The 288,358-nt window shown below is 36.6% G+C and overlaps 3 protein-coding genes, 1 non-coding gene and 2 pseudogenes across 8 annotated transcripts; 1 reads left to right on the top strand and 5 right to left on the bottom strand.

The window, feature by feature from the left end:
- Positions 1-18,657: 18,657 nt before the first annotated feature.
- On the bottom strand, positions 18,658-34,613 carry HMGN5 (high mobility group nucleosome binding domain 5). Of its 2 annotated transcripts, XM_081792459.1 has the most exons (6): positions 34,361-34,613; positions 32,423-32,452; positions 31,800-31,829; positions 31,468-31,521; positions 28,402-28,530; positions 18,658-20,934 (listed from the first exon to the last, which is right to left on the bottom strand). In XM_081792459.1, exons 1-6 carry the CDS (start codon positions 34,373-34,375, stop codon positions 20,203-20,205), a joined length of 990 nt encoding a protein of 329 aa, XP_081648585.1. In that variant the 5' UTR covers positions 34,376-34,613; the 3' UTR covers positions 18,658-20,202. The 2 variants fall into 2 exon arrangements, with proteins under 2 accessions (XP_081648585.1, XP_081648586.1); XM_081792460.1 differs by lacking the exon at positions 32,423-32,452 and having other exon boundaries at positions 34,361-34,611.
- Positions 34,614-91,294: 56,681 nt separating this feature from the next.
- SH3BGRL (SH3 domain binding glutamate rich protein like) lies at positions 91,295-178,474 on the top strand. 2 transcript variants are annotated; one of them, XM_081793812.1, is made up of 4 exons: positions 91,295-91,526; positions 165,453-165,638; positions 170,111-170,191; positions 177,153-178,474. In XM_081793812.1, the coding sequence occupies exons 1-4, from the start codon at positions 91,482-91,484 to the stop codon at positions 177,183-177,185; spliced, it is 345 nt and encodes a 114-aa protein (XP_081649938.1). In that variant the 5' UTR covers positions 91,295-91,481; the 3' UTR covers positions 177,186-178,474. The 2 variants fall into 2 exon arrangements, with proteins under 2 accessions (XP_081649938.1, XP_081649939.1); XM_081793813.1 differs by lacking the exon at positions 91,295-91,526 and adding an exon at positions 138,939-139,021.
- Positions 166,876-205,741, bottom strand: LOC145714348 (SH3 domain-binding glutamic acid-rich-like protein 3). 3 transcript variants are annotated; one of them, XM_081793814.1, is made up of 4 exons: positions 205,594-205,741; positions 202,712-202,879; positions 202,209-202,308; positions 166,876-166,998 (listed from the first exon to the last, which is right to left on the bottom strand). In XM_081793814.1, exons 1-3 carry the CDS (start codon positions 205,639-205,641, stop codon positions 202,243-202,245), a joined length of 282 nt encoding a protein of 93 aa, XP_081649940.1. In that variant the 5' UTR covers positions 205,642-205,741; the 3' UTR covers positions 166,876-166,998; positions 202,209-202,242. The 3 variants fall into 3 exon arrangements, with proteins under 3 accessions (XP_081649940.1, XP_081649942.1, XP_081649941.1); XM_081793816.1 differs by lacking the exon at positions 166,876-166,998 and adding an exon at positions 167,046-167,266; XM_081793815.1 differs by lacking the exon at positions 166,876-166,998 and adding an exon at positions 180,571-180,655.
- A 2,489-nt stretch (positions 205,742-208,230) lies between these two features.
- LOC145714766 (small nucleolar RNA SNORA62/SNORA6 family) lies at positions 208,231-208,367 on the bottom strand (annotated as a pseudogene).
- A 248-nt stretch (positions 208,368-208,615) lies between these two features.
- LOC145714728 (U6 spliceosomal RNA) lies at positions 208,616-208,720 on the bottom strand. The gene has a single exon (XR_014136945.1). It is a non-coding gene; the product is annotated as a U6 spliceosomal RNA (small nuclear RNA).
- Positions 208,721-243,943: 35,223 nt separating this feature from the next.
- LOC145713763 (protein BRICK1 pseudogene) lies at positions 243,944-265,104 on the bottom strand (annotated as a pseudogene).
- Between the last annotated feature and the right edge of the window lie 23,254 nt (positions 265,105-288,358).

Here is a 288,358-nt window from a genome sequence, read left to right as displayed (position 1 = left end):
GCACTCGTAAAGCATACATTCTAGTGGTTGGAAACAGAAAATATACCAACAAACAAGTAAATAAAAATAAAAATATCAGATACTGAGAAGTACAATGAAGGTAAAAGAATTTAATGTAGGTTCTGCAGTTGCAAGGCTCAAACCTTTTACATCAGGATATATCAAATAATGTAGCCATACTTGCTTAAGGAATGTTAAACATCTTCACTTTATGTGATCATTGGGCACTAATATGGTCATAAGCATAAATAATAACCTGGGCACTAAAATCTCATGGCAGATACCCAAGTAATTCAGAAAATCATTAGAATATCTTTGAAATGAAAACTAAAAATGATTAAAACAAAAATGTTTTAAAACTTTTATGTATTCAAAGGTAGATGGGAATAGATATATCCTGGGACACACAGAAATCTTTAGATCCCAGTTTGAGAACTCTTGATCTAGTACAATTATATGTATAATTATTTTATTTATACTACATTTTATTCATTATAAAATATTAAAAATTTAATGTAACTGAATTAAGAAAAATACATGCATATCTATGACACTATAATGTTTAAGATTTTTCTGCCTCTTTTTTCTCTCATCTGAGAAAATGGAGTCAATAGAAGTATCTATCTCATAGATTTGTTTTGAGGAGTAATTAAATAATTCAGGTAAAAATTTACTATGTTAGACATTGATATTGTTGACTTATTTTATCTATTATAAATAGCATGATGAGCATCCTTATGCAAACATATTTATTCATATCTCTATTTCTAAAGATAAAGTTCTTATAAATGGAATCACTGATTCAAGCAGTGTAAAATTGTAAACCTTTTGATATAGATTGTTATAATGCCCTCTGTAAACTTGTACTGTTTAACTTCTTATCAGAGGTAAATAGAGATACTTGCTTCCTTATATACTCTCACTAACGAAGAATGTTATCATTGTTTCAAAATTCCACCTAATCTGATAGGTGAAAAATGAACCAGGATTTCTTACTATTTAAGGACTATTGGAATCAGAAAGAAAGGCCACTTATAATGTTAGAGTAAATACTAAAGAAAAATTGTTGGATTGTGATTTTATTTTATTATTTATTTATTCTTTTAAACGTCTATCTGTCTTTGAGAGACAGAGCACGAGTGGGGGAGGGGGAGAGAGAGAGGGAGCCACAGAATCCGAAGCAGGCTCCAGGCTCTGAGCTGTCAGCACAGAGCCTGATGTGGAGTTTGAACCCACGAACTGTGAGAATATGACGTGAGTCAAAGTTAGATGCTTAACCGACTGAGCCACCCAGGTGCCCTGGGGTTTATTTTTGAAAATAAAATAATAAATTATAAAAATAAATTTATTTTATCTTATATTTAATAAAAGTAGGTAATAATTACACTTAATTAATAATTACACTTAAGCATATAGTCAAGTGTTAATATGGGGACAAGACTATAATTTTTCCAACAAAACAATGACATACGTGATATCATGTCTACCATTTATTTGAAAAGAGTTATTTTCAAAAATTATGGGTTTCATCAAGTTTCTCAGATGGCTCTCAGTCGTTTGATATTCCAGCTTTCTATTTTGTAGCTATATTATCATTGTGGTAGATTTTATCATCTTCAGTTTGAACTGAGCTAAATCTGCAATAGCTACATTTATCAGTGTCTTAGTTTGTTACTTAAGCTGTTGCCCATCATTTCTTTTATTGATTTCATAAAATCTTGCATCTTTTGCAATCTATGCAATTTTAATATGGAATCAATTTGCATTGTATTTGCAATATGTTTTCATATGTATGCTCATATTACATAATTAGTGACCAACTGATAAAGATGTCAAAATACTTAGGAATTAGCATTAGTGTGAAGTGGCGGAAAAAGTTTGAGTAAAGATTAATTTTATAAGCATTCATTTGATTAAGGAATATTTTGTGTTGTGATGACCATAGGTCCCTATTGCATTCTTATAACTTCAGGGATTTAAAAAACAAATATTGGATCACAAGAGATATTTTATCTCATTGCTTGACATTTTTTCATCACTTGTAAATTAATGTCTTCTAATATTTATTGGTAATTAACTTTCTGTCATTTTTTTTATTCAGGCCCTTTAACCATTTTATTGGGCTATTCCTATTTATCTTAATGATTATAAGAGCTCATTATATATTAATAATAGTAATCCTTTGGCTTCCAGATATGTGGCACTGTACTTCTCATTTGCCATTTGTCTTTTAAATGTGTTCATTTTCTTTATACATAATTTTCAAATTCATGTAGACATACCTGTCTTTTCATAGTTCTTCTTTTTTTACAATTAAAATTATTTCCATTATTAAAATTTAAGAATTACTCATATTTTCTCCTAATTTGACTATGATTATTTTAACTAATTCACCTAGATTTGTTTTATCTTTAGAGAATGGCATAAAGTAAGGATCTATTTCCCTACACTCTATCCCATATAATTAATCAATGATTTCAGTAGCATTAACTAAACAATACATCTTTTCCCCACTGACTTATTGAGCATTATACCTCCTAGATCCATCCATGTTGTTGCAAATGATAATGTTTCATTATTTTTATAACTGAGTAGTATTCTATTATATATATATATATACATATATATATATATATATATATACATACATATACATATATACATACCACATCTTCATTATCCATTCATCTGTGAATGGACACTTCAGTTGCTTCCAATCTTGGTTATTGTAAATAATGCTGCAACAAACATAGGGAAGAATATATCTTTTCTTTTTTTTTATGTTTGTTTGTTTATTTATTTATTTATCTATCTATCTATTTATTTGAGAGAGACAGAGACGAAGTGTGAGCAGGGCGGGGGGCTCAGAGAGAAAGGGAGACAGAATCCAGAGCAACCTCCAGGCTCTGAGCAAGCTGTCACCACAGAGCCTGACATAGGGCTTAAACTCACAAACCGTGAGATCATGACCTGAGCTGAAGTCGAACGCTTAACCAACTGAGCCACCCAGGATCCCCTGAATATATCTTTTCTAATTAGAGTTTTCATTTCCTTTGGGGAAATTCTCACCAATGTGATTATGGATCATATGGTAATTCTGTCTTTAATTTTTTGAAGAAGCTCCATACTGTTTTCCACAGTGGATGCACCAGTTTATATTCCCATTAACAGTGCACAAGAGTTTACTTTTCTCCATATCCTCATGGACACTTGTTTCTTATGTTATTGATTTTAGCCATTCAGACATTTGTGAGGTGATATCTCATTGTGATTTTGAGTTGCATTACCCTGATGATGAGAGATGTTGAGCATTTTTCATGTGTTTGTTGGCCATCTGTATGTCTTTTTGGGAGAAGTGTCTATTCATGTCTTCTGCTCATGTCTTTTTTAATTGTTTTTTCTTTTTGGTGTTGAGTTGTCAGAGAAAGACAAATATCCTATGATTTCACTTACCTATGGAATTTAGGAAACAAAACAAATGAATAAATAGAGACAAACAAAAAACCCAGACTCCTAAATATAGAAAACAAACTGGTGGTTGCCAGAGGTGAGGTGGGTGTGGTGATGGGTGAAGGAGGTTAGGAGAACATTTACTGTGTGAGCAATAAGTAATGTATAGAATTTTTGTATAAGTATATTGTACACCTGAAGCTAATATAACACTTTATGCTAATTATACTAGAATTAAAAAAATAAACAAAAATTTAAAGTAATAATAAAATTCAACACTTATTATTACATTTTTGTATATTTGAGTAAGTTTTAAAGTTTTTTATTCTGTTTTAATTTCTCAGTTTGTGCATCAATTCCATACAATTTAATTATTATTGTCTTATAATATGTTTTAACATGTGATAGAAAAAGTTTTCCCTTATTATTCTTCGTTTAAAACTTTGGACTGTTTTTCTGATTTATCCTTAGAAATACACTTTGCTGTTTCTAAGCAAATTCTTTTAAGAATGTTTTAAAAATTGCATGAAATCTGTAGGCTATTTTGAAAAGATTTTAGAGATATACCTATAGAAATTTACCTTTTTTTGTCCTTTCAGTGAAACTTCATAGTTTAATTTTCTAGGTCCTATCTATTTATTATTTAGTTTTTTCAAAATTTTTATATTCTCTATTGCTATAGAGAAAAAACATTGTTCCTATTGTATTTTTAAGATTATTGCTTATATTATAAGGAAAAGCTATTGCAATGTGTGTATTGTTTATTAACTCATTTCTCTATGGAACTCTTTCATTAGCTACAGAAGTTTTTCATTTGATTCTCTTGGATTTTTTGGGGTTAAGACATAACATCAACAAATAAAAAAGTTTTCTTTCTCTTTCAAATACTGCAATTTCTTTTTCCTCTTTAGAGTTTAACTTGAATGGATAGAATATATGTATAACTTTAAATAATTTCGTCAAAAGCAAGCACCCTCTGCTTTGTAGATTACGGTATAATACCAATAGTAGATGCTCTTTGTTTACCAATAGTAGATGCTCTTTGTTACCTTAAATATGCAACCATTTATAAACATTATACAAATAACACACAAATATATTTTCATCATTAAAAAGTCAAATAATACCAACGTGTACAGAATAAAAGGTGAAATGCCTACACTTCATATAGCCCATTCCCACTTCTAATTTTTACTTCCCCAGAGAAAGTTATTATTAATAGTTCTATGTTTTCTTTGACACTTTTTATGTGTATGTTTTTAAAACACACTTTAGATCATATTAAGCTTCTATTTTTAGTGTAGTAAAACTATAAAAAAATCTGGAATTGGTTTTAATTTTTTCAAATACCCTTTTGGACTCTTGTTCAGTCTGCACAGAGTAAGCACTCATTAAATGAAAGATATTTTTATTATTTTTACTTGTGTTAGTATATAATGTCATTTTTTTTGCTTCAAACTGTCAATGTGTTCTAGTGATATACTCCTCAATATTACATTATCATTATATTACTGTAATAAACCCTGATTTGTCAATATGTATTGTTTCAATGTACTCAATTTCCATTTATAACATTTTACTTGGACTTCTTAGACACAATTTATTAAGATAAAGATATTTTTCTTTAGTGTGTTATTTTTCCTATGTTTTGCCTTGGATATCTTAGTTTTATAAAATGAATTATGCAAATTCTCTTCCTTTTAAAATTTTTCATATTAATATATGTATTATATTTTTCCTTTAGGAAACTTAATTGTCTGTAGAGCCTTTGTTCACAGTAGTTCTTCAAGAACTATTTTGAATTTATTCTGTGTCTACTGATCTATTAAATAGGTCAAAAGAAACCAATGCATGGAACATACTTATACTAAAAAAAATTAATGTTTATTTGAAATTCAAATTGAACTGAGTTTTCTGTATTTTCTTAACTAAAGATAATTTTTAAGAGATGTTTTATATTTACAGTATAATTGGGAGGAATGTACAGGGATTTCTCACATACCTCTTGCCCCCACAAATTCATAGCCTCCCCATTATCTACATCACTCAACACAATGGTACAATTTTACCAAGGATGAACCTACATTGACACACATCATAAAGTCCATTGTTTAATTAAGAGTTAACTTTTGCTGTTGTACATTCAATAGGTTTGGACAAAAGTATAATGACATATATCCATTATTATAATATTAGAGTATTTTTACAGTTCTAAAAGTTCTCTGTGCCTACCTCTTTATCTTTACCTTTTGCAACTCTTAGAAATCACTGATCTTTTCACTATCTCCATATTTTTGCCCTTTCCAGTATGTAATATAGTTGGAATCATACAGTATGTAGCCTTGTCAGATTGGCTTCTTTCACTTAGTAATATGCATTTAAGCTTCCTCCATGTCTATTCATTGCTCCATACCTCATTGTTTTAGTGTGGGATAATATTCTATTGTTTGGATGTATTGCATTTTATTAATTCATTCACCTAATGAAATAAGGGCACCTTAATTGCTTCCAAGTTTTGGCAATTATAAATAAAACTTCTATAAATATCTGTGTGCAGGTTTTGGTGTGGATATAAGTTTTTAAATCTGTTAAGTAAATACCTTACTTATCTGATTGTTGGCTCATATGGTAAGATTATGTTTAGCTTTGTAGGAAGCTTCAAAAAAAATCTTCCAAAATGGTTGTACCGTTTTGCATTCCTACCAAAAATGTATGAGAATTTTTATTGCTCCAGCAGCTCCTCACCAGTATTTGGTGCTGTCAGTGTTGTGGACATTGGTCACTCTAATAGGTGTGTAATAGTATCTCATTATTGAGATATTTTAATTTACATTTACTTGAAGACATATGATGTAGAGCCTCTTTTCCTATGTATATTTGTACTCTGTATATTTTACTTCATGAGATGTCTGTTAAGCTTTGGCTCACATTTTAGTTGGGTTGTTTGTTTTCATATTATTGAGATTTAAGTGTTGTTTTTTTTTTATAACTTGAATAATAGTCTTTTACCAGATGTATCTTTTGTAAATGCTTTCTCCACGACTGTCGCTTATATTCTAATTATCTTAATAGTGTCTTTGACAGAGCAGTTTTTAATTTTAATGAATTCCAATTTATTAGTTATTAATTTCATGAATCATATCTTTAGTATTGCATCTGAAAAGACATCACCACAGCCAAAGTCATGTAGGTTTTATTCTATGTTATCTTCTATGATTTTAATATTTCTGTGTTTTACAATTAGGGCTATGAGCTACTTTGAATTAATTTTTACAATTGGTATAAGGTTTGTGTATACGTTCACTTTTTACATATGAATGTCTACTTCTTCGAGTGTAATTTGTTGAAGAGACTATTTTTGCTCCTTGTATTGCCTTTGCTTCTTTGTCAAAGACCAGTTCACTATATACAGTTGGCACTTGAACATGGGGGTTAGAGGTGCCAACCTCCCACATAGTCAAGAATCTCTGTATAACATTTGATTCCTGCAAAACTAAAATACTAATAGCCTGTTATTGACCTTAACAATAACATAAACCATCAAGTAACATCTATTTTTTCAAGTTTTTATTTAAATTCTAGTTAGTTAACATAGGGTGCAACACCAGTATCACATGTAGAATTTAGTGATTCATCACCCACACACCACACCCAGTGGTTATTACAAGTGCCTCCTTAACACCCATCAGTATTTAACTCATCCCCCCCGCCCACCTCCCTTCCAGTAACCATCAATTTGTTCTCTATACTTAAGAGTCCGTTTCATGATTTACCTCTCTTTTTGCCTCTATGTTCATCTATTTTGTTTCTTAAATTCTACATATACGATGTAGAATTATGCTGTATATATAAAATTATATGGTTTTTGCCTTTCTCTGACTTATTTAACTTAGCATAATACACTCTAGCTACATCCATATTGTTACAAATGGCAAGATTTCATTTTTTTGACCACCACTTTTTTATCCATTCATCAGTTGATGGATATTAGGCTTTTCCATAGTTTGGCTATTATTGATAATGCTGCCATAAACATCAGGGTGCATGTATCCCTTTGAATCAGTATTTTTGTATCCTTTAAGTAAAACGTGGAATTGATTCCTTGATTTCTTTTTGTGCTGCTTCATTGATGTATAGAAATGCAACAGATTTTTGTATGAAGATGACACCAAGAAATGGAAAAGCATGCTACACTCATCAATTGGGAGAACAAATAATGGTAAAATGTCTGTACTACCCAAAATAACCTACACATTTAATGCAATCCCCACCAAAATGTCACCAGCATTTTTCACAGAGCTAGAAAAAATAGTCCTAAAATTTGTATGGGACCACAAAAGACCCCAAATGACCAAAGTAACCTTGAAAAAAAGCAAAGCTGGAAGCATCACAATTCTGAACTTCAGGTTATATTACAAAGTTGTAGTCATTAAAACAGTATGGTACTGGCACAAAAACAGACATATAGATCAATGGAACAGAATAGAAAACCCAGAAATGGACCCACAACTGCACGGTCAACTAATCTTCAACATCGTAGGAAAGAACATCCAACAGAAAAAAGACAGTCTCTTCACCACATGGTGTTGGGAAAATGGACAGCAACATGCAAAAGAATGAAACTGGACCACTTTCTTACCCAAAACACAAAAAATAGATTCAAAATGAAGGACCTAAGCGTGAGACAGAAAACCATTAAAATCCTAGAGGAGAACACAGGCAGCACCTCTCTGACATTGGTTTTAGTAACTTGTTGCTAGACTCCTCTCTGGAGGTAAGGGGGAAAAAAGCAAAAATGAACTATTGGGACTTCATCAAGATAAAATGTTTCTGTACAGTGAAAGACACAATTGATGAAGCTAAAAGGCAACTTGTGGAATGGGAGAAGATACTTGCAAATGGTGTATCTGATAAAGGATTAGTATCCAAAATTTCTAAATATGTTATCAAACTCTACATACAAAAAAACAACCCAATAAAGAAATGGGCAGAAGACATGAACAGAAATTTTTCCAAAGAAGACATACAGATGCATGAAAAGATGCTCAACATCACTCATCATCATGGAAATACAAATCAAAACTCTGGTGAGATATCACCTTACACCTGTCTGAATGGCTAATATTAACAACTCAGGAAAGAACAAATGTTGGAGAAGATTCAGAGAAGGGGGAACACTCTTACACTGTTAGTGGAAATGCAAACTGGTACAGACACTCTGGAAAACAGTATGAGGGTTCCTCAAAAAATTAAAAATATAACTATCTTACCACCCTGCAATTTCACAATTAGGTATTTATCCCAAAGGACACAAAAACCCTGATTTGAAGGGGCACATACTCCCTGATGTTTATGGCTGCATTATCAGCAATAGCCAAACTATGGAAAGAGACCAAATGTCCATTGACTAATGAATGTATAAAGAAGCAAAGAAGTGGTGGCATACACACACACACACACACACACACACACACACACACACTGGAATATTACTCATCCATAAAAAATAATGAAATCTTTCCATTTGCAAAAACATGGATGGAGATGGAATGTATTATGTTAAGCAAAATAAGTCAAAGAAAGACAAAGGCCATTTATTTCACTCATAAATGAAGTTTAAGAAACAAAACAGCTAAAAATAGGGGAAAGAAAAAAATGAGAGAGACAAAAATCAACTCTTACATATAGACAACAGACTGAGGGTAGCTGGAGGGAAGGTGGGCAGGGTGATGGACTAAATGGGTGATGGGTATTATAGGGCACTTGTAATGAGCATTGGGTGTTATATGTAAATGATGAATCACTAAGTTCAACTCCCGAAACTAATATTACACTATATATTAAGTAACTAGAATTTAAATAAAAACTTAAAACAAAAAAATGTGCACATGAACACTCACATGTGCACATTTCCCTTTGTGCACATGCACACTCACACAATGAAGGGGGGTAAGAGAGGGAGAGAGAATAAAAATTGTAAGCTTTTAGGTTGTTCTTTTAATGCATAATGTCCCAAAACTTCCTGATGATGTCCCTTGATATCTTTCCTTTTTAATTTATTGTGCTGGGCATTTGATAAATCTTTTTACCCAGAATTTTAAGTGATTTAGTCCTAAAAAATGTTCTTGCATTACTTCCTTGATAATTTACATTCCATTTACTTATATTTTGCAACAAACTATCCCAAAACTTAATGGCTTAAAATAAAAATTTATTATTATCTTTCAAGATTCTGTGAACTTATAGGGATCAGCTTAGTATTCATTTGGAGTCCCTGAAATGACTACAGTTGAATGGTAGCAGACGCTAGAGTGATCTGAAAACTTCACTGTCTGTTTAAGGTGGCTTTTTCACCTATGTGTCTGGCTCCTCAGCTGGAATGGCAGAAACAATTGAGGGTTAATTGGTCATTTCTCTCTGTCATAGGCCTCCTCCTAGCATGGTTATCTCAGGGTGGTCAGACATTTCACATGGAGGTTGGAGTGCTCCTGAGCACACATTCCAAAAGTGAGTGTTCCAAGAATTAGGAAACAGAACCCACTAATGGGTGGTTCTCAACTGAGGGTTATTCATTTATTTATTTATGCCTCTACTCCAGGGGATTTAGCTTTATCTGAAGACATTTTTGGCTTTCACAAGTGGAGGGAGGATGGAACCGGCACCCTGTTAGTAGAAACTGGGGATGTTGTTAAACATTTTATAATGTACAGAATAGCTTAACACAGCAAAGTATTATTTAACCTCTAATGTCAACTCAGTCCATTTCTGCCTCATTCTATTGGTCAAAGTATCCATAGGCTACAATTTTAGTTACTAGAGACTTTGGAACAAAAGGGCACTGGACTCTGTGATACTAGGCACAACTAAGGAGAGAGGTAAGGGGCCTTTTGAAAACATCACAGTGATTAATTGAAAGTGTACATAATAATCAATGGGGCTGTAATAGTTAATTTTATGTGTCGATTTGGCAGATATTTTTGGATGAACTTAATATTTAAATTCATGAACTTTGAGTAAGCAGATTGCCTTCTATAATGTTGGTTGTCCTAATACAATTAGTTGAAGGCCTGGATATGACAAAAAGACTGATTTCCCTGAGAAAAGAAGTAATTCTCTAGCTGACTACCTACATCTGCACCATTGGCTTTACCGGTTTTCTAGGCTGCTGGCCTCAGACTGGAACTGAAATGTTGACGCCCCTAGATTTTAAGCCTGCTGGCCCATACTACAGATTTAGATGTGCCAGTTTCCATAATTATGTAAGTTAATTTCTTACAATAAATCTATCTAATCTATCATCTATCTATGTATCAATCAATGATGTATCTAATTTATCTATCTTTTATTGGTTCTGTCTCTCTGGAGAACCCTGACTAACACAGAGGCTCACAGCTCCTCATGTATGTTGGGTTTTCAGAATATCTGTAGTCAAGCTTATATATTCATACAGGAGTTTGAATGGTTCCTCTCTAAAGAAACTCACTAACTGAAGAGAAAAGGCTCATGGAGAATGACATTGGTAGATGCTGCTCATAAAATGGTGAGATTCCTACACATCAGCTAATGATGCTGTTAGTTGCAAAGCTCCACCCAATAAGCTTTTTAGTGTCTCATTCTAAAATATAAGTGTTAAATGTCTTAAATCACCTGGAATTTGAGCGAAAACTAACATTAAAGGCAGTTACCAAAACAAATCAAAAAGGGGATAAAGTGGAGACGGAGGACATTGGAGGAAATGTAGCAATCCAGGGAATAGAAGAAAATTTAAAACAAACCAAGCAAAAAGAAAAGCAGTAAATTGTTGTAATATTGATACTGGAAGACAAAGGAGAGAAAAATGTTACATTAAGAAAAAAGCATAGCCTGATATGACAAAAAGAAAATCATAGAACAAAAAGAGCTGATGGAAATTAAAAATAAAAAAAGAAATATAAAATTCAATAGACAGGGTCTCCTGGGGTGGCTGAGTTGGTTAACCGTCTGACTTTGACTCAGGTCATGCTCTCACAGCTCCTGGGTTTGAGCCTCGTGTCAAGCTCTATGCTGACAGCTCAGAGGCTGGAGCCTGCTTCGAATTCTGTTTTTCCGTCTCTCTTTGCCCCTCCCCAGCTTGTACTCTCTCTCTCAAAAATAAACATTAATTTTGTTAAATAAAATTCAATAAACATATTGAATATAAGAACAATCCCAGAAAGATGAAAAAAAGAGAAAAAATAAGAGAAAAGATATTTTATAGTTGACGATTAATCTGGAAGATCCAACATTGATGTAGGGATTCTGTAAACAGAGAACAAGAGAACTGAGATTCATAGTAGCTAATCTCCAAATATGGTTCTGCAATAAACTATGCCTCCCTGTATTTGTTGCCTTGTTTATTTTCTTTCTCTTGGATTTGGGCTGAACTTTGGTTTCTTTTGACTAACAAAATGCAGCAGAAGTAATACATAGTTTTCCAGGCCCAGAAAACCTCAAGTGAGAACCTCACAGCTGAGTTCAATGAACTCATATGTCTGGGTGAATGAATTAGACACTATGTTACATGAAAATTAGCACCTCTAACCTCCTACAAATGCTAGCTTCAATATTTTAGGTACCTCACTATTCTTCTGTCTCTGTCATATTGTCTTTTAGCTACCTTACTGTTCCTCTATGACATTAAAAAAGTTGTAATCACATTTAAAAAGTTGTAACCATTTAATTATTTATGTAATTAAAAATATATTGATTTCCTCTGCTGGAAAATAAGATCAATGAGAGCAAAGGAAATCTCTATTTTCTTCACAGATGTAACAGTACCTAGTTGACACATAGTAGGTACTCAAGAAATATTTATTGATTAAATGAATTAAAGAATCTAAATTGCAGCACTGGTTAGTACTTGTCATTTCTCATTGGATTTGTATTTTTACAAATCAAAACAAAAAGTCTATTGGGCAAAATTGGCCTGTGGGTTACTTCTGTTTTAGAGACAGCATAACCTAGTTCAAATCCCAGAAATTATGAATTTCATACAAGTAAACTAAACTATTGAACTTTGTGCTTTTGTTTCCTTATCTATAAAGTGAAAATAATAATAATAATACCTGTATCATAGGTTTATTATATGTAAATGTGTTTTTTACATGTATGTATAATATATAAAAAATGCTTAAGAAAGTGCTTGGCACGTAGTAAACACTTTTATATGTGCTAAATATTTGAAGATTTATTTAACCCTTGGTCAGAGTGCCTAATCTGTATGAAAAAAATAGCCTTTAAAACCACTAATACTAAAATATTTCAAAATCATCCATCTCACTTTGTAATTACTCCTTTCTCTCTCCTCTGGAAACACACACACTCACAGACACACGCACACACACACACATCCTTTCCCTTATATGATCTGTAATATTCAATTTCTATAAACATTGGGGTTAATTTATATTATTTAGTAAATTCCACAAAGCCTGGACTGCATAATATAGTTGCTAAAAGATTAAATGCCTGTGTTATCAGATAACATATACTAAATCATTGTTTTGTTTCTTAAAGGATATTTAATTTTTCTAGATTTAATGTTTGACTCTTTGAAAGACAGGAAAACCACCTTGATCTACACTTTTATGTGATACTTGATATAAATATGTAAGAAAATGTTCATGAGAAAAACAAATTTTGGGGCGCCTGGGTGGCTCAGTCGGTTAAGTGTCTGACTTCGGCTCAGGTCATGACCTCATGGTTTGTGAGTTCGAGCCCCACATTAGACTCTGTGCTGACAGCTCAGAGCCTGCAGCCTGCTTTGGATTCTGTGTCTCCCTCTCTCTGCCCCTCCCCCACTCGAACTCTGTCTCTGTCAAAAATAAGTATACATTTTTTTAATTAAAATAAAAGAAAATGAGAAAAACAAATTTCAAAAAAATATTTTCAAAGTCTGTAATAAACAATAAGAATGAACAGCTCTAAGTTAGAGAGATAATATGTTAGAGAAAATGGTTATTACTCCATACAAAATCAGACTTTTGTCTACTTACCATTTTCCAATTTAAGGACGTCAATATAATCTGCAAGACCATTGCCTTGGGACAACTCATGGGAGGCAAGTGTATCATTATTAAAAGTATGTAATTGTCTTGAATTCATGTATTTTAAGATAAAAATCATATCTATTGAGTAGTTATTACATTAAAAATCCTTTTCTGTATTCTGAAAAAGCATCTTTACATAAGTCATTTACCTTCTATCATGGTTTAGATTTAACTTAATTTCATTTCAGCACAGGAGGTTCTAAACTGAAGCTGATTTTGGACTTTTTCTCTGTTCCTTACATGTTAACCAACTTGTTTCAACAATTCTGTTTTTTAATTTTGGAAAATTGTTGCAATAGTACCTTGAATAAAAATATTTATTTTAGGACCAAAACATTACTATTTGAGGATTTTCAAAACCTAACCTTTAAAATGAACTACTAGGACCTCATCAAAATAAAAATCTTATGAACAGTGAAGGAAACAATCAGCAAAACTAAAAGGCAACCGACAGAATGGGAGAAGATATTTGCAAATGACATATCAGATAAAGGGTTACTATCCAAAAACTATAAAGAACTTATCAAACTCAACACCCAAAAAACAATTAATCCAGTGAAGAAATGGGCAAAAGACATGAATAGACACTTCCCCAAGGAAGACATCCAGATGGCCAACCAATACATGAAAAAATACTCCACATCACTCATCATCAGGGAAATACAAATCAAAACTACAATGAGATACAACTTTACACCTGTCAGAATGGCTAACATTAACAACTCAGGCAACAACAGATGGTGGCGAGGATGCGGAGAAAGAGGATTTCTTTTGCATTGTTGGTGGGAATGTAAGTTTCTGCAGCCACTGTGGAAAACAGTATGGAGGTTACTCAAAAAACTAAAAACAGAACTACCCTATGACCCAGCAATTGAACTACTAGGCATTTATCCACGGGATACAAGTGTGCTGTTTTGAAGGGACACATGCACCCCCATGTTTATAGCAGCACTATCAACAATAGCCAAAGTATGGAAAAAGCCCAAATGTCCATCGATGGATGAATGGATAAAGAAGATGTTGTATATCTATACAAGGGAGTATTACTCGGCAGTCAAAAAGAATGAAATATTGCCATTTGGAACTACGTGGATGGAACTAGAGGGTATTATGCTAAGCGAAATTAGTCAATCAGAGAAAGACAAATATCATATGACTTCACTCATATGAGGACTTTAAGATACAAAACAGATGAACATAAGGGAAGGGAAAGAAAAATAATATAAAAACAGGGAGGGGGACAAAACAGAAGAGACTCATAAATATGGAGAACAAATGGAGGGTTACTGGAGGGGTTGTGGGAGGGGAGATGGGCTAAATGGGTAAGGGGCACTAAGGAATCTACTCCTGAAACCATTGTTTCACTATATGCTAATTTCGATGTAAATATTAAAAAATAAAAAAATAAAATTAAAAAAAAACCGTAACCTTTAAAAATGGTGTCAGTATTTATCTGTGTGATCTTAGTAGGTCATCAATAATACTTATTATATTATGGTTTATTATGAGATTGGACTCCAACTCTGACATGCCCTAGCTCTATGTCTCCTTTTGCTGACACCATCTTAAACATGGGACTTTTATAAGGATTAATAATGTTCAGCTTGAAACATTTTAGGTGTTATTAGAGGGAAACACTGAGGGCAGGCTTTGTTTTATGTAGCAGATATACCCTGAAATATTATGTATAGTTATTTTTTTTATCAAGGTACAGCAATAAACTGAATTATACCTTACCATCTAGTTAGAAAATGATTTCAAAGGTTATTCACATTAAAAATTTTTATCCTGAGACATGCTATAACTAGCCAAAAACATGCTTATTAATAGGGCAAACACTTTAAAGTCATGACAGAACTTTTATTAAAACTTCAACACTATATACTCAGAAAATCAATTATTGTGATGAATCAGTATATTACCAAAAACTAGCATTGCCAATGAGATAGTTAATAAAGGATACTTCATATTACTAAGAAAACTCCAAGTACATTTCTTAAACAACTTTTCTCTGTGGTATTTCCTAAAGATTTTTGCATACCTTTGTCTGTTTCTCCATAATTTTATTAAGTATTTTTCTGGTATAGATTTATAATTTATATCCACTTTCACTTATAGTGATGGTATACTGTTTCTTTAAATTAACACTCCTCTATTCCACTCTCCCCTTCACATCTTACTATTTTTGAAACGTTTAGAAGAGAAATTGTGTGTATCAAAGTTTTTATGGTAAAGGGAATGTAGGATCCAATGAAAATATCAAAAAATAATACAAGTCCTGGAGAAGTGTTTAGTTTTGTAGTGTGAAAGAATGATCCTTCTGTAGTATACTATGACATTCTTGTAATATGAATGCTATATATATATATATATATATATATATATATATATCAATAGATATATAGTTAAAAAATGTTGTAAGGTGAAGATGGCTAACTGCTTTATGTAGAGGGTAGAATTTCACATGAAAAGTTAAGATTACTCATTACCATATTTCTACACATCACTTGGAATGTGTTTTTTAAGAGAAAACAAGCATTGTTACTTTTATTTTAGCCTTGGAAATGAAAGGGACTAAGGTGTTTAAAAAACCAGTTGTTATATTGGAAGTTATGACAGTACATTTTCTGTGGCTGCAGAATTTGGCTAGGAAGTGGGAGGTTATAGACAATGTGCTTAGAGATTTAACCTGCCCTTTTAGGTCAGTTTTGATTACTGTAGCATTTTAGTAAATTTTGAGACATGATATGAAATGGTATGAAAAGGTTTCCCAGCTCTGGGAAAGAGTCAGAATTGTATGCTTTGGAAGCTGGACTTCTGGATTTACTTACTTCCTTTTTTATTCTTAATATTCATGGAGTCTTTTTAAAACCAAGGAAATCAAGCAAGAGAAAAAAGGGAAAAAGACATCCACATTGGAAAGAAGCAAAATGATCTTTATTTACAAATGACATGATCTTATGAATAGAAAACTCTGGGGGCACCTGGGTGGCTCAGTTGATTAAGAATCTGACTCTTGGGGGCACCTGGGTGGCTCAGTCCATTGAGCGTCTGACTTTGGCTCAGGTCATGATCTCACAGCTCGTGAGTTTGAGCCCCACATCGGGCTGTGCTGATAGCTTGGAGTCTGGAGCCTGCTTCGGATTCTGTGTCTCCCTCTCTCTCTCTCTGCCCCTAACCCACTCGCATTCTGTCTCTGCCTCTCTCAAAAATAAACATTAAAAAAATTAAAAAAAGAAATAAAAAGAATCTGACCCTTGGTTTCAGCTCAGGTCACAATCTCACAGTTTATGAGTTTGAGCCCTGCGTCAGGCTCTGTGCTACAGCGCAGAGTCTGCTTGGGATTCTCTCTCTCTCTGCCCCTCCCCCGCTTGCTCTCTCTTCTCTAAAAATAAATATATAAACTTAAATTTTTTTAAATAATCATAGTACCTGTCCTTCTCAAACTGTTCCAAAAAATAGAAAGGGAAGGAACACTTCTGGACTCATTCTATGAAGCCAGCATTCCTTTGATTCCCAAACCAGACAGAGACCCAACAAAAAAAGGAGAACTACAGGCCAATATCCCTGATGAATGTGGATGCAAAAATTCTCAATAAGATACTAGCAAATCAAATTCAACAGCATATAAAAAGAATTATTCACCATGATCAAGTGGGATTCATTCCTGGGATGCAGAGCTGGTTCAATATTCACAAATCAATCAATGATACATCACATTAATAAAAGAAAAGATAAGAAACATGATCCTGTGAATAGATGCAGAAAAAGCATTTGAAAAAATTCAGCATCCTTTCTTAATAAAAACCCTCAAGAAAGTTGGGATAGAAGGAACATACTTAAACATCATCAAAGCCATTTATGAAAAGCACACAGCTAATAACACCTTCAATGGGGAAAAACTGAGAGCTTTCCCCCTGAGATCAGGAACACAACAGGGATGTCCACTCTCACCGCTGTTGTATAACATAGTGTTGGAAGTCCTAGTATCAGCAATCAGAGAACAAAATGAAATCAAAGTCATCAAAATTGGCAAAGATAAAGTCAAACTTTCACTTTTCACAGATGACATGATACTCTATATGGAAAACCTGACAGACTCCACCAAAAGTCTGCTAGAACTGATACATGAATTCAGCAAAGTTGCAGGATACAATTTTTAAAAAAAAAATTAGAAAAAAAACTCTGAAGAATCCACAAAATACCTACCAAATCTAATAAACTAGTTCAGCAAAATTGGATACAAGATTAATATTCAAAACTCAGTTGTGTCTAGGTAGTAGCAATGAACAATCCAAAATGGAAATAAGAAATCCATTTATAGCATCAAAAATAATAAAACACTTAGGAATAAATTTAATAAAGGAGGTATAAGACTGGTACATAAAGCACTGCAAAATATTGCTGAAAGAAATGAAAGCTACCCTAAATAAATGAGAAGACATCCTGTGTTAATGTACTGAAAGAAAATTTTCTTGGTATAGCAATATTCTCAAAACTTATCTGTATATTTATTGTGATCCTTAAGCAAAATTTCAACTGCCTTTTCTTTGGCGAAATGGACTAACTGATCCTAAAACTTATATGGAATTATAAGGGTCCCTGAACAACCAAGAACAAAATTGGAGGACACATACTCTCTGATGTCAAAAATTACTACAATGCTACAGTAATCAAAGGTATGGTACTGACATATAGACATATACATTAATGGTATAGATTTGAGGGTGCAGAAATAAATCCATACATCTATGGTCCATTCATTTTTGAAGAGTGCTAAGACTATTCAATAGGGAAATAGTGTTTCAAGAAATGGTGCTTGAACAAATGGATGACCACATGTAAATTAATAAAGTTGGACCCCTACTTCACACCATGTAGAAAATTTAACACAAAATATATCAGAGACTTAAATGTAAGAGTTAAACTATAAAACTCTTAAGATATATGGATGTATGTCTTTGTGACCTGGGTTTGGCTCCAGATTCTTAGATATGCCACACAAAACACAAGCAATGAAAGAAAAGGTAAATTACACTTAAATCAAAATTAAAAACTTTTATGCATCAAAGGACACTATCAAGAAAATGAAAAGACAACCCATAGAATGGGAGAAAATTTTTGCAAATATTATAACTGATAAGGCACTTATATATAAAATATGTACACATCTTACAACACAATACTAAAAAGACAACCCAAGTGAAAATGAGCAAAGGATTTGTTAGACATTTCTCCAAAGATACACAAATGGCTGATAAGCACATGGGAAGATGCTCAACATCATTATGGAAATGCATATCAAAATCACCATAATTTTAATCACCCCCATATCACCCCACTAGGATGGTTACATAATGAAATATAGATTATAAGAAGTATTGACAAGAAAGTGGAGAAATTAGAACCCTCCTATATTGCTGGTGAGAATATATAATGCTGAAGCCACTTTGGAAAACAGTCTGGAAGACCCTCAAAAAGTTATAGCATGACTATTTGGTCCAGTGACTCTACTCCTAGAATATATACCTAGGAGAAATAAAAATATATATATACACAAAAACATGTACACGGATATTCATAACGGCATTATACATAATTGAGAAAACATAGAAACAACTCAAATGTTCATCAAGAAATAATGTAGTATATCAATGTAATATATTATTCAGCCATAAAAATAAATGAAGTAATGATACATGCTACAACATCAATGAACCTGAAAACATTATCCTAAGTGAAAGAAGCCAGACACAAAGGCCACACGTTGCATGATTCTATTTTTATGAAATATCTAGAATAGGCAAATCTATAAAGAAACTAAATTAGTGGCTACCAGGGACAGGTGAGGAGGGAGTTGAGAATATAAAGATTACTAATTGGCATTTTGGTTTTTATTTGGGTGAAAATGTCCTGGAATTAGGTAGTGGTGGTAATCACACAACATTGTGAATGTACTAAAAACCACTGAATTGGAAATGGTTAAAATAGTAAATTTTATGTTAATTTTATCTCAGTGCAAAAAAACTTTTAAATTTTTATGAATATCACAATATAAAAAATTAAATGCTATAATATTTCACTAACTACATTTTTAGAGATATAAAAAACTACAACTATTTTTGAAGAGAATTTTTATTAAGATCAACCCAGTAAAATTTTGTGGATACATGTATAATCAGAACTGTCCTTTTGAAAAAAAATGTGTAAATCTTTTTAAAATGGAATTACAATTTTATTTGTTCACAAGCTGTTAATAAAGTTATTTTTGGGAAAGAATTCTAACTCTTTGCATTACAGAAAATAGTTCACTTTTTTTTAATAAAAACAACCTAGAGAACCATAAGAATGTTGTAACAATCTTTCATGATATCCCCACATTGTGACTTGATCACATACAAGTAAAATTAAAATTCACAGATTTAATACATAACTTACACAAAAGGAAAGTCACTCAAAAAGTTGAAAGAATATTTTTATATATTCTACTATTATAATCACAAAATGTAAAAAGGTTTCATGTTAGCTACTTTGTGATGAATAATCAGCATGAAGATGTTCTGAAATTACATTGATGCTAAAGAAAAGTTGTGTTTATACAATATTTGATAAAAAATATTCATCTCTATTAACATTACAACATGGAGGCACATATTACCAAATTATGATACTATATAGGGAAGCTTTAAACAATATTCTGAGATTCTCCTTTTTTTTCATCTTTTTTGGCCTCTTCTTTATCAGCTACTTCCTTTCCCAATTTAGCCTTCTTATTTTCCTTTCCATCTCTTCCATCTTTCCCATCTTCCTTTCCATTTTCTTCTGTTTCATCTTCCTCTTTTCCATCTTTGCCCTCCTTTCCATCTTCTCCTTTCTCTTTTCTACCTTCTTGCTTATTTCCATCTTCTTCTTCATTTCCAATTTCATCCTCTTTTCCACCTTTATTCTCCTTTTCATCTTCATTCTTTTTTCTTTCTTCTCCCAGTTTTTCTTCTCCTTTGTCTTTTTCACATTCCAATTCTTTGCTATCTTCTCCTTTTCCCTTTCCATCTTCATCCACTTTTTCATGTCCTTTCTCTCTTTCTTCTTCTTTCTCTTTGCTATCTTCTTTCCATTTTCCATCTTCACCTCTTTTTTCATATCCTTTCTCTTTTTTGTCTTCTTCCTCCTTTCCCTCTTCTTTTTCTTTCCTATCTTCATCCTCTTTTCTATCTTCTTTTCCTTTTCTATCTTTGTTCTCTTGCCCATCTTCTCCTTTCTCTTCTTTTTTGTATTGATCTTCTCCATCTCCTTTCTGATATCTCTCATCTTCTTTTCTTGCTGGTGACACTGCTTCATTCTTTTCTACTCCCTCTCCTTCAACATCTTCATTTTTTTCTTCGTTCATTTCCTCAAGTTCTTTTTCAGGAGCTGGTGCCTATATATAGAGAGGAAATAAACAAGATTATATTTATAAATTTGGAATTGTTCTCCTTAAGTATTTAGACAGAGTTATAGCTGTTTTATAATTATTCTTTTATAAAAAGAATGATCTCCATTTATAAGAAAGTAATTTTATTGTGAAAAACACCTCCCAAATATCAAGATATAAGGAAAACATCCTAAGAGATATAATTAACTAAAATAATTCCACACACATATGTAGAAATGGATATTTGGAACAATAAATTCAGGAAAATATATTCATATAAATAATTTTCATTACAAATATGGGAAACAGAGTAAATATGGAAAAATGACATATATTCTATATCAGCAATTCTCAGTGAGTAAATAAAATGCATTCTTTTGAGGAAATAATATTTTGTTTCTATAATGGTGAGATTTAGGTTTTCTTTGTAAAAGTTACTTGAAAACTCTTTGACTGGGTAGGCTGTGGGGGAGAGCTAAGATGTAGCATAGTAGGCAGATAATAGGTTTGCATCATCCCTCAAATACAGCTAGATAACTATCAAATGATTCTGAATACCCAAGAAATTTACCTGAGGATTCATAGAACAAACTACACAACTAGAGGGAGAGAAGAGGCCACATCAAGGAAGGCAGAAAGTATGGAGATGTGGTTTGGGGGTGAAATGGATCACATGTGCTGTGGAAGGGAGAGATCTGTGGTTGCAGAGAAAGTTGAGAGAGAGTGGAACACACAGGAAAATGCACAAGGAGAATGCTTACCCAAAGCCATTGGCTGGGAAAATGAAAGAGGCTGATTTTTGTGGTTTGCCACCAGTGGGGCTCAAAGACTAGAGATTTAGAGGTCCTAGGTACAGAGGAATGGGTTGGCGCCATTTCCCTCCCCTGCCCCTCAGCAATAAACCTACCTCAGTAGACAGCACAGGAACAACACTGGCTGCTTAACCTATTTACACCAAGTCCTAACACCCTGTACTCTGCTGGTACTGCTTTTCTCAGGCAAGTGTGCCTAAGGACCAGTGCAGTGAGCCCCTTCCTCAGAAGACTAGCACGACCTCCCACACACACCACTTCTATTGACCACAGATTTCTGCAAAGCTTCAGCTCTAGTCGAAATAGCATCATATCTCTTAATAAGCAGACCAGAGCACACCTAGTTAAAATTTGCAACCCTCTGGCCAAGGTCCAAACACTTCCCACTGCAGGCAAGAACAACCCTTATAAATGACTGACCTGAAGGATAGAGCAGCCAAACACAGCAGCAGAGCGCATGCAGCACACAACAGACACTTCCTGAAGAGCCAGGCCCTGAACATTATATGACCTCTTCTTCATAAAGCCATTACTCTCAAGAGCAGGAAGCATAACTGGCTTTTCTAACACAGAGAAGAAGATAGAGACCTAGAAAAATGCCCAGATGGAGGAATTCATCCCTAAAGAAATAACAGGAAAAGGTCATGGCCAGGGATCTAATTGAAACAAACATAAGTAATATGCTTGATCCAGAATTTAAAGCAACAATCGTAAGGATACTAGCTGGTCTTGAAAAAGGCATGGAAAATATTAGGGAGGCACTTGTCACAGAGATAAAAGAGCTAAAAAACAATCCAGCCAAAATGAAAATTGCAATAACTGAGATTCAAAACAGACTGGATGTAATGACCACAAGATGGAAGAGGCAGAGGAACAAATAAGTGATATAGAAGATGGAAATATGGAAAATAATGAAGCTGAACAAAACAGAGAAGAAAAATTTTGGATCATGAGAGTAGGCTTAGAGAACTCAGTGACCCCATCAAACATAATAGCATTCCTATCATATGCATCCCACAGGAACAAGAGAGAAAAGGGGCAGGAAGTTTACTTGAGGAAATACAGCTGAAAACTTCCCTAATCTTGGGAAGGGAATATTCGTCCAAATACAAGAGGCAAAGAGAACTCCCATCAAAACTGACAAAAGCAGGCCAACACAAAGACATATGGTAGTTACATATACAAAATATGGTGATAAACAATAACAACAAAAATTTTAAAAGCAGCAAGACAAAAGAAGTCCATAAAGTACAAGGTAAGACCAATAAGGTTCCACAGAAACTTGGCAAGCCAGAAGGGAGTGGCATGATAGATTCAATGTACTGAATGGTAAAAATCTACAGCCAAGCATATTCTATCCAGCATGTCTATCATTCAGGATAGGAGAGATAAAGAGGTTCCCAGACAAAAACAAACAAACAAAAACAACAACAACAAAACAAAATAAAACAAAACAAAAACCTAAAGGAGTTGGTGACCACTAAAAAAGTCTTGCAAGAAATATTACAGGGGACTCTGAGTGGGAAGGAAAGACTGAAAGCAACAAAGACTAGAAATGAACAGAGAGAATCTCCAGAAACAATGACAAAACAAGTAATAAAATTGCACTAAATACATACCTATCAATAATTAATTTGGATGGAAATGGACTAAACGCTCCAATCAAAAGACACAGGGTGTCAGAATGGATAAAAATACAAGCCCAAACTAGATGCTGCCTACAAGAAACTCATTTTAGACCTAAAGACACATGCAGACTAAAAGTGAGGGGATGGAGAAACATTTGTCTTTCAAATGGACATCAAAACAAAGCTGGAGTGGCAATACTTATATCAGAATGACTAGATTTTAAACCAATGACTGTAACAAGAGATAAAGAAGGGCACTATATCATAATAAAGGGGACTATCCAGAAAGAAGATCTAACAATTATAAATATTTATGCACCCAACATAGAGGCACCCAAATATATAAAACAATAACAAACATAAATGAATTCACTGACAATAATATAATAATAATAGGGGACTTTAAAAACCCCAAGTACATCAATGGACAGATCACCTAAACAGAAAATAAACATGGAAACAATGGTTTTGAATGACATACTGGACCAGACAGACTTAACAGATACATTCAGAATATTTCATCCTAAAGCAGCAGAATACACATTCTTCTCGAGTGAACATGGGACATTCTCCAGAAGAGATCTCATACTAGGTCAAAACTCAGACCTCAGCAAGTACAAAAAGACTGAGATCATACCATGCATATTTCCTGACCACAGTACTATGAAACTTGAAGTCAATCACAAGAAAAAATTCAGAAAGTCCACAAATACATGGAGGTTAAAGACCATCCTACTAAAGAATGATGGGTTAACCAGGAAATCAAAGAGGAATTTAAAAATACATGGAAACAAATTAAAATGAAAACACAATGGTCCAAACTTTTGGGATGCAGCAAAAGCAATCATAAGAGGGAAGTATATATAACAATACAGGCTTACCTCAAGAAGCAAGAAAAATCTAAAATAAACAACCTAACCTTACACCTAAAGGAGCTAGAAAAAGAACAACAAACAAACCCTAAAAGCAGCAAAAGAAGGGAAATAATAAAGATTAGAGAAGAAATAAATGATACAGAAAAAACAAACAAAAACCAGGAGCTGATTTCTTTGGAAAAATTAATAAAATTGATAAACCCCTAGCAGGACTTATCAAAAAGAAAAGAGAAAAGGCACAAATAAATAAAATCACAAATGAGAGAGGAGGAATAATAGTCAGCACCACAGAAATAGAATTATAGGAGAATATTACAAAAAAAACCTATATGTTACCAAATCAGAGAATCTGGAAGAAATGGATACATTCCTAGAACCATAAACTACCAAAACTGAACAGAAAGAAATAGAAAATTTGAAGAGACTGATAACCACCAAAGAAATCGAATCAGTAATCAAAAATCTCCCAACAAACAAAAGTCTAGAGCCAGATGACTTCACAGGGGAATTCTAACAAACATTTAAGGAAAAGTTAATATATATTCTTCTTAAACAATTCCAAAAAAATAGAAATGGAAAGTAAACTTCTAAATTAATTCTATGAAACCAGCATTACCCTGATACCAAAACCAGGTAAGAATTCTGCTAAAACACACACACACACCACCACCACCACCACCACCACCACCAACAACAACAACAACAACAACTACAGGGCAATAGCCCTGATATCCCTGATGAACATGGATGCAAAAATTCTCAATAAAATACTAGCAAACCAAATCCAACAATACATTGACAAAATCATTCTTCACAATCAAATGGGATTTATTCCTGGGTTGCAAGGGTGGTTCAATATTTGCAAATGAATCAATGTGATACAACACATTAATAAAAGAAAAGAATCTTATGATCCTCTCAATAGATGAAGAAAAAGCATTTGAAAAAGTACAAAATCCATTCATGATAAAAACCCACATCAAAGTAGGGATAGAGGGAGCACACCTCAACATCATAAGGGCCATATACAAAACTCAGCTAACATTACCCTTAATGGGGAAAAACAGAGCTTTTCCTCTATAGTCAGGAACAAGACATGTATATCCATTCTCACCACTGTTATTTAACATAGTACTGGAAGTCCTAGCCTCAGCAATCAGAAAACACAAAGAAATAAATGCATCCAAATCATCAAGGAAGAAGGCCAACTTTCAAATTTTGCAGTTGACATAATACTGTACACAGTGAAAACCCAAAGGCTCCACCAAAAATTGATAGAATGGATACATGAATCCATAAAGTTACGGGATACAAAATTGTGTAGAGAAATAGGTTGCATTTCTATACACCAATAATGAAGCAGCAGAAAGAGAAATCAAGGAATCAATCCCATTTACAATTACACCGAATACAATAAGATACCTAGGAATAAACCTAACCAAAGAGGTAAAAGATCTCTATTCTGAAAACTATAAAAAATTTATGAAAGATATTGAAGATGACACAAAGAAATGGAAAAATATTCCATGCTCATGAATTATAAGAACAAATAGTGTTAAAATGTCTATACTACCCAAAGCAATCTACACATTGAATGCAATTCCTACCAAAATACCACCAGCATTTTCACAGAGCTAAACCATTCTAAAATTTGTATAGAACCACAAAAGTTCCCAAATATCCAAGGCAACCTTAGAAAAGTAAATCTGGAAACATCACAATTCCAGACTTCAAGTTACATTACAAAGCTGTAGTGATCAAAACAGTATGGTACTGGCACAAAAATGGACACATAGATCAATTGAACAGAATAGAAAACCTAGAAATGAACCAAAAACTGTATGGTCAATTAGTCATTGACAAAGCAGGAAAGAATATGCAATGGGAAAAAGACAGTCTCTTCAACAAATGGTGTTGGGAAAAATGGACAGCAACATGCAAAAGAATGAAACTGGACCACTTTCTTACACCATATGGAAAAATAAATTCAAAATGGATAAAAGACCTAAATTTGAGAAAGGAAACTATCAAAATCCTAGAGGATAACACATATAGCAACCTCTTTGACATTTCCCATAGCACCTTCTTATTAGATATATCTCCTGAGGCAAGGGAAACAATAGCAAAAATAAACTATCAGGACTTCATCAAGATAAAAAGCCTCTGCACAGGAAAGGAAACAAACAACAAAACTAAAAGGCCACCAATGAAATTGGAGAAGATATTTGCAAATGACATATCTGATAAAGTGTTAGTATCCAAAATCTATAAAGAATTTATCAAACTCAACACTCAAATAATCCAGTTAAAAAGTGGGCAGAAGATATGAATAGACATTTTCCCAAAGAAGACATCCAGATGGCTAATAGACACATGAAAAGATGCTCAATATCACTCATCATGAGGAAAATACAAATCAGAACTACAATAAGATATCACCTCACACCAGTCTCAACAGCTAAAATTAACAATATAGGAAATGACAGGTGTTGGCAAGGATGTGGAGAAAGGGGAACCCTCTTGCACTGTTGGTTGGAATGCAAAGTGGAGGAGTCACTCTGGAAAATAGTATGTAGCTTCCCGAAAAAGTTAAAAATTGAACTACCCTATGTTCCACCAATTGTACTACTAGGCATTTACTCAAAGGATACAAAAATAGTGATTTGAAGGGATACATGCACCCCAATATTTATAGCATTATCAACAATAGCCAAATTATGGGAAAAGTCCAAATGTCCACCATCTGATGAATGGATATATAAGATGTGGTGTGTATATATATATATATATATATATATATATATATATATATACATACACACATACATATATACATATATATACATACATACAATGGAATAAAAAGGATTGAAATCTTGTCATTTGTGAAGACATGGATGGAGCTAGAGAGAGCTAAAGAGCCTTATGCTAAGTGAAATAAGTCAGTCAGAAAAAGATAAATACCACATGATTTTACTCATGTGTGTAATTTAAGAAACAAAACAGATGAACATAGGGGAACAAAAGAGAGCCAAATCAGAAAACAGACTTTTAACTACAGAGAACAAACTGATGTTTGCTGGAGGGGAGGTTGGTGTAGGGATGGGTTAAATGGGTGATGGGTATTAAGGAGGGCACTTGTGATGAGCATTGGGTGTTGTATGTAAGTGAGGACTCACTAAATTCTATACCTGAAACTAGTATTACACTGTATGTTAACTAACTAAATTTAAACAAAAAATAATGTAAATAAGAAATAAAAGTCTTTCACCATATAGCATAGGATCACTTACAAAATTTTTTTCCCTATTTGCACAGCTTTGGTTTGTATATTTGGCACTACATCCCATTTTCAGTGTTTTACTGCAATATCAAAAACTATGGTATGCATTAAATATGCAAATAAAGATCTATAAGAAACATTTACATAATAATTTGTTTTGCAATCTGCAAGGGGAAAAGAATCATATGATCTTGCAAAGGGATTTATGAATAGACCATTTGCCAACAAAAGGAATAAAGGATTGCTCTCTATTTAATAAAAGTCATTTTATTATTACTAAGTCATGATCACTGTCATTATTCTACCAATAGCAATGCAAACCCAATATTCTCACTACTTATACCTGTAAACTCTCATATTTTAAATTCATTTTCTTATTTTCCCCTTCAATACTATTATATGTTTTAAACTGAATATTTGTGTTCTCCATAATTTATATGATGAAACCTAATCCCCTACCTGGAGGTAGGGCCTATGAGAAGTGATTAGGTCATGAGGGAAGAGCCCTTATGGATGAGATCAGTGTCCTTACAAAAGAGACCCCAGAGATCTCTCTCACCCTTTCTGTCATGTCAGGACACAGCAAGAAGACTGCTGTGTATAAAACAGAAAGCAGGTCCTCACCAGACACCAAAAATGCTGGTGCCTTGATCTTGGACTTCTCAGCCTCCAGAACTATAAGAAATAAATTTATGTTATTTATAAGCTACCTAGTCTGTGGTATTTGTTATGGCAGCTGGAATGGACTAACACAGTATAGAACCACTACTCATTTAATGTTTCTCAACTTTTAAACTGCAAGTCAAACAAGATTTCCTTCAGTTGTACCCATTGTTGATCTTTCAAATGGATAAATCTGTTAATATTTAAAATACCTCCATAATTTTGGCTTCTCCATTTTCATCACTATATTCTTCTTTAATGACTTCTTTCTTGTTTTCAGTTATTGCTTTGGCACTTGTATCTGTGTTTTTTTCCATCGTATCATGTTCTGTCTTCATTTTCTGTCCAGCAACACAGAATAATAAAAACAAATATACAACTTAAGTGGTGTGCTAATTAAATGGCCCAGGTTATTTTATCAGCTGCTGTAATGATTTATAAAAAGATTAAAATATCCATATAAACTTAATATCAATGAAATCATCACTCGACACTTTTACCTCCATTGTAAACCCAAAGCAGCATTAAAAATGAATAATATTCTTCTGATATAAATCAAATACATTTTCTTTTAGATGAGAAGCAACAAGTTAGAATACTGACCATTGACCACTCAAAGCTAATTGCCTGCATCAGATTAGATTTTTATAAATTAACTCTTTTTGACTAGAGGGGGCCAGTTTATCTGTCATGTCTAATAATTAGCAACAGGGTTTTGTTTATTGCAAAGCCTCCAGTGACTAATAATTAAGAGAAACACTAGCAAGGGCATCACTTTATATATATTTTAAGAGATTTCCTGGGGACATAAGTGATTCAATATACGTTCTACAAGTTTTGAAATGACTTGAATCATGATTGCTTTACCAAGAAAGCTCTTTGCCTATGTGAGTAAAGAGCACTGGGTGAAGATGCCAGAAAACCTGTGTTTGAATTTTGGATCTGCTACTTACTTGATGTGATCTTGAGCAAAAGTATAAATCTTTTTGTGCATGTTTTTTTATATGTAAAAAAGAGTAATTCCACCTACCTCATAGGGGTGTTATTAGGAACAAATGGTAAAATATATGTGAAATTGCTTTAGAAACTATAAAATACAATATAGATATATTATTACTATTTTAACACACGAAAAACAGAGAGTCAAGTATAATAACGCATTTTAAAGTCCAGGATTATATAGTGTTTGTTTTATTATAACATTATCTTCTAATTTTAATGGAAATAAAGTGTTTACTATCTTAATAGCCTATAAATTGAGTACCCAATTTCATAGAATAGTGACCTTGAAATGTTAAATAGAAAAAAAATTTTTTTAAACTTTTCTCTCCTGTTGTTACTTGTTACTAAAACTTCACTTGCCCTAGTTTTAACAGTATCTTTCTTTTTATTTTTGAGAGAGAAAGTATGTGAGCAGGGAGAAGGGCAGAGGGAGAGAGAGAGAATCCCAAGCAGCCTCCACACTTAGCGTGGAGCTGATGCAGGGCTGGAACCCATGGCTCATAACCCCAGCCAAAATCAAGAGTTGAACGCTCAACCAACTGAACAGCCCAGGCGGCCCCAGCAGTATCTTTTAATCAAATAATTCAAAGCGATTTATAAATATGCCTGTAATTTACAGTTTCTCCAATCACAAAATGATGGGATTCGAGGATTTTAATGTTCCTCCTAGCTTTAAGCATTTATGATTTTAGGAAGTTAACCAATCTCTAAAATATCAGTCATACCTCAGTAAAGCAGTTTAAAAAATTACTAGTATTATATTTGCACACAGTTATAAAGAAAGAAAGAAAGAAAGAAAGAAAGAAAGAAAGAAAGAAATAACAACATGGAGAAACGAACTTAATATTGAGGCTATTTCTATTTCTAATGTCATTAGCCATAACATTAGAGTATAGAATATCAATTATGTTCATTTAAAAATAGTTTATGTCGGGAACCCTCTTGCAACTGTTGGTGGGAATGCAAATTGGTGCAGCCACTCTGGAAAACAGTGTGGAGGTTCCTCAGAAAATTAAAAATAGACCTACCCTATGACCCAGCAATAGCACTGCTAGGAATTTACCCAAGGGATACAGGAGTACTGATGCATAAGGGCACTTGTACCCCAATGTTTATAGCAGCACTCTCAACAATAGCCGAATTATGGAAAGAGCCTAAATGTCCATCAACTGATGAATGGATAAAGAAATTGTGGTTTATATACACAATGGAGTACTACATGGCAATGAGAAAGAGCGAAATATGGTCCTTTGTAGCAACGTGGATGGAACTGGAGAGTGTGATGCTAAGTGAAATAAGTCATACAGAGAAAGACAGATACCATATGTTTTCACTCTTATGTGGATCCTGAGAAACTTAACAGAAACCCATGGGGGAGGGGAAGGAAAAAAAAAAAAAAGAGGTTAGAGTGGGAGAGAGCCAAAGCATAAGAGACTGTTAAAAACTGAGAACAAACTGAGGGTTGATGGGGGGTGGGAGGGAGGGGAGAGTGGGTGATGGGTATTGAGGAGGGCACCTTTTGGGATGAGCACTGGGTGTTGTATGGAAACCAATTTGACAATAAATTTCATATATTGAAAAATAAAAATAAATAAATAAATAAATAAAAATAAAAATAGTTTATGTGAAAACACTTTGCAAACTGTAAAGTATTATCAAATGTTAGTTACTACTATTATTACAAAGCATTATTTTGGTTACTACAGTTTACACCTTTTGTTTTTCCAGCAATATTGGTGTTGTGACTATATGATGTCAAAGGCATATATATTTTACAAGTCTACCCAACTAAAATTTTATTTTGTTTCTTCCTAATAAAAATGTCAAAATACGGTAGACAATCACAGAACGTGAACAAATATTCCTTACTCAAAAAGTTTACATGTACCATATGGTATAATATAACATATTACTAGCTAAACAGAAAGTAAAGAAAGCAAAATGATCAGCTGTATGCCTTTCCAAAAACATTATTTTTAAATGTTTTTTAATGTTTAGTTTTGAGAGAGAGAGAGAGAGAGAGAGAGAGAGCGAGCGCGTGTGCGAGTGAGTGGGGGAGGGGCAGAGAGAGAGGGAGACACCGAATTCAAAGCAGGCTCCAGGGTCTGAGCTATCAGCATACAGCCTGATGCAGGGCTCAAACCCATGAACCCTGAGATCATGACCTGAGCCGAAGTCAGATGCTTCACCGACAGCCACATCACCTAGGCGCCCCTCCAAAAAAATTATTTCTAAAGAAGAGTAATCTTCTGTCAACATTGCATGTTGAATTTTACCTTTGTAATCGATGTTCTTTTGGGCTTCAACTCTGGTGTAATGGGCACGGGCATCTGCATCAAAAAACACAAGTCATGGTTGGGGGGAGGAAAAAATCATAATTGAAGACAGATTACTAATAATGAAATCCAACCTCTTAATTTCAATAAATGGGTATAGTTCGGACCAAGCACTAGGAAAAACAAACAAACAAACATGTCCTTAGTGTGAAATTTTTTACAACAACATCCAAAATAAATCTTGTACTAAATAGGTAGTATTGTGTAGGATTCCCTGAATTTTAAAAGTACATTTTACAATACATGAGAAGCGTTTTAAAAAGACCACTTACAGCAGACAGTCTGGCTGATCTTCTTTTTGGCTATAAGTAAAAAAAAAAAAACAAAACAGTTAACAGAATTATGGACACACAAAACTAGAATTATTTATATTGTGAAAATATTTAGTGCAACCCTACATGAGCATTGTTTTTAAAGAGGCAGTTGTAAACTTGAGTAGAATATATAGTAGAAATATAAATTTTTATTTCCCCTACCCTGGACCCTTTATACAGCTAAAGAAAAATATCTCAAATTAAACTTCAAATGCTAAGCTAAATGAACGCAATGGCTAATAACAAGGAGCATATTTAGAAATAAGAATATAGCCCCTTCTTGCAAACTGACAAAGATGGTTTTTTTTTGTTTTTTGTTTTTTTTTGTTTTTGTTTTTGTTTTTTTTGCTTAAAAGGAAGAAACTCTCTTCAGAGCTTAACAAGCATAAGGTCCTAAATTCCAAGAAGTTTGTAATTTTCAATACCTGCTATATTTCTGAGAGAGCTCACTAGCATACCATATTCATACTCATATGGTACAAATATACAAATCAGCATCTATTTTTAGCTGCTTGTGTGTCTCAAATTCATAAAACAAGTGGATTTTTTCAGTCATATTCTAAAACTAAAAAAAAACTCACCCCCTGCCTGGTGCCATCTTGACTGGCAGCCTATACAGAGGAGAAAACCACACAGGAATCAGGTCATCGATATAAACACATTAGAAAATATTGCATATGGATTACAGTTGTAACATAACCACTTATGACTTTTTTCCTGGATTCCAGCTCAAGTAGCCACGTGTTATTTCCTAGTAGCATGCTACATACTGCTGTCCGCTAATGTGCAAATGTGCACCAAGATGCAAATGCATTCTCAAGACATAAATTCACACAACTAATAATTCCATCCTTTTGTGTAAATTGCATCTCCTACAAACAAACCTTTTAAATTTTAAAATCCACCTGCTGTAGCCAGTGTTAAAGCCAAAAAAAAGTGTGGGGGTGGGCAGAATGAAGGAGGAACTTCCCGCAATTTCCCTGTGTTTTGCCTTATGTTTTATATGCAATTGTACTTATCTGATCCTCTCTACTGGCTGGATTAATTTTTCCAAGTCCTTCATACAAAAACTACAACCCCCACAATGTTTCAATGCTTGCTTGCTTTCTCTTTCTTTGTTCTTTCTTTTTCTTTCTTTCTTTCTTTCTTTCTTTCTTTCTTTCTTTCTTTCTTTGTTTCTTTCTTTCTTTTTCCTTCTTTCCCTTTCTTTCTTTCCTTCCTTTCGGTCCTTCCTTCCTTCCTTCCCTCTTTTTCTTTTATGGAGGGAACCCCTGCAACGTCAATGCATTATTCCGAGGAGCTGGCCATGGGCTTTAAAACTTCCCGCCACTACCTGCTACAAGGTTGCTGTCAGATCTGTAAAATAGCACGACCCATTGCACAAGCCTAGAAAAGCTCAGCAGAGGGAATCTCAGGAAATGGGATGGTTACTAAAAACCATTGCTTTTTGTATTTGAGCAGCCCTTTATTCTGGGAATTATCAAGCTATTACATGATTCATACAGCCCCAGAGCACAGGGGAATTTCGGTCTTATTCCTATGTTTTAGAAATAGGGAAGGTGGCCGGATAAATAGGAATAATATCAAAACAATCACACTGCTTTACATCAGCACAGTGTTTTCCAATTTTATGAAGCAATGAAACAGCGTTCAATTTCACTACTAAGGGACACCCCCCTTCCCAAAACAACAAACAAATATTCAAATAAACACTGGTAGTAAATTTATCTCTTGTCCAAGAGAGGAGTCACAATTTTTGAAATGAGGGTTTGCAGAATACCTGTAGCCCTTGAATACCTCAAATCAATTCTGCATGTCTAAAAGTGAATAAATCCACGCTACCGCAACATCAGCAATAGTTTTTATCTTACGCAGTTCTCTTGCCATCTCTCCACCTTTACACAAAGAGTTTGGAGAACCCCAGATCTCATAGCCCTAAAGTTGCTAATTGCAGAGGTGGTTCTCTCCTTCTTTAAGACAGTTTGAAGTCTGCGCCGCCTAATGGCACAGGATTACCATTGCATAGCCATCTGGCATGACAAGAAGTGGAGGAGGGAAGAGGAAAAAGGAAAAAGAAAACGGGAAGAACAAAGGCAAATACGGGAGAAAGCCGTGGCTTTCGTTACCCCAAACGGGACGGTTCCCGGAGAAAAGCCGGAGGCTGAGGAGGAAACTGGTGCCTGGAAGTGTGGTTAAGAGAAGTGTTCTCCAATAGGGTAAGCGGAGGAAGGGAGGTGGGGTAGGAAGCGACAGCACAACGCTATGGCTGTTTGTAATTCAGCATGGAGACACCTCTTAAACGATTATTTCCCTTAAACAAAACAAGCCGAAAGTGAACTACTAGTTGCATTCAAGACCATCCTTAATCTTACACTGATCATTCTTTGCCTTTCTTTCCCCCTTCCATTCAGTACATCACAAAATCGAACTAGAAGCCAAAATGCTTTCTAAAACCTCTACGGATTAGGAAATATGTATTTCAGTCTCTAATTCCCCTTCTATCTTCCTATTTCACTTACCTTTCTTTTGGGCATTGTTGCAGCTCTCTACAGGAGATCTTAATCAGCAGAAAAAAAGCCGAAAGCAGTCTCTGCCCAAGCGCTCAGAGAGCAACTGAGTTTTCAATGAACTAATTGCAGCACGACCTGTACTCGGCAAAACAAACAAACAAACAAACAAACAAACAAAAAAACCCCAAAACAAAACAAAACAAAACAAAACAAAACAAAACAAAAAACCACCTCGTTATTGGCAACATTAAACGCACCAAGACGCAACCAAACTACGTGAATGGTTAGTTGGAGTGGGAGCCAGATTTGAATGACAGGCAGTGAGACCAATAAAGAAAGCTGATCTACCCAGGGGCGTGGTCCACAGACTTGTCAGACGCCCTGCTAAGGCTGCCTTTTCAGACCGCTGGTGTGGCGGAGGAGCACGCGGACTTGATAAATGCAAAATGCTCAAGCTTAAGACTGGCGGGAAAGCCAGAGTTGTCTTGATTTTGTTTTTCTTTTATGTTGTAATAACAGGCGAAAGTCACAGCAGTTGCTTTCTCCACAGTCTCCAAAACCACCACTTTTACTTATTTCCAGGGATAAAGTGTTTTTGAGACCGTGTTGAGTATAGGCTCCAGTCTTCACATTCTACCTCTGGCAGGAGGATGGAGATGAACTGGGCGGGGGGGGGGGGGGGGGGGGGGGGGGGGGAGTACTGATTCAGAAAGTAGAGAAGACTGAAGCTGTTTCTCTGGTTGTGGGAACTTTCCGCCAAAGCAGTATTGTGGTCCTGGCACGAGGAGGGTGCCAAAATGTTGCGTCTCCTGCAGGTGAAGAGTTGAAAGAAAACTGAGAGCTGGAAGAGCAGAAGAGCCTGAGGGCACAGACACCTGATATCCCACTTGGTAAGCATACACCAAGAATGGGACCTCGAGTTAAGTTTGTAATAACAAAGGTCTATCCAGAGTTAAAGTGCTGATACAAGGGATTTTGAATCCAAAGGTAGCATTTAGTGAAGGGACTCAGGAAGGTGCCATGCAAAAGTGTGTTTAGGACTCAGAGCCTGGACTAGGATCAGGTGATTAAAAGGCACTCATCTGTGCCACAAAATTTAAGGATGGGCCCAAAACTCAGATTAGGGTGAGGCGATTGAGGTGAGTCATGCAAGCACAGGGTAGGATCCTTTTTGAAAAATGTTGGTATTTTGTTCATCATGGACTTTGGTACATTAATTTAGATATTTAAAATAGTGCATTAAGTATTTATCTTCATTGTTGAGTTTTGGAGTTCTTACATTTTATGCCGAAGGATAGTGTCTCCTTAGCCTCACCATAGTTTAACCCATCCTTAGGCGGATTTCTCCTCTAAAAGAGACTTCTATCTGCCTTCCAAAGTTAGTTCCTGAGACCTAAAAGTTGTGGGAGTGGGGATGGGAATTGGCAAATACTGTACTTGAGGATAATTGTGGGTAGAAATGGAGATTCCAGGTCCTGAAGCCCTTTCTCAGAGTACCTTACTTTGGTTGTTGTAACATGTAATTGGGTTTAAAAGTGCTCCAACGACAGGCCAAATCCTTATTCTGGAAGTTTAATTTAAAAAGGAAATTAATATTTTGCACAGCTACCTAAAGGGGGAGTTTCATTTGTGTTCATGTGTACTAAAAAATCGGAATTGCCAGTTTAAAAATTTAATATTCATAGCTGTTACATAATACAGAAGCATCCCCTCAAACTAAAATATGGCCTAACAGAAGAACCCATCATTTAAATTTTTGCCCATTCTTCCCCAGCCATCTATACTGTGGAATTAAACAGATCCAGTAGTATAAGACAGTTTGATTACAAGTCAACTTCCCTTCTCCAATCTCATTGTATTCTGATTCAAGTAAGTAAATTAAGAAGACATTTATATTGCTTCCTTTGCCCACAGTTATTGGAATCATCCTTAGATCCTCTAGAGGCCTCTTTTTGCCCTTATGGTGAAAACATTACTGAGCGAGCCTAGATATTTTTCAATCATTTTATGTTCCAAGAGTTAGAATGTAAGTATAAAAATTGGGTACAAAATGAGGATTGCCTCAAAAGGATAAGAAAAAAAAAACATGAAGGGAATGAAAAATGTGGCAACACTGGAACACATTTACTCAACAAATTCGTATTTAGCATTATTTTTTGAATTGGATTTTGGTTTTGTAGACTAACCTGTAAAAAGACAAAACTCTCTGGCATGCAAAGTTAAATTACATAGTTTCTACCCTTAGGATTTTTATAATTTTTAACATAGAGCAAGCAGTTGCATGCATATTTATAAATCAAGGTTGCTTTATCATATGAGTGGTACAATCTAAGTTTGATATTATAACAGAGGGGAACTATCATTTAGGGCAGATCATTGGAGAAAATTTTTGTTGAGAAGGTGATATTTGACTTGGCTCTGAACTGTTGAATAGACTGTTAACAGCAAATGCAGATACAGGAAATATTTGTACTTGTTAGGGAAAAGAATGCCTAGTCCAAGTGGACTGAAACAAATGATCATGTGAAGCCTTGGGAAGTCAGGCTTAGTTTTGAGGCAAAGCACAAATGTGTAGTCAGTGAGATCTAAGATACCTCTTAAGTTTGTCAGCATTTTTGTTTTTTGGTCAGTTTTTCTTCCTTGCTGCCTGACTTGTTGCAACTGTGATTTATGTCTTGTCAGATTGAAAACATAGTCATGCATGCATAAGAAAATATTCTAATTGTGACATAGTTCTCTAATTCTTGACCTACCACATACCATGTTCTTTCTAGTCATTAATCAGGTGGCCTTTTATACAAACCAACCTACCCTAGACTCTTCATTTGCTGTATTATTATCTACAGACCCATTCTGTTATATCTTTGCCTATCAAATGTCTACCAAAACTGCTCAGATTCAAATCTAATATTACCTCTTTGACAAAAGCCTTCTCCAATCATTTCTGCCCTAAAAGATCCTGCTTTCTTATTATGTTATAGAATTTAAATTGTACCACTCATATGACACAAGCAAACCTGATTTTCCCCAACCATTCAGTCCTAAAATTTCACATTGATTTAAAATTTTATATACTTATTTCGCCTTGCCTGAATATTTTCTCAGCACATCATATTCTACATAGTTTCTATGAATTTACTAACTTTAAAAACTATTTTTCTAAAATTGATAAATTATTTTTAAGTAAGGCTTTAATCTTTGTATAATTGTCAAATTAAGACTTTTTTGGCTCAGTTTTTATAAAATTAAATTGGCTTATTTCTCTTTTACAATTGTTTATTGACTATAAAGGTTGATTGTTAGACAACTCTCCACTGGACTCTCTAATTTCCCCTGAGTATTAAGTATACCTACAACCCTCTAAAAACCTACAGAAACTTTAGCATGTCCACTGGGTAACCATTGGGAGAAGAGACAGAAAGATATGAAAAATTATAGAGGAAAGAAACCAACATTAAACAGAAAGATAATCCAAAAGAGAATATTAAGATTATATATTTATGAGAAAAGGGGTGCTAGGCAGTTAAAATAAAAGAGGTCGTCAAATGTCCTGTTTATAGTTTAGAATGATATATATGTTACATAATTAGAAGTATTTCTGTATGCACTGCTTTATGTGCAATGGGATCTCAAAAATACTGATTGATTAGTAAAAAGATATTTGCTTTTATCTATTATATTATCTTTGATTTTGGCATCATCCATTACCATTATTGTTTCCATTATATTTAAAAAAATGAAAAAATCAGAAAACTACCTACTATTGCTAACAAATAATGATGTAAGACTTTTAGTATGTAATTAAAATTCTATGTTTTATTATTTATTAATTTTTGTAAATGTTTATTTTTGAGAGAGACAGAGCATGAGCAGGGGAGGGGCAGAGAGAGAGTGAGACACAGAATCCTTAGCAGGCTCCAGGCTCTGAGCTGTCAGCACAGAGCCCGACATGGGGCTCAAACCCAGGAACAGAGAGATCATGACCTGAGCCAAAGTCGGACGCTTACCCGACTGAGCCACCCAGACGCCCCAAAATTCTGTGTTTTAAATATATTGTTGGTTGGTATTTTCAAAGAGCAAAATAAATGGTAAGTCTACAGTGAACCAAATACATCAATGCACTTATTTTTGAGTCTTGTTGAAGATTGATCTGAGGAATTGCTTGGATTGATTACAGCACTTAGCTGAAACTCTGGAATAACTTTTAGCTCATCTGTAATTTTACTTGAAAGTATTTCTGTTGGCTAAAAGTTATTTGAAAATTTTCCATTTCTCGTAGGTGTCCTCATTTACTCGAAAAGAGTTCCAAAGTTTTTTACTTTTAGAGGTTCCGGAAGATGGCGGCGTAGGAGGACGCGGGGCTCACAGCCCGTCCTGCCGATCACTTAGATTCCACCTACACCTGCCTAAAGAACCCAGAAAACCGCCAGAGGATTAGCAGAAGGGAGTCTCCGGAGTCAAGCGCAGACTAGAGGCCCACGGAAGAGGGTAGGAAGGGTGGCGAGGCGGTGCGCGCTCCACGGACTGGCGGGAGGGAGCCGGGGCGGAGGGGCGGCTCGCCGGCCAAGCAGAGCCCCCGAGTCTGGCTGGCAAAAGCGGAGGGGCCGGACAGACTGTGTTCCGACAACAAGCGCGACTTAGCGCCTGGGAGGTCATAAGTTAACAGCTCTGCTCGGAAAGCGGGAAGGCTGGAGGACAAAGGGAGGGAGAGCTGCTGAGCCCCCGGACGGCAGAGCTCAGCTTGGCGGGGAACAAAGGCGCTTGCCAGCGCCATCTCCCCCGCCCATCCCCCAGCCAAAATCCCAAAGGGAACCAGTTCCTGCCAGGGAACTTGCTCGCTCCGTGCAAACACCCAACTCTGTGCTTCTGCGGAGCCAAACCTCCGGCAGTGGATCTGACTCCATCCCGCTGCCACAGGGCTCCTCCTGAAGTGGATCACCTAAGGAGAAGCGAGCTAAGTCTGCCCCTCCACCCCCCGTGCACCTTGCCTACCCACCCCAGCTAATACGCCACATCCCCAGCAACACAAGCCTGGCAGTGTGCAAGTAGCCCAGACGGGACACACCACCCCACAGTGAATCCCGCCCCTAGGAGAGGGGAAAAGAAGGCACACACCAGTCTGACTGTGGCCCCAGCAGTGGGCTGGGGGCAGACATCGGGTCGGACTGCGGCCCCGCCCACTAACTCCAGTTATACACCACAGCACAGGGGAAGTGCACTGCAGGTCCTCACCACGCCAGGGACTCTCCAAAATGACCAAACGGAAGAATTCCCCTCAGAAGAATCTCCAGGAAATAACAACAGCTAATGAACTGATCAAAAAGGATTTAAATAATATAACAGAAAGTGAATTTAGAATAATAGTCATAAAATTAATCGCTGGGCTTGAAAACAGTATACAGGACAGCAGAGAATATCTTGCCACAAAGATCGAGGGACTAAGGAACAGTCACGAGGAGTTGAAAAACGCTTTAAACGAAATGCAAAACAAAATGGAATCCACGATGGCTCGGCTTGAAGAGGCAGAGGAGAGAATAGGTGAACTAGAAGATAAAGTTATGGAGAAAGAGGAAGCTGAAAGAAAGAGAGATAAAAAAATCCAGGAGTATGAGGGGAAAATTAGAGAACTAAGTGATACACTAAAAAAAAATAATATACGCATAATTGGTATCCCAGAGGAGGAAGAGAGAGGGAAGGGTGCTGAAGGGGTACTTGAACAAATTATAGCTGAGAACTTCCCTGAACTGGGGAAGGAAAAAGGCATTGAAATCCAAGAGGCACAGAGAACTCCCTTCAGACGTAACTTGAATCGATCTTCTGCACGACATATCATAGTGAAACTGGCAAAATACAAGGATAAAGAGAAAATTCTGAAAGCAGCAAGGGATAAACGTGCCCTCACATATAAAGGGAGACCTATAAGACTCGTGACTGATCTCTCCTTTGAAACTTGGCAGGCCAGAAAGGCTTGGCACGATATCTACAGTGTGCTAAACAGAAAAAATATGCAGCCGAGAATCCTTTATCCAGCAAGTCTGTCATTTAGAATAGAAGGAGAGAAAAAGGTCTTCCCAAACAAACAAAAACTGAAGGAATTTGTCACCACGAAACCAGCCCTACAAGAGATCCTAAGGGGGATCCTGTGAGACAAAGTACCAGAGACATCACTACAAGCATAAAACATACAGACATCACAATGACTCTAAACCCATATCTTTCTATAATAACACTGAATGTAAATGGATTAAATGCGCCAACCAAAAGACATAGGGTATCAGAATGGATAAAAAAGCAAGACCCATCTATTTGCTGTCTACAAGAGACTCATTTTAGACCTGAGGACACCTTTAGATTGAGAGTGAGGGGATGGAGAACTATTTATCATGCTCCTGGAAGCCAAAAGAAAGCTGGAGTAGCCATACTTATATCAGACAAACTAGACTTTAAATTAAAGGCTGTAACAAGAGATGAAGAAGGGCATTATATAATAATCACAGGGTCTATCCACCAGGAAGAGCTAACTATTATAAATGTCTATGCGCCAAATACCCGAGCCCCCAGATATATAAAACAATTACTCATAAACATAAGCAACCTTATTGAAAAGAATGTGGTCATTGCAGGGGACTTTAACACCCCACTTACAGAAATGGATAGATCATCTAGACACACAGTCAATAAAGAAACAAGGGCCCTGAATGATACATTGAATCAGATGGACTTGACAGATATATTTAGAACTCTGCATCCCAAAGCAACAGAATATACTTTCTTCTCGAGTGCACATGGAACATTCTCCAAGATAGATCATATACTGGGTCACAAAACAGCCCTTCATAAGTTTACAAGAATTGAAATTATACCAAGCACACTTTCAGACCACAATGCTATGAAGCTTGAAATCAACCACAGGAAAAAGTCTGGAAAACCTCCAAAAGCATGGAGGTTAAAGAACACCCTACTAACGAATGAGTGGGTCAACCAGGCAATTAGAGAAGAAATTAAAATATACATGGAAACAAACGAAAATGAAAATACAACAATCCAAACTCTTTGGGATGCAGCGAAGGCAGTCCTGAGAGGAAAATACATTGCAATCCAGGCCTATCTCAAGAAACAAGAAAAATCCCAAATACAAAATCTAACAGCACACCTAAAGGAAATAGAAGCAGAACAGCAAAGGCAGCCTAAACCCAGCAGAAGAAGAGAAATAATAAAGATCAGAGCAGAAATAAACAATATAGAATCTAAAAAAACTGTAGAGCAGATCAACGAAACCAAGAGTTGGTTTTTTGAAAAAATAAACAAAATTGACAAACCTCTAGCCAGGCTTCTCAAAAAGAAAAGGGAGATGACCCAAATAGATAAAATCATGAGTGAAAATGGAATGATTACAACCAATCCCTCAGAGATACAAACAATTATCAGGGAATACTATGAAAAATTATATGCCAGCAAATTGGACAACCTGGAAGAAATGGACAAATTTCTAAACACCCACACTCTTCCAAAACTCAATCAGGAGGAAATAGAAAGCTTGAACAGACCCATAACCAGCGAAGAAATTGAATCGGTTATCAAAAATCTCCCAACAAATAAGAGTCCAGGACCAGATGGCTTCCCAGGGGAGTTCTACCAGACGTTTAAAGCAGAGATAATACCTATCCTTCTCAAGCTATTCCAAGAAATAGAAAGGGAAGGAAAACTTCCAGACTCATTCTATGAAGCCAGTATTCCTTTGATTCCTAAACCAGACAGAGACCCAGTAAAAAAAGAGAACTACAGGCCTATATCCCTGATGAATATGGATGCAAAAATTCTTAATAAGATACTAGCAAATCGAATTCAACAGCATATAAAAAGAATTATTCACCATGAGCAAGTGGGATTCATTCCTGGGATGCAGGGCTGGTTCAACATTCGCAAATCGATCAACGTGATACATCACATTAACAAAAAAAAAGAGAAGAACCATATGATCCTGTCAATCGATGCAGAAAAGGCCTTTGACAAAATCCAGCACCCTTTCTTAATAAAAACCCTTGAGAAAGTCGGGATAGAAGGAACATACTTAAAGATCATAAAGGCCATTTATGAAAAGCCCACAGCTAACATCATCCTCAACGGGGAAAAACTGAGAGCTTTTTCCCTGAGATCAGGAACACGACAGGGATGCCCACTGTCACCGCTCTTGTTTAACATAGTGCTGGAAGTTCTAGCATCAGCAATCAGACAACAAAAGGAAATCAAAGGCATCAAAATTGGCAAAGATGAAGTCAAGCTTTCGCTTTTTGCAGATGACATGATATTATACATGGAAAATCCGATAGACTCCACCAAAAGTCTGCTAGAACTGATACATGAATTCAGCAAAGTTGCAGGATACAAAATCAATGTGCAGAAATCAGTTGCATTCTTATACACTAACAATGAAGCAACAGAAAGACAAATGAAGAAACTGATCCCATTCACAATTGCACCAAGAAGCATAAAATACCTAGGGATAAATCTAACCAAAGATGTAAAAGATCTGTATGCTGAAAACTATAGAAAGCTTATGCAGGTAATTGAAGAAGATATAAAGAAATGGAAAGACATTCCCTGCTCATGGATTGGAAGAATAAATATTGTCAAAATGTCAATACTACCCAAAGCTATCTACACATTCAATGCAATCCCAATCAAAATGGCACCAGCATTCTTCTCGAAACTAGAACAAGCAATCCTAAAATTCATATGGAACCACAAAAGGCCCCGAATAGCCAAAGTAATTTTGAAGAAGAAGACCAAAGCAGGAGGCATCACAATCCCAGACTACAGCCTCTACTACAAAGCTGTCATCATCAAGTCAGCATGGTATTGGCATAAAAACAGACACATAGACCAATGGAATAGAATAGAAACCCCAGAACTAGACCCACAAACGTATGGCCAACTCATCTTTGACAAAGCAGGAAAGAACATCCAATGGAAAAAAGACAGTCTCTTTAACAAATGGTGCTGGGAGAACTGGACAGCAACATGCAGAAGGTTGAAACTAGACCACTTTCTCACACCATTCACAAAAATAAACTCAAAATGGATAAAGGACCTGAATGTGAGACAGGAAACCATCAAAACCTTAGAGGAGAAAGCAGGAAAAGACCTCTCTGACCTCAGCCGTAGCAATCTCTTACTCGGCACATCCCCAAAGGCAAGGGAATTAAAAGCAAAAGTGAATTACTGGGACCTTATGAAGATAAAAAGCTTCTGCACAGCAAAGGAAACAACCAACAAAACTAAAAGGCAACCAACGGAATGGGAAAAGATATTTGCAAATGACACATCGGACAAAGGGCTAGTATCCAAAATCTATAAAGAGCTCATCAAACTCCACACCCGAAAAACAAATAACCCAGTGAAGAAATGGGCAGAAAACATGAATAGACACTTCTCTAAAGAAGACATCCGGATGGCCAACAGGCACATGAAAAGATGTTCAACGTCGCTCCTTATCAGGGAAATACAAATCAAAACCACACTCAGATATCACCTCACGCCAGTCAGAGTGGCCAAAATGAAGAAATCAGGAGACTATAGATGCTGGAGAGGATGTGGAGAAACAGGAACCCTCTTGCACTGTTGGTGGGAATGCAAATTGGTGCAGCCGCTCTGGAAAGCAGTGTGGAGGTTCCTCAGAAAATTAAAAATAGACCTACCCTATGACCCAGCAATAGCACTGCTAGGAATTTACCCAAGGGATACAGGAGTACTGATGCATAGGGGCACCTGTACCCCAATGTTTATAGCGGCACTCTCAACAATAGCCAAATTATGGAAAGAGCCTAAATGTCCATCAACTGATGAATGGATAAAGAAATTGTGGTTTATATACACAATGGAATACTACGTGGCAATGAGAAAAAATGAAATATGGCCTTTTGTAGCAACATGGATGGAACTGGAGAGTGTGATGCTAAGTGAAATAAGCCATACAGAGAAAGACAGATACCATATGGTTTCACTCTTATGTGGATCCTGAGAAACATAACAGAAACCCATGGGGGAGGGGAAGGAAAAAAAAAAAAAAAAAAGAGGCTAGAGTGGGAGAGAGCCAAAGCATAAGAGACTGTTAAAAACTGAGAACAAACTGAGGGTTGATGGGGGGTGGGAGGGAGGGCAGGGTGGGAGGGAGGGCAGGGTGGGTGATGGGTATTGAGGAGGGCACCTTTTGGGATGAGCACTGGGTGTTGTATGGAAACCAATTTGACAGTAAATTTCATATATTAAAAAATAAAAAAAATAAAAAAAAAACAAAGTTTTTTACTTTAGCTATAAGGACTTATGTTTCCTTTAAATTTACTAAATTCTATTAAACATAATTTGTATTTTTGCATGAAATATAAGAGTTTTAAAATCTTATTTTTTCTAATATTTTACCATCAGCCTGATCTTTTGTTAAAGTTTATTTATTTATTTTGAGAGAGGAAGTGCGACAGAGTGGAAGCAGGGGAGGAACAGAGGAAGAGGGAGAGAGAGAGAATCCTAACCAGACATGGGACTCCATTCCACTGACTGTGAGATCATGACCTGAGTGGAAACCAGGAGTCAGAGGCTTAACCAATTGAATCACCCAGGTGCTCCTACTATCAGCCTTATCTTATAGAAGCATAAATATTAGTCCATGGCTAATAAACTACTAAGATGTAGTTTGGGAGACTTCTACAATTTGTGTGAATATTATGGTACACTAAGACAATGGCATCTTTAAAACAATTATATTTTGGCTTTTTATATTTTAATTTGCTTTAATGCTTCAGGCTTTTTCTATCTCCTTAGAAAGCTCACTAATGCTGGTTACATTTATAGCAAGAATTTATTAAAAAATAATAAAAAATTTTTTGATAAATGCCACATATTGCCCACATGAGACTACAGCCTATTTTCAAGAAAAGATAAATCAGTTTTCTGGTATAGTTCAGCTGTCCCATCAATGAGTGTTGATTAGAAACAATCACCCTTCACTGAGAAAATAGTGGCAACCTATCAAATATGTTGTGTGTAAGAAACCAACTTCTTCACTAATAAAAATATTTGATATAGTAAACTGATACCATTTTAATAAGAGGCTAAAGTTAAATGCTGGATTCTCTTAACTTTGCATCATACTAGAGATTTTTCCCCTACTCTCTGTTTTAGGCTTTCATCCACTCACTTAGAGCCTTACATATCAGCTTATTTTATAATAAGCACCATATAACCTCCAAATTGTTTTATTTTATTGTAAATTACTTGAAATAAATATCTACACATATTTAAACATAGCTAAAGTGTGATAAAAAAGTTAAAACTAGTTTGCTTCAATCTTCAAACTGTACATACAAATATTCTGATGAAGTAGTAGAACTCAAGTAGATTTTGTTTTGGGAAATTGTCAATGTATGCTGTTGTTCTCACTAACTGCATTTTCCATTAAGAGGATAAATGAACAAACAGCTGTACAATAATGGTATTAAGTCTGAAAATACCTTCGAGTACACAGCAAAGCAAGAGTGCAGGGAGGAAGAGAGAAAAGAAGTTCCCCTGGAGGAGATCCATTAAGAAATATCTCTTAAGAGTCATTTTTTGGGAGATCATTCATATACATCTCTTGTGTTCTTAAATTCTAAGGACATGGCGGAAAACATTTACTTATTTCTTACTTACCTTCATTTTGAAAGAATCATTCTTTTTGTTTGTTTGTTTCTATTCTCTTTATTCTTATAAATTCAAGTTAGTTAACATAGAATGTAGTATTGGCTTCAGAAGTAGAATTTAGTGACTCGTTACATACAACACCCACTGCTCATCCCAACAAGTGCCCTAATGTCCATCACCCATTTAGCCCATACCCCAACCCTCTTCCCCTCCAGCAACCCTCACTTTGTTTTCTATATTTAAGAGTCTCTTATGGTTTGTCTCCCTCTGTGCTTTTATCTTATTTTTCCTTCCCTTCCCCTATGTTCCTCTGTTTTGTTTCTTAAATTCCACACATGAGTGAAATCATATGATATTTGTCTTTCTCTGACTGACTTATTTCACTTAGAATAACACTCTCTACCTCCATTCATATGGTTGAAAATGGCAAGATTTCATTCTTTTGAATTGGTGAGTAATATTCCACTGTATGTATGTATGTGTGTGTGTGTGTGTGTGTGTGTATACACACACCACATTTTCTTTATTCATTCATCAGTTGATAGACGTTTGGCCTCTTTCCATAATTCGGCTATTGTTGAGAACACTGCTGTAAACATTGGCGTGCATATGCCTATCCTCTTTTTATTAAGTCAATCTATGATCAATTTGTTAAATAGCTGACATACTTCATTCATTTCCCACACATTTAACACTGGAAAATTATATTTTCTATTCAAGTGAGTAACCATTCAAGCAAATGGGAATGTTCAGTTCTTATACATTTAATGATAATAGTATAAATCTACATTTACATATTTTCATTATTTCCTATAAACTAAATATATTTTTGGAACATTTTCCCTTGCTTTCAGAGTTGTGTTGTCCAAATACAAACTAGAAAATATTTTTAAATATGTTCATTAAATAGTTTATATTGTTTAGACTATTTCATATATGAATTCATTGCTGATTCAAACTGAAGGGAAAATAGAATTATTCCTTCCATCTCCTTTTGTTTTCATATTCTAATTCACTTCTAAATTTATTATGAGATTAATTGCCATTCATCACTTAATTTCTCCTGGAAAAAGTCCACACTAAAGATTTTTTAACAATGTAATGTTTATTTATTTTTGAGAGACAGAGACAGAGCATGAGTGGGGGAGGGGTAGAGAGAGGGAGGGAGTCACAGAATCTGAAGCAGGCTCCGGGCTCTGAGCTGTCAGCACAGGGCCCGATGTAGGGCTTGAACTATGAACTGTGAGATCGTGACTTGAGCCCAAGTCTGATGCTTAACTGACTGAGCCTCCCAGGTGCCCCAACATTGAAGATTTTTAAAAAGTAATAAAATACATGCTATTTTGGTTCATGAGGTATGACTTGTTCTGTGAAAAATATTATTTTTGTAGCTCTTGAAAATAGAAATATTATTTTGTAAGTTTATGATAACTTTTGCCCATAGAAAGTAGTATCCTATTACATTTTAGCCATTTTAATTTTATCTTTAAAATAACTGTGGCAAGGGGCACCTGGCTAGCTCAGTCAGAAGAGCATATAACTCTTGATCTTGAGGTTATGAGTTTGAGCCCCACATTGGGTGTGGAAATTACTTAAATAAATGACTAAATAACTGTGGCAGGATAATTCCTTTATATATTAATTTGTATTCTGTTTCCATTTCAAGAATTTATCCAAATCTTTGTGTTTCTTCTTCTCAGTCAGTTGCTAATGGCTATGCTTTGAGAATTTTACTGGCTAGGTTCTTGAAATTTTTGGAAATTGCTTATCAGAAAGGAAGAGATCCCAAAGAGTAGAAGAGAGGAAAGGAGCCATACTGAAGGAGACTTTGAACTTTCCTCAAGGCAGAGGAGGTGATGGGGGATGGGTTAGCAAGACCGATGTACCTATTTGCACACAGTGTTCCAGATTAAAATGTGTCTGTAGGATGCCAAATCAGATACTAGGAATACTGGAAGAGGGGTATCTCTGAGAAGGATTGAAACAAAGTGCTTCGGAGACTTGTAGCAAGAATTAGCACTGGAGAGCAGCACCACTTTACACTCTCACCAACACAGAAGAATGTTCACTTCCGTTGCCTTGACCAGCATTTAGTATTTTAAAATATATTATTTTTTACCAGTTGGATAGATTAAAATATCTCCTTTTGATGTATATGTCTTTAATTGTAAGTTGAACAACTTTTTTATATGTTTGATGGCCATTTGTATCCTTTTTCTGTGAATTATTTGAACATAACCTTTAGTTTTCTTTTTTTAAAGCCTTTTTTTTAAAGTTTATTTATTTATTTCAAGAGAGAGAGAGAGAGAGAATAAAAGCAGGCTCTGTGCTAATAGCATGGAGCCTGATGCAGGGCTTAAACCCAGAAACTGTGAGATCATGACCTGAGCAGAAATCAAGGTCACTTGCCCCAAGATATCGCCCAACCAATTTAGCCATGTAGTTGCCCCATGAGCTTTATTTTTCTATGTGATTTTTCTCTTTCATCTTTTGAGATGTTTACAGAAGTATATTTTTCCAAAAGAGGATTTAAGTTTTTATGTAGCTGTATCACTTTTTATTTATGACTTCTTGTTTGTGTTTTCTTTTAGAAGAACTTCCTCCCTCCAAATTATAAACATATGTTTTAACACTTCTCTCTAGAAATTATGTAGTTTCACTTTTTATAGTAAAGTATTTGTGCAGTTGTCTGGACTTTATACATTTAAGAAGTGAGTTGGGATACAGCTTTTTTATTTTTTTCCCAAAATTTGGGCCAGTTGTTTCAGCATAGAATTTATCATCTACAAGTGAGGAAGTTGAGACCTAGAGCAATAAAACAACTCACCTAAGATTTCTAAGTGATTAGCAAAGTTAAGAACAGAAATCAAGTTTCCTATTTCAACTTTTGGCCTGTAATTTTTCCAACAAAGTATACTGACTCAGTGTACCTTCTCTGCTTAATTACTTTCCTGGCTTGACAGTATTGTGATTTAGTCTAACCCAGTAGAAATTGGATAAAAAAGCTTTTTAATTCTAAACAATTATATGCTTGCCATCAGAAAAGTGTGAATTACAAAATGATTTATTTTCTTCTGTAGGGAAGATCTATACCAGGATCTTCAGGAAGAGAGAACAGCTATGTTTTAGATTGGTTCTTGGCATAAGTTAGGAAGGTAATGATCATAATGCTTTCATAGGAGAGTTTGGGGTGAGAATGGGAGTGAGAAAAGAGGAGGAAATGGACTTTTTATATTTTTCTCTTGGGTCAGACCTTCACAGAGCCACTCTTTGGTGATTATTAGTAAAATATTCCCTGTTTTCTCCAGATTAAATTAGTAAGAACAGCTACCATTTATTGGAAGCTTACTATGTATTAGGAACTATTTACGTGTTATATGAGTTATTTCTGGTGATTATTTTACAAATGATATAGCTAATAATTGTTTTTTCAGTCATAATTTGTTTCTTTGTTTTTGTTGCAAATTTTTATTTAAATTCTAGCTAGTTAACAAAAAGTGTAATATTGGTTTTAGGAGTAGAATTCAGTGATTCATCACTTACATACAATGGGAGGTGTTCATTACAAGTACTTTAATACCCATCATGCATTTAGCCCATTACCCACCTACCTCCCCTCCAGCAAACCTGTTTGTTCTCTACAGTTGATAATTTCTTGTGGTTTGCCTCCCTCTCATTTTTTTATTCCTTCCCCTGTGTTCATCGGTTCTGTCTCTTAAGTTCCACATTTTAGTGAAATCATATGGTATTTGCCTTTCTCTCACTGACTTATTTCGCTTAGCATAATATAATCTAGCTCCATCCACATCATTGCAAATGGCAAGATATCATTCTTTTTTTTAAGTTTACTTATTTTTAGAGAGAGAGAGCCAGCAGGGGAGGGACAGAGAGAGAGAGACAGAGAGAATCCCAAGCAGGCTCTGCTCTGCCAGTGCAGAGCCCAACATGGGGCTCGATTGCACAAACCATGAGATCATGACCAGAGCCGAGATCAAGAGTCAGATGCTTAAACAACAGAACCACCCAGACGCCCCAAGATATTCTTTTTAATGGCAAAGTAATATTCCATCATATATACATAGCACTGCTTCATTATCCATTCATCAGTAGATGGATATTTGGGCTCTTTCCATAATTTGGCTCTTGTTGATAATGCGGCTATAAACATGAGGGTGCATGTGCTCCTTCCAATTAATACTTTTGTGTTCTTTTGGTAAATACCTACTGGTGCAAATGCTGGGTTTTAGGGAGTTTCTATGATTAACTTTTTGAGGAAACTCCATACTGTTTTCCAGACTGGCTGCACCAGTTTGCATTCCAAGAAACAGTGTAAGTGGGTTCCCCTTTATCCTTATACTCTCTAACATCTATTGCTTCCTGCGTTGTTAATTTTGTCCATGCTGACAAGTGTTAGGTGGTATCTCATTGTGGTTTTGATTTGTATTTCCCTGATAAAAAGTGATGTTGAGTATCTTTTCACATGTCTCTTAGCCACCTATATGTCTTCTTTGGGAAAATGTCTATTCATGTCTTCTGCTAATTTCTTCACTGGGTTATTTGCTTTTGGGCTGTTAAGTTTGATAAGTTCTTTATAGTTTTTGGATAGTAACCCTTTATCTGATATGTCATTTGCAAATATCTTCTCCCATTACGTTGGTTGCCTTTTAGTTTTGTTGATTGTTTTCCTTGCTGCGCAGAATCTTTTTATCTTCATGAAGCCCTAGTAGTTCATGTTTGCTTTTGTTTCCCTTACCTCCAGCGATGTGTCTAGTAAGAAGTTACTATGGCCACGGTTGAAGAGGTTGCTGCCTGTATTTTACTCTAGGATTTTGATAGTTTGCTGTCTCACATTTAGGTCTTTAATCAATTATGAATTTATTTTTGAGTATGGTATAAGAAAGTGGTATAGTTTCATTCTGCTACATGTTGCTGCCCAGTTTCACCAACACCATTTGTTGAAGAGACTGTCTTTTTTCCACTGAATGTTCTTTCCTCCTCTGTCAAAGATTAGTTGACCCTATAGTTGTGGGTCCATTTCTGGGTTTTCTATTCTTTTCCATTGATTTGTGTTTCTGTTTTTGTGCAAGTACCATACTATCTTGATGAATACAGTTTTGTAATATAGCTTGAGGTCCAGAATTGTGATGCCTTCAGTTTTGCTTTTCTTTTTCAAGATTGCTTTGGCTATTTGGGGTCCTTTGGGATTCCATACAGAATTTAGGATTGTTTATTCTAGCTCTGTGAAAAATTCTGGTGGTAACTTTTTTAATTGTAGTGTCTCTCAATAGCTTTTAAAAATATTTTAACTTTATTAAAAATTTATTTTAATATTTTATTTATTTTTGAGAGAGACAGAGAGACAGAGTGTGAACAGGGGAGGAACAGAGAGAGAGGGAGACACAGAATCCAAAGCAGGCTCCAGGCTCTGAGCTGTCAGCACAGAGCCCGATGTGGGGCTCGAACCCACAAAATGCAAGATCATAAACTGAGCTGAAGTTGGATGCTTAACCGACTGAGCCACCCAGGCACCCCAAAAAGATTTTTATTTTTAAGTAAACTCTACATCCAATGTGGGGGTGAAACTCACAACCCTAAGATGAAGAGTCATTTGCTCCATTGATGGAACTAGCCAGGTCTCTCAATGCTAGTGGTATATTGATGGGGATTACATTAAATGTATAGATTGCTTTGGGTAGTAGAGACATTTTAACGATTTATTCATCCAGTCCATGAGCATGGAATGTTTGTCCATTTCATTGTGTCATCTTGAAATTTTTTAAAATGTTTATATTGAGAGATAGAGAGAGAAAGAGAGAGAGAGAGATACAGAGTGTGAGCAGGGAAGGGGCAGAGAGAGAGAGAGATGCAGAATCTGAAGCAGGTTCCAGGCTCTGAGCTGTCAGCACAGAGCCTGATGTGAGCCTCAAATTCATAAGCCATGAGATGATGACTGGAGCCAAAGTCAGATACTTAACTGACTGAGCCACCCAGGCTAACCTCTTTTTGTCAACATAAATTTCTTTCATAAGTCTTTTATAGTTTTCAGAATATAGATCTTTTACCTCTTTGGTTAGGTTTATTCCTATACTTCTTATGGTTTTTTGGTACAATTGAAAATGGGATTGATTCCTGAAATTTCTGTGTCTTCATTATTGGTGTATAGAGATGCAACAGATTTCTGTATGTTGATTTTGTATCCTGCGATTTTACTGAATTCATGTATCAGTTCTAGCAATTTTTGGTGGAGTCTTTCTACATGGAGTATCAACGCATCCGAGAATAGTGAAAGTTTGACTTATTCCTTGCCAATTTGGATGACTTTTATTTCCTTTTGTTGTCTGATTGCTGAGGCTCGGTCTTTCAGTACTATACTAAATAACAATTTTGAGAGTCGACATCCCAGTCTTGTTCTGACCATAGAGGAAAACCTCTTACTTTTTCCTCATTGAGGTTGATATTAGCACTGGGTCTTTCATAGATTGCCTTTATGATGTTGAGGTATGTTCCCTCTACCCCTACTTTATTGAGGGTATTTTTCAAGAATAGACGCTGTATTGTGTCAAATGATTTTTTTTCTGCATCTATTAAAAAAGCATCTGCCGAGTAGAGGGGGATGGGTCATGGTATAAGATTCTGAAGCCTTCACTGTGGGTGCTGTGCTGCTCATTGAAATCTGTCCATGCTGTTGGTCAGGGTATAAAAATGGTGTCATCCCCCTCTCTCATACCCAGAGAGGAGCATTTCTACCCACCACTGTTCAGGAAGCCCTCACAGAAGAGTGAATAATCTCCCTTCATGTGTCCCAGAGATCCCAAGATCCTTGCCTTCACCCTGTCTGTGTCTGAGCCATCTGCCCACTCAGCAGCACAGGGCTCCTGTGTTTTATCGCAGACACACTGGGTGGGTTACAAAACTCCAAATTTGAGGGACTTGGTGTGGTGTGGACCTGTGCTGATCCTCTGGAGGAGGATCTCACCATGCTGTGGCTGGTGCTGTTTTGTGCTGGAAGGGCAATCACACAAACATGCAGGAACTTGGAATTTGTGGTGAAGCACAACAGAAAGCTGGCATCTAAGCTACCTGCCCTCAGCAGGTACCTCTGTGTCTATGCTAATGAATGGGGCAGCTCAATGGCACCCGCCAGCAATTTTGTCCCCTGAGAGGCAGTGCCATCTCTCCAAAATGCACTCCAAGAAGGGTAACTGTCTCTCCCAGTGTGACTCTAGGGACCCTCGGACCACACTCTGCTCCCGGGTTTCTTCCTTCCTTCTCCACCAGAATACCACTATGCCCACAAGCTCCACCCCAGCATACTTCTAAGAACGTCAGACTTTGAGCTCCACTGCTTATAAAAACTTGCAATAATCAGCCCTTCTCATTTTCCCAGTCAATGGTTTTGGGAAAGTGTTTTTCTTGTGCAATCACCTGGACACTGATCTCTGTCTCTCTCTCTCTCTCTCTGATCAGAGCATCCTCACCTTTGTAGCATTCATAATTCTTTTCTCCCCCAAGTCACATCTCTACACCTCCTACCTTCCTCAATGTGGCCTCTATTCTCCCCCTAGTTGTGTAGTTTGTTCTCTGTCCTCAGATTGGTTTCCTGGGTATTCAGAATTATTTGATATTTATCTAGCTGTGTTTGAGAAACAAGATAAGCATAGGGTCCCCTACTACTATGCCACCTTGACCCAAACTTCTAGCTAGTAATTGTGAAGTCAGAATTCAAATTCAGGTGAATTTGATTCCAGAGCCTATGCTCTTTTAATTACATTTCAGTTCTTTTAATTTTTATTTTATCAAGTATTTATGCTTTTAAATCTTAGTTCAGAAATTCATTACCAAAATCTCAGCATAATTTTTTTGCTAATATAATTACATAGAAAATTAATTGTGTTTTATTTCCTGTTTTACCGTTTTAAATTTTCAGTTCTTCCTGGGACATAGTGCCATTTTGCCTCCATCTGTGAAATAGCGACGAAATCAATGCTAGTAGAACATAATTATTATTAGCCCAACTATAATTCACAGTAATTTGTTCCACAAATATTCATAGAGCACTTCTCAGAGCCTAGCCACTGCATTAGTCACAGAGGATACAAATATTTGATTCTGGTTTTTGAGGAACTCACAATCTAGTACAGACATAGGTGTACCTATGTAGTCTGAAATGTGATATAATTGATATATGTTCAAAATAGTATGGAAATCAGGATAAGAAGCAACCAACACTTTATAAAAGTGGGGAGATCAGAAAAGGCTTTACTAAGGAGGTAAAGATAGTATAGGAGAGATGGCATCCCAAGTAAAGAATTATTAATAATTCTATATTTGTTACTTATCTTAAAGAGGTATTTGTTCAGGGAGGAGTTAAGATGGCAGAGAAGTAGTAGGAACGTTAGCTTTCCTCAGCCCTCAAACACAGCTGTATTGAGGTCAGATCACTTGAAACACCCAGGAAATCGATCTGAGGACTGGCAGAAGGAGTTGGGTTGGAAGGAGACAACATGGCAGGTGCGAGGTGCATGGAAGTGCATTGGGTCAGAGAACACCTGTGGTGCCATCAAGAGGAGGCAACCCTTTCCAAGAAGAGAGACAAAAGGAAGAGAAAGATAGAGGAGTTGAATGAGTGTGGCATCACTTTTCACAAGAGGAAAACCTCTCTAGACTACAGACTAGAGAGAGAGAGAAGTACTGAATGTCACATGGTTTTTTGCACACAGTGTTTGCAGATTTTGAAAGTGCATGACTTACTCTGGAGCAGAGCTGTGGTGTGCACTCTGGGGAGAAGTAGGGAGCTGGCCTAGGAGTGCATAGCACATTGTAGGGATCTCCAGGGTACACTGGGAGAGAACATTCTCCTTCTTGGAGTACTTTTGGAAGAGGGTATATTGCCTCTCCAAGGACACAAGACCGTGTAGGTTCCAACAAGAGGCCTTTTATCAGCAGGCACAGAGGCATACCTAGAGGGAATATAACCTTGTTGCTGCTTTTAGTGGTGCTACACCATTGATACCATGCACTGTGTAGGCGTGGGACTGTTTTGCTGGGACAAAGAACTTCAGACACAGCGTGAAGAGGCTCTAATCTTGAGTAGAGGTGGATTGGGTCCACATTGTGCTAGGTCCTTTAAGACTTCAAGTTTTGAATCCCAGCTGAGTGCCAAAGAAAAAATGCAGGAGAGCAGTGGCACAGGGTGAGCTGACTATCCATGCTTTTCTGTGAGAGCTGACTAAACATCAGGGGTATGAGATCCCCTGTCCAGGGATGGGAGATTGGAGTGCCACCATTTTCTCCCCAACACCAACATGGTGGGACTTTAGAGAGCAGCACAGCAACCTCAAGTGGAGGCGGGACCCACTTAAACCAAACCCCCTGAGCATGGCAACTGCTTCTTTACTGGAGCAAGACTGACTCTGAGACAACGCAGCAGACCTCTCTTCCAGAAGACTAGCGTAAGCAGCACCCTGCATGCACCAAGTGTACTGAAAACCAGGTGCTTCAAAATGACACCTGCAGTACTGGTGGGAATAGGATGAGGCTTACTTTTTTTCTCCTTTCTTCTTCCTTTTTTTCTTTTAGAATCAGGCATATAATTTCTTATTTGTTTTATTTCATTTTCTCTTTTTTTTTTTTTGGATCATACTTCAATTTTTTTCTTTCTTTTTAATTAGAATCAGTCTTATAGTTTTTTGATTCTCTGTTTTTTTTAATTCCCTTTACTTTTACCTTTTTTTGGGATTAGGCTCCCCCCCCCCCTTTTCCAGGCTTATTCTAACCAACAAACCAAAGCACACCTAGATAAAGCTCCATACCTTCCACACTGCAATCAAGGAGGGGCTCTGCAGAGGAGTGACAGTAGAAAAGAGTAGGCAAAACAAAACAGAGCTCACACAGCATACACAAGAAACACTTACTGAAATGCCAGGCCCTGGACAGTGTATAACCCCTTTTTAATAGAGTATTACTCTCAGGTGCAAGAAGCATAACAAGCTTTTAAAACACAAAAAAGACAGAAACTTAACCAAAATGAGAAGTTGGAGGCATTGTCCGCAAAAAAAAAAAAAAAAAAAAAAAAAAAATGTCAAGAAGAAATCACAGCCAGGGACTTGCTCAAAAAAGATATAAGCAATATATCTTACAAGAATTTAGAACAACAGTCATAAGACTACTAGCTAGGCTTGAGGAAAGCATGGAAGACACCAGAGAAACCCTTGCTCCAGAGATCAAAGACCTAAAAGCTAGTCAGGCAGAAATTAAAAAAATGTTGTAACAGATGAAAACCTGACTGTACATAGTAACAGTGAGGATTGAAAAAGCAGAGGAGAGGGTGGTTGATATATAAGATAAAATTATGGAAAATAATTAAGCTGAAAAGAGGGGAAGAGAAGTATTAGATCATGAGGGGAGACTTAGGGAACTTAGTGATTCCATTAAATGAAACAATATCTGTATTATAGGAGTCCAAATAAAAGAATAGTGGGAAAATGGGGAAGAAGGTTTATTTGAACAAATTATAGCTGAAAGCTTCCCTAATCTGGGAAAGGAAACAGACAGTTAAGTCCAAGAGGCACAGAGAACTCGTCTCAAAATCAACAAAAACAGACCAACACCATGACCTATCATAGTGAAACTTGCAAAATACAAGATGAAGAGAGGGTTCTGAAAGCAGTTAGGAACAAAAAAGTTCTAAAGCTACAAGGGTAGACATATAAGGTTAGCAGCAGACCTATTCACTGAAATCTGGCAGGCAAGGAAGGAGTGGTAGAATATATTCAACGTGCTGAATCAGATAAAGATGCAGCCATGCATCCTTTATCCAGCAAGGCTGTTCTTCAGAATAGGGGAAGAAATAAAAAGTTTCTAAGACAAAAAACAAACTAACTAAAGGGGTTCATGATCACTAAATCAGCCCTATAAGAAATTTTTAGGGGGACTCTCTGGAGGAAAAAAATAAAGATCAAAGCAATAAAGACTACAAAGGACCAGATAACATCACCAGAAACACCAACTCTACAGGTGACAGAATGGCACTAAATTCATATCTTTCAATAATCACTCAGAATGTAAATGGACTAAATGCTCCAAACAAAAGACATAAGGTAGCATAATGGATTAAAAAAAAAAAACACCCAAGATCCATTTATATGCTGACTACAAAAGACTTATTATAGACCTAAAGACACATGCAGATTGAAAGTGAGGGGATGGAGAAACTTCTATCATGCTAATGGATGTCAGAAGAAAGCTGGAGTAGCCATACTTATATGAGATAAACTAGATTTTTAAAAATATTTATTTATTTTGAGAGAGAGAGAGAGTGCATAAACAGGCAAGGAGCAGAGAGAGAGGGAGTGAGAGAATACCAAGCAAGCTCCGCACCGTCAGCACAGAGTCCCATGCTGACACCAACTCAAACTCACCAACCATGAGATCATGATCTGAGCCGAAGTCATACACTAAATTGGCTGAGTCACCCAGACACCCCTTCTTTTCTGAAATCAAGAGTTGAATGCTTAACCAACTGATCTACCCATGTGCCCTGATATAAACTAGATTTTCAAAGACTGTAGCAAGAGGTGAAGAAGGGCATTATATCATAATTAAGGGGTCTATCCATCAAGAAGATGTAACAACTGTAAATATTTATGTGCCCAAATTGGAGCACACAAATATATGATTATTAATAACAAACATGAAGAAGCTCATTGATAATTATACAATAATACTAGGGGATTTTAATACCCCTCCCTTACAACAATGGCCAGATCATCTAAGAAAATCAACAAGGAAACAGTGGTTTTGAGAGACACACTGGACCAGATGAACTTAACATATATTCAGATTTCACCCTAAAACACCAGAATGCACATTTTTCTCAAGTGCACATGGAACATTCTCCAGAATAGATCACATAATTGGTCACAAATCAGCCCTCAATAGGTACAAAAAATCAAGATCATACCATGCATGTTTTCAGAAAACAATGCTATGAAACTTGAAGTCAAACACAAGGAAAAATTTGGAAGGCCCTCAAATACATGGAAGATAAAGAGCATCCTACTAAAGAATGAATGGGTTAAGCAGGAAATTGAAGAGATTAAAAAAAATACATGGAAGCAACTGAAAATTAAAACATGACAATTCAAACCCTTTGGGATGCCACAAAGGCAGTCTTAGATGGAAGTATATTGCAATCCAGGCCCATTTCAAGAAACATGAAAGGCCCTGAATACACAATATAACCTTATGCCTAAAGGAGCTATAAAAGGCACAGCAAATAAAGCCTAAATACAGAAGAAGGGAAATAATAAAGATTAGAGCAGAAATAAATTATATAGAAAAAAAACAAAAAAGCAGAACAAAAAATGAAATTAGGGTCTGGTTCTTTGAAAGAATTAACAAAATTGATAAACCCCTATCCAGACTTACCAAAAAGAAAAGACAAAGAACCCAAATAGATAAAATCCTGAATGAATGTGATCACAACCAAAAAACACAGAAATACAAACACTGATAAGAGAATACAATGAAAAATTATATGCCAATGAACTGGGAAATCTGGAAGAAATGGTGAAATTTTTAGAAATATACAGACTACCAAAATTGAAATAGGAAAAAATAGATAATTTGAGCAGACCCATAACCAGCAAAGATATTGAATAAGTAATCAAATATCTCCCAATAAACAAGATTCCTGGGCCAGATGGCTTCCCAGGGGAATTCTATCAGCTATTTAAAGAAAAGTTAATATCTATCTTTGCAAATTGTTTCAAAAACTATAAATGGAAAGAAATCTTCCAAACTCATTTGATGAGTCACCTTGATTCCAAAACCAAAGACCCCACCAAAAAGGAGAATTACAAGCCAATATCCCTGATAAATTTGTATGCAAATATTCTCAACAAAATACTAACAAATCAAATCTAATATAGTACATTAAAACATCACCATGATCACGTGGGATTCATTCCTGTGCTGAAGGGCTAGTTTGGTATTCACTAATCAATCAATGTGATACACCACATTAATAGAATAAAGAATAAGAAATAAGAAATATATGATCTTCTCAATAGACACCAGGAAATCATTTGGCAAAATAAAGTATCCTTTATTGGTAAAAACCCCCATGAAAGTAGGGATAGAAGGACTATACCTCAACATCATAAAGGCCATATACCAAATCCCCACAATTAATATCATCTCCAATGGGGAAAACCTGAGAGCTTACCCCCTAAGTTCAGGAACATGACAGGCTTGTCCACACTCAAAACAGTTGTTCCACATCATACTTGAACTCCTAGCCTCAGCAGACAACATAAAGAAATAAAAATTGAAAAGGAAGGAGTCAAACATTTACACTTTGCAGAGGACATGATACTCTACATGGAAAACCAGAAATATTTCACCAAAAACTTCTAGAACTGATACATGAATTTAGCAGTCTTAGATATGAAATCAGTGTACAGAAATCAGTTGCATTTCTATACACCAATAATGAAGCAGCAGAAAAAGAAATCACAGAATTGATCCCATATACAATTGCACCAAAAACCATAAGATACCTAGGAATAAACCCAACCAAAGGGGTAAAATATATATACATTGAAAACTATAGAAAGCTTATAAAAGAAATTGAAGAACACACTAAGAAATGGAAAACCATTCCATGTTTATGGATTGGAAGAACAAATATTGTTAAAATGTCTATACTACCCAAAGCAATCTACAAATTCAGTGCAATCATTACCAAAATATCACCAGTATTCTTCACAGAGCTAGAACATACAATTCTAAAAATTTTATGAAACCACCAAAGACCCCAAATAGCCAAAGTAATGTTGAAAAAGAAAACCAAAGTTGAAGGCATCACAATTCCAGACTTTAACCTTTATTACAAAGCTGTAATTCTCAAGACAGTATGGTATTAGCACAAAAACAGACACATAGATCAATGGAATAGAATAGATAACCCAGAAATGGACCCACAAGTATATGGCAAACTAATCATCAAGAAAGCAGGAAGGAGTATCCAATGGAAAAAAGACAGTCTCTTCAGCAAATGGTGCTAGGAGAACAGGACAGCAACATGGAGAAGAATGAACCTGGACCATTTTATTACACCATACACAAATATAAATTCAAAATGGATGAAAGACCTAAGTGTGAGACAGGAGACCATCAAAATCCTAGAGGAGAAAACAGGCAGCAACCTCTATGACCTTCTGCAACAACTTCTTACTTGACATGTCTCCAGAGACAAGGGAAATAAAAGAAAAATGAACTATTGCGACCTCATCAAGATAAAAAGCTTCTGCACAGAGAAGGAAGTAATCAACAAAAAAGTAAAAGGCAACTTACAGAATGGGAGAAAGTATTTGCAAAGGACATATAGAATAGATTGGTATCAAAAATCTATAAAGAACTTAGCAAACTCAACACCAAAAATACAAATAATCCAGTGAAGAAATGGGTAGAAGACATGAATAGATATTTTTCCCAAAAAGACTTACAGATGTACAACAGACACATGAAAAGATGCTCAACATCACTGATCATCAGGAAAATGAATATCCAAACTACAATGAGATACCACCTCACTCCTGTCAGAATGGGTAAAATCAATAACACAAGAAACCACAAGTATTGGTGTGAATTGGGAAAGGGGAACCCTCTTGCAGTGCTGGTAGGGTGCAAACTGGTGCAGCCACTCTGGAAAGCAGAATAGGGGTTCCTGGAAAAGTTAAAAGTAGAACTACACTACAATCCAGCAATTGTTCTACTAGATATTTACCCCCCCCATTCTTAGACATTTTAAAAAATTATGTTAAATCTACTCTCCTTGTGCTCTATAAATGGAACAGCAAAGCCTGAATGACAGCACATTTGTTGACAACATAGTTTACTGAATGTTGAAGCCCACTGTTGAGACCTACTTCTGAGAAAAAGATACCTTTCAAAATATGACTGCCCATTGACAATGCACCTGGTCATCCAAGAGCTCTGATGAAGATGTACAATGATATTAAAATTGTTTTTCATGTCTACTGTCACAGCATCCATTCTGCAGTTCATGGATGAAGGAGTAAGTTCAACTTTTAAGTTTTATTATTTAAGGAATACATTTTGTAAGGCTATAGCTTCCCTAGATAGTAATTTCTCTGATGGATCTGTGCAAAGTTAATTGATAACCTTCTGGAAAAGATTTACCATTCTAGATATTATTAAGAATATTTGTGATTCATAGGAAGAGATCAAAATACCAACATTAAAAGGAGATTGGAAGAAGTTGATTCCAACCATTATGGATGATTTTGAGGGGTTCAAGACCTCAGTGGAGGAAGTAACTGCAGAAATGGTGGAAATAGCAAATGAACTAAAATTAGAAGTGAAGCATGAATACATGACTGAATGGCTGCAATTTCTCAATAAAACTTTAATGGATAAGGAATTGCTTCTTATGGATGGGAAAATAAAGTAGTTTCTTGACATAGAATCTACTCCTGGTGAAGACGCTGTAAATATTGTTTAAATGACAACAAAGGATTTAACATATTATCTCAACTTAATTGATGAAACAGGGGCAGGGTTTGATAGGATTGACTCCAAGTTTGAAGGAAGTTCTATAGTGGGTAAAATGCTATCAGACAGGATCACATTCTATAGAGAAATAGTTCTTGGAAGGAAGAGTCAGTCAATGGAGCAAACTTGTTTTCTTATTTTAAGAAATTGCCACAGCCATGTCCTCAGCCTTCAGCAACCACCATTCTGATCAGTCAACAGCCATCAACTTTGAGTCAAGACCCTCCACTGGCAAAAAGATTATGACTGAAAGCTCAGATTATAGTTAGCATATTTTAGAAGTAAGGAATTTTTAAATTAAGACATATTTTTTAGACATAATACTATTGCACACTTAATAGGTTGCAGCATAGTGTAAAAATAACTTTTATATGCACTTGGAAGCCAAAAAGTTCAGTTGACTTGCTTTATTGCAATATTTATTTTATCGCAGTGGTCTGGAACCTGCAGCATGTCTATTGTATGCCTGTACATGGTTTGCTTCTTTAGGTTCTTCCTGTATTTAGTTAAATATAACTTTCCCAGGAGACCTTCTCTGATGACCACATTTAAAGCTAATCTCCCTATCCCTTCTTTCTTTATTTATCTCCATAGCACTTATTAGTTTCTAATATGCTATTTAATTTACTTATTTCTTTTCTTATTTTCTGTCCTCCACGCTATTATGTAAGCCTCATAGGGAAAATATTTTTGTCTGTTCTGATTACCATTGCACCCCCAAGTGCCTATCATGATCACCACTGCACCCCCAAGTGCAGTGCACCACTGCGCCCCTATTCAACAAGTAAATTAACAGGTATCTCTCTTGCACTTTCTTCTGAGAAGACTTCTCTGTAGATTGGCCTTTTTTTCTTGGGCACTCTGGCTGTCCATGTGATTGTTAAAGCAGACACACCTGGAAAGTTTATGATTATTTCTCTTCTTCTGCTGGGTTTAGGCTGTCTTTGCTGTTCTGCTTCTATTTCCTTTAGGTGTGCTGTTAGATTTTGTATTTGGGATTTTTCTTGTTTCTTGAGATAGGCCTGGATTGCAATGTATTTTCCTCTCAGGACTGCCTTTGCTGCATCCCAAAGTGTTTGGATTGTTGTCTTTTAATTTTCATTTGTTTCCATATATTTTTTAATTTCTTCTCTAATTGCCTGGTTGACCCACTCATTCTTTAGTAGGGTGTTCTTTAACCTCCATGCTTTTGGAGGTTTTCCAGACTTTTTCCTGTCGTTGATTTCAAGCTTCATAGCATTGTGGTCTGAAAGTATGCATGGTATGATTTCAATTCTTGTATACTTATGAAGGGCTGTTTTGTGACCCAGTATGTGATCTATCTTGGAGAATGTTCCATGTGCACTTGAGAAGAAAGTATATTCTGTTGCTTTGGGATGCAGAGTTCTAAATATATCTGTCAAGTCCATCTGATCCAATGTATCATTCAGGGCCCTTGTTTCTTTATTGATCCTGTGTCTACATGATCTATCCATTTCTGTAAGTGGAGTGTTAAAGTCCCCTGCAATTACCACGTTCTTATCAATAAGGTTGCTTATGTTTGTGGTTAATTGTTTTATATATCTGGGGGCTCCTGTATTTGGCACATAGTCATTTACAACTGTTAGCTCTTCCTGATGGATAGACCCTATGATTATTATATAATGCCCTTCTTCATCTCTTGTTACAGCCTTTAATTTAAAGTCTAGTTTGTCTGATATAAGTATGGCTACTCCAGCTTTCTTTTGACTTCCAGTGGCATGATAAATAGTTCTCCATCCCCTCACTCTCAATATGAAGGTGTTCTCAGGTCGAAAATGAGTCTCTTGTAGACAGCAAATAGATGGGTCTTGTTTTTTTATCCACTCTGATACCCTATGTCTTTTGGTTGGCGCATTTATTCCATTTACATTCAGTGTTATTATAGAAAGGTATGGGTTTAGAGTCATTGTGATTTCCATAGGTTTCGTGCTTGTAGCGATGTCTCTGGTACTTTGTATCACAGGATCCCCCTTAGGATCTCTTGTAGGGCTGGTTTAGTGGTGATGAATTGTTTCAGTTTTGGTTTGTTTGGGAAGACCTTTATCTCTCCTTCTATTCTAAATGACAGACTTGCTGGATAAAGGATTCTCAGCTGTATAATTTTTATGTTCATCACATTGAAGATCTCCTGCCATTCCTTTCTGGCCTGCCAAGTTTCAGTAGAGAGATCAGTCAAGAGTCTTATAGGTCTCCCTTTATATGTTACAGCACATTTATCCCTAGCCGCTTTCAGAATTTTCTCTTTATCCTTGTATTTTGCCAGTTTCACTATGATATGTCATGCAGAAGATCAATTTAAGTTACGTCTGAAGGGAGTTCTCTGTGCCTCTTGGATTTCAATGCCTTTTTCCTTCCCCAAATCAGGGAAGTTCTCATCTATGATTTCTTCAAGTACACCTTCAGCACCTTTCCCTCTCTCTTCCTCCTCTGGGATACCAATTATGCGTATATTATTTCTTTTTAGTGCATCACTTTGTTCTCTAATTTTCTCCTCATACTCCTGGATTTTTTTTATCTCTCTTTTTCTCAGCTTCTTCTTTTTCCATAATTTTATCTTCTAGTTCACCTATTCTCTCCTCTGCCTCTTCAATCTGAGCCATGGTCGTCTCCATTTTATTTTGCAGCTCATTAATAGCATTTTTTAGCCTCTCCTGGCCATTCCTTAGTCCCTTGATCTCTGTAAGCAATAGATTCTCTGCTGTCCTGTATACTGTTTTCAAGCCCAGCGATTAATTTTATGACTTTTATTCTGAATTCACTTTCTGTTATATTGTTTAAATCCTTTTTGATCAGTTCATTAGCTGTCGTTATTTCCTGGAGATTCTTTTGAGGGAAATTCTTCCATTTGGTCATTTTGGATATTCCCTGGAGTGGTGTGGACCTGCAGGGCACTTCCCCTGTGCTGTCTTGAATAACTTGCATTGGTGGGCAGGCCACAGTCAGACCTGATATCTGCCCCCTGCCCACCGCTGGGGCCACAGTCAGACTGGTGTGTGCCTTCTCTTTCCCTCTCCTAGGGGCAGGATTCACTGTGGGGTGGTGTGGCCCGTCTGGGCTACTTGCACACTGCCAGGCTTGTGGTGTTGCGGATCTGGCGTATTAGATGGGGTGGGTAGGCAAGGTGCACGGGGGCAGGAGGGGCAGGCTCATCTCGCTCTTCCTTCGGTGATCCGCTTCGGGAGGGGCCCTGAGGCACTGAGAGGGAGTCAGACCCACAGGAGGGATGAATCCGCAGAAGTACAGCGTTGGGTGTTTGCGTGGTGCAAGTAAGTTCCCTGGCAGGAACTGGTTCCCTTTGGGATTTTGGCTGGGGGATGGGCGAGGGAGATGGTGCTGGCGAAAGCCTTTGTTTCCTGCCAAGCTGTGCTCTGTTGTCTGGGGCTCAACAACTCTCCCTCCCGTTGTCCTCCAGCCCTCCTGCTCTCTCAGCAGAGCTGTTAGTTTATAACCTTCCAGATGTTAAGTCCCGCTTGCTGTCAGAACACACTCCATCTGGCCCCTCCACTTTTGCAAGCCAGACTCGGGGGCTCTGCTGCCCCAGCTCCCTGTAGCCAGTCCGTGTAGCGTGCACCGCCTCTCCACCCTTCCTACCCTCTTCCCTGGGCCTCTCATCTGTGCTTGGCTCCAGAGATTCCGTTCTGCTAGTCTTCTGGCGGTTTTCTGGGTTATTTAGGCAGGTGTAGATGGAGTCTAAGTGATCAGCAGGACGCAGTCAGCACAGCGTCCTCCTATGCTGCCATCTTCCCCTGCTTCACTATATTTTAAATTTCTTCTTTATTTTTCTGATTTACCCATTCATTCTTTAGTAGGATGTTCTTTAACCTCCATGTATTTGGGGGCTTTCCAAATTTTTTCTTGTGGTTGATTTCAAGTTTCATAGCATTGTGATCTGAAAATATGCATGGTATGATCTCAGTCTTTTTATACTAGTTGAGGGCTGTTTTGTGACCCAGAATGTGATCTATTTTGGAGAATGTTCCATGTGCATTTGAGAAGAATTTGTATTCTGCTGCTTTTGGATGAAAAGTTCTGAATATATCTGTTAAGTCCTCTGGTCCAATGTGTCATTCAGAACCATTGTTTCCTCATTGGTTTTCTGCCTAGATGATCTTTCCATTGTTGTAAGCAGAGTATTAAAGTCCCCAACAATAATGGTATTATTATCTATACATTTGTTTATGTTTGTTATTAATTTATTTGTATATTTGTGCATTCACATTGGGGTATAAATATTTACAATTGTTAAGTCTTCTTGAAGGATAGACCGTTTAATTATGATGTAATGCCCTTCTTCATTTCTTTTTACAGTCTTAAAAAATCTAGCTTGTCTTATATAAGAATGGCTACTCTGGCTTTCTTTTTATGTCCATTAGCATGATAGATTGTTCTCTATTCTCTCACTTTCAATCTGCAAGTGTCCTCAGGTCTAAAATGAGTCTCTTTTAGGCAGCATATAGATGGATTTTTTTAAAAATCCATCCTGATACCCTATGTCTTTTGATTGGGGCATTTAGTCCATTTACATTCAGAGTAATTATTGAAAGATATGGATTTAGTGCCATTGTGTTATCTGTAGGTTTCATGTTTGTGGTGTTGTCTCTGGCCCTTTGTAGTCTTTGCTGCTTTCCATTCACAGAGTCCCCCCTTCGGATCTCCTGCAGAGCTGGTTTAGAGGTCATGAACTCCTTTAGTTTTTGTTTTTCTGAGAAAGCCTTTATCTCTCCTATTCTGAATGATAGCCTTGCTTATAAAGGATTCTTGGCTGCATTTTTTCCTGTTCAGCACATTGAATATTTCCTGCCACTCCCTTGTAGTTTGCCAAGTTTCAGTGGACAGGTCTGCTGCTACTCTTATGTGTCTACCATTTTAGGTTAAGGACCATTTGTCCCTAGCCACTTTCAGAATTCTCTCTTTATCTTTTTATTTTTCTAGTTTCACTATGATCTGTCATGGTTTTGACCTGTTTTTGTTGATTTTGAAGGAAGTTCTCTGTGCCTCTTGGACTTGAATGCCTGTTTACTTCCCCCTATTAGGGAAGTTCTCAGCTATAATTTGTTCAAATAAACCTTCTGCCCCTTTCACTCTTTTTCTGGAACTCCTATGATACGGATATTGTTTCATTTCATGGAACCTCTTAGCCCTCTAATTCTCCCCTCGTGATCTAGTAATTTCTTTTCCTTCTTTATTTAGCTTCATTATTTTCCATAATTTTTTCTTATGTTTCACCTATTCTCTCTTCAGCTTCTTCCATCCTCACTGTCACTGTATCTAGTTTATTTTGCATCTCATTCATAGCATTTCTTAATTCATTGTGACTAGTTCTTTTTTTTTAAATGTTTATTTATTTTTGAGAGAAAGAGACAAAGCACAAGTGGGGGAGGGGTAGAGAGAGAAGGAGACACAGAATCTGAAGTAGGCTCCAGGCTCCGAGCTGTCATCCCAGAGCCTGATGCAGGGCTTGAACCCATGAACCACGGGATCATGACCTGAGCCAAAGTCGGACACTTAACCAACTGAGCCACCCAGGCACCCCTCATTGTGACTAGTTCTTATGTCTTTTATCTCTGCGGCAATAGATTCTTTGCTGTCTTCTATGCTTTTTCAAGCCCTGCTAGTAGTCTTATAACTTTTATTCTAAATTCTTTTTCAGATATATTGTTTATATCTGTTTTGAGCAATTCTCTGGCTGTTATTTTTTCCTCAATTTTCTTTTGGAGAGAATTCATCCCTTTCATCATTTTGGCAAAGTTTCTGTCTTTTGTGTGTTTTAATACCTTGTTTTGTTATGTGTCCTGCCCCTGTGAGTACTACTATATTAAATAGGGGTTATATACTTTCCAGGGCCTGACACTTCAGAACATGTTTTTGGTGTGTGCTGCACGCACTCTGTTGTTGTGCTTTGGCTTCTTAGTCCTCTGAAAAGCTCCTCCTTGCTTGTAGTAGTGGAGTGTTTGGAGCTTCAAACAAGTGTGCTCTGAATTTTAATTTTTTTAATGTTTATTTATTATTGAGAGGCAGAGAGAGACAGAGCATGAGCATGGAAGGGGCAGACAGCAGGGGAGACACAGAAAATGAAGGAGGCTCCAGGCTCTTAGCTGTTAGCACAGAGCCCAACATGGGGCTCAAATTCACAAACTGTGAGATTGTGACCTGAGGTGAAGTCAGATGCCCAACCGACTGAGCCACCCAGATACCCCAAACAGGTGTACTTTGATTTGTTCAATGAAGTAATCCTGGAATTAAAGGAAAAGGGGGGGGGGGTTGTATAAGCCTGATACCATACAAGGAGAAAAATAAAAGTGGAGAAAAGAAGACCAAGCAGAGAATCAGGAAAACCAAAAGGCTAAATCCAGAGAGAGAGAGAGAGAGAAAGGAAAATAAAGAAGAAAAAGAAGATATTGAAAAGGTGTAAAAAGAATAGAGTAAAAATGCCTGGTTATACAAACAAAACAAAACAAAATTTATATATATAATACATAATTTGTATGTAATATACATATAACAAGAATTGACCAAAAACAAATCAGAAACTATGAGCCTGAATTGAAAAGGAAAAAAGAAGAGGATAGAAAGAAAAATAAAAGAGAAGTGAAGAGAAGAACAAAAGACAAACAGACAAGTGACAAAAACAAAAACAAAAAAACAGTTGTCTGTTGGTGCCTGGGAGTGGTGGCTGTGCTGGTCTGGAGGAAAGGTAGTCCAGTTGGCTCAGTGACAGTCTTCCTCTAGTAGATAAGCAGTTGCCAGGCATATAGGGGCAGAGTTTGGCAGAACCGGGCCCCACCTCCATTGGGGGCTGCTTTACTGCTCTCTGAAATCCTACTGTTTTGGTATTGTGAAGAAAAATGGCCTCACCCCACACTGTCTTCCCCAGGCGGGGAATCTCAACCCACACTGTTCAGGAAGCCCTCACAATATATCACTGATGATCAGCTTGCCCTGCTCCACAGTACTCCCGCACCACTTAGGCATTCTGGATGGAATTCAAACCCGATGTCTTAAGGGGCCCTGCACTGCATGTACCCCGTTCTGGTGTAGCACCACTCAGCCCTGCTGATAAAAGGCCTTCTGCTGGCACCTGCAGCATCTTTTGTCCTTTGGGGAGGCAATAAACTTTCCCACAGTACTCAAGGAAGGGGACTATTCTTTCCCAGTGCACCTGTGAGATCTCTACAGCACTCTGGGCTGGCTTGTTTCCACCCCCCCAGGCATGCACACACAGCTCTGGCTTTGCTCTGGAGAAAGTCACACGCTTTTGAAACCTCCAAGTTTCAGCTTCTAAGGCTGTTTGCAAAATATAAACTGGTACTCCTTGTATTGTATTTCTCAGTCTCCATTCTGGAGAGGTTTTCCTCTTGTACTAACCAGATACAGAAGCCCTCTGCCGTTCCCTTTCTTTTGTCTCTGCACAGAAAGGGTCCTCTCCCCTCTGTGCCTAACCCATTTAATCTCCTCCAATTCACATACACACAACTTGATCCTGCCAAGCTGTCTCCCTCCACCTGTGGAGATCCTTCTGCCACTCCACAGATTGCCTGAGTGTTTCAAGTGATCTGAGCTCAATACAACTGTGTTTGATGGATGAGGAAATTCCCGGTCTGCCTACTTCTCTGCCATTTTAACTCCCTCCTAAATAAGTAACATTTTAAAAGAAAAAAGTTAACTCCTCAGCAGGCCTTCCTCATTTCATCCAAGATTTAGTCTTTCCCTTTAATGTTCTCCTCCACTGTTTACATGCAGTTTCCATAACACTCCTCAGTCAGTACTATAATTTTTTGTTTCTTTTCAGTCATTCCTACAATGTTATGAACTTAAGTGTAAGACTCTTTTGTTAATGTCCCTCTGTCTCTTTCACAATGTGCACAATATCCGGCATATGATAGTTGCCCAGTACATTGTGTTTTGAATTAATACAAGCTTTTCAGTTCTACCTATGTTAATGAATTTCTTCCTACAGTTTCTTTGCTGTTGTCTCTTATTGCATTTATCACTATCTTGTATTAGAATTATTTACTTAGATTTGTTGTCTTTATGAGATTGTGAACCCCTGGAGTTATAATAGGTGGTCAATTAGGATGGTGAAATAGTTTTTCTATAACTCCTAAATTAACATATGATGACAATGCTATCACAATAGTTAGTGATACCTCAGATGATAACTTTTTAGTATAATAATAGTCTCATTAGCCAAAAATAAGAATTAAATCTTTAAAATATGTGTATTTATTACACTGCTGCACTTATTCATGGAGACCTCACACATCCTACAGTCCTTTATTGAAAGGTATGCAGAAATCTATTAAGCTTTTTAAAAAATCTTTCAGTTTAGTTTCCAGAATGTCAAAGATTAATTTCGAAGACATTGATGGTATTTAGACCGACTTCAATAGACTAGTCGGGGAGAACATTAATAAGTAGGAACTGAGATTCCAAGACTGATAGAGATATTTACCTAAAGCACATACATTCTTTGAATGCATGAATGTCCCTTAATCTAGCTAAAATGTATTCATTTATACATTTGTTCATTCAGCAAATATTTTTGAGCAACTACTAGGGATTCTGAAGTATTAAGATGTAAATAAAATGTGGTCTTTGTCCTCAGGGAGGCAGTATAGCATACTGGCTAAGAACACATGAAATTAAATAAACTTACTTTTTAAATAATGCTTCTCTGCCAGTTACATGATCTTGAACAAGGTACTTAAACATTGTACCTTAGTTTAATCTTCTGTTAATAGGGATAATAATAGCTATTTTGTATGATTTCTATGAAGATTTAGGTGTAATAATGCACATGTAGTGCTATTCACAATTATTGCACATAATAACCACTCCAAAAGCATTTATTTCAATCTTATTTCAATCTCAAAGAAGTGTTCTTTTCTGCAGTTTATGTTTTCATAATAGTACCAGTCATCTGCTTTATTGTAGCATATGACCTCATTCCAAATATTTACAGATAGACTTGCTATTCACACTTGGTACTCTTATCCTAATTCTCAGTCTCCATGAGGTTTGTGAGAACAACTTCTTAGTAGTGAGGATAGTAGTGAATGAAATTGAATTATCTTAACAATAAGAATGAAAGAGTTTCCATAAGACTGATAGTGGGAGAATATTATTTGAATGAAGCACTATAATTCTAAGAAAGATTCTAAATATATTAAAAAGTACTTTGTAAACGAAATGTTGATCACTCTAAGTTAGTGTGGGTTTACTAGGAATATATTATGCTAGACCAGTAGACCGGTGTTACCTATACTGTTGTCCCTTAGAGTATTGAATGTTAATAGGGTAGTTCTGCAAAAAGAAAATATGTCTTCTATGACCCAATAAATTTAGGAAAGATGAGATTAAGCAAAGTGAAACATATGTCTTCACATGTACATGTGAAAAGCCACATGCACTCTGTAAAGTCTTGCAGAGTTTTAATACACTAAAGTGTATTATAGATTTCCAATAGGGTAAACATAATATATAGTCTTTCCCAAATGTGAGCACAAAACTATTTTGTTGTGTGTATGAGTGCATTACTTATCAACATTATCTCAAACTAATATTTTATAAAATACAGTTTTGGAAATACAGTGCTAATTTAAGTTTCTTTATAGAATCACTAGAGTAGTAGAAAGGAGAATGAGCAGACATATTATATTTTAATTTTTGGAAGGAATTTGAAAAAAATTATTTTGTTATTAATATAAGATGGAAAAGTGTCTTCTAGATCAAATTTAAACATTATGCTTTCATACTTTCTAAAATAATTTTGAAAACATATATATCACTCACATTTTTAAATAGACAGAAAATGTTTTTATCATCATTTTTAAATTATTTAAAATATTTTGGATCTCAGATGCACAGAATTGACTTTATTACAAATATTTTCACATATACACTCTCTTGATTGTTCTCATACATGGATTACTTTTAGTTATTTATTTTAGTAAATCAGTTTTTATAATGTAATAAGCATGCACAAACCCAACAGCCAAAATGAAAGTTAGACCATGACAATGATTTTACATTTAACCATATATTTTCCTCCTGCTATTCCACTTCTTTGGGTGACTTACCTTGATTCCATGTTTAGTGTTCCCTGGATTTCTACTTTATTTAGCTTTATTGAATTTAAATGTATTCTGAAGATGTATATAATTTTAGCTATTTTTTTAATTTAAGAAAGATTTATGCCATAAGTAATCTTTTAAAACAATATTTTCATACAATGTTATATTGCTAACATTCATTAAGTTTTTATGTCTCTTTAGTTTATTATTTAAAAAGAAACATTTAATTATGTAACATATATAAGACATACATAACAAGAAAAGTGTCCAAATCAAATGTACAGCTTCATTAACTTAAATAAACACAACTATGTAACTACTATCTACATCTACATAAATAATAGCTTTATTATTGGGGAATGAGAGACCTAAGACGGTGGTGTAGTAGGAGGACCCTAGGCTTGCCTCATGCCTCAAACACAGCTAGATAACCACCAAATTAACCTGAATACTCAAGAAACTGAATTGAGGGCTGATAGAACAAACTGCACAACAAGAGGGTCAGGAAAGGCCACTTCAAGAAAGGTAGGAAGTGAATGTTTTGGGAGAGAAACAGATCATGGATGCTGTGGAGGGGATGGAGCCCTGTTTGCAGAGAAATGCAAGAGAGAGAGAAAGGAGAACACAGGAGATTGCTCAAAGAGAGCACTTCCCCAAAGGCATTGGCTGGGGAAAATGAAAGGGGCTGATTTTCATGAGTTTTTGCAACCAGTGGGGCTCAAAGACTGGAGTCTTAGAGGTTCATGGCATGGCTGGAATAGAACCCTCAGGGCACTGCCCTATTTCTGGAGAGAAGGCAGGCAGGTATCCCTGGGGCAGACAGCATGATCTATTACCTAAGATGAAATAGGAGAGACTGTTCCCTCTTCTTAGAGTGCATCTGTGAAAGGCAGCATAGCCTCTTCAGGGACAAAAGAGCTGGTAGGTGCCGTTTCCTCCCCTGCCTCTCAGCATAGGAGCGTAAACCCCTGCTAAGGGTGGCTAACACAGACACTGGCTGTTTAGCCTGCTTTGCTCCAAATCCCAAGCCCTGATGCTGTGCCATGAATGCCCTTCTGGGTCAAACCTGCATTTGTCCCAGTGCAGTGAGAGAGACCCTTTTCCAGAGGACCATCACAGGTCCTTGCCACACCAAGTCTCTGAAATTTGGCATTTTAAAAGTCAGCAGTCCTGGATAGGGTAGAGTTCAAGGTATGCTGCACTTGTGTTCAGGCAAGCAAGTAACCCGAAACAGACACTATGAAATCAACAATCTGAAAAATTCCTGTGATGCACAAGGGGAAGTTATTTGATACTCTGAAAGAGCTTCCCTGAGAACAGCAAACACAGACTCCCCTGTCCAGGGATCAAGGAGCTGGCTGGCACTATTATACACTCCCACCCCTCAGCATAAACCAACTTCATTAAACAACATAGTTCCAACACTGGCTGCCTAAACTGCTTATACCAAGTCCCACCCTCTTGCACTCCACTGATACTGCTTCTCTTCTCTCATGCAAGTGCACCTAATGACCAGTGCAGCAAGTCCCAACCCCCAGAAGATAAGCAGAACAGTTCTGCACACGCTATGGCTACTGACCATAGAGTTCTACAAAGCTTCAGTTCTAGTGGAAATAGAATCGTGTCTCTTTTAGCAAGGAGACCAGAGCTCACCTAACTTAAAACTCCTGACACCTTAACCAAGGTCCAAACACTGCCCACTGCAGGCAACGAGAAACAGTACAGATGACTGACCTGAGGGATACAGCAGCTAAAACACAGCAGCAAAGTGCACACAGCACAAACCAAAGACACTTCCTGTAGCACCAGGTTTTGGGCAATATGTGACCTTTTCTTCATAAAGGCATTGTCTTCAGGAGCAGATAACATAACCTACTTTGAACACAGAGAAGAGGACAGAGACCTAGACAAAATGCTAAGACAGAGGAATTCATCCCAAAAGAAAAAACAAGAAAAGGTCACAGTCACAACCAGGGATCTAATCAAAACAGGTATAAGTAATATGCCTGATCCATAAATTAAAGCAACATCATAAGGATACTAGCTGGACTTGAGAAAAATAAGGAAGATTTCAGGGAGACCCTTGCTACAGAGATAAAAGAGCTATAAAAAACTAGGATAAGATGAACAATGCAATAACCAAAATTCAATGACCATGAGGATGGAAGAAGCAGAGGATCAAATAAGTGATATAGAAGATAGAATTATACAAAATAATAAAACTGAACAAAAGAAGAAAGTAAAATTTTAGGTCACAAGAGTAGACTTAGGGAACTCAGTCACTCCATCAAAAGTAATAATATTTGTATATAGGACTCCATAAGAAGAATAGAGAAAAGGGGACAGCAGGTTTATTTGAGGAAATTATAACGTAAAGTTCCCCAATCTGGGGAAGGAAACATATGTCCAAAACTGGGAGGTACAGAGAACTCCTATTTAAATCAACAAAAGCAGGCCAACACCAAGATATATTGTAATTGAATTTGCAAAATATAACCATAAAGAAAACATCATAAAAACAGCAAGAAAAAAGGAGTCCCTCCTTACAAGGGAAGACCAATAAAGTGAGCAACAGACCTCTCCACATAAACCTGGCAAACCACATGGGAGTGGCATGATATATTCAATGTGCTGAGTGGGAAAAAAAATCTGCAACCAAGAATGCTCTATCCAGTAGGACTGTCATATGGAAGAGAAGGAGAGATAAGAATTTCCCAGACAAATAAACACTGAAGGAGTTCATGCCCACTAAACCAGCCCTGCAAGAAATATAAGAGGGAACTCTCTGAGTGAAAAGGAAAGAACAAAAGTGACAAATACTAGAAAGTAACAGAGAAAATCTCCAGAAACAACAAGAAAGTAATGAAATGGCACTAGATATATATCTATTAATAATTACTCTGAAGGTAAATGGAATAAATTCTCCAATCAAAAGATACAGGATGTCAGGACGGATAAAAAACAAGACCCATTTATATGTAGTCTGTAAGAGACTCATTTGAGTCCTAAAGACATATGCAGATTGAAAGTGAGGGAATATAGAAACATTTATCATACAAATAGCCATTAAAATAAAGCTGGAGTAGTAATAATTACATCAGACAAACCAGATTCTAAACCAGACTATAACAAGAGAAAAAGAAGGGCACTATATTGTTATAAAGGGGACTATATACAAGAAGTTCTAAAACTTGTAAATATTTATGTTGCCAACATGACAGCATCAAAATATATAAATCAATATTGGGGTGCTTGGGTGGCTCAGTTGGTTAAGTGTCCAACTTCAGCTCAGGTAATGATCTCACAGTTCGTGAGTCTGAGCCCCACATCAGGGTCTGTGCTGACAACTCAAAGTCTGGAGCCTGCTTCAGATTCTGAATCTTCTTCTCTCTCTGCCCCTTCCCCACTTGTGCTTGCTCTCTCTCAATGATAAATAAACATTTAAAAAAGTATATCAAACAAAAAGGAACTGATTGATAATCAATTATAGTAGGGTAATTTAACACCCCAATTACAGAAATGGAAAGATCATCTCAGCAGAAAGTAAACAAGGAAACAATGGCTATGAATGGCACACCAGAACAGATGGACTTAACAGATATATTCAGAATATTTCCATCCTAAAGCAGCAGAATACACATACTTTTCAAGTGTTTATGGGACATTGCTCAGAATAGATCACAAACTGGGTCACAAATCAGCCCTCAACAAGTACAAAAAGACAGAGATCATACCACTCATATGGTATTTCTGACCACAATTCTATGAAGCTTGAAGTTAACCACAAGAAAAAAATTTGGAAAAACCATAAATACATGCAGGTTAAACAACATGCTACTAAACAATGAATGGTTCAAACAGGACATAAAAAGAAATTTAAAATTACATGGAAAAAAATGAAAATGAAAACACAATGGTTCCAAACCTTAGGAATGCAGCAAAAGTTGTCAGAAAAAGTATATAGCAATATAGGCCTATTTCAATTAGCCATAAAAATGTCAAATAAATACCAGAAACCTAACCTAAAGGATTTAGAAAAAGAAAAAAAAATGAAGCCTAAAGCCAGCAGAAGAAGGAATATAATAAAGATAGAGCATAAATAATTGATATAGACAAAAAAAAAAGCCAGTAGAACAGAACAATAAAACCAGGTGATGATTCTTTGAAAATATTAATAAAATTGATAAACTTGTAGCCAGATATATCAAAAAGAAAATAGAAGGAACCCAAATAAATGAAATCATAGATGAGAGATAAGAAATAACAACCAAAATCACAGATATACAATTATAAGAGAATATTATGAAACATTATATGCCAACAAATTGCACAATTTAGAAGAAATAGATTAACTCCTAGAAACATATAAACTACCAAAACTGAAACAAGAAGAAATAGAAAACTTGAACACACTGATAACCAGCAAAGAAATGGAATCAGTAATCAAAAATCTCCCCACAAACAAAAGCCCAGGGCCAAATGGCTTCACAATTGAATTCTATCAAACATTTAAAGAAGAGTTAATACCTATTTTTTTCTTAAACTGTTCCAAAAAATATATAAATGGAAGGAAAACATCCAAATTCATTCTATAAGGCCAACATTACCCCAAAGCCAAAACCAAATAAAGACTCCACTAAAAAAAGAACTACAGGCTACTAGCCCTGATAAACATGGTGGCAAAAATTCTCAACAAATTACAAGCAAATCAAATCCAACAGAACATTAAAAGAATTATTCACCCAGACAAGTGTGATTTATTCCTGAGCTACAGGTGTGGTTCAATATTTGCAAATCAGACAACATGATACACCACATTTGAAAAGGAAAGGATGAGAACCATATGATCCTTTTTATAGATGCAGGAAAAGCATTTGACAAAGTACAACATCAATTTAAGATAATCTTGAACAAAGTAGAGTTAGAGGGAACATACCACAACATCATAAAGGACATATATGAAATACCATAGCTAGTATCATCCTCAATGGGGAACAAATGAGAGCTTTTCCTCTACGGTCCAGAAGATAGTGATGTCTACTCTCACCATTGTTATTTAACATAGTACTGGAAGTCGTAACCTCGGCAATCAGAAAACAAAAAGAAATAAAATGCATCAAAATTGGCAAGGAAGAAATCAAATTTTCACAATTTGCAAATGACATGAAACTCTATATTGAAACCCCAAAGACTCCACCAAAAAATTGCTAGAATGGATACACAAATTCAGTAAAGTCATAGGATACAAAATTAACATACAGAAATCTGTTGCATTTCTATACTCCAGTAATGAAGCGCAGAAAGAGAAATCAAAGAATCAGTCCCATTTACAATTGCACCTAAAACCATAAGATACTTAGGAATAAACTTAACCAAAGAGATAAAAGATGTGAAAACTCTGAAAACTATAAAACAATGGTGAAAGAAATTGAAGATGAAACAAAGAAATGGGAAAACATTTCATGCTTATGGATTGGAAGAACAAATATTCTTAAAATGTCTATGCTACCCAAAGGAATCTACACATTTAATTCAATACCTATCAAAATATCACAAGCATTTTTCACAGAGATAGAATAAATAATCCTAAAATTTGTAAGGGACAACAGAAGACCTGAATAGTTAGAGCAATCTTGAAAAAGAAAAGCAAAGCTGCAGGCATCACAATTCTAGACATCAAGTCATATTACAGAACTGTAGTTATCAAGACAGTATGGTACTGTTACAAAAACATACAAATACATCAGTGGAAGAGAATAGAAAACTCAGCAATGAACCCACAACTATATGGTCAACTAATCTTTGACAAAGCAGGAAAGAATATCCGATGGAAAAAAGACAGTCTCTTCAATAAATGGTACTAGGAAAACTGGACAGCTACGTATAAAAGAATGAACCTGGACCACTTTCTTATACCATACACAAAAATAAATCCAAAGTGGATTTAACACCTAAATGTGAAATCAGAAACCATCAAAATTCTAGATAAGAATACAGACAATAACCTCTTTGACATCAGCCGTAACAACCTCTTATTATTACACGTTCCAGTATGCTGCATTTTCACCATTGAGTTCAAAATTTTCTAATTTCAATGGTGGATTTTTCACTTTCATTCATGAATTGTTTAGAAGTATGTTACTTAATTTGCTCAAACATATGGGAATCTTTTAGTTTTCTTTTTGTTATTGATATCTACTCTAATATATTCTGTATGCATTTAAACCGTTTGAAATTAATCAAGACTTAATAAGTTGTGCAACATGTGTCAATTTTTGTAATATTTCATGTGCAATTTTATTTTTGTTCCATGATTTCATTTAATTTCCAGATAATTAACATATAATGCAACACTAATTTCAGGTGTAGAATTTAGTGAATCAGCACTTACATATGCTGTGCTAATCACAAGTGCCCTCCTTAATACACATTACCTACTTAACCCTTCCCCCACCACACACACTTCCCCTCCAGTAACCCTCAGTTTGTTCTCTATAGTTAAGAGTCTGTTTCTTGTTTTGCCTCTCTTTTTGATTTCCCTATGTTCATTTGTTTTGTTTCTTAAATTTCACATATGGGTGGAATCATATGGTATTTGTCTTTCTCTGACTTATTTCACTTAGAATAATACTCTCTACCTTCATTCATATCATTAAAAATGGCAAGCTTTCATTATTTTGAATTGCTGAGTAATATTCCATTTGTGTGTGTGTGTATATATATATACCACATCTTCTTTATCCATTCATCCGTTGATGAACATTTGGGATCTTACCATAATTTGACTATTGTAGATAACACTACTATAAACATCAGGGTACATGTATCCCTAGATTCACTATTTTTGTACCCTTTGGGAAAATATCTAGTAGTGCATTTACTGGATCATTGGGTAGAGCTATTTTTAATCTTTTGAGGAACCTCCATACTCTTTTCGTGAGTGGCTGCCCCAATTTACATTCCCACCCAGTGTGTAAGAGGGTCCACCTTTCTCCACATCCTTAACACCTGTTATTTTCTGAGTGGTTAATTTTAGCCATTCTGACAAGGCTGACAAGTATGAGGACATATCTAATCCTGGTTTTGATTTATATTTCCATGATGATAAGTAATGTTGTGCATCTTTTAATGTGTCTGTGAGCCATCTGTAGGTCTCCCTTGGATAAATGTCTATTCATGCCTTCTGCGCATTTCTTAACTGCATTATTTATTTTTTGGGTGTTGAGTTTGATAAGTTCTTTATAGATTTTGGATACTAATCCTTTTTTTTTTTTTGCATCCATTCCCTGCATGTCCCTGTCCAGATTTCCAAATACCATTTTTTAAAAAGTCAAATCCATGTTAGTTAACATATAGTGTAATAATGATTTCATGAATAGAATTTAGTGATTCATCACTTACATATAATACCCAGTGCTCATCCCAACAAGTATCCTCCTTAATGCCCCTTACCCATTTAGCCCAATACCCTACCCAACACTCTGCCAGCAACCTTCAGTTTGTTTAAGGGTTTCTTATGGTTTCTTTCCCTCTCTGTTTTTTTTTATTATTTTTGATTCCCTTCCCTTATGTTCATCTGTTTTGTATCTGAAATTCTACATATGAGTGAAATCATAGGATATTTGTCTTTCCCTAACTGACTTATTTCAATTAGCATAATATGCTCTAGTTCCATCCACATTGTTGTAAATTGCAAGATTTCATTCTTTTTCATCACCAAGTAGCATTCCATTGTGTGTGTGTGTGTGTGTGTGTGTGTGTGTGTGTGTATGTATCAAAAAGTGCCCTCCTCAATGCCCATCACCCACTTTCCCCTCTCCCCCACTACCATCAACCCTCAGTTTGTTCTCTGTATTTAAGAATCTCTTATGGTTTGCCTCCCTCCCTCTCTGTTTGTAACTTTTTTTCCCCCTTCCCCTTCCCTATGGTCTTCTGTTAAGTTTCTCAAGATCCACATATGAGTGAAAACATATGGTATCCATCTTTCTCTGACTGACTTATTTCACTTAGCATAATACCCTCCAGTTCCATCCACGTTGCTACAGATGGCCAGATTTCATTCTTTGTCATTGCCAAGTAGTATTCCATTGTATATATAAACCACATCTTCTTTATCCATTCATCACTCGAGTGACATTTGGGCTCTTCCCATAATTTTGCTATTTTTGATAATGTTGCTATAAACATGGGGGTGCATGTGCCCCTTCGAATCAGCATTTTTTAATCTTTTGGATAAATACCTAGTAGTGCAATTGCTGGGTCGTAGGGTAGTTCTATTTTTAATTTTTTGAGGAACCACCATACTGTTTTCCAGAGTGGTAGCACCAGTTCGAATTCCCACCAGTAGTGCAAAAGGGTTCCTCTTTCTCTGCATCCTCAACAACAACTGTTGTTGCCTGAGTTGTTCATTTTAGCCATGCTGACAGGTGGTAGGTGGTATCTCATTGTGATTTTGATTTGTATTTCCCTGATGATGAGTCATGTTGAGCATTTTTTATGTGTCTATTAGCCATCTGGATGTCTTCTTTGGAAAAATGTTTATTCATGTCTTTTCCCATTTCTTCACTGGATTAGTTTCTTTGGGTGCTGAGTTTGATAAGTTCTTATAGATTTTAGACACTAACCCTTTCCGTGATATGTCATTTGCAAATATCTCCTCCAATTCTGTTGGTAGCCTTTTAGTTTTGTTGATTCTTTCCTTCTCTGTGGAAAAAGGTTTTTATCTTGATGAGGTCCCAAAAGTTCATTTTTGCTTTTGTTTCCCTTGCCTCTGGAGACATGTTAGGTAAGAAGTTTCTGTGGCCAATGTCAAAGAGGTTGTTTCCTGTTTTCTCCTCTAGGATTTTGATGACTTCCTGTCTTACATTTAGGCCTTTCATCCATTTTGAGTTTATTTTTGTGTATGGTGTGAGAAAGTCATCCAGGTCCATTCTCTGCATATCTGGTCCAGGTTTCCCAGTACCATTTTCTGAAGAGCCTATTTTTTTCCATTGGATATTCTTTCCTGTTTTGTCATTGGTTAGTTGACCATACATTTGAGTGTCCATTTCTGGGTTGTCTATTCTGTTCAATTGATCTATTTGTCTGTTTTTGTGACAGTACCATACTGTCTTGATGATTACAGCTTTGTAATACATCTTGAAGTCTGGAATTGTGATGCCTCCAGCTTTGATTTTCTTTTTCAGGATTGCTTTGGCTATTAAGGGTCTTTTCTGCTTCCATAAATATTTTAAGATTGTTTGTTCTAGCTCTGTGAAGAAAGTCGGTGTTATTTTGATAGGGATTACATTGAATATGTAGATTGCTTTAGGTAGTATCGATACTGCCCAAATTGTAGTACAATATTTGTTCTTCTAATCCATGAACATGGACTGGTTTTCCAATTTTTGTTTCTTTTTCATTTTTTATAAGCTTTATATAGTTTTCAGTGTATAGTTTTTTAACCGCTTCAATTAGGTTTATTCCTAGGTATTTTATGATTTTTGGTGTTACTGTAAATGGGATCGATTCCTTGATTTCTCCTTCTTCTGCTTCATTATTGTTGCATAGAAATGCAACAGATTTCTAAACACTGATTTTATATCCTGTAACTTTGATGAATTCATGTATCAGTTCTAGCAGTTTTTTGGGTACAGTCTTTGGGTTTTCCATGTAGAGTATCATGTCTTCTGCAAAGAGTGTAAGTTTGACTTCCTCCTTGTCGATTTGGATACTTTTTATTTCTTTGTGTTGTATGATTGCTGAGGCTAGGACTTCCAACACTATGTTGAATAACACTAGTGAGAGTAAAGTAGACATCCTTGTCATGTTCCTGACCTTAGGGGGGAAAGCTCTCAGTTTTTCCCCATTGCGGATCATAATTAGTGGTGGGTCTTTCATATATGGCCTTTATGATGTTGCGGTATGATCCTTCTATCCCCACTTTCTTGATGTTTTTTTATAAAGAAGGATACCGTATTTTGTCAAATGATTTTTCTGCATCTATTGAGAGGATCATGTGGTTCTTATCCATTCTTTTATTAACGTGATGTATCACATTGGTTGATTTGCAGATATTGATTTGTGGATATTGAATGAGATCTGCATCCCAGGAATAAATCCTACTTGATCATGGTGAATAATTCTTTAACTGTATTGTTGGATCAGGTTTGTTAGTATCTTGTTGAGGATTTTTGCATCCACGTTCATGAAGGAAATTTGTCTGTAGTTCTTTTCAGTGAGGTCTTTGTCTGGTTTTGGAATCAAGGAAATGCTGTACTCATAGAATGAGTTTGGAAGTTTTCCTTCCATTTCTGTTTTTGGGAACAGCTTCAAAAAATAAGTGTTAACTCTTTTTTAAATGTTTGGTAGAATTCCCCTGGAAAGCTATTCAGCCCTGGACTCTTTGTTGGGAGATTTTTTATTATTGATACATTTTTGTTTTACTGGTTAGGAGTCTGTTCAAATTTTCTATTTCTTCCTGTTTCAGCTTTTATACATGTTTCTAGGAATTTGTCCATTTCTTCCAGATTGCCCAATTTGTTGGGATTTAATTGTTCATATTAGTCTTTTATTATTGTTTGTATTTCGACAGTGTTGGTTGTGATCTCTCATCCTTTGTTCACCCAGGTGCCTCAGAAGAACAAATATTCTTAAAATATGTATACTACCCCAAGCAATCTACACATTTAATGCAATCCCTATGAAAATTTTTCACAGAGCTAGAACAATTCTAAAATTTATACAGAAACAGAAAAGACGCTAAATAGCCAAAGGAATCTTGAAAAAGAAAAACAAAGCTGGAGACAACACAATTCCAGACTTCAAGTTGTATTACAAGGGTGTAGTAATAAAAACAGTATGGTACTGGCACAAAAATAGGCACATAGATCAATAGAACAAAATAGAAAACCCAGAAATTTACCCACAACTATATGGTCAATTAATCTTCGAAAGAGCAGGAAAGAATATCCAATGGAAAAAAACAATGTCTCTTCAACAAATGGTGTTGGGAAAACTTGACAGCAACATGCAAAAGAATGAAACTGTACAACTTTCTTACACCGTACACAAAAACAAATTTAAAATGGATTAAAGACCTAAATGTGAGGCATGAAACTATTAAAAATCCTGGAGAACACAGGCAGTAACCTCCTTGACATTGGCTGTACAACTTCTTACAAGCTATGCCTCCTAAGACAAGGGAAAATAAAGTATTGGGACTTCATCAAAATAAAAAGCTTCTGCACACCAAAGGAAACAGTCAACAAAACTAAAAGGCAACCTAGGGAAAGGGAGAAGGTATTTACAAATGACATATCTGATAAGGGATAGTACCCAAAATATGTAAAGATGTTATAAAATTCAACAGTCAAACAATGAATAATCCAATTAACAATGGACAGAATAGACATTTTCCCAGAGAAGACATACAGATGGCCAAAGGACACATGAAAAGATGTTCATGATCACCGATCATCTGGGAAATGGAAATCAAAACTACAATGAGGTATCACCTCACACCTGTCAGAATGGCTAAAATCAACAACATAAGAGGGGTGCCTGGGTGGCTCAGTCGGTTAAGCCCCACATCTGTCTGTCTGTCTGTCTGTCTGTCTCTCTCTCTCAAAATAAATAAAGTTTAAAAAACACACCATAAATAACAGGTGTTGGTGAGGATGTGGAGAAAGGGGAACCCTCTTGCCCTGTTGGTGGGAATGCAGAGTTGTGCAGCCACTCTGGAAAACAGTATGGGCATTCCTCAGATAGTTAAAAATAGAACTACCCTATGACTTAGCAATTGCACTACACTGTATTTACCCAAAGAATACAAAAATACTAGTTCAAAGAGATACACAAACCCCAATATTTAAAGCAGCATTATCTACACTAGCCCATTTATGGAAACAGCCCAAGTGTCCATGAGTGGATAACGAAGATGTGGTATGTATATATGTTATATATATACACAAATACCATGGAATATTACTCGACATAGAAAAGAATGAAATCTTGCCATTTGCAACAACATGGATAGAGCTATAGAGTATTATGCTAAGTGAAATAAGTCAGAGAAAGCCAAATACCATATGATTTCACTCATATGTGTAATTTAAGAAACAAAACAAATGAGCAAAAGGGGAAAAAAAGAGGCAAACCAGGAAACAGACTCTTGACTATAGAAAACAAACAGATGGTTACCAGAAGAGAGGTGGGTGGGTATGGATTATATAAATGATGGGGATTAAGCTGGGAACTTTTGATCAGTGCAGAGTGTTGTATGTAAGTGTTGAATCACTATATTGTATACCTGAAATTAATATTACGCTACACTATATGTTTACTAAGAAGAAATTTAAATTAAAACTTAAAAAAATGTGTAGTAAGGCTTCTATTTGGAATAGAAACAAACAAGACAAACAGATAAAAAAATGTGCAAAAGTTTTGCACAAATATTCACCTAAACAACATATCGAAAAGAGCTCTTAATATATTAACAGGTGTGTCGGGGCACCTGGGTGGCTCCGTCGGTTAAGTGTCTGACTTTGGCTCAGATCATGATCTTGTGGTTCTTGAGGATGAGCCCCACATTGGGCTCTGTGCTGACAGCTCAGAGCCTAGAGCCTGCTTCGGATTCTGTGTATTCCTCTCTCTCTGCCATCCCTGTCTCTCTCTCAAAAATAAACCTTATAAAAATTAAATATAATATATATATGTTTAAAAATATATATGTATGTTAAAAATTATGGCAATGATAAAAGCCATTCCTCATCATGCAGGAGGACTAAAAGAGAAACACATGGTCCAGAATGAGGATCCCTCAGTACTCTACACCATGGTAGTCATATCATACTTGGAACAAGACATTTAGTTTTGGGGACCACCTTCTGCAGAAGAGAGAAATTGACAAACTGGAACATTATTTAGAGGAAAGACTCTGGACATTACAGCATATTAAGGATAGTTAAAAAAAAAGACTGGTTAGAGAAACTGGAAATATTAACTTGGAGGAGAGAAGGCTTCCTATTGCAAAGGCTTTCACAAGAAGAGAAATGAGTTGATAACTATGAATTATTAGTATCAAAGGAACATAAAAAGAAACTGCTCAGCTAAACCTCAGAAAAAAATTCTAAAATTTTACCTTGAATAAAAACAGTATAGGAATGGTTCAGGAATTGTGAGTTTACTGTAACTGGAGGTGTTTGCAATTAATGCCTAGATGACTACTTGTTGTTATTGTCAGGATGTGGAAGGAGCTGGGAATTTGATCTCTGAGGTCCTTTTCAGATCTTTGATTCCTTAAATTGTGGAATTGTGGTATGGTGTGGTGTGTATACGTGTGTAAGGAAGGGATCTGAAAGCAGGCCTCATTTGGAAGAACTAATACTTGGAAAAGCACCCTCCAACCTAGACCATTTCATCTCTTTGTGATGCTAATGGAGTTATCCTCACAGGTTGACTCACTACTCTTCTGGAATCAGTGACACCCAGTGAAAGATTAATGGGCCAGTAGCCCTTATGGCAAGTATCAGCAGGGTTTAGAAATAGTTGTTGTTCTTGCCTGGAGTTCTGTTCAGTTCCCTGAGACCTTTTTTTTGTTACTGCTCAAGGACAATGGATAAAATAGCGTTCTACCTCTCTGCTGCAATTCTGTATAGTGCTGATAAAAAAAATTATCTTTAAGCGTTGCTTTTTCAAGCACAGAACATTTATTTTTCATGGGTGTGTGGCACCCTGTAGCTGCTACAACTATGGTCATAACATCTTGGATGAGATCAGAACTTTGGACCCAGTACTTCCAAGATGTCTTCTGGCACCAAGTCCTAAAGTTCCTGCTGATGCACATCACCATGTAGCAGGTGACTGAAACAGGCTTAGAACTCCTAAGCACAATTCTCTGTTATTTAACCTACTCTGTTTCCACTGCAGATAATGCCATTGATGGTGACACTTGGAGAAAACAACAGTAAGTCCTCCAAAGTGCAATATTTTTTTAAATTTAGATATGTATGTGTTAATGTGTTGTCTGTTAATAAAGAAAAGATATATTCTTAATCTTCCACCTGCCAGAGCAGATGGAAGCATGGAGACCAGGGCATCACTGAATAACATTGTTGGTGGTTTCATCCAACACTGTTTGATGAACACTGTTCAAACACTGTTTGAACACTTAAAAACCTAGGCACTCTTATTTTGGAAACACCACTCCACAGTGTATCAAAATTTTTAAAAATTCAAATGTACCTATCTTCTTACTCAAATATAAATGTTAAATAAAATATTAATATTTTATAACTTTGTTTTTTTTAAATTTTTTTCAATGTTTATTTTTGAGAGACAGAGAGAGACAGAGCGTGAGTATGGAAGGGGCAGAGAGAGAGGGAGACACAGAATTCAAAGCAGGCTCCAGGCCCTGAGCTGTCAGCACAGAGACCGATGCGGGGCTTGAACCCATGAACCGTGAGATCATGACCTGGACTGAAGTCAGACGCGCAACTGACTGAGCCACCCAGGTGCCCCTATAACTTTGTTTTTAATTTTAAAATCATTTAGCACCAAGTAAGTCATTAAATTATGCTTGACAGTGATTTCTCTACAACCATTATGTATATTTGCGAATTCTGCTGCTGTAGGAGAAAAATCTAAACTGCAAATTGTTTTCAAGTGAAGTAAAATACTGATGAATGTTAAATGTAATGTTTAAAAAAGCTGACATGGTAATGTTTTCCATCTATTTCACTATTTCTTAATTGTGATTTTGTAGTCTTCTTTTTGTATTATGGGCTAAATAATATTTTCACTTTCTCAAAAGTTTAAAAATAGGAAATTTTCTGCTTTTGTCAATAATGGACTGGGTGATCTGGAACAACCTTCTTGCAAAAGGCAATTTAAATGTTACAAGACACTTTACAAAATCTTCTTAAAAATATCAAAGACCTAGTCAAAAGAGTGAGGAATTACCAGGGTAAGAAAAGGGGATGGATTACAAATCCAAAGAACTCAGTGATAAATTAGAGCTGCTTTTTCCCATGGGCCATTTGCTGAGTAGGAAAATGAAGCTTCTAGGCAGACCTTCTCTCCTGAAGATAACCCGCCTGAAGACTCCCAACCCGGAATGGGGTGTGACAGCATAAGTAGTCTCTACTTGAGAAGGGAAAGTGCTGCCCTGAAGAAACAAGTATCAGTTCAGGCAAGGAGGTAGAAAGAATGGGGAAAAGGTTGAATATGTAGAAGAGTTTTCTCATCATAAACAGAACCCCCAGTGGAATATAGTGAAAACGTTTGAGAGGGAGGAAATATGGAGATTGAAATTGAGGTAGAATTTATGAATGAGATGTCTTCTAGCTCTTACCCTATGCAAGATGCATGATCCATTTCTACCAGAAATTATGAGACTCCTGTTATGTAACTCTCCCATATCACAGATATCCTCAATCCTGTCTTCTTATTCTATCTTTTCACCTATACTCCAATTTTATCACTGTGTGTACAGCTCACTGAAACTATCCTATACCCTCCAGCTCATCAGTTGGCCTAAAAATTCAAAACAGGGAACCAAAATATATATTTTGAGTAGTGGTGTACTCATTCTGACACCATTACTAGTATGAGTATCTGGCTCGGCAAAGGGGATTTGGGACAGAGAAGCATTTGTAGGAACTTACCTGCATATCAGAAAAGTGCTAAGGTTAGGAACTTATATCAGAAAACTCAGTGAGGGAGGAGAGGGGAGTAAAACCTGCTAAGAAGTGTCGTTAGACTTCAATATCTAAGACCAAAGTCATGAAATCTCTACTCATACCTCCACAGCTCCATTCTTGTGATTGGGGTAACATCAGATAGTTCCTCAAGGAAATCAACATTCTTTTCCAGTATAGACCAGGGCAATGCTGGGCCCAAATGATAACATTTTAATAGGCTGGAGTGCCTATCTAGTTTGCCAGCAATTCCACATGTAAGAATTTATTCCAAAATAATTATTAGAGGTGTGGACAAAAATTTGTAGATAAACATATACTGCAGCATTAACTACAATATAGAATAATTGAAAACAAGCAACATGTCCAATAGTGCAGAACTGGATAAATAACTTTTGGTATGTTTGTGAAATGGAACCATGTAAAACCATTAAAAATCATGTGGAATAATATTTCCTGACATGGGATAATTTTTCAAATACTTTGTAAGTGAAAAACAGTAATTTACAAAATAGTATGTATCCTACGATAATTTTTAAAATGTGTTTACTCTCTTCCTTCTTGCCACTTCTCTCAACCCTTCACACCCACTCTCATCTATCCCTGACTAGACTTAGAAGGGCTTGCATCAATGTATTAAAGATGGTTATCTCCAGATACTTTCTTTCTTTCCAATATTTGCTAAATTTTCTGAACACAGCATGAACTTATTTTATAAATTTTGAAAAATACTAACATTTGGTTAATAAATCGGTAGATTTCCAGTTCCATCCATGTTGCTGCAAATGGCATGATTTAATTCTCATTACCAAGTAGTATTCCATGGTACACATATGCTGAGTGAAATAAGTCAGTCAGAAGGACAGATATCATGTGTTTTCACTCATATGTGGATCTTGAGAAGCCTAACAAAAGACCATGGGGGAAGGGAAGGGTAAAAATAGTTACAAACAGAGAGGGAGGGAGGCAAACCTCAAGAGACACTTAAATACAGAGAACAAACTGAGGGTGGACGGGGGTGGAAAGAGGGAAAATGGGTGATTGGCATTGAGGAGGGCACTTGTTGGGATGAGCACTGGGTGTTGTATGTAAGCTAATTTGACAATAAATTATATTTTACAAATATAAATAAATAAATAAATAAATAAATAAATAAATAAATGATATCTTATGGCAATAAGTCACAAATACTGTTTGAAAATTCTTTGATCTATCTTACTTTAATCAGGCCATAGTCTTTCCAATACAATTATATTGAAATGATTTGGGGAACTACTTTATATAAGATTAAAATGAAGCAAAAATGTCTATTCTAGAATATACATTCCAGGGATGGTTGAATATAGTAAGGTGTAAGTCTAATATAATCTATAATGTTAATTTCTAGGATAAAAATATTGGTAAAGCCGGTCCCCTCATGTATCCCAAGTATTGTTAATAAGGGACAACAGATTTTGTTTATTGGTGAAATTTTCACTTAGATTAATATATCTGGATTTAAAATTCATTAAATACCAGGAATACCAGGAATACCAGGAATTCCATCTTCCCATTCCTGAGAGTTTCAGATAAACTGAACTCATTATTCATTCTGCCATCCAGTTCTCTGCAGATGTAAATTTATTTTATGAGTATATAGAATAAGTATAAGAGTTTTTCTTTCTTTCTTTTTATTTTTTCAATTCAAAAGAGACTATGGGTCAAAATGTCCAAATAGAATACATGTTGACCACTAAGAGACAGGAGTCTGGGCGATATATGTATATGAAAAATTGTGTACATTTTGCCAAATCAAAACTTGAATGAAGATTTTCCTATCCTGTGGACTGGGAAGCACAATAACAGTCACCCTGAATTAGACAACAATGAAAGTGGCTTATCACCCTGACTTATTTCTGTCTGATCATTTGTATAATGATTTTGAGTTGTATCTAGAGAAGGAGTTAGACACATGAGGAAGACAGAAAAGAGTAAAAGGGTGTGGGGGAAAAGTGAAGAATGAGAGAAAAACAGAAAATGCATGAAAATGAGAATAAATATGGTGATTTCAATGGGGAGTCAACAATGATTATGTAGGGAAGTTAGTTTGGAGGAGGAAGGGATAAGACTATGGCTAGTGTAGGGCCAGATTATGGAAGGAGCTCCTTAGAAACAGAATTTAGGTTTGATTTGATAGTCTATGGAGAGCTATGTTTAGTGATATATGAAAGTAATATTTTAAATTTTTTAGTGTTTATTTTTGAGAGAGAGAGAGAGAGAGAGTCAGAGCATGAGCAGGGGTGGGGCAGAGAGACAGGCAGACACAGAATCTGAAGTAGGCTTCAGGCTCTGAACTGTCAGCACAGAGCCTGACATGGGGCTCTAACTGTGAGATCACGACCTGAGCCGAAGTCGGACACTCAACCAACTGAGCCACCCAGGTGCCCTGTATGAAAGTAATATTTTAGAAGGAAAGATAGCTAACTATTATTGAGTACTTTCCTTATTCTGGTCAATGTGATACAGGATGGGCAAGAGGGTGGCCTTTGAAGTTGGTTGACTTAAGGTCTAGTACTGACTCTGGAATTTACCAGCTATATGACATTGGGAAAATTACTTATTTTCCTGAGTCTCAGTTTCTTCATCTGTAAAATTGTTATAATATCCACCCTTCAAGGTTGTTGTATGGATCACATAGATTGAAGAAGGGAGAACCTGTGAATAGGGAACAGTTAGGAAGGTATTACAATGAATGAACCTAGACAAAGGTGATTACACCACTAGAATGGAGAGGGAGGAAAAACTGCAAAGGAAAAGGAAAGAAGTAGGACAGATAAGTGACTACCTCACCTTACTCTTATTCATCTTGCAAGTTTCTTATTTCTTTTTTTTTTTTTTTTTTAAGTTTTATTTATTTTTGAGACAGGGAGAGACAGAGCATGAACAGGGGAGGGTCAGAGAGAGGGAGACACAGAATCCGAAACAGGCTCCAGGCTCTAAGCTGTCAGCACAGAGCCTGACGCGGGGCTCGAACTCACAGACCGTGAGATCATGACCTGAGCCGAAGTCGGCCGCTCAACTGACTGAGCCACCCAGGCGCCCCGCAAGTTTCTTATTTCTGTTCATATGACATAATCTGGGATAATGAAATTACACTCTGAAGTACAGGGTCCCTCTCTAGACATTATCAATTGTTTATTCATTTCCCTAGAGTTATAAATAACCGTTTATTTTCTCTGTTCATCATTTAAACATCTCTGCAACATACGATTCAAACTCCCTTTCTTCAGTCAGTTAAAAAAAAAAACAAAACAAAGCAAAAAGTCATTCACTTTCTTACACTGTATTTTCAATTTTGTTATTGTTTGCAATTTCTTCCTCCATTATTGAGTTTGCCAGTCAGGCCTCCTGTGAATTTTCACAGAGACAGGATTCCCTATCATAACAAAAAACGAAACAGAAAGAAAACTAGTCCTGCCGTTTCTGGGCTTAGAGAAACCTGAAACTTCTTAAACCTTCTGTGTCATTGGTTACTTCTTCAGTGCCTAATTTCTGCTACCAACTAACATTAGATAATCACTACATAATAGGAGTCTTAAAATGCACAAGGCTTGGAAAGCATGGGCTTTCTTACCAGTGTCTGTATTCAACATAGAGCCTCTTATTTCAAGAAAGGTCTGTCTTATTTGCATACATTTCTGACCAGGAAGTTATGCACAGAACTTTTAGTTTCTGTGGGAAAATGTCCTTCATTTTAATATAATTTAATTCAACCCTTTCTTTTGTTTTTTTTCTTTCTCCTCTACCTCTTCTCGGGGAGAGAATAGTAAAAAGTAAATGTTTCAACAGATCTCGCGGTGTTATTCGAGATTCCCTAATAAAAAAAAATAGAAATGATGCAAATGAGCCTGTGTTTTCCGGGCTTTGGGGCTGAGACTGCAGTGTTCTTAGCTCAGTGAAAGCAGTCAAGGGAGGAGGCGGGTCTCTGGCAATTTCCCTTTCTAACTTCCCCCACCCTTCTCTTCCAACCTCTGTTCCACCTCTAGCTGGATTCCAGCCTTTGCGGCAGCTGCTCTCTAGCCCTTTGCAGGACCCAAACAACAGCGGCCGGCCATCGTTCCCAGGATGGTGATCCGTGTGTATATTGCATCTTCCTCTGGTTCTACGGCGGTAAGGAGGGTGGGGAGACCACTTTGTTTTCCTACATACCAGTCTCCTTCTGCCCCAGAACCCTTAAATTGAAGTTCCTCTGGCAGCTGTTTTTTCAGAAGACACACACATCTTCCACCCCTCCTCCCCTTCTTCTATTTCTTCTCTTTGTTGCATCGATTTCATTTTTCCATGGGGTTTAGCTTTGTTTGCCTTATGTTAGAACCACATTTCTTCTTTGAAGGAAAAAGAAGGCTACTGAGTTTTGGTAGATGGGAGATGGTGGCTTAGGGTCTTTAAGGTTAGGGGAAGAAGGCAAGTAAAATCACACACTGGTGAGTTTCTGGAGTGGGAAATTTGCCATTTGTGCTTCTAGGTACTGAGATCAAGGGCAGGAGTGCAGTTCTGTAAGGATGCAGAACTTGCTAACTGAAGATAATTGAGTGGAGGCCTATTTAGGCATTGTGATTATTTTTGAAGTGAGACCCCTTTAATCAGAGAGTTATATTGCCAATGTGTGGGAGAGGGTGTTTAAATTCAGCCTAAAAAGTGTTAGAACTAGGCAGAATGGGAGGGGATTTTGGGAACAATGATGCAAAGTTGTGGGGTTTTTTTAACTTTAATGTGACAAGGGGCCTGTTTTTTCCTTCCATATTGCCCCTTATTTTGATTTTTTTCTTTTTTGTTTTTTCAAAAGATTTTACTTGTAATATTTCTAACTGCGTCAACTATATTGAGAACTAAAAATGGAACTAAAAAATAAGTGGCTTCTTGTGTAGAGGCAGACTCCACTTGCTTTTTTTTTTAATGTTTATTTATTTATTTATTTATTTATTTATTTACTTATTTTGAGAGAGAGAGAGAGAGACAGAACGTGAGCAGCTGAGGGGCAGACAGAGAGGGAGACACAGAATCTGAAGCAGTCTCCAGGCTCTGAGCTACCAGCAAAGAGCCAGACATGGGGCTCGAACCCAGGAACCTTGAGATCATGACCTGAGTTGAAGTAGGACCCACTGAGCCACCCAGGCACCCCTCCAGTTGCTGCTTCTTAAAATGATAGGACAGGTCCCCACTGGATTCATGTGCTTTTAATTTAGAATAATATATCAGCAGCTGTGGGGAGCAATAGGGTAAACTGGGGTGAAAGCTGAGTGTATATCCATGATAAATGAAAGTGCCTGTTTTTCACAACTCAAGGGAAAAGCTAACAGTAAGTAGCACATTTCTTATGTGTGAGTTCAGGATGTAGGATGTAGGAACTGCATCCCTCTTCTGAGCTTTAGAGCAGCAGCTATTCCATGTTTTCACTGTTATTGTTTATTTTTGTTTTGTTTATTTACCCCCTAAGTGGGTTTGGGATAAAACTGAAGGTTCTGGGGGTGCCTGGGTGGCTCAGTGGGTTGAGTGTCCCACTTTGGCTCAGTTCATGATCTCACGATTCGTGGGTTCAAGCCCCGCATGGGGCTCTGTGCTGACCTCTCAGAGCCTGGGGCCTGCTTTGGATTCTGTGTTTCCCTCTCTCTGCCCCTCCCCTGCTAGCACTGTTTCTCTCTCTCTCTCTCTCAAAAATAAATAAACACTAAAAAAAAAATTAAACTGAAGCTTATGTGAAATCACAGGAACCTTGAACTTTGAACTTTATCTTCTCTGGTCACCGTGTGTGGGTATGTTCAGACAGTTTTCAGGTAGAATACTTAACTTTACATTTTTTGGACAACTTTAGGTTGAAAACATAAAGAGAACTTTTTATATTGCCTTTGAACTTTATTTTATGAGCTTCTTGCCTCATTATTATCCATATATATTCTGATATTTCAGAGTAACATTTGAGTTGCTCAGAGTCTCAAGTCCAGTATAACAATTGTAAAATTTGAAAGACCAGCTTAATAACTTTGGTTAAATTCCTGATTAGATTGAACAGATCAGGAAGTTAGTTTCATTTTGGGTGATATGCAGTTACAGTACTGCTATTTATTCTTTGCTTTCTTGTTCTTCTACCCCTCCTCCAAAAGTATATTCAAAAAGAAACTCCATTCAGAATTTCTATCAAAGTAAGAACAATTGTACCTCTCTCTTTATTAAGATTTAAGTTTCTAAGGGCCTTAAAAAATAACTGCTGTCTCTTATTATGTACATTGTTAGACTAGAATGTTGAAGACTCTACAAATAGTAAATATTTATGCTATTTGTGTTTTGTTTCAATTTTTTCTTATGCATAATTAGATTTGTCTGTTATTTAAGTAATTATAGTTCTTTTCAGCCTGTTATCAAAATTATACATATTGACAAAATAAATTCTTATTTTTTTATAAATTATGCATACTTTTAAATAATACTAAAATGGTATAAAGTGAGTGTACTTCAGGAAGAGCTCATTTATAACATAAATGGGAAATATTCAAGTGGCAATACTAAGTTTTTCCCTTAAGATTGCTACCATATAGTTTTTAACACACAATTTAGAAATTTTAGGGTAAAAATCATAATAGGAACCCAAAAATTACTCAAAGTGAGATAGTCTTATAAGTGATTTAGTGTAGTTCTCTGAAGAGCATTTAAAAGAAAGCTTTTGATTTTGGACTGATAATTTCTGATGGTTTTCTGACTCTTCCTAATGGTTGTTACAAAATAACCAATATTAGATGTTTTGTCAGGCAGGGGAGGATCTATGATAATTCTAAAACAATATTAAGTTATTCTGTTTTTATTTCAAGACTCTTTTTCCCTCATAGCCTGATTTAAAAAAACAGAAAAGTTTTCAAACATTTACTTAACTCTGTCCCAATACAGAAGAGTAACACTTGCTTCTCAAAAATTTAGAAATGAAAGTAAGTATGTTGATTTTTGCAACGGATTTCTAGAAAGTCATAATAATAATAGTAGTGGGAACACTTAATTGTGTCAAGTACTATTTAATTTTTTCTTGACAATTTTTAGTCCTATGACTCAGGTCTTATGATTATCTCTCTTTTTAGGTTAAGGAAATACAGGTTCAGAAATGTTAAACAACTTTCCAAGGTCACATAAGTAAGAAGCCACAGAATTTGTATCTAATAGAAGCTGTTTGAATCCAGTAACATGTGTTTAACCACCAACAAATATATTGTTCCACTGGTGCATGATAGCTAGGAGGCATGAGAAGAGAAATGTGAATATGAGGTGAGAGGCACAGAAATAACTATGCCCTTTAAGTGGAAGAATTGCCTGAGTATGTGTGTGTCTGTGTACACACACACACACACACACACACACCCAGAGGTTAGAAAAAAGAGGAGCTGATGTGGAGGAGGGATAGTATGTCCAAAGCTGAATGCCAGTTAAATGGGGTAGATGACCATTCACTCAAGGACAGGGAGATAGAGACATGCCCATTTGGAACTGTTTTTTATAGATCAAGGTATGGAAATTCAGGCATTAATATTGTTTCTTTTTATGGAAACAATTTAGTAGCAATGCAGTTCCAAAGTTGTCTGTTCATAGGAAGTGATTTAGTGGTTTCTGCCTGTTCAGAGCTGGTGTGCATGTCTTGACCCACTGTAACACAGAAGTGTACACCATGGTTTTTTTTCCTCGAGATTGTAATGCCCTATAAATTTGTATTTAATGGAAAAATAATAAGCACAGACCTATAAAAATAAATTTCAATAACTTTTAACAAAAATCAATATTGGCCTTTGATCAGAATTGCTAGAGTGATGATTGCTTAGAGATTTTTAACTGGTTTGAGAGGTTTTTATTTTTTTTTTCTCAAACTTCTTTTCCTTGGACCCATAATAATCTCCATTGTTTGGTCTCTATACATTCTAGGTGTGCTTGGTGTAGAAATGTTAAGATTGTGGTAGGATAGATCATTTCTAGGGGTTTTATTTATGAAATAAAATTTGTAAGATGATCTTTTTTATGACTGCTAAAACATAAGCTATTACTAATGAATAAATGAAATATACATAATTTTTCTTTAGGACAGTATCTGCTATACAAGTTATAAAAACATTTAAGTAAAACAAATGCTTGTGATTACCAAAGCATGAGTCACAGTATTTTTTTTTCATTTGGATAATATAGATGTGGAATAATTAAACTACAGCTATTCATCTATATGATTCCCAAGTAATTGTATTTTAGGTGACAGAGTATTTTGCTGTTCTGACTCTGCATTTATAAGTTGAACATTGATTTGATGTATGCTATAGTCTTTGTTATAACTGTCAAGATTTGCTTGAATGCTATTTAAAGGTATTGATAAACTACTTAAAAGGACAAAATCAGAAACTGTTCATCATATGAACGCATTGACATACTTTTTGGATGTTCTAAACAGTGGGAAATGATAGCTTTCACTTGGCAAATGCAGGAACTCAATATCAGCACCTTCAGCCTGATGCTCTATATTTGATGACTGACTTCCTCAATTTCAAAACAATAATGACAAAGTTTTTGGAATAATTTTGCCCAACTTAAAGAGGGTTGGAAAACACAATTATTGGTGATGATGATTTTTGAGCTTTTAAAAGTCAAATGGTTTCAGAGAAGAATGTATTTTGGAAATTTAGTATAAAATTAGATTTATAATCTGGTAGAAGAGAAAGATAAAGTGGATTTGTCTCTAGCTCAAAGACTAATTTCTCTACTGAGGAGGAGTTTTGATCAATAAACTGTAAGGTCAATGCTCCCCTTGAGTTGACCTGAAAAAAAAAATTGACACCTCAGATACACTCAGGTTAAGTGTTCTAATTCTCTGTGGTTAATCTCTAAATTCTTCTCTAAAATATATATCACACAGTCAAATATATATCTTTTTTTAGTTTATTTATTTATTTATGTTTTTAATTTTTGTTTAATGTTTATTTTTGACAGAGAGAGACAGAGCATGAGCAGGGGAGGGACAGAGGGAGAGAGAGACACAGAATCTGAAGCAGGCTCCAAGCCCTGAGCTGTCAGCACAGAGCCTGATGCGGGGCCCGAACTCACAGACTGTGAGATCATGACCTGAGCTGAAGTCAGATGCTCAACCTACTGAGCCGCCCAGGCGCCCCAAGTTTATTTATTTATTTTTGAGAGAGAGAGGGGGAGAGTGCAAGCTGGGGAGGGGCAAGGAGAGGAAGAGAAAATCCCAAGCAAACTCTGTACTGTTAGCACAAAACCCAATGAGGGACTTGATCTCAAGAATTGTGAGGTCATGACCTGAGCTGCAGTCATGAGTCAATGGTTAACTGACTGAGCAATTAGGTGCCTCAAACATATATCTTTTATAGAAATATTTTATGCTTTAATTGAATTATCCATGGTTATATTTTGTTTCTTACTGATAAAATTAAACATAGTGAGAAGCTGTTGGTGATTATCTGATCATCTGCTTTCAGTTATACTTTATAGCCCACCAGGAGGCCTTTTATTTATTTATTTATTTATTTATTTATTTATTTATTTTTTCAATATATGAAATTTATTGTCAAATTGGTTTCCATACAACACCCAGTGCTCATCCCAAAAGGTGCCCATCACCCACCCTCCCCTCCCTCCCACCCCCCATCAACCCTCAGTTTGTTCTCAGTTTTTTAAGAGTCTCTTATGCTTTGGCTCTCTCCCACTCTAACCTCTTTTTTTTTTCCTTCCTCTCCCCCATGGGTTTCTGTTAAGTTTCTCAGGATCCGCATAAGAGTGAAACCATATGGTATCTGTCTTTCTCTGTATGGCTTATTTCACTTAGCATCACACTCTCCAGTTCCATCCACGTTGCTACAAAGGGCCATATTTCGCTCTTTCTCATTGCCATGTAGTACTCCATTGTGTATATAAACCACAATTTCTTTATTCATTCATCAGTTGATGGACATTTAGGCTCTTTCCATAATTTGGCTATGGTTGAGAGTGCTGCTATAAACATTGGGGTACAAGTGCCCCTATGCATCAGTATTCCTGTATCCCTTGGGTAAATTCCTAGCAGTACTATTGCTGGGTCATAGGGTAGGTCTGTTTTTAATTTTCTGAGGAACCTCCACACTGTTTTCCAGAGTGGCTGCACCAATTTGCATTCCCACCAACAGTGCAAGAGGGTTCCCATTTCTCCACATCCTCTCCAGCATCTAGGGTCTCCTGATTTGTTCATTTCGGCCACCCTGACTGGCGTGAGGTGATATCTGAGTGTGGTTTTGATTGTATTTCCCTGATAAGGAGCGACGTTGAACATCTTTTCATGTGCCGGTTGGCCATCCGGATGTCTTCTTTAGAGAAGTGTCTATTCATGTTTTCTGCCCATTTCTTCACTGCGTTATTTGTTTTTCGGGTGTGGAGTTTGGTGAGCTCTTTATAGATTTTGGATACTAGCCCTTTGTCCGATATGTCATTTCCAAATATCTTTTCCCATTCCGTTGGTTGCCTTTTAGTTTTGTTGGTTGTTTCCTTTGCTGTGCAGAAGCTTTTTATCTTCATAAGGTCCCAGTAAGTCATTTTTGCTTTTAATTCCCTTGCCTTTGGGGATGTGTTGAGTTAGAGATTGCTACGGCTGAGGTCAGAGAGATGTTTTCCTGCTTTCTCCTCTAGGGTTTTGATGGGTTCCTGTCTCACATTCAGGTCCTTTATCCATTTTGAGTTTATTCTTGTGAATGGTGTGAGAAAGTGGTCTAGTTTCATCCTTCTGAATATTGCTGTCCAGTTCTCCCAGCACCATTTGTTAAAGAGACTGTCTTTTTTCCATTGGATGTTCTTTCCTGCTTTGTCAAAGATGAGTTGGCCATACGTTTGTGGGTCTAGTTCTGGGGTTTCTATTCTATTCCATTGGTCTACGTGTCTGTTTCTGTGCCAATACCATGCTGTCTTGATGATGACAGCTTTGTAGTAGAGGCTAAAGTCTGGGATTGTGATGCCTCCTGCTTTGGTCTTCTTCTTCAAAATTACTTTGGCTATTCGGGGCCTTTTGTGGTTCCATATGAATTTTAGGATTGCTTGTTCTAGTTTCGAGAAGAATGCCGGTGCAATTTTGATTGGGATTGCATTGAATGTGTAGGTAGCTTTGGGTAGTATTGACATTTTGACAATATTTATTCTTCCAATCCATGAGCACGGAATGTTTTTCCATTTCTTTATATCTTCTTCAATTACCTTCATAAGCTTTCTATAGTTTTCAGCATACAGATCTTTCACATCTTTGGTTAGATTTATTCCTAGGTATTTTATGCTTCTTGGTGCAATTGTGAATGGGATCAGTTTCTTTATTTGTCTTTCTGTTGCTTCATTGTTCGTGAATAAGAATGCAACTGATTTCTGTACATTGATTTCGTATCCTGCAACTTTGCTGAATTCATGTATCAGTTCTAGCAGACTTTTGGTGGAGTCTATCGGATTTTCCATGTATAGTATCATGTCATCTGCAAAAAGTGAAAGCTTGACTTCATCTTTGCCAATTTTGATGCCTTTGATTTCCTTTTGTTGTCTGATTGCTGATGCTAGAACTTCCAGCACTATGTTAAACAACAGTGGTGAGAGTGGGCATCCCTGTCGTGTTCCTGATCTCAGGGAAAAAGCTCTCAGGTTTTGTCCATTGAGGATGATATTAGCTGTGGGCTTTTCATAAATGGCTTTTATGATGTTTAAGTATGTTGCTTCTATCCCGACTTTCTCAAGGGTTTTTATTAAGAAAGGGTGCTGGATTTTGTCAAAGGCCTTTTCTGCATCGATCGACAGGATCATATGGTTCTTATCTTTTCTTTTATTAATGTGATGTATCACGTTGATTGATTTGCGAATGTTGAACCAGCCCTTCAGCCCAGGAATGAATCCCACTTGATCATGGTGAGTTATTCTTTTTATATGCTGTTGAATTCGATTTGCTAGTATCTTATTGAGAATTTTTGCATCCATATTCATCAGGGATATTGGCCTGTATTTCTCTTTTTTTACTGGGTCTCTGTCTAGTTTAGGAATCAAAGTAATACTGGCTTCATAGAATGAGTCTGGAAGTTTTCCTTCCCTTTCTATTACTTGGAATAGCTTGAGAAGGATAGGTATTATCTCTGCTTTAAAGGTCTGGTAGAACTCCCCTGGGAAGCCATCTGGTCCTGGACTCTTATTTGTTGGGAGATTTTTGATAATTGATTCAATTTCTTCACTGGTTATGGGTCTGTTCAAGCTTTCTATTTCCTCCTGATTGAGTTTGGAAGAGTGTGGGTGTTTAGGAATTTGTCCATTTCTTCCAGGTTGTCCAATTTGTTGACATATAATTTTTCATAGTATTCCGTGATAATTGTTTGTATCTCTGAGGGATTGGTTGTAATAATTCCATTTTCATTCATGATTTTATCTATTTGGGTTATCTCCCTTTTCTTTTTGAGAAGCCTGGCTAGAGGTTTGTCAATTTTGTTTATTTTTTCAAAAAAACAACTCTTGGTTTCATTGATCTGCTCTACAGTTTTCTTAGATTCTATATTGTTTATTTCTGCTCTGATCTTTATTATTTCTCCTCTTCTGCTGGGTTTAGGCTGCCTTTGCTGTTCTACTTCTATTTCCTTTAGGTGTGCTGTTAGATTTTGTATTTGGGATTTTTCTTGTTTCTTGAGATAGGCCTGGATTGCAATGTATTTTCCTCTCAGGACTGCCTTCGCTGCATCCCAAAGAGTTTGGATTGTTGTCTTTTAATTTTCGTTTGTTTCCATATATTTTTTAATTTCTTCTCTAAGTGCCTGGTTAACCCATTCATTCTTTAGTAGGGTGTTCTTTAACCTCCATGCTTTTGGAGGTTTTCCAGACTTTTCCTGTGGTTGATTTCAAGCTTCATAGCATTGTGGTCTGAAAGTATGCATGGTATAATTTTAATTCTTGTAAACTTATGAAGGGCTGTTTTGTGACCCAGTATATGATCTATCTTGGAGAATGTTCCATGTGCACTCGAGAAGAAAGTATATTCTGTTGCTTTGGGATGTAGAGTTCTAAATATATCTGTCAAGTCCATCTAATCCAATGTATCATTCAGGGCCCTTGTTTCTTTATTGACCGTATGTCTAGATGATCTATCCGTTTCTGTAAGTGGAGTGTTAAAGTCCCCTGCAATTGCCACATTCTTATCAATGAGGTTGCTTATGTTTATGAGTAATTTTTTTATGTATTTGGGGGCTCCCGTATTTGGCGCATAGACGCTTCTAATTGTTAGCTCTTCCTGATGGATAGACCCTGTAATTATTATATAATGCCCTTCTTCATCTCTTGTTCCAGCCTTTAATTTAAAGTCTAGTTTGTCTGATATAAGTATGGCTACTCCAGCTTTCTTTTGGCTTCCAGTAGCATGATAAATAGTTTTCCATCCCCTCACTCTCAGTCTAAAGGTGTCCTCAGATCTAAAATGAGTCTCTTGTAGACAGCAAATAGATGGGTCTTGCTTTTTTATCCATTCTGATACCCTATGTCTTTTGGTGGGCGCATTTAATCCATTTACATTGTGTTATTATTGAAACATATGGGTTTAGAGTCATTGTGATGTCTGTATGTTTTATGCTTGTAGTGATGTGTCTGGTACTTTGTCTCACAGGATCCCCCTTAGGATCTCTTGTAGGACTGGTTTAGTGGTGACAAATTCCTATAGTTTTTGTTTGTTTGGGAAGACCTTTATCTCTCCTTCTATTCTAAATGACAGACTTGCTGGATAAAGGATTCTCGGCTGCATATTTTTTCTGTTCAACACATTGAAGACCTCGTGCCAGTCCTTTCTGGCCTGCCAAGTTTCAAAAGAGAGATCAGTCACGAGTCTTATAGGTCTCCCTTTATAAGTTAGGGCACGTTTATCCCTTGCTGCCTTCAGAATTTTCTCTTTATCCTTGTATTTTGCCAGTTTCACTATGATATGTCATGCAGAAGATCGATTCAAGTTACATCTGAAGGGAGTTCTCTGTGCCTCTTGGATTCCAATGCCTTTTTCTTTCCCCAAATCAGGGAAGTTCTCATCTATTATTTCTTCAAGTACACCTTCACCACCTTTCCCTCTCTCTTCCTCCTCTGGGATACCAATTATGCGTATATTATTTCTCTTTAGTGTATCACTTCGTTCTCTAATTTTCCCCTCATACTCCTGAATATTTTTATCTCTCTTTTTCTCAGCTTCCTCTTTTTCCATAATTTTATCTTCTAGTTCACCTATTCTCTCCTCTGCCTCTTCAATCCGGGCCGTGGTCGTTTCCATTTTATTTTGCATCTCGTTTACAGTGTTTTTCAGCTCCTCCTGACTGTTCCTTAGTCCCTTGATCTCTGTAGCAAGAGATTCTCTGCTGTCCTCTATACTGTTTTCAAGCCCAGCGATTAATTTTATGACTATTTTTCTAAATTCACTTTCTGTTATCTTATTTAAATCCTTTTTGGTCAGTTCATTAGCTGTTGTTATTTCCTGGAGATTCTTTTGACGGGAATTCTTCCATTTCATCGTTTGGATAGTCCCTGGAGTGGTGGGGACCTGCAGGGCACTTCCCCTGTGCTGTGGTGTATAACTGCAGTTGGTGGGCGGGGCCGTAGTCAGACCTGATGTCTGCCCCCAGCCCACCTCTGGGGCCACAGTCAGACTGGTGTGTGCCTTCTCTTCCCCTCTCCTAGGGTCGGGATTCACTGTGGGGTGGCGTGGCCCATCTGGGCTACTTGCACACTGCCGGGCTTGTGGTGCTGGGGATCTGGCGTATTAGCTGGGGTGGGTAGGCAAGGTGCACGGGGGCAGGAGGGGCAGGCTTAGCTTGCTTCTCCTTAGGTGTTCCACTTCAGGAGGGGCCCTCTGGCAGCGGGAGAGAGTCAGACCCGCTGCCAGATGGGTGGCTCCGCAGAAGCACAGTGTTGGGTGTTTTTGTGGAGCAAGCAAGTTCCCTGGCAGGAACTGGTTCCCTTTGGGATTTTGGCTGGGGGATGGGTGAGGGAGATGGCGCTGGTGAGCGCCTTTGTTCCCCGCCAAACTGAGCTCTGTCATCCCAGGGCTCAGCAACTCTCCCTCCCTTTGTCCTCCAGCCTTCCCACTTTCTGAGCAGAGCTGTTAACTTATGACCTCCCAGATGCTAAGTCCCGCTTGCTGTTGGAACACACTCTGTCTGGCCCCTCCGCTTTTGCAAGCCAGACTCGGGGGCTCTGCTTGGCCAACAAGCTGCCCCTCTGCCCCGGCTCTCTCCCGCCAGTCTGAGCAGTGCGCACCACCTCTCCGCCCTTCCTACCCTCTTCCGTGGGCCTCTCGTCTGTGCTTGGCTCCGGAGACTCCATTCTGCTAGTCTTCTGGTGTTTTTCTGGGTTATTTAGGCAGGTGTAGGTGGAATCTAAGTGATCAGCAGGATGCGTGGTGAGCCCAGCGTCCTCCTATGCCGCCATCTTCCGAACATCACCAGGAGGCCTTTTAAACCTAGTACTGAATTATTTCCTCCAATCCAGACCAAGATTAAACAAACGTATATTTAGAGAGAAGGGGCACCTCATTTATTATGACTTTTTATTAATAAGAGAGCCAAAACTGGCATTTACACTTGGCCAGTTGAGCAGAATTTTAAGCAAAGGGCTAATTTGCTAGCCCAGTCCTTCACATTTTGGCTTTATTAGGTTGTTTAAAGTTTTGCAGATTGCCAGAACCATTAGGCAAAAATTAAATATAAATTTTAAAAAATCATGACAAATTCAAAGATTTTATATATAAAAGTATACAGTGTCAGTGTTGCTAGGTTTTTTATTTTATTACTCGTTCATTAATGTGACTAATCAAGATTTGAGTCTAGTAATAGTAAAAGCTAACATTTATTTATGCATTATATATATCAGGCACTGTGCCCAGTGTTTTACATACATAATCTTAATTAGTTCAATCCTTATAATGACACTGGGATGTAAGTACTATTATTATATCTATTTCATGCACTTGAGAGTATCCCTAAGACCCAGAACCATTAGGTATATTCTTCAAATCAAAGAGTTACAAATGGCAGAACTAGGATTAGAACCCAAGTTGTTCTGACTCCAGAAACCACTCCTAAACACTGTATAATTTTCACATCCTTTTAGTGTATAGGTATTGAACAAACATTAGGTCAATAGTACATTAAAATCTCATGTGACTATGGATCTATAATTATCATTTAACACTGGATGATGCCTGGGTCGCCTGAGTGGCTCAGTCAAGCACCTGACTTCTGCTCAGGTCATGATCTCATGGCTTGTGAGTTTGAGCCATGTGTTGGGCTCTCTGCTGACAGCTCAGAGCCTGGAGACTGCTTCAGATTCTTTATCTCCCTCTCTCTCTGCCCGTCCCCTGATCATGCTTTTCTCTCTCTGTTCTCAACAATAAATAAATGTTGGGAAAAAAGACTATATGATGCCTAAGCAGGGAAATGTGTCTTCATCCATAATCTGTACATGAATTCGGTGCAACTGAGGGAAGTAAGGGGGTTGGTTAGCAGCATCAGTTTTAGATACATTTTAGTTCTTTCTTTAAAATAAAAATAAAATTGCATAGGGGTGCCTGGGTGACTCAGTTGGTTGAGGGTCATGAGATTGAGCCCTGCATCATGCTCTGTGCTGTGAGTGGAGCCTGTTTAAGATTCTCCTTCTCTTTCCCTCTGCCCCTCTCCTGCAACTTGTACTCTCTTTCTCTAAAGTGAAAAAATTGCCTAGCCAAGGGCAGATTTTAAAATAGCATTTGTGCCATGTATTGAAGTTTTATGACTTTGATTCTTTTCTCTAAAAAATTTTTTTATGTTGCTATAAACCAACATAATTCAGAGATGGCTTTCTTTGATTCTTACCTTCTAACTTTATTAGAAAGGCAGTACTAGTATGACTTGTAAACTCTGGTTCTGGATTCTAGTCTGAGTTCTGGCCCTTTGGCTTAGTCCTTTCTGAAAATGAGACCCTATCAGAGTTGGAGTTAAAGCCAAACATTTTTGTTTAGGGGATTTCCAACAGTGAGTCAAAACAAATAGAACTTTACCTTTTAAATACCAGAGAATATTTATTTCAGTTAACAGTTACAATTTGGGAAAATTTTGTCTGTTTTACCACCACCACTTAGCCAATTATTTCATCATTAAGTGCAGCATATTTCTCAATGTTAAAATTAAAACAGTCAATATAGGGGCACCTGGGTGGGTCAGTTGGTTAAGCGTCCGACTTCAGCTCAGGTCATGATCTTGAGGTTTGTGAGTTCGAGCCCCACGTCAGGCTCTGTGCTGACAGCTCAGAGACTGGAGCCTGCTTCAGATTCTGTGTCTCCCTCTCTCTCTGCCCCTCCCCCACTTGTGTTCTGTCTCTCTCTCAAAAATAAATAAACATTAAAACAATTAAAAAATAAAAATAAAACACTAAATATATACTTAATAGTAGCTGCAATATCAGAAACCATTCTGTCCAGTGTGGTATTTCAGTTTATTTAGAAGGAAGATGAGGATAGGTTAAAAATATGATAAATTATCTCACTTAAAATTCTCACGCAAATAATTTGCCAGTGAGCTCTTAAAATGTACCAGGGATAGTGGTAAGAACTTTACATACATTATATCATTGAATTCTTGTGATAACTCAACAAAGTCAGTACTCTTAACATTGTCCATTTTTAAGAAGAGGAAACAGGGTCAAGAGAGCTAGCAAAGCACCCCTCCCCCAGCTTTGTCTGATGCCAGAGCTCATGATCTTAACAACTATGCTATTTGGCCTTCTGGTTGGTATTTACTGATTATCCACTATGAATGTGGCTTTAAAATTAATTTATAAGTCATTGCAAAATTGGTTTTCTGACAAACTGGGTAAATCATGAAAAGTACTTCTTAATTAATTGCTTTATAGCAGCACCAAGAATAATTCTGGTGGTCTGTTATATCATGTAGAGAACTTAGAATTCTTCAGAGCAGAAAATCAAAGTCATAATAGCTCAATATGTTCTATTACTTAGAATGCAGAATATGTACTTTTATCTCAACATAAGAAAATTACTTGTGTAAGGCAGTCTAACTAAAAGTAGATGAGAGAAATTGTTTTTAGAATGGATTTTAAGCTTTCAGCTAGAGCAGGTAGCTTTAGGGTGAGGTATTGCCCATGTGATGTGTAGGTCACTAAACCTTTCTGTACTTCTCATAACCCCGACAAATGGAATATAGCTGTCATAAAATGAGAGTATCATGGAAGAAAGCTTCTACAAGTGTTTTAGAAATCCATTACTGAAAATTATAGTATTTGATTTCACACTTTCAGAAACTTAAATATTTTTGGTCTTGTGTATCAGCTAACTATTTTGAACTCAAAAGATGCAGTAGTTGGGGTGAGGCTTTTTCAATAAATTTCTATTTAAAAATTTAGGAATATTAAGTTTATATTTTCTAAGCAATGTTGAGAGGACAATCAAGGGTGGTGGGATGATATACAGAGTTTTCCAGAGACAAAGACTTGGTGAATTTTAAAGGGAATAAGTAGGAAGTGTGACAAGATAAGGCCAATTCTATACCAGACTTGGAATTTTTAAGAAAAGCTTGTTGAAAGACAAGTACAAAAATATTATGAGGAAACTGTGACTAAACATTGACTTATTGTCCAGTTGCATTAGTACTTACGATTACATTTGGAAGTTTAAAGAATAATTTTTGTTTGGTATGTGCTTATATCCCCTTAAAAATTGGTTATGATCAGACTCTGCATGGGAACCTTAAGAGAGAAGTTTATATATCTCACTTGGAATTCAGTCTGACTACCAAAAGGTTGACCTCAAGAACTAAAACTACACATCCCAGGAAATTCTTATATTGCCCAAATATCAAGGACTGCTCTGGAGAGGTCCTACCTGCCATACAGCATATGTGTACTTTTGAAAGCCAGTGACTCTAGATTTCATAAAAAGTAATGCACTCTATGATGCTTCAAAACACAAAGGATCTAACACAATCTTATCTAAATAATCTATGTCTAGATGACCAAGTAAATTTTCTATAAATTAATTTCTAATTACTTTTTGAAAATCTCTCATATATAGAGATGGATTTGATTTTTTTTTACTGCATAATGTGGGTGGATAAAGAAATATTAGAACTGTCCTTTTAGGATAATGTTTAAAAGCAGGTAAACAGTTCACAAGCATATTGTTGCTTGGAATATATAGAGAACATCTCAAAAGGGGCTCTTGGTACAACAATTAGATACCTTAATGTGCAATACCTCATGCTGAGAGATTCTGGGGGAACAAAAAGCAAAATCTGAATTATTGGGTTGCCAAAACATGAACTGCTTCAACAATTATAAAGAAAAGTAGTTAGAATATCTCCTAATGAGTGAGGCCATTATGACCTAATTTTATACCCGCACTTGCAAAAAGGACCACTATTTGATGCCACTATAAGATTTCTTGAAAATATTTGAAGTTGAAATGGTAAGCATTAATTTATGTGTCTATTTTGGTTTTGTTTTAGTAAAAATGTATAGCAGCATTTATTTCATGTGATTACCAATGAGCCCTTATTTTGTAAAAGCATATGATAAAAAAGATCGCATGTTGTTGTATTTCACTCATAATGTAGAATTTAAGAAACAAAACAGATGGGGGCGCCTGAGTGGCTCAGTTGGTTAAGCATCCTACTTTGGCTCAGGACATGATCTCACGGTTCATGGGTTCGAGCCCTGTGTCAGGCTCTGTGCTGACAGCTCAGAGTCTTGAGCCTGCTTCAGATTCTGTATCTCTCTGTTTCTCTGCCTCTCCCTTGCTCACACTCTCTTTCTGTCTCTCAAAACTAATAAATATTAAAAATTAAAAAGAAAAAGAAAACAAGTGAACTTAGGGCAAGGGAAGGAAAAATAAGATAAAAACAGAGAAGGAGGCAAACTATAAGAGACTCTTAAATACAGAGAACAAACTGAGGGTTGCTGGAGGGAAGGTAGGTGGGTGGATGGGTTAAATGTGTGATGGGAATTAAGGGGGGGGGCACTTGTTGGGATGAGCACTGGGTGTTATATATAAGTGATGAATCACTGGATTCTACTCCTGAAACTAGTACTGCACTGAAACTAGTACTAACTTGAATTTAAATAAATAAGTTTAAAAAGATAGACATTGAAAAGGGAAAAAAAATAGCATTAGAATGTTTTTCTAAACATTTTCTCAAGCTATAGAGATTGTCTCTACCACAGTAATTAAGTCATATAAAGTGGGTTTCTGTATATAAAAGAACAGATTTGGAGGCCAAGTCAATGTTTTTACAGTTTATGTCTTAGCTTTCCTCCTCTCAGAATGACGGGCCTGTCAGTATTTAAGATCCTTTGTAGAGCTCTACTTTAGAATAGTACTATTTCAAAATTAAATGGAGATAACAACTTACCTACCTTCTCCACCAGACCATGAGCTCCTTACTGTCCAGAATATGCTTATACATGGTAAGTTTCTAAATAAATATTTGTTGATGCATAAATTGATGACATGTTTAAATTCAAGTACAAACATGTCATCCAAATGGAGATATGCAGTTGATAGTGAGAAATGTGTGACTATAACTTGGGGAAGTTGGTGGCTAGAGGACAGATTTTAGAGTTATTCACAAAGAAGTGCTTGAAACCATAGGAAAGAAGAGCTCACTTGGAGGGAGGAATTATAAAGTGAGATGAGAAGAGGGCTGAGAACAAACACAGTATCTTGGTGGATGTTCACATTTAGGATGGTGTGAAAGGAAGCAGATGCAGAAGGAAACAGGAGGATTCATTAAGAGAGATCAGAGTAAAAATGAACTAAATGGTGTTGATCTAAATGGAACGGGCCATACTTTGACACCAGGATGGATTGGAGGTAGGAGGGGGATATTTGGAGTATGTGAGTCCTTGATGAACCTGTTCCATAAAAACACAGACATGGATGCATGTCTACAATTATATAATGGGCTATGTCCAACTGGTGAAGAATCAGATGGATCATTTTTTTCTCTTGACACATTGGATTAGTTCATAACTGTTAAATAAAGATCTTGCAGTGTTTGGAGAAACAATATCAGAAAACCAATTTCCAAAATTTTTATTGCAGTAAAACTGAATTAATACAATATTCATACTTTAAAGTAATTGAAAATTGTATGTATCATCCCTCAATTTTCTGGACTATAATGATACATTTGATGATTCCATTTATAACACCCTAAACATGGAGAACAAAATGAGACAAAATGAAATAAAATGAAATTTAAAAAAAAAAAAAAAAAGAGAGATCAGAGTAACATCCTTTAGTGGAAACTGGAGTAGGGAAGAGTTTTGAAGAAAGGTGACCATTGTAGGCTGGTACCATATACAAATTGTAAAAAAAAGAAAGAAACTGATTTGAAAAGGCCATTGAATTAAAAATAAGGAAATTATTAATGATCTTGAAAATTTCATTTTCAGTGGAATTCTGAGGACAGAAGCCATATTAGAAAGTGTAAAGAAATGCATTATGTAATGATGAAGAGGTGAGTATGTAGACTAACATTTGAGTAGTTGGATGAAAAGAAAAAAGGAAGATAGTTGAAAGAATTAAAATAACATTATTTTAGAGTGATTAAAATAGAACAAAACTAAATGAAGTAGAATTTTTCCCTGAAAAATCCTATTTGCCACTTTCCCCAGCCTAGATTTATCAGAACATTGTTTTTTTTTATTTCATTGTAGAATCAATTTTAAATAACACAATTACTAGTGGCTGAAATATTGAAGAATTAATATTTTAGAAATTATGACACAGAAAGAAGATGAATATTTGTGATGAGAAAACAATGAAACCAAATAAACATCTTTATTTTATTTATTGAAATTTTCAATCAATCTTCTTTACCAAGACATATCCAAATTACTTCAGAAAGCATTCTCTTTAAAGTATAAAAGCCTTGGAAAGACATTCCCTGCTTATGGATTGGAAGAATAAATATTGTCAAAATGTCAATACTACCCAAAGCTATCTACACATTCAATGCAATCCCAATCAAAATTGCACCGGCATTCTTCTCGAAACTAGAACAAGCAATCCTAAAATTCATATGGAACCACAAAAGGCCCCGAATAGCCAAAGTAATTTTGAAGAAGAAGACCAAAGCAGGAGGCATCACAATCCCAGACTTTAGCCTCTACTACAAAGCTGTCATCATCAAGACAGCATGGTATTGGCACAAAAACAGACACGTAGACCAATGGAATAGAATAGAAACCCCAGAACTAGACCCACAAACGTATGGCCAACTCATCTTTGACAAAGCAGGAAAGAACATCCAATGGAAAAAAGACAGTCTCTTTAACAAATGGTGCTGGGAGAACTGGACAGCAATATTCAGAAGGATGAAACTAGACCACTTTCTCACACCATTCACAAAAATAAACTCAAAGTGGATAAAGGACCTGAATGTGAGACAGGAAACCATCAAAACCCTAGAGGAGAAAGCAGGAAAACATCTCTCTGACCTCAGCCGTAGCAATCTCTTACTCGACACATCCCCAAAGGCAAGGGAATTAAAAGCAAAAGTGAACTGTTGGGACCTCATGAAGATAAAAAGCTTCTGCACAGCAAAGGAAACAACCAACAAAACTAAAAGGCAACCAACGGAATGGGAAAAGATATTTGGAAATGACATATCGGACAAAGGGCTAGTATCCAAAATCTATAAAGAGCTCACCAAACTCCACACCCGAAAAACAAATAACCCAGTGAAGAAATGGGCAGCAAACATGAATAGACACTTCTCTAAAGAAGACATTCGGATGGCCAACAGGCACATGAAAAGATGCTCAAAGTCGCTCCTCATCAGGGAAATACAATCAAAACCACACTCAGATATCACCTCACGCCAGTCAGAGTGGCCAAAATGAACAAATCAGGAGACTATAGATGCTGGAGAGGATGTGGAGAAACAGGAACCCTCTTGCACTGTTGGTGGGAATGCAAATTGGTGCAGCCACTCTGGAAAACAGTGTGGAGGTTCCTCAGAAAATTAAAAATAGACCTACCTTATGACCCAGCAACAGCACTGCTAGGAATTTACCCAAGGGATACAGGAGTACTGATGCATAGGGGCACTTGTACCCCAATGTTTATAGCAGCACTCTCAACAATAGCCAAATTATGGAAAGAACCTAAATGTCCATCAACTGATGAATGGATAAAGAAATTGTGGTTTATATACACAATGGAGCACTACAGGGCAATGAGAAAGAACAAAATATGGCCCTTTGTAGCAACATGGATGGAACTGGAGAGTGTGATGCTAAGTGAAATAAGCCATACAGAGAAAGACAGATACCATATGTTTTCACTCTTATGTGGATCCTGAGAAACTTAACAGAAACCCATGGGGGAGGGGAAGGAAAAAAAAAGAGGTTAGAGTGGGAGAGAGCCAAAGCATAAGAGACTCTTAAAAACTGAGAACAAACTGAGGATTGATGTGGGGTGGGAGGGAGGGGAGGGTGGGGGATGGGTATTGAGGAGGGCATCTTTTGGGATGAGCACTGGGTGTTGTATGGAAACCATTTTGACAATAAATTTCATATATTGAAAAAAAAAAGAAAAAAAGAAAAAATCAGCTCAACAAAAAAGGTGAAAGCTAAAAAAAATAAATAAAATGCATAGCAGTAGACAAAAAAAAAGTATAAAAGCCTTTGCTAATTTCAGTGACCATATAAAATCTGTGTTGACTATGTAGCAAAATGTCTTTATTTTTAGTGACAAATTTAAATTACCCTTGTAAGAGAATAGGCGGGAAAGTCAAAGTTCTTACAGAAATTATAAAGAACAGCTGGACAATTTACCTTACTCTTACTTCAGTAAGAGTTCAGGCAAAGACTACTTTGACTCTTTAGAAAATATTGCTCTTCTCAACTCTAACTTCTATTAGATGGATTATTTTAGTCATAAGAAAGTACAATTTATCCTTTTTTTTTAGTTTCTTCTTTTACATTTAGTCCCCCTACTCTCAATCCTAATCTAGCTTCCAAGAGGCAAGAAGGAGTATAGGGCTGGGAGATGAGTAGTCAGATAACCCCCTTAAGATTTCTGGGCTGACTTGGGATCTGGTGAAAGCAATTCAAAAAAACAAAAGACAAAGAAAGATAAATGAAAAGAAATTAGAAATGTGGGAATCCACATAAATTATTAAATTCAATTTTATAGTGTTTATGGAGCTCTGGTTTAGTACTTCTACATTTAACAAACTTTATAATATGTGTACATACATATGCTATATAAAAATTTTGCAGAGATACTCAAGTGCAGAATCTTAGATAGGATGGATGGGCCCTGCCAATTCTAGATCTCTAGGCTGTACTGAGGATTCTCTTATTCCAAAATTCATTCATTCATTCATATAATATTTACTGTCATCCACTGGGCTAAACTCTGGATCCAGGTCCTCGAGGGCAAAAAACAGCCAGGAATAATCCTTAGCCTCTTCTCTGAGCCAGAATAAGGGAGAACATATAGAGACATCAATTTGGGGTACCAAACTATGTGGTTTACAAATAAGGAGGTATATATGAGGGGCTCAAAAGCAGAAGCAATTTAGGGACTAGTGTGCAAGTTGGTATGCTATCTCACAGGAATTATCATTCTCTTGCCCCTCAACAAATGTCCCAAGCTACTTTGTCTACCTCTTCCAGTTGCCCTGACAATGATCTTCACCTTGAATAACTATTCCAAAAGCAGTGATAGTTTATTAATTGAATTTAACTTTTACTCAGTTTTCCTGCCATTTCACCAGAGAAGGGTGTGGGAAATAGGTCCTAAGCACAATTTACACTTTCGTCTTATTTTTTAACATTTTGCACAAGTATGATTATTATACAGTTCTGATTAAAGCCAAATATAGCAATGGCAACAAGATGAAGATTTGTGGTTTTATTGCCTTACTATTTCTATCAGTTACTTTGGGATTCTGGAACAAAGATGCTAGACTCCTGTTTTATTGTCTAAAAAATACCTTTTAGACCACTCTATAATCCCTTCACTTTGGGATCACCCCAGCTTTGATCTTTTGTGTAAACAGTTATGTGTTACAAAAATCTGACTCCTTTATTTATACTACCTCAACCATTTTATTTTTGTCTCTCCCTTTGTGCTCTTCCTAGCTCTTTCCTTCTTTTCCAAGGATTATAGGATTCCGAACTACAGTATATGGTTCACTGTTTCATTCAGGGTTCTGCATATCAACGTGCTTTATTTACTCTGGATTCAATTCATGCCATTGCTACAATTAAATTTGATAAGGACTGTATCTTAAGCTAGACTTGAATAGCCAGGCTATTCAATATGTTTGCCTTTGATTAAGTATATGGCAAAGAAGCTAAGTGCTGAAACAATATTTCTCCTCATGTTGCCACCAATTGTTAGATAATAAAGATAATTTTAGTCTCTCCTTTCCCCTTCCACCATATTTCTAACTCCCTGCTACAAACATGTAAATTCTGTCAAAAAAAATTGTTGCCTAAATACCAAGAGTTAATAAGCATTGAAATCCAGTTGGACCCTGTTGTTGGTGTGGATAAATTTTCTCCTAGTACCAGATAGTTCTTAAAATAGCATTAAGGCTTTCAAATTTTTATAATGGTGTTTTAGTGAACTAAAAAGACTATATCTAGATGGAAAGGACATGGAAAAATATTTTTGGTTGTTAATGTCACTTGTTATTAATAAACCTAGAGTTTAACATTGAAAGTTAATTCCCCTTCGTAAAAAAAATTGGCTTTCAGTATCTTCTATTTTCATCAACATCAAATGTACTGAAAATAAACTATTAGAAGCATCTAGGTAGAAGCCTAGGAAGTCATCCAGTCTATCCAAATAAGGACTGCCTGTGAACTGTCCCACCAAGATTGTAATCAATTTCCTCTTAGTAAAATCTCTAAAGAAGGAAATCTTCAACCTCCCTTGGTAATATGCTGCAGTACTTCTTTCTTCTATTTTCTGTTGTCTTAGACTTGTGAACTTAGATTATGGAACTTTGCATGACCAATGAAGAATATGTTTTACCTTTTTCTGTGTAGTAAAGAGGGAGATCAGATTCTTGTAACCATGGATGCAAAGGAAGTAAAGCACTATGCAATTCATAGAAATCAACTAGTTATCAGCTCAACATATATTTCCTAATATCTGAAGACAAAATATTCAACTCTGTGAAGGACAAGATGTTTGTCCTGAAAGAGTTTACAACCTACCTTGTTTTTGAAAGCTTAAAATATGTTTGATGGTATTTTTTTCTCTTCTTTTATATCACTCTTTTTTAGAGGGAAACATTCTGGGTGTTGTTCATGCCTACAGAACAGTACCCTCTAATCTCATGGCAAAAGGAATATTCCAATATATTGGTTATTTCATGAGACTTGTGATTTATTGACTTTAATCTCAAAATCAGCAGTTTAAGCACCTTCAAGTTAGTAATTCATTAAAGCCCAAGTACTAGGCATTGTTCTTATGATAGTTGATGGTGTTATTAATGAAGAGAATTATATGGCATGGCTAATGTAATATCCAATGTAGTGCCTTTAAAAGGTTTAATTTCCAGAAAAACATATTTTGTTGTGAAATTATTATACTACTTACTTGCCATTATAGAGAAAACACAACTGTTCTAGAACTCTTTTTTTTATTATTATGAAAATTATTGTCAAATTGGTTTCCATACAACACCTAGTACTCATCCCAACAGGTGCCCTCCTCAATACCCATCACCCACCCACCCCTCCCTCCCACTCCCCATAAACCCTCAGTTTGTTCTCAGTTTTTAGGAGTCTCTTATGTTTTGGCTCCCTCCCTCTCTAACCATTTTTTCCTTCCTCTCCCCCATGGTCTTCTGTTAAGTTTCTCAGGATCCACATAGGAGTGAAAACATATGGAATCTGTCCTTCTGTGTATGACTTATTTCACTTAGCATAACACTCTCCAGTTCCATCCACGTTGATACAAAAGGCCATATTTCATTCTTTCTCATTGCACATAGTATTCCATTGTGTATGTAAACCACAATTTCTTTATCCATTCATCAGCTGATGGACACTTAGGCTCTTTCCATAATTTAGCTATTGTTGAGAGTGTTTCTATAAACATTGGGGTACAAGTGCCCCTATGCATCAGCACTCCTGTATCCCTTAGGTAAATTCCTAGCAGTGTTATTGCTGGGTCATAGGATAGGTCTATTTTTAATTTTCTGAGGAACCTCCACACTGTTTTACAGAGCGGTTGCACCAGTTTGCATTCCCACCAACAGTGCAACAGGGTCCCTGTTTCTCCACATCCTCTCCAGCATCTATAGTCTCCTGTTTTGTTCATTTTAGCCACTCTGACCTTCATGAGGTGGTATCTGAGTGTGGTTTTGATTTGTGTTTCCCTGAGGAGGAGCGATGTTGAGCATCTTTTCATGTGCCTGTTGGCCATCCGGATGTCTTCTTTAGAGAAGTGTCTATTCATGTTTTCTGTCCATTTCTTCACTGGATTGTTTGTTTTTCGGGTGTGGAGTTTGGGGAGCTCTTTATAGATTTTGGATACTAGCCCTTTGTCCGATATGTCATTTGCAAATATCTTTTCCCATTCCATTGGTTGCCTTTTAGTTTTGTTGGTTGTTTCCATTGCTGTGCAGAAGCTTTTTATCTTCATAAGGTCCCAGTAATTCATTTTTGCTTTTAATTCCCTTGCGTTTGGAGATGTGTCAAATAAGAAATTGCTGCAGCTGTGGTCAGAGAGGTTTTTCCGTGCTTTCTCCTCTACAGTTTTGATGGTTTCCAGTCTCATATTCAGATCCTTTATCCACTTTGAGTTTATTTTTGTGAATTGTGTAAGAAAGGGGTCTAGTTTCATCCTTCTGCATGTTGCTGTCCAGTTCTCCCAGCACCATTTGTTAAAGAGACTGTCTTTTTTCCATTGGATATTCTTTCCTGCTTTGTCAAAGATTAGTTGGCCATACGTTTGTGGGTCTAGTTCTGGGGTTTCTATTCTATTCCATTGGTCTATGTGTCTGTTTTTGTGCCAATACCATGTTGTCTTGATGATGACAGCTTTGTAGTAGAGGCTAAAGTCTGGGATTGTGATGCCTCCTGCTTTGGTCTTCTTCTTCAAAATTACTTTGGCTATTTGGGGCCTTTTGTGGTTCCATACAAATTTTAGGATTGCTTGTTCAAGCTTAGAGAAGAATGCTGGTGCAATTTTGATTGGGATTGCATTGAATGTGTAGATAGCATTGGGTATTATTGACATTTTAACAATATTTATTCTTCCAATCCATGAGCACGGAATGTTTTTCCATTTCTTTATATCTTCTTCAATTTCCTTTATAAGCTTTCTATAGTTTTCAGCATACAGATCTTTTACATCTTTGGTTAGGTTTATTCCTAGGTATTTTATGCTTCTTGGTGCAATTGTGAATGGGATCAGTTTCTTTATTTGTCTTTCTGTTGCTTCATTGTTAGTGTATAAGAATGCAACTGATTTCTGTACATTGATTTTGTATCCTGCAACTTTGCTAAATTCATGTATCAGTTCTCACAGACTTCTGGTGGAATCTATCAGATTTTCCATGTATAATATCATGTCATCTGCAAAAAGTGAAAGCTTAACTTCATCTTTGCCAATTTTGATGCCTTTGATTTCCTTTTGTTGTCTGATTGCTGATGCTAGAACCTCCAACACTATGTTAAACAACAGCGGTGAGAGTGGACATCCCTGTTGTGTTCCTGATCTCAGGGAGAAAGCTCTCAGTTTTTGTCCATTGAGGATGATATTAGCTGTGGGCTTTTCATAAATGGCTTTTATGATGTTTAAGTATGTTCCTTCTATCCCTTCTTTCTTGAGGGTTTTTATTAAGGAAGGATGCTGAATTTTGTCAAATGCTGTTTCTGCATCGATTGACAGGATCATATGGTTCTTTTCTTTTCTTTTATTAATGTGATGTATCACATTGAGTGATTTGCGAATGTTGCACCAGCCCTGCATCCCAGGAATGAATCCCACTTGATCATGGTGATAATTCTTCTTATATGCTATTCTAGAACTCTTAACTGAAGGCTGTGACTTTTAACGTTGTTTAGTAGTAACTTTTTTGGAATACTTTCCATTTTTAGTGTACTAATCAACAAGAAAACCCTGAATTAGGGAGTATACAACATGTTAGAATAATGGGTTAATCTCTATGTTTTTTCCCCATTGTAAAATAGAAGAAATGACCTTATCCCAACTTCCCTTGAATGTTAGTTTGATTTTTTTTAATGTTATTAATGGTAAGTACTTTGAATTCCTTTGAAAGAAAATAATTTTCATTAGCAGCCCAAAATAATTTGTTAAAACTGCCAAGGCAGGATGGCCTTTCTATTTTTCTTTTATAACTTAGAATTGTGTGTTTGTTTTTACTAGTTCAAGATTAGGTTTCAAGAAAACGTTAGCTCTTTATTTTATTTTGAAATTCTAATATTGGGCATAGAAGAGAATCCTTATTCTTTTTCCTTTGAAAAATGAACTCTTTTTAAGAAGAAATATTGTAGACTTTTCTGTCCTCTCTCACTATTTCCCTCACTTTCTCCCTCCACCCTTCTCTCTCTCTGTCTCTCTGTCTCTCTGTCTCTGTCTCTCTCTCTCTCTCTCAGCTTCTTTTCTATGGCCTTGTAAGAATGCACAGTGATTGGGGCACCTGAGGCTCAGTCATCGGTTTAGGTGTCTGACTCTTGATTTTGGCTCAGGTCATGATATCTTGGCTCCAGACATCCAGCCCCACATCAGGCCCTGTGCTGATAGCATGGAGCCTGCTTAGGATTCTCTCCACCCCCTGCCCCTCCCATGTTCGTGTTCTTTCTCTCTCTCTCAAAATCAATAAACTTAAAGAACGCACAGTGATTTGCAGTTAGTTGAACATGACATTTAATAGCAAATTTGTGTCTCAAAGAAGTTGTATTTTAAGGAAGGAAAAGGGTACTAAGAAAAAGTCATACAGGACCTTCAACTCTAGAAAAATAGGCTAATTATGCTGCTTATTATTTTCACATTTCCAAATTAGAATTGTCACATATAGACTTCAGTATATTTATTTTTGTGTTCTGGAAAGGGAATCCCATGCTATTGAAAATAATCACATTCTTTTCATTAATAATCTTTCTCTTTTTGAATATTTTCCTTCCCACCTCCATTTCTTCTGAATCTCTTAGGACCTCTTATACTTAATTGTAAAATATTAAAAATCTACTCTCTTTGAGTATTTTTCAACTATTTCAGGCAAATTTGCAGTAGGTACCAGTCTCAAGACCATCCTAAATTATAAACAAATTTTGTGAAACCCTATCATATATACCCCAAATATGACTTCTTTAAAATACAATTTGTGAATCAGGAAGATGAGCTAAAGCACAGGTTATATGCTTAAACTGGAACCACATAGGTGGAGGCAAGACAGAGTTTATCAAGAATAGTTATCAGGGGCACCTGAGTGGCTCAGTCAGTTAAGCATCCTTCTTCAGCTCAGCTCAGGATCTCACTGCCCATGGGTTTGAGCCCCGTGTCGGGCCCTGTGCTGACAGCTCAGAGCCTGGAGCCTGCTTCAGATTCTGTCTCCTTCTCTCTGCCACTCCCCCACTCTCACTCTCTCTCTCTTTCAAAAATAAATAGACATTAAGAAATTTTAAAAAAAGAATAGATATCAGAAGGCATTATTTCAGGTCATAATTAATCTGGGCAAGCTGAGATTAAGATGTTTTGTATTTAATAACTTCATTTTATACAAAAAATCTTATTTTTAGTCTCCCTTATGACCCCACTGCATTTTCCTTATACTCCATTTTTTTACATAGTATAATAAAAGGACCACTAATTATCCTTTGTTCAGTCATTTTTTTGTCAGTAGTCTTTTTTCCTTCCTTTTTCTTCAACTCTGGGATTGGAAACACAGATTTTTTTTTTCTCAGTAATTAGAGAAACCGTGAAGGAGGTGTTATTATAGTTTCTTCTTGGAGATTGCTGATTTAAAGCTGACTCAACTTCAGTCTTTTCTAAAGAAAACAATGGATCAGATAATGACCTGATAAATGATATGTAGAGTTAGGTAAAGCTGACTTCTTCATAAAAGCTCTATACAAGTAGAGACTATATTTCACTCAACACTTAGGCCTTTTCTCAAGCCTTTAAAGCCTGAGGTAAGTTCTGCAACCCCCAGTACCAATTCTGTTAATTTTATATGATTAAGACTAAGGAAATAGAATGATCCTAGTTGGACTGTTAACCAAAGTTATGGGTCACTACAAATTATACTGTAAATAATTTCAAGGCCCCAGAAAAAGAAATGCTGCACCTTAACCTAAGTATGGGCAGATAACTAATATTTTTCCAAAAAACAATTTTTTTAATTAGGCCTTTGACAGATTTTTAGACACCTAAATTCATCCCATTTATTTTGTATATTCTTTGATGAATGTTTTGAATTTCCAAACATTAACTGAAATTTTGTTCCCATGAAAGTTTTTTTTTTCATTATGGCTGGGGTTATGTTGATAATATTTAACTTGAGAAATAGGAGGTCATGACTTAAGAATCTCAGCACTCATTAAAAGTGTATACATTTCCAGTAACACCTTGTGCATATTTTTATATCATTGCATATTATAATTTTCTGCTTATATCTATCTTATCTATAAGTCTGTGAACTCCTTGGACTCAGGGACTTTGCTTTGTTTATCTCTGTTGTGTTCTCAGACTGTAGCACAGGGCCCAGTCACCAGAAAGTGTGTAATGAATACATGCTTATGGAATCAATGGATGCATGCATGAATAAAGAACTTAATTTATCCCATAGAATAGTATCTGTGGAATCATGGATTTAATATGCTAATTATTTTTTCTATTACACATTAATATGAACACAAATAAACATCTTCATTCATGTATTAAAAATTATTTGTGTGTAATTAGTAGAAAGCATTGTATTAGTGGCACTCTTTGGGTCAGACAACTGGGCTTACCACTTCCTGAATGTGCCAGATAAATCCTCACTTCTGTGCCTTTGCTCCTCATGTTTCCTCCACCTGAGTTATCCTTTTCCACCCATTTCATAGGCTTTGGTCTTATTTATTACCCCCTCTCACAAATAGTCTTTCCTGGATATTTAAAGTAATGTAGTTCTCTCTTCATCTAAACTCCTTTAGCACTTATTGTCTATGTGTTTCACGAGGGCTGCTCATCATATTTTCCATTATCTTTTTATGGCTATGTTCTAACCATTCCACTAAACTTTATGAGAATAAGAACTATATCATATATGTCTTCAATCCTGAAGCCAAAAGAGATATTCAGTAAATGCTTGTTGATCAATTGCTTTACTTTTATTAATGATGTTGCTGCCTTAATAAAGTAAGCAACATTAGTGTAAGGTTTTATGTGGAAGAAATTGTATCTATCGGCAAAGTCTAATTCTAGACGCATAGAATCTTCTGGGCAAACTGGACCTACAGCCCCGTGTGTCCAACATTTTATTCAGTGCAACATCCTTTTTTAAATAGTGTTTTAAATATTCCCTTCTTCATTAATACTTCTAGTAATTCTTCAGATTTTTTCATTGTTAAACAGCTCCAGTTAACTTTTACTACTAACTACTAACTGTTCATAACTACTACTATTAACGACTAAGTTAATAAATACAACTTCTACTAATTATTCAAACAGGTTGTTTCATTGTTAGACAACTCCAGTTATTAAATGTAATTTTAAGGGGTGCCTGGGTAGCTCAGTCGACTAAGCATCAGACTCTTGATTTTGGCCCAGGTCATGATCTCACGTTTCATCAGATCATGCCCTGAGTCGGGCACCATCATGTGCTGACAGTGCGGAGCCTGCTTGGGATTCTCTCTCTCCTTCTTTCTCTGCTCCCCCACAACTCCTGTGCCCTCTCTTTCTCTCTGTCTCTCAATAAATAAATAAACTTTAAAAAATAAAATAAAAGTAATTTCAAATTAAGCCAAAATGTGGTTCATTCTAAGTTCTCCCTTGTGGTCTGGATTTTTTTTTTTTTTTTTGGTACTAAATCCTCTCTTTGATATCAGAACACTTCATCTAAGGGAAGACCCACATCATGTCTCCTTATAGTTTTTTGAAAATAGTTTTTGAATATCTGTCTCCAGACTGAGCATTCTTAGTTCTCTCAAGTATTCCATATAATGCATATATTTTAGGCCTTTTACCATCTTGGCTGCCACCTTCTAATTTGAGCTTCACTAATTATCTTTAAAGTTTTTAATCTTGAAAAATTACTGTAAGTATTCAATGTACTTTTGGACATATATACTTTTATTTCTGAGAAATTTAATAAATTTTAACAAAAGCATATTAAGATGAATGGTGTGTTCAGATTGTCCTTGTGACTGAGAGAGACTCTGATGGCAGTGACACTTGGAATAAATGTGATAGAGATAAGAGCTGTGCCTATGTTTTATAATTAAGTGGAATAGTAATTTTCAAATCCCCTATTTTCTATTAGGGCAAATTGAAGAGGGGCATTTTTACAATCATTGGGCTACTATGGCCACCTTTATTGGATGAATTCACTGAGTGAATTTACATAGATGAATGCCTACATACAATCACAATGGATTAATTATTAATTAGTATTAAGACCAATTATGGTAGGCGGAGTAATGGCCTCCCAAAGATGTCCACATCCTAATCTTTGGAACCTGTGACTGTATTACCTTACATGGCAAAAAGGACTTTGCAGATGTGATTAAAGATCTTGAGATGGGAAATTATCTTGGATTATCCATAAGGGACTGATGTCATCACTAGTTTTGTTGTAAGTAAAAGATAGAGACAGGAGAGTCAGTGTCAGATTGATGTCATATGAGAACAGTTTGACAGGCATTTCTGGATTGAAAATGGAAGAATAGGCCATGAGCCAAGGAATGCAGATAGCTTCTAGAAGCTGGAAAAAGCAACAAAATGGATTATTTTCTAGAGCTTCCAGAAGACAATGCAACCTTGCCAACACCTTGATTTTAGCCCATTATAACATGTTGGATTTCTGACCTCCAGAAATTTAAGATATCAAATTTGTGTTAGTTTAAGCCATTAAATTTGTGGCAATTTGTTACAGAATCTAATAAACCAATGTTCAAATTAAATAGTCTCAGTTTAGAGAATTGAAAATAGAGGATTAAAAATAGGAGGTTTTAGAATATTGTCAGTAATGAAGAAGTAGGATATTTCCCTATAGGAAATAAGGAACAGTTGAGCATTTTTCCAATGATTTGATCATTTGTCAATTGTCTGTATAAAACTCTGATCAGAGCCCTGAACTATCTAATCTGGCGTCATAGGAATTGTGCCTGCATGCCTGCCTATTTTGTTGAGAGAGACACATCACTGGGCAGAGTGATTATGTTATGGATTGTCAATATAACTTAATCTCCATATGAACTTTCTGACTATGTCATATAGAGAGATATGGACACAGCTTGACAGAAGGAGCCCAGCACAGACCTATTTTAATGTCTACTCTCCAAAATTTTCTTCCTCAAGAGAGATTTTAAGCAAGTTTCCCTGCTTTTATATGCTTAAGATCTTTGTGACTAAACAAATGGGTCACATCTCATATTAAGGAGAATTAACGAGCAATATAATACTCCCTATTCTTCTCCAAGCTTCATGAAGATGGCAAGCAATAGAATACTTAATTCATATGAAGGTTGTTAAGCATCAATGAATGGCAGAAAACTAAGATATGATAATATTAAGTGACTAGCCCTGGAATTCTTAAAGAAATGGTAGCAGAGTGAGGATTAGAAATTTTGCTAGTTTCAATTAGTGTTTTTAGATTGCTCTGTACTTCACTATAATAAGGACATCTATTCTAGGTGGTGGTTATGTCCTTCATGGTAATAACTTTATCTGAAAGGAATTTTTAATTTCATCTTGTTTAAACTTATTTCACACATAAAACTGAGTTTCAGAAGGATAAAAAGACTTGACCAAGGTCACACAGCACATCAGTGACATCACTGGTAGAACAAATGTGATTTTACATAAATTGCCTATATCAAAACTAATCTTCATAATTCAGATGCAGTCTCCAATAATTTTTTTATCTATAGATGTAAAAATGTTTTGGGGGTGGGATGGGGTGATGTAGGGATAAGGAATTATCTAATTTATCTAGATTTTTTTCATTTGCTATACTTGAACTCACTAGGTAATTACCAGCCATCTTTTTCTTTCTTTCTTTCTTCCTTTCCTTTTCTTTCTTTCTTTCTTTCTTTTTTTCTTTCTTTCTTTCTTTCTTTTATTTTTATTATTTTTTTAAATATGAAATTTATTGTTAAATTGGTTTGCATACAACACCCAGTGCTCATCCCAAAAGATGCCCTCTTCAATACCCATCACCCACCTTCCCCTCCCTCCCACCTCCCATCAACCCTCAGTTTGTTCCCAGTTTTTAAGAGTCTCTTATGTTTTGGCTCCCTCCCTCTCTAACCTCTTTTTTCCCCTCCCCCATGGTCTTCTGTTGAGTTTCTCAGGATCCACATAAGAGTGAATACATATGGTATCTGTCCTTCTCTGTATGACTTATTTCACTTAGCATAACACTCTCCAGTTCATCCACGTTGCTACAAAAGGCCATATTTCATTCTTTCTGATTGCCACGTAGTATTCCATTGTGTATATAAACCACAATTTCTGTATCCATTCAGTTGATGGACATTTAGGCTCTTTCCATAATTTGGCTATTGTTGAGAGTGCTGCTATAAACATTGGGGTACAAGTGCCCCTATGCATCAGCACTCCTGTATCCCTTGGGTAAATTCCTAGCAGTGCTATTGACCAGCCATCTTTTTCAAATGTTGGTATGTAGGCCTGGCTTTTACTCTACATCTTGGTCTACTCCTGACCATCTTAAAGGTAGAATTTAACAATATGGTTTTTTACTATGAAAATGTTATGCTGTGTTGAAAATTGACTCAAATACTTTATCTATATTTTTATTTTTATTATATGTTCATTTAAAGAAAATTGTCATTTTAAATTAGAACATTGATAATCTGTTTTAACAATGTGTAAATGAGAGAGACAGAGAGAGAGAGAGAGAGAGAGAGAGAGAGAGAGAGAGAGAGAGAAAGAGTTATTTGTTTTGCCAAAATCGCAGAGTCACACAGAAAACCAATAAGAACTCATGGCGGCCATACAGCCATGGGCAAGTCATCCTTGGTTTAGTAGATGAAGCATGAATGTACTTGGATTCAATTTTATTCTGATATAGGCTGAACTCTAGCTCCCAAAGATATCCAGGTCCTAATCTCCGGGACCTGTTAATATTACCTTATATGGCAAAAGGGACTTTGCTGGTATGATTAAGTTAATGATTTCGAGATGGGGAGATTATCTTAGATTATCAGGTGGGCCCTAAATGTAATTGCAAGGGTCCTTATAAGAAGGAGACGAAGATTTGATGACAGAAGAGTGATTAAGACATATAATGATGGGAATAAGAGGTTGGAGTGATGCAAGGAAGGGGTCACAAACCAAGAAGTGCAGGTAGCCTCTAGAAACTAGAAGAGGCTAGGAAAATGAAATTCCATCTAGAGCCCTCAGAAGTAACTGGCCCTACCACCATTTGATTTTAGCCCCATTAGACTATTTTCTAACTGTCACCTCCAGAGCTGTAAGTGAATAAATCTGTGTTGATCGAAACCACTAAATTTGTAATAATTTGTTATTGTGACAGTAGGAAACTAATAGAATTCCCTGCTCTTCCATTGATAAATCATATATTCTCCGCCAATTCACTTGATTCTGTCACTACTTTTATTTTTCTTAGGTAAAGTTGGATTTAACATTGCCTGTATTACAGATCCCTTAAGCCTATCATGAGGAAACTTGTAAAGTTGTACCTGAAATAAATGCTTTGGGCTTTTCACAACAATGGTATCATTGTGAAAAATGGAATGCAAAATGCCAAATGTTGAATAATCGCTTGCTAGACCCCAAATCAGTTAAAAACGTGCAAATTTTTCAGTTTTGAATTTAAAACTGCCACATTTTATTGTGATCTGAAGGCGATTACTAAAGCCATTGCTAAAGCAATTAATTAATCTCTCATTTAAGAATTCCATTTTATTTTTCTACTTAAAAACAACCAAAATGTTTTGTTCTTTACATTTCCCACTACCATATGCCCTTACTCTGCTAGATTTACTTCAGAATAGAGAACCTGCCTAATTGCTTGCAAAACCCTTGGGGTTTGAGTGTATGTGAAGAATGCGCAAAAATTCTTGAACAAACTATCAAATGGAACTTTTGATAGCTTTCTAGCATAACGAAAATCAGTTTTTATTTTTGCCTTACAAATGACTTATTTTCTTACTTGCTGTCTTTGGTTAAGTCTTAAAGGCACAATAAATTCATTTGCTATTTAAGCTTTAAGTAATAATAACTTTTAAATTACAAATACTCTTTAAATAATGTAATTGAAAATAAATTGTCATTGTTTTTTTTCAGTTTTGGTAAGCTGTACATGCTGTTAAATAGCCTAAGCAAAGAGTGGGCTTAGTACAATAAATGGTGAACTAATGTCTGGAATGTTAACTCACATGATAACATACTTCACTCATTTTTTCGGATTTCTGCACTTTCTAATTTACAGAAATCATTACAAAATAAACTGACAGAGGGTGGCTTCATTCTTTTGTATATTTTATCAAGCAGGCAATTTTAGATACTAGGGCTCTAGAAAATATGATTCCAGGGATTGCCCATAAATATGTATAGACTCTCCTTGTAGTAATTATTATTAATGTGTTTACAAGAAGAACAGTCCACTTTAAACTATGGTACATAGTCAATCCACTTTACTTTGTTTATATTATTTGAATATATAATTCTATTTTTTCAACAAAATGACATTAGTATGACACATGAGCTATAGCTTATAAATTACATTTTGGACTTAGAGATTTTAAGATATGCTATTATTAAAATTTGGGAGTCCTGAGTGGTTGGATGAAATGGAGGTACTCTTGAAAAGAACATAGACAATTGGGTAACTCTTTTTTAAGGAAGTCTGTAATGCATATTCATCTCTTGTGCCTAGAATTCATTTCCAGAAGCTATGGAGGAGGTGCCAATGACTAAATGATATGGCATTACTAGTAATTAGGGAGTTACTAGACATGTGGTGTAGTAGAAAGTACATTGGATTTTGAGTAGGAAATTCAGAGGTTGAGTTTTAGTTCCACCATTCATAGCTATGTTATAGATCATTTCATTTCTGTGAACCTGAGTGACCTCAACTAGAAAATGAGTATATCAGTAGTTGCTCTTCCTATTCCAGAGGTTGTTATAAAGAATGAGTGAATGTATATTCATTCATTATACTTTGAGCATTTTCTATGTGCTTGGCTCTGTGCTAGGCCCTGGGCATTCAGCAATGAACAAGATTGATATAGCCTCTGCTTTCATTAAGCTTACATCTAATGGAAAATAAAGATACTAAAGAGGTAAACACAAAGAAATATGTAATTACAACTTATGATAAGTGCCATGAAGGAAGAGGTCAGGGTTTAGTTTAAGAGCATAACAAGAGACTTACTTCAGGTAGTGTGGTCAGGGAAGGTCCCACTATTGAGATGATAATTGTATAGTCCTAAAGGAAAGAAGGAAGAACCAGGTAGATGACATGCAAGAAAAAAAACATTTCAGGAAGAATAATAGCAACTGCAAAGACCTAGAAGAGTAAATTAGTTTGGCATATTTGAAAATACAGGCAATCCCTGGTGTGGATAGAGCAAATTGAGTAATTTGAGATAAAATTAGGATACAAGTCACAAGATAGGTTAAATAGAGCCTTGAGAACACTATGGTAAACTTTATAAACTCTAAAATCCTCTACAAGTTTAAAGTGATGATAATATTGGCAGTACTATTTTCTTTTTTTGTTTATTTACTTTTGAGAGAGAGAGAGTGAGAGAGAGAGACAGAGACAGAGATAGCATATGATTATAGTCGTCAGCTTCCATATCTTTAGGGGGGGGGGGGTGGCTCAGTCAGTTAAGTATCTGGCTTCAGCTCGGTTTGTGATCTCGGGTTTTGTGGGTTTCATGGGTTGGAGCCCTATGTAGGGCTCTCTTCTGTCAGCGCAGAGCCTGCTTTGGATCCTCTGTCTCCTTCTGTCTCTGTCCCTCCCCTGCTCTCTCTCTCTCTCTCTCTCTCTCTCTCTCAAAAGTAAATAAACATTTAAAAAATATATTTATTGAATACCCACAATGTGTGAAGCATTCTGGTATTCTGAGGGACACAAACACAAATCAGATGTGGGAACTGCCTTTTGAGGAGATTGTAATCTAGTAGGGATAACAAAACTTGTATGTAAATGTTTGTGTGTGTGTGTGTGTGTGTATATGTATGTATATATATATATATATATATATATATATATATATACATATATATATATATATACATATATATGTATATGTATATATATGTATGTATATATATATACATATATACATATATACATATATACATACATATATACATATATATATATATTTGTCTTTTTTCCACACAAGGGCTATTAGGATTAGCAAGCCTGCATTGATGATGTGGTAACAGCTCTACAAAGACAAAAGCATTTATATTAACAGTGAACCGTAGGAGTAGGAAACAAAAGAGAAGCACAGTGCATTAATTTACCAATTGTTCATTACTTACTGTGAATAGCCATTATATATTTATCATAAACAAAAGCCTCAGGCGCCTGGGTGGCTCAGTTGGTTAAGCATTTGACTTCCGATCAGGTCATGATCTCACAATTTGTGGATTTGAACACCACGCCAGGCTCTGTGCTGACAGCTTGGAGCCTGGAGCCTGCTTCAGATTCTGTGTCTTCCTCACTCTCTGACCCTCCCCACTCCTGCCCTGTCTCTTTCTGTCTCTCAAAAATAAATAAAACATTGAAAAAATATTTAAAAAGTGCCTTCACTTGTAAAGATAGCATTTTCTGAATTTATCATCTTGTTTTGCTGTGCTTAGTTTTTTTTTTTTTTCCTTTGGTTGTTTGTTCAGATAGCACTTTCTGTTGTCATACCCATGGGTTGATTTCTCCTCCCTATAGAGGACTTATAGCTCAATTCATTTAAAACATAACTCATCATCTTTACTCTCTCATCCTTATTTCACCTTTTGCTTCTCAGATATACACAACACATACACATTTATATGATACACATATATATGGAAGGTCTGCCTTCATTTACAATGATGAGGGAGACAAAGGCAAACTGAGGGCAAAGCACAAGCCAGCACGCCCCCCCTCCCCAGGTGGGATATGTGTGACATTTCTCAGGCACTTCTGGCAGCCCAAGAACAAAGGAAAGGGAGAAACCAAAGGTTATCTGTTAGAGATCACAGTCATGCAGGACATGAGTCTCCATCACTTTACAAATGTCTTAGTAAATTATAAGAAAAAGGCAGTCTTATCAATAACCTAATCTTCAGAAACCTATAGACTCAGTTTCCTGGAGCCCTAACATCACCCTCCCCTCCATAGTGATGTGGGGAGTAAAAGTGAGAAAGAAATGGTAGGTAAAATTAAATTTCTTTATAACCTGTAACCCATTGACAAATACTTGAGATAGGCAGAGTAAAACATTCCTCCAGGAACTCCCTACTGTCTTAATGTTAATACTTTGCTGGAAGAAAAAAAAACAACTTAGCTTGACAATAGCTAGGCCTCCAGTATCTTATGAGTCCTCTTTAGCGTATGAAAGTCCTTTTGGAAACCTCCCTTTTGCCTTTACCTCCTCCAAGTCCATAGTATATAACCAGTCATTCTTCACAACCCCAGTTCAGCTCTTTCCACAGGTCCTGTCCCTGTGCTTTAATAAAATCACTTTTTTGCACCAAAGATGTCTCAAGAATTCTTTCTTATCCATTGGCTCCAAATCCGCACCACCACTCCAAAACTGCATCAACAATGTCCTGCTTTTTACCAGTGGTCCCATATTATTGTCAGCATCATCTTTTAATTAAATGAGATAATTTGTTTTAAAAGCCTAGTCCATTAATTAGGATTTATTTAGTTCCTTTACACTTGTCTACTTTGTGTTTTGGAAGTCATCTTTCACTTTGATAACTGATAATGTATATCAACTAATTAATATCTGAAATTATTTCATATATTGTTAATAATTAAGCTGATAACTACACTTATCCTGGTGAGCATTTTATAATGTATATAAATGTCAAATTACTATATTGTACACTTGAAACTAATAAAATATTATGTCAACTATACCTCAATTTAAAAAATAATTAAAAGCCACTTATACTGGGTGTTGTATGCAAGTAATGAATCACTAAATTATACTCCTGAAACTAATATTACACTGTATGTTAACTAACTAGAATTTAAACAAAAACTTGAAACTAGAAAAAAAAATGCTGCTTACTTTGAATCTCTGCTCTACTGTTTTCTAGCTGTGTCTTCTTGGAAAAGGTTAACTGTTTTCTGACCCATTAAAATGCGATAATGCATTAAAGTGCTTAGTGTAATATTTAGCACATGGCATAAGTATTTAAAAGTATATAAGTATCATGAGGCACCTGAATGGCTAAGTCAGTTAAGCCTCTGACTCTTGATCTTGGCCAAAGTCATGATCTCAGGGTTTGTGAGAATGGGCTCTGTGCTGATGGTGTGGAGCCTGCTTGGGATTCTTTCTCTCTTCCTGTCTCTCTGACCCTCCCCCACTTGCTCTCTCTCTCTCTCAAAATAAATAAATAACTTTAAAAATACATAGCTATCATAAATATTTTACTTAAGTGTGGAAATTGAATTTAGTGTCTTAAATTTCAAAATCTTCAAACAGAAATAGTATTTTGTCCTATTATGCTCCCCAAAGAGCTAAGCAGTGAAACAGGAATTCATCTACAGGATTGGGAGGAAGGGTGGATTTCATTACCAATATATGAGCATAGACTGAAGAAAATAGAAAAAAAAATGTTAATTAAAAAAATCTTTTAATTAAGTACAACATAGCAATGAATCTCTTTATTTTTCACCATTTTACTTGTTTTTATGCCAAGAAGTATGGAATTCCACACATTTTGGAAGGCTGGGAATATTTTTATATTATTCCCTGTTGCCCTACAAAACTAGTCACTTAAATGTTTGTGTCTCAAGCTGTTAAAAAGTGCAGGATTCTATGATGAAGAATCATTGACATATATCATGCAGATCTTTTAAAAGGTCCATCAATGTTTTTTAATGTGTATTTATTTATTTAGAGAGAGAGATAACGTGAATGGGAGAGGGCCAGAGGGGGAGAGAGAGAGAGAGAGAGAGAGAGAGAGAGAGAGAGAGAGAATCCCAACCAGGCTCTGCATTAACAGCTCAGAGCCAGATGTGGGGCTCAAACTCACGAAACTGTGAGATCATGACCTGAACTGAAACCAAGAGTCAGATGCTCAACCAACTGAGCCACCCAGCTGTCCCAGAAATGAAGTACTTTTAAAAATCATAAGGTAAAATGAATATTTTAATTTTTGCAATTTTATTCCCTATACCATATGCTTACTTGTAATATAGATTAAAATTAAAACAAACTATAAAAGCAATTCTGTTCATATAACATTTTAGTAGTAACATTGGCATTACAGTCCTTTTTTCATAGACTTTACTTTCATAAGAATTCTGTAGTGATAACTGCCAGGTTTTTTTTGTCTTTTAAACTTGACTATTGTTAGATTTATTTCAACAAATAATTTCCTAAATCAGGATGAAAATAAGGCAAAAGCATGCTTACAGAGAGAATAAATGCTTTGCAGCTTGTCTAGACTTCAAAATGAGGTCATGATTTACTTTTTGTCTTTTGGCACACATATGGATATTTGGGTTTTGAATTAGAGAAGTTAAAGATGTAACATTGGTCACAAGAATTGATTTTACACATAAGCAATCTAACTTATGAGGGACTGCTGATGAATGTGTTATCCCTAGGGGAAGAAGAGTTTAGTCTGGCTTGATGAATTCTTGAATAATCCATGATTTCTGTTTTTAATAGAATTTCTATACGACTTAACTCCCACAATTTTCTTTTCAACCATGTGAAATGACAGGATTTTATCAGGCAAAAGTATGTTTGATGTTCAGATTAGCTTCCTCTTCAGAAACCTAGAAGAGTTGAGAACCTTATAAAGCCAAATAAGTTGTAAATAGTAGATGTGGGCAGACAGTTCTCCATTAGTTTCTTGCATTTGTGCACATCTTGTGAGCAAAGGCACTGACTACCATTGTTCTGTATTATCTTTTCAAGGATGCAACCTGCCTTGAAAGATGACAGTGTCTCTCCCTAAACCAAAGGGAAGATTTGTGTATGGCTCTGTATAAAATACCTGGGTTCCCTAACATGGCTTCCTGTGTCACCATAAAGAAATTAAGGAACAGGGAAAAGGTAAAAGAAAATGCTGATACTTTGGATACTACTCTTGTTGTGATGGAGAAGTGTCATGTTTTCTGCCACCATTCTTAAAACTATGGCAGGCTTATCTGTTAGTGTGCAAGTAGGATAAAAATATCAGATCTTTCACAATTCTTGACAGTAGTTTTTATTGTTGTTCATGCTGTTCTTGACAGTCATAATCCAAATAACAATGGTAGCAATTAAATTGCACAGAAACTCACTAATAAACCCACAGAACTGCATGGCCCAAGCCGATTTTGTTTAGCAACCTTAGTTTACTATTTGTTAACTTCTTGGACCATTTGATCCTGGTCTTATTTAACTAATTAGGTAACATATAACCATTATTCTCAGCTGGTCAGTTTGGAATAGGTTTATTGCCTCGAGTCTGGGAATACATTCATAGTTTTCTCCGGAATGTTCATCCGGGGCACACTGGTCAGCTAAGACTTCAGTCTAGTTATTTTTTCCTATGGCAAATGAATTTGTTTCAGCCAAGATACAGAATTCTCTACGTTGCCATACTCTCTTAAAAAGAAAGTGTTTAAGGGCACCTGGATGGCTCAGTCAGTTAAGCCTCTGACTTCAGATCAGGTCATGATCTCCAAGTTTGTGAGTTCAAGCCCCACGTCAGACTCTGTGCTAACATCTTGGAACCTTGAGCCCACTGCAGATTCTGTGTCTCCTTTTCTCTCTGCTCCTCCCCTGCTCTCTCTCTCTCTCTCAAAAATAAACATTAATTTTTTTAAAAAGGAAAATGTTTAATTTCCTAATGAAATATTATCACTTCACCAACTAAAGGGGAAAAAAAAACACACCACCGCTAATGTAGTCTGAAAGGGTTTTATTTACTCTTTTGTTTTTGTGTTTGCTTTCTGAAGTCATAGGCTGCCCTTTAGGTGTAAAGATTATTCTAGGGATTCATCATCAGCTGGATATGGTTAGCAGTTGTTTTCTTTCTTTTTCAAGTTTTTATTTAAATTCTAGTTAGTTAACATATATAGCAAAATTGGTCCCAGTTGTAGAATTTAGTGATTCATCACTTACATATAACATTCAATGCTCATCACAACAGTACACTCCTTAATACCCATCACCCTTTAGCCCATCCCCCCACCCATCCCCTCCACATCAACCCTCTGTTCTCTATAGTTAAGAGTCTCTTATGGTTTGCTTCACTCTCTCTTTTCCCCCCTTCCCCTATGTTCATCTGTTTTGTTTCTTAAATGACACATGTGAGTGAAATCATATGGTATTTGTCTTTCTCTGACTGATTTATTTCATTTAGCATTATACTCTCTACCCTATCCATATTAATGCAAATTTCAGGATTTCATTCTTTTTTAAGGCTGAATAATATTACTATAAACACACACACACACACACACACACACACACACACACACACACCCCACGTCTTTATCCATTCATCAGTCAATGGATATTTGGGTTCTTTTTGTAATTTGCCTGTTTTTGATGCTGCTGCTATAAACGTTGGGGTACATATACCCCTTCAAATCAATGTTTTTGTATCCTTTTGTATCCTTTGTGTAAATGCCTAGTAGTGCAATTGCTGGGCTGTAGGGTAGTTCTATCTTCAACTTTCTGAGGAACCACCATCCTGTTTTCCAGAGTGGCTACATCAGTTTGCATTCCCACCAACAGTGCAACAGTGTTCCCCTTTCTCCACATCCTTGCCAACATCTGTTGTTACCTGTGTTATTGATGTTAGCCATTCGGAAAAGTGTGATGTAGCATCTCATGGTTTTGATTCCTATTCCCTGATGATGAGTGATGTTGAGCATCTTTTCAAGTGTCTGTTAGCAATCTATGTCTTTGGAAAAATGTCTACTCTTGTCCTATGCCCATTTCTTATCTGGATTACTTATATTTTTTGGGTGTGCATAACTTTTTTTGATAACTTCTTTATAGAATGTGGATACTAATCCTTTATCTAATATGTCATTTGCAAATATCTTCTCCCATTCCAGAGGTGGCCTTTTGTTTTGTTGATTGTTTCCTGTGCTGTGCTGAAGCTGTTCATCTTGTCAAAGTTTCCCAATAGTTCATTTTTGCATTTGTTTCCCTTGCCTCAAGAGACATGTTAGTAAGAACTTGCTACAGCAGAGGTCAAAGAGGTTGCTGCCTGTGTTCTCCTCTAGCATTTTGGTGGTTTCCTGCCTCACATTTTTTTTGGCATCCATTAGCATGGTAGATGATTCTCCATCCCTTGACTTTCAATCTGGAGGTGTCTTTAGGTCCAAAATGAGTCTCTTATAAGCAGCATATATATATGAGTCTTGTTTTTTTTTAATCCATGCTGATATCCTATGTATTTGGGGCATTTATTCCATTTACGTCGATAATTATTAATGGATAAGAATTAAGTGCCATTGTATTACCTGTAAATTCGCTGTTCCTGGAGATTTTTCTCTGTTTCTTTCTAGTCTTTGTTGCTTTTGGTTTTTTTTTCCCACTCAAAGAGTCCGCTTTAATATTTCTTGCAGGACTGGTTTAGTGGTCACCAACTCCCTGGGAAATTCGTTATCTGTCCTTCTTTTCTGAATGACAACCTTGCTGGATAAAGTATTCTTGGCTGCATATTTTCCCATTCAGCATATTGAATATATAATGCCACTCCCTTCTGGCCTGCCAGGTTTCTGTGTTGAGATCTCCTACTAAACTTATTTGTCTTCCTTGTAGGTTGAGTATTTCTTTTCTCTTACTGGAAATCCCTTTCAGGATTTTTTTTCCTAAGATTTTTTTAATGTTTATTTATTTTTGAGAGAGAGAAAGCATGTGCATGTGAGCGAGGTGGAGCAGAGAGAGAGGGGGACAGAGGATCCAAAGCAGGCTTCTTGCTGACAGCAGAGAGCCCAATGTGGGGCTCGAACCCATGAACAGTGAGATCATGACCTGAGCTGAAGTCAGACACTCAACCAACTAAGCCACTCAGGTGCCCCCAGGATTCTTTACTTATCTCTGTATTTGGTTAGCAGTTATTTTCCCAGGAATATCCAGAGAGGGTGACCAAGGACATACTTTTTACATGTATGGAAGGTAATTGGACAAAGAATTGCCTACCAACTGAGCTTGGAGAACTTAAATAAATAGTCATATAAGCAACTTTTAGATTTTTAAACAACATTTAATAATATACATTTCTTTGTAAAGATAGTTGAAAATTCCTTTAAAAAGGCAAAAAAATATATTGAAATAATCATATGTTTGTGTAACACTACTTAAAATCCTTGACCTTGGGGCACCTGGGTGACTCAGTTGATTTAGCATCTGACTCCTGATTTCAGCTCAGGTCGTGATCCCAGAGTCATGGGATTGAGTCAGCAGGCTCAGCATGGAGCCTGCTTAAGCTTCTCTCTCTCTCTCTCTCTCTCTCTCTCTCCTGGGGTGCCTGGATGGTTCAGTTGGTTAAGCCTCTGACTTTGGCTCCGGTCATGATCTCACAGTTTGAGCCTTACATCAGGCTCTATGCTGACAGCTCAGAGCATGGAGCCTGCTTTGGATTCCATGTCTCCCTCTCTCTCTGCCCCTCCCATGCTCACACTGTCTCTCTCTCTCTCTCAAAAATAAACATTAAAAAGAATTTTTTAATTGTCTCTCTCCCTCTGCTGCTCCACCCCACTTGAGTGCTCTATCTCTCTCTCTCTCAAATAAAATAAAATAAAATAAAATAAAATAAAATAAAATATTCTTTACCTTGATTAGACTGTAACTGAGGGTGGCTGTATTTTTTTTCAGTGTGTAAAAAAAATAAAGTCAGGCCTATTTGTCTGATTATATTACATTAATAAACCATGCTGTTTAATTATACAAAATTTTCATTGTTTTGATAGCTGACTCTGTGATTTAAAAGTATGATAGAATTATTTGTGAAAGCCACTCAGATATTGTGTGTGTACAAAGATTTGCTATCTCCTATTATCATGCATTTAATAGAATGGTAATTTTTAAGGGCAAATACATTGAATTTGAGTAAGTTATATGGGGCATTTTGTACCATTTCCATGAGTTTGAACAACATGCAAAAATATTGTGTTTTTTTCCCACATTTGATGGTGGACAATGGAGATATTCTCTTATTTGAATGTCATTAGCAATAGACCAAACCTTCCTAAATCATTCTATTTTGTTCTTTTTCTTTCTGTTGTCACCACAATACTACTCTCTAGTTTGAAAAAGCCATTGCCTTAAAATATTCTTACTGTACTGAGACAGAATTTGGTCACAGCAAAGAGATGTTTTACCTGATTGAAAATGCAGTAGTACATATGCAAAAGCAGTTACCTTTACCTTTGGAAAGGTACAGGGAAGTGGAGAAATCATTTTCTTTCAACCTAGAGTTATTAGGAATTGCATTCATGAGAATTTGCATGTGTCTTTTTATTTGGGAGTATTATTGGTCTTCTTCATAGAATGATTTTGGGGGACTTACAGAGATTAATTCAATGACTTCCTTACTCATTGTTTCACATTTTTTTTGGTCTTCTTCCTTTTTAAAAAAATTTTAAACATTTATTTATTATTGAGAGACAGAGAGACACAGAGCGTGAGCAGGGGAGGGGTAGAGAGAAGGAAGACACAGAATCTGAAGTAGGCTCCAGGCTCTAAGCTGTCAGCACAGAGCCTGATGTGGGGCTCGAGATCACGAACTGTGAGATCATGACTTGAACCAAAGTCAGTCGCCTAACCAACTGAGCCACCCAGGCGCCCCATGGCCTTCCCCTTTTAAAGGAATTAAATGTTGGTGGACTTTTATAGTGAACACTAGCTAAGTGTCATGGGTATATGGTTTGTGGTTCAAATTGACTTAACTTTGGAATTTTTTCTACTGCTTCAGATTTATCTGTCATTTGGGAGTGGTAATTATTTCACATTTGGAGCAGTTTAATAGATACCAGATAAAGTAACCAATATAAGAAAAAGAGCAGTTTTATAATTTGGCAGGAATTTTTTTCTAAGTAAGCTCTCTGCCCAACATGGGGCTTGAACTCATGACCCCAATATCAAGAGTCACATGCTCTACCCACTGCATCAGCCATGCATCCCTGGCAGGATGTTTTGAATGGAAATTTACTCTAAGACTCAAGAAATGTATTGTTTGGCAATATATAACCATCAGACAATTTTCTATTAGACTCTCTTACATTAGAAGCACATTTTTATGGATATTATCAGATAAAATTTCTTACTTTGATTGACACTTTTTCTAAACACAACACTTCTGGAATTTTACTGTGATGCAGTGAACAGTTTCATCTTTTTAAGGTTTTTTTTTAGGAAGAATTTTAAAGTCTGAGTGGCCCCTCAAACATTTGCTGGGTGTGTGTGCTTAACAGCCCATCTTGCTTCTCAGCACCCCAGCAAATGAGTGAGGGAAGTCATTAGATGTTTTGAATGTTGAGGTGTCATCCCAGCACTTTACAAAGCATTTGTCTGGTAGTGACTACCTAGTGACTACACTATTTGCTTTAAACACCTATTTATCATCCTCATGTGCAATTTCTATTGATATTGATAGCTGCTTATCAAAAAGTTACATTGAATGGTGCAAATACAATATTCTTAAGTTTGATTCTAGAGCCTGGCTCTTCATCTGCATTCCCTTACTATACAGCTCTGGAAGGACTGTATTCTAATAGGATTGATGTACTATGGTGTAATTCATTGTTTTTAATAACTTGAGAACAAGGGTTCTTTACGAATATTTAAAATAGGTAGCTACCATTCCCTGAGAGTTTACATTTATTTATTTATTTATTTATTTATTTATTTATTTATTTTCTCACTTGTAACACATTTATAGAACACCTGCTATAGGTAAGATATGATAATGGGTACTGGATCATGATGAGCAAGATAGACAAGGTTCCATCCATGAAAGAGCTTATAGTTTACAATCCAGCCTATTTTATTGTAGGCAGTATGAGAGGTACATTGCTTCTCTCATCTATATTTGTTTCTATAATCATTGTTGGAAGTGAATGCTATTACTCTCACCTCATAAATGAGGAATTTGAGACTCAGAAAATGTAATTAATTTACTTAGTCACACAGATAAGAAATGTAGGATACAAATTCAAACCCAAGTCAGTCAGGTTTTGTATTAATTTTCTATGCTATGTAACAAAGTACTATCATTTTAGTAGCTAAAAACAGTACACATTTACTATATCACAGTGTCAGTGCATTGAGTAATCTGGCATAATTTAGCTGGGTTCTCTACAAGGCCTAAATCAAAGTGTCAACCAGGACTGGTTTGTCATCTAGAGGCTCCACTGTGGAAGAATCCACTTTCAAGCTCATGGTTGATGGCAGAATTAATTTCCTTGAGACTGGAGTACTCATGACAGCTTGCTTTTTCATACGTAATGAAGGAGAGAGAAACTCTAGTGTGGGTTAGCAAGAAAGGTCAAGCCTTACGATATCATCACTAGAGTTACATTCCATCACGTTTGCCATATTCTGTTAATTGGAAGCAAGAAACAGTTCATTTCCATACTCCGGGGGAAGGGATTATACAAGGGAGTGAATCCTAGGAGGTAAGGATAATGGAACCCCATGACAGTGTGTTTGCCACAAGTTCCATAATCTATTGTCTTTGCATTATACTATTCTGCCTTTATTAAGAGCTCTATATACATAAATTGATTTTTGAAATATTTTTTAACGTGTGTGAAGCATTATAGCACCACTAAAAAAGTTTGGCAAGGGAATCCCCATAATCTCATGATCCTAACACCACTCAATTAGTCTCCTGAGCAAGTTGTAAAGAGATAGCACTCCTACTATCTGTATGAGAGGTAATAATAATTGTGTTTGAATTCCTATCTGATTTAAAAAAAAACACAGTTTTCCTTTTCACAAGTTGGATTCATAGCAAATACATGATTCTCTAGACTTCTTTTTTCACTGTTTATATCATAAATGTTTTTCCTTGTTGCTACATAATCATACAGTGGTCAGTTTCAATTGTACTCAGCAATCTTTTGAATGATCACATCATTGTTTACTTAACCAAGTCCAAATAGTTTGATGCAGGCAGTTTTTAATCTTCCACTGCTAAAAAAATAAATAAATGACAACAACAATAAAAACACACCAAAACATTGCATAAACTCTTTAGGCACAAGTTCTATCCTCTTTTGCATTATTTACTTAAACTAGGAATTCAGAAGTGATATTACTGGATCAAGACACATGAATGTTTCCATGGCTCTTGATGCACACTCTCAAAATGCTTCTAATTTTATTTGACTTAATTGAATTAACCAGCCTTCAAAATTGTAAAGGCATGTGATAGTTCTAATTGAAATTCTATGGTCACTGGACAGACAGTATCTTAACTGTTGCTATTACTGCTGTAGTGGTTTTGGTAGGGCAAAGGGGAAATTATCTTTTCTTTATGGCCATGGACCAGATCTCAAGATGTTCTATCCTGGAGTTCAAGTGAGGAAAAGGATTTCCTCAGGACTTATCCTTAGTACCAAAGGATGTCACTTACATGGATATTTTTCTTGGTCATAGTGCAATACAGTGCCTTCCCCTACAATGGGGCAGAAGCTATTGACATGAGATACTTCAGAAATCTACATTAGCTTCTGTACAGGGACAGATTTAATTAATTTATTTCTTCAGATGCAGTACCCTGTTGTTGAATGTGTCCATGTTGGCAGCACATTTCATGGTAGCTTTTCTTATAGTTGAAAAGGAAAAGAATAAAAAGATGGAGCTAATGTAGTACCCAGTATATTGGCTCATATTTGTCATCTGCTACAGTAATAAGAACAGATTATTTAATTTTTTATGATTCAAGTACTGATAGTTTGGAGTTGGTAGTTACAGCCTTTTTTTTTTTTTTTTTTTTAAGTATCTGTTGTGAGCTGGAGAATTTAGCTACCATATTTGGTTTTCATATGCCTGCCCTGTGACCTTACATTAGCCTGTTGGAGGATTTCTGTGTTTTTGCTTATCCTTATATGGGAAGGCTGCCTGGAGAATCTGTCTGACCAGAATTAGAAGCCCTGTAGCATTTGCAGGAAGTGTGGCGTTAGGAAGAAGCCGTCATTTGTGTAATTAAGTTTCCTTATGGCCAGAATTTGTTGCATAAAGAGATGGTGAGTTAGAGAACATTTTTGCTAACTATAAAATACCTCTTCATATGCCAAATTTCCTTTATTCTAATAAAATTCCCCTAAAGAAGATTGAAATCTCTTTGTACTGAACTTGATAATGATAAGTGGTTGAAGCAGGGAAGTGGAGGCTGGAATAGATTGATAGTTTACTGTTATAGTTTATTGTTAAATTCTTAGTGCAAACTTAGTCTGAATTATTTTGGAACATAAGATCCACATATGTTAAACTCACACTTGTCACAAATATTTAGCTTTGATATTTGATTATAACAATGTGATTTGTGTCAAGGAAAGTTTTTGCTTTAATGGCATTCCCAAAGCAGACAGAACAGTCTAAAATACCTGTTACCCTATTTCCCCCTTAGCACTAATTTCCTGTAGCTACCTATGGCCACAAGTCACTGACACTTTTGTGGAAGCACTTCGGAATGTTCTTAACTTCACACTTTATTTGTTCAAATATGTGACAGTTTTAAATGGAGAACTTTTTATATATATAAAGGCACTGGGTTCATATGAATAACAGCTTCTTCACTGTAACTTTTTCTTATCAAGTCTTAAAGTTCCATAACGGCTTTACTACTTGTGCCATGTTTGTTTCATTATCACAGAACTTCAGAGTGGGAAAGGATTAAAGGGATTATCTAGAAAAATCTACCCTGTGTATAAAACCTTTGAAACAATCAATGGTTTTATTGCTCTTACTTTAGGCCAAGCTTTGGAAGTAAGAATGATACAAAATATATGAAACATCTCTTCACTCAAAGAGCCATCATTAAGTTGACAGTATAATTAGTATGAGATAACAAGTGTGGTAGTGCATTATTTTGTTATTCATCATGCTTAGTATTTAAGTGGTGCTTTTCACTCATACAAATCTTGGGCAAGTGTGTACTTTGAAGAAAGTTTCTAATCCATTTGAGCATTAGTTCCTTCATCTGTGAATATGGAATGAAAATAATAGCAGCTGCCTCATAACACTTGTGGAAACAAAATAAGATAAGCATGTGAAAAAAAGATAAGGATATAAAGGGCTTAGTATAATGCCTGGCCCATAAAAAACCTTAATAAGTAATAATTATTATATTAAACTTTGCAGTTAGATTACACTTGGTGCAATGCAGACAGGAACCTAGTTCATATAAAATTCTGCAGCCCTTTGTTAGCAAACCCTAAAGTGAAGTCTGTCCTTTTGTTTTCCCTTATTACCCCAGCCCTAATACACCCACTTCCATCCAGCAGATAGAGGCCAGACTTTGATTAAGGGCTGGCTAGTTTCCATTGCTTAAATTATCTGCTAGTATGGAATTTATAATCCTATGATTATAATTTATAAATTTCTTGAGACCATAAATAATATCTATTTTATTTTATTTTTACTTGTATCAGGGTAAGAACAATGGCCTTGAGGCCCAGTATGTACTTAGAAACTACATTATTTTTTGATAATTTTTTTATTTGAGTATGGTTGACACATAATGTTATAGTATTTTCAGGTGTACAACATAGTGATTCAACTTCTCTGTACATTATCCTATGCTCACCAGAAGTGTAGCTACCATTCTTGATTGAATGGTAGCCCCTAACATTACCTAGGCAGGGATCCAGCACTAATCTTTTTCAAGCAGCAAAGGATCCTAATGTTGGATTTGGGTATTCTAGTTACTTTTTGTTCATAATGATGTGGAGATTGATTAAATTGTGTGCATACTCATTTGGATGATAATGGAAGCAAAATTATAGTCCAGTAAGTAGAATTTAGCATTAAATTATATAGTAAGAACACATCAAAAAGTGTTGTTGCTCTTTGTAAGAGATTGTTAACCTTGTATAATTTTTTTTTAATCTATTTAAGATGTCATGAAGATGAACATGGAATTTTAGTTTACTAATTTAAGCTTTGGAGTTAGAGATATCTAAGTTTGCATGCCAGCCCTGCCGGGCACTAGCTTTGTGAGTTTGAGTAAATTTACTTCTTTTTTTTGGGGGGGGGGTGCAGCAATGCTTTATTAAACATACAAAACAGACAGAAAAAGATCAGTTTCAAAGGTGGGTGTTGGTTACCCAGGGCCAGGACATCTCTCATAGTGATTTTTTTCTTTTTTTCAAAAATGTTTATTTATTTTGAGAGACAGAGAAAGAGAGAGAGAGAGCAGAGGAGACGAGAGGCAGAGAGAGGAAGAAAGAAAAGCCCAAGCAGGCTCTGTGCTGTCAGTGCAGAGTCGGACGTGGGGCTTGATCTCACAAAGTGTGAGATCATGACCTGAGTTGAAATAAAGAGTCAGATGCTTAATTGACTGGACCCACCAGGCACCCCTCTTTGTGAATTTCCTTATGCATATCCCTTTCATGCCATAGTGGAAGGAACACTGTCCTCTCCCTAAGGAAGACAGATGTAACAGTGGGGGTGACCAGGTATCATGTAACGTACGTGCTTTAAGAAAAGACAAAAGAATACTCAATGAACATGAAACAAGAAAGATATCCACACAAGGTGGTCATTCAAGCACAGGCTATTTGGGCTCTTTATCTCAAAAGTGTTCCAGCCCCAAGGCCCATTCTAATGTGGCTGAGTAAAGGTAAAAAGACTGTGCATGTGAGATAGTCATTTGGATTAAAAAAAAAAAAAAAGGTACAATTGGAGATGTAAAGTTAGACGGGAAACCCTATGAAAAATATTCTCTTAAATAAGCTTTTAGTAATGTGAAAATATACATTCTCTGAGAAAAGATAAAAGATAAAATTTTCACTGCTGTGATGTTACAATTCCAGGGAGAGAATGAAGTCATTTTTATTGTTTGTAACAATAATTGGAATATCAAACATTTCTAGCTGTTGTCTGTCAAATCTGCACTCATTTTCTTCTTAATGTGTGTTTCTAAAATAGTACTGTCAGTATCTCTTTTTGAATGCAAAATAATGTCATAGTCTGAAGGTGAATATAAGGTCATTTTATTTTTTTAAGTTTATTTATTTATTTTGAGAGAAAGAGACAGAGACCAAAGGAGAGGGGCAGAGAGAATAGCAAGCAGGCTTCATAGTGTAAGCACAGAGCCCAATGGATACAGGGTTGGAACTCATGAACCGTGAGATCGTCACCTGGGCCAAAACCAAGAATCGGACACTTAACTGACTAAGCCACCCAGGCACTCCTCTTGGGGACTGATTTATAGAAACACCTCAAGTTCTTTTATTTTTTAGTTTACCTCTTCAAGTTCCCATTAGCCCAATCCCCACTGCTGTCCCACTTCTTTTTTATTCTGTACCTTTCTATAAAATTCAGAAGTGAATTTGTAATATGTGAATTTGTAATCCACGCTGGTGAGAGTTTACATGCTACATGGATAAGTTCAGATTTGCCTGAGTCTTTTTTTGAAGCTACTATTTATTTACAACAATTTCACCACGTGGAGTACTGGGTGTTTATAGTAATTATTTCTTTTTTTCCCCCATTTATTTATTTATTTATTTATTTATTTATTTATTTTTAATTTTTTAAATTTATTTTTTTATTTTTTAAAATTTACATCAAAATTAGTTAGCATATAGTGAAGCAATGATTTCAGGAGTAGATTCCCTAATGCCTCTTACCCATTTAGCCCATCCCCCCGCCCACAACCCCTTCAGCAACACTCAGTTTGTTCTCCATATTTATGAGTCTCTTCTGTTTTGTCCCCCTCCCTGTTTTTATATTATTTTTGTTTAACTTCCCTTATGTTAATCTGTTTTGTCTCTTAAAGTCATCATATGAGTGAAGTCATATGATTTTTGTCTTTCTCTGACTGACAAATTTCACTTAGCATAATACCCTCCAGTTCCATCCACATAGTTGCAAATGGCAAGATTTCATTCTTTTTGATTGCCAAGTAATACTCCATTGTATATATATACCACATCTTCTTTATCCATTCATCCATTGATGGATATTTGGGCTCTTTCCATACTTTGGTTATTGTTGATAGTGCTGCTATAAACATGGGGGTGCATGTGTTCCTTCGAAACAGCACACCTGTATCCCGTGGATAAATGCCTAGTAGTGCAATTGTTGGGTCATAGGGTAGTTCTATTTTTAGTTTTTTGAGTAACCTCCATACTGTTTTCCAGAGTGGCTGCACCAGCTTGCATTGCCACCAACAATGCAAAAGAGATCCTCTTTCTCTGCATCTTCACCAACATCAGTTTTTGTCTGAGTTGTTAATGTTAGCCATTCTGACAGGTGTAAGGTGGTATCTCATTGTAGTTTTGATTTGTATTTCCCTGATGATGAGTGATGTGGAGCATTTTTTCATGTGTTGGCTGGCCATCTGGATGTCTTCTTTGGAGAAGTGTCTATTCATGTATTTTGCCCATTTCTTCATTGGATTCTTTGTTTTTTGGGTGTTGAGTTTGATAAGTTTTTTGTAGATTTTGGATACTAACCGTTTATCTGATATGTCATTTGCAAATATCTTCTCCCATTCTGTCAGTTGCCTTTTAATTTTGCTGATTGTTTCCTTCGCTCTGCAGAAGCTTTTTATTTTGATGAGATCCCAGTAGTTCATTTTTGCTTTTGTTTCCCTTGCCTCCAGAGACGTGTTGAGTAAGAAGTTACTGAAGCTGAGGCCAAAGAGGTTGTTGCCTGCTTTCTCCTCGAGGATTTTGATGGCTTCCTGTATTACATTGAGGTCTTCCATCCATTTTGAGTTTATTTTTGTGTATGGTGTAAGAAAGTGGTCCAGGTTCATTCTTCTGCATGTCGCTGTCCAGTTTTCCCAGCACCACTTGCTGAAGAGACTGTCTTTATTCCATTGGATATTCTTTCCTGCTTTGTCAAAGATTAGTTGCAATACGTGTGTGGGTCCATTTCTGGGTTCTCTATTCTGTTCCATTCATCAGAGTGTCTGTTCTTGTGCCAGTACCATACTGTCTTGAGGATTACGGATTTGTAGTATAGCTTGAAGTCTGAGATTGTGATGCCTCCTGCTTTGGTTTTCTTTTTTAAGATTGCTTTGGCTATTCGGGGTCTTTGTGGTTCCATACAAATTTTAGGATTATTTGTTCTAGCTCTGTGAAGAATGCTGGTGTTACTTTGATAGGGATTGCATTCAATATGTAGATTGCTTTGGGGAATATCAACATTTTCACAATATTTGTTCTTCCTATCCAGGAGCATGGAATCTTTTTCCTTTTCTTAGTGTCTTCTTCAATTTCTTTCATAAGCTTTCTATAGTTTTCAGCATATAGACTTTTCACCACTTGGGTTAGATTTATTCCTAGGTATTTTATGGTTTTTGGTGCAACTGTAAATGGGATTGATTCCTTGATTTCTCTTTTTACCGCTTCATTGGTGGTGTATAGGAATGCAACTGATTTCTGTTCATTGATTTTAAATTCTGAAACTTTGCTGAATTTATGGATCAGATCTAGCAGTTTTTTGGTGGAATCTTTTGGGTTTTCCATATAGAGTATCATGTCATCGGCAAAGAGTGAAAGTTTGACCTCTTCCTGGCCGATTTGGATGCCTTTTATTTCTTTGTGTCATCTGATTGCAGAGGCTAAGACTTCTAATACTATGTTGAATAACAGTGGTGAGAGTGAACATCCCTGTCTTGTTCCTGGCCTTAGGGGGAAAGATTTCAGTTTTTCCCCATTGAGGATGATATTAGCATTGGGTTGTTCATATGCAGCTTTTATGATCTCGAGGTATGATGCTTCTATCCCTACTTTCTTGTGGGTTTTTATCAAGAAAGGTTGCTGTATTTTGTCAAATGCTTTCTCTGCATCTATTGAGAGGATCATATGGTTCTTGTCCTTTCTTTTATTAATGTGATGAATCACGTTAATTGTTTTGCAGACATTGAACCAGCCCTGCAACCCAGGTATAAATCCCACTTGGTCGTAGTGAATAATTTTTTTAATGTATTGTTGGATCCGGTTGGCTAATATCTTGTTGAGGATTTTTGCATCCATGCTCATCAGGGAAATTGATCTATAGTCCTACTTTTCAGTGGGGTCTCTGTCTGGTTTTGGAATCAAGGTAATGCTGGCTTCATAGAAAGAGTTTGGAAGTTTTCCTTCCATTTCTATTTTTTGGAACAGCTTCAAGAGAATAGGTGTTAACTCTTCCTTAAATATTTGGTAGAATTCCTCTAGAAAGCCATCTGGCCCTGGACTCTTGTTTTTTAGCAGATTTTTGATTACTAATTCAATTTCCTTATTGGTTATGGGTCTGTTCAAATTTTCTATTTCTTCCTGTTTCTGTTTTGGTAGTGTATATGTTTCTAGGAATTTATCCATTTCTTCCAGATTACCAATATAATTGGAATATAATTGCTCATAATATTCTCTTACTGTTTTTTCTTTAATTTCTGTTGTGTTGGTTGTGATCTCTCCTCTTCATTCTTGATTTATTTATTTGGGTCCTTTCCTTTTTCTTTTTGATCAAACTGGCTAGTGGTTTATCAATTTTGTTAATTCATTCAAAGAACCAGCTTCTGGTTTCATCGATCTGTTCTACTGTTTTATTGGTTTCAATAGCATTAATTTCTGTTCTAATCTTCCTGTCTTCTGCTGATTTGGGGTTTTATTTGCTGTTCTTTTTCCAGCTCCTTAAGGCATAAAGTTAGGTTGTGTATCTGAGATCTTTCTTCCTTCTTTAGGAAGGGCTGGATTGCTATATACTTTCCTCTTATGACTGCCTTTGCTGCATCCCAGAGGTTTAGGGTTGTGGTGTTATCATTCTCATTGACTTCCATATACTTTTTAATGCCTTCTTTTACATCTTGGTTAGTCTATTCATTCTTTAGTAGGATGTTCTTCAGTCTCCAAGTATTTGTTACCTTTCCACATTTTTTCTTGTGGTTGATTTCGAGTTTCATAGTCTTGTGGTCTGAAAATATGCACGGTATGATCTCAATCTTTTTGTACTTACTTAGGGCTGATTTGTGTCCCAGTATATGGTCTATTCTGGAGAATGTTCCATGTGCACTGGAGAAGAATGTATATTCTGCTGCTTTAGGATGAAATGTTATGAATATATCTGTTAAGTCCATCTGGTCCAATGTGTCATTCAAAGCCATTGTTTCTTTGTTGATTTTTGGATGAGATGATCTGTCCACTGCTGTGAATGGAGTGTTGAAGTCTCCTACTATTATGGTATTACTGTCGATGAGTTTCTTTATGTTTGTGATTAATTGATTTATATATTTGGGTTCTTTCACATTTGGCACATAAATGTTTGCAATTGTTAGGTCTTCTTGGTCTATAGACCCCTTGATTATGATATAATGCCCTTCTTCATCTCTTGATACAGTCTTTATTTTAAAGTCTAGATTGTCTAATATAAGTATGGCTACTCTGGCTTTCTTTTGTTGACCATTAGCATGATAGATGGTTCTCCATCCACTTACTTTCAATATGAAGGTGTCATTAGGTCTAACGTGGGTCTCTTGTAAACAGCATATAGATGTATCTTGTTTTTTTATCCATTCTGTTACCTTATGTCTTTTGATTGGAGCATTGAATCCATTGACGTTTAGTGTGAGTACTGAAAGATACGAATTTATTGCCATTATGATACTTGTAGAGTTGGAGTTTCTGGTGGTGCTCTGTGATCCTTTCTAATCTTTTGTTGCTTTTGATATATATTGTTTGCTATTGATATATATATGCATATATTCATCTTTTCTCCCCTCTCCCCTCAGAGACTCCTTCTTAAAATTTCTTGCAGGGCTGGTTTAGTGTTAATAAACTCCTTTAATTTTTGTTTGTCTGGGAAACTTTTTCTCTCTCCTTCTATTTTGAATGACAGCCTTGCTGGATAAAGAATTCTTGGCTTCATATTTTTCTGATTCAGCACACTGAATATATACCACCACTCCTTTCTGGCCTGCCAAGTTTCTGTGGATACGTCTGCTGCAAACCTGATCTGTCTTCCCTTGTAGGTTAGGGACTTTTTTTCCCTTGCTGCTTTCATGATTCCCTCCTTGCCTGAGTATTTTGTGAATTTGACTATGATATGCTTTGTTGATCGTTGGTTTTTGTTGAATCTTATGTGAGTCCCCTGTGCTTCCTGGATTTTGATGTCTGTCTTTCTCCAGGTTAGCAAAATTTTCCTCTATGGTTTGCTCACATAACCCTTCTACCCCTATTTCTCTCTCTTCCTCCTCTGGAACCCCTATGATTCTGATGTTGTTCCTTTTTAATGAGTCACTGATATCTCTAATTCTTAAATAGTGCTCCTTTGTCTTAATCTCCCTCTTTTTTTCTTCTTCGTTATTCTCTATAAGTTGTTCTCTTTATCACTGATTCTCTGTTCTGCCTCATCCATCCTTGCCGCCCCTGCATCCATCCGTGATTGCAGCTCAGTTATAGCATTTTCAATATCATTCTAGCTATTTTTTTTACTTCTTTTATCCTTGAAGTAAGGGATTCTAATCTGTTTTCAACTCCAGCTAGTATTCTTATTATCGCGATTCTAAATTCTGGTTCAGACATCTTGCTTCTATTTGTGTTGGTTAAATCCCTGGCTGTCGTTTCTTCATGCTCTTTCTTTTGGGGTGAATTCCTTCGTTTTGCCATTTTGAAGGGATAAAAGGAATCAATGAGGTAGAAATATTGAAATAAAAAAATTAAAATAAAAAAATATTGAAATTAAAAATTAAAAAAACACACACAGATACAAATTGAAAAGATTATTCTAGATCCTAGGTTTGTTTTGGTCTGGGTGTTGAAAGTGGTTTGACAGATTAAAGGGAAAAAAAAGGGGGGGTGGAGAAAAAAAAGGAAATCGTTTGAGAATTTGAAAAGCTGAATACACTAAAGTAGACTAAAATAGATGATGTGGGTAAAATAGAACTTGAAAAAAATATACACAAAAGTATAGAATATAGTAGAAAAAAATTAAAGAAAAATATTTTTAATAAAAATTAAAAAGAAATATGAATTTTTTCATTTCCTGTATTTAAGAAAAAAGAAAAGAAACGAACAAGAGAAAAAAAAGATAAAGAAAAAAGAAAAATGAAAAAGTTAAAAAAGAAAAAAGAAAAGAAAAAAAGGAAATCATTTGAAAATTTGAAAAAGTGAATACACTGTAGTAGACTAAAATAAAATGATGGGAGTAAGATAGAATTTGAAAAAAATTACATAAAAACAAAAAATATAGTAATAAAATTTAAATAAAAATATATTTAAAAGAAATTGAAAGTAAAAATGAAGCTTTTATCTTTCTGCATTCAAGAAAAAGAAAAGAAATGAAAAAGAGAAAAAAAGAAAAGGAAAGAAAAAAAGGAAATTGTTTGAAAATTTGAAAAGGTGAGTACCCTGAAGTAGACTAAATTAAAATGATGGAAGTAAAGTAGAATTTGACAAAATTTACACAAAAGTAAAAAATATAGTAATAAAAATTAAAGACAGATATTTTTAATAAAAATTGAAAATAAAAATGAGTTTTTTCTCTTTCTGCCGAATTCTGTGGTTCAGGTTGTGCAGATTGTTGTCTTAATCTTCCAGTAAGTTTTCTAGATGTGTAGGATGGTTTAGTGTTGGCCTGGCTATATTTCATGGACAGGAGACACACCAAAAGCTTCCATGCTGTTCCACCTTCTTGGCTCCTCCTACTTAACTTCTTTTAACTTCAGTATTCTAATCCATAAACTGGAGGTAATATCTTCCTTATAGCATATTATAAATATTAAGTGAAGGAGTGCCTGGGTGGCTCAATAGGTTGAGCATCCAACTTCAGCTCAGGTCTTGATGTCACAGCTCATGGGCTCAAGCCCCACATCAGGCTCTGTGCTGACAGCTCGGAGCCTGGAGCCTGCTTTGGGTTCTATGTCTCCCTCTATCTCTGCTCTACCCCCATTCATGTCTTTCTCTCTCAAAAATAAGTAAAAAGTGTTAAAATTTTTTAAATATTAAATGAAATAACATGTAAAAGACATACTTTGGCTGCTGTCACTTAATGGGCCTTTTATAAATGGTAATTGTGATTGATTGAAATAAATAATAAGACAATATGTATCTCTTAGACTTGTCTGAAAACAACCACAATTTGAAATTCCTGTGAATTTGGGAATAATTAACAAATACCTTCTAATAACCCAAAGTATCTCTCTATGCTAGATGAACCATAACTTCGGTGAGCCCAGATATTCTAAATCTTGTGAAGCTTATGAGATTCAATCCTGACTGGAACAAAAGTACAAATGGTGTGGGGAATAAGCTTAGGAATCCCCTGGGCTTACACCAATGGGTTGACAAGGCATAAAGAAATACAAAGTCATAAAATTGCTCACACCCGAGTTTGGGTAAACCAAACTGGCACCCCAAGAATAGGGGGGTGCAAAGACACCCTAAGAATAGGGAGGCACAAATGTGCCAGGAATAAGGAGGTGCAAAGGCACCCCAAAATAGGGAGGGGGTGCAGAGCCCCCCAAAATAGAGAGAGAGAGGCAAAGGCCTGAAATAGAAACAGTGCAAAGATGCCCAATACATAGGAATAATATTAGAAATTCAGAGTGAAAGCACCCCAAATTTAGTACTATAGCAGAAAGCTGCTTTCATAGGAGAATAGGGCCAGGTTAGGTAAATTGGTGAAATTGGACTATGGACTGCTGCACTACAGGCAAAGCAGGCCAGAGCGGAGATGATTAACAAAAGAAAAGGTGTCTTGTCAACCCTGGGGTTATTCCCCTTATCTTTCTCATCCCATAGGCTAGCAAAGATAAACAGGTTCTGCCTCACTTCCGCTGTAAACAACCCTCCTCCTGACTGCATGGTGCCTGGATTTTGTATTAACCCAAACCCCTAACCACAAAAATCCTCAAGACCCCCTTTCCCTCATGTCCACAAGTTAATGTTTACAGATTCATTGTCCCTTTGTGCACGTCCATCGCCATGTTTGTAAGCCTTCTGAGCCGAATAAAAATTGGGCAAGAACCCTTATTCAGGACTGTTGTCTTTTCCAGGACATTAGCCATCACTCCTTTCAATCCTGCTTCCTCTTTTGGTGGACAAGAGAGAACTTTAGACCCAGAGTCTAAGACAAAACACAAAAAAGTACCAGATAGGAAAGGGCTGGATAAATGAGGTCATTCAGAACTGATATTTCATTTAGTCAAGAAAATCCTTTTTAACCTAGAAAATAATTGTAACTGTATTTTCCTTACTGTGATCACCTTAAGAAATAGCTATTTTTGGGAATTACATTTAAATATCTACTTTTTCTTCTTTTCACACTGGGCTCTATTTTTAAAACTACTTTGGCCTTAACATCTATGTAGATTTGATGTGGTAGAAGTACAACTAAAAAAGAAAATAATAGCAGTACATTTTTTCCTTTGGTAGCAGTGTGTAGCAAACCTTAGCTTGTGGTTTTATGTTGCCATGTCTTAGAACATCTGTCAGCAGAATTCCAGGGGGCTAAGGGTGGAGGCTGGAGACCAAGGAAGAAAATTCTTAATAGTCATCTTAACCCAGATTTGTTGTGAGTTTGTTAGCAAAGAGATATGAATTGCAAATTTTACATGGTTGATTGCGACCAAAGAGTTTTTAAAATATTGCAAAACAGACAAGGTGCAAACAAGTGTCTTGCTGTGGTTGTATCATTATACTAAGCAATAGGAAGAGTGGCTTAAGGATTCATGACAGTATTCATTTAAAAATGCACACAGATGTCGCTGGTTACTGAGCAACTATCCTGTGGCAACACTACACTGGTCCAGCATCAAACTGGTAATTCAGATTTAATTTTCTTTTTGGATGTATTTTGTAAGCAGATTGGCTTACAAAATTTAAGTTTTATCTGTTTACCCCTCCTTCACTCCACTGTTAAATTTTTAGGCACAGGCTAGGCAAATACAGGCTTACTAGTTTCCTACAAAGTATGGTGGGCTTTTTAGGGAAGCATTTGAAATAAACAGAACCAATCGGAGGGAATCTGTATATCTGAATTTCTCCTTGCAGAGGTTGACTGGGTCACAAATTATAAACTTGTTTAAAAAAGACAAAATAGGGGCATCTGGGTGGCTCAGTTGGTCAAGTGTCCCACTCTTGATTTTGGCTCAGGTCGTGATATCACAATTGTGAGATTAAGCCTCGCATTGGGCTGCACACTTAATGTGGAGCCTGCTTAAGATCCTCTCTTCCTCTTCCTCTACCCCTCCCCCCAAAAAAAGACAAAATAGACACCCACACAATTGTTCATTTATAGACTTCAAGCATGCACAAAAATTTAGTCATAGAAGTGTGAAACATCCATTTAGAAAATTTTCAAGTTTACTTGGTAATACTGTACCTTCATTGTTCTAGTGCAATATGCTATAACATTTGTGAGCTTAGTTTTCACAGATGACCAGTTATATTAAACTACACTAAGTACATCATCTTTTAACTAAAATTATATATTGGATTAAATATAAATAAATGTAGTATGTAGCATTTGTGCTATTATTAAGTTTAGACTAAGTGGCATCAACAAAAGCACTTACTCTCTCTTCTGAGTTCCTTGCACTGATTGGCTCTTCATTCATTTGCCCTCTCTCACCTAACCAACTTGTATTTATAGTTGTCCTAGCTTCATATTTAAATACCATATTGTAATTTAACCTTTTAGGATAATCTTTTCCATTAGATTGTGATCTTGGGTGGAAATCTGCTACTCTTTCTCTAGATATTTTAGAGAACCTAATAAGGTTATCACACACTTAAGAGGCCCCCAAGATATATTGTTGAATAGCTAGTAAATAGTTTCAGACTATCATTTTAAATTTTAGTGCATCATATTTGGAACCTCTGTCCATGTTCATTATTTTTTAAATTTTTTTTTATTTTTTTAAATTTAGAATGATTTTTTTTAATTTTTTTAATGTTTATTTATTTTAGAGAGAGAGCGCAAGCAGGGAAGGGGCAGAGAGAGAGGGCGACACAGAATCGGAAGCAGTCTCCAGACTCTGAGCTGTCGGCACTGAGCCCGACGTGGGGCTCGAACTCACGAACTGTGAGATCATGACCTGAGCTGAAGTCGGACGCTCAACCGACTGAGCCACCCAGGCACCCCTGTCCATGTTCATTAAAGTGCCAGCTGAGAACATGCGACAAAGGTTGATTATAAAACAAGACAAAATCCTCACCTAGATTAAATGTTTTATGGTAGGTTGGCACTTTCATGAAAAAGATTCTTGTTTTCCCATTTTAAATATATATATATTTAATGTTTTATTCATTTTTTGAGAGAGAGAGAGAGAGAGAGAGAGAGAGACAGACCATGAGCAGGGAGGTACAGAGAGTGAGAGAGACACAGAATTGGAAGCAGGCTCCAGGCTCTGAAATGTCAGCACAGAGTCCGATGCAGGGCTTGAACCCACCAACTGCGAGATCATGACCTGAGCCGAAGTTGGACATTTAACCAACTAAGCCACTCAGGTGCCCCATCTTGTTTTATCATTTTAAACATGATTACTAAAGTTTTATTGTTTCTTTGGAATTCAAACATTCACACTGGCACCTTCTAAAGCAGAAACCTTTTCAGTTTCCTTCCTTTAAAAGAAACTTGATTCTTATCCCCCAGCCAAAATTCCAAACGGAACCAGTTCCCATCACTAAACTTGCTTGCACTGTGCAAATGCCCAATGCTGTGCTTCTGTGGATCCATCCCTCCAACAGGCCTGCCTCCCTCCTGGTGCTTCAGGGCCCCTCCCACAGGGGACCACCAGCAGCAAAGCAAGCTAAGCTTGCCCCTCCCACCCCTGTGCACCTTGCAGATCCACCCCAACTAATATGCCCTTGGCCAGATCCCATCGAAGCAGCACCACAAGCCTGGCAGTGTGCAAGTAGCCCAAACAGGGGCCACACCATTCCACAGTATGTCCTGCCCCTGGAAGAGGGGAAGGTAAAGTACACACCAGTCTGACTGTGGCCCCAGTGGTGGGCTGGGGGCAGACATCAGGTCTGACTACAGCCCGCCCACCAACACGAGTTTCTCTGGACAGCACAGGGGGAGTGACCTGCAGTTTGGAGCTACTGCAGGGACTACACAAAATGATGAAATGGAAGAATTCTCCTCAAAAGAAACTCCAGGAAGTAACGACAGCTAACGAATTGATCAAAAACAATTTAAGCAATATAACCGAACAAGAATTTAGAATAAAAGTCATAAAATTAATCGCTGGGCTTGAAAACAGTATACAGGACAGCAGAGAATCTATTGATACAGAGATCGAGGGACTAAGAAATAGTCATGAGGAATTAAAAAATACATATATGAGGTGCAAAATAAAATAGAGGTGAGAACAGCTCAGATTGAAGAAGCAGAGGAGAGAATAGGTGAATTAGAAAATAAAATTATGGAAAAAAAGGAAGCTGAGAAAAAGAGAGATAAAAAAATCCAGGAATATAAAAGGAGAATTAGAGAAGTGACATGATTAAATGCAATAACATACGCATAATTGGGATTCCAGAGGAGGAAGAGAGAGAGAAAGGTGCTGAAGGTGTACTTGAAGAAAACATAGTGGAGAACTTCCCTGATCTGGGGAAGGAAAAAGGCATCGGAATCCAAGAGGCACAGAGAACTCCCTTAACACGTAACTTGAATCAATCTTCGGCACAATATATCATAGTGAAACTGGCAAAATACAACAATAAAGAGAAAATCCTGAAAGCAGCTAGGTGATAAACAGGCTCTAACTTACAAAGGTAAACACATAAGGGTAGTAGCAGACCTATCTACTGAAATTTGGCAGGCCAGAAAGGAATGGCAGGAAATCTTCCATGCGACGAACAGAAAAAAATATGCAGCCCACAATCCTTTATCCAGCAAGTCTGTTATTCAGAATAGAAGGAGAGATAAAGGTCTTCCCAAACAAAGAAAAACCGAGGGAATTGATCACCACTAAACCAGCCCTACAAGATGTCCTAAGGGGGACTCTGTGAGTGAAATGTTGCAAGGACCACAAATTACCAGAGACACCACTACAAGCATGAAACCTACAGACATCACAATGACTCTAAACCCATATCTTTCAATAATAACACAATGTAAATGGACTAAATGCTGCAACCAAAAGACATAGGGTATCAGAATGGATAAAAAATACATGACCCATCTATTTGCTGTCTACAACAGACTCATTTTAGGCCTGAGGACACCTTCAGATTGAAAGTGAGGGGATGGAGAACTATCTATCATGTTACTGGAAGTCAAAAGAAAGTTGAAGTAGCCATACTTATATCAGACAAACTAGACTTTAAATTAAAGGCTGTAACAAGAGATGAAGAAGGGCATTATATAATAATTACAGGGTCTATCCATCAGGAAGAGCTAACAATTATAAATGTCTATGTGCCAAATATTGAAGCCCCCAAATATATAAAACAATCACAAACATAAGCAAACTTATTGATAAGAATGTGGTAATTGCAGGGGACTTTAATGCTCCACTTACAACAATGGATAGATCATCTAGACACAAGATCAATAAAGAAACAAGACACAGGATCAATAAAGATACATTGGATCAGGTGGACTTGACAAATATATTTAGAACTCTGTATCCCAGAGCAACAGAATATACTTTTTTATCAAGTGCACATGGAACATTCTCCAAGTTAGATCACATACTGGGTCACAAAACAGCCCTTAATAAGTATAAAAGAATAGAGATCATACCATACACACTTTCAGACCACAATGGTATGAAACTTGAAATCAACCACAGGAAAAAGTCTGGAAAACCTTGAAGAAATGGACAAACTCCTAAGCACCCCCAAACTTTAAAATTCAAACAGGAAGAACTAGAAAACTTGAACAGACCCATAACCAATGAAGAAATTGAATCAGTTATCAAAAATTTCCCAGGAAATAAGAGTCCAGGACCAGATGGCTTCCCTGGGGAATTCTACCTGATTTAAAACAGAAATAATGCCTATACTTCTCAAGCTGTTACAAAAAAATATAAAGGGAAGGAAAAATTCCAGACTCATTCTATGAACCCAGCATTACTTTGTTTCCCAAACTAGAGACCCAGCGAAAAAAGAGATGTACAGGCCAATATCCCTGATGAATATGGATGCAAAAATTCCCAACAAGATACTAGCAAAGCAAATTCAACAGCATATAAAAAGAATTATTCACCATAATCAAGTGGGATTCATTCCTGCACTGAAGGGCTGGCTCAACATTTGCAAATCAATGTGATACATCACGTTAATAAAAGAAGATAAGAACCATATGATCCTGTCAATGGATGCAGAAAAAAAAAAAAAAAAACATTTGACAAAATTCAGCATCCTTTCTTAATAAAAACCCTCGAGAAAGTCGGGATAAAAGGAACATATTTAAATACCATAAAAACCATTTATGAAAAGCCCACAGCTAATATCATCCTCAATGGGGAAAAACTGAGAGCTTTCCCCCTGAGATCAGGAACATGACAAGGATGTCCACTCTCACCGCTGTTGTTTAACATAGTGTTGGAAGTGCTAGCATCAGCAATCAGACAACAAAAGGACATCAAAGGCATCAAAATTGGCAAAGATGAAGTCAAGCTTTCACTTTTTGCAGATGACATATTATACATGGAAAACCTGATAGACTCCACCACAAGTCTGCTAGAACTGATACATGAATTCAGCAAAGTCACAGGATACAAAATCAATGTACAGAAATCAGTTGCATTCTTATACATTAACAATGAAGCAACAGAAAGACAAATAAAGAAACTGATTCCATTCATAATTGCACCAAGATTCAAAAATACCTAGGAGTAAACTTAACCAAAGAGGTAAAAGATCTGAAAACTTTAGAAATGTTGAAAACTATAGAAGCTTATGAAGGAAATTGAAGACACAAAGAAATGGAAAAACATTCTGTGCTCATGGATTGGAAGAATAAATATTGTTAAAATGTCAATACTACCCAAAGCAATCTACACATTCAATGCAATCCCAATCAAAATTGCATCAGCATTCTTCTTGAAGCTAGAACAAGCAATCCTAAAATTTGTATGGATCCACCAAAGACCCCGAATAGCCAAAGTAATATTGAGGAAGGAGACCAAAGCAGGAGGCATCACAATACTAGCCTTTAGCCTCTACTACAAAGCTGTAATCATCAAGACAGCATGGTATTGGCACAAAAACAGACACATAGACCAATGGAATAGAATAGAGACTCCAGCATTGGACCCACAAAAGTATGGCCAACTAATCTTTGACAAAGCAGGAAAGAATATCCAATGTAAAAAGACAGTCTCTTTAACAAATGATGCTGGGAGTACTGGACAGCAACATGCAGAAGAATGAAAGTAGACCACTTTCTTTCACCATTCACAAAAATAAACTCAAAATGGATCGAGGACCTGAATGTGAGACAGGAAACCATCAACCCTAGAGGAGAAAGCAGGGAAAAACCTCTCTGACCTCAGCTGCATCAATTTCTTACTTGACAGATCTCCAAAGGTAAGGGAATTAAAAGCAAAAATGAACTATTGGGACCTCATAAAGATAAAAAGCTTCTGCACTACAAAGGAAACAATCAACAAAACTCAAAGGCAACTGACTGAATGGGAAAAGATATTTGTAAATGACATATCAGACAAAGGGCTAGTATCCAAAATCTATAGAACTCACCGAACTCCACACCTGAAAAAGAAATAATGGAGTGAAGAAATGGGCAGAAGACATGAATAGATACTTCTTAAAGAAGACAGATAGCTAACAGGCACATGAAAAGATGCTCAATGTCACTCCTCATCAGGGAAATACAAATCAAAACCACACTGACATATCACCTCATGCCAGTCAGAGTGGCTAAAATGAACAAATCAGGGGACTATAGATGCTGGAAAGGATGTGGAGAAATGGGAACCCTCTTGAATTGTTGGTGGCAATGCAAACTTGTGCAGCCAGTCTGGAAAAAAGTGTGGATGTTCCTCCAAAAATTAAAAGTAGATCTACCCTATGACCCAGCAATAGTACTGCTCAGAAATTACCCAAGGGCATAGGAGTGCTGGTGCATAGGGCCCCTCTACCCCAATGTTTATAATAGCACTTTCAACAGTAGCCAAATTATGGAAAGCACCTAAATATCCATCAACTGATGAATGGATAAAGAAATTGTGGTTTATATACACAATGGAATACTATGTGGCAATGAGAAAGAATGAAATATAGCCTTTTGTAGCAACGTGCATGGAACTGGAGAGTGTTATAGTAAGTGAAATAAATCAGACAGAGCAAGACAGACACCATATGTTTTCATTCTTATGTGGATTCTGAGAAACTTAACAGAAGACTATAGGGGAGAGGAAGGTAAAAAAAAGTTAAAGAGGGAGGGAGGCAAACCATAAGAGACTCTTAAAAACTGAGAATAAACTGAGGGTTGATGGGGGGGAGGTAGGAGAAAGTGGGTGATGGGCATTGAGGAGGGCACCTGTTGGGATGAGCACTGAGTGTATTATGGAAACCAATTTTATAATAAATATCATATTAAAAAAATAAAAGAAACTTGATTCTTGACATGACAGACAAGAAACTGAGGCTAGCAGGAGAGCAACTGTTTCTTCCAGGTAACAATTGTTCAGTGGCCCTGCTTTGTGTCTTTGGAGGGAAGGATACCTTGATTCTCAACTCTGACATGTGGACTGAAACAACTTCACATTCTTTGGGTGGAAGTGAGGGGTGTTTGCTCTTTTAAAAGATTGATTTAAATTTTTGGACTGTGCCAGTGTCCACTTGCAAATGCTTTTATGTGCTGAAGAGGATATCAATAACCTTTTAACTCCAAAGTAATTTATTTTTTCCTATAGAAAATTTAATTTTTTTGCCTTAGTACACCCTTGTGACACCCATTCTTAATTGTTCTGACAATGTGTAGTTTTCAATCATTTTTTTCTGTGTCCCTTTATTTTAAATTCCAGTAAGAAATTAGGTAATTAGCATTAACAGAAGCTCTTTTGTCAGGATGTGTTGCACTGAACTATGTGCCTGTAGGCATATAAGAAAGGCAATAACTCTTTAGATATAAAATATCCCTTGTTGGAAGTAAACTTAATATGTGAACATGTGGACTCACAGATATGGTTAAATTAGGAAACCTCTTATTTATTTTTATTTATTATTTTTTTACATATCCTGAAGACTCAAAGCTGAATAGATATTCACATTTGACAGGGAAGAACCTACTTAAATTGTTATTATGAGGGTGCCTGTGTGGCTCAGTCAGTTGAGCATCCAACTCTTGATTTCAGCTCAGGTCACAACTTCATAATTTGTGAGATCAAGCCCATTGTTGGGCTCTGCACTGACAGTGTGAAGCCTGCTTGGGATTCTCTCTTCTCTCTCTCTCTCTGTCTCAAAATAAACAAATAAACTTTAAAAAAAAGTGTTATTGGGGGCGCCTGGGTGGCTCAGTCAGTTAAGCAACTGACTTCGGCTCAGGTCATGATCTCACGGTTCGTGGGTTCGAGCCCCACATTGGGCTCTGTGCTGACAGCTCAGAGCCTGAAGCCTGCTTCAGATTCTGTCTCCCTCTCTCTCTCTGCCCCTCCCCCACTTGTGCTCTGTCTCTCTCTCTCTCAAAAATAAATAATAAAAAAATGTAAAAAAAAAAGTGTTATTATGGCCCATTCTGTTCAGCTTTATAGAGATGTAAACACTCTAAGGGGCATGTATACTTATTGTCAGGTAGTTCCAGAGCATGGGAGAAATATTTTCAGTCTGGAGCTGATGGTCAAGGGGTAAAGATATGAGTAAAGATACGCTATAAATGCCCAGTGATCCTAGGCTTAACCACCATCTTAGCACAGTGGACAGTGTTCTCAGTATAGCATCAAAGATTCATTGATCTTAAAGGTCCTGTGCCTTTTGTCTCTCACACAGATATAACAAATTATATTTACCCAGGGCCATGTATTATTCTCAGCATGTGAGCTATAATATAACATTAATTCTTCATTTATTCAGAAATATCTGCTAAAATGATAAGTGCCTGAAAGTACCATATTTATATGTCATCTGTATCTAAAACTAAATTTGTGAATATGCAAATGATTGACAAATTACTTAACATACTTCAAACTAACTGAACACATTGTATCATGAAGATTGAAAAACACTGATGTAATTGAATCTTCCATTAAGTGTATTAATTTACTAGATACTCACTCCTGATTATTTAGTGATTTTTACAGTGATTTTCTTCAAAATTCATAAAAGGCTATATGTTATACTTAGGAGTAAAAGTTTGACTTTATAAATCAATAAGAAAATAGGTTTCCTGTTATAAAATAATATCTTGTTGCAAATTTTGTTGGATTGTAATGTATCTTTAAAGAAGAGAATTATTGGGGTGCCTGGGTGGCTCAGTTGGTTAAGCATCCAACCTTGGCTCAGGTCATGATTTCACAGTTTGTGAGTTCTAGACCCACGTCAGGCTCTGTGCTGACAGCTCAGAGCCTGGAGACTGCTTCAAATTCTGTCTCCCTCTCTCTCTCCATGCCCCTCCCTGACTCATTCTCTCTCTCTCTCTCTCTCTCTCTCAAACATAAATAAACACTTAAAAAATTGCCAAACAAATAAGAAGAGAATTATTTTTCCTGGGGTTATCTGATGAGAGAGAAGCTTTTTTATCCATAAAAACAAGAAAGTTAGAAGACAAAAATGTAATCTGTGTGTATGTATGCATGTGTATGCAGGGTATAAATTCAGAGGGGATTTCACTGTATAGAAGTTATTTTTTTTTTTTAATTTTGCACTATTGTATCCTTTGGGAGAACTGCTTCTGTTGACTTTATATTTCTGATGCTTCTCTCCATGTGACTTTTTAGTGTGACTCCATGAAGAAGCTTTTATTGATTGGCCTGTGCAACTCAGAAATTTTAAGTAATAGTTTTAAATTTGAGCAAATTACCATAGACGTGTGAATTAAAGTCCTAAGAAAAACATATCAATGGAGAAACCTGACTAAAAAAAATCTTAACTTTATTATTTTAAAGCTCTCTCCTAGGTATGATTAGTAGACAAAACAGTGTATTATCTCTACCTGGTAATCTAAAGAAGCACAGAAACCAAATGTAAACTTTCTGTTTTAATGGGTTAATCTGTAACCTCCCAAATATTGTTAAAACACCAGGTAGAAATGCTGGCATTTTCCTATTAGTTTCATCAGTATTATGTTTGACAGTTTTGGAAAAGAAAGAATAAGAAACAGTTTGAGGACAGAAAATGTGATTGTAACATGACTAAACATTTTCCATTTTCCAGTGTCACAGGATGGGAAGGTAATGGTTTCAAATCTCCTATCGAAGAAATAGCACAGACACATGAAAGATAACCTGAGCAGCACATGTTATGGGCTCATGAGTGGTACAAGTGTATTCCAAACTAAGTATGCAGGAAGGCTTAGCGCCTATATTCTTATCCAATTTCTGTTCTAATCCAATTTCTGTTGTAAACAATGAAAACTGACATATAGAGTAACTGTGAGACTTATAATGTGGTCAAAGAAAGATTCATTTCTGTTTGCTTGAGGATGCTTATTAAGACAGAAAGTATAAACAGAAAGGAATCAGAGTGTATCACTAAAGAAAACCAGCAAACCATGAAAGAGAAGGGAAGAAAGAATCAGAAGAAAACAATAGAAATAGCCACAAAACAAGTAACAAAATGGTAATAAAAACATATCTATCAATAATTACTTTAAGTGTAAATGGATTAAATGCTACAACCAAAAGACATTGGGTGACATAATGAAGAAACAACAACAGCAACAACAACAAGAACAACAAAAACAACAACAAAAACAAGACCCATCTATATGCTGCCTACAAGATACTCATTTCAGACCTAAAGGCACCTGCAGGTTGAAAGTGAGGGGTGGAGAAACATCTATCATGCAAATGGTCAAAAGAAAGCCAGGGTAGCAATACTTAGATTGGACAAAATAAACTTTAAAACAAAGAGTGTAATAACAGACAAATAAGGATGCTATATATCAATAAAGGGGACAATCTAAAAAGACAATATAACAATTGTAAATATGTATGCACCCAACATGGAGGCACACAAATGCATGAAACAGTGAATAACAAACATAAAGGAAGCAATTGATGGTAATACAAAAATAGCAGGGGACTTTATCACCCCATTTACATCAATGGGTAGATCAGCCAAATAGAAAATCAACAAGGACACAGTGGACCACTGTGAATGACACACTGGATGTGTCATGACACACACTTGAATGACACACTGGACCAGATGGATTTAACAGATATATTCAGAACATTCCATTCTAAAACAGCAGAATGCACATTCTTTTCAAGTGCACACAGAACATTCTCTAGAATATAGATAATAATAAATTACATGTTGTGCCACAAATCAAGTATCAACAAATTAAAAATATTGAAGTCATACCATTCACCTTTTCTGACCACAAAGCTATGAAACTAGAAATCAAACACAGGAAAAAATCTGGAAAGACTACAAATACTTGGAAGTTAAATAAAATGCTACTATACAATGAATGGGTCAACCCATAAATCAAAGAAAAAATAAAAAAAAATTACATGGAAACAAATGAAAATGAAAACAATAGTCCAAAACCTTTGGGATGCAGCAAAAGTTGTTCTAATAGGAAAGTTTATAGCAATACACGTTTACCTCAAGAAGCAAAAAAAATTTCAGATAAACAACCTAACCTTACACCTAAAGGAACTAGAGAAAGAACAAAAAAACCTAAAACCAGCAGAAGGAAAGAAATAATAAATATTAGATGAGCAATAAATGATCTAACAAATTTAAAATACAGAACAGATCAATGAAACCAGGATCTGTTTCTTTGAAAGAATCAACAAAATTGATAAATCTCTAGCCAGACTCATCAAGAAAAAAAAAAAAAGAGAGAAAGGACTTAAATAAACAAAATCACAAATGAGAGAGGAGAAAAGAAATGACCAAAACCACAGAAATACAAACAATTATAGGAGAATATTATAAAAATTATATATGCAAACTAAATGGACAACCTAAAAAAATGGATAAATTCCTATAAATACATAAACTACCAAAACTAAAGCAGGAAGAAATCAAAAATTTGAACAGAAAGATTACTAGGGAGGAAATTGAATCACTAATCAAATAATTCCCAACAAACAAAAGTCCAGGACCAATTGGTTCACAGGTGAATTTTACTAAACATTTAAAGAGTTAATACCTATTCATCTCAAAGTATTCCAAAAAATAGAAAAGGAAGGAAAATATTCAAATTCCTTCTATGAGGCCAGCATTACCCTTACCCTGATACCAAAACCAGATAAAGACAGACAGACAGACAGACACAAACACACACACACACACACACATACACACAAAGAACTACAGAGTGGTATCTCTGATGAACATAGATATAAAAAAACCTCAAAAAATACTAGCAAATCGAATCCCACAATACATTAAAAAAAAAACTTATTTACCACAAGCAAGTGGGATTTTTTTTCTCCAGAATTCAAGTGTGGTTCAATATTCACAAATCAATGAATTTGATATAACACATCAATAAGAGAAAGGATAAAAAGCATATTGTCATTTCATTAGATGGAGAAAAAGTATTTGACAAAATACAATATCCACTCATGATAAAAGCCCTCAACAAACTAGGTTTAGAGGGAACATACCTCAACATAGTAAAGGCAATATATGAAAAACCCACAGCAAACATACTCAACAATAAAAAACTAAGAGCTTTTCCCCTAAGGTCAGGAACAGGGCAAAGATAGCCACTTTCACCACTTTTATTCAACATAGTACTGGAGGCCCTAGCTTCAGCAATCATACAACAAAAAAAAATAAAAGGAATTCAAATCAGCAAGGAAGATATAAAACTTTCACTATTTTCAGCTGATACAATACCCTATATAGAAAACCCTAAAGACTCCACCAATATATATATATATATATATTGGAACTGATAAATCAATTCAGTAGAATCGCAGGATACAAAATCAACATACAGAAATCTATTGCATTTCTATACACTAATAGTTAAGCAACAAAAAGAGAAATTAAGGAATCAACCCCAATTACAATGGCTACATAAACAATAAGATATCCAGAAATAAACCCAACCAAAGTGGTGAAAGACCTATATTCTGGACTCTAAAACATTGACGAAAGAAATTGAAGATGACACAAGGAAATGGAAAGACATTCCATACTGATGGATTGCAGGAGCAAACATTATTAAAATGTCTATATTACTAAAAGCAATCTACACATTTAATGAAATCCCCATCAAAATGCCAATAGCATTTTTCACAGAGCTAGAACAAACAATCTGAAAATTTGTATGAAACCACAAAAGATCCTGAAGAGCACAGCAATCTTGAAAAAGAAAAGCAAAGCTGGAGGAATCACAATTCTAGGCTACAAGTTATATTACAAAGGTGTAGTGACCAAAACAGTATGATACTGGCACAAAAATAGACACATAGATCAATAGAACAGAATAGAAAAACCAGAAATAAACCCACAATTATATGGGCAATTAATCTTCTACAAAGTAGGAGAGAATATCCCATTGGAAAAAGACAGTCTCTTCAGCAAAAGGTTTTTTGTGAAAACTTGTCAGTTACATGCAACAGTGAAACTGGACCTCTTTCTTTTCCCATACTCAAAAATAAACTCAAAATGGATTAAAGACCTAAATGTGAGACCTGAAACCATAAAAATCCTGGAAGAGAGCACAGACAGTAATATCTCTGACCTCGGTCATAGCAACATTTTTCTGGATATATATCTTGAGGCAAGGGAAACAAAGGCAAAAATAGACTGTTAGGACTACATGAACACAAAAACTTCTGCACAGTGAAGGAAACAGTAAAAAAAAACTAAAAGGCAACCTTCTGAAAGGGAAAAGATATTTACAAATGACATATCCAATAAAGGGCTAGTATCCAAAATATATAAAGAACTGATGCAACTCAACACCCCAAAAAATCAAATAATCCAATTAAAAACTGGGCAGAAAACATGAACAGACATTTCTCCAAAGAAGACAGATAGATGGCCAATAGACGCATGAAAAGATGCTCAACATCATTCATTGTCAGAGAAATGCAAATCAAAACCACAATCAGTTATCACCTCACACCTGTCAGAATGTCTGAAATGAAAAGCACAAGAAACGAGTGTTGGTGAGGTTGTGGAGAAAAGGAAACCCTTTTGCACTGTTGGTGGAAATGCAAACTGGTGCAGCTACTGGGGAAAACAGTTCCTCAAAAATGTATAAATAGAATTACCCGATGATCCCGTAATCACACTACTATTTACCGCCAAAATACAAAAGTGCTAATTAAAAAGGATAAATGCACCCCCTATGTTTATTCCATTATGGTATATGGTAGCCAAATTATGGAAGCAGCCCAAGTATGCATTAATAGATAAATGAATGAAAAAAAAGTGGTATATATACATAATTGAACATTATTCAGTCATAAAAAAGAATTAAATCTTGTCATTTGCAAGGACATGGAGCTAGAAAGTATTATGCTAAGCAAAATATGTCAGTCAGAGAAAGGCAAATACCCTATGATTTCACTCATATGTGGAATTTAAGAAACAAGACAGTTGTGCAAAGGAAGAAAAGAAGAGAAAGACAAACAAAGAGACAGACTCTTGACTATAAAGAACAAACTGATGGTTACCAGAGGGGAGGTGGGGGGCGGGAATGGGTGATATAGGTAATGGGGATTAAGGAATGCACTTGTGATGAGCACTGGGTGATGTATGGAATTGTTGAATCACCTGAAACTAATATGACACTGTTAAATACACTGGGATTGAAATAAAAAAAGTTAATTAAAAAAAAGAACTGGAAAAATGCTAGCAGGTATATATTTTTAAGAATTATTCTGTCATGAGGAAGATCTAAAATCACTTAGAAGCTATAATAATTATGGACTTTTTAATTTAAAAATACAAAAATAAAAATTAAAGATAAAATTTAAAGCAAAAAAAGGACATAATCTCAAGTCATTTGGAAAGATTTTCTATGAGGCTGAAACTAAGGAAAGCTTGTAGATAATCAGAAAGCAAAGCTTCCCACTACTCAGTTTTGATTTAACTGCACTTTAGGTTATTGATATGCATTAGCTAGCCTCACTTCTGCATCATTAGATGTGGGAGTTTTCTTTGGAAAAAGAAAAAAATAGGTTTATACACGGATTTGTAGACTTAAAGCTATTCAATCCACTTGTGAGACATCATTAACAACAAAATAATAAAGAAGAAAAGCTACATATCTTCTGTGAAACCACAAATCTTGATCCGTGTCTGAATTAATTTCAGCTAGTTCACAAACACTGGCTTTTAATTTGAAAAATAAAAACAACAAAATCTTTTTTTCAACAATATAGTTTCTTTGTCCTTTGGGTTCTAGATTAAGAAGAAACAGCAAGATGTGCTTGGTTTTTTAGAAGCTAACAAAATAGGATTTGAAGAAAAAGACATTGCAGCCAATGAAGAGAATCGAAAGTGGATGAGAGAAAATGTACCTGAAAACAATCGACCAGCCACAGGGTACCCCCTGCCACCTCAGATTTTCAACGAAAGCCAGTACCGTGGGGTAAGAAACTGATTTAAACTCTTGTTTTATCGAAATGGATTGCCTCACATCCATCCTATCCCCTTCACTCCACTCCCAAATTTGCATACAGCCATTTATCTTGTTCATCTCTTCATCCAACCAAGGCAGCTAGGATATTTCTACTAGGAAGCAGATGGATGAGTAATCCATCCCTACCCCACAACTTTCCTGTAAATGCATAAATACAGACCTTGGGCACATAGTTTCCTTTCCCTTTCTTTAAAGATTTTATTTTTAAGTAATGTCTACACACATCCTGTGGCTCAGACTTACAACCCTGAGATCAAGAGTTGCATGCTGTACCGACTGAGCTAGGAAGGTGCCTTGCCTTTCCATTTCTTCATCTGAATTCTATCTAGAGCAATTGTGTTGTTTCTGTCCTGTCCATGAAGAAGTTTCTGAAAGAAGTCAGCTGCTTTACTTATTTAGATTAAAAGTAGTTAAAAAAGAGTAATATCTTATTTCCTACTTGAATCTAGTAATACTTTTATTTTGATATTATTTAAAATATATATATTTTTTAATTTGAGAGAGAGAGAGGGAGAGAGAGAATCCCAAGCAGGCTCTGCACTGTCAGCACAGAGTTGGATGTGAGGCCCCATCTCACGAACTGTGAGATCATGACCTGAATGGAAATCGAGAGTTGGATGCTCAGCTGACTGAGCCACCCAGGTGCCCCTTATTTTGATATTATTAATGAATTTTCATAAAATCTTAAGTTAGCTAATTGAACTCATGTAAGTAACAAGGAAACAAAAATGGATTTTTTGCTTTGTGACTGGTGTTTTCAAGTATGCCATCTTTAGTTCATTTAAACCATAGAGTAGTTTCCTTTATTCTTTTAGTAATATCTATCGTCTCTGGCAATTTTAGATACTATGGCAAGTACAAGTATAAATAAAACAGTCTTTTCTCTTAAGGAGCTGGTTGGGAGTGAGATGTCGGAAGAATCACACACACCTGAAACAATTGGAATGTGGTTATAAATATATATCCATGTGATGACACAGTACAGAAAGCATATGTGAGGGCTATAGGAATTTCTAGTAAAGAATTGTTTGCACTGCTATGTCCTCAGAATTAGCATGACTGAGAGAAAAATGTATTAGAGCCAGCAATCCAAATCTTCTACAGGTTTATATGGAAGTAAGAAGGACACTTTTGGGTGGGGATCTTTTTTATGTGCCAATTCAGAAAATCTAGGGGAGGAACCATGGAAAAATTGAGAACTTTATTGGCATAAAATATTTTCTCTGTGAATTCAATTTGTTCAGTCCTGAGGAGCATCCTGGAGATTTCTTCTGTTGCTGCTAATGGGGCCAATGTGTAAAGACATACTCTGCAGATAAGGAAAAGGCAATTAGGCTCTTCATTTAGATAGTGAAACCTCAGTGCCTCTCTAATGGAAATTTCTGCAAATTATTGAATACCAGGAGCTGGAAGAGGCCTCAGAGGCCATCCAGTGCAATCTAAGCCAGCATATATTCTCTTAACTTTTTTGAGTCAGAAATTTTAACTCATTTGACTTTGAAAACAAGCACATTTTAGGTTATAAGGGTAACGTTTGAGAAGCATTTACCTGGTTTATTTCTCCCACAGAAGCCACACTGTAAAGGAATGGAGTATGTTATAGAAATAAGGTATCACTGAGAAATAAGGAGATGGAAAGGAAGGGGCAGGAGGTGAGACTTGATCAAATAAATATTTGTTAATGCAAAGAGAATCCAACTTTTACTGAATGCCTGCTATATGCCAGACACTAAGTTAGGAGTTTAATAACAATAAGAATTAAAATTTATCCCTATACAGACTCATATGGAGAAGAATATATAGTAACTATTCATAGAAAACATATGTATGATATGTCAGCTATTGTGCTACATGCTTTATGTGTATTATATTAATTAGTTCTCATACTAATCCCATGAGGTAGGTATTGTTATTCCTGTATTACAGATGAAGAAATTGAGGCTTAGAAGAAGGCTAACTGACTTGCTAAACCATACAGCTAGGATTTAAGCCTAAATCTGTTTTATTCTAAATCTCTTACCTTTTCTGTTGAAACACTGTGTATTTCATTTTCCTATTTATGCAAAGATCCCATTTTCATTCTTTTTTCCTCCATTCTGTATTATGGGGGAGGTTGACCTCAGTAAATTACATTTCTCAATCTCCGTTGGTGACGGGCTACCTATTAGGTTTGGCCAATAATAGGAGATACTGTTTGGTAGAGTGGAAGACAGAGGAAAAACCAAGGTATTCTTCTCTTTCTTGCTTCTGGAAGTGTCCATGACAGTGGCTATGTCTCCTTTGTGGTACTACATGTCTCAGCTCCTGGGTTTTGTAATATCTTCTCTACTCTTTCCTTTAACCTTGTAGCTGTGGTAGTAGCTTCTTGCTGTTGTTAATCTTTGGGTTTCCTTATCATTTCCTGTTTGCCTTTCCTCTATCACCCTCTCTCTCTGCCCCTCCCCTGCTCATTTGCACTCTCTATCTCTCTGTCTCAAATAAATAAAACATTAAAAAAGAGTTAAAAATATTCTGTTTACTCTTGTATTCTTAGCACCAAAAAAATGATTGGCATGTAGTAGGTGCTTAATAAATATTTTCAGAATAAATTAATTAATCTGGGTCAATTGAGAAACTGGTAATGTTCTTTTGTCTCAGAGTTAGAAACCTGTTTGGGTTTGCAAAGTCCAAGGCCAAAAAAAGATAATATACTTTGATCCAGGGCAACCTGGGTGGCTCAGTCTGTTAAGTGTCTGACTCTTGATTTTGGCTCAGGTCATGATCTCACAGTTTGTGGGATCAAGCTCCGCATTAGGCTCCATGCTGACAGTGTGGAGCTTGCTTGAGATTTTCTCTCCCTCTCTCTCTGCCCCTCCTGCCTCAAAATAAATAAACATCTAATATATATATATATATATATATATATATATATATATATACACTTTGATCCCAAAACACTTGAACTAGAGTTGCATTTTTTGATCAGTAGAGTAGAATTTTATGATCAGATTTAAATATAGTTGAAGACCTACTTTCTTTCACATGAACTTAAAGACTGATAAGAATTTTTTTTGTTACTTTGAACAAGAGGCAAGAAATACCTCTTCTACAACTGTTGGACTCTTTCAACTAACATTTTGTTTACTTCCAAGTGGTTGAGTTTAGAAATGATATATATTGTTTGTATATTGTTTACCTTGAGTGCTTTAAAGGTAATGTGTCTTAGTATGAAATTGTTATCAGTATCCAATTAGTTTCACTTTAGAATAGTGAGCTCAAAGAGTGAGTGAGCTCATAGGATACTGTTCATATGTGCCTACTGTGTAGGGTTTATTCCTTTGTCAGCATCTAGGGTACATGATAAGGTGCTTTGAGTCAATCCTTGGGAGATTCCAGTAGGGCTAATCAATTCTTACTGTGAAAAGAATCCCTAAATAAGAGAGAGAAATTCTGATGTTTCTTGGGGTGAGGTTCCAATTTAGGATCATCCATGGCTTGAGAGATCCTCCAAGTACCAGGAACTATACATATATCTAAAATTTATATCTCCAGATACTCCAAGTACCAGGAATTACACATACACATACAGAAAACTATAATTTATAATCTGTTGGTGAGGAAGTCTCTAGAGAAACCAGAAAATTATGAGTGCTCTTCACCTCCAATAAATCAGCCAAAATGCCAGACTTATTTCTGTGTGTTTTAAATTAAACAAAGTAAGGCCAGTTATAGACAGTAGGTTTCCAAGTTTTCTAAGTAGGTTTGCTATTGATTATATGTCATAGTCAAATTTAGGCAATTCTATTTACTTGTAAAGCATGCTTAGTGGCTTAGAGGATGACAGTGGGAAGCCCAACCAAATTCAGTCATGTGAGGCTTTTCATGGATCCCTGAATTGAAACTTTTTAGTGGTCCATTTGCTCTTCTGGTCATATTTCATGAAAATCTCATTCCCTCCTTCCAAAACCAGCACAGATTTATTACTCTTATGGTCTTGGGCATATATAGCTAATATTCAGTCTACTGAAGGTTCTGAGGATATCTCTATCTTAATAAATAATGAAAGAGAAATAATGGGGAATGGAAGTAATAGCCTCCTACTAGAAATAAGCAACCTCTTGCTGGCAAATAGTTGGCTGCTTTAGCTGTGGAGAAAGCTACTTGGCCTGAGGCAGATTTAAATGCTATGTGATATTAAATAATCCGTTTTGAAATTTCTGCCCCACAAAATAGCATATATTCTAACTCACATTAAATGGGATCTAACACGCCTTGATTCTTTACTACATTTCCCAGAGTCCTAGCACTATGGAAATTCGATAACCTATGTGCCCCCCCCCCAAAAAAAAGGTTCACCAATCAGTTAGTTATGAGTAAATTTACTCTTTTATTTCCTTTGTTGGTTACATATTGCTTATTCTCTTTTCCTTCTATTCATTAAGGACTATGATGCCTTCTTTGAAGCCAGAGAAAATAATGCAGTGTATGCCTTTTTAGGCTTGACAGCTCCACCTGGTTCAAAGGTATGATTCCTTTTTTTCCTTGCTTTATTAGCCATTTTATTGCTGCTGGGTTTTTTAGTCCGTGAGATGTCTACCTTTATTATGTATTCAGATTAAGCTAGAGGCAGTGTAACATGGCTGAAAGGAAATGTTCCTTTTTTGCATGCGTTTAATTCCTGGTAGGGCAGACATGCGCATAATCAAATACATAAAGTATGTGAGTGGGAGGTAGGTGGAGTGACTTCCCCATCAAGTTACCCAAAGCAGTAGATTTCTCATTGACCCATTCATAAATAAGTGGTTACCAACTTTAAAGACTCCATTATTTCAGCTGTCATGAATGGTTTTACATCAACAGAACACATCTTGCATCATAGTAATCTTCTTGGCAGCATCTATTGTCTTTGTGTGAGAGTAAATGCTGGAGTCACCCATTCAAATTAACTAAGAGCACTAGGGCGCCTGGGTGGCTCAGTCGGTGGAGCCACCGACTTTGGCTCAGGTCGTGATCTCACGATTCGTGGGTTCGAGCCCTGCATCGGGGTCTGTGTTGACAGCTCAGAGCCTGGAGCCTGTTTCAGATTCTGTGCCTCCCTCTCTCTCTGCCCCTCCCGTACTCGCGCTCTCTCTCCCTCTGTCTCAAAAATAAATAAACATTTAAAAAATTACATAAAAATTAAGAGCATTTGAGTTTCTAAACTGGTCACTAAATTGCTGGCTAAATTTGGGACTTTCTCCCTGCCAACAACAAATAATTTTTCAAATGGCAGTGTTTCCAGGGGAGATCATATAAAGAAAAGAATCAAAAATTGAATTGCCTATTTAATGGAATGTCTCAAAGCTATGGGCTTTAAATATACCTTTGCTTTTTACCATAGGTCTTTTCTTTTTTAAAATATTTTTAAATGTTTATTTTTATTTTTGAGAGACAGAGCATGAGAAAGGGAGGGGAATAAAGAGAGGGGGACAGAGGATCAGAAGCAGGCTCTGCGCTGATAGCAGCAAGCCGAATGTGGGGCTCGAACTCATGAACCAAAAGATAATGACCTGAACTGAAGTGCCACCCAGGCACCCCATGCTTTTTACCATAGGTCTTTTCTACACAGACTGGCTTAATCAGAATGTATACCCCCCTGTTCTATCATTTTATGTTTTGTTCATAGCAACTAATTTTATGTTAAATGGATTCTTTGAACTCCAGCTCCTTCTCCAATTTTGGGAATCTGCGTTATTGCTTGTTTTCAACTAGAGATCATTTACTAACATTGTTGTCTGATTCACTGTGAAATTCTGTTTCCTTCCTGAAATTTCTTTTCCCATGAATAAAATGTCTTATTTTAGGCTTTGTATAATTTAAGTTGGAAGAAATGTTAGGTAAGACATTTCTGTTTAATCAAGTTAGTAAAACCCAAGTTAAATCATTGATTTAAGTTCAGATAAGAGGAAGTATGAAAAGGATTATCTGTTTTCTGTGACTGATTACTCCCTCTTCTTTAGTTAAAAGTAGAAGTCATTCATTCAGTAAGTATTTATTGAGTGCCAAACACTAACTTGACATTGATGGTGAGACAAATATGGAGAATACAACATAGTCACTACCTTCAAAATGTTCTTAACCTAGTGAAGGAAAAGTATACAAATAATTATATAACAAATATGACTACAAATAATTATAATCCAACATGTATTATAGTAAATTCTGTATGTTGTGAAAAAAAGTGCCATAGGCATCCAGAGAAAATAATAATAAATTATTATTAAGGAATTTGGGGAAAGTTTCACAGAGGAAGTGACATTTGAGCTGTTAGGGGTTCAAAAATACTGAAATGACACAAAGGTGTCTTTCATAGAGGCAGAACAGGAACTACTGCATGTAGCTTCACATGATGATATTTTCAGGGAGCAAAGTGTAGTGCTGCATGTATCCATAATAGGGCATATTAAATAGAGGAGGTGAGATTGACTAGGTAGGTTTGGACTAAATTATGAATGCTGTGTTAGGTACTTTCAGTTTTATCCTCTAGGTATCTAAAAGCCAAGGTAGGAAAAGGGGGAATACAGTGATAAGATTATCTCTGTACTTTAAGATGTGATTTGATCTATGTCTTAAGAGAATAAATTTGAAAGCTATATGGATTATAAAATATTGGAGAAATGAGATATTAGAGATAGGCCTACCCATTAGAGGGTACTTTAGAAGTCCAGAAAAGTAATGAAGAGGGCCAAGTGGTGTAGTGGCCATGGAAAGGAAAAATGAATTTAGGAGATATAGAAAACTCATGTATAATAAGATGTAGAAATTTATGAGATGTTTGTGTATGTAAAGAACTGGGAAGAAGTGAAGCTATATACAGGGCTTCTAACCTGAGTGACTGGGAAATAAAACAAACATCATGTAGGAAACAAAAAAGTGAGTGATCCAGGGGAAGAGTTAGTCTTGGAAAGGAGAGGACATGCATTTTTTTCTGACACTGGAGAGAATGAGAATAGAAGGATAAAAATAGAAATTGTAATGTGCAAGGAGTTTAGAGAAGTTCATATTTTAAAATGTCTTATATTTAGTGTAAGGTCATCTGCTAGGTGTGATGGGAAATTTAAGGTATTAGAACTTTGAGGAGAATTGAAAGGATTCAGTTGGTGAAAATAGGCTAGAGTAGATTAAGATTGTGAATGGAAGTATGGCTGAGCAAAATAGAGGGTCCAGCTAGACTTGATGAGTTCATAGTGGAGCCAGTCAGCTGATAGTTTTTTTTTTCCATCCTCATTTAAGCCTAGGAGTAAAAATAAAGTAAAACAGTGCATGTTAGCAAGGATAGAGTGGATAGATTGGGATAATAAGAAAAGATCTTGAGTTGACAGTGGAGTTAAGGGAGGATTGGTGATAGGGAGATTGTTTTATTTTGTTTAATTTGTTTTTACTTGAGTATAGTTGACACACAATGTTACATTAATTTCAGGTGTACAACATAGTGATTCAACTTTTGTACAAATTATGGTAAGCTATCATTTGTCACCATGTAACACTATTACAGTATTCCCTATATTCCCTATGCTATGTCTTTTATTTGGTGATAGGAAGATTTTGAATGTTAGTATTTCATAGGTTTTTAATAGGTTTTTTTCCAAGACTAAAAGTGATAAATTTGATATTGGAATGATGATTTTTCTATTCTTTAGCTCAGCTTTCAGAGTTTTTTCCCTTTTAATTTAACATGACAATAAGCCTTCCAGAAAGAACTGACAAATAGAAAGTATACAAAATAAGGGGTGACTGTGTGACTTAGTCAGTTAAGCGTCCAGCTCTTGATTTCAGCTCAGATCATGATCTCACAGTGGTGAGATGGAGCCCAGCATTGGGCTCTGTGCTGATCATGGAGCCTGCTTAAGATTCTCTCCCTCCCTCATCCTCTGCCCCTCCCCTGCTCATGCTCACACACTCTCTCAAAAAAAGAAAGTATACAAAATAAGAAATTCAACTAGTTAACCCACATTAGAAAAATGCACTGACAATAAAGACATGTGATAAAATGAGATTCAATTTTCATCCATGAAATTAGTAAATATAAAACAAAGGATAATACTCAGTGCTAAGAAGGGTGCATTAAATCGCTCACATATTGCTGGTGGTAGTATGAATTGGTACTCTCTTTTGATAACCAGGATGGCAAACAGGTATCAAGGACCCTAAAATGTTTATAGTTCTTCACCCAGTAATTTCACGTGGGGTATTATAGTTTTCATTAATGAAATAATTCTATACATGGAAAAAGTTTTATGAATAAAAACATAAATCAAAATGCTATTTGCAATCCTAAAACTTTGGAAGTAAATTAAATGTCTAACAGTAGGGTCAACCAAAATAAATCAACACTGAATGAGTTTTATGGATAAAAATATGTTTCAAAGCACTATATATAATCCTGAAACTTTGAAAACAAGTTAAATGTCCAAAAATAGGGTCAACAAAAATAGTTTATTCACTGAAAGAACTAGTGCTTTCATTAAAAAATGAGTTTGTGAAAAGATACATTATAATAAGGTATATAATTGTTTTTACTGTATAATTAATACTCTGTTAAGAGACTGAACTGAACCATAGCTAAACATGAATATTTTTCTCCTTTCTTTATGTTCCAAATAACTTGCACACATTCTATTTACATTTAAAAATTATTCAAAACCAATTCAGTGGAGAACTTGGTATTTAAAAATATCTTCTGACAAATATTTCCATAAAACAAGGAGTCCTCCTGTGAAAGACAATTTTTATATTATTTTGTATATGGATGCATTCAAAACAGGGTATATTAATATTTACTATTTATTTTATTAATATGGAAGATTATTCCTTAGCACTAGCATTTCTTTATAGAAGGTGATGGCTTTCAGATATGAAATAAAATAACATTTTTTTACTAAAAAATAAAAATCTGGTGATGTTCATGTTGAGACAAAAAATTATTGGACCCATATTCACTAGTAGTATATTGAGGCAGTAGAGAATGCTGGTTACAGAAATGTTCTCATTAGCTTTGGTTGAACCACCCTGCTTCAGGGAGGAGCAATGGAGTCTGCCTCTGCTGTGAGATTTGAAACATTCCTATTTCCACTAAGCCCATTCTATTTTACCACATCTCCAAGAGAAATTTTATATTAATTTCACTTAGCTGTGGTGTTGGTCCTAGTTACTTGGCAAAAAGTGGAGAAGAGAAAAGCAGGAAAGAAGGATGTATGCCTGAAATGGCCAAGCACTGAGCTAGACCCTTCACATACAACTCATTTTATCCTTAAACCATTGTTATGAGCTAGGTGCCCTCAATGGCATTTTATAGAGGAGGAAACTGATGCTCAGATAATTTAATTAATTTGTCCAAGGTTACATAATGATTAAGTAACAGAGCTGAAATTTGAACCCAGGATTATCTGATGCAAAATTGGTACATTTATGGAATGATGTTTATATTAGGAATAAAGGGGGACGATACCTCATATGGCTATTTCCAAATCTCTCAGTTTAATTAGATAATCCATGAACTATAGATATTGGCTACTTACATTTATGTACTAACAAATATTTTAGCACAATTTATATATTTGATGGATAAAATATAATTAGAAAAGTAAATAATTTACTTTAAATATAATGTATTATTGCAAAGACAAATTACAAAAAAATTGAATAGCTTTTTTGTTTTGGATGTCTGTGCCAATAATTTCTTCCATTAAAAGGGATAACTGAGAGCTAAAGGATTTATAACTAATTACAGCAAAGAGTGATAGGATGTGACTTTAGGGATTTAGGGTGTTTCCAAAATACTGGTTACTCAGAGGCATTAGATGTGCATAAAAAGAAGGACTTCACATTAGGACATATTCACATTTTTATTTCTATTTCTATTATATTTTATTTCTTTTTAGAGAGAGAACACGAGTCAGAAAGAGGTGCAGAGGGAGAGAGAGAGACAGAGAGAGAGAGAGAGAGAGAGAGAGAGAATTCTAAGCAGGTTCCACACTCAGCACAAAGCTGTACACAGGGCTCCATTCCACGACCCTGGGTGATGACCTGAGCCGAAATCAAGAGTTGGATGCTCAGCCGACTGAGCCACCCAGGCGCTCATATTCACATTTTTATATAACTACTTCCCCAACGATATGAGCTAAGCCTTTGAGGGGTCTTAGTGTAAAATTCATTATGTTATGAGGAAATTCTCACAAGCTTGTTCCATAAAATGAAACAAATGCATAATGAGGGTCTAAGATATATTCATTTTGACAACCAAACATGATATTTAAAGTTTTAAAAGCGCTTAGGATCTTTTTTTTTTTTTTTTTTTTTTTTTTGCCAAGGTTTCTGGAAGGTAGTATTTTACATCTGTTTTGTTGAAAATGTATTAAGAATGAATTACGGGGGTTCATGGGTGGCTCAGCTCAGTCAGTTGAGCTTCTAACTTTGGCTCAGGTCATGATCTCATGGTTCATGTGTTTGAGCCCCAAATCAGACTTTGCACAGACAGCATGGGGCCTGCTTTGGATTCTTTGTCTCCCTCTCTCTCTGCCTCTCCTCTACTTGTGCTCTCTTTCTCTCTCTCAAAAATAAACATTTTTTTAAAAATTAAAAAGAATGAATTATAGTGTACTCTTTTGCATCCTTCTTTCTTTCATATCTACCTTTTTTTTTTGTTTTGTAAGAATCTAGCATCTTTCATTTTTGCTTTTTCCCCCTTCTTCTGGGCATAGTATCAGAGGCTCATTTTGGAGTATTCAGCTGCTCCTACTCCTCCTGAGACCATCAAGTATTCAATTTATGACAGGTGTTTAGAATTATATTGTCTAGTATGCATGATTTCTACAACCTCACTCTGAAGTTTCTTTCACCAAAGTCACTCTTACCACCCATCTTTAGTTCCATAAACTTTCCTTGAAGTGTATTTTGTGTCAAGTAGTATGGTAGGTTCCAGAGCACACCTATAGGTCAGAGTTCCTATGGTAGAAATACTCATTGTCCAGAGGAGAAGAAAGAAAACCTGACCTGTTTTCCTGCCTACCGTTATAAAATTTAAAGCAACAACATTTTAATAAACATCACATTTTTTAAGTAATTTAAACCTTAATTAAACAAAACGACTAACTGTAAACTTTAGGTGACAATGTTTTTGAACACTCAATTTTTGATGAAAAATCACAGAGAAATGAAATCATCTATTTTGTTAAATTTGAACTATAATTGGAAATCCCTGGCTTTTATGGAATTATTTCACACAATTAGTAATGATTAGGCAGTCTTCTATTACATCTGCTTCTAAGCAGAAGTTTCTATTTTATAGTTTTTCTATTAAGAATTTTTAAGCAGTCTTCTCTGGGAACCATTTGTTTTTGTTTTTGAATATTCTTAATAATTTGAGCTAATATAGTGCAACCAAAATGTACATGGATGTCTGTTTTGTGATATTTAAATTTATGTTTTGTTTGTTTTTCATTTCAGGAAGCAGAAGCTCAGGCAAAGCAGCAAGCATGAACCTGAAACATTCTGCCTTAAGCATCCTGAAAAAGGAATCTCTATTGCTCTTAAAATTATCTTCAAAAGAAATCAGCTTAATGTTGAGATAATTATTTGGTGTTTTCACATGCAAACAAAATGAATAATACATAATTAAAATGTGAATATTATGATGAGGAGAATGAGAAGTGAACAAAATTTTTAGATGTCATGGAATAGTATTGTTATCTGCCAAGGCATTTTATATACTTCAGTGATTGTAAAAAAGAAAAAAGACCTGTGCCTTTTCTGGTATTATTATTGCAGCTTCTAAAACAGAGCAAAAGAATCTGTCTCTTGTTCCAAAATTGCCTCATTAATTTTAGTTAACAAAAATATGTACCCTTTGACATAACATTATTGTGATTAAAAAGCAGTTGCAGGTAATTTTTATGTCAGACATTGTAATTTCTTATGGTAATTATAACATTCCCATTATTCTGTAATTGAAACTTTTATGTACTAAACAGGTTTTTTACGCTTCTAAATGTAGCCCTTTATTGTTTACTTCAATGATCAGAATAGATGATCTCCTACAAAAAAACCCCAAAAAACAGATATGTTCAATTGACAAGTTCCTCGCTTAACTGCAGAGCTATGATGCAATTATGTTTCTAAGTTGCTTGCCTCAGTGAAACATGTATATATATATATATATATATATATATATATATATATATATAATGAAAGTGGGATAGCATGTAATTTTAAAATGGCATTCTTTTGCAAAAAGCTCAGACTTCTAATTAACTATTACAAAATAGGTCAGCACTCAATGCCCAAGACTGGTTTTCCTTAGGTCTTTGCTAAAAAAAATCTTAATGGTTCACCCTTTTAAAACAACTTGTGGTCATGAATGCCACTACCTCTCAGATATTTGACGTGTTTGTTTCAGCTTGGGCACATATTGTATGAATATGTAAATCTAAGCAGAGAGAATCTTTTCTATGCTTCTATTCCAGTGATAACACAAGTATCAGATAAAAGAGTCAATTTTTAAAATATTAATTATGAAAACTTGTAAGAAAACAGAAAACATTATGGCTTAATTACTTACCCAGAAGATATACATATTGTACCTTAGTTCCACACTACTTTATTACTTAAAAAAAAACACCTTTTACTTTAAATTACTTTACCCTATCATTTGATGTGTGCAAGTCTGTGTTCTATGCCAAAATCAACATACAGTGAAGACATAGTTTTGTTTACTGAGATTCAACCTTAACGTGATGCTTTACAATAAACTCAGTCCTTTTAGAAACATATTTTACGTGTTCCTGGAGTTTCTAAATAGTATAATAGTAATTTTAGATGAGTAATACATGTTTTAGAAAGTGGGAAAGGAGAAAAGAAAAAATAACAGAAAATAATTTAAATGTAACTTCTAAATTTCCTTTTTTAGGATTCTAAATTTTGCTATATACACTAGAATTAAACAGAATTGTTCCATTGTTTTGTCTACAAAAATATGCCATAGAGAACTCTAGAGAAAACAGTGTGCCTTGTAATTGATTCTGGAAAATGCTAGAAAAATGTTTGGTCAATATTTTCTCCTGAGCTTTATTAAATGCTGATTTATGAAGTTTTGGGGTGATGGGGGACTCATGGGGTCCAGAGCCAATGGCCAAGAGAAAATTCTTGAAGATGTGTTTGCTGCAAAAAGTTTATTTTATTCAAGCATGGGGACAGGACCCATGGGTAGGAAGAACTGCACTGAGGTCGTGACAGGTAACTCATTATATATCCTCAGGTTGAGAGGGGATCAGGGATAGAGTAAGTCTCTAAGGAATTTTGGAAGCAAGGTTTCCAGGACCTTGAGGGGCTAGTGGTTGCTAGGAAAATGCCATTTATTACTGTTTAATAAAACCTCAGTCATAAGACCCTTCAGATGTATATCAGGAGACCATAAGCTTGGAGTATGATTGCCAGCATGTATCTTGAGCAGTTGAGATAAAGGAACTTGACTTACAGGATCCTTGAGGCTGGGAAAAAAGGTAAGATTCTCTTTTGCCCCTAGCAAATTGTCATCATCTAAGCAGCTGAGCTGAGCTCCTAGAGGGCGGTCACTCTGCTGATTTCAAGGACTTGTCAATTGGCTGTAGGCAGTAAGGGAATTTAATTTTTCATTTGCCTTAGTTTCCCACATTACCATGGCAAGCACTTAAACCCCTTTCCTTTGTTTTTGGGTAGCCAGGAGTGTCTGAGAAATATCACACATATTCCACCTGGTCAGGGGAGTTGGGGGGAAAGCCAGCCTGTATTTTGCCCTCAGCTTGCCCCAAGTTCCCTCATCACTGATAATGTTTCTTGCAGTATTCTAAGTGGACAATTATTTTATACTTATTCATTCAAAATCATATTTCAATTCATTTGAATTATGAGAAAAGTAATGGTACTAAATTATAATATTCTTAAATGATAATGACAAATAGTACATGGCAAATCCCTATTACTTCTGTTGGCTCACTATCCTATCATTAATCATGGTGAATTATTTTGATATTATAAATGGGAGTACAAGAAATAATACTATGAACATGAAGAGTTAATCATTCCTCCAGCAGTTCATTGTCTTACAAATACCTTCTTTATAATTTTTGAAATCATTGCTGATGAGGTTTTTGGGGTGATGGTGGAGTTTGTGGGGTTTGGAGCTTATGGCCAAGAAAGAATTCTTGAAGACACCTTTGGTGCAAAAAGTTGATTTTATTAAAGCACGGGGACAGGACCCATGGGCAGAGCTGCCCTGGACCCTGTGGAGAGACTGGTTATATATATTTGGGAGTTGGGGGAGGTAAAATCAAGGGGAGTTTCCAATGAGATTTTCATATGCTAAAGAAGACTCACAGGATACTGAAGGCCTAGCTATTGTCAAACTAAGGTGGTTTTTCCCTCTAGCAAAGCATTAGCTCTAAGACAGTAGGGAGTGCTTAGAGAAAAGTTTTACCCTGCCTGCCTCAAGTATTTGTCAATGGGCTGCAGGTTATAAAGAAATTTAATTCTATCTGCCATTTCCTTCTGCCTTTGTTTCCCACATCTTTCCCCCTAAAAACTTTTGACTCTTAAAATCTTTAAGGTTTCTGAGGGTGGAAGGTATTTTCTTCTGTAACTTCTTCCTGCTCAACAGGGGTGTAGAGATGTCCCTAACTGTGTGTCAACATTGGTCAGTTGGGTGTTCATATACAGGAGTTACCAAAGGCAAAGGCAGCCAATCTAAGGTAGACAACATATATGAACCTCCTTGAGTAGAAAAGATCATCTGTCAGCTAGAAGTTATGGTGGTGAAGGAGTCTTGGCACCAGGCAGACACCAGAAAAGACAACAAAATAAGGTTAATATTATGAGAAAGAGAAGCCAAAAAAAAATCTCCAGTCCTTTATTGTCATTTGAAGAGAAATTTAAGGTCTTCCACTGGTTCACAGGAATAAGGCATGTCAGCTGGCATACTATGATTGGAAAAAAAAAAAGAATGAAACAGGCAGAGAGGGAAAGGACTAGGATCTGAGGTCCCTGGGTGGGGAAAGACACATTTTGGAACAATGCTGAGAGTGTCTGAGCACAGCAACCCACCCTGGGCATAAAAGTTCCTCTTAAGAATGTAACAGACACTGCCTACTCCCCCTCAGGTTTCCCTCTGGAATTTGACAAAAGACCTAAGTGCAGCCATAAACAACCCCTCATAACAATGAAAACGAGCCAATCAGGCATGGACAACCCAGCACCTAGAGCTATCAAGACAATAAGGGTACGGGCGCCGGGGTGGCTCAGTCGGTTGAGCGTCTGACTTCGGCTCAGGTCATGATCTCGAGGTCTGTGAGTTCAAGCCCCTTGTCGGGCTTTGTGCTGACAGCTCGGAGCCTGGAGCCTGCTTCGGATTCTGTGTCTCCTTCTCTCTCTGACCCTCCCCCGCTCATGCTCTGTCTCTCTGTCAAAAATAAATAAATACTTTAAAAAAAAAGAAAAGACAATAAGGGTAGAACCTAGGAAGGAACAAGGGGAAAGGGAAGAGGGAGGGCTGACCAGAACCTTATAAAACAAGGACCCTTGCCTAGAGTTCTCAGGCATTCACTTTCAAACATCCCTTCTCTGTAAACAGAACTTTCCTACTATTCTTCCTTTATAATCTTATACTCTAATAAACTTTTGCCTGCTGCTCATTTTGTGTCCACCTCTTTGTTCTTCAAAGTGGCAAGGCAATGAATTCTGTGTATTGTGGTAAAAAATCCTGCAACAATACTAGATTCCTGTGAGGAAGGTACAGGTTTAATTCTTTAAAAAAATTTTTTTTAACGTTTATTTATTGAGACACGAGAGAGACAGAGCATGAGCAGGGGAGAGGCAGAGAGAGGTGGAGACACAGAATCTGAAGCAGGTTCCAGGCTCCGAGCTGTCAGCACAGAGCCCGACATGGGGCTTGAACTCATAAACCGTGAGATCATGACCTGAGCCGAAGTCAGATGCTCAACCGACTGAGCCACCCAGGTGCCTCCAGGTTTAATTCTTGATATAGGAGTCCATGAGTAATGGCCTTCTAATTTAACTACAGTGGGATTCCATAATATGACTCAGTAGGGGCCCTTCCCTTTTGGAGTTAAATCCCTTACCTATAGTAGACTTCCAATCCTTTAAATAAACCATATTTCCTTCGTTTATATGGGGTGGGTTTCTAATAACTACAGATAAGGTTTAGGGAGACTATGACTTGTATATTCATTTAGAGATGTATGAGTTAACCTGGGCTCAAGGAATAATTTAATAAAGCACTATAGTCTTTTCATAAAATTGTTGGGGAAATCCATCCCATTCTAGTTTTTTAAATAAATAATATACCTATTGGGACCTGTTACTATCCCCACAGAATAACAAGCAAGAAGATTGTCCATACCTGTTCTATTGTGACAATATCTCTGAAGTTTACCTCAAGTTGTCTAGCTTAGGCAAACAACATTTAAAGACTATCAGAACTAAAATTTAACATCCAGAAATGTGCATTATTAAAATAATTTTTCTCTCTAGTAACCGTCATTTCTGGAGATAATCAAATCAAGACTAATTCATTTGTAAAACAAGTCCAGTTTTAACAAACTTGGCCTAATTATTTACACAAACTCAGCAAGAGTAGTGATTGATCATACAGATCTTTTAAAATTTGCTTTGCTGGAACTTTTTATAAGAAATCTAGATTGAATGTTTAGTGGCTTTCCAAGCCAGAAGCCAAGTATTGCCATCAGACATGCCTGCAATACCTGTAGATTTGGGCAAATTCCTCTTCAGAAGGTCCTCAAAGTATCCTGAGTTTCGTGCAACTGCCAGGAAGTGACATTCTTTACTCAACTGGTAAGACTGCTGGGAACTCTGTAAGCAAGGCACCAGGCCAACATTTCCAAGGGGCTTTATGGCTCCATGTTTTATAAAGCCAACCCTAGTTCCTTAAAGCTGTCTGATCATATCTGACTCTATGAATGTCATCCTCAAATATGACATTCCAGTCAAAGCCTTGGTAAAATTATCAGTATTTCCAACAGTGACCTGTTACAAGATGAACAGATTTTTATTGAACTTATGCAAACAATTGTAATTCCCATGAAAGAAAGAATACTCATTGAGAGTTTTTTGAATTTCAGGGGAATTATGTAGAGAGAAAAGATAAATGCTTCAGTTTACAAATAAATACTTTATGACATTTTTGTATATCATAGGTATCTTAAGAGACAGTTTCCTTAATCTGGAAGAGGAAACATTAGAGAACCAGCAATATTTTCAACAAGAATCAAAACTATAATCTTCCTCAGCTCATTTAATCCCATGTTCAGTTTAATTCAATCTCAATTATCATGTGAGCAACACGTTAAAGTTTTAGGTTACAGAAGACTGAAAGCTATCTTAACAATTACCCATGAAAACTTTGAGACAGAATTAACCATCATTTTAAGTCATCTTTTTTGTTAACAAATTGCAATAAAGACAGCACGAGCTTATTTATCTTCAATAATCCTAGATAGAATAAGAGTTTTATATTTAATGTTGATAACTCTAAAGATATGTCTATTTTAATTAAACCAACAAAATTAAATTAGCTTAAACACTGAATATGTTCCACTTGCATCCACTTAAAAGACAATCTGTTCCCCATTATCAATTTTCACCTGAGACACTGGTGGCAAAATCTGAAGTAGGCAGTCCAAGTGGGTGCTCTTTGCTCCTAGACAGCCAGTGGTGCCTGAGGAGGCACCGAGGATGGGATAGAATCAGCTTTGCAGGCCACAACCGAGGTGGTGCAGAAACAGGAGAAGGCAGAAGAGGTGAAATGCTGCCAGCAGGTAGAGGAAGAGTTCCCAGTTCTACATCTTGTCAACTCGGACAGAGGAGCAGATGCCTTGTTTTTTGTTTTCCACCAACTAGTGGAATTAGGCAGTCCATGTCAGGTCAGAATAGACAGGGAATTTCCCCAAAACAAAGGGAGTTTTGGCAGCTGCTCTGCTTGGGAGCATTCCTTAAAGTCCCCGTCCTGGGGTAGACTAACCATTTGGTTCCAATTAAAGCCATTACCCAGGATATGAATGAGAGAGAAGCTCCCATTATTAGGAACAGTGAGAGAGAGAGTCAGTATCCCCTTCATTAGGGATGGCCTGTGTTTCCTCCAGCAACCTGAGTTTATTTGGAGGAGGCCAGTTTAGATAATAAGAGGCCTTTAGATCCAGGTCCTGATTTAGAGCCAAGAAGGTCTGGGCCTAGGAGACCTTTGTCGATTTGCCCTGTTTCCTGCAGAAGAGATCTAACTGCTAGATCCTACAAAGGCCATGCAGTGTTACAGGATATCAGTCCTTTCTTAAATATTGTAATCTGAATTGTTTCCAGTGGGTTAAAAAAGCATCTCAAGGGAGAGTCCTTGGGGACAGAAGAGAAAAAATAGAGAAGGTCCATTACCACAAAGATCCCCCTTGACTCCTGGGTGGTGTCCCATGCTCAGGATATATCAGATGTTCCTTGTGTCAAAGCGACCTGAGGCATCCATCAAACGAAGTCAAAGGTCGAGGATCTACCAAACAGCTGTTAGAAACCCCTGTAGGAGGGAGGCCAGCCCTCCCCCCACTTCCCCATTGCATTCTAGACTACAAGTTGGGGCTGGCATATGGACCAAGTTTGCCTTGTTGAGAAGGTCTTGCTGTGCCATCCTGTGGCTTGTCCTGTGGAGAAGGCGATGTTGTGCCTTGGTGGCCATGTACCACACTGTGGCTTGCCTTGCAGAGAAATCCATGAAAAACCAGCCATTTTTAACTCATGGAAAACACTGGAAAAGTTTTACAAAATTACCCAATTCTGTAGTTGAGGACAATGACAGAAAGCAGTAAAGCTAGAAATCCATCATGATCTAAGCAAAATTCCAACACAGCTGACTTCCTAGGAAATGGTCCCCAGTTGGGTTTTATTTCAATCAGGTACTGGTTTCAGGTGGCTCCCAGTGGAGGTCTCACAACCAGAAGGGGCCAGACCAGGTATGTGGAGGGGATCCCATTAGACCAATGAGAAGGAAACTTCTCACAGGAATCTTAAGACTGGCAGCATGCTAGTAACTTAGGTGGCTGTCCCATGTCCAAAACAGACAACTTTGTATAAAGACAGGAATAAAGAGAGGGCATAAAGTTTCTGGATGTTATTACCATTCTGGCCAGGGTACTAACTTTCAGCCAAAAGGCAGGCTTTCTCCTCCCCATAGAGTAGCCATGGGCAAGAAGATTGTAGCCTGAGCAATTGACATGAAATTGTTCCAATAAGACCATACTCCTCAAAAAGGCCCCTGAAATGAGAGTAAAGGAAGAAAAGGGAAACTACTCACCCAATTTGCACCACTCAGAGTCCAGATGAAAGGACTCATAGTCCGGCATTCGGGCACAAAATATGATGAGTATTTTGGGAGGTGATGGTGGGGTTCATGGGGTTCTGAAACAATGGTCAAGAAAGAATTCTTGAGATGTCCTTGGTGGAAATATCGTGATTTTATTAAAGCACGGCGACAGGACCTGTGGACAGGAAGAGCTGACCCAGATGCTGTGGAGAGACTGGGGTTTTTATATATATATATATATATTTGGGAGTTGAGGAAGGTAAAGTCAAGGGGAAGTTTCCAATGAGATTTTCATACGCTAAAGAAGACTCACAAGTACTGGAGGCCTGGCTATTGTCAAACTAAGGTTGTTTTCCGCTTTAGCAAAGCATTAACATTAAGAAAGTAGGGAGTTCCTGGAGGAAAATTGTACTCTAACTGCCTCAACTATTTGTCAATGGGTTGCAGGTTATAAGGAAATTTAATTCTATCTGCTATTTCCCTCTGCTTTTGTTTCCCATATCAATTGCTATTCTTGACATGGACATGCAAAGAGAAAGAAATTAACATTTAATTCAATTGATAGATTGTTATAGTTGTATTCTATGCTCAGAATAATGAAGGTGGTTTATTGAAAACAATGTCAACCTATTTCATTCTTCAAATTTACCTTGTCTTCCATGAAACATTTTAGTTTGTCTTTATTTTCTATTTCAATCCAAATTTTCACAAGATGGAATTAGACACTATAACATCTTTGGAATTATACGTTCCATTGGTGTGTTTTCTCATATGAGAAATAAATCTCATAATGTTGCCAATATGACATTTTGAAAAACCAAAATATTTTCCATTCTATATGAAGAGATTATGTTTCAAAATGTAAGGGTCAATATGTTATACATACATACTTATGAATTATAGTGTTAAAAGGCATCTTTCACACTTATTTTCATGAGCACTGAGCAATACATGGAATTGTTGAATTGCTACATTGTACACTTAAAACCAATACAACACTGTATGTTAACTACTTTGGAATTTTTTAAACTACCAAATAAGTTAACAATGTCAAAACTAGAATCCTTCAAAAGCAAATGATATATTTGAGATGTTTATATTTACTAGGCTGTACCTTACTATATATAAATTTAAATTAAAAGGATAGATTGAATCTTCCTAAATTGAAATCTTTCATTTTGTCTGTGTCCTTTAGCACCATATGCTAGTAGATATAAGTGGATACAAAAAAAGCAAGTGAAGTTCTGAATATTAAGGTGAGATTTATAAAGAGTTTTCACAAAATTTGCCTCGAAAATACAACCCTTGCTACCTTCACTAAAATTTCTATTTTCAACAAACAATGCAAATTGGTTCTTGATTATATTGCTAAATGTCAACATTTATTTGAGAATCTTAGTGGAGGGGTAAATAGAATTTTAAATGAACGTTTTTCTCTTCCTTATGATCTTCTTTTCCTTTCTTCTTCTTCTGTTTTTTTTTTGTTTGTTTGTTTTTGAGTATAGTTGACACACAATGGTACATTAGTTTCAGGTTTACAACTTAGTGATTTGACAAGTTTAAACATTATGCTATTTTCACCACAAGTGCAGCTACCAGCTGTGTCATTACATTGCTATTGCAATATAATTGACTATTCCTTATGCTCTGCTTTTTATTCCCATGACTTACTCATTTCATAACTGGAGGCCTGTATCACCCTCTTTCCTTTACCCATTTTGCCAGGCACCAATGTTTATTTATTTTTTTAGATTTCATTTATGAGTGGAATCATATGGTAGTTGTCTTTCTCATCTGACTTGTTTCACTTAGCATAATACCCTCTAGGTCCATCTATAATGACTCAAATGACAAAATCTCATCCTTTTTTATGGCTGTGTAATATTGTGTATATATACCATATTTTCCTTATTCATTTGTCTATTGGTGGACACTTAGGGTTGCTTCCATGTCTTGGCTACTGTAAATAATGCTGTAATAAACATAGGGTGCATATATCTTTTTGAGTTGATGTTTTTGTTGTTCCTGGGTAAATACCCAATAGTGGAATTATTGGATCACATGATATTCCTATTCTTAAATTTTTTTAAGTTTATTTATTTATTTTGAGAGAGAGAGAGAGCGCGCATGTGCACATGCATGTGTGGGGAGGGAAGGGCAGAGAGAGGGGGACAGAGAGAGAGTCCCAAGCAGGTTCTACACTGCCAATTCAGAGCCTGACACAGGGCTGGAACTCACGAACCGTGAGATCATGACCTGACCCAACATCAAGAGTTGGATGCTTAACCAACTGAGCCACCCAGGTGCCCCTCTATTTTTGCTTTCTGAGGAATCCTCATACAGTTTTCCACAGTGGCTGTACCAATTTATATTTCCACCAACAGTGCAAAAAGGTTCTTTTTTCCCCATATCTTCACCAACACTTGTTTCTTGTCTTTTTGATTTAGCCATTCTAACAAGTGTGAGGTGATATCTTATTGTGGTTTTGAGTTGCATTTCCCTGATGATTACTGATGTTGAGTATCTTTTGATGTGTCTGTTGTCCATCTGTATCTCTCTTCCAAAAATGTTTATTCAGGACCTCTGCCCAAGTTTTGATTGGATTATTTGCTGTTTTGGTGTTGAGTTGTATGAGTTCTCTATATATTTTGGATATTAACCTGCTATCAACTACATCTTTTGCAAATATATTCTATTCAGTAGATTGTCTTCTTGTTTCCTTGATGTTTTCCTTCACTGTACAAAAGTTTTTATTTTGATGTAGTCCCAATAGTTTATTTTTCCTTTGTTTCCCTTGCCTGAGAGGACATATTTAGAAAAATTAATATCAGAAAAATTACTGCCTGTGTTCTCATGTAGGGATTCTATGCTTTCCAGGCTCACATTTAGGCCTTTAATTGATTTTTAGTTTATTTTTGTGTGTGGTGTTAGAAAGTAGTCCAATTTCATTCTTTTTTTTTTAATTTTTTTCAATTTTTTTTATTTTTTATTTTATTTTATTTTTTTTTAATATATGAAATTTACTGTCAAATTGGTTTCCATACAACACCCAGTGCTCATCCCAAAAGGTGCCCTCCTCAATACCCATCACCCACCCTGCCCTCCCTCCCACCCCCCATCAACCCTCAGTTTGTTCTCAGTTTTTAACAGTCTCTTATGCTTTGGCTCTCTCCCACTCTAACCTCTTTTTTTTTTTTTATTTTTTTTTCCTTCCCCTCCCCCATGGGTTTCTGTTACGTTTCTCAGGATCCACATAAGAGTGAAACCATATGGTATCTGTCTTTCTCTGTATGGCTTATTTCACTTAGCATCACACTCTCCAGTTCCATCCATGTTGCTACAAAAGGGATACAAAATCAATGTGCAGAAATCAGTTGCATTCTTATACACCAACAATGAAGCAACAGAAAGACAAATGAAGAAACTGATCCCATTCACAATTGCACCAAGAAGCATAAAATACCTAGGAATAAATCTAACCAAAGATGTAAAAGATCTGTATGCTGAAAACTATAGAAAGCTTATGCAGGTAATTGAAGAAGACATAAAGAAATGGAAAGACATTCCCTGCTCATGGATTGGAAGAATAAATATTGTCAAAATGTCAATACTACCCAAAGCTATCTACACATTCAATGCAATCCCAATCAAAATTGCACCAGCATTCTTCTTGAAACTAGAACAAGCAATCCTAAAATTCATATGGAACCACAAAAGGCCCCGAATAGCCAAAGTAATTTTGAAGAAGAAGACCAAAGCAGGAGGCATCACAATCCCAGACTTTAGCCTCTACTACAAAGCTGTCATCATCAAGACAGCATGGTATTGGCATAAAAACAGACACATAGACCAATGGAATAGAATAGAAACCCCAGAACTAGACCCACAAACGTATGGCCAACTCATCTTTGACAAAGCAGGAAAGAACATCCAGTGGAAAAAAGACAGTCTCTTTAACAAATGGTGCTGGGAGAACTGGACAGCAACATGCAGAAGGTTGAAACTAGACCACTTTCTCACACCATTCACAAAAATAAACTCAAAATGGATAAAGGACCTGAATGTGAGACAGGAAACCATCAAAACCTTAGAGGAGAAAGCAGGAAAAGACCTCTCTGACCTCAGCCGTACCAATTTCATTCTTTTACATGTAGCTGTTCAATTTTACCAGAACGATTTATTGAAAAGAATGCCTTTTCATTGTATATTTATGCTTCCTTTGTCATAGATTAATTGACCATATAAATGTGGGTTTATTTCTGGGGTCTCTATTCTGTTCTACCCATCTATGTGTCTATTTTTGTGCCAATACCACATTGCTTTGATTACTACAGCTTTGTAATAGATCTTGAACTCTGGAATTCTGATACCCCCGACTTGATTCTTTCTTATGATTTCTTTCACTATTTTGGCCTTCTGTGGTTCCACACAAATTTCAGTATTATTTGCTCTAGTTTTGTGAAAATTGCTATTGGCATTTTGAGAGAGATTGCACTGAATGTGTAGATTCTTTGGGTAATATGGACATTTTGACAATATTAATATTTCTAATACATAAGCATGGAATATCTATTTGCTTAGATCATCATCAGTTTCTTTCATCAGTGTTTTATAATTTTCAGAGTACAGAACTTTCACCTCTTTAGTTAAGTTTATTTCTACATATTTTATTCTTTTTGGATCATTAGTAAGTGGTATTTGTTTTTAAATTTCTCTTTCTGCACAAGGGAAGAAAGGTCATGAATCATGAAGGCAGACCTAGGGAACTCAGTGACTTATTAAAATGTAATAACATTTTTATAGTATCCCAGAAATGAAGAAAGATAAAAAGGATCAGAAGGTTTATTCAAACATATTATGGCTGAAAACTTCCCTAATCTGGGGAAAGACACAGATATCAAAATACAAGAAGCACAGAGAACTCCCATTAAATTCAACAAAAGCCAATCATCATGAAGACATATCATAGTCAAATTAAAATTATGCAGTTGAGGAAATAATCCTGAAAGCAGCAATGGTAAAAAAGACTCACAAATAATATCATTTTCAATAGGGAAAAGCCAAGAGCCTTTCACATACAGTAAGGAACAAGACAAGGATGCCCACTCTCACCATTACTTTTTAATATAGAACTGGAAGTCTTAGCCTCAGCAATCAGACAACAAAAAGAAATAAAAGGCATTGAAATCAGCAAGAAAGAAGTCAAACTTACTTTTTCCAGATGACATGATACTCTATGTAGAAACCCCACAAGACTCCATCAAGAAATTGCTAGAACTAATATATAAATTCAGCAAAGTTTCAGAATATAAAATCAACCTGCAGAAATCTGTTGCATTTCTATACACCAATAATGAAGAAATAGAAAAAGAAATCAAGACGATTCCATTTGCAATTGCACCAAAACAATGATACCTAGGGATAAACCCAATGAAAGAAGTAAAAGATCTGTACTTTGAAAAATATAGAACTGAAAAGGACACAAAAAAATGGAACAGCATTATATGCTCATGGATTAGAAGAACAAACACTGTTAAAATGTTTATACTATCCAAAGCAATCTACGCATGTAATAAAAATCCTTATCAAAATACCACCATCATTTCTTGAAGAACTAGAACAAACAATCTTAAAACATGTATGGAACTACAAAAGACTCTGAATAGACCAGGCAATCCTGAAAAAGAAAAATAAAACTGGTGACATTACAACTCCAGGTTTTAAGCTATATTACAAAGCTGTAGTCATCAAGATAGTATAGTTCTGGCACAAAAACAGACACATAGATCAATGTAACAGAACAGAAAACCCAGAAATTGACACACAAGTATATGGTCAAGTAATCTTCAAACAAACAAGAAAGAATATCCAATGGAAAAAAGACAGTATCCTTAACAAATGGTGTTGGGAAAACTGGATGGTGACATGCAAAAGAATGAAACTGGACCACCATCTTACACCATTCACAAAAATAAGTTCAAAATGGATTACAGACCTAAATGTGACACAAGAAACTATCAAAATGTTAAAGGAGAACACAAGCCATAACTTCTTTGACCTTGGCTGCAGCAAATTCTTGCTAGATACGTGGCAAAAGGCAAGGGAAACAAAGCAAACATTAACTATTGGGACTTCATCAAGATACAGAGCATTAGATAGTGAAGGAAACAATCAAGAAAACTAAAAGGTAGCTTACAAAATGCGAGAAGATATTTTCAAATGACATATTTGATGAAGGGTTAATATCCAAAATCTATAATGAACTTATCAAAGTCAACATAAAAAAACCAATAAATCCGGTTAAGAAATGGGCAGAAGACATGAATAGACATTTTTCAAAAGAAGACATCAAGCTGACTAACAGACACATGATAATATCCTCAAAATCGCTCATCATCAGGGAAATACAAATCAAAACCGCCATGAGATGCCACCTCACACCTGTTAGAATGGCTAAAATCAACAATACAAGAAACAACAGGTGTAGGCAAGGATGCAGAGAAAGGGGAACTCTCTTACACTGTTGTTGGGAATGAAAACTGGTGCCACCACTCTGGAACAGTATGGAGGTTCCTCAAAAAACTAAAAATAACACTACCCTATGATCCATCAATTGCACTATTAGGTATTTACCCAAAGGATATAAAAATACAGGTTTGAAGTGGTACATGAACCCCAATGTTTATAGCACCATTATCATCAATAGCCAAACTATGGAGAAAGCCCAAATATCCATCAACAGATAAAGGAATAAAGAAAATGTGGTACACATTTATAATGGAATATTACTCAGCCATCAAAAAGAATGAAATCTTGATTGCAATTGCATTGAATGTGTAGATTGCTTTGGGTAGTATTGACATTCTAACAATATTTATTCTTCCAATCCATGAGCGTGGAATGTTTTTCCATGTCTTTGTATCCTCTTCAATTTCCTTCATAAGCTTTCTATAGTTTTCAGCATACAGATATTTTACATTTTTGGTTAGCTTTATTCCTAGGTATTTTATGATTCTTGGTGCAATTGTGAATGGGATCAGTTTCTTTATTTGTCTTTCTGTTGCTTCATTATTAGTGTATAAGAATGCAGCTGATTTCTGAGAAAGACAGATACCATATGTTTTCACTCTTATGTGGATCCTGAGAAACTTAACAGAAGACCATGGGGGAGGGGAAGGAAAAATTAAAATTAGGGAGAGAGCCAAACCATAAGAGACTCTTAAAAACTGAGAATAAACTGAGGGTTGATGGAGGGTGGGAGGGAGGGGAAAGTGGGTGATGGGCATTGAAGAAGACACCTGTTGGGATGAGCACTGGGTGTTGTATGGAAACCAATTTGACAATAAATTTCATATTAAAAAAGAATGAAATCTTGCCATTTGCAATGATGGGGATGGAGCTAGAAGGTATTATGCTAAGCGAGATAAGTCAACAGAATAAGACAAATACCATATGACATCACTCATATGTGTGTAATTTAAGAAACAAATCATGAATATATGGGAAGTGGGGGAGTGGGGAAGAGGAAACACAGAAACAAACCACAGGAGACTCTTAACAGAGAAGAAACTGAGCATTTAGGGAGTTAGGTGGGTGGGAAATGGGCTTAGGTAGATGATGGGTATTAAGGAGGGCACTTGTGATGAGCACTGGGTGTTGTATGTAATGAGTCCCTGAATTCTACCCCTAAAACAAATATTTTATGATGTTGGCTAACTAAAATTAAAAAAAATTGTTGTGAAGCATAAAAAAACAAATGCAAAGAAAATTAATCTTTCTGTGACTTTGTTATTAGTGTATACAAACACTACTGATATCTGGGTATTCATTTTGTATCCTGACAGTTTACTGAATTCATTTATTTTAGTTTTTTGTTGGTGTCCTTAGAATTTTCTATGTATATTATTATGTCATCTGCAAATAGTGATAGTTTAAATTCTTCTCTACCAATGTGGATGTCATTTATTTTTCTTGTCTGAATACTGTGTCTAGGACTTCCACTACTCTGTTGAAAAGAAGTGGCAAAAGTAGACATCCTTGTCTTGTTCCTGACTTTAGAGGGAAAGTTCTCAGTCTTTCACCATTGAGCTTGAGGTTAGTTGTGGGGTTTTGATATATGGCCTTTGATATCTTAAGGTGTATTAGCTCTAACTCCATTTTATTGAGAGTTTTTTTTTTATTATGAATGTATGTTGAATCTTGTCAAATGCTTTCTCTGTATCTATTGTCATGACTGTATGATTCTTATCCTTTGTTTTGTTGGTATGGTATATAATGTTGATTACTTTGCAAATATTGAACCATTCATGTATTGTGGGAATAAATCCCACTTAATCGTGGTGAATGGTCTTTTTAATGTATTGTTCTTTGTCACTTGCCAATATTTTGCTGAGGTATTTTGCATCTATGCCCATCAGGGATACTGGCTATAGGTTTTTTTTGTTTGTTTGTTTGTTTGTTTTTTTTGTTTTGTTTTGTTTTTTTTTTTTGTGGTGTCTGTCTGGTTTTGGTATTATACTAATTATAGCCTTGTAAATTGTATTTGGATGTATTCCTTATGTTTTTTTGAATAGTTGGAGGAGAATAGGTATTAATTTTTCTTTAAATGTCTGGTATAATTCACTTGTGAATCCATTTGTTCCTGGTCTTTTGTTTTTTGGTAGTTTTTTGATTACCAATTCAATTTTATTACTTGTAATCAGACTGTTCAGACTTTCTTTTTTTTCCCTAGTTCAGTTTTAGAAGATTGCATGTTTCTAGAAAATAATCCATTTCTTCTAGGTTGACCTGTTTGTTGGCATACATTTGTTCATAGTATTCTCTTATAATCCTTTGTATTTCTGTGCTGATAATTGTTACTTTTTTCTCATTTGTGATTTTATTTATTTGGGTTCTTTCTCTTTTTTTTCTTGATGAGTCTGGCTAAACATTTGCCCATTTTGTTTATCTTTTCATAAAACCAGTTCTTGGTTTTATTGATTTTTTTTCTTTTATATTCTCTTTGTTATTTATTTCTGCTTTGATCTGTATTATTTCCTTTCTTCTACTTACCTTAGGCTTTTTTTGTTCTTTGTATTCTTGTTCCTAAGGCCTAAGGTTAGATTGTTTATTTCAGTTTTTTCTTGTTTCTTGAAGTAGTCCTGTTTGAATTTCTTTTCCTGTGTCTCAGAGATTTTGGACCATTGTGTTTTCACTTTTCATTTGTTTACATGTAATCTTTTATTTCTTCTTTGACAGCTTCATTGACCCACTGGTTGTTTATAATGTTGTTCAGTCTCCACATGTTTTACTTTTTCCAATTTTTTTCTTATGATTTATTTTTGGTTTCACCCAATTATGGTCAGAAAAGATACATGGTATGATTTCAATTTTTTTAAAATTTATTGAGGCTTGTTTTATGGCCTAATATATGATCTATTCTGAAGAATGTTCCATGTGCACTTGAAAAGACTATTTATTCCTTTGTTGTTGTTGTTTTATTGTATTTTGGGTGGAATGTTTTGTACATATCTGTTATGTCCATCAGGTTTAATGTGGAAACAGAATTTTGGAACAGATTATTTACTTGCTTTGGAAAGTATAAATTCAGAGAATTTTGTGGAGCCAGGTTACACATCACATATTCCATTCATTTAGGAAAAGGAAAAAGGAAAGCTCACATTGATTTTGTTACCCTGATGTGGATGGTGAAAATAAAGAAAGAGTGACATTGACTGCATTTTTCCATGTAAAATAAATATTTCTTTTCTTTTGAAGAATTCCAGTAAAACTGATTAATAGTTATTCACATTTTATTAATTTGAGCCTTCAGGTCTTCTGCCCTCACCTCACCAACCTCATCCCTGAATATTATCAGCTGTCTCTTATTTAACAAAAGTTTGAGTTCCTACCTAAACATTAACCATATTGTTAATATAAATACTATCTGAGCATAATTACCTTTAAACATCTCCATTGATATATAATCCACATACAGCAAATTCACCCATTTAAAGTGTACAATGCAACGGTTTTTAGTATATTCTTAACCTTGCACAGCCATCACTATAACTTAAGTTTCGAACATTTTATCACACAACAAATAAACCCCGTATGCATTAGCAGTCACTGCCAATCTCCCACTCCCTCCACCTTATGCAACCACTAATCTATTTTATCTATCTATGCATTTAATTATTTTGAACATTTATATAAATAGAATCACAAAATATGTGGTCTTTTGTCACTGGCTGCATCTAAGTACCATGCTTTTGAGATTCATCATGTTGCAGTTTGCATTAGTACTTCATTTTTTTATTGTCAAATAATATCCATTGTATGGATATAACTACATTTTGTTTAACCTTTAATCAGTTGATAGACACTTGGGTTGTTTCCACTTTTTGGCTATTATGCATAATGAATATTTGTGATATTTTTTTTGTTTGAGCACCTATTTTTAGTTATTTTGTATATGTATACATATATATGTATATATACATATACATATATGTGCATATGTTATATATACATATATGTGCATATATGTATATATATGTGCATATATGTCATATGACTGGAGGGATTTAAGACAGCAGAGTAGTATAGGGACCCTGAGTTTGTCTTATCCCTGAAACACAACTATATCAGCATTAAACTATTTTGGACACCTAGGAAATTCATCTGAACATTAATGCAATAATCTGCATAATTTGAGTCAGAGATCTTGGCAGGTACGTGATGCAGAGAGATAAAGGCGGGGGGAGTGAAGAGCAGCAGTGCCACTGTGGTTAGGGAGCTATTTTTGCAGAGAGGGGACAGAGAGAGAAAGAGAAAGGCGAAGACAGTGCAATGTTTTGGGACTGCACAAGAAAAGCACTCCCCCTGAAAGTAGCTGCAGAGAAAGAGAGAGAGAAAGACTGAAAACACAGAAGACACGAAATCTGTTCCCCAAAATCATGGGCAAGGAAAAGCGAGAGGATTTCAATACCACCAGTTTTATATAAATAGTGAAGCACAAGGAGAGTCTGAGGTTTCAGAGCTCAGTGCCTATCAGTATTCTGGCAAGGAAGCAAGATGATTCCCCAGGAGCAGGCAGTACAGTCTGAGGGGTCCATGTGCCACACAGGGAGAAGCAGTTCTCCTGCTTGCAGTGCATTTAGTAGAGGTGATACAGCCTCCCCATGGGCAAAAATCCCAGTAGACCCGAGAGCTGCCATGTTTACTGATATTGGAGCAAAGATGCCAGATGAGTGCATCAAAATCTGGCACCTGCGGTATGTTGTGATTTACCACAAACTCTATCTGCCACTATGCAATCATGCAGATGTTTTCTGGGACAAGTCAGTACCCAGTCGTTGCTCAGCAAGACCCTTCTCCAGAGAATCAGGGTGAGTCCAAACTGCAGGGGTCTCTGAAATGTGGGGTTTTGAAACACAGCCCCATCTGAGATAAAATTCTAGAGGGAGGCACCTCCTGGCAGTCAGACTGCTTAAACACACAGTAAAGACAAGGAGTTGACAGAAGCCTGAGACAGGGGTAATTGATAGCACATTTGTAAAGGTAGAAATTCCCCCTCTGGAGGCTAGAGAGTGGGGTGAAGGCATTTTCACCTCTAGCACACTCACACTGATCTACCCCAGTATGCTAAGCAGGAGAACAGAGCTGTTACACTAAGCCCTGCCCACCTGTGCCCTCCAGGCACATCCCCCAGAAGATCAGCAAAAATCCTTATCACCCACTTACCACCCACTGTGGACCATAGTGTGCTGCAAAGTTGCAATTCTGGGGGAAACTGGATCTAGCTTCATTTGGGTTTCATTTTGTTTATTAATTTGTTTGTTTCTGTGCTACAGTTTTTATGTTGTGTTCTTTTTGTTTTTTTTCTTTTCTTTTTCTTTCTTGGACACAGAAAGAGCAAATTTTTTATTCTACTTTGTTTTCTTTATTTTATTATATTCTATTTTATTATTTAAATTTGTTTTTAATTTTTAATTTTTTTTAAGTTTTTTTTTATTTCTTTTCTGTTTTTTCTCTTTTCTATAAAGCTTCTCCCAACAAGAAGACTGAAACACACCTAGGATTTAACTGCCTTTATTTGACTTTTGGTTTTTTTTTCGTTTTCAATTTTTATGTTTAATTTTATTTTACTATTTTTTTCTTCCTCCAAAATGAAAAGATTGAAAAATTCACCTCCCCAATGAAGAACAGAAAGAAATGACAATGAAAAGATGCAGAAATTCAACTCCCCAAAAAAGAAAAGAAAGAAATGACAACTAGGGATTTGATCAACACAGATACAAGTAAGATGTCTGAACTAGAAATTTAAAATCACGAATACAAGAATAGTAATTGGGATTGAAAAAAGCATAGAAGACACCAGAGAATCCCTTTCTGAAGAGATAAAAGAACTAAAGTCTAGTCAGGCCAATTTATAAAATGCTATATCCGAGATGAAATCTCAAATGGATGCCATGATGGTGAAGATGGATGAACTATAGCAGGGAATCAATGATATAGAAGATAAAATTATGAAGAATAATGAAGATGGAAAAAAAAGAAATGTCTTAAATACACAACCCAACTTTACACCAAAGGGATCTGGAAAAAGAACAGCAAATAAACACCAAAACCAGGAGAAGAAGGGAAATCATAAAGATTAGAGCAGAAATAAATGATATTAAAAAAAAAACAACAGTAGAACAAATCAATGAAAGCAGGAGCTGGTGTTTTAAATTTTTTTTTAATGCTTATTTATTTTTGATACAGAGACAGAGCATGAACAGGGGAGGGGCAAAGAGAGAGGGAGACACAGAATCTGAAGCAGGCTTCAAGCTCCAAGGGGTCAGCACAGAGCCCAGTGTAGGGCTCAAACTCACAAACTGTGAGATCATGACCTTAGCCGAAGTCGGATGCTTAACTGACTGAGTCACCCGGGCGCCCAGGAGCTGGTGTTTTAAAGAATTAACAAATTTGAGAAACCCTTATCCAGATTTCTCAAAATGAAAAAGGGAAGAACCCAAATAAATAAAATCATGAATGAAAGAGGAGAGATTACAACCAACACAATGGAAATACAAAGAATTATGAGACTATTATGAACAATTATATACCAACAAATTGGTCAATTGGGAAGCAATGGATAAATTCCTAGAAGCATATAAACTACCAAAACTGAAACAAGAAGAAATAAAAAAAAATATGAACAGACTCATAACCAGTAAAGAAGTTGAATCAGTAATCAAAAATCTCCCAACAAACAAGAGTCCTGGGTCAGATGGCTTCCAAGGGGAATTCTACCAAACATTTAAAGAATTCTTTTGAAGCTGTTACAAGAAATATGAATGGAAGGAAAATTTCCAAACTCTTTCTATAAAGCTAGGATTACCTTGATTCAAAACCAGACTATGAACCCCCTAAAAAGGAGAATTACAGACCAATTTCCCTAATAAACATAGATGCAAAAATTCTCAACAAGATACTAGCAAATTGAATTTAACAATACATTAAAAGAATTATTCACCAAGATCAAGGGGGATTTATTCCTTAGCTGCAGGGTTGTTCAATATCCACAAATCAATCAACATGATATACCACATTAATAAAAAAAGAAAGACCACACGATCCTTTCAATAGATGCATGAAAAGCATTTGACAACATACAGCATCCTTTCTTGATAAAAACTTTCTTGAGATGTCCACTCTCACCATTGTTGTTCAACATAGTGTTGGAATCCTCAGCAATCAGACAAGAAAAAGAAATAAAAGACATCAAAATCAGCAAGGAAGAAGACAAGCTTTCACTCTTCACAGACAACATGATGTTACACATGGAAAGCCCAAAGATTCCACCAAAAACCTAATAGAATGGATAGATGAATTATGCAACATTGGAGGATATAAAATCAATGTACAGAAATTGGTTGCATTCTTATGCACCAATAATGAAGTAGCAGAAAGATAAATCAAGGAATCAATCCTATTTACCATTGCACCCAAAACCATAAAATTCCTAGGAATAAACCTAACCAAAGTGGTAAAAGATCTGTATGATGAAAACTATAGTAATCTTATGAAATAAATTGAGGAAGACACAAAGAAATGGAAAAACATTCCACGTTCATGGATTGGAAGAACTGATACTGTCAAAATGTCTATACTACCCAAAGCAATCAACACGTTCAATGTAATCCCTATCAAAAAGGCACCAGAATTTTTCACAGAGATAGGACAATTCTAAAATTTGAATGGGATTAGAAAAGACTCAGAATAGCCAAAGTAATATTGAAAAAGAAAATCAAAGTAGGAGGCATCACAATTCTAGACTTTAAGTTATATTACAAAGCTGTAGTAATCAAAACAGTGAGGTACTGACACAAAAACAGACATGTTCATCAATGGAGCAGAATAGAAAACCCAGAAATGGATCCACAACTTTATGGTCTATTCTTCAACAAGGCAGAAAACAATATGCAATGGGAAAAAAGTCTCTTCTACAAATGCTCTTGGGAGAACTGGACAGTGACCTGCAGAATAATGAAACTGGACCACCCTCTTAGACCATACACAAAAATAAATTGAAAATGGATGAAAGACCTAAATGTGAGACAGAAAACCATCAAAATCCTAGAGGAGAACACAGGCAGCAACCTCTTTGACCTTGGCCATGGCACCTTTCTACTATAGATGTCTCCAGACACTGGGGAAATAAAAGCAAAAATGAACTATTGGGACCTCATTAAGATAAAAAACTTCTGCACAATGAAGGAAACAATTAACAAAAGTAAAAGGTAACCTATGTAATAGGCAAAGATATTCACAAGTGACATATCAGATAAAAAGCTAATATTCAAAATCTATAAAGATCTTGTCAAAGTCAACACCCAAAAAACAAATAACCCAGTTAAGAAATGGACAAAGACATGAAGGGTCACTTTTCCAAAGAAGACATACAAATGGCTAACAGATACATGAAAAACTGGTCAACATCACTCATCATCAGGGAAATTAAAATCAAAACCAAAATGAAATACCACATCACACCCATAAAAATAGCTAAAATTAACAACTCAGGAAACAACAGATGTTGTTGAGGATGTGGAGAAAGGGGAAACTTCTTACACTTTTGGTGGGAATATAAACTGCTGCATCCATTCTGGACAAAGTGTGGAGGTTCCTCAGAAAATTAAAGAAAGAACTACCAGCAATTTTACTGCTAGGTATTTATCCAAAAGATACAAAAATACTCAAAGGAGCACATACACCTCAATATTTATAGCAGCACTATTAACAATGGCCAAATTATGAAAAGAGCCCAAATGTCCATTGACTAAAGAATGAATAAAGAAGATGTATACATATAATATGGAATATTACTGTCATCAAAAAGAATGAAATCTTTTTGAAATCAGAAATTTTGCCAGTTGCAATGACATAAATGGAACTAGAGTGCTTTATGCTAAGTGAAATAAGCCAGTTAGAGAAAGAAAAATACCATATTGTTTCTCTCATATGTGGAATTTAAGAAACAAAGTAGATGAACATAGGGGAAGGGAAGGAAAAATAAAATAAGATAAAAATAGAGAGGAAGGTAAATCATAAGAGACTCTTAACTACAGAGAACAAACTGAAGGTTGCTGAAGGGGAGGTGGGGGGGTGGGCCAAATGGGTGATAGGCATTAAGGAGTGCACTTGTTGAGATGAGCACTGTGTGTTATATGTAAATGATGAAACACTAAATTCTATTCCTGAAAACAATACTACATTATATGTTAACTAACTTGAATTTAAATAAAATCTTGGAAGAAAAAAAATTGAAGGTGAAGTATGAAACCATTTAAGTGTTGATTTGGAATTATTACACAGAAAAACCTTGGTTTTTGAGCATAATTCATTCTGAAAACATGCTTGTAATCAAAAGCACTTGTATAGAAAGCAAATTTCAACAACTGTTGGCTCAGTTGTGATCATGTGGCATTTGGCATCACGTACTACTTGCATTGCAACATTACTCATTTATCAAGTTAAAATTTATTAGAAATGTTTTCTCTCCTTGCAGAACACTCACAGAACAAGTTACTTGCAATCCAAGATTCTATTGTATTTGTTTTTTCAGGAACTAACTGGGTTACATATATAACTGATACTTGGCCATGATTTCATTTTCCTTTAAAGTTCTTATGAGAATATGTCAGATATTTTCTATTCTGAGACTTTTCTAGGAAAACCTTTTTGTTTTTATGGTAATGAATATATTCCTTTAAAACTTTCTTTGAAAAACTAAAGTGTATTTTTTACATTTTTACTGTCAGTTTTAAATTGTGTTCACATGTGTTCAACAGTTAATTTAGTATGAATTTCTTCAATTAAAGCAGTATAATTTAAAACAGAAAATTTATATTTCTATTTGTATGAAAAGTATAGTACATTTTATACTCGTGATGCTTATGAATCGTAGTTACTATATTTGACATTATTTTCTAGTTACTATTCATTATTTCATGTGAACTACACACATTTGATCCCCTGTTACATCCAATGCCACATTATTTATTTATTTATTTTTTTAATGTTTTTTTTTAACGTTTATTTATTTTTGAGACAGAGAGAGACAGAGCATGAACGGGGGAGGGTCCGAGAGAGAGAGACACAGAATCTGAAACAGGCTCCAGGCTCTGAGCTGTCAGCACAGAGCCCGACGCTGGGCTCGAACGCATGGACCCTGAGATTATAACCTGAGCTGAAGTTGTCCGCTTAACCGACTCAGCCACCCAGGCGCCCCCCAATGCCACATTTATCACAGTTTGGTATGTATCCACTGGAAGACATATTTTTTTCTGCATAAAACCACACACACCAAATATCAAATATATAACTTTGCTAAAATTATATTATGAATTAATCAGTTTGCAAAAGGAAAAAGGTATTAAACTCATTTGTACAGTCAAATAAACAAAGAGAAGTTTGATCTTGATAAATGTTTAACAATGTTTTTTACACATCTTTGTAAAATGTTCACTATGTAACAAAGAAATGATTGTAAAGCAAAATTGAAATTGTAAAAGCCCCCATGTTAGTGATTGCAAATGAATCTAGATATCAATTAACCTTATGAAGCTCTCATATTTTTTTTAATTAAAAGTAACCAATGTATATGGAAGTATATGCAGATCTACCTTGGTAAACATATTTTGTATCATCACTGCACATTCATTCCATCTTCAGGAATTTCAGAATCTCTTTGTTCTCCTTTGCCTTATGAAACATTTCAAAATCCTAAAAGGAATTAAAATTAACTTGTAACATCAATGCTGATAATTTCACTTATGAAACAATTAAATTCAAGTGTCAAGGTCAGTTTACTAATTATCTTGCCTGGGCCTTTGCAAATGTCTACCAGCTAAGTTAGTTAAAAGAATTTCCCCAAGGTATCACTTATTTCATCCTATAACGTATGGTGAAAAATACTGTGTATCTCCAAACAAGCTGCATGATATACTTTCCTTTTATGATATTTTTCATAATGAAGTACACATTGCCTTATCTTCAGGAACACAATTAAGTTATTATGTAAATGAAAAAAATCTCACCCTCACAGTCCGTAAATGTATTGTTTCCCCATTTAAATAATCTTAAAATATGAAATAAAAATAAAATAAAAATGGAAATTTACTCTTACCCCACAATATTCTTGGCCATTGAATATCTGAGGTGGCAGAACCCTAGGGGTAGAAACTTTAGTCCTCATTTCCTGAAGTATTTTCAAACTCACAGAAATATCTATTAATTCATATTTTATTTTGTAAGTATCTAAAATTCTGGTAACTTCTTCCTGTCTCTGCTTCACCTAGATAGACAAAGATATAAAGAGATGGAAAGATGTTAATCAACTGGCCCCAATGTTTTATGTTTTATTTTTATTTTCCCTATCCATTATGCTATGGTAGGGTAATAGCTTTTAATGGTGTGATTTTTTTGAGCAGCAAAATTAGGTAATTTTATTGTGATAAACACATACACATACACACATATATAGTATATATGTTTAATATGTATATGAAGAAATACAGTAAGGTGTCAGTGGGAGTTAAAAATGTCTAATGGGGTATAAATATTTACCATATTGATTTCAAACTGCATATGAAATGGTATGAGCATTCTGCTAACAGTTGAAGCACACATTTCAGCTCATCGCTGCATTAATTTATGCTAATAGCTATGGTAGCCCTGTGTAGGAAATGAATAGGATACCAGGTTTTTACATTTAAAAGAACAAACTGCATGTTCTTAACAATAATCGGAGACTATGCCTAAGTGAGGAGATAAAATCTACAGAATGAGAAAATAAATCAGAGGATTAAGATTTACAAAAACTGTGAGTGAATAAAAGTGATCAGTTCTTGCTATGTCCTCCTATATGAACTTTACATATCTGTTATCTGTTATAAAAGGCTGTATATCCACCCCCATTGTCTTTTCCCCTGAAACATTACTACCAAAGTATAATTGTAATAATTGGTTATCTTTTAAACATAGTGTAGGGGCACCTGGGTGGCTTGGTTAAGCGTTTGACTTTGGCTCAGGTCATGATCTTGCGGTTCATGAGTTCAAGCCCCATGTCAGGCCCTGTGCTGACAGCTCAGATCCTGGACCCTGCTTCAGATTCTGTGTCTCCCTCTCTCTCTGCCCCTCCCCTGCTCATGCTCTGTCTGTCTGTCTCTCTCAAATATAAAATAAAATATAAAAAAAATTAAATAGTTTATAAGTACATTTTTTGTTAATAACTGTAACATAAATGTTAAAATTTGAGTTTTCTACATTTTCACATGACAATCTTGGGCAATTTTGCCACATAAAATCTGTGATGCCAGAATAAGAAAACATATGTAAAATCAATTTGACAAGTACAAACCCCAGTTTATTCAATTATGACTTCTGTGAAAGTGGATGGCAGATGGTTTTTTGTTTGATGACTTAAAAATATAATCCAGTCAGGCTTAGAAAACCTTGTCTATTTCCAACTGATAGTGGAGAAGTTTCTGAAATTCCATCATGCAACATTTCTACTTTCTGAGGCTCATTAGTCTTCGAAATTGCAAAAGCATGATTCATGTGACTTAAGTCACATTTTTATAGTGTTTTTTTCAAAACTCTTTTTAGAGGAACCACATTATGAAAACAGTTGTTTAGACTAGTGCTAATCTGAGTGTGATATATAAGACCAGCATCATCAGCCTTATCCCACCCCAAAACTATAGAATTTGGGAATGGTTCTCAGGAATGTTTTAACAAGCCCTCCAGATGATTTTTATGTTACAGTTTGAGAGACACAGACCAACAGTTGGGTGAATCTTCTGCTGCATCCATTATGGTCCTTAATGATTTCAAATCATTCCCTCTTATAGAATCTTAGTACCATATCCAATAACATAAATTACAATGTTAAAAATAGTCAAAAGGTCCATAATTTTCGTTTTAAAACTGCTTCTTGTTATTGTTGTTTCTTAGTACCCAGGTGAAATCCTTAGTTGTTCAGGCTTTATGCAGAAGCAATGCACTATTTCTAGGCTGAGATAAAATCTCATTGCTCCTTGCATCTATCATGGTGCCTAACACACCGAAGGAGTGTGATGAATGTTTGTTGGCCATTTATAATCCATTCTAAATTCTTCAGTTTTCATGCTTTTCCAAAAACTTTGCAGAATGAGGTTCTTAGACATATAACATTCCTTGTATAGCTGAGCTGTGATAACCATTAGCCAGCCACATGTGACTATTGAGAACTTGAAGTGTGGCTAGTCCAAAATGAAATGTTCTGTAAGTACAAAATACATACTGGATTTTGAGGACTTAATATGGAAATACATAACACCTCTTTTTAAATATTGGTTATATGTTGCAATGATAACATTTTGTAAATTTTGTGTTAAATAAAATATATTAAAATCAATCTCAACTCTTTTTTTAAGTCATTACTAGAAAATTTTAAATTACACATGTGGCTCACAATATATTGTTGTTTGAAACCACCGTTCTACAATATTTCCTACAACATGGTCAAAATAGTTCATCTAAACTGTAACCTAAGACATGTCTGATCTATGCAAATACATATTCTTCTTAGAAATTAAGTTTGTCTTTTTGAGGTTATCCAATCTTCTCTGAGGATTTTGGCCATTTACTCACTGGCATTTTCCCTCTCCTATCCTAAACAGTGTTCTTTAGCTCTTCCATCTCCCATCCTAAACATCCTAAAGAAAAAGGTTCTTTATCTCTTCCACTTGAAACATATGCAAAATTACTGGAAATACTAAAGTTGGCTGAACTCAGGACCCAGAAACCTCTCAAAGCAGTCAGTTCTTAGAGCACAACCAGGGTGAGGGCAATAACCACATTCTCTGTTGTCCACTGCACCTCCCATTCCTGAAAACCTAGAGACGAAGGAGCTGACAAGAAGACAAGAAGGAGATGGTAATGCCCTAGCACAATCCTGAAGTCCCCAACTAGAATGTCTTCACTCTAGTCTTTTTTGCCTGCTAAGGCTCTTTTCTTTCCACTCACCTCTCTAGACCCTGACACGCTGGTGTAATAGACTTTAATGGAGCTCATTGTTTCCACTTAAAGGCTACTTTGCAGAAGTAACCCAGAGTCAGTCACTTCATTACCGCCTAAGGCTGAGCTAATAGAAGTCCCAAAACCTGGCTGTGCCTTTTCTCAGACTGTTGCTAAGAGCCTTGGCCTGTACACTCCGGATTGGTTGGGGAAGTAGTGCCCTTGTGACGCAGGAACACTGGAGCGTCGTGACTGCCAGCCTGGGGGAGAGGGCATGAACTCTGGGGTGATAAACTTCTGTTAAGGCCTCTTTTCTCCCCTCATCGGCCGGGGAGGCACAGGGGAGGACTGGATGGAAGAATTAGTGGACTCTGTATTCCTGCTACTCATTCTCCCATCTCCCTGCTTGGGGATGGTGGTAAACATGAGCTGTTTTGTCTGGCAACCACAGCCGCAAATGAAGGGCTGAGACACCTGAGGGAGAAAATGATCAAAATACAATGTTATAGCAAATAAAGAGATATATTAAAACTTGTATTCCTTAAATTTGTAGTGACAGAGCAAGTGGTGCCAATGCTTACTTGGACAGGAAGGGACGGGACCACCATAGCAACCTTTGATGCTTTTTTTCTTAGCTTGGGGAGGTGACTACTCTCCCACTCCCGTGTTCCTCCCTTCCTGAAGACAGCAAGCTTTCCTATGATTTGATCTTTTGGTTTATGTAATAGTGGGTTCAATAGTCGCTGACTCTCCTAGCACTTCCTCCCTACACCTGCTATAAAAAAATGACTTCGTGCTTTAATGTCTACTTCTTCAATACATTCGTAGCTCATTATTCTAGCCTTTATTTTCAAGTAGTTGAAGATAGTGATAATGTTTGCAGGATTTCTTTGGTTTGCCAAAATTGAGCAATGGAAATTGACAGTAAAGAACTAAAGAATTTTAGCACCAGTTTTTCTGCTAAGCAAATTTGGATTCCATGGTTCTACCACTTGATAACTATAGATCTTGAGCAAATTACTTCCTTCTGAATGTCAATTTCTCAATCATTAGTGTATAAATGTGAATAGTGACACCTACATGACAGCATCATTATCAGGATTAAATGAACTGAGTATGTAAAAGCGTTTGGCACATGGTCTGACATGTCGTTAGTTCAGAAAATTATAATTATTATTTAAAAAATAATGGTTTTTTTTTGAGAGAGAGAGAGACAGAGTGCAAGCAGAGGAGGGGCAGAGAAAGAGGGAGACAAAGAATCTGAAGCAGGCTTCAGGCTCTGAGCTGTCAGCGCCCCTGACATGGGGCTCTAACTCAGGAAGTGTGAGATCATGACCTTAGCAAAAGATGGATGCTTAACCACCTGAACCACCCAAGTGCCCCTATAATAATTGTTATTGGTAAGTATCTGACTGCTTGCATGATGTTTGGGAACAAGCATATCAATATGAATAAGAGGAAGCGTTTACCTTCAAGTTACTCACAGAGTGATAACTGATAAAGTAAGATAAATGCAATGTACAGAAATCTAAATCAGGCTAGGTGGGTCAAGGCAGGTATCCCTAAAGAAGTGAGAGCTAAACTGAAACCTGAATGATGTGTAGTATGCCAAGAAATTATAATAATAAAGAAGTTTTAGGTAGAAGGAACAGTCGTGAAGCAATGTGGTAATTGGAGCTTTGGGAGCAAGTGGAGGAATAGAAACTGAGGAAATAAATAGGAAAAAGCACATAGGCCTTCAGGTTTCATGTTAGATTTTGACGTATAGTCTTTTCAAGGCTGTTTCTTCTTTTATAAATATGTGGAAAATCTTAACTTGCAAATTTACTGTGAAGATTAAATAAGTTGGAGATGTTGCCTAAGGACATCTTTCACTTATGAAGCACTCAATAAATTATATCTATTATTAATCCATGGATGATTAGACAGCTCTGAAGCATTTAGCTCTTCGTGTGAAAGGTGGATCAATCTAGAATATAAAGTGGACTTAAAAGGGGGAAAGACTGGAAGCACTTGCAGCAATACAAAAATAAAATGACAATAGTGAAAGGGAAAGATATTTAGGACAGGGGACTGCTAGAATTTGGATATAAGAGAAAGAGGCAAAGGAGATGGATATAACCAATGAAGGAGTGTAGGTTAGGAACAATTTGAGATCTACATTTTCTTTTGATATTTCTTTGTGATAGCAGTGGTATAAAATCTAATTTTTTTATTGTTTTCATTATCTTTCTGGTGTGAGATTGTGACTTATTTTCTCATTTTGCTGTGAGCTCTTACTTTGGTGTCAAGCTAAATTAATGCACTATTTCTTATAATAGGTTATCTTTGACAACCTAAAGTAAATTGGTTGGTATGACATACAAAATTTGAATTAACCTATTATATAGGATGTTTTTGATAATTATTTTGAAGTAATTATTTAAAAAAAACCTGTATTGATAATTGTAACTGAAAGTATCATCTATGTAGATGTTTGTTTATGCTTCCCTGTCTACTTGGGCAGTTTGTATCTGAGTTCAAATCATTCTCAAGAATGGGACAGAAACTTGTGGGACTGGAAAAAATATATTCTAAGGAAATTTGTATACTTTTTCTTGACCTTTTATATATGTGACTATTTATTTATTTAATTACTTATTTTTTACTTGCAGCAAGAATTACTATCAAAGTCCACTCATTGGCGCAAAGACCCTTGTGGTGTTACCAAAAGACTTGCCCCTGTAATTCTGAGTTCATCAGCTAGCCAGTGGCCTCAACTCCAAGCTCTAACAATGTGCATGACTTATTGATCATACAAATAATACATGAATTCATGTACATTTTATAAGTCAAACCACATAGAAATATAGAGAGTAAAAATTAAAATTACACTATCACCTTCTTTTTAAAATCCTCCTCCCAGAGGAAACCACTATTAACAGTTTGATTTGTATCATTTTTCACAAACATGATGACATTTATTAAGTCAGTTATAAGGGATAAAAAGCCACTTATAACATGAAAGTTAAGTACACAGTCTACTTTTTAAAAAAATATGGAATGCTTCATCAGTTTGCATGTCATCCTTGCACAAAGGCCATGCTAATGTTTTCTGTTTTGTTCTGATTTTAGTATATGCACCGCCAAAGTGAGCATTATTACACAGGCTTTGAAGTGAGGCTTCTTGGGTTCAATCCCAGACTCTACCACTTACAACTGTGTAATATAGTGCATCCTATATAACTTCTCTGTGCCTCCATTTTCTCATGGGTGAAATGGAAATTATAATATCTGTTTTATAGAGATATTATGAGGGTTATACTACTTAGTGTATGTGAAGTATTAGAAAAATGCCCGGCACATATACATGATGGAATCATATTGTATATGCTGTTCTGCAACTTCCATTCCATTAGTACAGATAAAGGCAATACAGTGTACTGATTAAGTAAGTGGATTCTAAATCCAATTGCCTGGTGCAAATACTAGTTCTACCATTTACTATGTTTGTGAACTTCAACAAGTATATAAACTTTTTCTGTCTTTGTTTCCTTTGTAAAATTCAAATAAGAGCTTCTGTATTTTTAAGTTTTATTTGAATTCCAGTTAGTTAACATAAAGTGTAATATTAGGTTCCAGTGTACAATGTAGTGATTGTACTTCATCACTTCCACACAACACCCAGTGCTCATCACAACAAGTACACGCCTTAATCATCATCACCTATTTAACACATCCTCCCATGCACCTCCATTCTGGTAACCCTCATTTTGTTCTCTATAATTAAGAATCTGTTTCTTGGTTTGCCTCTTTTTTTTTTGTCCCTCTGCTTATTCATTTTGCTTCTTAAATTCCATATATGAATGAAATCATGGTATTTGTCTTTGACTGACTTATTTCACTCAGCATAATACTCTCTAGCTCCATCCATGTCATTCCAAAAGGCAAGATTTAATTCTTTTGTATGGTTCTGTAATATCCCAGTGTGTGTGTGTGTGTCTGTGTGTGTGTGTAACAGCACTGTTATATATATAATATAATATAATATAATATAATATAATATAATATAATATATAATATAATATAAAATATAATTTTATATTATATATAACACATCTTCTTTATCTATTCATCAGCTAGTGGATATTTGGGCTGTTTCCATGAAGTGGCTATTGTAGATAATGCTGCTATAAACATCAGGATGCATGTATCCCACTGAAATAGTATTTTTACAGTCTTTGGGTAAATAGCTAGTAATGCAATTACTGGATAGTAGGGTAATTAAGAAGAAATAATATCTGTTCTTTCTAAACTATTCCAAGAAAAAGAAAAGGAAGTAAAACTTCCAAATTCGTTCTGTGAGGCCAACGTTATCCTCATACCAAAACAAGATAAAGACACAGTTAAAAAAAGAAATAGAGGCCAATATCCTTGATGAACACAGATGCAAAAATTCTCTAAAAAATTTTAGTGAAACGAATCCAACAATACATTAAAAATATCATTCACCATGACCAAGGGGGATTTATCCCTGAGTTGCAAGTGGGGCTCAATATTCATAAATCAATCGATGTGATACATCACTTTAATAAGAAAAAAAAAACAATAAGAACCACCATATGATCCTTTCAAAAGATGTAGAAAAAAAAAACATTTTACAACGTACAACATCCATTCTTGATAAAAACCCTTAACAAAGTAGGGGTAGAGAGAACATACCTCAACATCATAAAGGCCATATATGGAAAATCCATAGCTAATATCATCCTCAAGGGGAAAAAAAATGAGACCTTTTCCTCTGTGGTCAAGAATAAGACAGGATGTCCAATCTCACCACTGTTATTTAGCATAGTACTGGAAGCTCTAGCCACAGCAGTCAGACAAAAAAACATAATAAAAGGCATCCAAATTGGCAAGGAAGAGGTCAAACATTCACTCTTCACAGATGACATGATACCTTAGATTTAAAGCCCAAAAGATTCCACCAAAAAATTTCTAGAACTGATATATATCCAGTGAAGTCACAGGATACAAAGCCAATGCACAGAAATCTGTTGCATTTCTATACACCAATAATGAAGCAGCAGAAAGAGAAATCAAGGAATTGATACCATTTACAATTGCACCAGAAAGCATAAGTTACCTAGGAATAAACCTAACCAAATATGTGAAAGAACTCTGCTCTAAAAGCTGTAAAACGCTGGTGAAATAAACTGAAGAAGACTCAAAGAAATGGAAAGACATTCCAAGTTCATGGATTGAAAGAACAAATACTGTTAAAATGTTTATACTATTCAAAGCAATCTACACATTAATGCAATCCATTTCAAAATAGCACCAGCATTTTTCACAGAGCTAGAACAAACAATCCTAAAATTTTTATGGAACCACAAAAGACCCCAAAATAACCAAAGCAACTTTGAAAATGAAAAGCAAAGCTGGAGGCATCACAATTCTGGACTTCAAGTTATATTACAAAAGTGCAGTGATGAAAACACTATGGTACAGGTCATAAAAATAAACACATAGATCAATGGAACAGAATAGAAAACCCAGAAAAAAAAAGCCCACATCTGTATGCCCAATTAATCTTCAAAAAAGCAGGAATGAATATGCAATAGAAGAAAGACAGTCTCTTCTACAAATGATGTTGGGAAAAGTGGACAGCTACATGCAAAAGAATGAAACTGGACCACTTTCTGACACAATACACAGAAAATAATTCAAATGGATGAAAGATCTAAATGCGAGACAGAAAACCATAAAAATTCTAGAAGAGAACACAGGCAGTAAACTCCTTGACATCAGTTGTTGCAACTTATTTTTAGATATGTCTCCCAAGTTAAGGGAAACAAAATTGAAAATAAACTATTGGGACTACATAAACAAACAAAACAAACAAACAAACAAACAAACACAACTTCTGCAAAACAAATCACCAAACTAAATCACCAAAACTAAAAGGCAATCTACTGAATGGGAGAGGGTTTTTGTAATGACATATCTGATCAAGGGTTAGTATCCAAAGTATATAAAGCACATATGAAAGTGAACAACCTAAAATGAGTGATCTAATTTAAAAAAGGGAAGAATACATGAATAGACATTTTTCCAAAGAAGACAAACAGATAGCTGATACATAAAAAGATGCTCAATTTGGGGCCCCGGGGTGGCTCAGTTGGTTAAGTTTCCAACTTCAGCTCAAGTCATGATCTCATGGTTTGTGAGTTCAAGCCCCACATCAGGCTCTGTGCTGACAGCTTGGAGCCTGGAGCCTGCTTCAGATTCTGTATCTCCCTCTCTCTCTGCCCCTCCCCCACTCATGCTTTCACTCTCTCTCTCTCTGTCTCAAAAGTAAATAAATTTTTTTTAAAAAGATGCGCAATTTACTGATCATCAGGGAAATTCAAATTAGCCTACAATGAGATACCACCTTACACCTGCTAGAATGACTAAAATCAACAACACAAGAAACAGCTGTTAGTGAGGATGTGGAGAAAGGGAACACTCTTGCATTGTTGGGGGGAGTGCAAAGTGGTGCAGCCACTCTGGAAAAGAGAATGGAAATTTCTCAACATGTTATAAATAGATCTACCATATGATCCAGCAATTCAACTACTAGGTATTTACCAAAAGAATACAAAAATGCTAACTCAAAGGGATGCATGCACCACAATGTGTATAGGAGCATTATCTACCATAGTCAAATCATGGGAGCAGCCCAAGTGTCCATCAATAGATGAATAAAGAAGATGTGGTACACACACACACACACACACACACACACACACACACACACAATGGACTATTACTCAGCCATAAAAAAGAATTAAATCATGCCATTTGCAATGACATAGATGGAGCTAAGAGAGTATTATGCTAGTGAAATAAGTCAGTCAGAGAAAGTAAAATGCTACATGATTTCTCTCATATGTGGAATGTAAAAAACAAAATGAATGAACAAACGGACAAAAGAAGAGAGAGAGAGGCAAACCAAGAAACAGACTCTTGACTATAGAGAACAAACTGAGTTGGGGTGGAAGATGGGTTAAATAGGTGATGGGGATTAAGGAGGGCACTTGTGATAGGTACCTGGTGTTGTATGGAAACACTAAATCACTATATTGTACACCTAAAAATAACATTACACTCTATGTTAACTAATTGGAATTTATACTTTTTATTTTTTTAGTGTTTATTTCTGAGAGAGAGAGAGAGAGAGAGAGAGTGAGCAGAGGAGGGGCAGAGAGAGAGGGAGACACAGAATCTGAAACAGGCTTCAGGCCCCAAGTCATCAGCACATAGTCTGACACGGGGCCTGAACCCACAAACCATGAGATTATGACCTGAGCTGAAGTTAGATGCTTAACTGACTGCATCATCCAGGTGCACCTAACTAAATGTAATTTTTAAAAAAAGTTGAAAAATGAAAAAAAAGTCATGAATTTGACAAAGCTATTTCTATTAATGAAAAAGTAAGTGGCTACATTTATAGTTCTACTCAGAAAGTTTTCATGAGGCCAAAGTATGTATAAATATCCATCTCTTGTACAAATTCTGAGGTATAGTATTTTTTTTCAATGTGTGACTCAAATGATTTTAATTAAGCACAGTACAAAACAATGTACCATATTTATAGATGGAGAAAGGATTAGGCACTTTAACCAAAAACTTTTAAATAAATAATTTATTACAGTTTAATACATACATTAAAATAATTATACTTTTGTATAAGTTTGTACTTTTTAAAACACTTTCATATATACCATTTAATATTATCTTGACAATAATGCTGTGAATAAGGGAAAGGAATATTATTTTCACTATTTCATTAATAGGAAAATTGAAATCCAGGAATGGTAAATAAATTACCTGACTTTAAAATGTTAATGGCTTATCTTGATGAGCACTGAGTCATGTATAGAATTGTTGAATCATTGTATTGTACACCTGAAACTAATATAACATTGTATCTTAATTATATTTCAAAAGAAAGAAAGAAAGAAAGAAAGAAAGAAAAGTTAATGCAGACTCAAGTCTCCTTATTCATGGTGCTATTGTCTATCCTTTGAGCAACACTGCCTCCCTAAATTACTTGTGTTTCATGTAGGAGACAAGTCTTCATTTTTACATTCAGGCAATGTACACTGCCTGAATGAGTTCTTTTACATTACAGGAATGTACCACACTCTTCTGTTTAGAATTTTTTTTCTAATAAAATGTTTGTAGAAGTCTTCCTAATTGAATTCCTTTATAAAAAACAAAATTATACAAAATCTTGTAAACCACTTACATGTAAGAAGATTTTAAATGATGGGAAAAATGTGGAAAAAGCAATGTATAGATATAGAAGGCAATTCATTTTCCCCTGATTAAAAGGAAAATTAAGATAACGTTGTAAAAGAAAGTTTAGCAAAGCAGAGAAATGATACAAATAAAATAAAATCTGTGAATGAGATAACTGTAGCAAAATGCAAAAAAAGCATCCCTTTTAGAAAATTTTGTTGCAGGGGCACCTGGGTGGCTCAGTCGGTTGAGCATCCAACTTCGGCTCAGGTCATGATCTCACAGTCCGTGAGTTCGAGCCCCGCGTTGGGCTCTGCGCTGACAGCTCAGAGCCTGGAACCTGCGATTCTGTGTCTCCCTCTCTCTGCCCCTTCCCCGCTCATGCTCTGTCCCTCTGTCTCAATAATAAATAAACATTAGAAAAAAATTAAAAAAAAGAAAATTTTGTTGCATTGCCCATTCCAAAGACAGTAAAACAGGATGAAAGACAGCTAAATTTATACTGATCTTGGTCATATACAAGTATGTGCCATAATTATCTTGACTTAAAGATTGGAGGCAACCATGTGAGGAACATGTATGATTTGGGTTGCTTTGTGGAACACATATGAGATGATGCTTTTAATAGTCCCCTTTTACCTTCACTAGATAATACCATTGAGTCATTCTTCTATCATTGAGACTCTTGAGAAACTACTTGCCTCAAAACTATTGAATGGAGATAAAATTCAAGAAAATAAGTATATTGTTTTATAAACAACCCCTTTCTAATTTTATGCTTAGTAGTTATAAGGAAAAAAAGATATATGAACCTATAAACAATTTTTGGAAAAAAATCTCACTAAAATCCTACTCTATAACCTATCGTATGACTTCCATTTGATAAGGAATAATGTAACTCAAATTAGCCTTCAAAACTTTCAAGAGTAGAATATAGAGGCATCAAAACATTGGGAAATTCTTCTAAATTCTTTAGCAAGATGTAGTCTCTGTAATGTTTCCTATGGAAACAATTATAAATTCTGCACTCCTAACAAAATTTTAAGCCAGAGAATTAGGGAACTTATATCACATCTACAATAGAAACCAACTGTAGGTTGGCTGGACTGACTTAAGAAACTAGACTAGAGGGAAGAGTTAAGATGGTGGAGAAGTAGGGGGACCCTGGGCTTTTCTCATCCCTCAAACACAGATGTATTGAGGTCAGACTACTTGGAACATCCAGGAAATCAATCTGTGGGGTGGCAGAAGGATCTCCACAGTTGGAGGGAGACAGCTTGGCAGGTTCCAGGTGGATGGAAGTGAACTGAGGAAGAGAAAAATGGCAAAGCCACAGAGGGGAGGGAAAACTTTCTGTGGAGAGACAAAAGGGAGAGAAAGAGAGAGAGGTTGAAATAGTGCATCATCGAATTAGCACAAAAAGAAAACCTCTCTGGACCACAGACTGGTAAGTGAAAAGTACTGAGTGTCCCAGTACTTTTTGCAAACAGCCTTTGTTGCTCAAACTCTGAGGTTTTGGAAGTATGCAACTTTCTCTGGAGAAGAGCTGTGGTGGACACTGCTGGGGAGGAGGGAACTGGCCCTGGAGTGCATAGCATGGTGCAGAGATCTCTGGGGTGCACTGAAAGAGAACAGTCCTTTTCCTGGGGTACTTTTGGAAGAGGGCTTATTGCATCCCCAAGGACAAAAGTCCCTGTAGGTGCCAGCCAAAGGCCTTTCATCAGCAGTTTGGTGAAGCTGTACTCCAGAGGAGGTGTATACACACCATGCCAGGTCCTTTAAGACTTTGGATTTTCAACCCAGCAACACACCAAAGAAAAAGCATAGGTAAAGAAAAGACCCAGGGCAACTTGACTGCCTTAGGTATTCAATGAGAGTTGCCTGCCTCAACAGCAGGGGTTTGATCCCTGGTGAAGGCAAGAAATTGGGGTGGCGCCATTCCCCCTGCCAACACCAAAATGGTGGGACTTCAGAGAGCAACACAGTAGCCCCCAGTGAAGGTGTAACTCACTTACACTAAACCTTGCCCCTCCAAGCCTGACAACTGCGTATTTACTGGGGCAAGACTGACTCTGAGCCAAAATACCTGGCCTCTCCTCTAGACTAACAGAGCCAGCACCTTGTAGGCACCAACAGATAACTCTTTTATTATTTTCATCCTCATTCTTTTTTTTCTTTTGGAATGAGGCTCATAGTTTCTTATCTTTTTTTTTTCATTTCCTTCTCTCTTTCTCTCTTTGGATCAGGATTTTTTATTCTTTTCCTTTGTCTTCTTTTTTTCCCTTTTCTCCTGCTTCCCCCTGCCTTTTTCCCCTTCTTCTTTGGAATCAACCTTATAGTTTTTTATTCTCTGTCCATTATTACTTTTTCCTTTCCTTTTCTCTTTTTGGGATCAGGGTTTCACTCTCCTTTTTTTCCAGGCTTAATTCAACAAACAAATCAAAGAACACTTAGTTAAAGGTCCAAACACTCCAACACTTCAAATAAGGAGGAGCTCTGTTGATGATGGTACAGGGGTAAAGAGCAACCAGGAAATTAAAGAAGTAATTTTAAAAATACATGGAGGCAAATGAAAATGAAAATTCAACAGTCCAAACACTTTAGGGTGTAAGAAAGGCAGTCCTAAGAGGAAAAATACTTTGCAATTCAGGCCTATCTCTTGAAGAAAGAAAGGCCCCAAATACACAACCTAACCTCACACCTAAAGAAGATAGATAAAGGAGAAGCAAATAAAGCCAAAAACCAGCAGAAGAAGGATAATAATAAAGATTAGAACAGAAATCAATAATACAGAAACAAAAATATGATTGAACAGACTAATGAAACTAAAAGCTGTGGGTTTTGTTTTGAAAGAATAAATAAAATTGATAATACCCTAGCCCTAGCCAGAATTATCAAAAAGAAAATAAAGGAACACAAATAAATAAAATCACGAATGAAAGAGAATAGATCACAAGCAACAACCCAGAAATACAAACAATTATAAGAGAATACTGTGAAAAATTATATGCCAACAAACCAGACAATCTGGAAGAAATGGACAAATTCCTAGACACTCTACTCACACAGTACCAAAACCATAACAGGAATAAATAGAAAATTTGAATAAGCCCATACCCAGCAAATAAGTTGAATCAGTTATCAAAAGTCTCCAAATAAGAGTCAGATGGATTCCCAGAGGATTTCTACCAGACATTTAAAGAAGAGTTGATACCTACTCTTCTCAAACTGCTCCAAAAAATAGAAATGAAAGAAAAGCTTCCAAACTCATTCTAAGAAGCCAGCATTACTTTTATTCTAAAACCAAAGACCCCACTAAAAAGGAGAATTACAGGCCAATATCCTGATGAAGCTGGATGAAAAAATTCTCAAGATACTAGCAAATCGAATTCAACAGTACATTAAAAGAATTATTCACCAATTTTTAGTGGGATTTATTCCTGGACTGCAGGAGTGGTCCAATATTTGCAAATCAATCAATTTGTTACACCACATAAATAAAAGAAAGGATAAGAACCATATAATCCTTTCAATAGATGCAGAAAAGAATTTGACAATACAGCATCATTTATTGATAAAAACCCTCAAGAAAGTAGGGATAGAAGGAACATACCTCAGCATCATAAAAGACATACATCAAATTCCCACAGCTACTATCAATCTAAATGGGGGAAAACTGAAAGCTTTCTCTCTGAGGTCATTAACATGACAGGGATGTCCAATCTCACCATTGTTGTTCAACATAGAACTGGAAGTCCCAGCCTCAGTAAACAGACAACAGCAAACAGACAAAAAAGCAAAATAAAAAGCATATTGATTGACAAAGAAGAAGTCAAACATTTACTCTTTGCAGATGACATGACACCTCTCATTGAAAACCCGAAAGACTCCACCAAAAAATGCTACAATATGTGAATTTAGCAAAGTCACAGGATATACAATCAATGTACAGAAATTGGTTGCATTTCTATACACCAATAATGAAACAGCAGAAAGAAAAACCAAGGAATTGATCCCATTTAAAATTGCACCAAAATCCATAACATACTTAGGAATAAACCCAAGCAAATACATAAAAGATCTGTATGCTGAAAAGTATAGAAAGATTATGAAGGAAATTGAAGAAGACGCAAAGAAATGGAAAAACATTCATGCTCATGGATTGGAAGAACAAATATTGTTAAAGTGTCTATACTACCCAAGGAATCCTACACATTCAATGCAATCCATATTAAAACAGCACCAGCATTCTCCAGAGAGCTAGAAGAAACAATTCTAAAATTTGTATGGAACCAGAAAAGACCCTGAATAGTCAAAGTGATGTTGAAAATGAAAATCAATGCTGGAGCCATCACAATTCTGGACTTTAAGCTTTATTACAAAGCTGTAATCATCAAGACAGTATGGTACTAGAACAAAAACAGACACATAGATCAATGGAACAGAATAGAGAACCCAGAAATGGACTCACAAATGTATAGTCAACTAATCCTCAACAAAGCAGGAAAGAATATCTAATGGAAAAAAAGACAGTCACTTGAACAAATGGTGCTCAGAAAACTGCATAGGGACATACAGAATGAAACTAGACTACTTCCTTTCACCATTCAGAAAAAGAAATTCAAAATGGATGAAAAGACCTAAATGTGAAACAGGAAATCATCAACATCCTAGGGGAGAAAGCACAACAATCTCTTTGGCCTCAACCATAGCAACTTCTTACTAGACATGTCTCTGGAGGCAAGGGAAATAAAAACAAAAAACAGTATGAAGTCCCAATAGTGTTAAGAGTACATAGCATAACAAAGTCACTAATTTTCCTAGTATTCAAAATTATAAATGCATTTAATTATACTCTCAGAGTTCAATTTTTTCCCTCCTGTATGTCATCAAAATACTTATGCGGCTAACAGACAAATGGAAAGATGTTCAACATCACTCATCATAAGGGAAATACAGATCAAAACCACAATGAGATACTACCTCACATCTGTCAGATTTGCTAAAATTAGGGTACCTGGGTGGCTCAGTCGGTTAAGCGTCCAACTTTGGCTCAGGTCATATTCTCGCAGGTTGTGAGTTCAAGCCCCTTGTGGGGCTCTTTCCTGATAGTTTTGAGCCTGAAGCCTGTGTAACATTCTTTGTCTCCCTCCCTCTTCCCTTCCCCCACTTGCACTCTGTTTCTCTCTGTATCTTTCTCAAAAATAAACATTAAATTTTTTTTAAATGGCTAAAATTAACAACTCAGGAAACAACAGATGTTGTCAAGGATGTGGAGAAAGGGGAACCCTTTTGCACTGTTGGTCAGAATGCAAACTGGTGCATGCACTGTGGAAAACAGTGTGGAGGTTCCTCAAAAAATTAAAAATGAACTACCCCATGACCCAGCAATTGCACCACTGGGTATTTATCCAAAGATACAAAAATGCTTATTTGAAGGGGCACATGCACTCCAAGGCTTATAGCAGTGCTATTAACAATAGCAAGAAGAGCCCAATGTTCATTGACTGATGAATGGATAAAGAATAAGTGGTATATGTACACAATGGAATACTACTTGTCAGTCAAAAATAATGAAATCTTGCCATTTGCAACACGTGAATGGAAGTAGAGTGTATAATGCTAAGCGAAATAAGTCAGTCAGGTATCTCATTTCCTACTTTATTCCTAGGTATCTCATGGTTTTAGGAGAAGTTGTAAATGGGATTGATTCTTTGATTTCTCTTTATGTTGCTTCATTATTGGTGTACAGAAATGCAACAGATTTCTTTACATTGATTTTGGACCCTGAAACTTCAGGGAATACATGTATCTGTTCTAGCAATTTTATGGTGGAAACTTTTTGGTTTTCTCTATAGAGTGTCAGTCATCTGCAAATAATGAAAGTTTGACTTCTTTGCTGGTTTGAATGCCTTTTATTTCTTTGTGTTGTCTGATTGCTGAGGCTAGGACTTCCGGTGTTATGTTAGATAATAGTGATGAGACTGGACATCCCTGTCTTGTTCCTCAGTAAAGGAAAAGCTCTCTTTTTCCCCTTTGAGGATGATAGTAGCTGTGGGTTTTTTTGTATATGGCCTATATGATGTTGAGGTATGTCCTGTCTAACATTGCTTTTTTGAGGGTTTTATCATGACTGGATGTTGAACGTTGTGAAATACTTTTTCTACAGCTATTAAAAGGATCATATGGTTCTTATCCTTTATTTTATTAATGTGGTGTATCACATTGATTTGTGAATATTGAACTACACTTGCAGTCCAGGAATAAATCCTATTCAATAATGGTGAATGATTCTTTTAATGTACTGTTAATTTTGATTTGTTACTATTTTGTTGAGAATTTTTGCAGGCGTGTTCAGAGATATTGGCCTGTTCTTCTATTTTTTAGAGAACTCTTTGTCCTGGTTTTGGAATCAGGGTAATGCTGGCCTAATAGAATGAATTTGAACATTTTCCTTCCCTATTTTACGGAATAGTTTGAGAACAATAAGTATTAACTCTTCTTAAAATGCTTGGTAGAATTCCCCGTGAAGCCATCTGGCCCTGAACTTTTGTTTGTTGGGAGATTTTTGATTACTGATTCAGTATTTTTGGTGGTTATCAATCTGTTCAAATTTTCTATTTTTCCTGTTTCAGTTGTGGTAGTTTATGTTTCTAGGAATTTACCCATTTCTTCCAGGTTGTCCAATTAATTGGCACATATTTTTTCATAATATTCTCTTATAATTATATTTCTGTGGTATTGGTATTTATCCTCACTTATTTATGATTTTACTTATTTGGGTCCTTTGTCTTTTCTTTTTGCTAAGTATGGCTAGGGGGTTATCAATTTTATTGATTTTTCAGAGAACCAGCTCTTGATTTAATTGACCTGTTCTACTATTTTTTTTTAATTTCTATGTAATTTATTCCTGCTCTAATCTTTATTATTTCCCTTTATCTGCTGGCTTTAGCCTTAATCTGTTGTTCTTTTTTCTAGCTCCCTTAAATATAAGGTTAGGTTGTTTATTTGAGATTTTTTTTGCTTTCTTATGTAGACCTGTATTGCTATATACTTTCCTCTTACAACCACTTTTGCTATTTCCCGTAGTTTTGGACTGTCATGTTTTAATTTTCATTTTTCTTTCATGTATTTGTTAATTTCTTGTTTGATTTACTGGTTGGCCCATTCATTTTTAGTAAGGTGTTCTATCACCTCCATGTTATGGTGGTCTTACCAAATTTTTCCTGCAGTTGAATTCAAGTTTCATAGTGTTGTGGTTGGTAAATATGCATGGTATGATCTCAATATTTTTGTACTTGTTTAGGCCTGATTTGTGACCCAGTATGTGATCTATTCGGGAGAATGTTCCATGTGCCCTTGAAAAGAATGTGTATTCTGCTGCTTTAGGTTGAAATGTACTGAATATATATGTTAGGTCCATCTGGTCCACTGTGTCATCCAAAGCCATTGTTTCCTTGTTGACTTTCTGCTTACATGGTCTGTCCATTGTTGTAATTGGGGTGTTAAGGTTTCCTACTGTTATTTTTTTATTATCAATGAGTTTCTTTATGTTTGTGATTAATTGATTTATATATTTGGGTGCTCTCAAGTTGAGGACATAAATATTTACATTTGTTAGATCTTCTTTTGGATAGACCCTTTAATTATGACATAGTGCCATTCCTCATGTTTTGGTACAGTCTTTGGTTAAAAATCTGTTTTTTCTAGGGCACCTGGGTGGCTCAGTCAGTTGAGTGTCTTACTTTAGCTCAGGTCATCATCTAACAGTTTGCGGGTTTGAGCCCCATGTTGGGCTTTGTGCTGACAGCATGAAACTTGCTTTGGATTCTCTGTCTCCCTTTGTCTCTACCCATTCCCTGCTCCTGATTGCTCTCTCTCTCAAAAATAAATAAACATAAAAAAATCTGTTTTTTCTGATACAAGTATGGTTACTCCCACTTTCTTTTGATGTCCATTAGCATGATAAATGGTTCTCTATCCTCTCACTTTTGATCTGCATGTGTCTTTAGGTCTCAAATGAGTGTCTTGTATGCAGCATATAGATGAGTCCTGTGTTTTTTTTTTTTAATCCATTCTGATACCCTATGTCTTTTGATTAGAACATTTCATCCAGTTATATTTGGAGTAATTATCGATAGATATGAATTTAGTGCCATTGTATTACCTGTATAGTTGGTGTTTCTTCAGATTATCTCTGTTCTTTTCTAGTCTTTGTCACTTTTGGTCTTTCCTTCCCACTCAAAGAGTCACCTCTAATATTTCTTGCAGGGCTGGTTTAATGGTCATGAACTCCTTTAGTTTTCGCTTGTCTGGGAAAGTCTTTATCTTTCTTTCTATTCTGAATGACTGCCTTGCTGAATAGAGTACTCTTAGCTGCAGATTTTTCCCATTCATCACTTTGAATATATCATGCCAGTCCCATCTGGCATACCATATTTCTGTGGAGAGATCAGTTGCTCACCTTGTTGGACTTCATGTATAATTTAGAGACTTCTTTTTTCTTTCTCCTTTCGTAAATTTTTCTTTATCATTATATTTTGCAAATTTAACTAGAATATGTCTTGGTATTGGCCTGCTTTTGTTGATTTTGATGACAGTTCTCTGTGCTTCCTGGATTTGGATGTCTGTTTCCTTCCCCAGATTAGTGAAAATTTCAGGTATTATTTCCTCAAATAAACTTTCTGCCTCCTTTACTCTCTCTTCTTCTGGGTCTCCTATGATATGAGTGTTATGTTTGATGGCATTCCTGAGTTCCTGAAAACTACACTCATGATCCAAATTTTTTCTTTTTTCTCTTTGTTCTGCTTCATTATTTTCCATAATTCTATTTTCCATATCACTTATTCATTCCTCTGATTCTTCTAATGTTCATTATATCAGGTTCATTTTGAATCTCAGTTATTGCATTTTTTATTTCTGCCTGTTTTATAACTCCTTTGCCTCTGCAGTAAGGACCTCCTTAACATCTTCCATTCTTTTTTTCAAGCTCATTGTGTATTCATATGATTGTTGCTTTAAATTTTGCATCAAGCATATTTTATCAAATGCTTTTATCTGTTTCTATTAGATCTGTGACCTTTTCTTACTCTTTCTTTTGGAATGAATTCCTCCATCTTGGAATTTTGTATAAGTCTCTGTCTTCTCTTTGTTAGAGAGGTCTGTTACATTTTCTGCTTCTGAGAATAATGGCTTTATGAAGAAGGGGTCATATAGTGTCCAGGGCCTGGCACTTCAGAGGGTTTTTCTGGTGTTGCTTCGTGCTGTGTTTTGACTGCTTTATCCTTCAGGCCAGTTATCGGGAGAGGTTCTCCTTGCCTGCAGTGGGCAGTGTTTGGACCTTAGCCAGAGTGTGGGTAGTTTAACTAGGTGTGCCCTGTTCTGCTTTCTAAATGATAGCTGATGCTACTTCCACTAGAACAGAAGTCTTTTAAAATCTTTATTGTTGGGAAATGTGGTGTGTGAAAAGGTTTCTGTTGGTCTTCTGGGGGAAGGGACCCACTGTGCTGGGACTTGCACACCTTTGCCAAAGAAAGGCAATATAAGCAGAGCACAAGGGTATGGGACTTTGTGTAACCAGATTAGGCAACGAGTGCTGGTATTGTGCTGTTTACTGAAGCTGGTTTATGTTCAAGGGTGGGGGACAGAAATGGTGCCAGCCAACTCCTTTGACCCCACAGATGGGTCTCTATACTTGTGGCTCTCAAGAAATCACTCCCAGAAGAGTGAATTATCTCTCCCAGTGAGTCTCAGGCATCTTTAAAATCACTGTTTTCATGCTGTCTCCAGGTTGTTTGCCTACCAGGAGCTGTGCAGTGCACTTTGGTCTCTATCCCAGTCAAGCTTGCTGGCTTTTAAAACCCCAAAATTTAAGGTTTTGCTGTGGTGGGCACCTGCACTAGTCTTCTGGGGGAAGGTCTCACTATACTGGAAGTGATTTACTTTTGACTCAAAAAGGCAGTTGTGTAAGAGTGCACATTTATGGGACTTGGAGCAAGCAGGCAAGGCAGCCAGTGTCTGGGCTAGCTGCCCTTAATAGGTGACTCTATGGGTATGCCCAGGGGTTGGGGAGGGAAATGCTGCCCACTGGCTCTTCTGTTTTAGGAGAGGCATTTTGTGAAGGATACCTCTCAAAGATGCATTCCAAGAAGAAGGAACAATTTCCCCTGTGAGCTTTAGGCATTCTTCAGTTAGCACTGTCTGCCTCTGGGTTGCTTCTTTGCCTTCTTTCCAGGAACAAGGCAGTACCCACAGGGTTCTATCCCAGCCAAGACCACCCAAACTTTATGCACTTCCTACCTTCCACGATGTGGCCTCTTCTCTCCCTCTAGTTGTGGCATTTGTTCTGTCAGTCCTCAGATCTATTTCTTGAATATTCAGAATGATTTGATAGTCATCTAGTTATGTTCCATGGATAAGACAAGCCTAGGGTCCTTTTACTATGCCATCATGTTACCTCAAATTGCATTTTTCTAAAGTGAATTAAATGTTGGGCAACATTATTAGTGTGAAATATTTTTGGCATATAATGATATGTATTAATATTTTATTAAGAAGATACAGGTACAAATAATGTTAAGACTACACAGTATACAAAAAGTCACAAATTTGTTATAAAAATTAGAAATGCATTTAATTATACTCTCAGAGTTCAAATTTTTCTTTATTGTATGTCATCAAAATGCTTATGTGCTTAAGAGACACATGAAAAGATGTTCATCATAAGGGAAAAATGGATCAAAACCACAATGAGATACTATCTCACACCTGTCAGAATGGCTAAAATTAACACAGGAAACAAAAGATGTTGGCAAGGAGGTGGAGAAAGGGGAACACTTTTGCACTATTGGTGGGAATGAAAACTGGTGAAGCCACTCAGAAAACAGGATGGAGTTTCCTCAAAAAATTAAAAATAGAGCCACCCTATGACCCAACAATTGCACTACTATGTATTTATCCAAAGGATATAAAAATGCTGATTTGAAGGGGCACAAGTACCTCAATGTTTATAGAAGCACTATCAACAATAACCAAGTTATGGAAAGAGCCCAAATTTCCATAGACCCAAAGACTGATGAATGGATAAAGAAAATGTGATATCTATATCTATATATCTATATCTATATCTATATCTATATCTATATCTATATCTATATCTATAATGGAACATTACTGGGTGATCAAAAATAATGAAATCTTGCCATTTGTGCCAGTGTGGATGGAACTAGAGTGTACTATGCTAAGCAGAATAAGTCAGAGAAAGACAAATATCATATGATTTCACTCATATGTGGAATTTAAGAAACAAAAAAGATGAACAAAAGGGAAAGGAAGGAAAAATAAGGTGAAGACAGAGGGGAAGGCAAGCCATAAAAGACTGTTAAATACAGAGAGCAAACAGTGTTGTTGGAAGGGATGTGGGTGGGGGGATGGGCTAAATAAGTAATGGGCATTAAGGATGGCACTTGTTTGCTACCTTTGCATTAGGTATCATATGTAAGTGATGAACCACTAAATTCAACTCCTAAACCATTATTTCACTATAAGTTAACTAACCTAGATTTAAATCAATAAAAAATTAAAACAAACAAAGAAACTGAAAGAAAAAAACAAAAAAGAAACAACAACAACAAACACTAAAAGTCATCAGGTTTGGCTAGGATAGAACGCAAGGTGCACAGTGTTACTCCAGGCAGGCAAGCAACTTGAATACAGACAGTGTGAAAACATCCATCTGAAAAGCACCTAGGTTGAATAAGGGAAAATTATTCACTCTTCAGGGACTGTTTCCCTGGGAGCAGAAAAGACAGACTCCACTCTTCAGGGACAAAGGAGCTGGCTGGTACTATTCCCCCCCCCCCCCTTCTCCCCAGCATAAGCCAACTTCAGTAAACAGAACAGCACAGACACTGGCTGCCTGATCTGTGTACACCAACTCTAGCCCTGTGCATTCTGCTATGTACTGCTTTTCTCTGGCAGGTGTGCCAAAGGACCAGCACAGCAAGTTTCTTCCCCAAAACACCAGCGCAAACCCTTAAATGCACCACATCTCCCAAACACACAATTCTTCAAGTCTTCAGTACTAGTGGAAGTAGAATCAGGTCTCTTTTAACAAGCAGAACAGAGCAAACTAGATAAACTCACCACACTCTGGTCTGGATACAAACATTTACCACTACAGCCAAGGAGAACCTCTGCAGATGAGTGGCCTTGAAGGATAGAGCAGCCAAAACATAGCAGGAGAATGCATGCCACACACACAAGAGACGACACTCCCTGAAATGCTAGGCCATGGGCAGTATACAACGTTTTCTTCATAAAGCTATTACTCTCAGGAACAGGAAACACAATAGGCCTTTTGAACACACAAGAGAGAGACCTAGACAAAATGCCAAAAAGGAGGAACTGATCTCAAAAGAAAGAACAAGAAAAGGTCATGGCCAGAGATCCAATGGAAACATATATAAGTAATATGCCTCATGGAGAATTTAAAATAATAATCATAAGGATATTCGCTGGGCTTGGGAGAAGGAAGGAGACCCTTACTACAGAGATAAAATAGTTAAAATAAGTGAGGCAGAAATGGCAGTGACAGAGATTTGAGACAGACGGGATGTAATGACCACAAGGATAGAAGAATCAGAGGAATAAATATGTGATATAGAAGATAAAATTATGGAACATAATAAAGCTGAATTACCGACAGAAAGAATTATGGATCATGAGAGTAGCCTTCGGGAACTCAGTGACTCCATCAAATGTAATAACACTTGTATCATAGCAGTTACAGAAGAAGAAGAGAGATAAAATATTGCAAATATGTATTTGAGGAAATAATAGCTGAAAAATTCCCTAATCTGGAAAAGGAAACAGACATCCAAGTCAAAGAAGCACAGAGAACCCCCATCAAAATCAACAAAAGCAGGCAGTCAATATATATTGTAGCTAATTTGCAAAATATAGCAATAGATAAAAAATCCTAAAAGCAGCAAGATAAAACAAGTCCTTAACTTACAAGGGAAGACCCATAAGGCTGGCATAAATAGATCAATGGAACATAATAGAAAAACCAGAAATGTACCTACAACCATATGGTCAAGTAATCTTCAACAAAGCAGGAAAGAATATCCAGTAGAAAAAAAAGTCTCTTCAACAAATGGTGTTGGGAAACCTCGACAGCAACATGCAGAAGAATGAAACTAGACAACTTTTTTTGCCATATGCAAAAATAAATTTAAAATGGACGAAAGACCTAAATGTGAGACAAGAAGCCATCAAAATCTTAGAGGAGGAAACAGGCAATAAGCTCTTTGCCATCAGTCCTACAACTTCTTACTAGATATGGCTACTGAGGCAAGGGAAACAAAAGTAAATATAAACTATTAGGACATCATCAAGATATAAATCTTCTGCACAGCAAAGGAAGCAATCAAACTAAAAGGCAAGCTACAGAATGGGAGAAGATATTTGCAAACTGTATATCTCATAAAGAGTTAGTATGATATATATATGTATATATATATATGTATATATGTGTATACATATATATACATGTGTATATATATATGTATATATGTGTATACATATATATACATATGTATATATCTATATATATAGCTCATATAAACTCAACACCCAAAAAATAAATAATCCAATTTAAAAATGGGCAGAAGACTTGAATAGACATTTTCCCAAAGAAGACATTCAGAATGCTAACAGACACATGAAAAGATGCTCAACATCACTCATAATCAGGGAAACACAAATTAAACTACAATGATATATCACCTCATAACTGTCATTATGGCTAAAATTAACAACACAGGAAATAGCAGGTGTTAATGAGGATGCAGAGAAAGGAACCCTCTTACACTGCTGGTGTGAATGCAAACTAATGCACTTACTCTAGAAAACAGTATGGAGGCTCCTCAAAAAGTTGGACCAATTCACTTTTTAAGAATAAAATTATAATTTTGATACAGTTAACATATAGTGTTATTATATTCGGTTCAGGTGTACAATATAGTGGTTCCACACTGCCATACATCACCCAGTGCTCATCACAAGTGTACTCCTTAATCTCCATCACCTATTTCACCCATCTCTCCATCCTTCTCCTTCTGGTAGCCATCAATTTGTTCTCTACAGCTAAGAGTCCGTTTCTTCCTTCTCTCTCTCTCTCTCTCTCTCTCTCTCTCTCTCCATTTTCCTTTACACATTTTTTTCTTTCTCAATTCATATGTGAGTGAGATCATATGGCATTTGTGTTTCTGATTTACTTCGCTTAGCGTCATACTTTCTACTTTATAGCTCCATCCATATCATTCATCTGTCAATGGACAATTGGGCTAATTCCATAATTTGGCTATAGTAAATAATTCTGCTATAAACATAGTGATGCATGAATCCCTTGCAATTATGGCTTTTATAATTTGAGGTAAATACCATTACTACAATTACTGAATTGTAGGGTAGTTATATTTTAATTATTTTGAGGAAACTGCATGCTGTTTTCCACAGGGGCTGTACTAGTTTTCATTCCTACCAACAATGCAAAAGGGTTCCTTCTTGCCCATATCCTCACCAACACTTGTTTCTTGTGATAGTTATTTTAGTTATTCTGACAGGTGTGAGGTGATATCTCATTGTAGTTTTTATTTGCATTTCCCTATGGACAAGTGACATTGACCATCTTTTCATTTGTTTGTTGGTCATATGTATGTCATCTTTGAGGAAATCTAATCAGGTCTTCTGTCCATTTAAAATAGATTATTTGGTTTTTTTGGTGTTGAATTGTAGGAGTTCTTTTTATAATTTGTATACTAATCTTTATTGGATATGGATTTGCAAATATCTTCTCCAATTCCATAAGCTGCTTTTTAGTAACATTGATTCTTTCCTTTGCTAGGCAGAAGCTTTTTATTTTGATGAAGTCCCATGACGTCATTTTATTTATTTTTTTGTTGTTGTGATTAAACTTATCTACTTTTCTACTTTGTCAAGTTTTTATTTAAATTCAAGTTACTTAACATACAATGTAATATTGGTTTCAGGAGTAGAATTTAGTGATTCAGCACTTACATATAACAACACCCAGTGCTCAACACAACAGGTACCCTCCTTAATATACATCATTCATTTAGCCCATTCCCTGCCCACCTTCCCTCCATTGACCCTCAGTTTGTTATCAATAGTTAAGAGACGCTTATGGTTTGCTTCCCTCTCTTTTCTTTTATACTTCCCCTATGTTCACTTGTTTTCTTTCTTAAATTTGACATATGAGTGAAATAATATGGTATTTGTCTTGCTCTGACTGATTTATTTCATTTATAATACAATCTAGCTCCATCCATGTTTTGCAAATGGCAATACTTATTATTTTTTATGTCTGTGTAATATTCCACTGTATATATGTACTACTTTTTTTATTCATTCATCAGTCGATGGACACTGGGCTCTTTCCATAATTTGGTTATTGATAATGCTACTATAAACATCACAGTGCATGTGACCCTTCAAATCAGTATTTTTGTATTCTCTGGGTAAATACCTAGTTGTGCAATGGCTGGGTCATAGGGTAATTCTATTTTTGACTTTTTGAGGAAACTTCATACTGTTTTACAGAGTGGCTGTACAAGTTTTCATTCCCACTAACAGTGCAAGAGGGTTACCCTTTCTCCACATCCTCACCAACATCTGTTGTTTCATGTGTTGTTCATTTTGGCCATTCTGGTATGTGTGTAGTGGTACTCATTGTAGTTTTGATTTGTATTCTCATGATGATGAATGATGTTGACCATCTTTTCATATGTCTGTTGGCCATCTGATATTTTCTTTGGAAAAATATTTATTCATGTCTCCTGTTTTCTTTTTTTTTTTAGTTTCCATGTCATTTATTTATGTTTTAATCTTTATAATTTCCTTCCTTCTGCAGGTTTGGGATTTTGTTTGCTGTTCTTTTCTAACTCATTTTTTTTTTTAATTTTTTAAATGTTGAATCATTTTTGAGAGACAGAGACAGAGCACAAGCAGAGGAAGAACAGGGAGAGAAGGATACACAGAATATGAAGCAGGCTCCAGGCTCTGAGCTGTCAGCATAGAGCCCAATGTGGGTCTTCAACGCATGAATCGTGAGATTAGGACCTGAACTGAAGTCAGATGTTTAACCGACTAAGCCACCCAGGCTCCCCTACCTCATTTATGTTTAGTGTTATGTGGTTTATTTGAGATTTTTTTTTCTTCTTGAGTTAGGTCTGAATTTCTATCAACTTCCTTCTTAGAAAAGCTTTTGCTGCATCCCAAAGGTTTTGTAATGTCGTGTTTTCATTTTCACTTTTTTTCCATGTACTTTTGGATTTCTTCTTTGATTCATTTGAAGAAAGAACTTGGGAAGATAGGTAAGAGACTATGGTGAGAAAAGAGGATATTGATGCGGATTAGAGCATTTAGGAGTGATGACCTTTGCTGAGGTAGAATATATGTGTTAAATCCATCTGGTCCAGTGTGTCATTCCATACCACTTTTTCCTTGTTTATTATCCTTTTGAATGACCTGTCCACCAATGTATGTCAGGTGTTAGACTCCCCTGGTTTTATAGTATTACTATTAATTACTTCCTTTAGAATTTTTGAGTGTGCTTTATAAACTATATGGTCTCTACAAACTTTAATAAATTATTCATGCAGTCTTTCCTACCTTACAAAAAGTATTCCTCTGTCCAAAATCTTAACATTTTTATTGTCTTTGTGACTCATTCCTGAGATTGAAATGAAAATAATAATATAATATTATCATTATTATTATTAACAACAACAATAATAATAGTAATGTCTATTAAGTGGTTATTATGTGCTAGGCAAAGGTTTTGAGTACTTTACCTTAAATAACTGATTTATTCCTCACAACCATCTGAAAGGTTGAAAATAATATTTGAATCTATGTTTCTTTCCTGTAGATCAGGAGACAGATTCTAGGTTGGAAATGGAAATATTAGATCAAGTTGCAATAACGACTAACTCCAGAGATGGCATTACTAAAGATACATGCATATTACAAAAATCTTGCAAGCAGATCACAGAAGAGTGATAATTTTTTTTACTATACATAATTGAAGGCATTCTTGTCAATAAATAAACAGCAAACCACTACTATATTTTAATAATTTATTTTTGTCATGGCAGATCTAAAGGATATTATGCTAAGTGAAATAAGTCAGAAAGACAAGTACTATATAAGAGGAAAGAAGTGGGGATTGCATAAAGTGGATGAACTGGGAGGTATAGGCTTTCATTTTTTTTAATATGAAATTTATTGTCAAATTGTTTTCCATACAACACCCAGTGCTCATTCCAACAGGTGCCCTCCTCAATACCCATCACCCACCCTCCCCTCCCTCCCACCTCCCATCAACCCTCAGTTTGTTCTGTTTTTAAGAGTCTCTTATGTTTTGGCTCCCTCCCTCTCTAATCTCTTTGTTTTTCCTTCCTCTCCCACATGGTCTTCTGTCAAGTTTCTTAGGATCCACATAAGAGTGAAAACATATGGTATCTGTCTTTCTCTCTATGACTTATTTCACTTAGCATAACACTCTCCAGTTCCATCCACGTTGTTACAAAAGGCCATATTTCATTCTTTCTCATTGCCATGTAGTATTCCATTGTGTATATAATCCACAATTTCTTTATCCATTCATCAGTTGATGGACATTTAGGCTCTTTCCATAATTTGGCTATTGTTGAAAGTGCTGCTATAAACATTGGGGTCCAAGTGCCCCTATGCATCAGCACTCCTGTATCCCTTGGGTAAATTCCTAGCAGTGCTATTGCTGGGTCATAGGGTAGATATACTTTTAATTTTCTGAGGAACCTCCACACTGTTTTCAGAGAGGCTGCACCAGATTGCATTCTCACAAACAGTGCAAGAGGGTTCCCATTTCTCCACATCTTTGCCAGCAACTATAGTCTCCTGATTTGTTCATTTTAGCCACTCTGACCTGCGTGATGTGGTATCTGAGTGTGGTTTTGATTTGTATTTCCCGGATGAAGAGCAACATTGAGCATCTTTTCATGTGCCTGTTGGCTATCTGGATGTCTTCTTTAGAGAAGTGTTTATTCATGTTTTCTGCTCATTTCTTCACTGGGTTATTTGTTTTTCGGGTGTGGAGTTTGGTGAGCTCTTTATAGATTTTGGATACTAGCCCTTTGTCCCATATGTCAATTGCAAATATCTTTTCCCATTCCATTGGTTGCCTTTTAGTTTTGTTGATTGTTTCCTTTGTAGTGCAGAAGCTTTTTAGCTTCATGAGGTCCCAATAGTTCATTTTTGCTTTTAATTCCCTTGCCTTTGGGGATGTGTCAAGTAAGAAATTGCTGTGGCTGAGGTCAGAGAGGTTTTTGCCTGCTTTCTCCTCTAGGGTTTTGATGGATTCCTGTCTCACATTCAGGTCCTTTATCCATTTTGAGTTTATTTTTGTGAATGGTGTAAGAAAGTGGTCTAGTTTCATCCTTCTGCATGTTGCTGTCCAGTTCTCCCAGCACCATTTGTTAAAGAGACTATCTTTTTTCCATTGGATATTCTTTCCTGTTTTGTCAAAGATTAGTTGGCCATACTTTTGTGGGTCTAGTTCTGGGGTTTTGATTGTATTCCATTGGTCTATTTGTCTGCTTTTGTGCCAATACCATGCTATCTGGTTGATTGCAGCTTTGTAATAGAGGCTAAAGTCTGGGATTGTGATGCCTCCTGCTTTGGTCTTCTTCTTCAAAATTACTTTGGCTATTTGGGGTCTTTTGTGGTTCCATACAAATTTGAGGATTGCTTGTTCGAGCTTCGAGAAGAATGCTGGTGCAATTTTGATTGGGATTGCATTGAATGTGTAGATAGCTTTGGGTAGTATTGACATTTTAATAATATTTATTCTTCCAATTCATGAGCATGGAATGTTTTTCCATTTCTTTATGTCTTCTTCAATTTCCTTCATAAGCTTTCTATAGATTTCAGCACACAGATCTTTGACATCTTTGGTAGGTTTATTCCTGGGTATCTTATGCTTCTTGGTGCAATTGTGAATGGGATCAGTTTCTTTATTTGTATTTCTGTTGCTTCATTGTTAGTGTATAAGAATGTGACTGGTTTCTGTACATTGATTTTGTATCCTGCAACTTTGCTGAATTCATGTATCAGTTCTAGCAGACTTTTGGTGGAGTCTATTGGGTTTTCCATGTCTAATATCATGTAATCTGAAAAATGTGAACGCTTGACAGTATCGCTGTCAACTTTGATGCCTTTGATTTCCTTTTGTTGTCTGATTGCTGATGCTAGCACTTTCAACACTATGTTAAACAACAGCAGTGAGTGTGGGCATCCCTGTCGTGTTCCTGATCTCAGGGAAAAAGCTCTCAGTTTTTCCCCATTGAGGATGATGTTAGCTGTGGGCTTTTCATAAATGGCTTTTATGATGTTTAAGTATGTTCCTTCTATCCTGACTTTCTCGAGGGATTTTATTAAGAAAGGATGCTGAATTTTGTCAAATGCTTTTTCTTCATTGATTGACAGGATCAAATGCTTCTAATCTGTTCTTTTATTAATGTGATGTATCACATTGATTGATTTGCGAATGTTGAACCAGCCCTGCAGCCCAGGAATGAATCCCACTTGATCATGGTGTGTAATTCTTTTTATAAGCTATTGAATTTGATTTGCTAGTATCTTATTGAGAATTTTTGCATCCATATTCATCACGGATATTGGCTTGTAGTTCTTTTTTTACTGGGTCTCTATCTGGTTTAAGAATCAAAGTAATGCTGGCTTCATAGAATGAGTCTGGAAGTTTTCCTTCCCTTTCTATTTTGGTACAGCTTGAGAAGGATAGGTATTATCTCTGCTTTGAATGTCTGGTAGAATTCCCCAGGGAAGCCATCTGGTCCTGGACTCTTATTTTTTGGGAGATTTTTGATAACTGATTCAATTTCTTCACTGGTTATGGGTCTGTTAAAGTTTTCTATTTCTTCCTGTGTGAGTTTTGGAAGTGCGTGAGTGCTTAGGAATTTGCCCATTTCTTCCAGGTTGTCCAGTTTGTTGGCATATAATTTTTCATAGTATTCCCTGATAATTGCTTGTATTTCTGAGGATTGGTTGTAATAATTCCATTTTCATTCATGATTTTATCTATTAGGACATCTCCCTTTTCCTTTTGATAAGCCTGGCTAGAGGCTTATCCATTTGGTTTATATTTTCAAAAAACCAACTCTTGGTTTCATTGATATGCTCTACAGTTTTTTTTTTAGATTCTATATTGTTTATTTCTGCTCTGATCTTTATTATTTCTCTTCTTCTGCTGGCTTTGGGGTGTCTTTGCTGTTCTGTTTCTATTTCCTTTAGGTGTGCTGATAGATTTTGAATTTGCAATTTTTCTTGTTTCTTGACATATGCCTGGATTGCAATGTACTTTCCTTTCAGGACTGCCTTTGCTGCATCCAAAAGTTTTTGGATTGTTGTCTTTTCATTTTAATTTGTTTCCATATATTTTTTTAATTTCTTCTCTAATTGCCTGATTGACCCATTCATTCTTTAGTAGGGTGTTCTTTTACCTCCATACTTTTGGAGGTTTTCCAGACTTTTTCCTGTGGTTGATTTCAAGCTTCATAGCATTGTGGTCTGAAAGTATGCATGGTATGATATCAACTGTTTTATACTTACTAAGGGCTGTTTTGTGACCCAGTATGTGATCTATCTTGGAGAATGTTCCATGTGCACTCGAGAAGAAAGTATATTCTGTTGCTTTGGGATGCAGAGTTCTAAATATATCTTTCAAGTCCATCTGGTTCAATGTATCATTCATGGCCCTTGTTTCTTTATTGATCCTGTATCTAGATGATCTATCCATTGTTGTAAGTGGAGTATTAACGTCCCTTGCAATTACCACATTCTTATCAATAAGGTTGCTTATGTTTGTGATTGTTTTATATATTTGGGTCTCCCATTCAGTGCATAGATATTTATAATTGTTAGCTTTTCCTGATGGAGATACCCTGTAATTATTAAATAATGCCTTTATTCATCTCTTGTTCCAGCTTTTAATTTAAAGTCTAGTTTGTGTGATATAAGTATGGCTACTCCAGCTTTCTTTTGACTTCCAGTAGCATGATAGATAGTTTTCCTTCCCCTCACTTTCAACCTGAACGTGTCCTCAGGTCTAAAATGAGTCTCTTGTAGACAGCAAATAGATGGGTCTTGGTTTTTTTATACATTCTGATATCCTATGTCTTTTGGTTGGAGCATTTAGTCCATTTACATTCAGTGTTATTATAGAAAGATATGGGTTTAGAGTCATTGTGATGTCTGTAGATTTCATGCTCGTAGTGATGTCTCTGGTATTTTGTGGTCCTTGCAACATTTCACTCACAAAATCCCTCTTAGGATCTCTTGTAGGGCTGGTTTAGTGGTGATGAATTCCTTCAGTTTTTGTTTGTTTGGGAAGACCTTTATCTCTGCTTCTATTCTGAATGACAGACTTGCTGGATAAAGGATTCTTGGCTGCATATTTTTCTGTTCATCACATTGAAGATTTCTTGCCATTCCTTTCTGGACTGCCAAGTTTCAGTAGATAGATCTGTCACTAGTCTTATCAGTCTCCCTTTATATGTTAGAGCATGTTTATCCCTAGCTGCTTTCAGAATTTTCCCTTTATCCTTGTATTTTCCCAGTTTCACTATGATATGTGGTGCAGAAGATCGATTCAAGTTACCTCTGAAGGGAGTTCTCTGTGTCTCTTGGATTTCAATGCCTTTTTCTTCCCCAGATCAGGGAAGTTCTTGGCTATGATTTGTTCAAGTACACCTTTAGCCCCTTTCTCTGTCTCTTCCTCTTCTGGAATTCCTATTATATGGATATTGTTGCGCTTGATTGCATCACTTAGTTCTCTAATTCTTCCCTCATACTCCTGGATTTTTTTTATCTCTCTTTCTCTCAGCTTCATCTTTTTCCATAATTTTATCTTCTAGTTCACCTATTCTCTCCTCTGCCTCTTCAATCCGAGATTTAGTTGCCTCCATTTTATTGTGCAGCTCATTTATAGCATTTTTTAGCTCCTCCTGACTGTTTCCTAGTCCCTTGATGTCTGTAGCAATAGATTCTCTGCTGTCCTCTACACTTTTTTCAAGCCCAGAGATTGATTTTATGACAACTATTCTAAATTCATTGTCCATTATATTGCTTAAATCGTTTTGGATCATTTCGTTAGCTGTTGCTAATTCCTGGAGTTTCCTTAGAAGAGAATTCTTCCATTTGGTCATTTTGGATAGTCCCTGGAGTGGCACAGAACTGCAGGGCACTTCCCCTGTGCTGTCTGGAGTAACTTGTGTTGGTGGGTGAGGTTGCAGTCAGACCCAATGTCTGTCCTCAGCCCACCGCTGGGGCCACAGTCAGACTGGTGTGTACCTTATCTTCCCCTCTCCCAGGGGCAGGACTTACTGTGGAGTGGTGTGGCCCCTGTCTGGGCTACTTGCACACTGCCAGGCTTGTGGTGCTACTTTTATGGGATCTGGCATATTAGCCAGGGTCGATACACAAGGTGCACATGGGTGGGAGGGACAGGCTCAGCTCACTTTGCCGTCACTGGTCCCCTGTGGGAGGGGCCCAGCAGCACCAGGAGGGAGGCAGACCCGTCAGAGTGATGGATCCACAGAAGTACAGCATTAGGTGTTTGTGTGATGCCAGCCATTTCAGTGAGGGGAACTGGTTCCCTTTGGGATTTCAGCTGGGGGATGGGAGAGGGAGATGGCGCTGGCCAGTGCCTTTGTTCACCGCCGAGCTGAGCTCTGTCTCTGGGGGCTCAACATCTCTCCTTCCTGGTGTCCTCTCGCCCTCCCTCTCTCCAAGCAAAGCTATTGACTTATAACATTCCAGATGTTATGTCCCGCTGGCTGTCAGAATTCATGGAGCCTGGCCCCTCTGCTTTTGCAAGCCAGACTCTGGGGCTCTGCCTTGCCGGGCAGGCTGCCCCTCCACTGTCTGGCTCCCTTCCACCAGTCCGTGTAGCATGCACCACCTCACCACCTTTCCTACCCTATTCTGTGGGCCTCTTGTCTACTCTTGGCTCCCAAGAGTCCATTTTACAAGTCTTCTGGCAGTTTTCTGGGTTATTTAGGCAGCTGTGGGTGCAATCTAAGTGATCAGCAGGAGGTGGTGAGCCCAGCATCCTCCTATGCTGCCATCTTCTCCCCTGGTATAGGCTTTCAGTTATGAAATGAGTCACAGAGATGAAAGGTATAGCATAGGAAATATAGTCAGTACAATTTTAATAGTGCTGTATGGTGATAGATGGTAGCTACGCTTGTGGTGGAAATAACAATGTATAGAGTTGTGTAACTGCATCATATACCTGAAATTAATGTAATATTATGTGTCAACAATATTTCAAAAAATTTTGTCCTAGAATATGGATTTAAAATATCTATATTCTATACCAGATTCGGTAAAATGGATAAAGTATATATTGGTAATTAAATGGTGGTTTGCACTGAAGTTGTATGTCTTATTTTTTTTTCTTTTTAAAATGGGCTCCATTGTATAAGAGGTATGCAGAAGTACCTGGTTTTAAGTAATGAATACTGCATCTGCAATTGCTGAATCACATCAGCTTAGTAGTTGTTGAGTTCAATGCCCATGCTTCTCTTTGGGAACTATTTTTCTATGCCTCTAATTCTTTGTTTATCATCAAGAACATAAAGTAGAAGGCATAGCCATATATTCTCTATGGCAGTAGTTTTTGAAGGAGTTAAAAAATCCTTGAAAAGAATCAACAATATAAATAGAATCTCTAATATTTTCTTTCTACTCTTTAATGGATGTATTGTGTAATTTTGCTCACCTCTCTGCAATGCCCTCAACCCCTAGCTGTGCAGACTGTGCTTTGTCACCTAGAGTTCTAAGGCACTCTCAAACTTATATTTTGTTGTATTTCCTTGATTTTGATCAATGTTCTCTTCACCCAATTTCCTATCACTGTAACTTCAAAAGATTCTGCTTCATAATTGGCAAATTTATCCAGAAATTCAGCTTCTTCTGGGAATGTTGCAGCCATCTCCTTATCTTACCTGAGTCTGTGTTCTTTGCAAGCATTGCTTCTTCAGCATCAGGAGGTGGTTTAAATTTTTTAAAAAATATTTATTTATTTTTTAGAGAGAGAGAGAGAGAGCAAGAGAGAGAGTGGGAGGGGGAGTTGCATAGAAATAGGGAATCCGAAGCAGGCTCCAGGCCCTGAGCTGTAAGCACAAGCCTGACATGGGGCCCAAATCCATGAACCATGAGATCATGACCTGAGCCAGTCCGATGCTTAACCGACTGAGCCACCAAAGCACCCCAGGAGGTGGTTTGGTACTCATTTGTTCCCCATTCCTTCTTCCAACCCAATGGTTTCCCATTCTCTCATAGAATACCCCTGCATCTTTGAGCCACATGTCATTTTTCTACACCATTTTCTCCTGTGCCTTGGCTACTTCTCTCTTTCATAGAATACCATAATATACGGGTCAAAGTCTTTCTTCCTAAAATACTGTCATTTTTTTCTCCCATGGTTATTCTACGTCAGCATGGTCATCTCCCCAAAATTCTCTAATCCACATTAAGCATCTTATTTTCTCACCACAGTTTCCTATCTATCTTCCCAGGTTGTTTGTTCAGTCATTCCCATCATAATTGTTCTTTACCTTCTGGTCCATTGATGTCTCTAACTTGCTGGTATCTAAATAGTCTTCTTCTATTTTCATTTTCATTCACTATTTCAATAGTTCTCTTGCCAACTAGGTACTTGTACTTTCTCTTACATTCCTTTATAAGTCAATGACTTCATAGAAGCCAGGGAAAGACCACGGTGCTTGATCAATGTTTAATGTCTGTCTTGACCCACTATACTGTCTTGTTCCCTTGTCTTGTTGCAATGTCACTACCTAATTTGGTGTCCACCATATATTTATTATGACGATAAATAAATTAATGAGGCCAGAATTAAGGCCAATTCATGGACATTAGAGATAGATTTTGGATCATTAAAAATCATTTGAAAAATTAGAACATCAAAATAAAATAAGTTTTACTGTGAATTATGAATTTCTATGTCACTGGGGATATTCAAGGAAAGGTTAGATAAAATTAAGAAGAGTTCATGTGTCATAGACCCTGGGTCTAGAGTTCTTTCTTGTCTAGCAAGAAAACAGGAGGCAGGATTAAAATTCGAGAGATGGCTATGTCTGGGGGAAGACAAGAGCCCAGATTAAGGGTCCTTGCTCCGTTTTTTTAGGATCAGAATGTTTACAAACATGGTGATGGACGTGCACAAAGAGACAATAAATCTTTGAACATTAACTCATGGGCATGAGGGAAAGCGGTTTTGAGGATATACAGTGTTAGGGGTTTGGGTCAATATAAAACAAAATCCTGGCAAAGGGCAGATGGTTAATGGCAGACACGGAGTGTGAGGTGCCTATCTTAGCTAGCCTAGGGGATAAGACAGAGCACGCAACCTCAGGTTCAACAAGGCACCTTTCTTTTGTTAATTAGCTCTGCTCTGGGCAACTTCACCCCGCAGCAGTGTATAGCCCTATTTACCTGTTTACTTAATTTGGTCCTTCCTTTCTGTGAAAGCAGCTTTCTGCTATAGTACTAATTTGGGGGGGGGTGCATATCCACCCTGAATACCTAATCTTATTTACCTCATATACCTTTGTATTGGAGCCTTTGTCCCGCCCTCTCTATACGTATTCATCTAATCTTGTTCACCCAAACTTGGGTGTGAACATCCTATGGCATTCTAATTCTTTATGCCTTGTTAACCCATCAGTGAATGCTCAGGGAATTCCTCAGCTTATTCCCCACATTCATGAGACTAGCTGTTTTCTGAAGTCTTATCCAACTCTGGATTCTGTTAACTTAAAATTAAAAATTACATAAGGGGAAGAAAGATCATTCATAGAAAGGATATTAACCCTTTGTCAGATATATGATTTCCTCCCATTCAGTAGGTTGCCTTTTCATTTAGTTGATGGTTTCCTTCACTGTGCAAAAGCTTTTTATTTTGGGGTGTAATCCCAGATTATTTTTGCATTTGTTTCCCTTGCCTAAGAAGACATACTCAGATAAATGTTGCTAAGGCCAACGTCCAGATTACTATTTATGCTTTCTTTTAAGGAATTTTATGGTTTTAAGTACCACATTTAGGACGTTAATCTATTTAAGCTTATTTTTTGGGTATGGTGTATAAAGCAGTCTAGTTTCATTCTTTGCATATAGCTGTCCAGTTTTCCCAACACCATTTATTGAAAACCCTATATTTTCTTGATAGCATTTTTTTTTGCCTCATTTGTTATAGATTAATTGACCATATAAGAGGGGTTTTAGTTTCTTAAGGTGTAGGGTTCAGACAATAATTTGAGATCTTTCTCCTTGTTTGAATAAAGCAATTAAAGCTAAAAATTTGCTGCTTAAATGCTATTTTGTATTGCATCTTAGATTGTTGGTATGTTGTGTTTTTGTTTATGTCGATTTAAAATATTTTCTAATTCCTCTTGTGATTCCTTCTTCAGTCCATTGCCTATTTAGGACTGTATTGATTACTTTTCACATATTTGTGAGTGTCCAAAATTTCCTCCTGTTATTAATTTCTAATGTCATTAGGTTGTTGATGGAGAACATGTTTTATATGATTTAAATGCTCTAAAATTTACTGAGCCCTGTTTTATGGCCTAACATATAATCGATCCTGAAGACTGCATGTATACTTGAGAGTACATGTATATTCTGCTGTTGGATAGGGTGATCCATAGAAGTCTGTTAAGCCTAGATGGGTTATACGGTTGTTAAAATGTTCAACTTGCTTATATTCTGTCTACCTCTTTTATCTCTATTAAAAGTGCAGCATGGATATATCCAACTATTATTAAGTCGTTTAATTCATAGTTCCTTCATGTATTTTGAGACTTTGTTGTTAAGTGTATATACGTTTATAATTGTTACATCTTCTTGGTAGATTATTTTGTTGTCATAAAATGCCTTTTTTCTTTCCTTTAGTAACAACTTTTGTCCTAATGACTTTTGCCAGATGTTAGTGTAGCCAGGCCGGCTTTTTTTTTTGTTGTTGTTGTTGTTTGTTTGTTTGTTTTTGGTTACTGTTCATAGGGTATAAGTTATTTTATTCTTTTTTTAAAAAAACTTTCTTTCTTTGAATTGAAGGTATGTCTCTTATAGACAAATATAGTTAGGTCATGTTTTTCAACCCATTGGGGTCATCTCTGCAATTTGGCTGATGTGTTAATCCATACATTTATCATAATAACTCATTAGGTAGCATTTATATTTATCATTTTGCTTTTTTGTTTTCTACATGTCTTATTCCTTATATTATTTCTCTATCCCTACGTTATTGTCTTCTTTGTTAAATAGATATGTTCTGATGTAATATTTTAATTCTTTTGCCATTTCCTTTACTATATTTTAAAGTATTTTCTTAGTGGTTATCCTGGAGATTACAATTAACATATTAATTCATCACAATCTAGTTCAGATTAATGCCAAGTTAATTTCAATAGTAGGCAAGAACTTTGTGTCAACATAGGCATATTCCTTCTCATTCTTTGTACTATTATTTCATACAAATCACATTTTAAAAAATTATAAGCTAATCAGCACAGATTTATATTTTTTGCCTTATGCAGCTTTATTTTTAATCGGGCATATAAAAGATTAATAAACAAAACACTACTTTGTACTCATTTTTTTAAACTACGTATGTTTCCTTATCAGAACTTATTATATTTTTGTGTGGATTTGGCTGTAGTCTAGTATCTTTTTATTTCAGCCAGAAGGACTCTTTATTACTTATTGTAAGGGGAATTCTGGTGGTGAGAAATTTTCTGTTTTTAATTTTTTTTCTAGAAAAATCTTAATTTATTCTTTATTTTTGAAGAATAGTTTTGCTGAATATGGTATTCTTGGTTGATATATTTCATTTTTAGTATTTTGAATGTTTCATTCATCTGCCTTTTGTCATACCTGATTTCTTTTTTTTTAATCTTTTAAATGCTTATTTTTGAGAGAGAGAGAACAAGTGGGGGAGGCAGAAAGAGAGGGAAACACAGAATTTGAAGCAGGCTTCAGGATCTGAGCTATCAGCACAAAGCCCGATGAGGGGCTTGAACTCATAAACCATGAGATCATGACCTGAGCTGGAGTCGGATGCCCAACCAACTGAGCCACCCAGGTGCCCCTGCCATACTTGATTTCTTATATGAAATCAGATGTTAATAATAAGGTCCCTTGTATTTGAGGAGTCACTGCTCCCTTGCTGTTTTCTAGATTTTCTGTTATTGGTTTTTAACAGCTGAATTATGATATGTGTCAGTGTGTGGATATCTTATTTTATCTTTCTTGGAGTTTGTTGAGCTTATAGGATCGGTACATTAGTGTGTTCATCAAATATCTGAAGTTTTTTGATAATTATTACTTCAAATATTCTTTTTACACCTTTTTCTCTCCTCTCCTTCAGGTACTCCCATTATGCATATGTTAGCACAATTGATAGTACCTCAAAAATCTCTTGGCTCTGTTTATTTTTCTTCCTTCCTTTTCCTTTTCTGCTCCTCCATTAAAAAATCTTGATTGACCTATCTTCAAGTTCACTGATTTATTCTTCTGTTTGCTCAAATCTGTTGTCAAAACCATCTAGTAAATTTGCATTTGTTATTAAACTTTCTACTATGCAATTTCCATTTTCTTCTTTCTTATAATTTCCATCTCCTTATTTATATTCTTTATTTGATAAAATATTATTCTTATACTCTCCTATAGTTTTTTGGACACAATTTCCTTTAGTTCTTTGAACATTTTTATAATAGCTGATTCAATGTCTTTGTCTAGTAATTCCAGTGTCTTGGTTTATAGATAATTTTGGTTGGTTCATTTTTTCCCCATAAATGAGTTTTACTTTTTTGTTTCTCTATATATTTCTTTTTTATTGAAAAATAGATATTTTAAATGATATTATCATGGCAGCATTAATAATCAAATCTCCTATTCTCTCCAGGGTTTGTTGTTGTTGTTAGTAGGTGTTATTGTTGCTGCTGGTTGTTGATGTTCTTTTATTAGTTCTGTAAATTCTCTATTTCTTATTATGAGCAGCCACTCAAGTTCTACATGGTTTTATTGGTAGTTGGCTAATGGCTGGACAGAGATTTTCTTAAATTCCTGAAAATAATAGGTACCCAGTCTTTGCCAAGGCACTTTCTCTATATTAAAGAATGCCTTAAACACCTAGCTAGGCAGTGGATAACTCTCTTTTAGCCCTCATTACTTGTTTGTGTAGATCCTCATGAGTCATCAGTCATCCAGAGGGCTTAGGTCCTTCTCAGGTCAATTATGAGCATGCACACAGTTGGGAACATGTACATGTAATTCTAGATTTCCAGAAATATTTTGGAGCTATTTAAAGACCTCTGAGGAAATCTCATTCCCAAGCTTTATTTTTTTTTATTATTTATTTATTTATTTATTATTTTTTATTTTTTTAGTTTAGGAGTTTTTAACGGAAATATGACAGGCAAAAACACCACAAGTGACAAAAAGGAAATTCTGAAAATATCCCTTCAAGTGAAATGAGTGCTTGGCTTTGACCTTCTCAAAAGGACAAGAAATTGATGGGTTAGCAACAACATTCTCTGGCAGCCACCTTGCCAACGCATGAATGTCTTAGCCAGAACTGACTCCCACCCCCCTACCAAAAGTGGAGAGGAGATAAAGAGTTTACAGAAATAATGCAGAGACATTGAGAGCCTTAAGAAAAGTCTGAGGACATTGACAAAGAGGCTGTTGGTTCTAAAAACCTCAAATACATTGACAAATAGTTCTACAAAATGTTACTTAAAATTAAAATGCCTAATGTTGTTTCCAAGGGTTCCCCTGGACTTCTCCCCACATCACACACCAACGTACATGGCTGAACCCAAAGGCCATGCTTTTAAAAACAGAAAAACTAGAGTAAGCCTTGTTGCTCTTTAAGGATAAGGAATCAAACAGGCTGCTGGGACACTTCCCACTTAGATCAGTGCTATGTAAAGCAACTTCCCAGCAGAAACATGGTATAGTTCCAGGTGAGGGTCTCACCTTTTTTCATCCATGATTCAATGTACTTTATTCTCCATTAGAGGGCTGTCAATTTATCATTTAGTGTTACAAGTCTTGAAGGACAACAGATATCAAACAAGTTGAGAAAGTCCATGACTTTCTTGATGAACTCAATGTACTCATTGTCCACCCTGTCCTGGTGGATCTCCCCCAGCACCAGATCCTCTTGACCCACCGTGCCTGTCCTCTAAGGAAGAGACACTGCTCCAAGCTTTTTCTGTTCAGCTTTTTGTCAGCCTTTTTCCCCCCAGCTAATATTGCCACCTCCAAAACCTCCAATGTTTAACATTGCCACTGATACTTTTTTTGATAAATGCCAAGGATAAGCTCTTTAACACTGTGTAAGTTCTGTGTAAGATCAAGTAAAGAAAAGCCCTTTGAGAGGATGTTCTCTGGGAGCTGTTATTGAGACCAAATAATGATAATTCTCTTGGAATAGGATATTTTTGGGTTCCAAACACATTTTGACTTATCTAGCAGTTGTGAGTCTGTTTAATTTCACAGACATTATAATTTCAAAGTTAGCGGATTTCAAGGCCACTGTGGAGCTGGTAAAATGAAAATGCAGCAAGATAAAACTGTCAAAAAGCTCATTGTTCTTACCAAGATTTAGCTGCATTTCTTGAATTAGTACTCCTCACATTATTGTAAGCCTTTGGTCATTTCCAGAGTTCTGACAAAATTCATTTTGACAATTTTCCCCAGGGTTCTTGTTTCATTTTTTGGAAGATTAGATTGTAGGATGTCCTTATTCCACCGTTTTGGAATGTTCACAATACATGGAAATCTAAGATTCAGAAGTCATTTCTCTTGTACTCTGGGCCAGTGATGAGAGTGGCAGTCCTGATAATCTCTGAATTGCCTTCAGAGTAATTTATTTATTTCCTTGAATAACAGATCCTGGCTTCTGTTTAGATGGTTCATCCATACTAATCAGCTTATGAACTGTTTACTTGGCCAAACGTTTAGTGCATATTTCCTGTTTTTAAATGTAAGTGCTTGTTTTAATTCTTGTTATTTAACATACAACATTATATTAGGTTAGTTTTAATTCTTGTTATTTAACATTCAGCATTATATTATGTTTGAGTGTAAAATATGATAATTCAACAGTTCCATACATCACCCTGTACTCATCATGACAAATGCACTCCTTTATTCCCTTCACATATTAACCCATCCCCCACACTTCTCCCCTCTGGTAACCATCAGAATTTTCTCTAGAAGTAAAAGTCTGTTTTTTGATTTCTATCTCTCTCTCTCTCTCTCTCTCACTTTCTATTAAGATTTTGTTTATGTTTTAAGTAAACTATACACCCAACATGGGGCACAAACTTACAACCTTAAGATCAAGAGTCATATGCTCTAAAACTGAGTGAGCCAAATGCGCCCCTCTCTCCTTTTTACATTGCTTGTTTGTTTTATCTCATAAATTCCACATATGAATGAAATCATATGGTATTTGTCTTTCTCTAACTTACTTAGCATAATACTCTAGATAAATCCATGTCATTGTAAATGGCACTATCTCATTCTTTTTTTATAACTGAGTGATATTCCTTGTGTGTACATATATACCACTTCTTTATCCATTCATTAATTGATTGATGGACACTTGGGATATTTTCATATCTTGGCTATTGTAAATAATACTGCTATGGGGTGCATACACCCGTTTGAATTAGTGTTCTTGTTTTGTTTACATAAATACCCAGTAGTACAATTACTATATGGTAAGGTAGTTCTATTTTTTTTTTAATTTTTCAGTGTTTATTTATTTTTGAGAAAGAGAGAGAGAGTGCATGAGCTAGGGAGGGGCAGAGAGAGAGAGAGAGAGAGGGAGACACAGAATCCAAAGCAGACTCCAGGCTCTGAGCTGTCAGCACAGAGCCCAATGCAGGGCTCGAACTCATTAACCATGAGATCATGACCTGAGCCAAAATTGAATGCTCAACCGACTGAGCTACCCAAGTGCCCCAAAGCAGTTCTATTTTTAACTTTTTGAGGAAACAGTATTCCTACCAACAGTTTAAGAGTGATCCCCTTTTTCCACATTCTCCTTAACACCTGTTGTTTCTTCTGTTCTGTCATTTTGACAGGTGTGAGGTGGTATCTCATTCTTGTTTTGAAATGTATTTTCTTGATGATAAGTGATGTCGAGCATTGTTTCAAGTGTCTGCCGGCCATCTGTATATCTTCTTTGGAAAAATGTGTATTTATGTCCTAACCACATTTTTCAATTGGAACACTGGTCTTTTCGGGTGTTGAGTTTGATAAATTCTTTTTATATTTTGGACACTAACCCTTTTTCCAGCACGTTATTTGCAATTATCTTCTCCAATTCCATAGGCTGCTCTTTAGGTTTGTTGACTGTTACCTTTGCTGAACAGAAGCTTTTTATTTTCATGTAGTCCCAATAGTTTATTTTTTATTTTGTTTCCCTTGCCTCTGGAGACATATCTAGAAAGAACTTGCTATAGCCAATGTCAAAGAACTTACTGCCTATGTCCTCTTGTAGGACTTTTATAGTTTCAGGACTCAAATGCTCACTTCAGCAGCACATATACGATAGTTTCAGGACTTACACTAGTGTCTGTCATCCCTTTTGAATTAACACTTGTGTATGGTGTAAGAAAGTGGTCCAGTTTCATTCTTCTGCATGTCACCACCCAGTTTTCCCACCACCATTTGTTGAAGTGTCTGTCTTTTTTCCATTGTAGCTTGAAATTTGGAGTTGTGATGCCTCCAGTTTTTCTTTTTTTCTTTCAGAATTGCTTTGGCTATTCGAGGTCTTTTGTGGTTCCATACAAATTTTAGGATTTTTTGTTTCAGCTTTGCAAAAAATACAGTATTTAGGTAGGGATTGCATTAAATGTTTAGATTGCTTTGGGCAGGATAGACACTTTAACAATATTTGTTCTTCCAATTCATGAGCATGGAATTTCTTTGTATTTCTTTCTGTCCTCTTTAATTTCTTTCATCACTGTTTTTAGTTTTCAGAGTACAGGACCTTTTCCTTTTTGGTTAGGTTTACTCCTATGTAGCTTATGTGACGGGTATAATTGTAAATGGGACTGATTCTTTAATTTCTTTTTTCTGTTGCTTCGTTATTGATGTATAGAAATGAAACAGATTAGTGTACCTTGATTTTGTATCCTGAGACTTTAATTAATTTGTGTATCAGTTCTACCAGTTTTTTGGTAGAGTCCTTTGGGTTTTCTATATAGAGTACCATGTCATCAGCAAATAGTGAAAGTTTTACTTCTTCTTTGCCTATGAGGATGCTTTTCATTTCTTTTTGTTGTCTAATTGCTGTGGCTAGGACTTCCGGTACTAGGAATTTATCCATTTCTTCCAGGTTGTCCAATTTGCTAGAATATAGTTTTTCATAATAGTCTCCTATAATTTTTTTCTGTTCCTGTGATTTTTGTTTTTATTTTCCCTCTTATATTTGTGATTTTATTTATCTGGATCCTTTCTCTTCTTTTTGGTAAGTCTGGCTAGTGGTTTATCAATTTTATTAATAGTTTCAAAGAACCAGTTCCTGGTTTCATTGAACTGTACTCTTGTTTATTTTAGTTTCTATATCATGCATTTCTACTCTAATTTTTATTATTTACTTCTTTCCACTTGTCTTAGGCATTGTTTATTGTTCTTTGTCTATCTTCTTTAGGTGTAAGGTTAGATTGTTTATTTTAAATTTTTCTTGCTTCATGAGGTAGAACTGTATTGCTATATACTTCCTTCTTAGGATTAGCTTTTCTGTATCCCAAAAGTTTTGGACTGCTGTGTTTTCATTTTCAATTGCTTCCATGTATTGTTAAAATTTATTCTTTGATTTCCTGCTTGACCTATTCATTATGTAGTACCATGTTAGTTGACCAACAAGTTGTGATCTTTTCAGTTTTTTTTTCTTGTGTTTGGCTTCTAGTTTCATAGTGTTGTGGTAGGAAATGTTGGTTGGTATGACTTCAAACTTCTTGTATTTGTTGAGGCCTATTTGTGGCATAATACGTGGTTCATTCTGAACCATGTTATGTGAGCACTTGAAAAGAATGTAAATTCTGTTGTTTTAGTGTGCAGTGTTCCGAATGTATCTGTTAAGTCCATCTGGTCTAGTGAGTCATTTAAAGCCAATGTTTCCTTGCTAATTTTCTATTCTGTTGATCTTCCCATTTATTAAAGTGAAGTGTTAAAGTCCTCTACTTTTATCGCATTATTGATTAGTTCCTTTATGTTTGCTAATTGTTTTGTATACTTGGGTGTTACCATGCTGAGGGCATGGATATTTACAATTGTTAAATCTTCTTGAAATATCCCTTTATTATTATATAGCACCCTACTCTGTGTCTTCTTAAACTCTTTGTTTTCATGTTTAGATCGTCCAATATGAATATCACTACTGTGGTTTCCTTTTGACATCCATTTGCATGATAAATGCTTTCCCATCCACTCACTTTCAATTTGCAGGTATATTTAGGCCTAAAACGAGTCTCTTGTATGCAGGATATAGATGGTCTTGTTTTTTATCCACTCTGACACCCCATGTCTTTTGTTTGAAACATTTAGTCCATTTACATTCTCAGTAATTATTGTTAGATATGTCTTTATTGCTATTATGTTACTTGTTTTGTGGTTGTCTCTGGGATTTTCTGTAATCCTTTCTTGTCTTTCTCTCTTTCAGGTTTTGGAGATTTTCTTTAGTGATATATTTGGATTTGTCTCCCTTTATTCTTTGGATGTTTATTAATGGTTTTTGATAAATGGTTACCATCAGGTTTCTATATAAACTATTCTGAAAATAGAAGCCTATATTAAGTTGATCATTAATTTTGAACCCATGATTTTCTCCTCTTCTCTTCACATTTTAGGTATATGTTATTATATTTTATACCCTTTTTTTGTGAGTTCCTTGACTGATTTTTTGCAGAAATATTCATTTGTACTGTTGTGTTTCCTGCTTTTATACTGTCACTTTTGGACTCTCCATTCTTTTTTAAAAAGTTTATTTATTTTGAAAAAGAGAGGAGCAGGGGGAGGGGCATAGAGAGGGAAGAGAGAATTACAAGCAGGTTTCATGTTGTCAGCATAGAATCGAACATAGGGCTCTAACTCATGAACTGTGAAATCATGACCTGAGCTGAAATCAAGAGTGAGATGCTTAACCAATGAACCACCAGAAAGGTCTTTTCTTTCTACCAGAGTACCCTTTAATATTTCTTGAAGGGATGGTTTAGGGGTCACAAACTCCTTTGGTTTTTGATTGCCAGGAAAACTCTTTATCTCTCCTTCTATGGTGAATGGTAGCCTTGTTGGATAGAGTATTCTTGGGTGCAGATTTTTTTTTCCATTCAGCACATTGAATATAACACACCACTCCCTTCTCTAGCTTGCCAAGTTTCTGTTGAGAAATCTCCAGCTAGCCTTATGGGGTTTCCCTTGTAAGTTAAGGACTCCTTTTGTCTTGGTGCTTTTAAGATCTTTTTATTTATCAGCATATTTTACAAATTTAATTGTAGTATATCTTGACATTGACCTGCTTTTATTGTTTTTGATGAGAGTTTTTTGTGCCTCCTGGATCTGAATGTCTGTTTCCTTCCCCAGATTAGGGAAGCTTTCAGGTATTATTTCTTCAAAAAAAAATTTCTGCCCCCTTTTCTTGATCTTCTTCTTCTGGGACTCCTATAATACAGATGCTATTACATTTGATGGAACCACTGTGCTCCCTAAGTCCATTATCATGTTCCATAATTTTTCTTTTTCTCTTCTATTCAGCTCTATTATTTCTCATTATTTTGTCTTGTATATCACTAATTCATTTATCTGCTTCTTCCAGCCTGTTGTTCCTTGCATTAAGCCTGTTTCCAATCTCATTCATTGCATTCTTCACCATTGATTGATTCTTTTTAAATCTTTTATCTCTGTGGTAAGGATCTCACTGATATCTTCTATTCCTTTCTCAAGCCCAGAGAGTATCATTATGATTGTTGCTTTAAAGTCTCCATCAGGCATATTATTTATATCTGTTTTACTTAGATCTCTGGATGTGGCTTTATTTCGTTCTTTCATTTGGAATTAATTCCTCTGTCTTTGTATTTTGTCTAAGTACATACCTTCTTCTCTGTGTTAGAAAATCCATTTATGTGTCCTGTTCTTAAATTTTTTTATGAAGAAGAGGTTATGTAGTACCCAGGGCCTGGCACTTCAAGCAGTGTCTTGTGTGTCCAGTGTACACTCTGATATTGTGTTTTTCTGCTCTATCCTTCAGGCAGGTCATCTGCAGAGGCTCTCGTTGCCTTCAATGGGCTGTCTTTTGTCTGTGGCCTGAATGTGGTGAGTTTTTACTAGGTGTGTTCTTGTCTGCTTGTGAAATGAGACCTGACACTACCTCTGTCAGAACTGAGGCCCTGAAGAACTATCAGGTAGGAGACATGGTGTGGGCAAGGATTTGTGCTGGTCTTCTCCAGGAGGGTCCCACTATGCTGAGACTGAAACAAGCTTCACGGAGAAGGGCAGAACTGCCAGAGCAAAGTGGGGGTGGAGCTTGGTATGAGCAAGTTAGGAAGCTATTGCTTCCTAGCAAGTGTTGGTGCCCTTCTGCTTCCTGCAGGTGAATGGTAAAATGGCACCAATCAGCTCCTTTGTTCCCAGAGAGGCATCTCTATGAATGTTGCCCCACAGAGAGCTCTCCAAGCATAGTGAATTTTCTACCCCTTGTGTGCCTCAGGAACTCTTCAGATTGCTGTTTCCTGGCTCTCTGACCCGCATTGTTTTCCTGCTTTCTCTCCAGGAGCAGCAAAATGCCTTCCAGGCTCTATCCCAGCCCAGCTCACTAACTTTTAAAATTCTAGGCGTCAAACCCCACTGGTTGCAAGAACTGACAAAATTCAGATCCTCTCATTTTCTGAACCAATGGCTTTGGGGAAAAGTTCTTGTGCATTCCCCTGTGTTTTTCTCTCTTGCCTTTCTCTGGGACCATGGCTCCTTCTCCTCCACATCACCTGTGATCTGTTTTTTCCCTAAACCATGAGTCCACACTTCTTACATTCTTCAATGTAGCCTCTTTTCTGCCTTAGTTGTGGAATTTGTTCTGTCACTCTCAGGCCAATTTCTGAGGTGTTTAGAATGATTTGATAGTTATCTATTTGTGTTCATGAAATGAGGTTTGCCTAGGGTCCTCCTACTAGGCCGTCTTCCTCTCATACTCCTATTATTATTATCCTTATTATTTTATATGTGTATGTCCACGTGTTTCAGCACCATTTGTTGAACGATCATATTTTCTCCATTGTATTGCTTTTGTTCTTTTGTCAAAGATCAGTTGGCTATAATTATGTGGATTTATTTCTGGTCTATTTTTTCCCTCAATCTATCTTTCTATTCTTTTACCAATGCACAATGTCTTGATTACTGTAGCTTTATATTAAATCTTGGAGTCAAGTAGTGTCCTTCATCCATTTTTGTTCTCCTTCAATATTGTACTGATTATCCTGTGTCTTTTGCCCTTATATATTAATTGTGGAATCAGTTTTGATTTCCAGAAAGGACCTTGCTGGAATTTTGCTTAGGGATGTTAAAGTCTTTAACTGTAATAGTAGGTTTCTATTTCTCTTTGCAGTTCTATCAATTTTTTTCTTACATGTTTTTGCGTTCTGTTTTTAGGCATCTATATTTGGTCTTTTCAGTCCACTTTGACAGTTTCTATGTTTTAATTGGTACATTTATTATGTTAATATTTCAAGTGATTATTGATATAGTTTTGTAAAATTTACCATATTTAATATTGTTTTCTATTCATAGCCCTTCTTCCTTGTTCTCATTTTTGTTTTCCACTCGACTTTCTTTTGCATTTTGTGGTTTTAGTTAAAAATTCTATATGATTCCATTTACTTTTCTTTCTTATATCAATTATTGTTCCTTCTTTTTACTTAAAAATATTCTTAATTCCTTCTTCCCTGTGGAGTTATTTCTAGAGAATGTGTTATAAGTCATAGAGGGTGAATGGGGCAATAGCTGAAACATCAGCAATGTTCTGGTCTCAAGGCTGTCAAACGTGATAGCATCATGAGATACAGAGCCCCATGATCTCCCCGAGGACAGTTAAAATACAAAACCTGCTGTAACTCCCTGACACTCCTTGAAACTGCATGTACTCCCTTCATGACTTCACATAGCCACCAGATGTATGTCTGGTTAATGTATAAAGATCCTTTGTGTTCTCTTTCCATGTTTTGATACTCTTTGATACTTATATCTAATGGAATATAAAATAAAGGCTATGTGCATTCAACTGCTGCTGCTTTTCTCACACAGCCAGTCCTGCATGTCCACTCAGTCTGGAGTCTGAGAACTTTTTCAGTGCATAGCCACACCTTTTATTCTTTGTATTATTGTTGTTACTATTTTCACTTACATGTAAACATACATACGTAAATTATATTTTTATATTTGTATTTATGTTATTTTAAATATAATTAAATATATTTATAAGTATATTATATAAATATATAAATATTCAAATTAATATAATATAGAATTAATAGTAGTAAATTAATATATTACTACTATATTATATATAATAAAAATAAACATAATATAAATATATAATATATAAAAATAAATATACATGAACATATATTTAACATTTATATTGTACTAATAAGAATATATAATTTAATTCTTGTTATTTTGAGCAAAATGTTATCCATTAGATTAATTAAGAATAAGAAAAAAATAAAAAGTTTTATTTTATTCCGTCTCCAATGATCTTTCTTCATAAATACCTGAGTTTCTAGCATATATAATTTTCTTTCTTTCTTTTCGAAGATTGTTTTTAAAAATTTCTTGTTAAATAGACCTACTGGCAGCAAATTCTTTCAATAATTGTTTGTCAGTGGAAGTATTTCTCCTTTATTTTTAAGGGTAATGTAGCAAGACACAGGATTTTAGGTCATTTTTTTTCACTTTCTCAACATTTTAAACATTTTGATACCCTTTATTCTTGCGTACGTGGTTTCTGAAAAGTCAGGTGTAATCCTTCTCTTTGCTCTTCAATAGGTAAGATGTTGTAGTCCTCTGGCTTCTTTCAAGATATTTTCCTTATTTTTGATTTTCTGCAGTTTGAATATTCTATGCCTATGTGTAGATTTTTGGTATGTATTCTCCTTGGTGTATTCTGAGCTTCATGGAACTCTTAGATTAATGTGAGACATTAATTCTTCTTTGTTATTGTTCAGAAAAATCTTGTGTTATTTTCTCTATTCTCATAATCCTATATATACTTTTTAAGCTCTCCATTTCACAGATATTCTGTTCCCCTTTTTTCAGTCTTTTTTCTTTTGTATTTCAGTTTTTAAAGTTTCTATGTCTTATCTTCAAGCTCAGAGATTCTTTCCTCAGCTGTGGCCATGCTAGTAATTTGGTCATCAAAGCCTTTCATTGTTTCTGTTACTGTTTTTTATTTCTACCAATTCTTTCTTATTTCTTTCATAGAATTTTTATCTCTTTTGGGGAGAGGAGTTAAGATGGTGGGGTAGTAGGGGGACCTTATGCTTGCCTTGTCCCTCAAACATAGCTAGATATTTTCAAATTATTCTGAACACCCAAGAAATCAATCTGAAGACTGAGAGAACAAACTGCACAACTAGAGGGAGAAAAAACAGCCACATCTTGGAAGACAGGAACTGTGGAGAGTTGATTTGGAGAATAAAAGAATTGTGGGTGCTATGGAGGGGAGGGAGCCCTGATCACAGAGAGAAGAGAGAGACAGGGAAACAGTGAAAAGAATATGCAAGGGATTGCACAAGAAAAACTCTTCCCCAAAACTATTGACTGGGAAAAGTGAGGGGCTGATTATCACAAGTTTTTATAAGCAGTGGAGCTCAAAGTGTGAAGTTTCAGAAGTGTATGCCATTCCCCAAGTTGTGACTGTCAGGCTTAGCAGTGCTGCTATGGGGAAGGAGCTCAGAGGCTGAGGAGCATGCAGCATGGTCTGAGGATCTCTGTGTCACACCAGGAGAGACAGTTGTTCTCAGAGTGCATTTGGGAGAGGCAGAACTGCCTCTCAGGAGATAAAACAGATGGTGGGTGCCATTATGCAGTCCCATTAATTAGCACAGCAGCAGAGCACCTGTTGATGGCAGCTGACCTAGAAACCAGCTTTTGGTTGTACTTTAACATAAACTCTGACCCACTATGTGGTTGTGCAATAGCTTTTATGGGACAAACTGGCAGCAGCCACAGTGCAGTGAAACCCTCCTCCAGAGGATCAGCATGGGCGGTGCCTCACCAGGTCCCTAAAATTTGGAGTTTTGAAACCCAGCCATGCGTCTGAGATAAAACACAGGAGCAATGTACCACCAGGAAGATAGATGGCTCAAACACAGGGTGAAGTCAGGGCTCTGGTGGAAGCTTGGGACACAAGAAAGGAGATTGTTTGCTCTTCCTTGAAGGCCTTCTGAACAATGGCAGGTGCAAACTCCTGTCTCTGAGTATAAGAAGATGGGGTGACACCATTTTACCCCTGTCCATCAGCAGGGATAGCCTTCAGTTGACAACACTGCAACCCCAGTATACGCTGGAGCTGCTTACACCAAGCCCCGCCCCAATGCACCATGCAGATGCATCTTTACTAAGGTAAGTCAGCCTGAGATCCGGTGCAGCCGCACCCCCCACCCCAGCAGAAGACCAGCACAAAACTTCTGCACACACCAATTCTCCTTATCATAGAGAGCTGCAAAGTTACAGCTCTATGGGAAATAGAATCTAGCCTTTTCTAACAAGCAAACCCAAATACACCTGGTTAAAACTCATCAACACTGGACCAGGTCCAAACACTCCCCACTGAAGGCAAGGGGAAACTGCACAGGATGGATCTGAGGGAAATAGCATCCAAAACACAACACCAGAGTACACATAGCAGACACCAAAAAAAAAAAAAAACCCAAAAAACAAAAAAAAAAAAAAAAACAAAAAAAAAACCTTCCTAAAGTGACATGTCCTGGACAGTATTTAATATAGTCATTACATTCAGGAGCAGCAGGTGTAACAGGAAAACACACAGGAGACAGAGGTGTAGGTAAGATGGAGGAATTCTGTTTTAAATTTTTTCCTAGAAGAGAAAGAAAGAACAGGAAGAGCTCACAGCCAAAGATCTAATCAAAACAGGTATAAGTAACATTCCTGAATGAGAATTAAAACAATAATCATAAGGATACTAGCTCAGCTTGGGAAAAACAGAGAAGACATAGGGAGTCCCTTTCAGCACTGATAAAGGAACAAAGACTAGTCAGCCCCCAAAAATGTTATAACTGAGATGCAAAACTGACTGATGTATTGACAAGGATGGAAGTAATAGAGGAAGGAATTAGATATAAAAGATAAAAATATGGAAAATAAGCTTGAAAAAGAGGGAAAGAACAGTACTGGATCATGAATGTAGACTTAGGGAACTCAGTGACTCCATAAACCATAATTACATTCAAAACATAGGAATCCTGGAAGAAGAGAGGGCAAAAGGGGCAGAAGGATTATTTGAGCAAATTATAGCTGAAAACATCCCTAGTCTGGGGAAGGAAACAGGCATCCAAATCCAGGAAACACAGAGAATTCCCATCAAAATTAACAAAAGCCAGCCAACACCAAGACACATCATAGGAAAAGTTGAAAATTACACAAAGAAAAATCCTGAAAGCATCAAAGGAAAAAAGGTTTTCATCCTACAAGAGGATACAAATATTGTTCACAGCAGACCTCTCCAGAAAAACCTGATATGCCAGAAGGGCATGGCATGATATATACAATGTGCTGAATAATAAAAAATATGCAGCCAAGAATACTTTATCCAGCAAATCTGCCATTCAGAATAAAAGGAGAAATAAAGAGTTTCCCAGACAAACAAAAGCTAAAGGAGTTCATGACCACTAAACCAGTCATGCAAGAAATATTAAATGGGAATTTTTGACTGTGAAAGGAACAAAGCAAAAAAGCCTAGAAAGGAACAGAAAAATCTCCAGAAACACCAACTTTACAGGTAATACAATGACAGTAAATTTATATCTATCAATAATCTGAATCTAAATAAACTAAATGCTCCAATCAAAAGACATAAGGTATCAGAGTGGATAAAAAAAATAAAATCCATCTAAGGGTGCCTGGGTAGCTCAGTCAGTTAAGCCTCCGACTTCAGCTCAGGTCATGATCTCACAGTTAATGGGCTCAAGCCCTGTTTCAGGCTCTGTGCTGATAGCTCAAATCCTGGAACCTGCTTCAGATTCTGTCTCCCTATCTGACCCTCCCCCACTCATGCTCTGTCTCTGTCCCTCAAAAATGAATAAACATTAAAAAACTAAAAAATAAATAAAAACAAGATCCATGCTGCCTTCAAGAGACTCAGACCTACTGACACCTGCAGATTGAAAGTGAGGAGATGGAGGAACATCTATCATGTTAATGAATGTCAAAAGAAAGCCAGAGTAGTCATACTTCTATCAGAAAAACTAGATTTTAAAACAAAAGCTGTAACAAGAGAAGGGCACTATATCATAATTAACTGGCCTATCCAATAAATCTGATCATTGTAAATATTTATGCCCCCAACTTGAAAAACCCAAATATATCGGGGCGCCTGGGTGGGTCAGTCGGTTGGGTGTCCGACTTCGGCTCAGGTCATGATCTCACGGTCCGTGAGTTCGAGCCCCGCGTCAGGCTCTGTGCTGCCAGCTCAGAGCCTGGAGCCTGCTTCGGATTCTGTGTCTCCCTCTCTCTCTGACCCTCCCCCGTTCATGCTCTGTCTCTCTCTGTCTCAAAAATAAATAAACATTAAAAAAAATTAAAAAAAAAGAAAAACCCAAATATATAAATCAATTAATAACAAACATAAAGAAACTCATTGATAATACAATAATACTGGGGAACATTAAAAGCCCACTTACAACAATGGACAGATTATCTAAGCAGGAAATCAACAAGGAAATAATCGCTTTGAATGACACACTGGACCAGATGGACTTAACAGATATATACAGAACATTTCATCCCGAAGCAGCAGAATACACATTCTTTTCGAGTCCACATTGAACCTTCTCCAGAATAGATCATATATTGGGTCATAAATCAGGCCTAAAGAAGTACAAAAAGAGTAAGATCATACAATGCATGTTTTCAGACAGCAACACTATGAAACTTGAAGTCCACCACAAGAAAAAAATTGGAAAAAAAACACAAATACGTGGAGGTTAAAGAACATCTTACAAAGAATGAATAGGTTAACCAGAAAATTAAAGAAGAAATCTAAAAAAAATACATGAAAGCAAATGAAAATGAGAACATGACAGTCCAGAATCTGTGGGATGCAGCAAAGAAATTTGTAAGTGGGAAGTATATAGTAATACAGGTCTACTCTAGAAGCAAGAAAAGTTTCAAACACAACCTAACTTTACACCTAAAGGAGCTAGAAAAGGAACAGCAAATAAAGCCTGAAGCCATCAGAGGAAGAGAAATAATAAAGACTAGAAAATAAATAAGTGAGATAGCAAAAACAAAAACAAAACAGTGGAACAGATCAATGAAACTAAGAGCTGGTTCTTTGAACGAATTAATAAAATTGAAAAGCCCCTAGCCAGACTTATCAAAAAGAAAAGGAAAGGACACAAATAAATAAAATCATGGATAAAAGAGGAGAGATCACAATAAGCACCAAGAAATACAATTATAAGAGATTATTATGAAAAATTATATGCCAACAAACTGGGAAATCTGGAAGAAATGGACAAATTCCTAGAATTATACAAACACCAAAACTGAAACAGGAAGAAATAGAAAATTTGAAACGACACATAACAAGCAAAGAAATTGAATCAGTAATCAAATATATCCCAACAAACAAAGTCCAGGTCCAGATGGCTTTCCAGGGGAATTCTACCAGAAATTTAAAGAAGAGTTAATACCTATTCATCTCAAACTGAAAAGATGGAAATAGAAAGAAAATTTTCAAACTCATTCTACAAACCCACCATTACCTTGATTCCAAAACTAGACAAAGACCCCACTAAAAAAGGAGAATTACAGGCCAGTATCTCTGATGACCATGGATACAAAAGCTCTCAAGAAGACACCAAGAAATTGAATCCAACAGTACATTAAACAATTATTCCCCACCATCAAGGGGGATATATTCCTGAAGTGCAGGGGTGGTACAATATTTGCAAATCAGTCAATCTGATACATCACATTAATAAAAGGAAAGGTAAGAACCATATTGTACTCTCAATAGATGCAGATAAAGCATTTGATAAAGTGCAGCACACATTCTTGATAAAAACTTTCAACAAAGTAGGGACAGATGGAACATACCTCAAAAACATAAAGGCCATCTATGAAAGACCCACAGCGAATATCATCCTCAATGAGGAAAAACTGAGAGCTTTTACTCTACACTTAGAAACAAGACAGGCATGTCCACTTTCACCATTGCTATTTAATATAGTAGTGAAAGTCCTAGCTCAGCAATCAGACAAAAAATAAAAAATAAAAAGCTTACAAATTCACCAAGAGGAGGTCAATCTTTCACTACTCATGATGACATGACACTATGTAGAGAACATGAAAGACTGCACAAAGAAAATTACTAGAACTTACTCATTAATTCAGCAAAGGATATAAAATCACTGTATACAAATGTGTTGCATTTCTATTTGCCAATAATTAAGCAGCATAAAGAGAAATGAAGGAATCAATCTCATTTAAAATTGCACCAAAACCCATAAGACACCTAGGAATAAACCTAATCAAAGAGGTAAATCTGAGCTCTGAAAACTATAGAACACGTATGAAAGAAATTGAAGATGACACAACAAAATGGATAAACATCCCACGCTCATGGATTGGAAGAACAAATATTGTTAAAAAGCCTACACTACCCAAAGTAACCTATATATTTAATGCAATCACTATCAAAATAACATCAACATTTTTCACAGAGCTAGAATAAACAATTCTAGAATTTGTATGAGACCACAAAAGACCTTGTATCTCCAAAGTACTCTTGAAAAAGGAAAGCAAAGCTGGATGCATCACAATTCTGGACCTCAAGCTATATCACAAATCTGTAGTCATCAAGAGAGTATGATACTGGCACGAAAACAGACACATAAGTCAATGGAACAGAATAGGAAAGTCAGAAACAGACCCACAATCCTATGGTCAACTAATCTTTGACAAAACAGGAAAGAATATCCAATGGAAAAAAGACAGTCTCTTCAGCAAATGGTGTAAGTAAACTGGACAGCAACATGCAGAAGAATTAAACTAGACCACTTTTTTTACACCATACACAAAAATAAATTCAAAATGGATAAAAGACCTAAATGTGAGACAGGAAGCCATTAAAATCCTGGAGGAAATCACTGGCAACAACCTCTTTGACCTCAGCCATATCAACTTCTTACTAGACACGTCTCTTGAGGCAAGGTAAACAAAAGCAAAAACGAACTATTGGGTCTTCATGAAAATAAACAGCTCCTGCACAGTGAAGGAAATAATCAACAAAACTAAAAGACAACCTAGGGAATGAGAGAAGATATTTGCAAATGACATATATGATAAATGATTAGTATCCAGAATACATAAAGAACTTACCAAATTCAACACCCAATAAACAAAGAATCCAGTTAAGAAATGGGAACAAGACACAAATAGACATTTTTCTAAAGAAGACATCCAGGGGTGCCTGGGTGGCCCAGTCTATTGGGCGTCTGACTTCAGCTCAGGTCATGATCTCACACTCCCTGAGTTCGAGCGCCACATTGGGCTCTGTGCCCTCAGTTCAGACCCTGGAGCTTGCTTTGGATTCTGTGTTTCCCTATCTCTCTGCCCCCTCCCCCAGTCATGCTCTGTCTTTCTCTGTCTCTAAAAAAATTAATAAATGTTAAAAAATTTTTAAAAAAAGTAAAGAAGACATCCAGATGGCTAACAGACACATGAGAAAAAGCTCAATATCATTCTTCCTTGGGGAAATAACAATTAAAACCATGATGAGATACCACCTCATAGCTGTCAGAATGGCTAAAATTAAGAACGCAGGAAACAACAGATGTTGGTGACAATGCAGAGACACTGTGTGAATGGAAACTGGTTTCATCATTCTGGAAAACAGTATAAAGGTTCCTGAAGTATGTAAACCTAGAACTATACCATATGACCCAGACATTGTACTAGTACATGTTTTTGCAAAGATACAACATACAGATTCAAAGTGCTACATGCACCCCAGTGTTTATAGCAACATTAACAATAGTCAAACTGTGGAAAGAGCACATATGTCCATTGATTGATGAATGGATAAAGAAGCTCTGGCATATATGTACAATGGAATATTATTCAGCCATCAAAAAGAATGAAATCTTGCCATTTGCTATGATTTTGATAGATCTGGAGCCTATTATACTAAGTGAAATATGTCAGGCAGAGAAAGACAAATATCATATCATTTCACTCGTATGTGAAATTTAAGAAACATAACAGATGAACAGGGGAAGGGGGAAAAAGAGGGAAGCAAACCATAAAAGACTCTTAAGTATAGAAAACAAATTGTGGGTTGATGGAGGCAGGTGGGTGGGGGATGGGCTAATTGGTTAATGGGTTAAGGAGGACAGTTGTGATAAGTCCTGGGTGTCACATGTAAGTGTTGAGTCACTAATTTTCTACACTTGAAGCCATTTTTCCATATATGCTAACTAGAATTTAAATAAAACCTTGAAATAAAAAATAATTGAAAAATTTTCATATCTTCCCTAATACCTATTGTTCTTGCATTTTGTCTTTTTCCTTTAATCTTAATCATAGTTGTTTTTAATTCTCAGTCTGATAATTTCAATATCCTAGCGATATCTGAGTCTGATTCTGATATTTGCTCTGTCTTTTCAAACTGCATTTTCTTGCCTATTAGTATGATTTTTGAATTTTTGAAATCTAGAAGTGATATACTAGGTAAAATAAGTGGTGATTATAGGCCTTTGGTTGTATATTTGTAAGGTATGGGGGAAAGTAAGTGGTCTATAATGTTTAGGTCTCAGTCTTTCAGTGAGCGTGTGTCTCTGGACTGTACACCTCACAAGTACTTAGTTTATTCCTTTCCCCTTTTAGATGGGACAGAATAGCTACCATGGGAAGTAGTTGGATATTTCTCTTCCTCCTTGTGGAAGGCTAGAGAGGACCGGAGTTCACTGATATTTGTTAGACTCCTAGTAGCTTAGGCTCTGGTAAAATAGCCTTCCTTAAGAAAAATAGAATGCTGTGATGTATTTCAAAAAGGTTACTTTTCTTCTCCTCCTGCAGAAAGCACAAGGGGACTTTTCTCTTCTCCTTTGTTGGCCTTGAGCTAAAACTCAAAAAAGCTTGATAAACCTTCTATACTCTCCCAGAGTTATTAAATCTTATACTTGTCCACACTGATCCTCCAAGCTATTTGTCAATTAAAGTGTTGTTTTCCTACCCTGGTACTTGTCCCACAAGGGGTTTCTGCTTGTGGGTTCCTGCTCTGGTAGCTTATGGTATTTTATTTTATTATGGTAGCTTATGGTATTTTAACTTTAAAAAACAGCAAGTAGCTTATCAAGGCTATAGTGTATGTAAAAGGCAATGGTACAACATATGCCTGGAGAAGTAGGTCATTTAACTATTTAGTTCAATAAATATTTAGAAAAACTTATATGCGCTAGGCTCTATGCTAGGAACTAAAGGTCTATGAATTAATAAGTCATTGCCCTGAAGGTGCTCACATTATTGCATGGGGAGGGGGAAGTAAGGAATACAGATAATTTTAATATAACAAATGGAATACAGTTATAGGGGCATGCATGGTGTGATAAGGGACACTGAGTGGGGAGACTTAATACAACTTTATTTCCTATAGAAAATTACATTCTAGATGGGTGGGAGATGGGATAGATGAGCAATGGCTATTAAGGAGGGCACTTGTGATGAGCACTGGGTGTGGTATGTAAGTGATGAATCACTGCATTATACTCCTGGTACCAATAGTGCACTGTATGTTGGCTAACTAAAATTTAAATGAATAAAAAAGAAAATGACATATAAACTGCATCTTGAAGAATAAATAAAAAAAATATCCAGAAGAAGAATGGTAGGAATGGCATTCTTAGAGCAAAATAAAAATATGACCATAGCACAGAGGTGACAAATAGCATATTTCATAAAAGAAATCACAAACATTTTGGTATAATAAAAGCATAAAATCACAGGAAGAAAGTGGTAGGAAATAAGAGTCTAGAGGTGGGTACAAGTGAAGTAATGACCAAATTTTATTTTGTATGCCTGAGCTTTACACTCTTCCTTATTGAGAGTCAATAACATGTTTTAAGCAGGAAATTACATTATAAATTTGCTATTTTAGAAAGGTAAATATGGAAAGCAATATATTAAATGGTTTGGAAGATGATAAAACCAAACACAGGAAGAGCTTTTAGGAGGGTATTACTCTGGTTACAGGGACAGATATTGAGGCCATGAATTAATAAAGTGAAAATGAAGAGGACATAGATATGATAAAGGTAAAAAATGAAATTAACAGAATTTAGTGATAAGTTAAATGTATAATATAAAGGAGAATTGTCAAGAATATCTTCCAGGTTTCTAGCATGTGTGACAGTGTTACTGTTAGCTGATTTAGAGAATACGAAAGAAACTCATGCTTAAAATGAAAAAAAAAATATGAGGTAATGTATCCAATTTTGGACAGGTTGAGTTGGAGTTTATAAACATTGTATTCCATTTAAAAAAATGAATTACAGTAAAACTTTGGTTTGTGAGCATAATTCAATTCCTGAAACATGCTTGTAATCCAAAGTACTTGTACATCAAAGAGAATTTCAAGAACCATTGGCTCAGTTGTCATCACATGATGTTCAGCATCATGTATTACTCATATTGCAAGACATCACCCGTTTATGAAGTTAAAATTTATTAGCAATGTTTGCTTCTCTTGTGGAACACTCACAGAATGTTACTCCTAATCCAAGGTTTTACTGTATATTTATTTTTAAATTTTTTTCTTAATGTTTTTATTTATTTTTGAGACAGAGAGAGACAGAGCATGAGTAGGGAAGGGGCAGAGAGAGAGGGAGACACAGAATCGGAAGCAGGCTCTAGGCTCTGAGCCATCAGCACAGAGCCCGATGCGGGGCTCGAACTCACAGACTGTGAGATCATGACCTGAACCAAAGTCGGACGTTCAACTGACTGAGCCACCCAGGCGCCCCTGTATATGTATTTTTATAATATAGCCCTCTGGTTGTAAATATTTCTGTTTCATATATATGAAATATTTGAATATGTTTAGACTTCTGTTTGGTACAGGTGGAAATGTGGTAAAGATGGTGTGTGTGTGTGTGTGTGTGTGTGTGTGTCTGTGTTTAAGGAGCTTCTCTTAAAATCTCTAAACTCTGGAGGTTGTATACAGTTCCTGAAGACCTTGTCTTTGCTACAACATGTATACTACTGACATATTTACTGTCTGAATCTACATGGTACCTTGAAGACAAGCTGTATTTGTGTCAAGCTTTGGCATGACTTTCTTTGCCAAGTTTTGAAGCTGTCCTGCCCAGGCCCCAGATTCACTAGATTACCACATCCCCACTTCCAGGAGTTTATGGCACCTCTCAGAGGCACTCAGATTCCGGGTATGACTCCCTCTGCTACTTATGGGACTCCAAACCATAATCCCTTTCTGGTCTTGGGAAATTTCATGATCTTTCACCGCTCATACTTCTCTCTCCTCAAATTCATATATTCCATTCTGTGTTTCTAAGTCTAATCACCTCAGGTTTCTTAGGCTGCTGGAAAACAAAAACTAATAATATTATATTGTCTGAAAGCAACTTCTGCTTTTAGCGCTGAATTTCAAGCCTCCCCTGAGACAAGAAGGTACAAGAAAGAGAAAAATACAGCAAGAACAAAATATACCTCAACCTGGGTTACCTTGAAAGCTGATCCTGATTCAAAAGTCTTGCTTCCTTATAGTTTATTTGATAAATGATCCTAGACAGTGGGAGTGATGAACCAGGGAAGGAAAAAAATCCAATCATGCAGAATCAAGCTGGCTACTGCTGTGGATAGTTGATATTCAATCTATATGGACCATTTTGAGAAGATATGTAGAATTAACCTCAGAATGACCTGCCTAAAGAGTATTGTCTACCCATTTACTCCTGGCTGTCATTTAGGTGAGGATTGTGCTATTGGCTGTTAAATCCTAGTAACTTTAAGATTGAGCATGTGTGAATGCAGAATGAGATCTTACAGTCATTCCATATTGTGGTGTCAGAGAAGCCCTGACAAAGAAAGTGCACAATACATAGGGGCAGCTTGAGATGAGGTACTGTCAGCATGAAGTGGGATTGTAACCTGCACAATAGCTTTTGTCAAACATGTCTGAAATCAGCCCTGAGGGTGAGAAGCTGTGAAGTGGTACTCAAGATGTGTCATAGAGTCCATTCATTGCACCACTTACTACTGCCTTTCATTATTTCCATTACATTTTTAAATGAAATTTCCAACTACACTCCCTACAAAAGACATGAGGAAGATGAATAGAACATGCCACCATTGTCTCTGCTACTAAAACTGGTCCCAAGTCCATACTGATATTCATTGTTTGACTCCTTTACTTTCAGTCTATTTTCCCCTCACTCTCAACTAGTAATTTTTAAAGTTTTTATTTAACTCTAGTTATCTCCACTAGTACTTTTGCTAATATAGATTGCTTATCTGATGGGATGACCCAAATTTCAGCCTTAAAGGGTCTGAGTCCTTAGCGGACTTTTGTTTGCCGGGCTGTGGTAAATATAATTGTTTATTAATCATTATCATAAGGCATGAAAGCACAAAGAGAAACCCTAGTAAATTCTCTGGGTTCTAGAAATTTCTCCTTACCTTGATTGTGTAAGAGTAATCTTAGCTCTTCATGGTAATAGCATTGGTTTCCCCCATTCATATTAATTCATTTATTACCTGCTCGTCCACTTTTCTGAGAAGTTTTAAATGACCAAGTGGGTATTGCAGCTCCATGTAAAATGGCACCCTACATTCTCTTTTTTTTTGAAGCATTCTTCCCCATCAATACAAGGGCTTTAGGGGCGCCTGGATGACTTAGTTGGTTAAGTGTCTGACTTTGTCTCAGGTCACAATCTCATGGTTCATAAGTTTGAGCCTCACATCAGGCTCTGTGCTGACAGCTCAGAGCCTGAAGCCTGCTTCAGATTCTGTGTCTACATCTCTCTTTGCCTGTCTCAGCTCACACACACTCTGTCTCTCTCAAAAATAAATAAACATTACAAAATACAAGAGCTTTAAAGCTGGAAAATCTTAAGAATTTGGGTATGGAAAGTCATAGCCTACAAGTGTTAGAGAGAGAAGCGAATCTCATTATTTCCTGGACCAATTTATCCTATCTACTAAGGATATAGAGCCATATATCAGCTACTGGTTCAATAAATATACTTTATACTGGAGGATAACACCTCAACTCTGAGGGTAGAGCTGCCAAATGGGCCCTTACTGAGCCTTTACTAGGGCATTTACTTAGGCTTGATGATTCTAGATTATGTGATATATGGTAGAACTAGCAGGTCCCAGATGGAATAGGGCTTTTGTAATTGACCAGCAACATAGTGGTTAGTTGGTGTCTTTGAAGGATATCTATATCAAGACCTCAGATGATGCTAGCAGATTGGGCATTTGGTCACAGAGGTAGGCTTATAAAGCTTGGTAAAAAAAGAAGTACTTGCATAGCTCTTATTCTTGCCATCATAAGTCAATTTATTCATGGTCCTATTACAAAAACACTGGATGATAGCCTAGAAGAGTAGCTGGCTAATATCTATAGGATGAATTATCATGTTCACTTGGATGTTAAAGATGTCCTTAACATTACTGTGTGTTATAAATTTCCTCATGGTTTTCCCATTCCTGTAGGTCGTTCACATGGCTCTTGAGTATGAGGTGCATAATGCTGTATCCAATAGGCCAAACCAAACATAAGACCATCCCACTTTCAGGAGTGAAGAAACAAACTCCACCTTTTAGTGGGAGGAGTTGAAAAGTCAGAAGGAACAGGATAAAGAATTGCAGTCATTTTTACAATAAATTTATTATACACATCAAGTTGATAACCAGATGTACTACTGAAAACCTTGCCAACTGGGAGTATTTCCACTTATTTCTGTCCCTTAGGGACACCTATGCATGTGGCTGGTAGATGCAGCAGCAGACTATTTTTGGTTCACAACAACATACTGAGCCTACCTAACCATGAAGCAGACCCTAGAATACATACACATATATATACGTATATATATATGTATGTATGTATATGTATAAATATATACACATATATATACATGTATATATACATACATATATATACATATATATGTATATATATTATATATATATATATATATTAACAAAACATATAATATAGAGGCATCAATGCAACAGAAATAACTCATATGCAGTCTGGGGTTTCTATTTGTGTAACTTATTTGGAACTTTGGGACCAGTCTATTGCATGATGGATTGCTATTGAATTGGTAGATCTAATAAACAGCTCGTGATGGTTAGCTCTAGTGGTTTAGTCACTTGGTCATGTACTTAGTCTCTACTAGGGTCTAGTAGTACATTCAAATCTACTTTTCAAGCATCAAGTAGTTTTGTTCCACAGAAGTCATGGCCTTTTTCCATAATCACTGAAGTCTGTGCTATACCTCTCTAATTGGAGTCAGAGGATCCCCATCCACTATAGATTGATTCCTCCAACACCATTATATCTGCTAAATGATATGGCCTGAGAAACAGAGCAGCTTTCACTCATATCTTTTTTCAATGTCCCCTTTGATGTGAAGCCTAAAATTAAGGCTCGATATTATATGATGCCTTGACATCTGAAACTAGAAGAGCCTCAAATAGCCTAACTACAAATTTCCCTCTTTTCTGCTTTTGTGGATAAGGTCTCCTATTCAGAAAACCCTCCTTATCAAGGGTACCTTCCCAATTCCTGCTAATCCCTGAGTAGTGGGTTTCAGTTCCCTGCTAGCTTATGGAATTATTCAAATAAGCCACTTTCATCTTCTCACCAACCCCCCCCCCCTTGATCCAACTGCTTTATACAGCCGTCTTATTCATTCTCTTCCTGATTGAAACACACATATTCTCCTATGAGGTATGTGGTGTGTCCTCTTTCCCTGGGCTGTGAGTATATGTGACTAATAAGCTATCGTTCATTTCATCTCTCCAGTGTTGGTTGTTGTGTTTTGGCAATGAAACCAACTCCAGGGTGTTCCTCATCAATGGGGTAAATGGAAGCAGTTAAAACACCCTCTCTTAAGTGCTCAGAGCCTTACTTAAACTGTGTCTTTTCATCACAATTCTAGACTTCAAGTTATATTACAAAGCTGTAGTAATCAAAACATTATGGTATTGCCACCAAAATAGACACATAGATCAATAAAACAGAATACAAAACCTAGAAATAAACCTACAACTGTGTGTTAAATTAATCTTTGGCAAAACAGGAAAGAGTATCCAGTGAGAAAAAGTGTCTTCAACAAATGGTGTTGGAAAAAGTGGACAGCAACACGCAAATGAAGGAAACTGGAGCACTATACACAAAAATAAATTCAAAATGGATGAAAGACCTAAATGTGAAACAGGAAACCATCAAACTTGTAGAAGAGAACAAAGGCAGAAATTTGACATTAACTATCCCATCTTCTTACTAGATATGTCTCCTGAGGTAAGGGAAACAAAAGCAAAAATGAACTATGGGAATTCTTTGAGACAAAAAGCTTCTGCACAGTGAAACAATCAACAAAACTAAAAGACAACCTAGGAAATGGGAGATAATATTTGCAAATGACATACCTGATAAAGGGTTAGTATCCAAAATCTATGAAGAACTTATCAAACTCAAAACCCAAAAAACAAATAATCCAGTTAAAAATGTACAGAATACATTAATAGACAGTTTTGCCAAAGAAGACATCTAGATAGCTAACAGACACATGTCTGATGTTCATCATCACTCATCATCAGGGAAATACAAATCAAAACAACATTTAAAAAACTACAATGAGGTATCACTTCACACAAGTCATAATGGCTAAAATTACACCATACACAAAAATAAAGTCTAAATAGATTAAAGGCCTAGGGGTGCCTGGGTGGTTCAGTCGGTTAAGCGTCTGACTTTGGCTCAGGTCATGATCTCGCGGTTCGTGGGTTCCAGCCCCGCATCGGGCTCTGTGCTGACAGCTCAGAGCCTGGAGCCTGCTTCAGGTTCTGTGTCACCATCTCTCTCTGTCCCTCCCCCACTTTCACTCTGTCTCGCTCTCTCTCTCAAAAATATTAAACATTTTTTAAAAATAGATTAAAGGCCTAAATGTGAGATCTGAAACTAAAAATCCTAGAAGAGAACACAGGTAGTAACTTCTTCAACATTGGCCATAGCAACTTTATTCTAGATAAGTCCCCTGAAGCAAGGGAAATAAAAGCTACAAGAAGAAAAAAGAAACAAAAAACTAATGGTACTTAAAAAAAAAAAAAAAAAAAAAAGCCGCACAGCTGGGCTCTGTCATAGGGATTATGGCCAGAGTCACAAAAGATGAGTCCGCAAAGTGCAGTTAAGTAAAGGTCCTCATATTTGAGTCAAAATGAGGCCCTGACTCCAGAATGAAGCTTCCTTTTATTAGGATAATTGCTAAAGATTACGTGCATAAATTCAGCTAAGCAAGTGTGTTAATCAATCTAATGGTTTAGCTTTTCAAGGTTGAATTTCGAATTCATTGGTTTCTATAACACTAGGAAGGGTCAAGTGTGAAGGAGGATCCAGCCTTGGACAATGTTAATGGCTCTAGGCATTCCTAATGAGCTGCAGCCACATTCAGGTGTGTAAACATGTCCTAAGGCCTTGCACCTTCTCCAGCCCTTCCCTTTTGATGTCTTTTCCTTTGATTCTTCTCTCCTGCATCTTCCACAACTCCCCCTTTTTCTTTCATTTGGCAAAACTGGAGGGCAAACATAAAGGCTCCTGAGACATGTCCTTGTCTTTATTGCTGTCCTCTACCCCAGAGTAGGTATATGAAAAGTAGTAAGACAAAGATTAATATATATATATATATATATATATATATATATATATATATATATATATAAAACAATCGCAGAAAAGCTTAAGGGTTTTGTATAATTGATTGGATTCAATTCTGAAATTTGGTTAGTTATCTCAGATAGAGAAGGACCACCAGAAATCATCTCAAGTTTATTTTTGAAAGTTTCATAGATGTCCTTTTGCAATTGAGCTATATCAGCAGAGGTGTTACTTTGATTAAGAAGGTGTTGACTCACCAGGTCCCATGATATCTTAGATTGATTATATGCATGGGGGGTGACACAAAAGGTGGTTATGTCCCAATCACAGTGAAGTTTTATCTGTTGTTGTAAACTAATCAATTGATCTCCTAGAAAAAGAACAGCTTGTTTCAAGTCAGATAATTGGCTCTCTCTTCGGCTATCAATCAGCCATTAGCTGTTCCACAGCCTTTCTGAATCTTGATGCCAGTTTTGTACAAAGTGGGTGGTTTGTACAGTCTGATGCAGCACAAAACTGACTGTTGCTGCTGCAGCTGTAATAGCTATAATCCCTATAGCTATAATCCCAGAAGTTATCAGTAAAGCTACAAACCATCGGGTGCGGTGTAAGACACATTTCAATATTTCATCTATGAGAAGCATTTCAGGGGAGTGTTGCCAAGACCGATCCATGATTACAGGTATCCAAACCCCATTATGTGCCTTAAGGGTACATAGGTTTTGTTTTTCCTGTTTAAAAGAAATAGAATTAAGACAAGTATAAAAAGAACAATTATGGCAAGTCAGAAGATTGTTATCAGGGTCCCAATGAGGCATGCCTAACATAAACAGAAAAGGAAGTCTGACACATACTTGAATTTTATGAGTCTCAATCTAAAAGAGATGGAGAATTTATTTGAAATATTCATTAAGTGGCTTTTCCAATTGGCCATGCCTAATAATCCAGTACCAATTTTCCAAAATTCTGAATGAACTGGTGCATCAGGTAAACGTGGGCTGGGGGGAGTCATCCCTCCTTCATGCCATACAATGGGTTCAGATGTTACATCTGAAATGATGTTGTCTTGATATCAACGCCATAGGAGCTCTCTTTTGGAGTATTTGGTCCGAGCAGACCCTACAGAGACCCAATTAATGATGGTTCCTTTGGAAGTATTAAGAAGAACTCTACCAACCTCTCCTCTACAGAGCTCTCAGTTAACCCATTCCTCAAGATTTATGATCTTTCTTAATTGACATTGAGGCAATTTAAGAAGGTGATAGTATGTAATTCTTTGACTTCTCATGGAGACTCCCTGTGGCAAGTACAATATAGAGTCGTTAGTCCCATTGGGTATTTTTGCTATCCATGCCTGTGAACGAAATGTAACACAGTGTTGACCTGTTCCAAAGCATATACATGGCCCATCTGCACCTATGGAATATTTAGGGATTACTTTTCCTTCTTCTTCTGGTTTAAATGGACCTTTATTCTCATAAGGTCCAGGCAACCAGACTGAATCATTTACATAAACTGGGAAAGAGGGATCATCCCATTTAATGAATCTATTAAGAGGTGGATTTGGAATATAAGCCCAATATGTGTGATTTTTTTCAGTACTCATGTTACGGAACCAGGCTGGAATGCTGGCAGAAAAACCAAGTGGCACTTGGAGATCTTGGTGGATCAGAGATTTATTTAACACCAGTGGGCTCAGAGGAGACTATTTCTCCAAAGATCTGAACATTGAATGCAAAGGTAATTTATAGTCGTCAGCTTCCATATCTGTGGGGGGTTTCATGTGCGCAGCAAACAAAGGAAGAAGAACCCAGAGGAGGGGTCTCTAAGCTAGAGACCAGAGTCTATTTTAGCCCCATCGGCCATCTTTGGCATACTTTATTCACTTCTCCAACATTCCCCACTTTGATGCCTTAAAAAAAAACTTTTAGTAGGCATCACCTTTGAGTTTTACAGGTTGGTACTTGCAGAAGGCTAAGATACGTGCTGTAGTTTGGTGAGCAACAGTGTTTTCAATAAAATGTACCACAGCATTCAGTATACAGGGGCTGATGGATACAAGTAAAATTATGGAGAGGAGGAGCCCGGCCAGGTCAGGAAGCCAGGATGCCCAATCTGTGAGATCCCATCCTTTTCATTGATTGATACTTTTCTGTTGTCTATGTTGAATTCTTTCCTTGAGTTCCTTAACCTTAATTGTAACTATTCCTGACTGGCTTAAAAATAGCAACATTCATCCCCCAGAAAGATGCAAGTCTCTCCTTTTCCTGAAGTGAGGAGGTCAAGGGCTCACCTATTTTGGAGGGTCACTGCTGCCAGAGAGTTTATTTGGTTTTGTAAAGTTACCAGAGAATCTGCCACCCATTCCATGTCTTCATTTATCTCTTGAGATAGTCTATGGTATAGTCCTACGGATGAACCTATGCCCCCATTCCAGTTCCTATTCCTGTCTCAATTCCTCCACCTATCAGAACGAGTAGCAGAACTGCCTGTTTAGCCCGGGACTTGGGGCTAAAGGCTGTTAGGAACTGATCTTCAGTGTATACAGATATCTCAGGGGTTAGGAAGACAGAATGACATATCTGAGTCCAGTTGGCCTTTAAGCATCGGTAGGCTGAATTAGAATATAGATAGAACACCCCAGGGGTTAAACATAGGGTTGTATTCATCTTCAAGGTTATATTTCTTCCTCATAAAGAGGTACCGTTCATACCTTCTGGGACTGTACAGATTCGATTGTCCACATTTGTGAGACAGACCCCAGTGGCCAGGGGTCCAATTAAGACAGAGGTGTTGGTTTTGAGATTTTCAGGAGCTTCCCAGGTCAAAGGGATGGGAGTGGCTAAGTAAGCCATTCAGCTAAGGGGCAAGCACATCCAGCAGGTTTGGGAGTGATTATCTTTTTTATGGAGGATATGTAGAGTAGTGTTGGCCCAAGGCTGGAGTGGAGAATTGGTAAGCATTTGATTGAGGGCTGAAAGGTTCAAACCCTTGTAGGTTGCCAGGGGAGTGGTCGCCTTTATGGCTTGTATTACCCTATCCTGGGTATCCTTTATAAATTTTTGAAGGGCCTTCTCTTCCACCCCTCCCCCATCTGAGATCCCCCATTAAGGAAGGTAAGTGTAGCAAGCTCGCTTCCCTCTCTGGAGGCCCTTGTTGTGACATGGGTTCCTGACATTTCGGGTTATCTCTATGGTCCAATATTTAGTCCTTGAGGCACCAGGTGACTGACAGAGTGGGTGTTTTTCCCTTATAGCAATCTTTGTGGAGGGAGGTGAAGGCGCTGAATGCCCTTGACCCCCTTATTGTCATATAACATTCCTGGGGGCAAAGTGGTAAGCGGCAGTTGTGAGGGTGAGAGAGGTTATCATAATATACAGGAAATACTTAATAATCCTCCCATCCAGAGGAGGCATGAGAGACCCAGCATGCATCATTTGTCCCATGTCCAGCTTGTTAGTTCAGTTTCTATCAGCCCAACAGTAAGAAGTAAGATCAGGGCTATGACAGCAGTAAGGGGCAAGGGCTTGCAGAGTTGCATCCAAACCCCTGGCTAGGTTCATGCATTGATTCCTCAGGCTTCTGCCGTGCACAGGCCAGTCAGCTTCCAGGGTGTGGCTGGAGCGGGGCTGGAGGTCTCAGGGTCCAGTGTCCCTTTTGAGGGTCAGTTTAAGCAGGTTGACTGGATCTGGATCACTCCACCAGATTGTGGGTTCTTCTGAGTTGGCCTTCTTATCTCTGGAGTGATGGACCCGTGGAGTGATACCTGAAACTTTAAGTGCTATAGGAGTTAGAATAACAATATGAGTTATTGTCAATAACAGTATGAGTACACCGCGGCCTAAGAGGTTCCCTCTTCCAATATTTGACCCACACAGAGTCTCCTGGCAGAAAGAGGTGATTGGGGCCCTCTCTGTGGTGTATCTCTGTAACTTGTTTGGGACTTCCCCCAAGGTCTGGGGCTGTTTTCTTATTCCCTTGTCTCCAATCTGGTGTAGGTCTCCTGGGGGTTTTCCTAAACATGGGGGGGGGTGTCGCCCATATAATAATTCAAAAAGGGAGAGTCCTAGTGCCCCAACCATGCATCAGGCACGCAGGAGGGCCAGCAGTAGTAAATCTTGCCATGGGACATTAGTCTCTTGGTGGAATTTAGCCAGGGTTTCCTTGAGGGTGTGATTCATCCCCTCTACTTTCCCTGAGCTCCAGGGTCAGTAAGCAGTGTGCAGTTTCCAGGTAATGTTGAGGGACTTTGTCAGGGTTTGTATAATGTCTGCCACAAATGCAGGTCCATTATCACTGTGTATGGTTAAGGGTAGACCAAACCGAGGCAAAATCTCCCGTAGAAGAGCTTTGGCCACCTTGCAACTTCTTTCCGTTCTGGTCGGGAATGCTTCAACCCATCCCAAATATGTGCAGATTATTACAAGAAGGTACCTGAACCCTTTATTTGGTTGTATGCCAGTAAAATCCACCCCTAAGTCTTCGAAAGTTGCAGCCCCCATCCTATGTGTGCAAGGCGGGGACCCTGGGGCAGACCAAGCATTGTTTTGGCACACATTACACATTGTTCACTGACAACTCGGCATAATGCCGGCAGCTGGCTGACATAGTAGTTCTTTTTGAGAACGGCTTCTATTGCAGTTTTCCCTAGGTGCATGATTGGTGATATTCCTTCACTAGGTGTTTTCCCATAGACGACGGGACAAAGATGTGTCCATTTGGCATGACCCACCATCCCTCTTTGCTTAGTGTGCCCCTTTCTGTTGAGGCCCAACTTCTTTCTTCATTTGTGTACAGGGGTGGGGAGGCTTCCCTCTGGGGCACAAGAGTCATAGTGTAGGTAGGAGCTTTGCCTGAGTCACCATAAGCGGCCGCTCTGGCTGTTTCGTCAGCCAAGTGATTTCCTTGAGCTATGGGGTCATCTCCTTTCTGATGTCCCTTACAGTGTAGCATAGCTACCTTGTCTGGCAGCCATAAGGCCTCAAGAAACTTTAGTATTTTTTCCTTGTTTTTGATAGTTCTCCCTGCAGCAGTAAGGAGGCCTCTTTCTTTATACATGGGTCCATGTACATGCACAGTAGTGAAGGCATACCGGAAATCAATGTAGATGTTAACTTGTTTACCTTTGCTAAAGATGAGGGCTCGGGTTAAGGCATACAGTTCAGCTTGTTGTGCTGACCATCCTTCTGGCAGGGCCTTGGCTTCCAGAATTTCAGTGGTTGTGGTTACCGCATATCCTGCTCTTTGACTGCCCTCTTGTAAATAGCTGCTCCCATCACTGAACAGGGTGATCTCTGGGCTTGCTATAGCCTGGTCTTGGAGGTCCAGGTGGCTGGTGTAGACTTCATCCAGTACTTCAGAACAGTCATGGTCTGGTTCTCCCTCCTCTGTGGGATGGAAGGTGGCCGGGTTTAGTGTTCTTACTGTTTTGAGAGTGACCCTTGGGTTTTCATAGAGAAGGCCTTGGTATTGTGTCAGCTGAGAATTGGAGAGAAAATGATATCCTTGGGTGCTCATGAAGGCCATGAACACATGTGGGACCTTAACATTAAGTGTTTGTCCCAGTGTGAGTTTGTCTGTCTCCTTGATAAGCAGGACTGTGGCTGCCAGCGCTCTGAGGCACTGTGGCCATCCTGCAGCCACAGTATCAAGTTTTTTTTGACAGGTAGGATACTGGCCATTGCCAAGGCCCCATGCTAGGAGTGAGCACTCCAAGGGCTATTTTGTCATTTTTGCATATGAAGAGGTTAAAGGGTCTTTCTATGTCAGGAAAACCCAGGGCTAGGGCTCATTCCAGAGCCAACTTTATTTCTGTGAAAATGGCCCTTGCCTCCTCAGTCCATGGGAGGGGCTCCCAGTCTGGCCCTCCCAACGGGTCATAAAGGGGCCTCACTATGGCTGAGAATCTGGGAATCCAAATGCGATAGAACCCTGCAGCCCCTAAAAATTCACACAAACCTCGTTTTGTTTGGGGCTGTGGCAGTGTGGTGATAACTTTCTTCCTTTCCGATCCTAGTTCTCTTTTTCCTTTTGTGAGGAGGAAGCCTAGTTATAAGACCTGCTGCTGACAAATCTGTGTCTTTTTCCAAGAGGCCCATTATCCGTGTAGGATAGGAGCTTCAGGAGGGCCTTGGTACCTTTCGTACAGTCTTCTTGAGTGTCGCTGGCAAGGAGGAGGTCATCTACATATTGGAGGAGGACACACTCTGTGGTTTCCCTCAGAAAGTTGGCGAGGTCTGCAGCTAGGGCTTCCCCCAAAAGAGTGGGTGAGTTCTTAAAACCTTGGGGAAGTCGTGTCCAGCTAAGCTGCACCTGGTGCCCTGTAACAGGATCAGTCAATTCAAAGGGAAACAATGGTTGGGGGTGCCTGTGTGGCTCAGTCCATTAAGCGTCTGACTTCAGGTCAGGTCATGATCTCACTGTTGGTGGGTTCAAGCCCGTGTCGGGCTCTGTGCTGACAGCTATGAGCTTGGAGCCTGCTTCTGGTTCTGTATCTCCCTCTCTGCTCCTCCCCCACTTGCACTCTGTCTCTCTCTGCCTCTTGAAAATAAATAAATGTTAAAAAATTTTTTAAAGGCAAACAATGGTTGACTTTGAGGAGCCAGGTGGAGGCAAAAGAAAGCATCCTTTAGGTCAAGGCATGCAAACCATCTGGCTGACCCCAGAATTTGGCTGAGGAGGGGATACAGATTCTGAACCACTGGGTGTAAGGAAATACTTTGTTAATGGCCCTCAAATCTGGTACTGGTCGGTATCTTCCTCCTGGCTTCTTGACTGGCAAGAACAGGGTATTCCAAGCCAATTGGCACTCAATTAGAATACCTGCTTCTCTGAGCTTGGTAAGGTTCTCTTTTAGCCTCGAGCCATTCTAGCCTCGAGTGGAAAGGGGTACTGCCTTTGTCTCTGAGGTTGGGCTCCAGGGATCAGGTCAACAATGATGGGGGTCTGACTTCAAGCTAGTCCAGGTGGGTTATCTTCAGCCCATATAGAGGGGAATGTAAGCCTGAATTCTGAGGGGCTACAGGGTAGGGCCTGGGTGCAGAACAGTCTCCATTCTTTTTCCTTTGGCTGGGTAATCGCCAAGACCAGGGTTTCCCTCTGCCTTGGGTTTAATTGGAGGCTAGTGTGTCTGGTGGGTTCAAAAGTTATCTGGGCCCCAAGTTTGGAGAGCAGATCCCGGCCCAGGAGAGGAATCGGGCAGTCAGGTAAGTAGAGGAACTCATGCTGGACCTTGTGACCCCCAAGTTCACATTGTCGAGCTTGACAGAAGGGCTGTTGCATTGCCTGTGTCCCAGTAGCCCCAAGTATGTTTGCCGTCTTTTGGCTTAAGGGCACCACCAGGGAAGTAACAATGGAGTATTCAGCCCCAGTGTCAACCATGAAGGTTATTGTTCTGCCCCCTACCTTCATTTCGACCATGGGCTCATGGGGGCAAAGAGAGAAAGAGTCCCTTCCCCCTCAGTCTTATTCTATCCCGGCCAGACCAACGAAGTTCTTGCCTAAAGGTTCCTCCTGATATTGGTTGGGTTTTGAGGGCCCCTTCCAATTCAGACATTAATTCTTCCAGTGCCCCTTCTCTTTGCAGTATGCACATTGGTCCTTTGCTAAGGGGGCTCTGGGCTTCCCCCCCTTTTGGTGGTTGGGGTATTCCCATCTTTGAAGCATCTGTTTCTTTTGGTGTGGCTGCAAGAAGGGTGGCCTTCTTTTTTAGTCTTCTCTTCGCTTCTCTTTCTGCTGTGACTTTTCTCTTCATGAAAACTGTATTGGCGACCTCTGTCAGCTGAGTGATATTCATCCTGGCAAAGCCCTCCAACTTCTGGAGTTTTCTTCTGATATCTGGGGCAGCCTATGCCACAAAAGAGGTATTTACCATTTGTTGATTTTCTGGTGCCTTGGGGTCAAATGGGGTGTAAACATGGTATGCTTCTAATTCCCTTGCCTTTGGGGATGTGTCAAGTAAGAAATTGCTGTGGCTGAGGTCAGAGAGGTTTTTTCGTGCTTTCACCTCTAGGGTTTTGATGGTTTCCTGTCTCACATTCAGGTCCTTCATCCATTTTGAGTTTGTTTTTGTGAATGGTGTAAGAAAGTTGTCTAGTTTCATCCTTCTTCATGTTGCTGTCCAGTTCTCCCAGCACCATTTGTTAAAGAGACTGTCTTTTTTCCATTGGATATTCTTTTCTGCTTTGTCAAAGATTAGTTGACCATACTTTTGTGGGTCTAGTTCTGGGGTTTCTATTCTATTCCATTGGTCTATGTGTCTGTTTTTGTGCCAATACCATGCTGTCTTGATGATGACAGCTTTGTAGTAGAGGCTAAAGGCTGGGATTGTGATGCCTCCTGCTTTGGTCTCCTTCTTCAAAATTACCTTGGCTATTCGGGGACTTTTGTGGTTCCATACAAATTTGAGGATTGCTTGTTCTAGCTTCGAGAAGAATGCTGGTGCAATTTTGATTGGGATTGCATTGAATGTGTAGATAGCTTTGGGTAGTATTGACATTTTGACAATATTTATTCTTCCAATCCATGAGCATGGAATGTTTTTCCATTTCTTTGTATCTTCTTCAATTTCCTTCATAAGCTTTCTATAGATTTCAGCATACAGATCTTTGACATCTTTGGTTAGGTTTATTCCTAGGTATTTTATGCTTCTTGGTGCAATTGTGAATGGGATCAGTTTCTTTGTCTTCCTGTTGCTTCATTATTAGTGTATAAGCATGCAACTGATTTCTGTACATTGATTTTGTATCCTCCGACTTTGCTGACTTCATGTATCAGTTCTAGCCGACTTTTGGTGGAGTCTCTCGGGTTTTCCATGTATAATGTCATGTCATGGGCAGAAAGTGAAAGCTTAACTTCATCTTTGCCAATTTGGATGCCTTTGATTTCCTTTTGTTGTCTGATTGCTGATGCCAGCACTTCCAACACTATGTGAAACAACAGCGGTGAGAGTGGACAGCCCTGTCGTGTTCCTGATCTCAGGGAGAAAGCTCTCAGTTTTTTCCCCATTGAGGATGATGTTAGCTGTAGGTTTTTCATGAATGGCTTTTATGATGTTTAAGTATGTTCCTTCTATCCCAATTTTCTTGAGGGTTTTTATTAAGCAGTGATTCTGAATTTTGTCAAATTCTTTCTCTTCATCGATTGACAGGATCATATGGTTCTTATCTTTTCTTTTATTAATGTGATGCATCACGTTGATTGATTTCCGAATGTGGAATCAGCCTTGCAGCCCAAGAATGAATCCCATTTCATCGTGGTGAATAATTATTTGTATATGCTGTTGATTTCAACTTGCTAGTATCCTGTTGAGAATTTTTGCATCCATAGTCACCAGGGATATTGGCCTGTAGTTCTCTCTCTCTCTCTCTCTCTCTCTCTTTTTTTTTTTTTTTTTTTTTTTTTTTTTTTTTTTTTTTTTTTACTGGGTCTCTGTCTGGTTTAGGAACCAAAGTAATGCTGGCTTCATAGAATGAGTCTGGAAGTTTTCCTTCCCTTTCTATTTCTTGGAATAGCTTGAGAAGGATAGGTATTATCTCTGCTTTAAGTGTCTGGTAGAATTCCCCAGGGAAGCCATCTGGTCCTGGACTCTTATTTGTTGGGAGATTTTTGACAACTGATTCAATTTCTTCACTGATTATGGGTGTTCAAGCTTTCTATTTCTTCCCGTTTGAGTTTTGAAAGTGTGTGGGTGTTTAGGAATTTGTCCATTTCTTCCAGGTTGCCCAGTTTGTTGGCATACATTTTTTCATAGTATTCCCTAATTGCTTGTATTTCTGAGGGATTGGTTGTCATAATTGCATTTACATTCATGATTTTATCTATTTGGGTCATCTCCCTTTCCTTTTTGAGAAGCTTGGCTAGAGGTTTATCAATTTTGTTTATTTTTTCCAAAAACCACTTCTGGGTTTCATTGATCTGCTCTACAGTTTTTTAGATTCTATATTGTTTATTTCTGCTCTGATCTTTATTATTTCTCTTCTTCAGCTGGGTTTGGGGTGTCTTTGCTATTCTGTTTCTATTTCCTTTAGGTGTGCTGTTAGATTTTGTATGTGGGATTTTTCTTGTTTCTTGAGATAGGCCTGGATTGCAATGTATTTTCCTCTCAGGACTGCCTTCACTGCATCCCAAAGTGTTTGGATTGTTGTCTTTTCATTTTTATTTTTTTTCTGTATATTTTTAAAATTTCTTCTCTAATTGCCTGGTTGACCAATTCATTCTTTAGTAAGGTGTTCTTTTTTTTTTTTTTTTTTTTTTTAAATTTTTTTTTTTTTTCAACGTTTATTTACTTTTGGGACAGAGAGAGACAGAGCATGAACGGGGGAGGGACAGAGAGAGGGAGACACAGAATCGGAAACAGGCTCCAGGCTCTGAGCCATCAGCCCAGAGCCTGACGCGGGGCTCGAACTCACGGACCGTGAGATCGTGACCTGGCTGAAGTCGGACGCTTAACCGACTGCGCCACCCAGGCGCCCCAGTAAGGTGTTCTTTAACCTCCATGCTTTTGGAGGTTTTCCAGACTTTTTCCTGTAGTTGATTTCAAGCTTCATAGCATTGTGCTCTGAAAGTATGCATGGTATGATCTCAATTCTTGTATACTTATGAAGGGCTGCTTTGTGACCCAGTATGTGATCTATCTTGGAGAAGGTTCCATGTGCACTTGAGAAGAAAGTATATTGTGTTGCTTTGGGAGGCAGAGTTCTAAATATATCTTTCAAGTCCATCTGATCCAATGTATCATTCAGAGCCCTTGTTTCTTTATTGATCCTGTGTCTAGATGATCTATCCATTGTTGTAAGTGGAGTATTAAAGTCCCCTGAAATTACCACATTCTTATCAATAAGGTTGCTTATGTTTGTGTTTAATTGTTTTATATATTGGGGGGGCTCCTGTATTGGGAGCATGGACATTTATAATTGTTAGCTCTTCCTGATGGATAGACCCTGTAATTATTAAATAATGTCCTTCTTCATACCTTGTTACAACTTTTAATTTACAGTCTAGTTTGTCTGATATAAGTATGGCTACTCCAGCTTTCTTTTGACTTCCAGTAGCATGATAGAAAGTTCTCCATCCCCTCATTTTCAATCTGAAGGTGTCCTCAGGTCTCAAATGAGTCTCTTGTAGACAGCTAATAGATGGGTCTTGGGTTTTTTTTTTATCCATTCTGATACCCTATAACTTTGGTTGGAGCATTTGTTCCATTTACATTCAGTGTTATTATAGAAAGATATGGGTTTACAGTCATTGTGATGTCTGTAGATTTCATGCTTGTAGTGATGTCTCTGGTACCTTGTCTCACAGCATCCCCCTTAGGATTTCTTGTAGGGCTGGTTTAGTGGTGATGAATTCCTTCAGTTTTTGTTTGTTTGGGAAGACCTTTATCTCTCTTTCCATTCTAAATGACAGACTTGTTGGATAAAGGATTCTTGGCTGCATATTTTTTTTCTGTTCATTACATTGAAGATTTCCTGCCATTCCTTTCTGGCTTCCCAAGTTTCAACAGGTAAATCCTTCTCTAGTCTTAGCAGTCTCCCTTTATATGTTGGAGCATCTTTATCCCTTGCTGCTTTCAGAATTCTCTCTTTATCCTTGTTTTTCCAGTTTGACTGTGATATGTGGTGCAGAAGATCGATTCAAGTTATGTCTGAAGGGAGTTCTCTGTGCTTCTTGGATTTCAATGCCTTTTTCCTTCCCCAGATCAGGAACTTTCTCAGCTATGATTTCTTCAAGTACACCTTCAGTACCTTTCCCTCTCTTCCTCCTCCATAATCCCAATTATTCGTGTTATTACATTTAATTGTGTCATTTAGTTCTCTAATTCTCACTCATACTCCTGGATTTTTTTATCTCTCTTCTTCTCAGCCTCTTTTTCCATAATTTTATCTTCTAATTCATCTATTCTCTCCTCTCCCTCTTCAACTCGAGTTGTGGTGGCCTCCATTTTATTTGTCACTTCGTTTATAGCATTTTTTAGCTCCTCCTGACTGTTTCCTAGTACCTTGATCTGTAGTAATACATTCTCTGCTGTCCTATATACTTTTTTCAAGCCTAGAAATTAATTTTATGACTTATTTTAAATTCATTTTCTGTTACATTGCTTAAATCGTTTTTGATCAGTTTGTTAGCTGTCGCTACTTTCTGGAGTTTCTTTTGAGGAGAATTGTTCCGTTTCATCATTTTGGATAGTCCCTGGAGTGGCGTGGAACTGCTGCGCTCTTCCCCTCTACTCTCTGGAGTAACTTGTGTTGGTGAATGGGGACACAGTCAGACCTGATGTCTGCCCCAGCCCACCGCTGGGGCCACAGTCAGACTGGTGTGTACCTTATCATCCCCTCCCCCAGGGGCAGGACTCATTATGAAGTGGTGTGGCCCCTATCTGCACTACTTGCACACTGCCAAGCTTGTGGTGCTGCTTCGATGGGATCTGGCGTATTAGCCGGGATGGATCTGCAAAGTGCACAGGGGCGGGAGGGGCAGACTCAGCTTGCCTTGCCTTCAGTGGTCCACTTAAGCAGGGGCTCTGTGACACCAGGATGGAGGCAGACTCGTCAGAGGGATGGATCCACAGAAGCACAGCGTTGGGTGTTTGTGTGGTGCAAGCAAGTTCCCTGATGGGAATTTGGCTGATTCCCTTTGGGATTTTGGCTGGGGGATTGGTGAGGGAGATGGCACTGGTGAGCGCCTTTGTTCCCCACCAAGCTGAGCTCTGTCCTCTGGGGCTGAACAACTCTCCTTTCCTGTTGTCCTCTAGCCCTCCTGCTCTCAGAGCAGACCTGTTGACTTATAACATTCCAGATGTTAAGTCCTGCTGGCTGTCAGAACACACTCTGTCTGGCCCTTCTGCTTTTGCAAGCCAGACTTGGAGGCTCTGCCTTGTGGGTGGGCTAGTTGCCCTTCCATTGCCCTGCCTCCTTCCCACCAGTCCATGTAGCATGCTCTGCCTCTCTGCCCTTCCTACCCTCTTCTGTGGAGCTCTTGTCTAAGCTTGGCTCCAGAGAGTCCATTCTGCTAGTCTTCTGGCGGTTTTCTGGGTTATTTAGGCAGATGTGGGTGGAATCTAAGTGGTCAGCAGGACACGGTGAACCCAGTGTCCTCCTACACCACCATCTTCCTCCTGATAACTCCATTTTGGTGTTTAAATCTTCCAATATTTTAAACTTCAAAAGACATCATTAAAATTACTTGTAAAGTCAATATTTCATTTTAATTTACTTACATAATAACCCCACACTTTTTTGTTGTAGTTCTTCCCTCTCTTCTCTTTAATTTCTTTCTTTATATCTGGAATCATATTCCTTCTGCCTATATAAATTGATTATTGCTATTAATTAGGGTTTTGTGTTGACTGGTGATGAATTCTGTTTTTCTTTACGTGAAGTATCTTTATTTTGTCTCTACTTAAAAAGAATAAGTTCAATGACTGTTGGATTTTTTTCTTGAAAATTATTTCAGTGTTTTGAAAATATTCTGTCATTCTCTTCTGGCTTCTTTTGATTTCCTTCAGAAGTGTTGTGTTTTTCTCTCTGGCAGTTTAAGACTTTTTCTCTTTCAATTTTGTTTTTGCATTTTTGCTATGAACATACCTAGATGTTGTTTTATTTGTATGCATCTTGTTTGAGTTTTTAGTACTCATTAAATCTGTGGCATGACATTTTTCCTCAGTTTAGGAAAATTATTCACTGTTACCACTTGAATTATCTATTAAAATATTGCTTCTGTCTCACTTTATCCTTTCCCTTTGGGGCACCAAGAAAAGATATATTTTTCCATGATATCATATAGATCTCTTATTCTCACTCGTTGAATTTTTCACCTTTTTCCTCTCATGCTTTAGTCTGGATATTTTCTGTGACTTATGTTCCATTTCACTAATTATATTTTTCACTCATTACTGTAAAACACATTCAGGAAATTCTTAATTTTAGTTCTTCAGTTATAGAATTTGCATTTGGTCCTTTTTTATTTATTCTGGTTGTCTGCTGCAATTCTACACTTTATCCACTTTTTAACACAATTTATTATAGTTATTTGTATTTTTTTCTGATAATTCTCATATCTGCAACTCATGTGGATTGGTTCCCTTTGAATACTTTACTCTTGCATTTTGGTGACTTAAAAATCCATTATATCTTATAACTTTATTTGAATCCTATACATTGTATTTAAAAATATGTAAAGACAATTTGAAGCTTTTGATTATTTTATATTCTTTTTTCAAGTTTATTTATTTATTTTTAGAGAGAGAGAGAATGAGTTGAGAAGTGTAAGAAAGAGAGGGATAAAAAGAATTCCAAACAGGCTCCACACTGTGTAGCCATGCATTGAAGAAAAAGGCTTTAGATATTTACATTTTTAATGTTTATTTATTTTTGAAAGAGAGAGAGAGACATTGTGTGAGCAGGGGAGAGGCAGAGAGAGGGAGACACAGAATCCAAAGCAGGCTCCAGGCTCTGAGCTGTCAGCACAGAGCTTGACATGGGGCTTGAACTCATGAACTGTGAGATCACGACCTGAGCTGAAGTTGGACACTTAACCAACTGAGCCACCAAGGCGCCCCTCAAGGTTTTTAGTCATTTAGATTGACCAAATGTTCAGGGCTGCCTCTGTCAGTAAAACAGCAGCAGCAGCAAACCGCACATAGTCTTTATTTTATTTTGCCAGGCATAAACATCAAAGAATGTCAAAGCATTGGAGGAAAACACAAAGAGCCTCTAGACATAGACCAAACACTCATCTAGTATCTACATGAAAGCATGCAGGGAAGTACAGTTTTAAGGACTGCTAGGCAATTAAAGTGGTCCTGTTCCCTAACTGGCTTCTGGGTGGATCATGAGGTTCTGGATCTTATAGTGCTATTGTGTTCAACAGCCTTGAGACCAGGACATCATTGATGTTTCACCAATTGCCCTATTCACTTTCCCAGGGCTTACAATACATTCTCTAAAAATAACTACAAATCTGTCAGCACTGAGCCCAATGAGGGTTGATACCCCAGACTGTGAGATCATGACCTGAGCCAAAATAAAGGTCACATGCTTAACCAACTGATCCACCCAGGCACCCTTTGATTATTATATATTCTTATAAAGAAGACTAACTTTTGCTCCTGCTAGGTGGTTACAGTGGAAATCCAGTATCTTAATTCAATCACTAATTTTGCCAAATGACATATGACTTTTTTTCTCTCTTTTTTTAAATTTTTAAATGTTTTTATTTATTTTTGAGACAGAGAGAGACAGAGCATGAGCAGGGGAGGGGCAGAGAGAGAGGGAGACACAGAATCTGAAACGGGCTCCAGGCTCTGAGCTGTCAGCACAGAGCCCGACGCGGGGCTCGAACTCAGACTGTGAGATCATGACCTGAGCCAAAGTCAGATGCTTAACCGACTGACCCACCCAGGCGCCCCGACATATGACTTTTAATCTTGGTAAAGGCTTATTCATTTCTGGTTTTCACTCTTAGTCTTGGGTCTATTCACATAGAGGACCCAACTCAAACCTGGGGTGTTATTTTCCATCTTGCTTAATCCCAAACTTTAACTTTCACTTCACCAGTTCCTTTAGGTATCTGAAATCACTGTTCAGGCTTTTGACCTCTTAGTCATCACTTATGAATTAAAAAATTATCTTGAGTTGTGAATCCATGTGAACATGGATCATAATCCTGATAGTTATTTAGTTCCTTAATATTATTTTTATGTATTAGTTTTTTTTTTATTTATTAGCAGAAGGGTTAATATGATAAATATTTACTCAGCATAGATAGAAGAGTAATTGTCATGGTCTGTATGTCTTTTCTCATCTTCTGAGAAATAGATATCAAGATAGTATTAGATGTGAAAGAACTTTATTTGTGAGACGTCTATGAATAATGGGGAGAGATCATGAGTAACCAGAGAGTTTTCAGATTGTGATTCAAGTTTGAACCTGTGAGAGAAACGAGAGAAGAAGGGCTTGAACAAAAATATCCTTATATCACAGTGAAGTTCTGATATAATTTCAGCAGACTTATATGGAGTCTCCAAGGGAAGGAATGGACGAGGACTTGTACCCCTATTGTACTTCTTCATTGCCTAGGAGAAGCTCTGGAAAGTATGATCTTAGAATTCATGGGTTAAGGAGTGGAAACTAAGAACTTCTTATTCTTTTGAAAGAGATCTGAGTGGCACATCTATGGTATATTATACCATTTGCAATGCACATTTATGTTTCTACACATATTTTCATTAAGCATCTCCTCTATGGTTCCTGTGGGCCTTAATTTCTGTGATAAAGCATAGAAAAAGGAAAATAGTGAGGAAAACTACTGATTTAATCACTGTATTTGGTGTCAGGGCAAAATGATACTCATTTCCCATCTCAGATGTAATCTTAGTAGGTCTTGATAGATATTGCTTAATAATGTGATCCAAAACTTCCTAAGGTCACTGAGCCCTTAATTCATTTGCAGACTGGAGTTGTATTAGGTGACCAATAATCATGTAAGTACCAAATGGTGATCAAATATATCACCTAAGTTACACACATTTTTCTCTCTGCTACTGTTATATGAAAGGAGCTCATCTCCTCCTGCTTACCAGGGTCAATGACCCTTGCCACAATGTTGACTCTTCATCTGCTGGTTCCTGGCCATAAGGGGCCCAAAGAACAAAGGTAGAAGTTGTTACATCTAGTTCAGTAGTACAATTTCTGTAATCCCAGGAAAAATCCATTAGGGATAAGAACATCTAATAATGAAGATCCCAGAGTTAAGAAAACAAAAGCACAAAGTCTTATAGTGGGTCACTTAGAGTGGCTGTAAAGGGATCCACTTTTGTTTTTACACTCCTTGGTACCCAGAACGATGTTTTATTTCTAATGGGGTCACTGTACAATAGAGGTCTCCAACTATATATAGGACAATTATACTTTGCCCTAATGTATGGAATCCTGTACTTGTGTGGCATTGCCCTCGAATAGTTACTTCACCTGTACATTAAATTAGTCATTTCAAAAAACTCAACAAGAAACCCATAATTATATATCAATTAATCTTCAAAAAAGTAGTAAATAATACCCAAAGGGAAAAAGACAGTCTTTTCAAAAAATGTTGTTAGGAAAATTGGTTAGCTACATATAAAAGAAACTGGACAACTCTCTTACACTACATACAAAAATAAATTCAAGGGGCGCCTGGGTGGCTCAGTCGGTTAAGCAGCCGACTTCGGCTCAGGTCATGATCTCACGGTCCGTGAGTTCGAGCCCTGCGTCGGGCTCTGTGCTGACAGCTCAGAGCCTGGAGCCTGCTTCAGATTCTGTGTCTCCCTCTCTCTGACCCTCCCCCGTTCATGCTCTGTCTCTCTCTGTCTCAAAAATAAATAAACGTTAAAAAAATTAAAAAAAAAAACAAAAATAAATTCAAAATGGAGTAAAGACCTAAATTTGAGACCTGAAACCATAAAAGTCCTAGAACAGTCAATAATATCTTGGACTTTATCCATATATATATATATATATATATATCCTGAGGCAAGGAAAATAAAAGCAAAAATAAACTATTGGTACTACATAAAAATAAAAAGCTTCTGTACAACAAAAGGGTCATAGACTCTGGGTATAAAGTTTTTTCTTATCTAGCAAGACACCGGGATGCAGGATAAAAAGCGAGAGATGGCTAATGTCCAGAAAAAGACTAGAGCCCCAAATAAGGGTCCTTGCCCCACACTTATTAAGATCAGAAGGTTTAAAAACGTGATGGTGTGCACAGAGACAAAGAAACTGTGAACATTAATTTGGGGACATGAGGGAAAAGGGGGGTTTTGAAGATACACAGTGTTTGGGGTTTGGATCAATATAAAACAAATTCCTGGCACTGGGCAGGTGGGTAGATGGCTGTTAACAGCAGACAGGAGGGGCCATGTCTGTTTATCTTAGCCGGTCTAGTGGATGAGGCAGATAGGGAAAATAACCTCAGAGTTAATAAAGTACCTTTCTTTTGTTAATCATCTCCACCCTGGGCTGCTACACCTGAAGTGCAGTGGTCTATAGCCCAATTTACCTGTTTACCTAACTTGGTCCTTTCATCCTGTGAAATCAGCTTTCTTCTATAGTACTAAATTGGGGGTGCTTCAACCCTGACTATCTAATCTTGTTTATTTCATGTACTTATATATTTGGCACCTTTGTGCCCCTCTCTATTTGGGGTGCCTTTGCACCTCCCTATTTTTGGTGCCTTTGCACCTCTTTATTCTTGGGGTGCCCATCTTGTTTACCCAATCCCAGGTGTGAACATACTATGGCTTTGTATTTATTTATGCCTTGTTAACCCATTGGTGTAAACCCAGGGAATTTCTAAGCTTATTCCCCACACGAAGGAAACAATCAACAAAATTAAAAGGCAACCTAGAAGACACTTGCAAATAATGTATCTGATAAAAGGTTACTATCCAAAATATATAAAGAATTTATACAGATCAACACCCAAAAAACAAATAATTCAATTTAAAAGTGGGAAGAAGACATGAGCAGACATTTCTCCAAAGCAAATATGGAGATGGCCAACAGACTCATGAAAAGATGCTCAACATTATACATCATCAGGGAAATGCAAATGCAAATTAAAATGAGATATCACTTCACACCTGTCAGAATGGCTAAAATTAACAACTCAGGAAATAACAGGTGTTGTCGAAGACATGGAGGAAGGGGAACACTTTTGCACTGTTGGTGAGAGCGCAAACTGGTGCAGCCACTATGTAAAACTGTATAGAGGTTCCTCAGAAAGTTAAAAATATAACTACCTTATGATCCAGCAATCACACTACTAGGTATTTATCCAAAAAATACAAGAATACTACTTCAAAAGGATACATGCATGATGATGTTTATAGCAGCATTGTCTACAGTAGCCAAATTATATAAACAGAACAAGTGTCCATGGACTGATGAATGGGTAAAGACCTGGTGTGTGTGTGTGTGTGTGTGTGTGTGTGTGTGTGTGTGTGTATTCCATACAAATATATGATGGAATATTTCTCAGCCATAAAAGAGAATGAAATATTGTCATTGAAATGACATGGATGGGGCTAGAGAGTATTATGCTAGGTGAAATAAGCCAGAGAAAGACAAATATATGATTTCACTCATATGTGGAAATTAAGAAAAAAAACAATGAGTAAAGGAAAAGTGTGTGTATGTG

This window comes from Panthera onca, chromosome X (genome assembly GCF_046562875.1).
Source record: "Panthera onca isolate mPanOnc1 chromosome X, mPanOnc1 haplotype 2, whole genome shotgun sequence".
Taxonomy (NCBI): domain Eukaryota; kingdom Metazoa; phylum Chordata; class Mammalia; order Carnivora; family Felidae; genus Panthera; species Panthera onca.
This window is presented reverse-complemented; position numbering and strand designations above follow the sequence as displayed.

Coding starts and splice junctions, on each gene's coding strand:
- HMGN5 (XM_081792459.1), bottom strand. Junction 31,830..32,422: donor AAGATGGCACCAGGCAGGGG/GTGAGTTTTTTT, acceptor TTTTACTTATAG/CCAAAAAGAAGATCAGCCAG. Junction 28,531..31,467: donor AAAGAACATCGATTACAAAG/GTAAAATTCAAC, acceptor GTTGCTGGACAG/AAAATGAAGACAGAACATGA.
- SH3BGRL (XM_081793812.1), top strand. CDS start 91,482: ATGGTGATCCGTGTGTATATTGCATCTTCCTCTGGTTCTACGGCG. Junction 91,527..165,452: donor CTTCCTCTGGTTCTACGGCG/GTAAGGAGGGTG, acceptor TTTGGGTTCTAG/ATTAAGAAGAAACAGCAAGA. Junction 165,639..170,110: donor ACGAAAGCCAGTACCGTGGG/GTAAGAAACTGA, acceptor CTATTCATTAAG/GACTATGATGCCTTCTTTGA.
- LOC145714348 (XM_081793814.1), bottom strand. CDS start 205,641: ATGAGCTCCATTAAAGTCTATTACACCAGCGTGTCAGGGTCTAGAGAG. Junction 202,880..205,593: donor GCGTGTCAGGGTCTAGAGAG/GTGAGTGGAAAG, acceptor TTGTCTATCTAG/GTGAAGCAGAGACAGGAAGA. Junction 202,309..202,711: donor ATGGCCAAGAATATTGTGGG/GTAAGAGTAAAT, acceptor AATTCCTTTTAG/GATTTTGAAATGTTTCATAA.